Here is a 288,358-nt window from a genome sequence, read left to right as displayed (position 1 = left end):
AAGATTTTGCTCTTGCTGATCATTGTCATCGTTAGAAGGATTGTCTTCAGGCTGAGCATTGTCTTCAGGTTGATCAGGTGCAGAGATGATGAGTTCCTCTTCGGGCTGTGCTTCAGACGGTATGATTTCTCCAGTTCCCATAAGCTTGATGGATTCACTGGATGGAACTTCATCTAGCACATTTGGCAGGTGCTCTCTTTGCGAGCCGTTAGTCTCATCGAACCGCACATCCACAGTTTCAACCACTTTATAGTGAAAGAGGTTGAAGACTCTGTAGGAGTGCGAATCCTTTCCGTATCCAAGCATAAAACCTTCATGTGCTTTCGGTGCAAATTTTGAAGTGTGATGTGGATCCTTGATCCAGCACCTGGCACCAAATACTCTGAAGTAACTGACATTTGGCTTCTTACCAGTGAGGAGCTCATAGGATGTTTTGTTCAGAAGCTTGTGAAGATAAACACGGTTGATGATATGGCATGCAGTATCAATGGCTTCAGGCCAGAACTTTCTTGGAGTCTTGTATTCATCGAGCATCGTCCGGGCCATCTCAATGAGTGTTCTGTTCTTGCGTTCCACGATGCCATTCTGCTGCGGCGTGTACGGAGCTGAGAACTCATGAGTGATGCCCAAAGTATCAAGATAAGTGTCGAGGCCGGTGTTCTTGAATTCAGTGCCATTGTCACTTCTGATGTGCTTGATCTTGACGCCATAGTTGTTCATGGCTCGATTGGCGAAGCGTCTGAAGACATCCTGCACTTCAGTCTTGTAGAGGATTATATGCACCCATGTATATCTTGAATAATCATCAACAATGACGAAGCCATAGAGACAAGCAGTAGTAGTAAGAGTTGAGTAGTGAGTGGGACCGAAGAGGTCCATGTGTAGCAGTTCGAAGGGTTGAGTCGTTGTCATGATTGTCTTCGAGGGATGCTTGGCCCTCGTCATCTTTCCAGCTTCGCAGGCACCGCATAAGTGATCCTTCTTGAACTTGACGCCCTCGATGCCTATGATATGCTTCTTCTTTGCAAGAGTGTGCAAGTTCCTCATGCCAGCATGCCCTAGCCTCCGATGCCAGAGCCAGCATTCTGAAGCTTTTGCAAGAAGACATACGGCAAGCTGTGGTCCTGCTGAGAAATCTACCATGTACAAATCATCTTTCCGATACCCTTCAAAGACTAGAGACTTGTCAGATTCCATTAGAACAAGGCAACGATATTTTCCAAACATCACAATCATGTTTAAATCGCAAAGCATTGAGACAGACATTAAGTTGAAACCAAGGGATTCAACAAGCATCACTTTATCCATGTGCTGATCCCTTGAGATTGCAACTCTACCTAGACCCAATACCTTGCTTTTACCAGTATCAGCAAATGTGATGTGACTCTTGTCAGATGGACGTAAGGTTGAGTCCATGAGAAGACTTCGCTTGCCAGTCATGTGATTAGTACATCCACTATCAATAATCCATTCTGAAGCAGCTGGTGTCATACCCTACAGTGCAGTTAGGGGGATAGGCTTCACGAAGAGAATTGTGAAGCATAAACATTTGACGAGCAAGTGGATTATGAAAGCTTAGATCGAGGTTAGGACTGATAGGGCAAGTAGCAAGCGACTCAGGAACAAAATACATAATAAGACCATTTGGGCATTTGATCTTGCGCCCTACAAGATGTTTAAGGTCCCCAGCAATAGCTTCAGACGCATTTGATTTTCGGCTGGAGACCCTTCCCTGCAAAAGAGAGTTAAGCTTTCTTAGCCACCCACATCTTCAAGGGTGGCTTCGAAGCAATGAGTCTAAGTGCAGCATCTGAGAACTTTGGCTTTGGAGCCCTAGCAAATAGTCTTGCAGGTGGACAATAGTACTCATAAGAATAAGCAGAGTAGTTCTTGGTCTTATGAACATGGCGGTTTGATGAAACGCGCTCATATTCATAGGCCTGAGTATGGTTTCCCTGCAAAACATTTGCGTTAGTGCGACTCAGGTGAGTCCTCTGTCTGTATGAAGCCTTTGGACCATATGAAGCCCGTGGTCTGGGGTTTGTCTTCTTCACTTGTGGTGTCATGACGACATACACAGGAAGATTTTCCAGACACTTTTTCGGCACCCAGACCTTCTTCATAGGTGGCCCATACCTGCAGTTAGTACCAATATACCTGGCAAACACTTCACCATTCTGATTCTTAAACAGTTTATAGTTTGCATCAAAGGATTCATCAATAACAATGGGATTAGCACAAGTGAAGCCAGATAGGGTGGATGGATCCACTGAAGGTTCCTTTGCAGCAACCCATGTGGTTTTGGGGTACTGCTCAGGTTTCCAGTAAGAGCCATCAGCATTCATTTTCCTTTCGAACCCAACACCCTCTTTCCTAGGGTTTCGGTTCAGGATCTGCCTTTTGAGGACATCACATAGTGTCTGATGCCCTTTGAGACTTTTGTACATCCCTGTTTCAAGCAATGTCTTCAACCTAGCATTTTCATCAGCAATAGCAGTGGCATCCTCAGCAGAGGGGTTAGTTACCACATCAACAGTTGAAGATATTGCAACAGTAGCAGCAGTAGAACATCCAGCAACAGAAGTAGCATTGTCACGCTCAATGCATTTAAGACATGGTGGTTCAAATCCTTCTTGAGCGGAACTGATCTGTTTGGCGTGAAGCGACTCGTTTTCCTTTTGAAGATCTTCATGAGCCGCTCTCAATTTCTCAAGATCTTGCTTCCTTTGAAGATAATCATAGGAAAGCTTTTCATGAGTTGTTGAGAGCGTTTCATGACGACTTTCAAGTTCCTCATACTTAACATGAAGATTTTTTATGTCTTCAATTAAGGACTGAGATCGAGTCATTTCAGCGTCTAACAGGTCATCGCTTTTGTCTAACAGTTTTTGAATATGTTCCATAGCTTTCTGTTGTTCAGTTGCAATTTTAGCAAGTGTTTTGTAGCTGGGTTTGGAACCACAATCAGAGTCATCTTCACTGGATGTTTGATAGTGAGTAGTGCGTGAGTTTACCTTGGCACCGCGTGCCATGAAGCAGTAGGTGGGAGCGGAGTTGTCCTGGTCATTAGCATCGGCGTCGGTGATGAAGTCATTGTCTTCAATGTTGAAGATGGACTTGGCAACGTAGGCTGTAGCCAGACTTGCAACGCCAGAATCGGACTCCTCCTCAGACTCCACCTCCGCCTCCTCAGAAGCAGACTCCTCCTCTGAATCCATTTCCTTGCCAACAAACGCACGAGCCTTGCCAGATGAGCTCTTCTTGTGTGATGAAGACTTTGATGAAGACTTGGAAGAAGACTTTGAGTATTTCTTCTTCTTCTTGTCGTCAGAATCATATTCCTTGCTCTTCTTCTTCTTGTTGTTCTCATTGTCCCACTGCGGACACTCAGAGATGTAGTGACCAGGTTTCTTGCACTTGTGGCATGTTCTCTTCTTGTAGTCATGAGCAGAAGCTTCATCATTCCTTGAGCTGGATCGTGAGGACTTTCTGAAGCCTTTCTTCTTGGTGAATTTCTGGAACTTCTTCACAAGCATAGCAAGCTCCTTTCCAATGTCTTCAGGATCATCAGAACTGCAATCAGATTCTTCTTCAGATGAGGAAACAGCTTTTGCCTTCAAAGCACGAGTTCGCCCATAGTTGGGACCGTAGATGTCTCTTTTCTCAGAAAGCTGAAACTCATGTGTGTTGAGCCTTTCAAGTATGTCAGACGGATCGAGTGTCTTGAAGTCAGGGCGTTCTTGTATCATCAGGGCTAGGGTGTCAAACGAGCTGTCAAGTGATCTCAGGAGTGTCTTGACGACTTCATGCTTGGTGATCTCAGTAGCGCCGAGGGCTTGAAGCTCATTTGTGATGTCAGTGAGTCGATCAAACGTGAGCTGAACATTCTCATTGTCGTTTCTCTTGAAGCGGTTGAAGAGGTTGCGAAGGACACTGATTCTTTGATCTCTCTGGGTTGAGACGCCTTCGTTGACCTTGGAGAGCCAGTCCCAGACTAGCTTGGATGTTTCCAGAGCACTCACACGGCCATACTGTCCTTTGGTCAGATGACCACAGATGATGTTCTTGGCAGTGGAATCCAGTTGAACGAACTTCTTGACATCAGCAGCGGTGACACCTTCACCAGCCTTGGGGACGCCATTCTTGACGACATACCAGAGGTCGACATCAATGGCTTCCAGATGCATGCGCATCTTATTCTTCCAGTAGGGATATTCAGTTCCATCGAAGACTGGGCACGCAGCGGAGACTTTGATTATCCCTGCAGTCGACATAGCTAAAACTCCAGGTGGTTAAACCGAATCACACAGAACAAGGGAGTACCTTGCTCTGATACCAATTGAAAGTGCTAGTGATCGACTAGAGGGGGGTGAATAGGCGATTTTTATGAAAGTCTTCAAAACATGGAAGTTTCGAAGACAAACGATAGAAATAAACCTATTACCATGCAGCGGAAGGTAGACTACACTAAGCAAGCCATAGTCAAGTATTCAATGAAATGAAAGCACAAAGACTAATAGCAGCTAGGCAGTATAGATCAGGATGGAAGATAGTATGAAGCCAATCAGAACAAGCAGTCACACAGTGAAGACAAATAGATAATGCAAACAGGCAATGACTTCACAAGGACCAATCTGCAAATAAAGAGATGGGAAGGATAGAACCAGTGGCTCGTTGAAGACAATGATTTGTTGGACCAGTTCCAGTTGCTGTGACAACTGTACGTCTGGTTAGGGAGGCTGAGATTCAACTCAGAAGACCGCGTCTTCACCTTATTCCCCTTGAGCTAAGGACACCCAGTCCTCGCCCAATCACTCTGGTAAGTCTTCAAGGTAGACTTCCAAACCTTCACAGACTTCGTTCACCGGCGATCCACAATGACTCTTGGATGCTCAGAACGCGACGCCTAACCGGCTGGAGGATTCACAGTCCTCAAGTGTAATAAGTCTTCAGATCACACAGACAGGAAGACTTCAGTGATGCCTAACACTCTTTGGCTCTGGGTGTTTAGGGCTTTGTCCTCGCAAGGAATTCTCTCTCAAAGGCTTCGAGGTGGGTTGCTCTCAAACGACAAAAGCCGTACACTAACTCTGAGCAGCCAACCAATTTATGGTGTAGGGGGTGGGCTATTTATAGCCACTAGGCAACCCGACCTGATTTGTCCGAAATGACCCTGGGTCACTAAGGAACTGACACATGTTCCAACGGTCAGATTTCAAACACACACGGCAACTTTAATTGAGCTACAAGCAAAGTTGACTTATCCAGCTCTGGATAAGATTCGCTCTCATTGTCTTCGCTCGAAGACATAGGATTTTGGTTAAGCATCACTTCAGTCATTCTGACTGGTTCACTTGGACCCCACTTAACAGTACGGTGGTTCCTATGACTCAACAAAAAAGAAAACGAAACAACGAAACAACTAAGTCTTCGCGCTCCATAGTCTTCACAAAATGTCTTCTCTTGTCATAGTCTTCAATGTGAATACCTTTACATACCACCTTTGTCTTCAATGTCTTCATACATTTTTAGGGGTCATCTCCGGTAGGTAAACCGAATCAATGAGGGACTTCTACCTGTGTTATCCTTCAATTCTCACAAACACATTAGTCCCTCAACCAGGTTTGTCGTCAATACTCCAAAACCAACTAGGGGTGGCACTAGATGCACTTACACTTAATAGCAATGATACATGTGTGTCTTGCTGCCCCTTCTGTCACTGGGAAAGAACACCGCAAGATCGAACCCATCACAAAGCACCTCTTCCCATGGCAAGAAAAATTGATCTAATTGGCCTAACTAAACCAAAGATTCAAAGAAGAAATACGAGGCTATAAATAATCATGCATATAAGAGATCAAAGAAAACTCAAATGATATTCATGGATATAGATCTGATCATAAACTCAAAGTTCATCGGATCCCAACAAACACACCGCAAAAAGAGTTACATCAAATAGGTCTCCAAGAGACCATTGTATTGAGAATCAAAAGAGAGGAAGCCATCTAGCTAGTGCCTACGGACCCGCAGGTCTATGGTGGACTACTCACGCATCATCGGACAGGCACCAATGAGGATGATGAACCCCTCCGTGATGGTGTTAGATTGGATCTCATGGTTCTAGAATTTGCAGCGGCTGGAATTGTGTTTCATCGACTCCCCCGAGGTTTCTGAAATATTTGGGAATTTATAGGGAGAAGAGGCGGTGCGGGGGGCTCCATGGGGGGCACAAACCCCTGGGCGCGCCTGGACTCCTGTGCACACCCTGGTGGGTTCTGCTCCCCACAGGCCTCCCCTCTGGTACTTCTTTGGCCCACTTGGTGTCTTCTAGTCCAGAAAAAATCTCCAAAAAGTTTCGCTGCATTTGGACTCCATTTGTACTGATATTCTACAAAGCAAGAAACAAGCAAAAAATAGCAACTGGCACCGGGCACTATGTCAATAGGTTAGTCCCAAAAAATGGTATAAAGTTGCTATAAAATGATTGTAAAATGTCCAAGAATGATAATATAACGGCTGGAACAATCAAAAATTATAGATACGTTGGAGACGTATCACGGGACTCTATTGCTACTTTGAAGAGGCTTGAATATCCTCTCCTAGATTGTCAGCCTCGTCTGCTGCCATGTCATTGTTGGTGGTAGTGGCATTGTGCCCGCTGGGGTCCCCGTTGGTACCTCTCACGCGCCTTTGCCGACGTCTTGATGGGTTTTTGGGAGTATCGACCATATATACATTGTAAGTAGACGTTGCGAGCCACTTGCCGGTTTTGGCCAGCGGCGCGGCGTAGTGGTTTCTGGAGGGTCGTCGACATCTTCATCCTTGTCGGTAGCCTCCTCATAGTCTAGCATGTCGGTTAAATCATCGATCATGGCAAGTAGGTGGGTGGTGTGTGGGACATAAATTTCTGCGGTCATCGGCTTTAAGTCTGATCTTGTCATAAACCAAGGTCTGACCGTCCGAGATTGATAAGCTCTGGATGCGATCAAGCATCTCATTTAGGTGAGATAATTCCTTGGGATTCATGGCCTGGCTATAGGCCGGGTCAACTTGAAGTATGATTGGTGAGTTGCTTGACACATTCTCAGCCCTGCGAGGGGCCGGAGTTGATTCCGGATCTGGTACTAGAGTCGGTTCTAGACCCGATGTAGTATCCGAAGACGGGTCCGGACCAACGCCGAGACGAGGTCACTAGAGGCGGTGTGATTGATTCCTCCACGTGATCTTGTGGTGCCCAAAGGCCTGGGCCGATGTCCTTGAGGGAGATCAGTTCTGGGGTCAATCCTCCGATGTTCGATAAACCCTCGATCCGACCTGGTGATCATCCTAAAAGCATGAGCTCACTGTGGGAATCTATGGTGTATTCCAATCCTTTGAAAGTCACGACCTGATTCAGAGCGTAATTCTCGATGGGGGCCATATGGCCCGTCGAGTTGGCGCAAAAGACCATGTTGCCGAACACAAAAAGTTGGTCGGGAACAAAGATGTCCCCGTGGTCGGCGCCCCAGTTGACCTGCGGATGAGCCATCGATCTGATCATTGATCTCACGGCGGAACTCTCAATGAAAGCACCAATGTCGGTGGTAAAACCGACAGACCTCGGGATAGGGGGTCCCGAGCTGTGGATCTCAGATTGATAGTAACAGGGACGAGGGAGATAGTGTTTACCCAGGTTTGGGCCCTCTATAAGAGGTAATACCCTACGTCCTGCTTTGATTGTATTGATGATGATGTATCGAGTACAAGCTTGATCTACCTTGAGATCATAAGGAGAGAACTAACTCTAGGGCTAGATGAATGTGTTGAGATCCTCTCTATGGGCTAAATCCTTTGGCTTGTACACACGCTAGGTAGGGCATCTAGGATAACATGGTTAGTATCGAGGGGGACTCATGGAGGCGGTAGGAGATGTCTTGGAGTATACACCAAGTCTTTGGTAGATACAGTCTTGATCTCGTCCAGGCGTGTAGCTTTTGGAGTCTTGGCATATGAAAATAAGGGCCTATGGGACCATCCGACGATTATGGGCCAACTATGTTGGTACCCCCTAGTCTGGGACACCGTCAGTTATTGATTACATTACTAGATTTTATACACACACACACAAATTGGTCATCCTGAGCATAGTAATATTGTTGTGTATGGAGGAATCCCTTGAAGGAGGATGTTGCTCAATTATTTAAGCATTTCACTATAAGAACTGGATGGGGTACTATTTCAAATGGAGTATAATAATCAACTAGGCCGAGATGGGGCCAATGATGGATTTCATTAAAAAAAGGAGCATGTTAAATGGATTTTGAAGTCCTTGTTGGCTGATTTCCACAATGGGACTTCAGAAATTTCTAGATTGAACTATGACTTAGTAACCTTGTTCCTAAGGATGTTAAGTAAATGCAAATATTTAGGTCGATTTTCCTTCTTAATGTCAGTTTTGAAATCATAACTAAGATGTTGGTGAATAGATTAAATGCAGTGGTCGGAAAATTAATTTCTCGTGTCTACTACTTGTGAGCTGCGTTGGGATTTTCCTCGAAGAGGAAGGGTGAAGCAGTACAGTAGTGTTCAATATTTCCTTCAGTGAGAACCAAGGTTATCGAACCAATAGGAGAACCAAGCAAATCTAGTAATCAACACGTGCACACACAAGAGCAAATACTTGCACTCAACGCGGGTAAGAGGGTTGTCAATCCACTTGAACTCGTTACTTGCAAGGATTAAATATGGTAGTGATAGATAGATAAATTGAAAAGTAAAATAAAAAGAGTAAAATTGCATCAAGGTATTTCTGGTTTTAGTAATATGATAAAAGTAGACCCGAGGGCTATAGTTTTCACTAGAGGCTTCTCTCTCGAAACAAAGCATACGGTGGGTAGACAAATTACTATTGGGCAATTGATATAACAGCGCATAGTTATGACGTTATTTATGGCAATGATCATATATATAGGCATCACGTCCGTGACAAGTAGACCGAAATGATTATGCATCTACTACTATTACTCCAACAATCGACCGCTATCCAGCATGCATCTATGTTATTAAGTTCATGACAAACAGAGTAACACTTTAAGCAAGATAACATGATGTAAGAATAAACTCAAGCAATATGATTAAACCCCGTTGTTTTACCCTTAATGGCAACAATACAAATACATGCCTTGCTACACCTTCTGTCACTGGGTGAGGACACCGCAAGATTGAACCCATTACAAAGCACCTCTCCCACCGAAGATAAATCAATCTAGTTGGGCAAACCAAACGGATAGATCGGAGAGAAATACAAAGTTACAATAATCATGCATAATAAAGTTCAGAAAAGACTAAATTACTTTCAATGAATAATCTGATCATAAACCCACAATTCATCGGATCCCAACAAACACACCACAAAAGAAGATTACATCGGACAGAACTCCAAGGAGATCAAGGAGAACATTGTATTGAAGATCAAAGAGAGAGAAAATCCATCTAGCTACTCGCTATGGACCCGTAGGTCTGTGGTGAACTACTCACACATCATCTGTAGGGCAACAAGGTTGATGTAGAAGCAGATCTGTGATCGATTCCCCCTTTGACGGAGTACCAAAAAAGGCCTCCAGATGGGATCTCGGAAGAACGGAAGCTTGCGACGACGGAAAAGTTATTTCGGGTGGCTCTCTGTTGGTTTGGGGATTTATGGGAATTTATAGTGCTGGAATTAGCTCAAATGGAGTTGCGTGGGACCCATGAGCTCAGGTGGCGCTCCCCACTGGGGGGTGCCGTGTGAGATCGTGACTCTCCTGTATATCTTCTAACCTCCTCCCGAACATTCTAAGGTCCCTTCTGGTCTAGAAAAAATCACCATAAAGTTTCATCGTGTTTGGACTTCGTTTGGTACTGATTTTCTGAAAAGTCAAAAACAAGAAAAAATAAGTGGTCCTTTGTCTACAAGATGTTATTGGTAAGTGGATTTCACAATAAGTGGGGGTTGGATTATGGAAATAATGATAGGTGGACATGGTTGGATTGTTACAAATTACGCAACTAAACCTTTTTCACTACTTGTAAGAGGTTGAGATAATGAGATTGCCTCATGGACCAAAGAATAATGTAATAGACTTGTTTTTCTTTTATGTTTAGGGCCAATTTTGGCTTTTCTAGATTAGACATTCTTGCCCTTGTCTTTCCCTCCCCACAAAATATGGTGGTCCTGTGTACAAGGCAGTGAGCCTATAAAGGGCACTCATGAATCAACTATAACATTCTCTCTTTTGGTAGCAAAGTACTCTCACTAAAGGTGTGGCCTAGGTTCCTTTGAGACAATCCACTTTTGGCAACTTGGGCAAAGTGAATTTCCTTCCAAGCTAGGGGCTTAGAGAGGAAATGTCTCGAGGAGAACTTGCATCGTATTGAGTGTTGGTCGATGACACGTGGTTGAGTATCAGAGATGTACTCTTGGTCCACTCCTCGATGGGATTACACCTTGCTCAATTTGGGAATTGTAGTTGAATCCGGTTAAAAACATCATTGTCTGAGAATCTCGAGTACTTGTACGCCTGCGTTTATAATTGTCAAAGTGTGACTATTGCTAGCACCGAAGCACGCCACTGATCAATGATGAGTTGACAATCACCCCCCCCCCCCCCCTCTACTAACTTGTATTTCACTGCAAAAACACCCATATTGTTTGGCTATACTTTTGTATAATGTAAGAAGGACTGGATAATTTAGGGCCCATCTAGAGAAGAAATGGAAGGTGTTGTCTGCTACAATATGTTGATGACACCGTATTTTTATCGCAATATGATTTTAGAGGTACTCCTAACTTAAAGTTCATATGGCGTACCTTTCAGCAAATGTCTGGACTTAAAATCAACTTCTGTAAGAATGAGTTGTATCTTTTTGGAAATTCTAAAGCCTTCTGAATATACCAGAATTTTTACATGTCCACGAGGAAATTACTAATGAATTATCTTGGTGCTACTATAGATGAATCTAAAAAGAAACATGTAGAAAATAAAATTGAGAATATATTTGGATGCTAGCGGCAGAAAGTGCTTTATATAGGAGTGAGATTAATCGTCATTCGGTCTGATCTCTCTAACATGCCTTAAACATTATGCCTTTCTATATATTACATGTTGAGCCTATAAAAGAATTGATTTTCTAGAGCCAAGCTTCTTTGGCAGGAAGATCAACAGAAAATTGCCAACCTAAAGAACAGGGTGGTCTTGGGGTTGTAAATTTGAATATTATGATCAAGGCTTTGCTAGCTAGTTGGATATGGAAGCTTGAGACTTTTTATGGGGTGTGTCAATCTAATGAATCTATCCTACAAATGAAATCATTAAGAAATGATGCATTCAAGGATTAAGTGATTATGTGTGATTTTTTTTATTTTAATAAAAATGCTTTTGTTGCTGCCATTAAGGAATGTTTTGGATAATGTTCATTGCAGGGAGATACTTTGCAACTGGAGATTCATTAACACACGCATTGGTGTCTTCACAACTAATTCTATGTATAGAAGCATGGTTTCAGTTAATGCTTCTTTTTTGCATAAGTTTCTCTGGAAAGTTGGATTAGAAATTTCCATGTTTTGACCAAAGAAATTTAGTTGGAAGGGGATAGTATGCCATGAAGTTGCTCATCTATGCACAAAGTAATCTGCAAATTGGATTTGGAGTCCAAGTGAATTAACTGACTTCAATGCTTGAGACAAACGAGATGTAAAGGTATTCCTCAGCAAAATTATGTTTATCTCACAGGGGAAAGCAAGCCACCTGAGTAAAGTTATCACTGATGTACAATTTCTCTGGCAACTTGAATAAAAAATTGTCCCAGCTCTGCATTACTGCTCAGCTAAAATAAATTATTGGTACATCAATGGCTAACTACATGACCAATTGCTACAGATAAAACAAAAATGAAAACCAAGTAAATTCAACTATCTTTTGGAGGAACTGTATGACAACTAATAACTCTAGGATGTACACTTTCGGCAGTAAGAAAGAGTTCCTCCATAAATCAACCCTGGTAACCAGCAGACGACTGACTGAAAAAGCTTGATATGATACAATGAATGAGAGCACCTGATTCAACAAAATAAAGACTGAATTGTAAGGAATCTATAGAACGGGGAGCAGCATACTGCAGCTTGTTTAATGCAGGAGGAATAGCAAAGTTTGAAATGCACCTGAGCCTTTTGAGCTTCTTAGTTTGACTCGTTTGCACTTCTTAAAGAAAATCTAGGAAGCATGGTGCTCTCACTAAAATTTTGGTTGCTCAAGGCACTTCTCAAAGAATCGGCTACCCTGCACCATGAAAGAAACAGTAAGTACACCTGAAATAAAGCAGCTGACATATTGGTGTAGTTACAGAAGACCATCTTTCCGCACCTTAAATGCAAAAGTAATATCTGAAATGTCAATCTGAAGCATTACTCTTCTAAGCTTATCTTCTTTGGATTGCCCTAATTTCAAGTATCCCTGCAATGCAAACTCCATCAAACACTCAGATAATTTTGGTTTCTTTTTCTTCTAGTATTGATGATACATAATAAAGAACCATGGGTGTTTGCATACCTGATCGCTCAAAATCATGCACATGTTAGAAAATTCAAGCATCCCAACTGCTGGAACTTGGGTCGATCTACAAATTTCTATGTATGATTTGTTGAGCTGTAACAAGGCATCCATAGGCAACTTAGAACGTCATAATTATACAGGATGTGAAGACCAAGTGTGTTCATTCAGAATGCTATCAAGTAAATATTACCTCTCCTAGAGTAGTAGCCTTTTTCCTGGAATGTTGAAAGGTATTTGCCAGTGCACACAGCACCATCTGTCCAACCAAGATGGCATGAGTGAGAATGAGATTTCAGAAATGAAGCAAAATAGCTTAATTATAAGATGAGATTATGAATTAGTCTTTACCTGTTGGTGTTGGGGAAGGCACAGTATGTTATTTACTACTGCTGGCCTGAAAACCTTCGACAAGGCAATGTCCATATGGTCAAATGTCACCTGGTAGAATTTATGTTAGATTGCACATAACATTGGAATGTGGGGTCTAAGAAGAGATATCACTATCTTCTAAAAGGAAAGTTGTTTTTTTTGGCAAGAATGATTAAATCGGATAATTTAGTGCACTGAGGATTTAGAACACAGCAATAGCATGCCAAGATACATTCAAGCCTAGTAGTGGATGTTGTTCGAATATCAGTTGGTCATTTGGGAATTGGGAGGATAGACAGAATGAAGCAACACTCAAGATCCAAGCAGTCCAATTGGTCACAACTGACATAGGCAGACCGCATTCATTTCAACATAACTGAAATGTAGAATGTGACCCGACAGATGAACTAATGGCAAAAATCAGATCATTGTTTATATGAGCTACAGAGGTGTGGCTTGGTGTAGAGACCACTTTATTCAAATTTAAACATTCCTGGCGAAAATAAACATGAGAAACCAAGAAACTTACAACTCCAGCTCCTTTATCAGAAGAATCTTGTAGTCCTGATTCAAATATTTCCACAGCACTCCTGGAACAGATAAAAGGACAAACTACATTTCAATAAGCCATACATAAGCACCAACCCCATCCAGAACTCTTTCAACAATAGATATGCTTTATATTTTCATCAGCTTTAATAATAAAGGTGGCAGATTGCAAGGTAATATGATAGTGATCTCCACAAGAAATAAATTACCTGCAAACACCAAGAGCTTTTCTCATGTCTCCAGTGGCTGCAGCTACTTTCTGATAAAAGAATAAAGCAAAGTTAAAAACTCAGAATGTACATATTACCATCAGAGCATCAGCATCCCTAGCACCCTCACACCAGATTTCCTAAACCCCATTTAGTATCACTTTACCATATCCCTTAGCAACACTTATAGGCACAAATACTTCCGATTTTGCTAGTTAAAGCAAAAACATGTTATACATAACCACACAAGTAATTTATTTGCTAGTTTTTTTTCTTAGCACCTACCATCACATCATTTAGCATTGGTGCTAGGTAATTTCGCCTACCTTTAGTGTTTGGTTAGCATCTAGTGATATGGATACTCTAAGCCATATCCTGGTGTTGCCCTAAACAAAATGTATACTTCCTCACAAAAAGTACTGCCTGATTAAGGATAACTGGACTTACCCTAGCACAAAATTCTATCGCCATTGGCTCAAAGACATCATACTCAAGAACCTGCATAATTAACAACATAGAAAGTTACATACAGCAAAACAGTTTAAGTTGACAATTTATGGAACACCTGTAAGCTTGAATTAGTCATGTGGGAAAATACCTTTAACCTATGATTAATTATGTTGGATATTTGATCCTTGGAATAGGCTCGGAAAGTTATAACAAGTGGCTTGCCTGTAAATTAGTGTCATCATGCCAAAGAAATATTAGTTTCCTTCATGTTAGCAGACATAACAACAAACACATTAGCAAGTAAATTGAAGGAGCCATTCAATTTTCACTACAGCATATATAGTAAGAATGTTTACAATTTAAGGATTCAAGCTTTGGAAGAAACCGATCTGCTAGGTCTATTGCATTTGCAATTCCTGAAAAAGATAATCAACGATCAGTTAGCAAAACAGTACAAAATGCTGAGTAAGATTGTTTTCCTTTTCTTTTCAAGAGTTAAAAGTGTACAATGTAGGTGTGAGTATCACAGAAAACTAACCTATCAGTATGCATCTCGAGAACTGGTGGGTGGTAAGCATGAAAAGGTCATGTAGCACAGCGCGGTCTCTTGTTATCAAGTAGTCCATCTCATCCACAACGACCAATCTGGCAAGCGGTGACATACAGTTCAGATAGCATGATCAAAATGGCAAGAAAAGCCATCATCGTACAAGCAGGGTGCAGATAGTTCTTACAGCATCCTCCTTGGAGCAGATTCTTTGTGAGAAAACATACGCTGCAGTTGCTGAAGTGGTGACAATTTGCCACTTGCCTTTTTCCGAACCTGGAATTTTTCAAGTATCTGCATCAAAATCCCTATTAGTACTGCATGATCGGGGCAATAAGAAGATTTGAGCCCATAATTTAGCAACAATGCGTACCTTGCCAAAAATGTCAGATGTGTTTCCAAGGTTCGTGCAATTGATTGACAAATCATCAGGCGTCTCCATTCCCATCTACGCGCGAGACAAATGACACACAATTTGACAAAGTTTCCTTTTGAAACAGAGAAATTTGCTCACATGCTGAAATCCTGTAATGTACCTCATCAGCCCATCGCGACACGCTCTGCTTGACCTTGCTGATCGACAGTGTCTTCCCTGTACCGGGGCACCCGCACACGTAGAGGCTCCCCGCCCTCTCCTGCTGGACACACGCCTTGCAGAATTCGAACACGCGCCTTTGCTCATCGTCCCTGCAAACCAGGCCGCACGAGGGCGTCGTGGCCACGTGCAGCGCCTCCTTGACCGCCTGCATCTGCGCCGGATCTGCGGGGCACAGTGAAATTTTTGGCCGTCAGAACCAAACAAGGAAAGGCAGCGGATGGCTGGAGTGAGATCTTAGAAAACTTGCCTCTTGGGTTCCACTTGGGTCTCTCCGCCGGGACGAGGTCGCCGTAGAGGCGCTTCCGGGAGGACTTGGGCGACGCCGAGAGCATCTTCGGGGCGCCGAACTGCAAGGCCGAGCAGTTGGTGCACATTGTCAGGAGATGTGAAATGAAATGAAGCGGATCCGCGCGGGGCAGGGGGGCGGAGAACTTACATTGCCGGTGCCGGCGAGCGGGGACTTGTGGGGGGAGGTGAAATGGGGCGAATCGGGCGAATCGGCGGCGCGGCGAGCGGTCATGCGGCGCTTGGCCGCGCTGCTCGGGGTGGTGCCGGCGGCCGCCGGGGAGGGGGTGGTGGCCGTCGGGGACGGGGTGGCCGCCGGGGCAGGGCTCAGCGTGGCGCTGCGGAGCGTCGGCATCGGGAGAGAGTCGGGAATTGGCGACTGGATTTGGCGGTGGAGGGAGAATTTGGAGGGAGTTGGGGAGGAACTGGGCGCGGTTGAGAGGGGAGGGAGGAGGGTGGGAAGAAAAGGGCGCCTCCCGCGGCGGGAGGGGGCGCGTGAGCGCGCCAACTGGTTTTGGACTTCGCGCGGGAAGGGACGGCAGCGCCAGATTAGAACGCGCGCTGGCGGGCTGCGGTAGTTTCTAATTTTGGCGAATGGGGGCGAGGTAATGACTCTTCAGAAATGGAAAAATATGCGGGTTTCATTTAGAAGGAAAATTGGTACAGTGTCGACTGAGTGGAGTCGTTTTTACTTCTTTTTTTCGATCAAAATCGTTTTACATCTTCTTTTGGTCTTTTGAGAAACTACTTCGATCAGACGCAGCGAAGCAGCGTTGGATGCGTCGTTTCACACCGACGCCTACCGTCATTTTCCGAATGTAGTACTCCCTCCGTCCGGAAATACTTGTCGAAGAAATGCATAAAAATGAATGTATCTAGAACTAAAATACATCTAGATACATCCATTCCTTCGACGAGTATTTCCGGACGAAGGGAGTACGTAACAGCGTACTGGCGACACAAACCTGGAAGTTTTGTGCTCCCGGGTCTCTAGAAAATTTAAATCTAAACTCTCACATGCAAATATAGAATGGACTATGTGTATTATAATTTTTCTTCTTTGCTAGGGCTGGAATTCGAGCCGAGTCGAGCTAGCTCGGCTCGACTCACTAGAACTCGTTTCGTTAACGAGCTAGCTCGACTCGACTCGTTATTATAATGAGCTCAAATTCAAGATTGGCTGACTCGTATAACTCGCGAGCTGGCTCGTTTAGCTTGTTAAGCTCGTTAAAGATATAAACATAAAACCCTCAAATATTATAAAAATAATTATGTATATATTAAACATATATATCACTAACAATAGTAATTTTTTTGTAACGCATGAGTCTCCTAGGCGGTTGGGCCTTCAACGGCTAGGCCTTGTGTTGTGCGCCTAGAACATAGGGTGCTGAGTGGCTGATCTTTTTTTGTATTGGGAGTGGCTGGTCTTTTGTACCGAGCCTAACGAGTTACACAAGTACTCGTGAGATTGGCTCGTTTAACTTGGTCTATAAACGATCTTACACTAAAGCTTGGCTCGACTCGTTATTCTTCGAGTTCGAGTCGATTCGAACCGAGTCACGAGCTACTCGTTTAGCTCACGAGCTTCGAGCTTTTTTTTCAGCCCTATTCTTTGCCTATGAGCACTGTATTGATTTTTTTTAGTTTGATGAAGAAAACGGGGGCAATGAGCTAAATCGTTTTTTTAGGTGTGTGAAGTTTTTGGGAAACGTTTAAAATCGGACGGCTGGCCGAGCTTCTGGCTGGTCCGCGATCACTCTCTTGCGCACTCGCACCACTTCTCTTCGCGCTTTGCCCACGCATTCATGGTCCTACGTGCACCGGTCCTTATCTGCAGGCCGCAACACCGCTCATCCACACAATCCCCATCTCCATAGATTTTCCTCGTCTCCCTTTCTCTTTTTTGCCCTCCAGAACTCGTCCGCCTGCCTCGCGTGGGTCGCCGCATCTTTAGCTCTGGTGAGCCTCACCACCGCCAGGCTCCCCTATGCTACTTCTTTCTCCCTCCCCTTCCTACTCTCCGACACACCCTCTTGCCGATGTAGCTACTATCGGCCACGCAGGAGTTGTGGCCGACAAACGGAGGAGCTACATCCAGCCACGTCGGGAGCTACAACCGACGGACGGATGAGCTAAAAGTCCGGGAGCTACAAACCAATGATAGTCATGCTGGAACCAACACGCAGGGGGGCTGCAACCGGCGCACGCCTATGCTGGAACCAACCATCTCCGATGCCGGAACCAACGCTCCCCGTGCTGGAACCATACTATGGAAATGCTGGAACCAACCATCTCCGGTGTTGGAACTGTGCCGTGGAAATGCTGGAACCAGCCATCTCGGGGAGTTAACACTGCAACTAGCTACAACCCGGCTTACGACGAATCGGCAACGGCACCCCATTTTCCTGGGACCATGCAGCGCAAATTGCTGCGTAGGGCGACCACTAGAGTGCTGCCACCTCGCATGGGGGCAAAGCAACGGCCGGTGATGACGGGACTAGCCACGGGTTGAAACATCGACGCCGAAAAAAGTTGCTACATCGGACCCTTTTTGCTATGACCGGCGAAATTTTTTGCTGTAACCGGCAATCGGAGGGTGAGTACATTCTTTTGCGAGCTCGGCGGCGGCGTGATACGACCAGGGCCACTAGAGCTGCGACCGTCGCCATGGGGAGCTGCACCCGCAGGCACACACTGCTGCATGCACGAAGCTGGCGAGAAACGCAGGGGACGATGACGGTGACGACAACCGACAACAACAACAATGATCGATGGCTGTCGGTGCAACGAACCCTGGGTCTATTGCCCAGACCATGCACAGGGCCAAAAGGAGCAAGGTTGCACCATCCAAGACAAGGCCAAGCTGAAGAGATCAGCTCTTTGAGAAATTAGAAGGCAGATCAAGAAGACCAAGTCAAGCCAAACGAGCAAGAAACCACTAAGGGAAAACCTCCCTTGCCGGGCAGGCGAGCCTGGCGAGGTCGAGGTGGCTCCAAGAGTAAGTATCAAGACCGTCTCGGCAGGCCTGCCGGGCACAACGAAGGTAAAATACCCCGTCAAGGATCCACCGCTCCACCTCGCGGCGACGCAAGTCATCGATCGGTGTGGTGTCAAGCCCCCAAGTGACTAAGTGGCTGTTTTTTGCCACATGGCAGCCACTTCGTATGGAAATCACCTCCAAATGACACCCGTCCAGCGACGTGTCAAGCAGATAGACAAGAAGGTGGCAGAACAGCCCAACAAGGCTTGCCGGGCATTCCATGATGTGACACTAAGCGACGCATTTAATGTGCTCTGCCCTGTCTGCAGAGTTAGGTATGATAGCACTGTTCGCTATCTAACCAGGGCACAATGACTCATTTGCCATTGTGGTGACCCCTTGATCTATAAAAGGAGGCATGTGGCAACCATAGAAAGGATTCAGACCCCTGTACACTCATACGCGCATAGCTGCCCTCGACCCAAGGCAACCCTGCCGGGCCAGACCACTGCGTTTCCACCGCTATCCACCATCAATCCACCAAAGCAGGAGTAGGGTTTTACGCCTCACAGCGGCCCGAACCTGGGTAAAAACTGCCCATGTGATCTCTGTCGTGCTGCGCGACGTTCTTCGCTCTTTGTGCAACGTGCTCACCCCCTGCCGGACCACAAAGGGGCTCATGGACCCATAGGTGGTTGTGGTTTCCCACGACATCTTTGGTGCGCCATGTAGGGGGAAGCACTTGCGCGAACCCGAGAAGCGTACGCAGCGCGTCATCTTCATCGTCATTTTCTTCATCGACGGCTCCATCGCCCATGGTGCCCAATAAGAAGTCCAGTGTCGAAGCCCATCCATCCACCTTGAAGGCCCCGTCGCACGCGGCCGCCGACGCCGCGGGGGCTACGGGAACGCACGAGATGTGGACGCCGCGGGGGACGTGGTCGGCGCAGGTGGCGCTGTCACCACCTTCCCTGTGGCCGAAACGGGAGCCAGAGACATTAGAGAAGGATAGCATCAACTGCACCCCAGCGGCGACGCTCCATGAGGTACGGGTGGAGAGATCATTCCGTCTGCACCCCTCCACCCAGCCGAAGGGCACAGCCACCGCGGCGGCACTCGCTCTGTGTCGAATCGCAACTCTCCGTCCGCTCCCACTACGGGCGCGATCGCAGGGCATGCACCACCCTCGGAGCAAGCTGACCCGGCCATTGTGCCCAACGAAGCCGCTGGTCCTCCAGCGCCTCCACCTCGTCACCACGCTATCCTGGCGACTGGCTCACGGCGACGAGAACACGGCGCGGCCACTACCAGCACCATCAGGAGTCAGGCGATGTTACGATCTACATCATCATTCATGCCAAATAAGCACAACTTCGGAGACCATGGCACGGGCTCAGCTACTGTTGACATTTCCACCGCAGCCGATCAGATGGATGAGTGGAGAACCACCATTCAAAGCCTGATTGGTTTCGCCGAGGCGGGAGGATCGCAGCGAGCTGGCCCGCCACGGTCTCCCCGGGCGATGACAATAGCCCACGCTGTTGGCCATGCCGAAGGGGCCACCCCCACGGTGCAGTCCCCTCCGCGGCAGCCTGCGCAGGGGCCACGACCGGAGACACGCAATCAAGAACACGACGACATCTCAATGGCTTCGTCCGACCCTCGAGCGCGTCAAGGCCAACGCGCGAGGCCTGGAGGACGGGCAACGAGGAGGCGCGCGCGTCACCATCGCACGACACCACGATACCCACCGCCAGTCCAATTGGCGCGACGGTCCCAACGTCGACGAGCCCGTACTCGGTGAAGGTGGGTGCCTGCCCTTCGAGGTTGGGTGTCCCGCCTTCACCCGTGAGTTGCGGCAAGTCCGTTGGCCGTCCTCTCGCACGTTCAAGCCAGAAATACGAGAGAAGTATGATGGGAGACTGAACCTGACAGAGTTCTTGAGCATCTACACCATCACTGTTCAAGTTGCTGTGGGAAGAGACAAGAAGGTGTTCGCCAATTATTTCCCTTTGGCACTCAAGCCAAATGTGAGGTCTTGGCTAATGCACCTGTCGGAGAACTCCATTTTGACCTGGGCTGACCTATGTCATGAGTTCATTGGCACCCTCACAGGTGGCCATCAAGAACCAGGGCAGCGCAGTGACTTGCAGCTCCTCCCACAGAAGGAAGGAGAGACTATGCGGAAGTACATGCAGAGGTTTGACAGAGAAACATCCCAAACATCCACTCGACGGCTGTGATAGTTGCGTTCTAGTCCAACGTGCGCAATCGGCGGATATGTTCCAAGACAAATGTTCGATTGCCCAAGACTGTGAAGGAGCTTTACACTCTAGTGGGTAAGTGTGCCCGAGTAGAGGAGGGGAGGCGACTCCCCGGGGAAGAGGATGGTGCCGACGTTGACTCAGAGGATGATGACGAGGCCACCAGTCAGAAGAAGAAGAACAAGAAGCGCAATAAGAGGCGCAAGGATAAGGCAGTGATGACTGTTGAAGGATCGGGCACACCTAGTACCGACAAGAAGTCCAAGACCGAGGTTCCCGGCAAGGAAGTTGCTGTGTGCGCTGACTGCCGGGAAGCCGTGGCTACCGAGAAGGCCGGGAAAGGTGATGGGTCGTACTGCAAGATCCATCAGACCAAGGGCCACGATCTCCAGGAGTGTCATCAGGTTGAGCAGCTCGTCAAGAAGCAGAGGTCTGAATATGAGAAGTGTGATAAGGAAAAAGGTCAAGGAGGCGCTGGCGGGAAGGGCCGAGGCGGCGGAGCAAGCCGCCTCGGCAAGGCTCCTCGGGATCAAGGGAAACATGCGAGAGGCCATAAGAAGGAGGATTGCAATGATGAGAGTGATGGAGGGGATGAGGAGGAAACTAGTGAGCAGGAGTTCCAGAAAGCCACTGACGCCATGTGCATTGATGGGGGTGCATCTTTGCACTCCTCTCACCGCCAACTTAAACAGTGGGCGTGTGCAGTCAATGTCGTGGAGCCAACGACAAATTCTCGGAAGCCACTCAAGTGGTCCCGCACGCCCATCATCTTTGACAAAGAGGATCACCCCGACTGCACCACTGCGGTAGGGTGCTTGCCGTTGTTGGTCTCACCAATGATGTGTAAGCTCAAGGTCACGAAGATGTTGGTTGACGGCGGGGTCGGGTTGAATATGATCTCTCCAAAGGTCATCAACAAACTTCAGATTGCAGAGGAAGAGCTCGAAGTTACTGGCATGTTTCAAGGGATCAACCCCAACAGGAGTCGTCCAAAGGGGAAGATCACGCTGCCGATGACGTTGGGGGGAGTTGAATACTGAACTAAGAAGGTCGTATTCGATGTGGTTGACCTCCCCCTGCCATACAACGGAATACCTGGTCGTCCAGCCCTGGCCAAATTCATGGAGGCATCTCACTATGCTTACAACACCTTGAAGATGCCAGGGCCAATTGGCGTCATTTCCATTCCATCGGACGAGGAGGATGTGGTCATTTGTGTGGACAAGATGTACCGGGAAGTAGTCGCGGCAGAGGCCACAGAAGCCTATCTTCCCACCAAGGAAAACAAGAGAAAGAAGAAAGCTAACAAGGGCCCTAGTGAGGAATCTGGGAAGCGCACCTCTTCGGAGTGCGTTGCACCTGTTGATGACTTGCCGAAGAGTTCCAATAGCAAGAGATCCAAAGCTAGTGCGCCTGCTATGAAGAAGGTCTCAGCAGGGCTGGCTGGCGCTGATGGTACCTTTACTATCAGTGACACCCTTGACGACAAATAGGAAAGCGTGCTCATTGCCTTCCCGCGGGCGTATGTCGATGTGTTTGCATGGCAACCATCTGACATCCCTGGTGTTCCCAGGGAGGTAATCGAGCACCACCTTACTGTCTACCCACATGCCCGACCCGTCAAGCAGAAGGTCCGAAAGCAAGCTTCGGAGCGGCAGCAGTTCATTGCTGACGAAATCAAGAAACTTGAGGCAGTTGGTCTGGTCAGAGGAGTACTACATCCAACATGGTTAGAAAATCCTGTGGTGGTGTGCAAGGCTAACGGGAAATGGAGGCTTTGCATAGATTTCATGGATCTGAACAAGGCATGCCCGAAGGACCCATTTCCCTTGCCGCGCATCGACCAGACTGTGGATTCTACCTCTAGGTGTGACCTGCTTTCTTTTCTAGATGCATATTCTGGATATGATCAGATCTTTATGTCTAAGGAGAACGAAGAGAAGACGGCATTCATCACCCCCTATGGCACATACTGCTTCGTACGGATGCCTTTCGGATTGAAGAGCGCCGGATCCACTTTTGCGAGGGCAGTCCAGATTGGCTTTGAGTCCCAACTGCACAGGAACATTGAAGCTTACATGGATGATATTGTGGTCAAGACCAAGGATAGATCAACCCTTATCCAGGATTTGGAAGAAACCTTTGCTAATCTGTGCAAGATCAACTTGAAGCTGAACCCGGAGAAATGTGTGTTTGGTGTCCCTTCTGGCAAGTTACTTGGCTTCTTTGTGTCCCATCGAGGGATAGAGGCCAACCCCGACAAGATCAAGGCTATCGAGCAGATTCAAGCACCCATGACAGTTAAGGATGTGAGGCGCCTGACTGGATGTGTTGTCGTGCTTAGCAGATTCATTCCCAAGTTTGCGGAGCGCGCCTTGCCTTTCTTCAAAATCTTGAAGAAGGAAGGCCCCGTGGAGTGGACCTCAGAGGCAGACGCTGCACTGCAAGATTTGAAGGCCTACCTTTCCTCTGTGTCCACTCTGGTTGCCCCCAAACCATAAAGAGCCTTTGCTACTATACTTAGCAGCAACTAATCAAGTGGTTAGCCCAACACTGGTGGTGCAGCGGGAAGTAGATGAAGCAGCAGCCACAGCCATTGTCCCCTTGGGAGAGGAAAGTGGACATGTCCCGGCAAGGTCAGGATGCAGTTCAAGACAAGGGAGAGAGCAAGGCAGCGGAGACAGTCCCAAGGTTGCGGCAAGGAAGAAACTGGTGCATCACCCAGTGTACTTCGTCAGCTCCCTGTTGCAGGGGGCTAGGTTGAGGTACCCTGGCGTGCAAAAGTTGATTTTTGGCCTCGTCGTGGCCTCAAGGAAACCGCACCACTACTTCCAAAGCCCACGAGATCACGGTTGTCACCCACTTCCCTCTGCAACAGATACTCAGGAACCCAGAGGCCACCAGCAGGATAGTGGAGTGGGCCTTGGAGTTATTCAGCTTTGGTTTGAAGTTTGAGAGCACATCAACTATCGAGAGCAGAGCACTGGCAGAGTTTATCGCAGAGTGGACACCAACCCCTGATGAAGAAGTGCTGGAGACAGTTATTCCTGGCAAGGAAGCGCCCCAAGAATGGATTATGTATTTCGATGGTGCCTTATCCCTACAAGGTGCAGGGGCTAGCGTGCTTCTCGTTTCTCCCACTGGGGAACACCTTAAGTACGTCGTCCAGGTGCATTTTCCTCGGGAGAAGGCTACCAACAATACTGCAGAGTATGAAGAGCTCCTTGCCGGGCTCAGGATTACAACAGAATTGGAGATCAAGAAGTTGATCATCCGTGAAGACTCGCAACTTGTGGTGAGACAAGTAAACAGGGATTACCAAAGTCCATTGATGGAGGCATATGTTGAGGAAGTGAGAAAGTTGGAGGAGCATTTTGACGGGTTGCAAATAGAGCACATACCCGTGCGGAAAACAGCATTGCTGATCATTTGTCGAAGTGCGCTACGCAAAAACTCCCTATGGAACAAGGGACTTTTATTCTCCATCCGACTCAGCCCTCCGTTTCCCCGACAATAATGGCCCAGAAGAGGAGGAAACTGGACTCCGGCAAGCCTCTCCCGGTAGAACCTCTCAGGACTCCCGGTAGAACCTCTCAGGACTCCCGGCAGAGAGCTTGGCAGGAATAACTCCCCTTCAATCGCTGAGCTGCCCTCTCCCGCCAGACCACCGTCCCCGCGGCCAAGGAGTTCACTCCCACGAAGGAGGAGGTGCCGCTAGTCCTCGTTGCCGGGCCTCATGCTCCAACTTGGGCATGACACATAGTCCATTTCCTCCAAATTGGAGAACTTCCCGAAGAGCAAGAAGAAGCTGAAAGAGAGCCCGGAGGGCCAGTATGTATCAGTTTGTTGACAACATGTTGTACGGAAGAAGGCCCGGCGGTGTGAAATTGAAGTGCATCTGTCGGGAAGGAGGAAAGGAACTATTGGTAGAAATACACCAAGGCATGTGCGGCTCACACATCGGATCGAGGGCTCTGGTTGGAAAAGCCTTCCGACAAGGATTTTACCGGCCCATATCCCTCCAAGATGCAGTTGAGTTGGTCACCAAATATGAAGTCTGTCAGTTTCATTCCAAGAATATCCATCTGCCTGCCCAAGCTCTTCAGACAATCCCTTTATCATGGCCATTTATGGTCTGGGGCTCGACATCCTGGGCCCCTTCCCCCGTGCTACCGTGGGCTCTGAATTCTTTTTTGTTGCAATTGACAAGTTTACAAAGTGGCCGGAAGTAGAGCCCGTGAGAAAGGTGACTGCTCAATCAGCTATCAAATTCTTGAAAGGATTGGTGTGCCGCTTCGGAGTCCCAGCCCAAATCATCACTGATAATGGCACCCAATTCATGAGCCACGCCATCATGCAATATGTTCATGCCCTCGGAAGCAAGATCTCATTCGCCTTTGTTGCTCATCCAAGGAGCAACGGTCAAGCTGAGAGGGTGCACTACAAAAAAAATACACTTCCGTGATGATACGTGTTTGTCATAGTAGGTCGCGTTTTTTGTCATGAATGTATATCCATGACGATTTTATGACAGAATCAAGATAGTCATACATGTGCTGTCGTAGAAGTGTTCCATGACATTACCAAAATTATCATCACGGAAGTGTCCACTTCCATGACGATAAATCGCGTGTCATAGAAGTGCTTTCATCAAGGGTGACCGACATGTGGCATCCACCGTAATGGGTCGTGTTAAGCTATCGGGTTCCGGTTTGGATCCGATAACCCGTTAATAGCCCGGACCAATAGGCATTTTCCACGTGTAAAATCATCATTGGCTGGAGGAAACATGTGTCTGCTCCTCGGTGGGTCGGATGTCATTCGTCCATTGAAGGAGACATGCCTATGATACGTCAACATGTGGCAGGGCCCAACAGAGGCCCATATAGGTTAAAAAGGCTGGCCCACTCAAAGGCCCACAGTACTTACTCAGGTACTAGTGGGCAGCCCAATAACGTCATGTTTAATAAAGGCCCATTTACTGCTCGAAGCCAGATCTGCCCCGTTAGTTGTTCACCGAATATTTGGGCCCAATTACAGCCCAATGACTTTCGGCCTGTTAGAGGCCCGATGTAGACATGGGCCCATTTCAACCCGGTGTGTCTTTCGGTCTGGGAATGGCCTGTGCTGCCCATGGGCCATATATGGTCCGATGCGACATCTGACCCACTAACGGCCCGTGATAAAGGTGGCAACAGTTCAACCCAACGTGACTTTGGGCCTATTAAAGGCATGTCGTATAATTCGGCCCGTTGATGCCTGTACTAGGCTTTCAACCTCTTAAAGGCCCATGATATCAGTGGGACAACTAAGGCCCAAGATATGTTTCAGCCTGCTAACGGCCCGTCATATAACTGGGCCAAAAAGGGCTCGGTCTACATTTCAGCCTGCTGAAGGCCCATCGACGACTAGTGAAAATTGAGGCCCAACATGCATTTCAGCCTAATAAAGGCCCATGGTTTTTTCTGGGCCATAACAGGCAAGCAGAATATTTTGCCTATTAATGGCCCAACGCTACATGGGCCAAACTAAGCGCTAGGTCCAAAAAAGGCCCAATTAAAATTTGGGCCAAATATAGGCTGGATTAAGTTGTGGGCCTGGCGCAAAGTGTGAAGGCCCCAATGGCCATTCGGTCCGAAGAAAGATGCAGGCCGACCCAATTATGGCCCGCTAAAAACCAGGCCCGTTAGAGGCGAATGTTTCGGCCCGGTCGACTACATCAGATTTTTTTCAGATAGAAAATGATGGCAGTAACTAGTAGGAATTAAGAACAAACCTACTCTATACAATAAAGAAATTACGACATATTAACTTAGAATAAACCTACACTATACAATAAAGGATTTATGGTATATTACATCCACTTGGCATCGAAGTTCGCCACCAGTGATCATAAAGCGTAACGAAGAAGCAGATTACAAAAACTAGGCACCATTGCAGCGTAATAAAATATTATTGAACTGAGACCACTTCCAAGACAGTTCAAGAAAGGTTAGCCTTGCGCGGGAACTGCTACGCAAGCTGCTGAGCAAGGCTGTGAGACCGGCCTAGCATGTTGGACATAGCTTCCAGGTGTAGTTGTTTAGCAATGAGGTTCTCATTAGTGTTCTCCGCAATCTTTCTTAGAGATAGGACTCCAAGTTGAAGTTGAGTTGTAGAATGCCTTTCTGCTAGAACTTGGGACTGAAGAAGTCGAACTGATTCAGACAGCGAATTTTGTGAGCTTGTCTGGCTGCTAGTTGATACGTCTCCAGCGTATCTATAATTTTTTATTGTTCCATGCTATTATATTATCTGTTTTGGATGTTTAATGGGCTTTATTATGCACTTGTATATTATTTTTGGGACTAACCTATTAACTGAAGGCCCAGTGCAAATTGTTGTTTTGTTGCCTATTTCTGTGTTTCGCGCAAAAGAAATATCAAACGGAATCCAAACGGAATGAAACCTTCGTGAGGATCGTTTTTGGAACAAATGCAATCTAGGAGACTTGGAGCGGACGTCAAGGAAGTAGCGAGGAAGCCACGAGGCAGGAGGGCGCGCCCCCCACCCTCGTGGGCCCCTCGTGGCTCCACCGACCTACTTCTTGTTGGGGAACGTTGCAGAAAACAAAAATTTTCCTACGGTTTCACCAAGATCCATCTAGGAGTTCATCTAGCAACGAGTGATCGGATTGCATCTACATACCTTTGTAGATCACGCGCGGAAGCGTTCAAAGAACGGGGATGAGGAAGGCGTACTCGACGTGATCCAAATCACCGAAGATCCTAGCGCCGAACGGACGGCACCTCCGCGTTCAACACACGTACGGTCAGCGTAACGTCTCCTCCTTCTTGATCCAGCAAGGGGGGAGGAGAGGTTGAGGAAGATGGCTCTAGCAGCAGCACGACGGCGTGGTGGTGATGGAGCTGCAGTACTCCGGCAGGGCTTCACCAAGCTCTATGGAGGAGGAGGATGTGTTGGAGAGGGAGAGGGAGGCACCAAAGGCGTGGGGTGAGAGGCCCTCCTTCCCCCACTATATATTGGGAGCCTAGGGGGGGCGCCGGCCCTAGGAGATGCAATCTCCTAGGGGGGCGGCGGCCAAGGGAGGAATCCCTCCTCCCCAAGGCACCTAGGAGGTGCCTTCCCCTTTTAGGACTCTTCCTTTCCTTATCTCTTGGCGCATGGGCCTCTTGGGGCTGGTGCCCTTGGCCCATATAGGCCAAGGTGCACACCCTTACAGCCCATGTGCCCCCCCCGGGGCAGGTGGCCCCACCCGGTGGACCCCTAGGACCTTTCCGGTGGTCCCGGTACAATACCGATGACCCCGAAACTTGTCCCGATGGCCGAAATAGCACTTCCTATATATAATTCTTTACCTCTGGACCATTCCGGAACTCCTCGTGACGTCCGGTATCTCATCCGGGACTCCGAAGAACATTCGTGTTACTGCATATACATATCCCTACAACCCTAGCGTCACCGAACCTTAAGTGTGTAGACCCTACGGGTTCGGGAGACATGTAGACATGACCGAGATTGCTCTCCGGTCAATAACCAACAGCGGGATCTGGATACCCATGTTGGCTCCCACATGCTCCTCGATGATCTCATCGGATGAACCACAATGTCGAGGATTCAAGCAACCCCGTATACAATTCCCTTTGTCAATCGGTATGCTACTTGCCCGAGATTCGATCGTCGGTATCCCAATACCTTGTTCAATCTCGTTACCGGCAAGTCACTTTACTCGTACCGTAATGCATGATCCCGTGACCAGACACTTGGTCACTTTGAGCTCATAATGATGATGTATTACCGAGTGGGCCCAGTGATACCTCTCCGTCATACGGAGCGACAAATCCCAGTCTTGATCCGTGTCAACCCAACAGACACTTTCGGAGATACCCGTAGTATACCTTTATAGTCACCCAGTTATGTTGTGATGTTTGGTACACCCAAAGAACTCCTACGGTATCCGGGAGTTACACGATCTCATGGTCTAAGGAAAAGATACTTGACATTGGAAAACTCTACCAAACGAACTATACGATCTTGTGCTATGTTTAGGATTGGGTCTTGTCCATCACATCATTCTCCTAATGATGTGATCTCGTTATCAATGACATCCAATGTCCATAGTCAGGAAACCATGACTATCTGTTGATCAACGAGCTAGTCAACTAGAGGCTTACTAGGGACATGTTGGTGTCTATTATTCACACATGTATTACGATTTCCGGATAACACAATTATAGCATGAATAAAGACAATTATCATGAACAAGGAAATATAATAATAATGCTTTTATTATTGCCTCTAGGGCATATTTCCAACACTTCTTTCGCCTATATATACTCATATACCCTGAAAACGTCCAGGAGCACCACGAAACCCTATTTCCATCGCCGCAACCTTCTATACCTATGAGATCCCATCTTGGGGCCTTTTCCGGCGCTTCGCCGGAGGGGGAATCGATCATGGAGGGCATCTACATCAACACCATAGCCTCTCCGATGATGTGTGAGTAGTTTACCACACACCTTCGGGTCCATAGTTATTAGCTAGATGGCTTCTTCTCTCTCTTTGGATCTCAATACAAAGTTCTCCTCGATTCTCTTGGATATCTATTTGATGTAATTCTTTTTGCGGTGTGTTTGTCAAGATCTGATGAATTGTGGGTTTATGATCAAGATTATCTATGAACAATATTTGATTCTTCTCTGAATTCTTATATGCATGATTTAAATATCTTTGCAAGTCTCTTTGAATTATCAGTTTGGTTTGGCCTACTAGATTGATCTTTCTTGCACTGGGAGAAGTGCTTAGCTTTGGGTTCAATCTTGCAGTGTCCTTTCCCAGTGACAACAGGAGCAGCAAGGCACGTATTGTATTGTTGCCATCGAGGATAAAAAGATGGGGTTTATATCATATTGCTTGAGTTTATCCCTCTACATCATGTCGTCATGCCTAATGCGTTACTCTATTCTTATGAACTTAATACTCTAGATGCATGCTGGATAGCGGTCGATGTGTGGAGTAATAGTAGTAGATGCAGAATCGTTCGGTCTACTTGTCACGGACGTGATGACTATATAGATGATCATGCCTAGATATTCTCATAACTATGCGCTTTTCTATCAATTGCTCGACAGTAATTTGTTCACCCACCGTAGATTATGCTATCTTGAGAGAAGCCACTAGTGAAACCTATGGCCCCCGGGTCTATTCTCCGTTATATTATTTTCCCATCAACTTGCCAATTTCCGTTGCCGTTTATTTTGCAATCTACGAAAAATATTTATCTTATTATCTTTATCAGATCTCACTTTTGCAAGTGGCCGTGAAGGGACTGACAACCCCTTTATCGCGTTGGTTGCAAGGTTCTTGATTGTTTGTGCAGGTACGAGGGACTTGCGTGTAGTCTCCTACTGGATTGATACCTTGGTTCTCAAAAACCGGGGGAAATACTTACGGTACTTTGCTGCATCACCCTTTCCTCTTCAAGGGAAAACCAATGCATGCTCAAGAGGTAGCAAGAAGGATTTCTGGCGCCGTTGCCGGGGAGATCTACGCACAAGTCAAGACACACCAAGTACCCATCACAAACTCTTATCCCTCGCATTACATTATTTGCCATTTGCCTCTCGTTTTCCTCTCCCCCACTTCTAAAACAAGTTTTGAAAACCTTTGCCTTTTCTTCACCTTCTTCCCGTATGTATCTTTGTTTGTGTTTCCATGTGCCTTCTATTTGCTTGCATCTTTGCTTGCTAAAAATCTATTGATATGGATCCACTTAAAGTGTTCTACTTGGATCATCTTCGATCCTTATGCGCTCGTGCTGAAACCCCAACTAGCCTAGTTGATGGGAAATCTTTAGATGAGCATGCTCATTTTGTGCGTCACTATTTGTCTAAAAAAGGGAGACTCTTATGTGATCAAATAAACAGATTTTTGTGTTATGCTTGGAATCTTTGTGAAATTTATGATTTTACTTGTTGCTCTAAGAACTCTAAAAAACACCTCCCCTACCTATGTGAGTTTAATGACAACGAAATCTTATCTTCTTATGCAAAGGGTGTTTATAGTTACTACGATATCGAACAAATTGAAGAATTTGTTGCTTTTAAGGGTGCTTGTGAAGTTGCTTCTTTGATTGAAAAGTATGATATTACTCTCTATGAATCTGAAAGTTTTGACATGCTTAAATATTGCTATGAAAACTATGCTCATAATGTCTATGTCAAAGAATTTATTTAAAGAATGACCGTTGCTTCGGAAGAAAATAATGATATGCATGAATCTATAGATAATTATGATTCCAATGATTTGATTGAAATATCCCTTGATGAACATGATGCTTGCTATTCTTGTGGCCATGATGCCAATATTTATGAAGATGAATTTGCTACAATTCCTTATGTTAAACATGAGATCGTTGCAATTGCACCCATACTTGATAGCTCCTTCGATGACAAGCATGATTGCAATGATGTTATTATAAATTCGCTTAATGTCTATTGTGTTAATGATATGAAAAACCTCGAGTTTGGGGATGCTAGTTTTGCTATGACTACTCTTTGTTGCAATGATCATGATTGGGGTGATTCTTCCTATGATCTTGAAAATTTATTTAAGCCCCATGATGAATATGAGATTGATAATAATGTTTGCAATAATATTGAAAGTGGGTTTGGAAGAGTGTCAACTTTAGATCCCACATATTTGGAGAATGTTCAATCTTATGAAGTTTTTGATAAAAGTGGGTTTGGAGAGGTCATGACTTTAGCTAATGTTAATCCCACTATTTTGGAAGAGTGTCAACTTCGCATGCATGTGGATCGTGTTGAGAATATGTTATGTGATATCTATATTGTTGAATTTGATTATGATCCTACATGTAATTATTATGAGAGAGGAAAATATGGTTGTAGAAATTTTCGTGTCACTAAATTACCTCTCGTTATGTTGAGATTGCTATTGTTTCTTTCCGCTTCCTTGCATATGTTAGTTTTTGCTTGCTATGATAATTTGTTTGCCTATAAGATGCCTATGCATAGGAAGTATGTTAGACTTAGATGTGTTTGTCACGTGTTTCATGATGCTCTCTTCGTGCTTCAATTCTTGTCTTTCATGTGAGCATCATTGGAATTATCAATGCCTAGCTAGGGGCGTTAAACGATAGCGCTTGTTGGGAGGCAACCCAGTTTTATTTTCGTTTCTTGTTTTTTTATCCTACTTAGCAATAAATAATTTATCTAGCCTCTGTTATGACTATGTTTTTTATGTTTTAATTAGTGTTTGTGCCAAGTAAAGCCTTTAGGATCTTCTTGGATGATAGTTGTTTGATCTTGCTGGAAAAAACCCAGAAGGTATGCGCTCACGAGAATAGTTTTAAGTTTTTTACCAGAGAGCAATAAAATACCAATTGCAACTGCAGTAGATCAATATACAAATTATTTAGGACATCCTAATTTCTCAGGATTTTTGGAGTACCTACAGATTGCTACAGACTGTTCTGTTTTTGACAGATTCTGTTTTTCGTGTGTTGTTTGCTTATTTTGATGAATCTATGGCTAGTATCGGGGGGTATGAACCATAGAGAAGTTGGAATACAGTAGGTTTAACACCAATATAAATAAAGAATGAGTTCATCACATTACCTTAAAGTGGTGATTTGTTTTCTTATACTAACGGAGCTCGTGAGTTTTTCTGTTGAGTTTTGTGTTGTGAAGTTTTCATGTTTTGGGTAAAGATTTGATGGATTTTGGAATAAGGAGTGGCAAGATCCTAATCTTGGGGATTTCCATTGCACCCCAAGGTAAAACTCATGGACAACCAAAAGCCTAAGCTTGCGGATGCCTCGGAAGGCATCCCCTCTTTCGTCTTCGTCCATCGGTAACTTTACTTGAGGCTATATTTTTATTCACCACATGCTATGTGTTTTGCTTGGAACGTCTTGTATGATTTGAGTCTTTGCTTATTAGTTTACCAGAATCATCCTTGCTGTACACACCTTTTGGAGCGACACACATCAACCGGAATTTATTGGAATACTCTTTGTGCTTCACTTATATCTTTTGAGCTAGATAATTTTGCTCTAGCGTTTCACTTGTATCTTTTAGAGCACGGTGGTGGTTTTATTTTATGGAAATTATTAATCTCTCATGCTTCACTTGTATTACTTTCAGAGTCCTTCAGAATAGCATGGTGATTTGCTTTGGCAATAAAATTAGTCCGAATATGATAGGCATCCAAGATGGGTATAATAAAAACTTTCATAAAAAGTGCATTGAATACTACGAGAAGTTTGATACTTGATGATTGTTTTGAGATATGAAGATGGTAATATTAGAGTCGTGCTAGTTGAGTAGTTGTGAATTTGAGAAATACTTGTGTTGAAGTTTGCAAGTGCCGTAGCATGCATGTATGGTGACCGTTGTGTGACAAATTTGAAACATGAGGTGTTCTTTGATTGTCATCCTTATGAGTGGCGGTCGGGAACAAGCGATGGTATTTTCCTACCAATCTATCCCCCTAGGAGCATGCACATAATGCTTGGTTTTTGATGACTTGTAGATTTTTGCAATAAGTATGTGAGTTCTTTATGACTAATGTTGATTCCATGGATTATACACACTCTCACCTTTCCATCATTGCTATCCTCTTCGGTACCGCGCATTGCCCTTTCTCACCTTGAGAGTTGGTGCAAACTTCGCCGGTGCATCCAACCCCCGTGATATGATATGCTCTATCACAAATAAACATTCTTATATCTTCCTCAAAACAACCACCATACCTACCTATTATGGCATTTCCATAGCCATTCCGAGATATATTGCCATGCAAATTTCCACCATTTCATTTATTATGACACACTTCATCATTGTCATATTGCCTTGCATGTCACTCTTGATTCATGGCCCATCCCGGTACACCGCCGGAGGCACTCATATAGAGTCATATTTTGTTCTAGTATCGAGTTGTAATCATTGAGTTGTAAATAAATAGAAGTGTGATGATCATCATTAATAGAGCATTGTCCCCCCCCCAAAAGAGAAAAGAAATAAAAGGGATAATGCTACTATATTTTTTCCACACTTGTGCTTCAAAGTAGCACCATGATCTTTATGATAGAGAGTCTCTTATTTTGTCACTTTCATATACTAGTGGGAATTTTTCATTATAGAACTTGGCTTGTATATTCCAACAATGGGCTTCCTCAAATGCCCTAGGTCTTTGTGAGAAAGCAAGTTGTATGCACACCCACTTAGTTTCTTTTGTTGAGCTTTCATACATTTATAGCTCTAGTGCATCCGTTGCATGGCAATCCCTACTCCTTGCATTGACATCAATTGATGGGCATCTCCCTAGCCCGTTGATTAGCCGCGTCAATGTGAGACTTTCTCCTTTTTTGTCTTCTCCACACAACTCCCATCATTATATTCTATTCCACCCATAGTGCTATGTCCATGGCTCACGCTCAGGTATTGCGTGAAAGTTGAAAAAAGTTTGAGATTACTAAAGTATGAAACAATTGCTTGTCTTGTCATCGGGGTTGTGCATGATGAGAGCATTTTTGTGTGACGAAAATGAAGCATAGCCAAACTATATGATTTTGTAGGGATAAGCTTTCTTTGGCCATGTTATTTTGAGAAGACATAATTGCTTAGTTAGTATGCTTGAAGTATTATTATTTTTATGTCAATATTAAACTTTTATCTTCTATCTTTCGGCTCTCAACATTCATTCCACAATAAATAGAATTACTTTGAAAATTATGTTAGGTAGCATTCCACATCAAAAATTCTGTTTTTATCATTTACCTACTCGAGGACGAGCAGGAATTAAGCTTGGGGATGCTTTATACGTCTCCAACGTATCTATAAATTTTTATTGTTACATGCTATTATATTATCTATTTTGGATGTCTAATGGGCCTTATTATGCACTTGTATATTATTTTTGGGACTAACCTATTAACCGAAGGCCCAGTGCAAATTGCGTTTTTTCCTATTTCAGTGTTTCGCAGAAAAGGAATATCAAACGGAATCCAAACGGAATGAAACCTTCGCGAGGATTGTTTTTGGAACAAACGCAATCCAGGAGACTTGGAGTGGACGTCAAGGAAGCAACAAGGAATCCACGAGGCAGGAGGGCGCGCCCCCACCCTCGTGGGCCCCTGTGGCTCCACCGACCTACTTATTTCGCATATATATACTCATATACCCTGAAAACATCCAGGAGCACCACGAAACCCTATTTCCACTACCGCAACCTTCTGTACCTGTGAGATCCCATCTTGGGGCCTTTTCCGGTGCTCCGGCGGAGGGGGAATCGATCACGGAGGGCATCTACATCAACACCATAGCCTCTCCGATGATGTGTGAGTAGTTTACCACACACCTTCGGGTCCATAGTTATTAGCTAGATGGCTTCTTCTCTCTCTTTGGATCTCAATACAAAGTTCTCCTCGATTCTCTTGGAGATCTATTCGATGTAATTCTTTTTGCGGTGTGTTTGTCGAGATTCGATGAATTGTGGGTTTATGATCAAGATTATCTATGAACAATATTTGATTCTTTTGTGAATTCTTATATGCATGATTTAAATATCTTTGCAAGTCTCTTTGAATTATTAGTTTGGTTTGGCCTACTAGATTGATCTTTCTTGCAATGGGAGAAGTGCTTAGCTTTGGGTTCAATCTTGCGGTGTCCTTTCCCAGTGACAGCAGGGGCAGCAAGGCACGTATTGTATTGTTGCCATCGAGGATAAAAAGATGGGGTTTATATCATATTGCTTGACTTTATCCCTCTACATCATGTCACCTTGCCTAATGCGTTACTCTGTTCTTATGTACTTAATACTCTAGATGCATGCTGGATAGCGGTCGATGTGTGGAGTAATAATAGTAGACGCAGAATCGTTTTGGTCTACTTGTCACGGACGTGATGCCTATATACATGACCATGCCTAGATATTCTCATAACTATGCGCTTCTCTATCAATTGCTCGACAATAATTTGTTCACCCACCGTAGATTATGCTATCTTGAGAGAAGCCACTAGTGAAACCTATGGCCCCGGGGTCTATTCTCCATTATATTATTTTCTCGTCAACTTGCCAATTTATGTCGCCGTTTATTTTGCAATCTTTACTTTTCAATCTATACAACAAAAATACCGAAAATATTTATCTTATTATCTTTATCAGATCTCACTTTTGCAAGTGGTCGTGAAGGGTCTGACAACCCCTTTATCGCGTCTGTTGCAAGGTTCTTGATTGTTGGTGCAGGTACGAGGGACTTGTGTGTAGTCTCCTACTGGATTGATACCTTGGTTCTCAAAAACCGAGGGAAATACTTATGCTACTTTGCTGCATCACCCTTTCCTCTTCAAGGGAAAACCAACGCATGCTCAAGAGGTAGCACTAGTCTCAAGTAACTTGAACACCACATCAAGACAAGACTTTGGAGTTGTCTCGCTATCTTCAAGATGTTTTGCCTTCTTTGCTGCAATATATGTTGGGGTTGTCTCACAGCCTTCAGCAGACTTGTGCATGCCATCAGGCATATCACCCTGAAACAAGCAGAGAGATGAGAGGTTTTGCACATGTATAAACATATATTATAATTGTGCTGTCAATTCCATCCAATTTCAAATTAGAAAATAAAGAGTAAGTTCAAAATATCAATAGCATAATTTGGCATTGTTCATAATGCGGGGAGCTTTACCACACTACTGGATTACCATGTCAACATAACAAGCATAGATGAAGGGCAAAGACAATCATTGTATCTATTTTGGTTAATGTGCATGGCATGTTGTTCATATCATCAGCCACATCAGTAAGATAAAACAGGAGATGACAAGGTGCAAACGTGGGCTGCTTCATCACACACTGGATTATAGATCCACAAAAACAAGCATACATATAGGTAGTATTGAGTAATGTGCATGGTATGAATAAGGAATTTGGTTTTACAAGTAAAACTTGGAACTTACGGTTCTTGCAAACATGCATTTTGATAGAAACAACAAACTAAACAACAGTAAATGATAGGGAGTATGAGCAAAATAAACAGCAATTGAGCATAAAGGCTTTAGAAAGACTGACTTACATTAACAGTTAACACTGGCTTTATAATGCCCTTCTCCATGTCAAGGGAAGGATAACTCAAGAATTTCAGCACATAATCTTATTCATAATTATTGCCTGTACTCTACATTTCGTAGAGAGTAATTATAGATATGATAATACTGGAAGGGATAGAGGATAATGAAGATAAGATGCAGATTGATGCTACATAATCAACTACCAATCCCTGGAAGTACAAGTGTTACACGACAAAATGTACTGACAAGAGCAATCACTACAAAAAAAGATACATCCGTGACATTTTGAGCCGAACGATTTTTTTTCTATCATGCGTATGACACTCCTATGACGATAATTGTGACAAAACCCGGTATCATCATAGATGTGGTGGTCTCCTACTTCTATGACAAAAAATCATGACAGAAAATGGGCTTTTCGTCCTGGGCGGGCCAGAGACGCAGTTGCATAACATTCTTTGGGCCGTCCATGACCAAAAAAACCATGGTAGAGGCGAGGGCGAGGAAAATATCAGGGGAGTTCCCGGTTACGATGGGCGGTCAGGATGCGAGTGATGCACGTTTCTCTCATACGTACGCACGTGTGTGTGAGGCGTTGCACTCTAACTGAACCCGAGCGAGGCGTTGGGCTCTAACTGAACCCGAGCGATTGCACTAGCTACGTTACGGAACCCGAACGATCGATCCCTTGATGTTAACTGAACCCGAGTGATTCCTTCACTACTGCTTCTAACTGAAGCCAATTGAACCCTGCTGCCTCCTTCCCTTGATGAACAGTGAGCGTTGTTGGGGGGTGGATGAACAGTTCTCGGTGGGGAGTTTGATGAACAGGATCCCGTGGGTAGTAGAGGTCGTTCCCGCTGGATGAACAGGACCCCGATCGAGCCGATTGGTGGTGGATGAAAAGGACCCCATGGAGGGCTGGTTGAACAGTAGCCGGTGGAGGGTGAGGGAGTCCTGGACTAAGGCGTCCTCGAGCGGCTGGCCTGTTGGACATGGGCCGAACTATTGGGCCATGAAGATACAAGACAAAAGACTTTCTCCCGTGTCCGCATAGGACTCTCCTTTGCGTAGATGGCAAGCTAGGTGGCCGGATGTACTATTTCCTTTCTATGTAACCGACCTTGTACAACCCTAGTTCCCTCTGGTGTCTATATAAACTGGAGGGTTTAGTCCGTAGGGACAATCATAATCAGATAGGCTAGACTTCTAGGGTTTTAGCCATTACTATCTCGTGGTAGATCAACTCTTGTAACCCCCATACTCATCAATATTAATCTAGCAGGACATAAGGCTTTACCTCCATCGAGAGGGCCCGAACCTAGGTAAACATTGTGTTCCCTGTCTGTTGTTACCATCAACCTCAGACGCATAGTTTGGGACCCCCTACCCGAGATCCGCCGGTTTTGACACCGACATTGGTACTTTCATTGAGAGTTCCATTGTGATGTCGAAGTCAGGGTTGATGGCTTGCCTTGTGATCAAGGACAACATCACCGCCGATGGAGCCCTGGCCTTAGGCCAAACCCTCCGGTTGGGTGGCTTTATCATGACCGCCCGTTCAACCGGTGAGCCGACAATGACTCCTTGGTTCATCGAAAATCGCCTCCGAATACTCCAAACAGATGGATCCAACGGAATTATCGTCCTTGAACGAACTCCTGGATCGCATTGCCGCCTTGGGGGTCGCTACAGACTACGGTCGGATTGGGCTTAAACCCGATCAGAGAGAAATCAAATCTCCATCGATCACCCATCAGATAGCGGTAGTGGAGTAGCAAAACAACAACTCTCCCTCTATACCGAGGACGAACTATGTTCCGAATACCTGCCCACGGAACGACATGCCTTGACCTCCGAACTTGGAATCAGACGGTAGACCTGAAAAATCGGTCGATCTCCCGGAGCCCAAACTATTAAGCTCGGAAATTTCTCAAACTCCGGATCCCAAATTGGGTCAGGGTTCGGATTTAAATCCACCCACCCACCCAGATATACGCGATCTCACATACCTACGACAACAGTCTCAGGAAATAGTCCATCACTTTTGGGCCAGATTCCTCCTTGTCAAGAACAAGATCAAAGATTGTCGCGACAAAGACGTGATCTCAATGTTCTGCAGTAATTGTACGAACGAAGGAATCCTGAACGCTATCAACCGCCATCATGTATTACTCTTTGCCGACTTGGCAACCATAGTACGGCAGCTTGTTGGGAACCGCCAGCTCCCACTCAACCTTTCGTCCGGACAAAAAGGATGCACCCTCACGGGGCGCCTGACACAGCAGTAAAGAAATCCAAACCCATTACGGGGCACAGAACCGTTCTGGAGGGATGGCTCGATAGGCCGTGCAAAATACACACAACACCGGATACCATACCTACCCACAGCCTTAGAGCATGTTGGATACTTCGGCAAGTGGCCAAGAGTGGTGAGGATATCCTCACCAAAAATACATCAGAACAATTCCCCCGGGAACACGATGACTGCAGAGTATTGACGGTCTTCGAGACTTTCGCTTCAAACAATCGGCGCAAAAGTGCACTCCGCGACCTCACCGAAGTCTGTCAAGTCGCAACAATAAATCCTTGGAACGACATGGCCATAACTTTCAATGCCAGTGACGAACCAAAAACCCGGTCAGTCCGGGCACCAGCCGAATTGGTCCTCAATCCAATTGTGGACGGTTTTCGACTCACCAAGGTGCTCATGGACGGTGGCAACGGATTAAACCTCATCTACGAGGATACACTCAGTAAAATGGAAATAGACAGGAGCTGTATCGAGCGAAGTAGCACGACCTTCCAAGGAATTATTCCCAGTTGGGAGGCACAATACGTGGGAAAAATCACACTTGATGTGGTATTCGGCACGCCGGAGAACTATCGGTCCGAAGAGATAACCTTCCAAGTGGCCCCTTTCAACAGTGGATACCATGCCCTGTTGGGGCGAGATGTGTTCACACGCTTTCAAGCCATACCTCATTACGGGTACATGACGCTCAAAATGCCCGGGCCCAACGGTATTATCACTCTCGCTAGTGATCCGGATATAGCCCTCCGTGCAGAAAACAAAACAGCCTCCCTGGCCCTTGAGGCACTCTCTGAGGCCCTTGCGGCTGAAGAGTTAACTGCGCTGCGCTCAACGGTGGATAGGGACGACGTAATCCTCAACAAGCGCTCCAAATCCACCTCCTTCAAACCAGCAGATGAAATAGTCAAATTTCAAGTCCACCCGACGGACCCAAAGAAGACAACCTCCATTGGTGCACAACTGGACTCGACGGTGGACGCCGCACGACAAGCGTTCCTACGCGAGAACTGGGACATATTCGCCTGGCACCCTTCTGATATGCCAGGAATCCCACGCAGGTTGGCTGAGCACAGCCTCAATATATTGAAGAGATACAAGCCAGTTAAGCAAACACTGCGGCGCTTTTCTGAACCCAAACGACAAGCTATGGGGGAAGAGCTAGCCAAGCTAATCGAGGGCAGATTCATCAATGAAATAAAACATCCGAACTGGCTAGCAAACCTGGTGATGGTGCCAAAGAAGGATAAATCTTGGCGCTTGTGCGTCGATTTCAAAGACCTCAACAAAGCTTGCCCTGAGGATCCATCCCCCCTCCCCTGCATCGATCAAACTATTGATGCCACTGCAGGACACGACTCACTGTGTTTCCCCGACGCGTATTCCGGATACCATCAACTTAAAATGAAGGAATCTGACCAAGCCGCAATGACATTTATTACCCCATACGGGCCTTTCTGCTTCAACACTTTGCCCTTTGGGCTCAAAAACGTTGGCGCCACCTACCAACGCATGATTCAAACATGCCTGGAGAAACAAATCGACAAGACAGTTGAAGCATATGTGGACGACGTCGTCATCAAGACTAAGCGCGTCGAGTCATTAATAGATGACTTACGTCTCACATTCGACAATCTCCGGACATATGGCATTAAGCTCAATCCAGAAAAATGTGTTTTCGGCGTCCCCTATGGAAAACTACTGGGCTTCATTGTGTCCAGTAGAGGAATCGAGGCAAATCCAGCCAAAATCCGAGCTTTGTCACAATTGGCTACACCAATAGACCTTAAACAGGTCCAAAGACTAGCTGGATGCATGGCAGCTTTAAGCCGCTTTATCTCTAGACTAGGAGAAAAAGCATTGCCAGTTTATCGACTTCTCCGGCGCACCAATCACTTAGAGTGGACAGATACAACAACAGCCGGATTGGAAGAAATAAAGGCTCTTTTAGCAAGCAACCCAATCCTAGCCGCGCCAAGCGTCAGCGAACTAATGTTATTATTGAAGGAAATATGCCCTAGAGGCAATAATAAAGTTATTATTTATTTCCTTATATCATGATAAATGTTTATTATTCATGCTAGAATTGTATTAACCGGAAACATAATACATGTGTGAATACATAGACAAACAGAGTGTCACTAGTATGCCTCTACTTGAGTAGCTCGTTGATCAAAGATGGTTATGTTTCCTAACCATAGACATGAGTTGTCATTTGATTAACGGGATCACATCATTAGGAGAATGATGTGATTGACTTGACCCATTCCGTTAGCTTAGCACTTGATCGTTTAGTTTGTTGCTATTGCTTTCTTCATAACTTATACATGTTCCTATGACTATGAGATTATGCAACTCCCGTTTACCGGAGGAACACTTTGTGTGCTACCAAACGTCACAACGTAACTGGGTGATTATAAAGGTGCTCTACAGGTGTCTCCGAAGGTACTTGTTGGGTTGGCGTATTTCGAGATTAGGATTTGTCACTCCGATTGTTGGAGAGGTATCTCTGGGCCCACTCGGTAATGCACATCACTTAAGTCTTGCAAGCATTGCAACTAATGAGTTAGTTGCGGAATGATGTATTACAGAACGAGTAAAGAGACTTGCCAGTAGCAAGATTGAACTAGGTATTGGAATACCGACGATTGAATCTCGGGCAAGTAACATACCGATGACAAAGGGAACAACGTATGTTGTTATGCGGTTTGACTGATAAAGATCTTCATAGAATATGTAGGAACCAATATGAGCATCCAGGTTCTGCTATTGGTTATTGACCGGAGAAGTGTCTCGGTCATGTCTACATAGTTCTTGAACCCGTAGGGTCCGCGCGCTTAAAGTTTGGTGACGATCGTAATTAGGGTTTTTGTGTTTTGATGTACCAAAGGTAGTTCGAAGTCCCAGATGTGATCACGGACATGACGAGGAGTCTCGAAATGGCTGAGACATAAAGATTGATATATTGGAAGCCTATATTTGGATATCGGAATCGTTCCGGGTGAAATCGGGATTTTACCGGAGTACTGGGGGGTTAACGGAACCCCCCCGGGGGTTAATGGGCCTACATGGGCCCTAAGGGAGAAGAGGAGGGCCGGCCAGGGCAGGCCGCACGCCCCTCCCCCTAGTCCGAATAGGACAAGGAAGGGGGGGGGGGGCGGCGCCCCCCTTTCCTCTTTCCCCCTTCCCCTTTCCTTCTCCAACAAGGCAAGAGGGGGGAGTCCTACTCCCGGTGGGAGTAGGACTCCTCCAAGCGCACCCCTAGGGGCCGGCCGCACCTCCCCCCTCCCTCCTTTATATACGGGGGCAGGGGGCACCCCATGACACACAAGTTGATCTTCGTGATCGTTCCTTAGCCGTGTGCGGTGCCCCCTTCCACCATATTCCACCTCGGTCATATCATAGCGGTGCTTAGGCGAAGCCCTGCGTCGGTAGAACATCATCGCCGTCATCACGCCGTCGTGCTGACGAAACTCTCCCTCAACAGTCGGCTGGATCGGAGCTCGAGGGACGTCACCGAGTTGAACGTGTGCAGAACTTGGAGGTGTCGTACATTCGGTACTTGGATCGGTCGGATCGGGAAGATGTATGACTACTTCCTCTATGTTGTGTCAACGCTTCCGTTGCCGGTCTACTAGGGTACATAGACAACCCTCTCCCCTCTCGTTGCTATGCATCACCATGATCTTACGTGTGCGTAGGATTTTTTTTGAAATTACTACGTTCCCCAACAGTGGTATCAGAGCCAGGTTTTATGCATTGATGTTATATGCACGAGTAGAACACAAGTGAGTTGTGGACGATATAAGTCATACTGCTTACTAGCATGTCATACTTTGGTTTGGCGGTATTGTTGGATGAAGCGGCCCGGACCGACATTACGCGTACGCTTACGCGAGACTGGTTCTACCGACGTGCTTTGCACACAGGTGGCTGGCGGGTGTGAGTTTCTCCAACTTTAGTTGAACCGAGTGTGGCTACGCCCGGTCCTTGCGAAGGTTAAAACAACACCAACTTGACAAACTATCGTTGTGGTTTTTGATGCGTAGGTAAGAACGGTTCTTGCTCAGCCCGTAGCAGCCACGTAAAACTTGCAACAACAAAGTAGAGGACGTCTAACTTGTTTTTGCAGGGCATGTTGTGATGTGATATGGTCAAGACATGATGAGATATAAGTTGTTGTATAAGATGATCATGTTTTGTTGAAGTTATCGGCAACTGGTAGAAGCCTTATGGCTGTCTCTTTATTGCATAAGATGCAAGCGCCAAATAATTGCTTTACTTTATCGCTATGCGATAGCAATAGTTGCAAGAGCAATAGTTGGCGAGACGACCATGTGACAACACATTGATATAGATCAAGATGATGGAGATCATGGTGTCATACCGGTAAAGATGGAGATCATGACGATGCTTTGGAGATAGAGATCAAAGGCACAAGATGATGATGGCCATATCATGTCACATATTTTGATTGCATGTGATGTTTATCTTTTATGCATCTTATCTTGCTTTGATTGACGGTAGCATTATAAGATGATCTCTCACTAAATTTCAAGATAAAAGTGTTCTCCGTGAGTATGCACCGTTGCCAAAGTTCGTCGTGCCCAGACACCATGTGATGATCGGGTGTGATAAGCTCTACGTCCATCTACAACGGGTGCAAGTCAGTTTTGCACATGCAGAATACTCAGGTTAAACTTGACGAGCCTAGCATATGCAGATATGGCCTCGGAACACTGAGACCGAAAGGTCGAGCGTGAATCATATAGTAGATATGATCAACATAGTGATGTTCACCATTGAAAACTACTCCATTTCATGTGATGATCGGTTATGGTTTAGTTGATTTGGATCACGTGATCACTTAGAAGATTAGAGGGATGTCTTTCTAAGTGGGAGTTCTTAAGTAATATGATTAATTGAACTTAAATTTATCATGAACTTAGTCCTGGTAGTATTAGAATATCTATGTTGTAGATCAATAGCTCGCGTTTAGCTCCCCTGTTTTATTTTTGATATGTTCCTAGAGAAAACTAAGTTGAAAGATGTTAGTTGCAATGATGCGGATTGGATCCATGATCTGAGGTTTATCCTCATTGCTGCACAGAAGAATTATGTCCTTGATGCACCGCTAGGTGACAAACCTATTGCAGGAGCAGATGCAGACGTTATGAACGTTTGGCTAGCTCAATATGATGACTACTTGATAGTTTAGTGCACCATGCTTAAACGGCTTAGAATCGGGACTTCAAAGACGTTTTGAACGTCATGGACCATATGAGATGTTCCAGGAGTTGAAGTTAATATTTCAAGCAAATACCCGAGTTGAGAGATATGAAGTCTCCAACAAGTTCTATAGCTACAAGATGGAGGAGAATAGCTCAAGCAGTGAGCATGTGCTCAGATTGTCTGGGTACTACAATCGCTTGAATCAAGTGGGAGTTAATCTTCTAGATAAGATATTGATTGACAGAATTCTCTAGTCACCATCACCAAGTTAGTAGAACTTCATGATGAACTATGATATGCAAGGGATAACGGAAACGATTCCCGAGCTTTTCATGATGATGAAATCGATGAAGGTAGAAATCAAGAAAGAGCATCAAGTGTTGATGATTAACAAGACCACTAGTTTCAAAAAAGGGCAAAGGGAAAGAAAGGGAACTTCAAGATGAATGGCAAGCAAGTTGCTGCTCAAGTGAAGAAGCCCAAGTCTGGTCCTAAGCCTGAGACTAAGTGCTTCTACTGCAAAGGGACTGGTCACTGGAAGCGGAACTGCCCCAAGTATTTGGCGGATAAGAAGAATGGCAAAATGAACAAAGGTATATTTGATATACGGATTATTGATGTGTATTTTACTAGTGTTCGTAGCAGCCCCCCGGTATTTGATACTGGTTCAGTTGCTAAGAGTAGTAACTCGAAACGGGAGTTGCAGAATGAACAAAAACTAGTTAAGGGTGAAGTGACGATGTGTGTTGGAAGTGGTTCCAAGATTGATATGATCATCATCGCACACTCCCTATACTTTTGGGATTAGTGTTGAACCTAAATAAGTGTTATTTGGTGTTTGCATTGAGCATGAATCTGATTTGATCATGTTTATTGCAATACAGTTATTCATTTAAGTAAGAGAATAAATTGTTGTTCTGTTTACATATATGGTTACACACCCAATGAAAATGGTTCGTTGGATCTCGATCGTAGTGATACACATATTCATAATATTGAAACCAAAAGATGCAAAGTTAATAATGATAGTGCAACTTATTTGTGGCACTGCCGTTTAGGTCATATTGGTGTAAAGCGCATGAAGAAACTCCATGCTAATGGACTTTTGGAATCACTTGATTATGAATTAGTTGATGCTTGCGAACCATGCCTCATGGGCAAGATGACTAAGACTCCGTTCTCCAGAACAATGCAGCAAGCAACAGATTGTTGGAAATCATACATACTGATGTATGTGGTCCAATGAATATTGAGGCTCGCGGCAGGTATCATTATTTTCTGATCTTCACAGATGATTTGAGCAGATATGAGTATATCTACTTGATGAAACACAAGTCTGAAACATTTGAAAAGTTCAAAGAATTTCAAAGTGAAGTGGAGAATCATCGTAACAAAAATAAAAGTTTCTACGATATGATCGCAGAAGTAAAATATTTGATTTACGAGTTTGGCCTTCAGTTAAAACAATGTGAAATAGTTTCACTACTCATGCCACCTGGAACACCACAGTGTAATGGTGTGTCCGAACGTCGTAATCGTACTTTATTAGATATGGTGCGATCTATGATGTCTCTTACTGATTTACCGCTATCGTTTTGGGTTATGCTTTAGTGACGGCTGCATTCACGTTAAAAAGGGCACCATCTAAATCCGTTGAGGCGACACCGTATGAACTATGGTTTGGCAAGAAACCTAAGCTGTCGTTTCTTAAAGTTTGAGGTTGCAATGCTTATGTGAAAAAGTTTCAACCTGATAAGCTCAAACCCAAATTGGAGAAGTGCGTCTTCATAGGATACCCAAAAGAAAATGTTGGGTACACCTTCTATCACAGATCCGAAGGCAAGATATTCGTTGCTGAGAATGGATCCTTTCTAGAGAAGGAGTTTCTCTCGAAAGAAGTGAGTGGGAGGAAAGTAGAACTTGATGAGGTAACTGTACTTGCTCCCTTATTGGAAAGTAGTTCATCATAGAAATCTGTTTCTGTGACTCCTACACCAATTAGTGAGGAAGCTAATGATGATTATCATGTAACTTTAGATCAAGTTGCTACCGAACCTCGTAGGTAAACCAGAGTGAGATCCGCACCAGAGTGATACGGTACTCCTGTTCTGGAGGTCATGTTACTTGACCATGACGAGCCTACAAACTATGAGGAAGCGATGATGAGCCCAGATTCCATGAAATGGCTTGAGGCCATGAAATCTGAGATGAGATCCATGTATAAGAACAAAGTATGGACTTTGATTGACTTGCCCAAAGATCGGTGAGCCATTGAGATTAAATGGATCTTCAAGAGGAAGACGGACGTTGATAGTAGTGTTACTATCTACAAAGCTAGAATTGTCGCAAAAGGTTTTCGACAAGTTCAAGGTGTTGACTACGATGAGAGTTTCTCACTCGTATCTATGCTTAAGTCTGTTTGAATCATGTTAGCAATTGCCACATTTTATGAAATCTGGCAAATGGATAAACAAAACTGCATTCCTTAATGAATTTATTAAAGAAGAGTTGTATATGATGCAACCAGAAGGTTTTGTCAATCCTAAAGGTGCTAACAAAATATGCAAGCTCCAGCGATCCATCTATGTACTGGTGCAAGCATCTTAGAGTTGGAATATACGCTTTGATAAGTTGATCAAAGCATATAGTTTTATACAGACTTGCGGTGAAGCCTGTATTTACAAGAAAGTGAGTGGGAGCACTACATCATTTCTGATAAGTATACGTGAATGACATATTGTTGATCGAAGATAATGTAGAATTATTCTGCAAAGCATAAAGGAATGTTTGAAAGGAGTTTTTCAAAGAAAGACCTCGGTGAAGCTGCTTACATATTGAGCATCAAGATCTATGGAGATAGATCAAGATGCTTGATAAGTTTTTCAATGAGTACATACTTGACAAGATTTTGAAGTACTTCAAAATGGAACAGTCAAAGAAAGAGTTCTTGCCTGTGTTACAAGGTGTGAAACTGATTAAGACTCAAAGCCCGACCACCATAGAAGATAGAAAGAGAATCAAAGTCATTCCCTATGCCTTGGCCATAGGTTCTATAAAATATGCCATGCTGTGTACCAGACCTATTGTATACCCTACACTGTTTTGACAAGGGAGTACAATAGTGATCTAGGAGTAGATCACTGGACATCGGTCAAAATTATCCTTAGTGGAATAAGGATATGTTTCTCGATTATGGAGGTGACAAAAAGGTTCGTCGTAAAGGGTTACGTTGATGCAAATTTTGACACTGATCCAGATGACTCTAAATCTCAATCTGGATACATATTGAAAGTGGGAGCAATTAGCTAGAGTAGCTCCGTGCAGAGCATTGTTGACATAGAATTTTGCAAAATACTTACGGATCTGAATGTGGCAGACCCGTTGACTACACTTCTCTCACAAGAAAAACATGATCACACCTTAGTACTCTTTGGGTGTTAATCACATAATGATGTGAACTAGATTATTGACTCTAGTAAACCCTTTGGGTGTTGGTCACATGACGATGTGAACTATGGGTGTTAATCACATGGTAATGTGAACTATTGATGTTAAATCACATGGCGATGTGAACTAGATTATTGACTCTAGTGCAAGTGGGAGACTGAAGGAAATATGCCCTAGAGGCAATAATAAAGTTATTATTTATTTCTTTATATCATGATAAATGTTTATTATTCATGCTAGAATTGTATTAACCGGAAACATAATACATGTGTGAATACATAGACAAACAGAGTGTCACTAGTATGCCTCTACTTGACTAGCTCGTTGATCGAAGATGGTTATGTTTCCTAACCATAAACATGAGTTGTCATTTGATTAACGGGATCACATCATTAGGAGAATGATGTGATTGACTTGACCCATTCCGTTACCTTAGCACTTGATCGTTTAGTTTGTTGTTATTGCTTTCTTCATAACTTATACATGTTCCTATGACTATGAGATTATGCAACTCCCGTTTACCGAAGGAACACTTTGTGTGCTACCAAATGTCACAACATAACTGGGTGATTATAAAGGTGCTCTACAGGTGTCTCCGAAGGTACTTTTTGGGTTGGCGTATTTCGAGATTAGGATTTGTCACCCCGATTGTCGGAGAGGTATCTCTAAGCCCTCTTGGTAATGCACATCACTTAAGTCTTGAAAGCATTGCAACTAATGAGTTAGTTGCGGAATGATGTATTACAGAACGAGTAAAGAGACTTGCCGGTAACGAGATTGAACTAGGTATTAGAATACCGACGATCAAATCTCGGGCAAGTAACATACCAGTGACAAAAGGAACAACGTATGTTGTTATGCGGTTTGACCGATAAAGATCTTCGTAGAATATGTAGGAACCAATATGAGCATCCAGGTTCTGCTATTGTTTATTGACCGGAGAAGTGTCTCGGTCATGTCTACATAGTTCTCGAACCCGTAGGGTCCGCACGCTTAAAGTTCGGTGACGATCGTAATTAGGGTTTTTGTGTTTTGATGCACCGAAGGTAGTTCGGAGACCCGGATGTGATCACGGACATGACAAGGAGTCTCGAAATGGTAGAGACATAAATATTGATATATTGGAAGCCTATATTTGGATATCGGAATCGTTCCGGGTGAAATCGGGATCTTACCGGAGTACCGGGGGGTTACCGGAACCCCCCGGGGGTTAATGGGCCTACATGGGCCCTAAGGGAGAAGAGGAGGGCCGGCCAGGGCAGGCCGCCCCCTCCCCCTGGTCCGAATAGGACAAGGAAGGGGGGGGGGCGCCCCCCCTCTTTCCCTCTTCCCCTTTCCTTCTCCAACAAGGCAAGAGGGGGGAGTCCTACTCCCGGTGGGAGTATGTCTCCTCCAGGCGCACCCCTAGGGGCCGGCCGCACCTACCCCCTCCCTCCTTTATATACGGGGGCAGGGGGCACCCCATGACACACAAGTTGATCTTCATGATCGTTCCTTAGTCGTGTGCGGTGCCCCCTTCCACCATATTCCACCTCGGTCATATCGTAGCGGTGCTTAGGCGAAGCCCTGCGTCGGTAGAACATCATCACCGTCATCACGCTATCGTGCTGACGAAACTCTCCCTCAACACTCGGCTGGATCGGAGCTCGAGGGACGTCACCGAGTTGAATGTGTGCAGAACTCGGAGGTGCCGTACGTTCGGTACTTGGATCGGTCGGATTGGGAAGACGTACGACTACTTCCTCTATGTTGTGTCAACGTTTCCGTTGCCGGTCTACGAGGGTACGTAGACAACACTCTCCCCTCTCGTTGCTATGCATCACCATGATCTTGCGTGTGCGTAGGATTTTTTTTGAAATTACTACGTTCCCCAACAATTATACATATCTGTAACACACCAGGTGGTCAGCACAGTACTCGTCGTCGAACGAGAGGAGGATGGACACAAATTCCCGCTCCAGAAGCCGGTATACTACGTATCCACTGTCCTAAATCCATGTAAATCCCGGTACCCTCATTATCAAAAGATAGCATATGCGATCTTCATGGCATCCCGGAAGCTACGACACTATTTCCAAGAGTGCTCGATCATGGTGGATTCCGAAGTTCCATTGAGCGATATAATAAACAATCGCGACGCCGCATGCCGGATTGCCAAGTGGGCCATTGAGCTCCTTCCATTCGATAACATATAAGCCATGCCGGGCCATCAAATCCCAAGAACTGGTAGACTTCGTTGCCGAATGGACAGAAGCCGAACTCCCTAAAGAGTACTACACATATTCCAACTGGGCCATGCATTTCAATGGTTCCAAAATGCTGGCGGGCTTAGGGGCGGGCGTTGTCTTAACATCCCCCACTGGAGATACAGTTCAGTACATACTCCAAATAATATACCTAGACTCCAACAATGCAGCCGAATACGAGGCCTTATTGCATTGTCTTCGGATGGCTGTCTCCATGGGCATACAACACCTGGAAGTGCACGGGTACTCGAACCTCGCGATATCTGAAATAAATGGAGATTTCGATGCCAAGGATCCGAAGATGGCGGCCTACCGTAACACCATTCTCAAAATGTCGGCTCGGTTTGAGGGGCTCGAGTTTCACCATGTGGCTGGAGAAATTAATCAAGCGGCGGATGTCCTTGCTCGCATCGGTGCCAAGCGCGAGCCCATCCCACCTAACATCTTTCTGGAAAGGCTTTTCAAGCCATCCGTGGTGTGGCAAGGGGAGAGCGGAAACGTCAGTCCGGATCCGACCATAACCCCAGACTCCAAACATACCGATATCATCGGAGGCTCAGCCACAGAAATAACACCGTCGGCCCATCTTATCATGGCAGTCATTGCCCCATGGACCGAACCCTTCTTGGCCTACCTCAATAGGCGAGAGCTCCCTGAGGATCAGAATGAGGCTCGCTGCATTGTTCGGTGTTCGAAAGCCTATAAGGTCCATGAAGGAGAACTCTACAAGAAAAGCACCGGAGTACTTCAAAGATGTATCTCTGAGGAAGAGGGGCGGCAACTCTTGGCTGAAATTCATGCCGGTCTCGCTGGTCACCACGTCGTAGCTCGGGCGCTTGTAAGCAAGGCCTCCCATACAAGTTTCTACTGGCCGACGGCCCGAGCAGATGCACAGGACCTTGTCGAACATTGCGTCGGATGCCAGCTTTTCGCCAACCAAAGACATATGCGACCCACTGCTCTACAAACAATCCCATCACTTGGCCTTTCACGGTCTGGGGGCTTGACATGGTTGGACCCCTTAAAGGAGGCAGCCATAAGAAAAAATATCTGCTAGTTATGGTAGATAAGTTCACTAAGTGGATAGAGGCCAAACCAGTTAAAACGACCGAAGTTGGACCAGTGATAGACTTTATATCCGGTGTTGTGCACCGTTACGGTGTCCCACATAGCATCATCACCGACAACGGCTCTAATTTTACAGCCGATGAGGTGAAAGCCTGGTGTTCTAATCTAGGCATTAAGCTCGATTACGCCTACGTCTATCATCCGCAAACAAACGGTCAAGTCGAACGAGCCAATGGTCTTATTATGAGCGGAGTCAAACCCAGACTAGTGCGGTCTTTGAAAGAATCAGACAAGCAATAGGTTGAGGAGCTCGACTCCGTACTCTGGGGGCTGCGGACCACACCCAACCGCACTACCGTATATACACCTTTTTTCATGGTGTACGGCACAAAGGCTGTGTTACCCTGCGACATTATTCATGACTCACCTCGAATGCGCATGTACGAAGAGAGAGAGGCCGAGCTTGATTGGCAGGACAACTTAGATGCCCTGGAGGAGGAGCGCGACGTTGCAAAAGCGCGTTCCGCATTTTATCAACAGTAGGCCCACAGACATCAAATCAGAGAAGTACGGGCCAAGACTTACAATGTTGGCGAACTCGTTCTACGCTTTCCGGAGAAGAAAAATGACAAACTCAAGCCCAAGTGGGAGGGTCCCTTCATCATTGACGAAGTTCTCACTGGAGGAGCGTACCGCCTGTGTGATGCATCAGACAACCGCCTAGAACCGAACCCCTGGAATGCGGCCAGACTCCGAAGATTCTATGCCTAGCGCCGAACCCTTCGTTTGCTTCCTCCTCCCTATTGTTTATATCATTTTTATCCTCTCTTTTCGCCCTCTTTTATTAGCCTTAAAGCTTTCGTGCGGCTAAACCATACACCTATGATGTACACATTCTCAAATGTGTACATCCATTATACCTGGGGGCTTCTTGCACAGAAGCTTATTATTGTTATTTTTCGAGCATCAAGCTCATCACATATGCGTTTTTTCCTCCTATGTACCTTTCCTTCGCCATTATATGCATTGATATGACTTAAGTTTTGGCTAAGCTGGGTTTCCTGGCTCCTGTGCTTATGCCCTATGTTCATGTTAGTTTGGCTAGGGCATAAAGGGAGCACCTCTGCGATTGTTACTGCCAGGTCATCCGGATGTGTACCTCAGACTGGGTGAAGCCAAAAGCTAGCGTTCTTAAGGGAATATTCGGTCGGCGGACTAAAGATGTTTTACATTTCTTCCACTATGAACCCCCAGATGTTACCTATACTGTGATGTTTTCAATCACAGTTCAGACATGCATATTAACACATGCACACCCAGGGAAAGGAACCCTTAACGGAACTATTCTCTCTGGAAGATGTTTCTTACAATCACAATGTAATATAACATAGCTAGCCGGATACAACTTGTCTGTTCAAGAAAGTATGACCCCTACGCCTGATTTCCACGCATATCCCGGTCTATTTTATCACTCGAGTATTCGGAAACACTCCACACCTTCGGGTCCAGAGGTCGAAGCGAAAAGGTCGGCCATGACAATCGTTTTACAATCCAGCTAGGAACAAATATATTAAGGAAAGTACATAGTCACTTGGACTCAAAAACTTCCTCCTCTATACCGTCCAACAGGTTGTCTAGCTTACAATCCTGTTGGGAATATTTGGCAGCTACTTCTACTTGGTCATATACCAAGTTAACGGGGATTTCTTTCCCATCTGACCCTAGCGGTCCGACCCGGGCCATATGATTCGGATCAAGCTTGGTATACCGTGTTTTTACCATGGCCCAGGCCTCTCGCGCACCTTCCCGGCATGCTGATATCTTCCATAATCGAATACGCCGTTGTGCCCCTTTGAACAACTCCACGAGCTCCGCCATACCTCCTGGAGGAGAGGCAGATGTCCATAAAGCCTTGGCAACACTACGCATTGCCTGCTGAACTCGCTCATGCATCTGGGACATCTCTTGTAGCAGGTCGCCTTGAGATCCGGACATTTCTTCCTCGGGACGGCCAGTCAGCATACCTACAGACATAAATCTGTTAGTTCCAGCCCTCACCGAATTATAGGGAGGCAAGTTTGAAAAGCATACTGAATATGCCACCTTGTAGCCTCCTATTCTCCTTGACGGCGTCAGCTAGTTGGGCTCGAACATCTTTTAGTTCTTCGCCCAGTTGGGTATGGGAATCCTGCAGCTTGTTCCTTTCATCCCTGACCCGCGTCAGCACACGTTCGTCTGCCGCATGTTGCCTTTTGGCCTCTTTTTCACCAGCCTGGACGTCCTTCAGTTTCTCTCTCAATTGCTCTACTGATTTTGTCAGCAGAAACACAATAGTGTTAATATAACTGGTATATGATTATACTTCTTTCCGCTGGGGAGAAACATTACCAGGTGGTGCCTCCTTGGATTTTTCAATTCGGTGGTAGCCGCAGTTAGTTGAGTTTGACATTTTTCCAGCTCTTGAGACACCATGCTATTCTTATCCATAAGTGCCTGCTTATACAATGATCCTTAAATCAGTTGTATCACATGCTTTAAGTCTCGAGGGCTACGGGTGTATGATTATTAAATCTACACTTACCCGCATACTTTTAGATGCTGGTCCGTGGCTCTGGCAAGCAAATCCCGAGCAGCTCGAATGTACACATCGGCCGAGCTGAAGGCATCGAATGCCTCCTTTGAAAAGTCGGGGTCACGGAGAGCGGCCCTCCTCCGACGATGATTCATGGCACTCTCCACTTCAGAGTTCGTGATGGACATATCGTCTGAATCCTCTGCGGAAGGATAGTTCGGCACCACTCCCATGTCAGCCCTCGTCCTTAGGGCAGGGTCTGAAACCTGACAAGTGGAGGCACGACCGACAGGATTCCCGGACATAGTCCGATGGACACTTTTCCTGATAGAATGCGGCGAATGGCATCACGATTTGATGTGGCGATCAGGAGATGAATTTTAAAAAATAAAGCCTTACCTCTTTGATGAAGGTTCTGCCATATTGTCGTTTGCCTTTCTCTTCGAAGACATGCTCGGCGTGGGCGCCGCTCTCCTCGGAGATGCTTCTGGTACACATTGTGACGTCGAGCGCCTCCCCTTTGGAACATGAAATAGTGTGGTGGGTGAGGCATAATAAGGAAACTCTTTTGAAGAAGGTGTCTCTTAAGTTACTTACATGCGAAGCAGGGAGGAGGCCGGGATAATTGGCGATGATAGGTACTTCCGTACCATCGTAGCTCGTCTGATAGAATACTCCATTCTCGAGCTCCACAAATATGTCCGGATCTTCTTCGAATCCGGGGTCAAGGTCCCGGTTGTGACCCTCCGGCTGGGGGCGGGGCTATGTATCCCCTCGGTAGCCTTCCGCCATTCCTGTTGCGAGTGGATCGGTTACTATCCATCAAAAATGATTCGGGGAGAGGAGTAAAATGGTGGGATTGGAGCTCACCCAGCTAGGAGGATTATACATGGAAAATCCATCTTGACATTAGAGACGAGTGAACTCCTCCTTCTCCCCTTTGTACAGTTCGGCCAATATTTTGGCCAAAGCGGTGGGGGTTTTCGGACCCTTCCGACCGCAGCATGAGGCGTCATCTTCCCCATTGTAGTGCCACATGGGAAGCCCTCTGTATTGGAGTGGTTGGACCCCCCGCACTATGGAGATTGCCGTTACCTCAATTATTGATAATCCAGACTGGGCGAGCGTCTTAATCTTGCCCATCAAATGACTGACTTCCGCGCTATCCTCCTCCTCGAGGCTTTGAGGGCGCCAGCTATGGTGTTTCTTCAACGGAGCACTTGAAAATTTGGGGAGACCCATTCGGACTGGGTCAGGAAGAGCGACATCGTCAATATAGAACCATTCGGAGGGCCACTCTTCGGAAGCCTTCTTCGGCGTGCCGGACAGGTATCCGGTCCCGGCGATGCGCCGTACCTCGGCTCCACCCACTTCGAATATTGATCCCCCTTGATTACGAGGGATGAGGCAGAACAATTTTCTCCATAATACAAAATGGGCCTCACAGCCCAGGAATAGCTCGCATAGAGCAACGTAACCCGCGATGTGCAGGATGGAGGCGGGAGTGAAACTGTGAAGTTGGAGGCCATAATACTCCAGAAGTCCTCGGAGGAAGGGATGGATTGGAAATCCGACGCCTCTTAGCAAGAAAGGAACGAAGCATACTCATTCCCCCTGGACGGATTGGGGAAATTCTCCACCCAAACCCCGCCGTTGAAGGACGTCAATCCTGCTCGGACGGGGACTAGATCCGCGGGAGGAAGAAAACCCTGTTTTTGCAGCTTCATCAGTTGACCATGAGATACGGAACATCTCTCCCAATCACCTTTTTCGGAGCCGTGGGGATGAGAGGAAGAGCTGGGAGCGCTAGCCATGTTGGAGTGGTTCCTCTTAGCGAGCTTTGAGGATTTTTTCATAGGGTGTGGAATGGATCTGAGATCTATTCTCTTTAAAGAGGCACCTCTCTTGTATGGTCAGGGTGGTATGCGCAAAATACCTCGACCTCTCGTATTCGCTCGCCACGTGGAAGCTGAAGTCAGGAAGGGGTGGAAGCCGATGGGCGCGACACTAAATGGAAAAGCCAAATACCACTCTATAAGTCAGGGACTTTGAAGTAATCGGAGGGGAACCCGCCTTGCAATGCCGAAGACAATCTGCTTGTCGGGCACCTCGTCAATGAAGTCTGGTTCGGGGGCTACGGAGGGAGTCCTGGACTACGGGGTCCTCGGGCGGCCGACCTGTTGGACATGGGCTGGACTATTGGGCCATGAAGATACAAGATTGAAGACTTTCTCTCGTGTCCGGATAGGACTCTCCTTTGCATAGATGGGAAGCTAGGTGGCCGTATGTACTATTTCCTTTCTATGTAACTGACTTTGTACAACCCTAGTTCCCTCCGGTGTCTATATAAACTGGAGGGTTTAGTCTGTAGGGACAATCATAATCAGATAGGCTAGACTTCTAGGGTTTTAGCCATTACGATCTCATGGTAGATCAACTCTCGTAACCCCAATACTCATCAATATTAATCTAGTAGGATGTAGGTTTTACCTCCATCGAGAGGGCCCGAACTTGGGTAAACATTGTGTTCCCTGTCTCCTGTTACCATCAACCTCAGACGCACGGTTCGAGACCCCCTACCCGAGATCCACCGGTTTTGACACCGACAGAGGGATGGATGAATAGTAGCCCATGGAGGGGTGGTTGAATAGGACCCCGTGGAGAGGGCTGGTTGAACAGTAGCCGGTGGAGGAGCGCTGGAGGCTGGATGAACAAGAGCTCGTGGATGAACAATCGTAGGTGGAGGCTAGAGGAGGTCAACGGTGGATGAACAGTAGCCCGTGGAGGCTGGAGGAGGTCGCCGGTGGAGATGAACGGTATCCCATGGAGTCCCGTTTTGCGGTACGCCACACCCCTCCCGATGAATAGGACCCCCGTTTCAACTGTAGCGCTCCAACACAAGTCCGTTTCCTCCGTTTTGCAGTACGCCACACCCCTCCTGATCAACAGGACCCTATTTCGACCATAGGAGGTCCAAGAGAAGTCCGTTTCCTTCGTTTTGCGGTACGCCAGACCCCTCCCGATGAATAGGATCCCGTTTCGACCATGGCCAGTCGAACACAAGGTCGTTTCCTCTGTTCTACGGTACGCCAGGCCTCGTTTCCATCGGTTATTCCGTCCAAGCCGGTTGGCTCCCGATGAACACCACGTATTCCATTGCCTCCCCATGAACACGACGCATTCCGTTGCCTCCCCATGAACACGACGATGACACGGTTTCTCTGTTCCGACCCAGCCATGTACACGAGCCCTGGCCGTACGTATGTGCCAGTAGGCGTTTGAGACCCCGCCCGTATGTACGTATGTGGCCGTATTTACTTTCTTGCACCCTGGCCGCTGTACGTACGTGTACATGCTATGTGCGCGCCTCTACTGCGACGCGTGCGTGCCTCTACTACGACACGTGCCCTTCCTTACAAGGCCATGGTTCATCGCTGCAGCCTACAGACAGACCGATCGACCAATATGTACGTACACGTTCGCGACCAGAATGACAACGCTACTTATGCTTCGACCAGGTGGATCCCGACTGTCAGGCACTTCCTTGCGTGCGAAGATGTAGCCGGTGGGTCCCAACAGTCAGGGGGTGAATCATTTTTTTTGCCCGTAATATGGACGCACTTCCTTGCATGCGAAGATGTAGCTGGTGGGTCCCAGCAGTCAGGGGGGAAACATTTTTTCATGAAATACGGTGGCCCATCTAGTGGGTCCCTGCTGTCAGGTGGAGGAAACATTATTTTCCGCGTAATAAGGAGGCACTTCCTTACTGCGGTCGTGGACCCAATTGTCAGCATCTCCACGTACAATACTCTTCCGATAGAAGTCATTCCTTGACCACGTTGACCACGCCGCACCGAGAGCAGCAGGGCGGTGGATGACGACGAGGCCTAGGAAGGGGATGATGCGGAGCCGGGGAAGACGCGGCAATGGAAGCCCACGCGGAAAGGAGTACGAGGGTTGATACGTCCATTTTGCGTCATGCTTTTACATTGATATTTATTGCATTATGGACTATTATTACACATTATGTCACAATACTTATGCCTTTTCTCTCTTATTTTACAAGGTTTATATGAAGAGGGAGAATGTTGGCAGCTGGAATTCTAGCTTGGAAAAGGAGCAAATATTAGAGACCTATTATGCACAACTCCAAAAGTCCTAAAACTCCAGGAAAGTCAGTTTTGGAATATATTAGAAATATTGGGTGAAGAAAGAACTAGAGGGGGGCCAACCACCGTCCACGAGGGTGGGGAACGCGCCCTACCCCGTGGGCGCGCCCCTGCCTCGTGGGCCACCTGACAGGCCTCCGATGCCCATCTTCTGGTATAAGGTGTCTTTTGCCCAGGAAAAAAATAGAAGGAAGCTTTCGGGACGAAGTGCCGCCGTCTCGAGGCGGAACCTTTGCGGAACCAATCTAGGGCTGCGGCGGAGCTGTTCTGCCGGGGAAACATCCCTCCGGGAGAGGGAAATCGTCACCATCGTCATCGCCATCGATCCTCTCATAGGGAGGGGGTCAATCTCCATGAACATCTTCACCAGCGCCATCTCCTCTCAAACCCTAGTTCATCTCTTGTACCCGATCTTTGTCTCAAAACCTCGGATTGGTACATGTGGGTTGCTAGTAGTGTTGATTACTCCTTGTAGTTGATGCTAGTTGGTTTATTCGGTGGAAGATTATATGTTCAGATCCTTTATGCATATTAATACCCCTCTAATTATGAACATGAATATGATTTGTGAGTAGTTAAGTTTGTTCCTGAGGACATGGGAGAAGTCTTGCTATAAGTAGTCATGTGAATTTGGTATTCGTTCGATATTTTGATGAGATGTATGTTGTCTTTCCTCTAGTGGTGTTATGTGAACGTCGACTACATGGCACTTCACCATTGTTTGGGCCTAGGGGAAGGCATTGGGAAGTAATAAGTAGATGATGGGTTGCTAGGGTGACAGAAGCTTAAACCCTAGTTTATGCGTTGCTTGGTAAGGGGCTGATTTGGATCCATATGTTTCATGCTATGGTTAGGTTTACCTTAATTCTTCTTTTGTAGTTGCGGATGCTTGCGAGGGAGGTTAATCATAAGTGGGATGCTTGTCCAAGGAATGGCAGTACCCAAGCACCGGTCCACCCACATATCAAATTATCAAAGTAACGAACGCGAATCATATGAGCATGATGAAAACTAGCTTGACGATAATTCCCATGTGTCCTCAAGAGCGATTTCCTTTATATAAGACTTTGTCCAGGCTTGTCCTTTTCTACAAAAAGGATTGGCCACCTTGATGCACCTTGTTTACTTTTGTTACTTGCTACCCGTTACGAATTACCTTATCATAAAACTATCTGTTACCGATAATTTTAGTGCTTGCAGAGAACACCTTGCAGAAAATCGCTTATCATTTCCTTCTGCTCCTCGTTGGGTTCGACACTCTTACTTATTGAAAGGACTACGATAGATCCCCTATACTTTCGGGTCATCAAGACTCTTTTCTGGCGCCGTTGCCGGGGAGTGAAGCGCCTTTGGTAGGTGGAATTTGGTAAGGAAAAATTTATATAGTGTGCTGAAATTTACTGTCACTTGTTACTATGGAAAATAATCCTTTGAGGGGCTTGTTCGGGGTATCTTCACCCCGACCAGTAGAGCAAAGAGTTGCTCCTCAACCCACTGAACCTACTGAAAATGTTTACTTTGAAATTCCTTCGGGTATGATAGAGAAACTGCTAGCTAAACCTTTTACAGGAGATGGAACATTACATCCCGATATGCACCTAATCTATGTGGATGAAGTTCGTGGATTATTTAAGCTTGCAGGTATGCCCGAGGATGTTATCAAGAAGAAGGTCTTCCCTTTATCTTTGAAGGGAAAGGCATTGACATGGTTTAGGCTATGATGATATTGGATCATGGAACTACGACCGATTGAAATTGAATTTCACCAGAAGTTTTATCCTATGCATCTGGTTCATCGTGATCGTAATTATATATATAATTTTTGGCCTCGCGGAGGAGAAAGTATTGCTCAAGCTTGGGGGAGCCTTAAGTCAATGTTATATTCATGCCCCAATCATGAGCTCTCAAGAGAAATTATTACTCAAAATTTTTATGTCGGCTTTCTCTCAATAATCGCTCCATGCTCGATACTTCTTGTACTAGTTCTTTTATGATGAAGACTATTGAATCCAAATGGGATTTGTTGGAAAGAATTAAATGCAACTCTGAAGATTGGGAACTCGATGAAGGTAAGGAGTCAGGTAGTCATCATACCAAGCTTGTCAAACGTTCATAACATGTGCATCTGCTCCTGCAATAGGTCTGTCACCTAGCGGTGCATCAAGGACATAATTCTTCTGTGCAGCAATGAGGATAATCCTCAGATCACAGACCAAGTCCGCATCATTACTACTATCATCTTTCAACTTGTTTTTCTCTAGGAACATATCAAAAATAAACGGGGAGCTACATCGCAAGCTATTGATCTACAACATAGTTATGAAAATACTACCAGGACTAAGTTCATGATAAATTAAAGTTCAATTAATTATATTACTTAAGAACTCCTACTTAGATAGACATCCCTCTAGTCATCTAAATGATCACGTGATCCATATCAACTAAACCATGTCCGATCATCATGTGAGATGGAGTAGTTTTCAATGGTGAACATCACTATGTTGATCATATCTACTATATGATTCACGTTTGACCTTTTGGTCTCAGTGTTCCGATGCCATATCTGCATATGCTAGGCTCGTCAAGTTTAACCCGAGTATCCCACGTGTGCAAAACTGGCTTGCACCCGTTGTATGTGAACGTAGATCTTATCACACCCGATCATCACGTGGTGTCTCGGCATGATGAACTATCGCAACGGTGCATACTCAGGAAGAACACTTATACCTTGAAATTTAGTGAGGGATCATCTTATAATGCTACTGTCCTACTAAGCAAAGTAAAATGCATAAAAGATAAACATCACATGCAATCAAAATATGTGACATGATATGGCCATCATCATCTTGTGCCTTTGATCTCCATCTCCAAAGTACCGTCATGATCTCCATCGTCACTGGCATGACACCATGATCTCCATCATCTTGATCTCTATCAACATGTCGTCACATGGTTGTCTGGCCAACTATTGCTTTTGCAACTATTGCTATCGCATAGCGATAAAGTAAACGAATTAGATGGCGCTTGCATCTTATGCAATAAAGAGACAACTATAAGGCTCCTGCCAGTTGTCGATAACTTCAACAAAACATGATTATCTCATACAACAAATTATATCACATCATGTCTTGACCATATCACATCACAACATGCCCTGCAAAAACAAGTTAGACGTCCTCTACTTTGTTCTTGCAAGTTTTACATGGCTGCAACGGGCTTCTAGCAAGAACCGTTCTTACCTACGCATCAAAACCACAACGAATTTTCGTCAAGTGTGATGTTTTAACCTTCAACAAGGACCGGCCGTAGTGAAACTCGATTCAACTAAAGTTGGAGAAACCGACACCCGCTAGCCACTTGTGTGCGAAGCACGTCGGTAGAACCAGTCTCATGAATGTGGTCATGTAATGTCGGCCCGGGCCGCTTCATCCAACAATACCGCCGAATCAAAGTAAGATGTTAGTGGTAAGCAGTATGACTATTATCGCCCAAAACTCTTTGTGTTCTACTCGTGCATATAACATCTACGCATAGACATGGCTCTGATACCACTGTTGGGGAACGTAGTATTTCAAAAAATTTACCTATGATCACGCAAGATCTATCTAGGAGATGCATAGCAATGAGAGGGGAGAGTGTGTCCACGTACCCTCATAGACCGAAAGCGGAAGCGTTTAGTAACGTGGTTGATGTAGTCGAACGTCTTCGCGATCCAACCAATCCAAGTACCGAACGCACAACACCTCCGCGATCTGCACACGTTCAGCTCGGTGACGTCCCTCGAACTATTGATCCAGTTGAGGCCGAGGGAGAGTTTCGTCAGCACAATGGCGTGGTGATGGTGATGATGATGTTACCGGTGCAGGGCTTCGCCTAAGCGCTACGACGATATGACCGAGGTGTTAACTGTGGAGGGAGGCGCCGCACACAGCTAGGAACAATTGATGTGTGTTCTAGGGGTGCCCTCCCCACGTATATAAAGGAGGGAGAGGGAAGGAGGCAGCCTAGGGCACGCCAAAGTAGGAGGAATCCTACTTGGCCCCCTAGTCCAATTCGGCCCCCTTACCATATTTGGACAAGGGGGAAAGGAAGGAGGGGGGAGGGGAAGGAAGTAGGAGTCCTACTTCATACTTTCCTTTTCCTATAGGGGGTGCACCAGCCCCTTGTGGGCTGGTGTGTTCCCTTACTTGGCCCATTAAGCCCATATCTTTGCCGAGGTTTGCCCGGAACCCTTTCCGGTGACCCGGTATCACCCGTAACACTTCCTGTGTCCGAATATAGCCTTCCAATATATGAATCTTTACCTCTCGACCATTTCGAGACTCCTCATCATGTCCGTGATCTTATCCGGGAATCTGAATAAACTTTGGTACATCAAATCACATAACTCATAATACAAATCGTCATCGAACGTTAAGCGTGCGGACCCTACGGGTTCGAGAACTATGTAGACATGACCGAGAAACATCTCCGGTGAATAACCAATAGTGGAACCTAGATGCTCATATTGGCTCCTACATATTCTATGAAGATCTTTATCGGTCAAACCGCATAACAACATACGTTGTTCCCTTTGTCATCGATATGTTATTTGCCCGAGATTCGATCATCGGTATCATCATACCTAGTTCAGTCTCATTACAGGCAAGTCTCTTTACTCGTTTTGTAATGCATCATCCCGCACCTAACTCATTAGTCACATTGCTTGCAAGGCTTATAGTGATGAGCATTACCAGGAGGTCCCACAGATACCTCTCCGATACACGGAGTGACAAATCCTAATCTCGATCTATGCCAACTCAACAAACACCACCGGAGACACCTATAAAGCATCTTTATAATCACCCAATTACGTTGTGACATTTGATAGCACACAAGGTGTTCCTCCGGTATTCGGGAGTTGCATAATCTCATAGTTAGAGGAACATGTACAAGTCATGATGAAAGCAATAGTGATAAAACAAAAGAATCGTTTATGCTAAGCTAATGGATGGGTCATGTCCATCACATCATTCTCTAATGATGTGATCCCGTTCATCAAATGACAACACATGTCTATGGTTAGGAAAATTAACCATCTTTGATTAACGAGCTAGTCAAGTAGAGGCATACTAGGGACACTATGTTTGTCTATGTATTCACACATGTACCAAGTTTCCGGTTAATACAATTCTAGCATGAATAATAAACATTTATCATGATATAAGGAAATATAAATAACAACTTTATTATTGCCTCCAGGGCATATTTCCTTCAGTCTCCCACTTGCACTAGAGTCAATAATCTAGTTCGCATTGCCATGTGATTTAACACCAATAGTTCACATTGTCATGTGATTTAACACTCTATAGTTCACATCGCTATGTAACCAATGCCCAAAGGGTTTACTAGAGTCAATAATCTAGTTCACATCGCCATGTGATTAACACCCAAAGAGTACTAAGGTGTGATCATGTTTTGCTTGTGAGAGAAGTGTAGTCAACGGGTCTGCCACATTCAGATCCGTATGTATTTTGCAAATTTCTATGTCTACAATGCTCTGCACGGAGCTACTCTAGATAATTGCTACCACTTTCAATATGTATCTAGATCGAGACTTAGAGTCATCCAGATCGGTGTCAAAGCATGCATCGACGTAACTCTTTACGACGAACTCTTTGTCACCTCCATAACCGAGAAACATTTCCTTATTCCACTAAGGATAATTTTGACCGCTGTCTAGTGATCCACTCCTGGATCACTATTGTACCCTCTTGCCAAACTCAAGATGCTTAAAGAAGTTATTTTTCCGAGGTTTGGAGTCCCTAGATACTTAATGAATGATGGTGGTTCACATCTTATTCATGGTGCCTTTCATAAAATTCTTGCTAAGTATGATGTTAATCATAGAATTGCATCTCCATACCACCGACAGTCTAGTGGTCAAGTAGAACTGAGCAATAGAGAGATTAAATTAATTTTTCAAAAGACCGTTAATAGATCTAGAAAGAATTGGTCCAAGAAACTTGATGTTGCATTATGGGCCCATAGAACTGCATATAAAAATCCTATGGGTATGTCTCCGTATAAAATGGTTTATGGAAAAGCATGTCACTTACCTCTCGAACTAGAACATAAGGCATATTGGGCCATTAAAGAGCTCAATTATGATTTCAAACTTGCCGGTGAGAAGAGACTATTTGACATTAGTTCACTTGATGAGTGGAGAACCCAGGCCTATGAGAATGCCAAACTGTTTAAAGAAAAAGTTAAAAGATGGCATGACAAAAGGATACAAAAGCGTGAGTTTAATGTAGGTGACTATGTTTTGTTATACAACTCTCGTTTAAGATTCTTTGCAGGAAAACTGCTCTCTAAATGGGAAGGTCTTTACGTTATCGAGGAGGTCTATCGTTTTGGTGCCATAAAAATCAACAACTTCGAAGGCACAAATCCGAAGGTGGCGAACGGTCAAAGAATCAAATATTATATCTCAGGTAATCCCATAAATATTGAAACCAATGTTATTGATACCGTAACCCTGGAGGAGTACATAAGGGACACTTTCCAGAACGTTTTAGACTCCGAAAGGAATAGGTATGTGGTAAGGTAAGTAAACCGACTCCAAAATAGTTCTAATAGAAAATTTTATCTATTTTGGAATATTTAAGAAAACAAGAAAAATAAGAAGTAGTCTAGAAAGGACACGAGGCATCCACGAGGGTGGAGGGCGTGCCCTACCCCCCTGGGCGCGCCCCCTGCCTCGTGGGCACCTCATGTACCCTCCGGACTCCGATTTCTTGCGTGATACTTCTTTTGGTCGGTAAAAATTCACTATATAATCTCCCGAAGGTTTTGACCACCGTACCATGCAAATATCCTCTGCTTTTGTTTCGAGCTGTTTTTCTGACAGACCTAGATCACCATGACATATTCAAGTGCCCCCAAGGACAAATTTTTCGAGAAGCTCATCAACCCCTACCTTGCGGAGGTGCTGCAACACGCTCAAACCATTGAGATGCATGAGGGGGTGCTGCACATCCGCGATGTTGAGGGACCAAGGAGGACCGGAAGCGTGGAGACAACACTCGAAGCAATGGAGCAACAAGTTTTCAAGTGCTAGGGGATGGTGGAACACGGACTCAACGCCAACCACATTATGATCGCGGAGTCCACCAACAACCACAAGCTCGATGCCAAGAACATTTGGGAGACCATCTTCAAGCTTCACGAGAGAATCGAGCACCTCCAAACCCAGATCTATGACCTGCAAAACCAAAGTTGTGAGTATGAATATAGATTCAAGAGGGTGAGTTTGGCTACAGATTTGAGGATTCCGGAGACTCGATCATCCTTCTATGATGGTGAGCCTATGTCTTGGAAGATGGACGACAAGCTGACTTCATCAACAACTCCATGATCGCCGCCTCTGAAGAAAGAGACATAAATACACGGGTATGGGCACTCCCCTTGGCAACTGCCAAGCTTGGGGGAGGTGCCCCGGTATCGTATCGCCATCACACTTCTATCTTTACCGTTTTTCTTAGTTTGATCCTTTTGGTTATATCTTGATCTAGTAGAATAAAGTTTAGTATGATCTAGCTTTGAGTTTTTATGATTGATCCTTATCTATGTAATAGAGTCCGTGAGCTATATATAATAAAGATTAGTCTCGAGTCGAGGGCTTGGTTATCTTACTATGATCTTGAGGGAATAAAAGTAAAGAAAAAAGAACAAAAAGAAATAAATAGATCATATTGATCTTATGGAGAGTAATGACTTCACATATAAAAGACTATGATGAATAGAAGTTGTTGAGAGTTGACAAACATAGTTTTGGTCATCGTTGCAATTAATAGGAAGTAATAAAGAAAGAGAGGTTTTCACATCTAAATATACTATCTTGGACATCTTTTATGATTGTGAGCACTCATTAAAATATGACATGCTAAAAAGTTGATGTTGGACAAGGAAGACAACGTAATGGGTTATGTTTTCTTATATCCGAAATAAATTATATTGTCATGGATCATCCAACATGTTGAGCTTGCCTTTCCCCCCTTATGCTAGCCAAATTCTTTGCACCAAGTAGAGATACTACTTGTGCTTCCAAATATCATTAAACCCAGTTTTGCCATGAGAGTCCACCATATCTACCTATGGATTGAGTAAGATCCTTCAAGTAAGTTGTCATTGTTGCAAGCAATAAAAATTGCTTTCTAAATATGTATGATATATTAGTGTGGAGATAATAAGCTTTATACGAGCTTGTGATATGGAAGAAATAAAAGCGACAGATTGCATAATAAAGGTCCCTATCACAAGTGGCAATATAAAGTGACGTTCTTTTGCATTAAGATTTTGTGCATCCAACCATAAAAGCACATGACAACCATAAAAGCCAGTTATTTTACTTCCTCTATACTGGAGTAGTACTATTTGCTGCACATTATTATTGACCGCCATATCTGAGCACAATATTATTATGCATGGACCTTGACTATGTACGTCACCATGTGTCCAGATCTGAGATGTCGCGTGTACCAGATGAACGGCGCCGAGTTCGACCCCCGTGATGCTACGTGGGTGCCGAGGAACACTCTTGGAGAGTACTCGCTTTTCATTGGGGAAAACTACCCCATTGTGAAGCGGATGCCACCTTCCATGCACGACGACGAAGGCCTGCTGTTCATGAAGCATGGTTGTGTCTTTAGTGCGCACCGCCGGATGAACGACATGCTGGGACACGCTATCCCTGATTTATGCCACTTCAGCTTGGATGAGTCTCCATCATGTGGAACCAGACTACAAAGCTGTGACAATGATTCCCATTTCCCACCGCTATGGATCGTGCCATCCATGAAGAACACCTGGGACTGGAACCTGGAGGAGGACATGTAGCCCATCTATAACATGTAAGTGGGGTATGGTAAATTGTGAATGGTAGCGTTGTGAATATATGTAGACTAGTCGTGCACAAATTTATCACATGAATTGGAGATGAACTTGTGTGGCATACTGGCATTTGTCCTTTAGAATTTATTACTAGTAAATGTGTTAGGTGTACGTGCAACTTGTGTGGTTGTTGCAAGGGATCCAACACGCTCATTGAGAAAAAAGGTGGCACAACTTTGGATATAGGCGACGCGGCGGCATCATACAGTAGCATCCTTCGCTATAGTTGTAATACTCCTACTAGGACGACAACTCCTATAAAACCTTGCACTTGGATCTTTGCCTCTTCGAGAGGTTCAACAGTTCATACTCGTGTGAACCTTGCACTTGGCTCTTCGCCTCCTCGGAAGGTCCAACAATGATGATACTACAGTAAAATATGCTTCTATCAATCTGACATAGATTGAACTGCTGCACGTCCACCACGAGGGCGAGGGCGAGCGACAGGGAGAGGGAGAGGGCATTGTAGTCAAAACCCTCTCCTCGTCCTGCGAGCCACCGCGCGCGTGGGCGAGGGAGAGGCGTAGTAAGCAAGCTTCTCCTTGTTTGGTGACTTGACGGGACACGTCAAAGCGGTACAAGTACTAGTCCTTTCCGGTTAAATATGGCTTAATTTGAAACGAGAAAAATACACTGGCGGTCAACGTATGTAACAATACGCTCTTTACGGTCACTATATATAGTTTTGCGATGATTATACGATCACTAGCTCATCATAGAGCACCGTATTGCACCCTACTGACCGGCCACATAGTCGACGTGGCACTTTGTTGACTGGTTAAATTGTCACCTGGTTTCTGGGTCCCACTTGTCAGTTGGCAGAGCAAAGAAATTAGTTGAACAAAACTTTACGCAGGCGCGACAGGAGTCCAACCCTTGCGTGCGAACCACCCTGGCTGTGTATGTGAGTGCATGCACGTGTACTCCCTCGGTCTTACAACAAAGAGTGTACGTCGGCTAAAATACAAAGAGTGTACATCTACACTTCCAATGCATTTAGCCTTTAATCTAAAATCGATATTGATTGACTAATGCACCAACTTGTGCTCTAGCTATAGGATACATGTCTATCCTTAATTACAGCATGCAACAACCTTCATTTATTCTTCTTCTCTCAATGGTCGCATGCACACATAAATTTGCTACTTTTGGGCGTTAATTATGCCCTGGTCAATGTGTAAATCTCTAAATGTACAATCTTTCACGAACGTAGGGAGTAGGTTGAGCACTTGAGCGTGAGCGTGTGTGTTGCGTCGCGTGTTGTGTGCGGCATGGGTGCGTGAGTGTTGCATGCGTCCATGTGTACATATGAGTGTTGCATGTTGCATGCATGCATGCATGCATGAGGCTTTTACTCCCTCCCATTGACATGTTCATATTTCAAGCTTCCTCTGTTCCCTCCATATTGTGATACTCTCTCTGTTCCCAAACACGGAGTAAAAGCCTCCCTCTATTCCCATGGAGTATTTGTCTCTAGAGATTTCAACAAGTGACCACGTACGGAGCAAAATGAGTGAATCTACACTCTAAAATATGTCTACATACATCCGTATGTTGTATTCCATTTGAATGTCTAAAAAGACAATATTTAGGAACGGAGGGAGTAGCAAATAAACATTAAGTTCTCTTGTTTTTCCCTCCTTGGTCACGATGCACAACCAAAGATGACTCACCTGGATGGAGGGAGTAGATGGTCAAAGTTTGACACAAAATCAATGCATTGGTAAACATAATTTTTTAAGGAAAACGAGTGCATTAATTGAGTGTTTTTGCAAACTACAAAAATTATTCCACCACTCATCATCTACATGGTAGCCTTAGCACCTGTACAAGGCGGGGCATTGGGAGGGGCCCGAGCATACATGCATAGGGATACTATAGATAGGAAGTCTTCGCGATCCATTATTCCCCATCTCAGTTAGAGAGAACTATTCAACTAGTCTTCACACTGAAGTGACAATACACGCTGCAGCAGATGGGACACTTGATTAATAAGCCGAACCAACGTGTTGGTGTTACTAAATCAGCCTTACCCAGTACTGCCATCATGTTTGCCAGTGGAGCACGTTTCCGCAAATACGACTACGCACCTCTCTACTCCATTAACTGACATATGGGCCCTCTTGAGGTAGACCCACATGTCATCGACGCAACTATTTACACTCCGAAGGATGGTATATCCCGGTAGTAGTACTAGTAGAATTGAGATTTAATGCACTTTCTTCCCCGTCTTTCACTCTTCTTCCTCCTCTCTTCCCCATCGTCGGCCCCACACCATTTCCCCCCGCTCACTGCTCACCCGCCCGCGCCATCTTCCTTGGTAGCTCACGCGTACCATACCCCCCCCCCGCTTACTACTTGGCCACTCACGCCATCTTCTTCGCTCGCCCACCCGAATCCACTTCCCCGCTGGCTCACAAGCACCGAAAACCCCAGTCACTCAGCGCCCTAAAAACCCTATGGCAGAACCGACTGACACGCAGAGGCGCGATTGGAATTCCCTCCCCGATGTTCTCTTGGAGCAGATCTGTAAACGTATGAACCTGCTCAGTACCGTCCGTCTGGCCGCATGCTCGGTGTCTTTGTACCGTCTACTCATTTACAACCGGCTGGCTCTTTTCAAGACACCCCGCTTGATGATGCCTGATCCTCGTAGGTGGCCCAAACACCGACTTGATGATCCTACGGAGGTTGCCGTCGTGTCCCTCGACATGCTACCACTACCCGTCCACCTGTCCTTCATGCGCGGCCACTACTGGGCGGGCATGAAGGCCAACTGGATCATCCTCGTCCACCAATCCGGTAGTCCGTGGCATCTCATGGATATCTACACCTAGTGAGAGATCACCCTTCCATCATTGGATACCGTCGCCATCGAGCCTCGCGGCTCGTCGGACACTCCTGCCTACTACGCATGAGACGCGTCGAGCTTTTGGCTCGACCTCTATTTGCTGAAGGTTGTAATCTACGAAGTGCCCATACCCTCACAAGACTACATGGATTACAAGCTCATTACCGTGTTCAACATGGGATTAGTATATCTGGAATCCGGTCGCCATACATGGTTATGGCTCATCGTCGATCCTCTTCACCCAACATTTTTGTCTGATGCTATAGTGCATGATGGCATCGTTTATGCGGTCGACGCACAGATTGGCTGCCTATACTGGTGGAATCTATCGTTGTGTAATTGTTCTATCTCATCGCATCTTTACCTTAAGAATACGACTGCGTGTTCATTGTTACAAATTTAGAATATATAGTATGTCTATAACCACATCATTGCTATATGTTCCTCTCATTTCCTAGATTTTTGTGACCACACATGTTATTGTTAGAGTTGATATGAGAACAATTGGCATCTAATGATTGTTGGAATAGATATTATGGGTATAACCTCATGATTTCTATATGTTACTATCATTTCCAGGATTTTTATAACAACACATGTTATTGCTTAGAGTTGATATGATAACCGTAGTAAGTGCTATGGTAGAATATGAGTAGGCCGTGTCATATCAGTTTTCCTCTCATTGTTACATGATGTTTGAACCATGATATATTGCTAGAATATGAAAGACATTGGCTTATTTTTTAACTTGGGGTATGATTATGACCACGACATTGCAATTCTCTGTCTATGATATGTGTCACTGTTATAATAATCTTAATTCCACACATACTCTGAACATGATTGTTTATTTTTGTCCTTTTGGTCTCCAATTTGAATTGTTGCAGCAGAAGCAAATGTGCTGTCCTTCATGATTCCAGGACCTAGAATCATACTAGCCGATGGGTGGTGGTTTATCGCTCGTTCAGCTGATGGCAGTCATTTGATGCTCATCTGCACGTACCAAATTGACCAAACCATTTCATCAAACCACATGCAGTACAATGCCTGGGGCGTTCATGACATTGATGGCTATGGCTGCTTCGTGTTCGAGAAAGATCTCAGCTCCGTTGGGCCAGGCGTATTCAACCGGAGGCGGGTTTACAGCCTCGACAACCACTCCATGTTCCTCAGGCTCAATTATCCGATCATCCAACCAATCATCGATCATATCACCGGCGATGATTGCCGTGCTATGCAACTTCCATTCGCTAGGGGGAACTGTGTTTACACATCATACCATGGGTTTCATGAATCACCATATCCAGAGATTCGTCGACACAGCTTGTTGCCAGATAATCTTCAGTGTGTCAAAGGCATCAAGCTTCCATGCGATGGATGACTTTTGCAAACCCGACATGCGGCGATGTGGTTCATGCCAACAACAAATATGCACAACTTGATTTGTACTGATATCTAGACTGAGCCATGTGTCCTGCTGCTGTAGCATGACCCTCTTTTATTGGATATTACGTATTGTTGTTAGTTTGAAGCACTCCTCTGGTTAGAAGGATAGATATCTTTCTGGGATCAAGTGCATCCTAACTCACCTGCGTAGGATGTACTGATAATGATGATGGAGATGCTGTGTAGAAGCCACACACACACACACACAGATATATATATATATATATATATATATATATATATATATATATATATATATATATCAATTAGGCTTCAAGTGTGTACTTCTTGGTGAAAGTGTTGTCCAATGGGAATTATATTTTGTATTACTCATGTAGCCTACAAAGTTTGTCGCACAGCCTTGTAACTTCTTACCCCATTTCTAAATTTGTACTAGTCCTCTATACCGTATATTGCGCTACTCGTACTACCACCTCCCTCCTGGTTTACTGCCCCCCTTCGTAATTTGTGTCAAATTTTGACTATAAATTTCACTAACTAAATGTTAATGCATGTCACAAAAAATTATATCGTTTTATTCGTATTGGAACATAGTTTCCAATGGAATAAGTTTTGGTGACATGCATTGATATTTTGTTAGTTAAACCTATGGTTAAAATGTGACACTAAATATGACTATTAAGTAGTACAGTAGTAGTACTAGTATACATCGATCAAATTATTCATCGTGTCCACACATTGAATTGACATGACAACACACTGCGCGTGAGGTGACACAAGAATCCCGACGGCGTATTCGGGTATTGTGGACTTCAGATTTGGAGTACCACTTATCTGTCAAAATCTTTCATCATTCACTTAAAACAGTCGATTGATCATACATTGAGTACCATATAACTGGAATTAACCGATGCAAGTCCAAGAAGGATTGGCCGGTGCTGCCGGCTGGCGTCAAGTTCGATCCCACGGATCAGGAGATGATCGAGCACCTTGAGGCCAAAGTGACTGATGACAGCGCGAGATCTCACCCTCTCATTGATTTGTTCATACCAACCATCGACAGCGAGCATGGCATATGCTACACCCATCCTGAGAAACTTCCAGGTAAGACACCGATCGACCATCTACTTGCACAAACATATTCCTTTGTTTATAGCTCTATTTTTCTTTTTAGACGCAGACCTAGTGAAGCAATTCCAATTTGACAGTTAATAAAAAGTGAAACAAGTGACTGCAACATGCCAAAGATGTTATGAAAATGCCAACCATGTACACTAAAACATGTATTCGACAATACTGCAGGTATCACACTGAGTGGCCTAATCAAGCATTTCTTCCAGTGCAATTCCAGGGCGTTCAAAAGGGGCATGTGGACGCGTCGCAAGATATAGTCAGAGTGCGACATGCATGTAATGTGGCACAAGACCGGCAATACCTTGCTGGTGGTGGCCAACGGCTGGCAGACGGGCAACAAAAAGGTTCTGGTGTGATAACCCACAAGTATAGGGGATCGCAACAGTTTTCGAGGGTAGAGTATTCAACCCAAATTTATTGATTCAACACAAGGGGAGCCAAAGAATGTTCTCAAGTATTAGCAGCTGAGTTGTCAATTCAACCACACCTGGAAACTTAATATCTGCAGCAAAGTATTTAGTAGCAAAGTAATATGATAGTAGCGGTAACGGTAGCAAAAGTAATGTTTTTGGTATTTTGTAGTGATTGTAATAATAACAACGGAAAAGTAAATAAGTGAAGAACAATATATGGAAAGCTCGTAGGCAATGGATCGGTGATAGAGAATTATGCCAGATGTGGTTCATCATGTAACAATCATAACATAGGGTGACACAGAACTAGCTCCAGTTCATCAATGTAATGTAGGCATGTATTCCGAATATAGTCATACGTGCTTATGGAAAAGAACTTGCATGACATCTTTTGTCCTACCCTCCCGTGGCAGCGGGGTCCTAACGGAAACTAAGGGATATTAAGGCCTCCTTTTAATAGAGTACCAGACCAAAGCATTAACACATAGTGAATACATGAACTCCTCAAACTACGGTCATCACCGGTAAGTATCCCGATTATTGTCACTTCGGGGTTAACGGATCATAACACATAATAGGTGACTATAGACTTGCAAGATAGGATCAAGAACTCTCATATATTGATGAGAACATAATAGGTTCAGATCTGAAATCATGGCACTCGGGCCCTAGTGACAAGCATTAAGCATAGCAAAGTCATAGCAACATCAATCTCAGAACGTAGTGGATACTAGGGATCAAACCCTAATAAAACTAACTCGATTACATGATACATCTCATCCAACCCATCACCGTCCACGAAGCCTATGATGGAATTACTCACGCACGGCGGTGAGCATCATGAAATTGGTGATGGAGGATGGTTGATGATGACAATGGCGATGGATTCCCCTCTCCGGAGCCCCGAACGGACTCTAGACTAGCCCTCCCGAGAGGTTTTAGGGCTTGGCGGCGGCTCCGTATCGTAAAACGCGATGAATCCTTCTCTTTGATTTTTTATCTCCAAAACCAAATATATAGAGTTGGAGTTGAGGTCGGAGGAGGTCCAGGGGGCCCATGAGGTAGGGGGCGCGCCCTAGGGGGGCAGGCGCGCCCCCACCCTCGTGGACAGGTGGTGGGCCCCCTGGTCTTCATCTTTTGCAAGGATTTTTATTATTTCCGAATAGATGTTCTGTGAAGTTTCAGGTCATTCCGAGAACTTTTGTTTCTGCACATAAATAACACCATAGCAATTCTGCTGAAAACAAAGTTAGTCCGGGTTAGTTCCATTCAAATCATGCAAGTTAGAGTCCAAAACAAGGGCAAAAGTGTTTGGAAAAGTAGATACGATGGAGACGTATCAAATCCCCCGAGCTTAAACCTTTGCTTGTCCTCAAGCAATTCAGTTGATAAACTGAAAGTGATAAAGAAAAACTTTTACAAACTCTGTTTGCTCTTGTTGTTGTAAATATGTAAAGCCAGCATTCAAGTTTTCAACAAAGATTATGACTAACCACATTCACAATAATGCTTGGGTCTCAAGTTTACTCATATCAATGGCATAATCAACTAGCGAGCAATAATAATAAATCTCGGATGACAACACTTTCTCAAAACAATCATAATATGATATAATAAGATGGTATCTCGCTAGCCCTTTCTGAGACTGCAAAACATAAATGCAGAGCACCTTTAAAGATCAAGGACTGACTAGACATTGTAATTCATGGTAAAAGAGATCCAATCAAGTCATACTCAATGTAAACTAACAGTAATGAATGCAAATGACGGTCTCCAACTAGTGCTTTTTAATAAGAAGATGATGACTCAACATGATAGTAAATAGATAGGCTCTTCACAGAGGGAAGCAGGGATTTGTAGAGGTGCGAGAGCTCGATTTTGAAATAGAGATGAATAATATTTTGAGCGGTATACTTTCATTGTCAACATAACAACCAAGAGATGACAATATCTTCCATGCTACACACATTATAGGCGGTTCCCAAACAGAATGGTAAAGTTTATACTCCCCCTCCACCAACAAGCATCGATCCATGGCTTGCTCGAAACAACGAGTGCCTCCAACTAACAAGAGTCCCAGGGGGAGTTTTGTTTGCAATTATTTTGATTTGATTTGCATAAAGCTTGGGACTGGGCATCCCGGTGACCATCCATTTTCTCGTGAGTGAGGAGCGGAGTCCACTCCTCTTGAGAATAACCCGCCTAACATGGAAGATACGGACAACCCTAGTTGATACATGAGCTATTCGAGCATACAAAATAGGATATTTATTTGAAGGTTTAGAGTTTGGCACATACAAATTTACTTGGAACGGCAGGTAGATACCGTATATAGGTAGGTATGGTGGACTCGTATGGAATAACTTTGGGGTTTATGGAGTTGGATGCACAAGCAGTATTCCCGCTTAGTACAGGTGAAGGCTAGCAAAAGACTGGGAAGCGGCCAGCTAGAGAGCGACAACAGTCATGAACATGCATTAAAATTAATCAACACTTAATGCAAGCATGAGTATGATATAATCCACCATGAACATAAATATCGTGAAGGCTATGTTGATTTTGTTTCAACTACATGCGTGAACATGCGCCAAGTCAAGTCACTTAAATCATTCAGAGGAGGATACCACCCTATCATACCACATCATAACCGTTTTAATAACATGTTGGCACGCAAGGTAAACCATTATAAGCTCCTAGCTAATCAAGCATGGCACAAGAAACTATGATCTCTAGTTGTCATTGCAAACATGTTCATTCATAATAGGTTGAATCAGGAACGATGAAATAATCATATTTACAAAAGCAAGAGAGGTCGAGTTCATACCAGCTTTTCTCATCTCAATAAGTTCATCATATAATCATCATTATTGCCTTTCACTTGCACGACCGAATGATGTGGATAATAATAATAGTGCACGTGCATTGGACTAAGCTGGAATCTGCAAGCATTCAATAAACAGGAGAAGACAAGGCAATATGGCTCTTTTGTCAGATCAACAATAATGCATATGAGAGTTACTTCAACAATTTAATCATGGTCTTCTCCTATCGACCCCCCCCCCCAAAGAAAAGGAATAAAACTATTTACACGGGAAAGCTCCCAACAAGCAAAAGAAGAACAGGAAATCTTTTTGGGTTTTCTTTTTAATTACTACTGCAAGCATGGAATGTAAACTAATTAAAAGCTACAACTTTTTTTTTGGTTTTTCTTAAGGTTTATTAAACACACAAGAAGAAAGCATAAAAAGGAAAATAAACTAGCATGGATGATACAATGAAAAAGTATGATCACCGACATCTAGCAATGAGTGTGTGAACATGAATATAATGTCGGTGAGAAATGCGTACTCCCCCAAGCTTAGGCTTTTGGCCTAAGTTGGTCTATGGCCGCGGTTGGCCTGACGGATATCCATAGTAATAATTGGGGTCGTACTGAGATGCAGCGGCTATCGCCTCCTGAGCTGCAGCGTGGAGACGAGCGGCCTCCGCCCTCCTCTTGTACTCATCTGCCTCCTCTCTGGTAATAACATATCTTCATTTTGCCTGATAGTCAAAGAAGGCAGGAGCAGGGAGAGTAATACGGACATCACGACGTCTGTCAAAGATTAAGCGATACTGGAGAGGTGATTCATTTCTCTCGAGAAACTAGTGGTGAACCATAGCCTCATAATCCAAATAAGCAGGAGGCAACTCAATATCATCTTCACGTATGGCTATACCAAGAAAATTAGCTATGCGGGTTGCATAAATTCCACCAAAGAAATCTCCATTAAATCTATTAAGATGCAACCTACGTGCAATAATGCCTCCCAAATTATAAGATTTATCTCCTAACACAGCACTCCTAAGAATACTGAGGTCGGGGACACACATGTGACATGCCTCATCTTTACCATTAATGCATCTACCTATGAAGAGAGCAAAATAATGTATAGCAGGAAAGTGAATGCTCCCTATAGTAGCTTGTGTTATATCTCTAGATTCCCCCGCAGTTATACTAGTAAGAAAATCTCTAAATTCATATTTGCGAGGTTCTCTGACACTACCCCATTGTGGAAGTTTGCAAGAAGTGGTAAAATCCTCTAAGTCCATAGTGTAAGAACTTTCATAAAGATCAAATAGGACAGTTGGAGAATTACGTGAAGATGAAAATTCAAACCTTCTCACAAAGGAACTAGTGAGATAGTGATACCGCCTGCACTTTTCTTCCTCGAAGCTCATAAGATCAGCGTTACGCGAATATGCGTTAAATTCTTCCTTAATTCCCGCCCGATCCATAAAATTTTCCGAAGGCCATTCACAAGGACGCACTGGAGCATTTCTTGGTGGCTCATCATCAGCATCACGCATTGCAAGCCTGGGCTCTTGTTTCCTTGAAGAGCCACCTTGGTACATTTTCCTAAACATATTTCTTCCTCTGAAAAATTTCTGAAATTTTTAGTAACTTCAAAATAAAAGTGAACAAAACTAAAAAATATTGATAGCAACTACTCCTACAAGTGCCTAGAGCCTATATCATGCATCAAAACTACTTTTGACCATATAAATTTGACATGCAAGCTCAAGAGGAGGGTCACCTAAGCAGCACAAATTTGCAATGAATAAAGCACTAGAACAAAAACTAATTGGACCAATGGAGGAGTCACATACCAAGGAACAATCTCCCCAAGCAGTTTTGTGAGAGGTGCTTTGAGCAAGGAGATCGAAAATGACAGCAAAATGAGCTTGGACTCAGGCTTGAGCTGGATAGTCGTGTTTGTGGGAGGAAGAAGGAGTGTGTGGGTGCAAGGATAAGTGGAGGAGGGCCACCATGGGCCCACGAGGCAGGGGGCGCGCCTAGGGGGGTAGGGCGCGCCCCTAACCCTCGTGGCCAGGTGCCAGCTCCTCCTGCTGTGTTCTCAGTGCCAAATATTCTCAAATATTGCAGAAAAAATCATATTAAAATTTCAGGGCATTTGGAGAACTTTTATTTTCAGGGTATTTTTATATTGCACGGATAAATCAAATAACAGACAGAAAAATACTAATTTTATTTTATTTAATATAAATAACAGAAAGTAAGAGGAGGGTACAGAAGGTTGTGCCTTCTAGTTTCATCCATCTCATGCTCATCAAAAGGAATCCACTAACAAGGTTGATCAAGTCTTGTTAACGAACTCATTCCGAATAACATGGAACCGGAGAAATTTCGAATAACACTATGTTACCTCAACGGGGATATGCACATCCCCAATAACAAGAATATCATATTTCTTCTTGACAGTAGGAAGAGGAAATTCAAAACCTCCAAATATAATCGATGGAATTTTTCCAATAGAGTTGATACTATGAACTTGAGGTTGTTTCCTCGGAAAGTGTACCGTATGCTCATTACCATTAACATGAAAAGTGACATTGCCTTTAGTGCAATCAATAACAGCCCCTGCAGTATTCAAAAAGGGTCTTCCAAGAATAATAGACATACTATCGTCCTCGGGAATATCAAGAATAACAAAGTCTGTTAAAATAGTAACGTTTGCAACTACAACAGGCACATCCTCACAAATACCGACAGGTATAGCAGTTGATTTATCAGCCATTTGCAAAGATATTTCAGTAGGTGTCAACTTATTCAAATCAAGTCTATGATATAAAGAGAGAGGCATAACACTAACACCGGCTCCAAGATCACATAAAGCAGTTTTAACATAGTTTCTTTTAATGGAGCATGGTATAGTGGGTACTCCGGGATCTCCAAGTTTCTTTGGTATTCCACCCTTAAAAGTATAATTAGCAAGCATGGTGGAAATTTCAGCTTCCGGTATCTTTCTTTATTTGTAACAATATCTTTCATATACTTAGCATAAGGATTCATTTTGAGCATATCAGTTAATCGCATACGCAAAAAGATAGGTCTAATCATTTCAGCAAAGCGCTCAAAATCCTCATCAACCTTTTTCTTGGATGGTTTGGGAGGAAAAGGCATAGGTTTCTGAACCCATGGTTCTCTTCCTTACTGTGTTTCCTAGCAACAAAGTCTTTCTTATCATAATGTTGATTCTTTGATTGTGGGTTATCAAGATCAACAGCAGGTTCAATTTCTATATCATTATCATTACTAGGTTGAGCATCATCATGAACATTATCATTAACATTATCACTAGTTTCAGGTTCATTACCAGATTGTGTTTCAGCATCAGAAATAGAAATATCATTTGGATTCTCAGGTGTATCAATAATAGGTTCACTAGAAGCATGCAAAGTCCTATCATTTTTCTTTTTCTTCCTTTTAGAAGGACTAGGTGCATCTATATTATTTCTCTGAGAATCTTGCTCAATTCTCTTAGGATGGCCTTCAGGATACAAAGGTTCCTAAGTCATTCTACCACCTCTAGTCATAACTCTAACAACATTATCATTATTCTTACTATTCAATTCATTGAGCAAATCATTTTGAGCTTTAAGTACTTGTTCTACTTGAGTGGTAACCATAGAAGCATGTTTACTAATAAGTTTAAGTTCACCTTTGACATTAGCCATATAATCACCCAAGTGTTCAAGCATATTTGAATTGTATTTCATTTTCCTACCAAAATAAGCATTAAAATCTTCTTGCTTAACCATAAATTTATCAAACTCATCTAAGCATGGGCTAGCAAACTTAGTAAATGGGATTTCAGCTTTATCATATCTATAGAGAGAATTTACCTTTACTACCTGTGTCGGGTTATCAGGACCATGAGTTTCTTCAATAGGAGATGGATTAAGATCATATGTTTCTTCAACAGGCGGTAAATTAAGACCATGTATTTCTTCAATAGGAGGTAAATTCTTAACATCTTCAGCTTTAATACCTTTTTCTTTCATAGATTTCTTTGCCTCTTGCATATCTTCAGGACTGAGAAATAGAACACCCTCTTTCTTCGGAGTTGGTTTAGGAATAGGCTCAGGAGCTGGCTCAGGAAGTGTCCAATTATTTTCATTTGTCAACATATTATTCAATAGAATTTCAGCTTCATCCGGTGTTCTTTCCCTGAAAACAGAACCAGCACAACTATCCAGGTAATCTCTGGAAGCATTGGTTAGTCCATTATAAAAGATATCAAGTATTTCATTTTTCTTAAGAGGATGATCAGGCAAAGCATTAAGTAACTTGAGAATCCTCCCCCAAGCTTGTGGGAGACTCTCTTCTTCAATTTGCACAAAATTATATATATCCCTTAAGGCAGCTTGTTTCTTATGAGTAGGGAAATATTTAGCAGAAAAGTAATAAATCATATCCTGGGGACTACGCACACAACCAGGATCAAGAGAATTAAACCATATCTTAGCATCACCCTTTAATGAGAATGGAAATATTTTAAGGGTATAAAAGTAGCTAGTTCTCTCATCATTAGTGAACAGGGTGGCTATATCATTTAATTTAGTAAGATGTGCCACAACAGTTTCAGATTCATAGCCATGAAAAGGATCAGATTCAACCAAAGTAATTATATCAGGATCAACAGAGAATTCATAATCCTTATCGGTAACATAGATAGGTCAAGTAGCAAAAGCAGGGTCAGGTTTCATTCTAGCATTAAGAGATTGCTGCTTCCATTTAGCTAATAACCTCTTAAGTTCGTATCTATCTTTGCAAGCTAAAATAGCTAAAGCAGCTTCTTTTTCAAAAACATAACCCTCGGGAATAACAGGTGAGTCTTCATCATCACTTTCATCAATATTATCAGATTCAATATTTTCATTCTCTCTAACCCTAGCAAGTTGTTCATTAAGAAATTCACCAAGTGGCACAGTAGTATCAAGCATAGAAGTAGTTTCATCATAAGTATCATGCATAGTGGAAGTGGCATCATCAATAACATGCAACATATCAGAACGAATAGCAAAAGCTGGTTTAGGTGTCGCAAGCTTACTCAAAATAGAAGGTGAATCAAGTGCAGAGCTAGATGGTAGTTCCTTACATCCCCTCGTAGTTGAGGGATAAATCTTGGTTCTTGGATCTTTCAAGTTCTCCGTAATGATAAGCAGATATAAATCCCAAGTGACTCAAAGGATAGAGCTATGCTCCCCGACAACGGTGCCAGAAAATAGTCTTGATAACCCACAAGTATAGGGGATCGCAACAGTTTTCGAGGGTAGAGTATTCAACCCAAATTTATTGATTCGACACAAGGGGAACCAAAGAATATTCTCAAGTATTAGCAGATGAGTTGTTAATTCAACGACACCTGGAAACTTAATATCTGTAGCAAAGTATTTAGTAGCAAATTAATATGATAGTAGCGGTAATGGTAGCAAAAGTAATGTTTTTGGTATTTTGTAGTGATTGTAACAATAGCAACGGAAAAGTAAATAAGCGAAGAACAATATATGGAAAGCTCATAGGCAATGGATTGGTGATGGAGAATTATGCCGGATGCGGTTCATCATGCAACAATCATAACATAGGGTGAGAGTTCATCAATGTAATGTAGGCATGTATTCTGAATATAGTCATACGTGCTTATGGAAAAGAACTTGCATGACATCTTTTGTCCTACCCTCCCGTGGCAGCGGGGTCCTAACGAAAACTAAGGGATATTAAGGCCTCCTTTTAATAGAGTACCGGACCAAAGCATTAACACATAGTGAATACATGAACTCCTCAAACTACGGTCATCACCGGTAAGTATCCCGATCATTGTCACTTCGGGGTTAACGGATCATAACACATCATAGGTGACTATAGACTTGCAAGATAGGATCAAGAACTCTCATATATTGATGAAAACATAATAGGTTCGGATCTGAAATCATGGCACTCAGGCCCTAGTGACAAGCATTAAGCATAGCAAAGTCATAGCAACATCAATCTCAAAACATAGTGGATACTAGGGATCAAACCCTAACAAAACTAACTCGATTACATGATAGATCTCATCCAACCCATCACCGTCCAGCAAGCCTATGATGGAATTACTCATGCACAGCGGTGAGCATCATGAAATTGGTGATGGAGGATGGTTGATGATGACGATGGCGACGGATTCCCCTCTCCGAAGCCCCGAACGGACTCCAGATTAGCCCTCCCGAGAGGTTTTAGGGCTTGGCGGCGGCTCCATATCGTAAAACACGATGGATCCTTCTCTCTGATTTTTTTCTCTCCGAAACCAAATATATAGAGTTGGAGTTGAGGTTGGAGGAGCTCCAGGGGGCCACGAGGTAGGGTGCGCCCTAGGGGGGCCGGAGCGCCCGCCACCCTCGTGGACAGGTGGTGGGCCCCCTGGTCTTCATCTTTTGCAAGGATTTTTATTATTTCCGAATAGATGTTCCGTGAAGTTTCAGGTCATTCCGAGAACTTTTGTTTCTGCACATAAATAACACCATAGCAATTCTGCTGAAAACAATGCCAGTCCGGGTTAGTTCCATTCAAATCATGCAAGTTAGAGTCCAAAACAAGGGCAAAAGTGTTTGGAAAAGTAGATACGACGGAGACATATCATGGTCTTGCACACCAACAAGAACTTCGACCAGCAAAGGACCAACTGGGTGATGCACCAGTACCACCTCGGGGACCTGGAGCAAGAGAAGGAGCGGGAGATGGTCCTCTGCAAGATTTTCTACCAGACGAACACTAGGGCCAGGAGTAAAAAGATTATAAGTTAGTTTGGTATTGGTACTTGTACTACCTTGTTGTCCGCAAGTTGGTATTGTTGTTAACGATCTTTCGGTATGAACTTGACATTTGCTTCCAACCATCATGCTGAGGGTCGACGTGGATATAAAGCTGAATCATTTGTTTTGAAACGAATTTGCAGGCACCTGATTTTTATTTGATGGGTAGCATAAGCACCTGCCGTTCGAATTCCCAGTTCTCCAAATTTTTCGAAACAAGTGCATGCACTTATTATCACGATGAAAAAAACAATATACCTGCCGCATCCCAGTTATCAGTCTGTACTTGCAGAATTCTCTCGTTTGTTGAGCAGGTATATTGTTTTTTCAGGTCGAGCAAGTTTCAACTGGGCTGTAGACTGCCCAGGCTTGGTTTTGTTTTTAATAGGCCCAACCCATAACGACAACGGGGCACAAAGATCCAGCAGGTACCTACTGGCCTTTGGCCCGCCAGCGTTAGTTATATTTTGTCTTACTACATCCACATGCAGTTTTTTTACTGAATCAAACACACAACCTAGTTCTATTTTCCTCTTGAAACGCCATGTCCTACATCCGTTTTCTAACCTCTACCTATAGTTTTACTAGTTCATATACACATATCATTATATTGAAAATACATAAAGTTCCCTTTTCATATTTACATCCTTATTTATGTTGTTGTTTTCCCTCCCAGCGCTGATTTTTTTACCATTGGTTTTCCCTTAAACCAACTCAATTGTCCCACGTCTTATTTGCTTACAAAAACAAAAAGATTTTTTTGGCAAATCAATAAGTTCTTAAAAATGTTTATCATTTCGGGATTACAACAGTTCGGATTCCACCGAAATATGCAAAATAAGGTTGAACTTTTTGACCGTGGTCCTGGGCAAAAAATGGGCTATAATAAATTACTTAAGAATTAGCAAATGGGTTGCAATTTTTTTAGCAAATGGGCTCTATGTTATGTGCCACAGATTTGGAGGCTGACTTGTGGGCCTACTAAGTTCATGCGTACACAAGGTTTCTCAAAAAATAAACTTAGTCAACAATCGACTCTACCAGTGTGAGACCGTTAGATGTCAATCTAACGGCAATCGTACTTCTTCAGTCTCTGATCTTCCTACTCCAGCCGCCCAAGCCAGCATCAGCGGAACCGCCTGCTCCCGCCTCCCATGGTCGGCTATGCTGCCAGGCCGGCCTCACGGTCCCACCACACTCGCATCCCTGGCTTGTCTATCCCTCTACTCACCCACACCTCCTGTTATTTTCCGGCGACGGCAGCCGAACCAGTCAACCCTCGCACTCCCCACTGCATGGGCAGCCACTGCCATGTCTTCCCCGGCTCCGTGTCATTCCCTTCGTAGGCATCGCCGTCGTCCACCGCCCTGGTGCTCTCGGCGTGGCATGGTCAATGTGGTCAACGGTCGATATCCATCGGAAGTGGACTGTACATGGAGAGGCTGACAGCTGGGTCCACGGCCGCACACAAGGAAATGCCTCCTTATTACACGCAAAATAATGATTCCTCCACCTGACATATGGGACCCACCGGAAGGGCCTCTGTATTTCACGAAAAAACGTTCCCCCGCTGATAGCTCGGACCCGCCAGCTATATCTTTGCACGCAAGGAAGTGCCTCCTTATTACGCACAAAAAATGAATACCCCATGTGTGGGAGGCCGACTTGTGGGCCTACTAAGTTGACGGGGACGGAGGGCTTTGTCAACTTAGTCAATATGAACGATTCTAGCTCCAATGACCGTACGATGTCCATCCAACGGCCGTACTGCTTCTTCAACCTCTAGTATTCTTGCTCCAGCCACCCAAACCAGCGCCGCCGCGTGCTCCTGCCTCCCGTGGCCGGCTGTGATGCCGCGGAGGCCTCACCGCCCCCTACTACTCCCACCGCTGGCCAGGCCATCCGCCTCTACTCACCCACACCCATTGTTATACTGCGGCGACGACAGCCTCACACCGCAGCCGAACCAGTGAACCCACGTACTCCTCTCCGCGTGGGCTTCCACTGCCGCATCTTCCCCGGCTCCGCGCCGTCCGCTTCCTAGGCCTCGCCGTCGTCCACCACCATGGTGCTTGATATGTCTCCAACGTATCTATAATTTTGATTGTTCCATGCTATTATATTACCTGTTTTGGATGTTTAATGGGCTTTTATATACCTTTTTATATTATTTTTGGGACTAACCTACTAACCAAAGGCCTAGTGCAAATTGCTGTTTTTTTGCCTATTTCAGTGTTTCGCAGAAAATGAATATCAAACGGAATGAAACCTTCGAGAGAGTTATTTTTGGAATAAACATGATCTAGGAGACCTGGAGTGGACGTCAAGAAAGAAGCGAGGAGGCCACGAGGCAGGAGGGCGTGTCCAGGGGGGTTGGCGCGCCCCCACCCTCGTGGGCCCCTCGCATCTCCATCGACGTATTTCTTCCTCCTATATATACCCATATACCCCGAAAACATCCAGGAGCACCACGAAACCCTATTTCCACCGCCACAACCTTCTGTACCCGTGAGATCCCATCTTGGGGCCTTTTTCGGTGCTCCGCCGGAGGGGGAATCGATCACGGAGGGCTTCTACATCAACACCATAGCCTCTCCAATGATGTGTGAGTAGTTTACCACAGACCTTCGGGTCCGTAGTTATTAGCTAGATGGCTTCTTCTCTCTCTTTGGATCTCAATACAAAGTTCTCCTCGATTCTCTTGGAGATCTATTCGATGTAATTCCTTTTGCGGTGTGTTTGTCGAGATCCGATGAATTGTGGGTTTATGATCAAGATTATCTATGAACAATATTTGATTCTCCTATAAAATCTTTTATGCATGATTTAAATATATTTGCAAGTCTCTTCGAATTATCAGTTTGGTTTGGCCTACTAGATTGATCGTTCTTGCAATGGGAGAAGTGCTTAGCTTTGGGTTCAATCTTGCGGTGTCCTTTCCTAGTGACAGCAGGGGCAACAAGGCACGTATTGTATTGTTGCCATCGAGGATAAAAGATGGAGTTTATATCATATTGCTTGAGTTTATCCCTCTACATCATGTCATCTTGCCTAATGCGTTACTCTGTTCTTATGAACTTAATACTCTAGATGCATGCTGGATAGCAGTCGATGTGTGGAGTAATAGTAGTAGATGCAGAATCGTTTCGGTCTACTTGTCGCGGACGTGATGCCTATATACATGAGCATGCCTAGATATTCTCATAAGTATTCACTTTTCTATCAATTGCTCGATAGTAATTTGTTCACCCACTGTAGAATTTGTTATCTTGAGAGAAGCCACTAGTGAAACCTATGGCCCCCGGGTCTATCTTCCATCATATTATTTTCATATCAATTTGCTATTTCTATTACCATTTATTTTGCAATCTTTATTTTGCAATCTATATCATAAAAATACCAAAAATATTTATCTTATTATCTCTATCAGATCTCACTTTTTGTAAGTGACCGTGAAGGGATTGACAACCCCTTTATCGCGTTGGTTGCGAGGTTCTTGTTTGTTTGTGCAGGTACTAGGTGACTTGCTTGTTACCTCCTACTGTATTGATACCTTGGTTCTAAAAAACTAAGGGAAATACCTACGCTATTGTGCTGCATCACCCTTTCCTCTTCAAGGCAAAACCAGCGCATGCTCAAGAGGTAGTAAGAAGGATTTCTGGCGCCGTTGCCGGGGAGGTTGCATCAAGTCAAGACATACCAAGTACCCACCACAAACTTCTATCCCTCACATTACATTATTTGCCATTTGCCTCTCATTTTCCTCTCCCCCACTTCACCTTTGCATTTGCCTTTTCTTTGCCTTCTTCTCGTATGTCTTTTTGTTTGTGTTGCCACATGCCTTCTATTTGCTTGCATCTTTGCTCGCTAGAAATATATTGATATGGATCCACTTAAAGTGTTCTACTTGGATCATGTTCGGTCCTTATGCGCTCATGCTGAAACCCCAACTAGCCTAGTTGATGGAAAATCTTTAGATGAGCATGCTCATTTTGTGCGTCACCGTTTGTCTGTAAAAGGGAAACTCTTATGGGATCAAATAAACAGATTGCTATGTTATGCTTGGAATCTTTGTGAAATTTGTGATTTTACTTGTTGCTCTACGAACCCTAAAAACACCTTCCCTACCTATGTGAGTTTAATGAAAATGAAATCTTATCTTCTTATGCAAAGGGTGTTTATAGTTACTATGATATTGAACAAATTGAAGAATTTGTTGCTTTTAAGGGTGCTTATGAAGTTGCTTCTTTGATTGAAAAGTATGATATTACTCTCTACGAATCTGAAAATCTTGACATACTTAAATATTGCTATGAAAACTATGCTCATAATGTCTATGTCAAAGAATTTATTGAAAGAATGACCGCTGCTTTGGAAGAAAATAATGATATGCATGAATCTACAGATAATTATGATTCCAATGATTTGATTGAAATATCCCTTGATGAACATGATGCTTGCTATTATTGTGGCCATGATGCCAATATTTATGAAGATGAATTTGCTATAGTTCCTTATGTTAAACATGAGATCGTTGCTATTGCACCCATACTTGATAGTTCCTTCAATGAAAAGCATGATTGCAATGATGTTATTATAAATTCTATTAACGTCAATTGTGGTAATAATATGCAAAACCCTAAGCTTGGGGATGCTAGTTTTGCTATAACTACTATTTGTTGCAATGATCATGATTGTGGTGATTCTTCTTTTGATCTTGAAAATTTATTTAAGCCCCATGATGAATACGAGATTGATAATAGTGTTTGCAATATTATTGAAAGTGGGTTTGGAAGAGTGTCAACTTTAGATCCCACATATTTGGAGAATGTTCAATCTTATGATTTTTTTGATAAAGGTGGGTTTGGAGAGGTCATGACTTTAGTTAATATTAATCCCACTATTTTGGAAGAGTGTCAACTTTGCATGCATGTGGATCGTGTTGAAAATAGTTTATGCGATAGATATTTTGTTGAGTTTGCTTATGATCCCACATGTAATTATTATGAGAGAGGAATATATGATTGTAGAAATTTTCATGTTACTAAATTACCTCTCGTTATGTTGAGATTGCTATTGTTTCTTTCTGCTTCCTTGCATATGCTAGTTTTTACTTGCTATGATAATTTGTTTGCCTATAAGATGCCTATGCATAGGAAGTATGTTAGAATTATATGTGTTTGTCACGTGTTTTATGATTCTCTCTTTTGTGCTTCAATTCTTGTCTTTCATGTGAGCATCATTGAAATTATCAATGCCTAGCTAGGGGCGTTAAACGATAGCGCTTTGTTGGGAGGCAACCCAATTTTATTTTTGGTTGTTGATTTTTGTTCCTGTTTAGTAATAAATAATTCATCTAGCTTCTGTTTAGATGTGGTTTTATGCTTTTAATTAGTGTTTGTGCCAAGTAGAACCTTTGGGAAGACCTGGGGGAGTTTTTGCGATCTTGCTGTAAAAAATAGAAACTTTAGCGCTCACGAGATTTGCTGCCATCTTTTACTAGAGAGTGTGATTAGGTTCATTCTTTTTACAGATGATTAATATAAAAATCCCTCACGTCCACCAATTTATTTCAGAATTTTTGGGGTTACAGAAGTATTCGAAACCTACAGATTACTACAGACTGTTCTGTTTTTGATAGATTCTGTTTTTCGTGTGTTGTTTGCTTATTTTGATGAATCTATGGCTAGTATCGGGGCGTATGAACCATAGATAAGTTGGAATACAGTAGGTTTAACACCAATATAAATAAAGAATGAGTTCATTACAGTACCTTGAAGTGGTGGTTTGTTTTCTTATACTAACGGAGCTCATGAGATTTTCTGTTGAGTTTTGTGTTGTGAAGTTTCCAAGTTTTGGGTAAAGATTTGATGGATTTTGTAATAAGGAGTGGCAAGAGCCTAAGCTTGGGGATTACCAAGGTACCCCAAGGTAAAATTCAAGGACAACCAAAAGCCTAAGCTTGGGGATGCCCCGGAAGGCATCCCATCTTTCGTCTTCGTCTATCGGTAACTTTACTTGAGGCTATATTTTTATTCACCACATGATATGTGTTTTGCTTGGAGCGTCTTGTATGATTTGAGTCTTTGATTTTTAGTTTACCACAAGCATCCTTGCTGTACACACCTTTTGGAGAGACACACATGAATCGGAATTTATTAGAATACTCTTGGTGCTTCACTTATATCTTTTGAGCTAGATAATTTTGCTCTAGTGCTTCACTTATATCTTTTTAGAGCACGGTGGTGGTTTTATTTTATAGAAATCATTGACCTCCCATGCTTCACTTATATTATTTTGAGAGTCTTATAGAACAGCATGATAATTTGCTTTGGCTATAAAATTAGTCCTAATATGATAGGCATCCAAGATGGGTATAATAAAAACTATCATAAAAAGTGCATTGAATACTATGAGAAGTTTGATACTTGATGAAAGTTTTGAGATATAAATATGGTGATATTAGAGTCATGCTAGTTGAGTAGTTGTGAATTTGAGAAATACTTGTGTTAAAGTTTATGATTCCCGTAGCATGCACGTATGGTGAACCGTTATGTGATGAAGTCGGAGCATGATTTATTTATTGATTGTCTTCCTTATGAGTGGCGGTCGGGGACGAGCGATGGTCTTTTCCTACCAATCTATCCTCCTAGGAGCATGCACGTAGTCCTTTGTTTCGATAACTAATATATTTTTGCAATAAGTATGTGAGTTCTTATGACTAATGTTGAGTCCATGGATTATATGCACTCTCACCCTTCCACCATTGCTAGCCTCTCTAGTATCGCGCAACTTTCGTCGGTACCATACACCCACCTTATACCTTCCTCAAAACAGCCACCATACTGTGGCACCCCGATCCGCATGGAGTAGGGGGCCTTCGCACGTCAGCCCAGGATAACACCTGACGCACGACGGGTCCATGATACAGCATTCCAGGTACAATAATATTAATCAAATACACGCGTATAAGATTACATCATTGATGAATACAATTATCTGGCATATCCCTAAGGCTATTATATGGCAGCAGAAGTCTATTTAACGGGCGGCAGAAGTCTTGGTTTTGCGGCTCATCAACTCTGGCTGGGCTCCACAACTCACATGACTGGTAAGGTTACGGCCTAGCATGACGGAACAAGCGAACAATTCGGGCACGAAAACTGGCATGACACACCAGGTCAGTACATTGAATGTACTTGCAAGACAACCAAATACATAGCATTCAAACAAACAGATGACAAAGCAAGAACCAAGCATATGCAACAGTCTACTTCAACACAACTTCTAAGCATGGCATGATATTAACTAGAATCATAAATCAAACTAAGCATGAACAACATCATAGCATCTACTAGCATGACATATCAAACTTACTTCTAGCAAAGCAACAACAAAGCATAGCATACCAAAACATGGCATAGCATCATGAAACTATGCTTAAAATAAGCTACCAGTTACCTTCCATGAAGACATGTTGTATTAACCATATGCAACAATCACTTACTCAGCTGCGGCTCCTCGGAGCACATGCATGACTTACCAAGACCTCGTCTCGGGGTCATATCAACACATCATCGCGACTTCTCACGATTTTCTCATAGTCCAAGTAATCACATGATTTATCACATTTTAACTATCACACGAGTTATTAGCAGGTTTATCCTCCATTTCGACCAAGATCCGATACCGTGACCTACTACGAACTTTTGCCCATGACCGAGGACGCGGCTATCGATAGATTAAACATACACTCTGCAGAGGTAGCGCACTGTACCCACACCATGGAACCCATTGCCTCGCACTCCCAAACGTGCGAACCACGATGTTTCGACAAAACTGAGCTACTGCCATGACACTCTCCCGACCACTCCGACCAACACCCCCTTGGGGTTCAGTCCTGGGTGGCCCCGTGTCTACCAAAGACACCAACAGCCACCGTCGTGGCAAAACGGTCCCAAACGGGGACAAGGTACCATAAAAACAAAAAACGAGCACACAAGGTTATGTCCGCCTACCTGATCAGGATAGTGCGTGCCCATAACCTTCCCTCGCGGGAGGCATCGACGAGAGGCATGACAATAGACCCAGCTAGGACCTCCCCATAAGGTGAATGTGGTTGCACTGGAGAAAGCTCGATTTGGGTGGCACTATGATATCCCAGTGATGGCGGAGGAGGTTTGTTATTAAGTCATATTATTAACTTCTCCATCATCAATCATCATGCGAGCATTCTTAACATGAATGCAACAACTAACATGCAACATACCGATGCAGTAACAAAACATCAAGCATTTCAAAAGAACAATGATAGCATGCGAAACATGGGAATACCAAGTACTAGCAAACTTATCAGTGCAACATAATTATCATAACATCGATACTACTAACATGAAACTAAACTAGATAGAAGCATGATATCATTAGTAACAACATCAAACTAACATGTCAACTTATTTCATGAAAACACAAGCATGCAAGACAGATAACAAAATCATATAGCACGACTAAAATAACAGCAGACGGAACAGACAAGAAACTACTGCAACTAAACACACACACGAGGTGCAAGCAAAGTCAACATGCAAGTTCAGGGCTCATTATAAGAGGTTGGCTTGCCTGGGGGTCGGGGATTACTCCGGAAAAAGTGTGGAACGATCGCGGAAAGAGTTGCCGAAAATAGTTCTCTCTCGGAGGGGGCTGTTTACGTGCAAGGGAAAAGTGGTCATTTTCAGAATATGCAAACATGTTGAAAATGATTCCATCAGAATGGGCTCGACGAAACGAAGAAGTGGGCTTTGGAATCACCTCAATCGGAGTTGTGAGCAAAAAGATACGATAGTTTTACTGCTAGGGACCTATCTATAAGGAAAATATTTTCAAACAGGGCCTGGACAGAAAAACAGAAAACGTATTGGGTCAAATACGCTTTCAAAACCGGGAAAGTGCACTTTGGGATGAAGAAGAACTAGATTACATTTTCACAAAGGAAAAGCGCCTTCTTGGCTGAAGCAGAATAAAACTACGCTTACCCGAAGGGGAAACGTATTTTGCTGATTACGCGTTCACTTAAGTGGCTGGGCCCGCCACTTATCCACGTCATCCGGTCCGAGTCAACGCCTTAGAGACTAACTGGCGGGGCCTGCGCAGGTGGGGTCGACCTGGTCGTCGTCTTCCTCCTCCCGCTCGCACGCGCGCCTGACAGAGGGAGGGGCTCGCCTCGACGGCGATCGCCAGCGCGTCCAGCCACCTCTCGGGGCGCGCGACCTACCGAGAAGATCAGGGCGGAGAGACGCATCCCGTGGTGGTGTCAGCTGCTGATAACCCACAAGTATAGGGGATCGCAATAGTTTTCGATAAGTAAGAGTGTCGAACCCAACGAGGAGCTAAAGGTAGAACAAATATTCCCTCAAGTTCTATCGACCACCGATACAACTCTATGCACGCTTGACGTTCGCTTTACCTAGAATAAGTATGAAACTAGAAGTACTTTGTAGGTGTTGTTGGATAGGTTTGCAAGATAATAAAGATTACGTAAATAAAAAGTAGGGGTTGTTTAGGTAAAGAAACAATAAAGTAAATATAGTGAGTGCGGAAAAGTGGTGGTAGGAGTTGTGGAATTGCCCCTAAGCAATTGACTACTTTACTAGACCGATAGCAAGTATTATGTGGGAGAGGCCACTGCTAGCATGTCATCCCTGACTTGGAATTCTATGCACTTATGGTTGGAACTATTAGCAAGCATCCACAACTACTAATGTTCATTAAGGTAAAACCCAACCATAGCATTAAGATATATTGGTCCCCCTTCAACCCTGTATGCATCAATTTCTATGCTAGGTTGAAGCTTCTGTCACTCTTGCCCTCCAATACATAGTCCTATCAACATACAACTAACCCTATGGTGTGATCCACGCGTGCAATCATATGATGGGCACCAAAGGACAACAACATAACCACAAGAAAATTAAATCAATCATAGCAATTCATCAACCACCAATAGGACAACGAAAATCTACTCAGACATCATAGGATGGCAACATATCATTGGATAATAATATGAAGCATAAAGCACCATGTTCAAGTAGAGGGTAAAGCGGGTAGCGGGAGAGTGGACCGCTGTAGATAGAGGGGGGGAAGTTGAAGGAGATGTTGGTGAAGATGGCGGAGGTGTTGGTGTAGATCGCGGTGATGATGATGGCCCCCGACGGCATTCCGTTGCCACCGGAAGCGAGGGGGAGAGAGCCCCCTCCTTCTTCTTCTTCCTTGACCTCCTCCCTAGATGGGAGAAGGGTTTCCCCTATGGTCCATGGCCTCCATGGCACGGGAGGGGCGAGAGCCCCTCCGAGATTGGATCTGTCTCTCTGTCTCTCTCTGTTTCTGCGTTCTCAGATTCTTTCCTTTCACCGTTTCTTATATTCCCGGAGATCCGTAACTCCGATTGGGCTGAAATTTTGACACATTCTCTATCCGGAAATTAGCTTTCTTGCGGCGAAAGAAGAGCACCAACCACCTTACGGGGTGCCCACGAGGGTCAGGGGCGCGCCTGACACCCTGGGGCGCACCCCCTACCTCGTGGGCCCCTTGAGCATTGTCTCGCATTGTAAACTAAAAATCAAAGACTCAAATCATACAAGACGCTCCAAGCAAAACACATATCATGTGGTGAATAAAAATATAGCCTCAAGTAAAGTTACCGATAGACGAAGACGAAAGAGGGGATGCCTCCCCAACATCCCCAAGCTTAGACGCTTGAGTCTCCTTGAATATTTACTTGGGGTGCCTTGGGCATCCCCAAGCTTGATCTCTTGCCTCTCTTCCTTCTTCTCACATCGAAACCTTCTCAATCATCGAACACTTCATCCACACAAAACTTCAACAGAAAACTCGGTAAGATCTGTTAGTATAATGAAGCAAATCACTACTCTAAGTACTGTTGCAAACCAATTCATATTTTGTTTTTGCATTGTGTCTACTATAGTATAACTTTTTCGTGGCTCAATCCACTAATATAAATTGATAGTTTCATCAAAACAAGCGAACTATGCATCAAAAACAGAATCTGTCTAAAACAGAACAGTCTGTAATAATCTGAACATTCACCATACTTCTGATACTTGAAAAATTCTACCAAAATTAGGAAAAATAAACAATTTGTAGAGGAAGACAGTGCAAAAATAATCAGAACCATTTGATGTTCCAGCTAAAAATGTAAAATCGCTCACTACAGCCAAAGTTTCTGTCCTGCACCGTACAAACCATCAAGCAAATGTAAACATCCTAAAGGCAAACATTGGCACATTATTTTTATAATACAATGGAATTGTACAAGGGGATAATTATTTTTATTGAAAAGTTTCTGTAATCAAGATTCACAAAGTTGCCGTGAGCATGAACAAAGTTCAAGGAGCTCTCCCACTTCAACAATGCTTGTCTTTCTCACTTTCGCTTTCCTTTTTGAAATAGTTTTGGGTTCCCCTCTTTATTTTTGTTGTTTTTAAACTATATGAAAGCACTCAACAGAAATAAATGACTCTCTAAAACTTCCGGGTTGTCTCCCTAGCAGTGCTTTCTTTAAAGCCATTAAGCTAGGCATATAATGCTCAAGTAATGGATCCACCCGGATCCCAAGGTATATCAAAGCCAATTTTAATTAGCAATGATTTGTAATTTAGTAGTGAGCACAAAGCAACATATATCATGTAATGACGAAGTCTAACTCTCTTCCTATGCATCGGCATGTCATAAAAGAACAATTCATGCACACAAAGTAAAGGCCAGTGCATAGTATAAACAGTTTCTTGCAATTTTATCATGTGGGAAACATAGAGAGGTGGAGATATAGTTCCTCTCTCATAATAATTGCAAGTAGGAGCAGCAAGCACATGCATATTATATCTATAAAAATCATCATGTGCAATGGTAAAAGGCAACCCATCAATACAATCCTTAATAAGGGCAAACTTCTCCGATATAGTATATTCGGGAGAATTCAAAAAGATAATATGACTATCATGCGTGGGTGCAATAGCAACAATTTCATGTTTAACATAAGGAACTATAGCAAGTTCATCTCCATAAGCATAATTCATATTGGCATCTTGGCCACAAGCATAGCAAGCATCATCAAAAAGGGATATTTCAAGAGAATCAATGGGATCATAACAGTCATCATAGCAATCATCCTTCGGTAAGCACGAAGGGAAATTAAACAATGTATGAGTTGAAGAGTTACTCTCATTAGAAGGTGGGCACGGGTAGCTAGTCCGCTCTTCCTCCTTTTGTTCTTCGCTCTCATCCTCATCTTTTTCATCCAATGAGCTCACAGTTTCATCAATTTCTTCTTCCATAGACTCCTGCAAAATATTAGTCTCTTCTTGGACAGCGGAGTAGTACTCAATATATGGTTCAACATAGGCATTAGAAGCATAATTATCATAGCAATATTTAACTATGGAAAAAATTTCAGATTTGTAAAGAGTAGCATCATACTTTTCAATCAAAGAAGCAATTTCATAAGCACCCTTAAAAGCAACAAATTCTTCAATTTGTTGAACATGATAGTAACTATAAACACCCTTAGCATAAGAGGATACGATTCCATTATCAACAACCAAACATTGGTAGGGAAGGTGTTTCTTAGGGTCTTCAGAACAACAAGTATAATCATATATTTCACATAAATTCCAAGCATAGCATTGCAAATGATGAATTTGATCCAGTAAAGTTTTCCCCTTTTCAGATATTCGGTGTCGCACATAATAAGCATGCTCATCTAAAGATTTGCCCTCAACTAAGCTAGTTGGGGTTTCAGCACGAGCACATAGGGATCGAAGATGATCCAAGTAATAAGCTTCAACAGTGTGATAGATTTTGAGTGGTTCTTCAACCATTGGTTTAGTAGGTACAACTATTTTTTTTTGGTATTTTGCTGTAGCGACCAGACCTCAAACAGTCTGATCTCTGTGCTCCGGTGTCATCCCTGGATCAGTAATGCTGACACCACACAGTACTCGAAGGATTTATAGCAGAGTAGCAATCACACACTTATTACATCGAGTGTCTCAAAAGAGAACTTATTACAATAAATATGGCTTAAGGCCATCTAATAACGATAACAGCGGAGGGCTTGGAAGATAAGTGAGTCCATCAACTCCAACGGCATCACTGAGTATAGAACCACGACCTAAAAACTCCTTAATCATCGTCTGAAAAGTCTGCAACATTAACGTTGCAGCCCGAGAACGGGTCAGCACATGGAATATGCTGGCAAGGTAACACATAGAGGGTAATGGAATGAAACAACTATACTATATGCATATTTGGCTGGTGGAAAGCTCTACGGTTACAGTTTTTGCGTAAAGCCAATTTTTCCCTACTTCAAAGGAATAAATTTAATTACTATCATGGTGGTTGTTAAACATTGAGAATGGTTGACAGCATTCTCAATCCCAATTAAGCATCATCATTTAACAAACCCAACAAAATTAACTTTAGAGTAACATGTTGAGATTCACATGATAATCCAGGTACTAGATACTCAAGATGTCCATAACCGGGGACACGGCTAACCATGATTAGTTTATTACACTCTGCAGAGGTTTGCGCACTTTTCCCCACAAGACTCGATCGCCTCCGTTGGATTTCTCGCACTACACGGTGTTTAAGAAACGGATGACCGAGACACAGTCTTTCAGAAGCACTAGCACCTTACGATGGATAGACCGGTACACCTACTTTCCCCTACATCTGCTAGTCTACCCTGTAAGAGTTCGCACGACTTAATCAACTATGCCAGAGCCCATAATGGCTTGTGGCTGCACACGGAAGTTTCTAGTATGAATAATCTCATGATCCCTTTGAGCCTGGGTGGCGGTCCAAAAGAAAAACATGCAAGTCCTGGAATACCCAGGTGCCTCAGTCCACCCAGATGTGTGTTTAGGTTGCCACCTTAGATAAACCATTAATTAACAATCTCACATCTGTCATGGATATCACTCACCCAATCCACGTCTACTAGCATAGCATGGCATAATAAGCAAACATAGAAATAACTCCCAAAGGTTTGATAATAAACAGGTAATAGGTACTACCTCATCTACTTCCCATCCCACAATTTAATTAGATCCTAATCATGCAATGTGTGAGGATTGATCTAATGCAATAAAACTGGGTTGTAGAAAATGTATGATCAAAGTGTTACTTGCCTTGCTGATGATCCGCGAAACCTAGAGATTCGAAGTAACAGGCGGCGCACTCCGGGTATTCTATCGCAGACAAACAAACAAGCATACAATAAGTACTCATCTAATGCACAGGTAAAACTCAAATAGAAGATCTAACCAGAAGTTCAACTTAAGAACCCTGGTTTGCAAAAAGAATCAAATCAAACAAAGCAAAAGAAATCAAACGGCGAAAGAAATCAACTTCGTTCTAGTAATCTGGATCTAAGTCAAATTTTACAGTAGCAAAAACTTGTTTAAGTTGATTATTCGGAAAGAGGGTTTCGAGACGAAACTCCAGGCGCTTGAATTGCCTGATTCCGATAAACGAGCGAAAAGTTATACTAAAACGAAAATCGAATCAGAAATCACGATCAGAAAATAACAGTGGAAAATCCGACGAAAAAGAAAAACGACGAACAGATTAATCGTTAATTAACCTAATCCGAAAATAATTAAAAAAATTAAAAAAATAAAAAAAATCGAAAATAAAACCGACGAAAAAGAAAATAAATATTTTTTTAAAAAAAATCGGCACGGAAGTCGAGGCGGCGGCGAACCTCGGGCGACGTGCAACTCCGGCGAGCCGGCGGCGGCGGGCTAGGGTTTCGGGCGCGGGCACGGTTATGGGCTGGGGCACCGGGTGCCTCGCTATTTAAAGGCGCCCCCGGGCGGAGTCCCGCTCGGGTACGGCCCATAGTCGGTTTCGTTTTTTTTTAATTACGCTCGGAAGAAAAATAAAAAGAAATACTAAACGGACTCTAAAAATCATGAAATAAATTTTCCCGGGTTTCTAAAATCAAGCCCGAAAAAGTGTATATTTATTTGGGCCCAAAATACAACTTTGAAAAACACGTATTTTTCATAAATTCAATTAAAAATACCGAAAAACTCCGAAATAAATCTTATTTGATTTTTTTATTAAATCCTCAATATTTCTATATTTTGGGAAAGTCATTTTATTCCTCTCTCATATTTTTGTAATAGAAATAATTGATGATAAAATAAATAAAATCAAATGATCCTGTTTACAAAATTTGAGAAAACTCAAATATGTAAATAACGAAATCCCCAACTCTCTCCGTGGGTCCTTGAGTTGCTTAGGATTTTCTAGGATCAAAACCAAAAGCAAAATAAAATATGATATGCATGATGATCTAATGTATAACATTCCAAATTGAAAATTTGGAATGTTACAAACCTACCCCCCTTAAGATGAATCTCGCCCTCGAGATTCGGGTTGGCTAGAAAATAGGTGAGGGTGGTCCTTGAGCAAATCTTCCTCTCGCTCCCAGGTGGCTTCATCCTCCGTGTGGTGGCTCCACTGAACTTTGCAAAACTTGATAACCTTGCTGCGAGTGACTCGGCTGGCAAACTCGAGAATCTTGACTGGTTTCTCCTCATAGGTCAAATTGTTATCCAACTAAATTGCTTCCAATGGCATTGTGTCTCTCAAAGGTATGCCAGCCATCTCCGCGTGACACTTCTTCAACTGAGAAACGTGGAACACATCATGAACTCCTGTCAATCCTTCTGGCAATTCCAACTTGTAGGCCACTTCTCCCGTACGCTCCAAAACTCGATATGGCCCTACAAATCGTGGCGCTAACTTCCCCTTAACTCCAAAGCGCTTAATCCCTCTACGTGGGGATACTCGAAGATAAGCTCTGTCTCCGACTTCGTAAACTGTCTCCTTGCGTTTAGAATCTGCGTAGCTCTTCTGCCTGGACTGGGCTACCTCGAGCCTATCGCGAATCAACTTCACCTTCTGTTCAGACTCTTTAATCAGATCTGGTCCAAACAACTGGTGGTCTCCACCTTCGTCCCATGACAACAGTGTCCTGCACCTCCTTCCGTACAGAGCTTCGAAAGGGGCCATCTTCAAACTGGTCTGATAGCTATTATTGTAAGAGAACTCTGCATATGGCAAATTATCGTCCCAACTAGATCCATAATCTAGCGCACAAGCTCTCAGCATATCCTCCAAAATCTGATTGACTCTCTCTGTCTGTCCATCTGTCTGCGGATGAAAAGTTGTACTAAATTCTAGCCTAGTACCCAAAGTCTCATGCAACTGCTTCCAGAACTATGAGGTAAATTGGGTTACTCTATCTGATACGATGCTCCTCGGAACTCCATGCAAACATACGATCCTGGTCATGTATATCTTTGCCAACTTAGCACTGGTGTAAGTGGTCTTTACTGGGATGAAATGAGCTACCTTCGTCAATCGATCAACTACAACCCAAATCGAGTCATAGCCTGAACGAGTCCTTGGTAATCCCGTGATAAAATCCATGCCTAGCTTATCCCACTTCCGTTCGGGTATCGGCAATGGTTGCAACAATCCTGCTGGCTTCTGATGCTCTACCTTTACTCTCTAACATACATCACAAACTGCTACATACTCCGCAATATCCTTCTTCATTCCGGTCCACCAGAAAATATCCTTCAAATCCAAATACATCTTGGTATTTCCTGGGTGAATCGAATACGGTGAATCATGTGCCTCTTGCAGAATCAACTTTCTGATCTCCGGGTCATTGGGTACATAAACACGGTCTTCAAACCATAGGGTGTCGTGCTCATCCTCACGAAATCCTTTAGCTTTTCCTTGGCTCATTTTCTCTTTTATAGAAGCAATCTCCTTGTCAGATTTCTGAGCCTCTCTGATTTTATCCATCAATGTTGACTGAATCTCCAATGCTGCCACATAGCCTCTCGGAAGTATCTCCAAACATAGCTCACGAAGATCCTCGGCTAACTCCTTTGGTATTTATCCCGTCATTAGTGTATTGACATGACTCTTACGGCTCAATGCGTCAGCTACTACATTAGCTTTTCCGGGATGGTAATGCAATCTCATATCATAATCCTTGATGAGCTCCAACCATCTCCTTTGTCTGAGGTTCAACTCCTTCTGCGTGAAAATGTACTTCAAACTCTTGTGATCCATGTACACCTCACAATGATTTCCAATGAGGAAATGTCTCCACGTCTTCAATGCATGCACTACGGCTGCTAACTCCAAATCATGCGTGGCATAATTCAATTCGTGAGGCTTCAGTTGTCGTGAAGCATACGAAACAACTCTTCCCTCCTGCATAAGCACTGCTCCAAGTCCTCGACGTGAAGCGTCGCAATACACCTCATAATCCTTGGTTTGATCTGGCAAAATCAACACTGGTGAGGTAACCAAACGTTTCTTCAATTCCTGGAAACTAGCCTCACACTCCTCAGTCCATTTGAACTTAGTATCCTTCTTCAGCAACTCCGTCATAGGCTTCGCAATCTTTGAGAAGTTCTCAATAAATCTCCGGTAGTATCCTGCGAGTCCCAGAAAACTCCGGATCTCTCCAACTGTTGTTGGTGCTTCCCAATTGGTCACAGTGATAACCTTGGTGGGGTCAACTGCTATTCCTTCTCCGGATATAACATGTCCGAGGAATCCAACTTCCTTCAACCAAACTCACATTTGCTGAACTTGGCATATAACTGATGTTCTCTGAGCTTCTCAAGTACCAATCGCAAATGTTCTTTATGCTCCTCTTCATTCTTTGAGAATACCAGAATATCATCGATGAAAACCACAACGAACTTATCAAAAAACTCCATAAACACTTTGTTCATCATGTTCAAAAAATAGGCAGGTGCGTTAGTCAGTCCAAATGACATAACGGTATACTCATACAGTCCATATCTTGTGGTGAATGCTGTCTTAGGTATGTCCTGCTCTCGAATCTTCAACTGATGGTACCCTGATCGCAAATCGATCTTGGAAAACACTTTAGCCCCTTGCAATCGATCAAACAGATCATTGATCATTGGTAGCGGGTACTTGTTTTTGATTGTTACTTCGTTCAATCCTCGATAATAAACAACCATTCTCAACGATCCATCCTTCTTCTCCACTAGAAGTACTGGTGATCCCCAAGGCGAAGAACTTGGGCGAATGTAACCTTTATCCAGTAACTCCTTAATCTGCTTCTTAATTTCCACCAAATCCTTTGCGGGCATCCTGTATGGTCGCTTCGATATTGGCCCAGTGCCTGGCAAAAGCTCAATCAAAAACTCAATGTCTCTATCCGGTGGCATGTCTGGCAACTCTTCGGGAAATACATCAGGAAAATCCTTTACCACTGGTACTTCCTCCTGCATAACTCCTGATAAGGAATTTACTTGTGTCCTGGGCGCATGTCGGGATACATACTTGATCCTTCTTCCTTCTGGCGTTGTGAGCAAAATTGTCTTACTGGCGCAATCGATGTTTCCTCCATACATCGACAGCCAATCCATACCGAGAATTACATCCAAACCTTGGGATTCCAGAATAATTAAATCCGTTGGGAAAACATGCCTTCCTATACTTAATGGCACTTGAAAACATCCTTGTCTGGCCATGTACTCTGCTCCTGGCGAGCTTACTAGCATAGGTGTTTTAAGAACCCTAGTGGGCAGGCTATACTTTTCCACAAATCCCCTTGATATGTATGAATGTGATGCACCAGTATCAAAAAGAACGAGTGAAGTAAATGACTTAACCAAAAACTTACCTATTACTGCATCGGGCTGAGCTTCAACCTCCTCCACATTAACGTGGTTCACCTGTCCCCTGTTGAAAGGGTTCGGCTTCTTTCCAGAGCTTCCATTGCCGTTTTGGCCTTCAGGACATTCATTGGCATAATGTCCGCTCTTGGAACACTGAAACAGGTGACTTGACTCATATCTCTCTTGGCTGGGGTTGATGGGGTGTTGCAGTTCTGTCCATTGCTTCCTCCATTCCCATTACCATTCTTGGTGCCATTGTGATTGTGCGAGCTACCTACTCCATGGGTATGCTGAAAATGTCCTCCCGGTCTAGGGGTAAAACGTGGCTTCTGCTGAGCTCTTGAATTATACTTTCCTTGTCCATACTTCCTCTTACAGTTCTCAATTTGCTGCTGCTTCCCTTCAATCATAAGAGCACGATCTACCAACTCCTGGTAGTTGTTGAAGGTGGCTACCATCAACTGCATACTCAACTCATCATTCAGTCCTTCCAGGAATTTCTCCTGCTTAGCTGCATCCGTAGCAACGTCATCTGGGGCATAACGTGCTAGCTTACTAAACTCCTCCACATACTGGCCAACTGTCCGTCCTCCTTGGCGCAAGTTACGAAACTCACGCTTCTTCATGGCCATTGCTCCTGCTGAAACATGGGCAGTACGAAAAGCCTGCTGAAACTGGTCCCATGTGACAGTGTCGACTGGGAAGGTGGCTGTGAAATTCTCCCACCATGATGCTGCGGGTCCTTCTAACTGATGTGCGGCAAACTTCACCTTCTCCGCATCTGTGCATCCTGCTGTGGTCAACTCCCTAGCTGTCTTGCGGAGCCAATCATCTGCTACTATCGGCTCGGTGCTACTGGAAAACACCGGCGGATTCAGCCTAAGAAAACGGGCTAAGTGGTCAACAGGTGGTGGTGGTGGTGGTGGGTTGTTGTTGTTGTTCCCCTGATTCTGATTCTGAACTAGCAACTGCATCAAGGTGTTCTGCTGCTGGATCAACTGGGTGAGCTCCGGCAGAAAGGCAAATCCGGGGTCACGTCTCGGAGGCATCTGAGGGTTTAGAAAAGATGAGATATAAGAATAGAGGGGGTCTAAAGAGAAAACACTACCCATATGCACATGAGGCAAAAGCAAACAATTCACTTCATTCAATCAAACAAAGGCATACAATCGATCTAGCTATCGCAAGAGTGCTCGGACTACTAAATTTACATGGTGGACTACTACTACTGGTGAGGTGGTCTACTAGAAATATTCTACGGTTGTAGACTCCATGATATCGGCTCCAGCTTCATCAACATAGTCCTCATCGCTACTATCTGCTTCCGAGTCGGTGCCGTCGATGATGATGTAGTCTTCCGGGCTAATCTCCTTGGGTTCTTCGTCTTCATCTACTGGTGTCGGGCCTCCCATAAATATTCCAATCTTCTTGATCAGGTCGTCATTCTTCTCCACCAATACTTCAATTTCTTCTTCATAATCTTCACGTGTAGCCTTGAGTTCTTCCTCCAGTTCATTGATTCTAGTCTTAGCCTTCTTCAGATCTATCATGTCAGCGCACATCTGATTCTCCTGTCGTCGAATGTGCTGGTTCAACTCCTGGATAAAAGCTGCAATTGATCTATCTTTCCTGGTGCTGATCATCTCCCAGTGTTCATCTCGGCATCCGCAAATCTGGTAGATAGTATCCTTGAGATCCTTGCGGTAGACTTCTCCAATGCGTCCCATGGCGATGTGAGCTGCCATACTCTTTCCTAGACTCCAAGTTGATGCATCAAAAGAAAACTCTATGGGCTCAGTGACTGGCATGAACGTCCTTCCTGGAACTTGAACTTGAATCATCCAGCGCTCTTCTTCAGGTAAAGTGGCGTTGTAGGTTCCCGTGAAGCTTGGTACTCCTATGTTCAGGTATCTAGTGACTTCCTTCAAGTGGCGTCCAAAGGGTGTATCTTCATCTGGTTGTGTGAACTTGTTCCTTGCATCCGCCATCCTAAAGAGTAGAAAAGATGAGAAGTCAGAAGAGAAGAGAGTGAGTAGTGATCTAGGTCTTTTAGCTTAGTGGTCGTGTCCTACAGTCAGCGTGTGCTCTGATACCATCTCTGTAGCGACCAGACCTCAAACAGTATGATCTCTGTGCTCCGGTGTCATCCCTGGATCAGTAATGCTGACACCACACAGTACTTGAAGGATTTATAGCAGAGTAGCAATCACACACTTATTACATCGAGTGTCTCAAAAGAGAACTTATTACAATAAATATGGCTTAAGGCCATCTAATAACGATAACAGCGGAAGGCTTGGAAGATAAGTGAGTCCATCAACTCCAACGGCATCATTGAGTATAGAACCACGACCTAAAAACTCCTTAATCATCGTCTGAAAAGTCTGCAACATTAACATTGCAGCCCGAGAACGGGTCAGCACATGGAATATGCTGGCAAGGTAACACATAGAGGGTAATGGAATGAAACAACTATACTATATGCATATTTGGCTGGTGGAAAGCTCTATGGTTATAGTTTTTGCGTAAAGCCAATTTTTCCCTACTTCAAAGGAATAAATTTAATTACTATCATGGTGGTTGTTAAACATTGAGAATGGTTGACAACATTCTCAATCCCAATTAAGCATCATCATTTAACAAACCCAACAAAATTAACTTTAGAGTAACATGTTGAGATTCACATGATAATCCAGGTACTAGATACTCAAGATGTCCATAACCGGGGACACGGCTAACCATGATTAGTTTATTACACTCTGCAGAGGTTTGCGCACTTTTCCCCACAAGACTCGATCGCCTCCGTTGGATTTCTCGCACTACACGGTGTTTGAGAAACGGATGACCGAGACACAGTCTTTCAGAAGCGCTAGCACCTTACGATGGATAGACCGGTACACCTACTTTCCCCTACATCTGCTAGTCTACCCTGTAAGAGTTCGCACGACTTAATCAACTATGCCAGAGCCCATAATGGCTTGTGGCTGCACACGGAAGTTTCTAGTATGAATAATCTCATGATCCCTTTGAGCCTGGGTGGCGGTCCAAAAGAAAAACAGGCAAGTCCTGGAATACCCAGGTGCCTCAATCCACCCAGATGTGTGTTTAGGTTGCCACCCTAGATAAACCATTAATTAACAATCTCACATCTGTTATGGATATCACTCACCCAATCCACGTCTACTAGCATAGCATGGCATAATAAGCAAACGTAGAAATAACTCCCAAAGGTTTGATAATAAACAGGTAATAGGTACTACCTCATCTACTTCCCATCCCACAATTTAATTAGATCCTAATCATGCAATGTGTGAGGATTGATCTAATGCAATAAAACTGGGTTGTAGAAAAGGTATGATCAAAGTGTTACTTGCCTTGCTGATGATCCGCGAAACCTAGAGATTCGAAGTAACAGGCGGCGCACTCCGGGTATTCTATCGCAGACAAACAAACAAGCATACAATAAGTACTCATCTAATGCACAGGTAAAACTCAAATAGAAGATCTAACCAGAAGTTCAACTTAAGAACCCTGATTTGCAAAAAGAATCAAATCGAACGAAGCAAAAGAAATCAAACGGCGAAAGAAATCAACTTCGTTCTAGTAATCTAGATCTAAGTCAAATTTTACAGTAGCAAAAACTTGTTTAAGTTGATTATTCGGAAAGAGGGTTTCGAGACAAAACTCCACACGCTTGAATCGCCTGATTCTGATAAACGAGCGAAAAGTTATACTAAAAGAAAATCGGATCAGAAAATAACCGCGGAAAATCCGACGAAAAAGAAAAACGACGAACAGATTAATCGTTAATTAACCTAATCCGAAAATAATTAAAAAAATTAAAAAAGTAATAAAAAAATTCGAAAATAAAACCGACGAAAAAGAAAATAAATATTTTTTTTAAAAAAATTGGCACAGAAGTCGAGGCAGCGGTGAACCTCGGGCGGCGTGCAACTCCGGCGAGTCGACGGCGGGTCCGGCGGCGGCGGCGGCGGCGGGCTAGGGTTTCGGGCGCGGGCGCGGTTATGGGCTGGGGCGCCGGGTGCCTCGCTATTTAAAGGCGCCCCCGGGCGGAGTCCCGCTCTGGTACGACCCATAGTCGGTTTCGTTTTTTCTAATTACACTTGGAAGAAAAATAAAAAGAAATACTAAACTGACTCCAAAAATCATGAAATAAATTTTCCCGGGTTTCTAAAATCAAGCCCGATAAAGTGAACATTTATTTGGGCCCAAAATACAACTTTGAAAAACACGTATTTTTCCTAAATTCAATTAAAAATACTGAAAAACTCCGAAATAAATCTTATTTGATTTTTTTTATTAAATCCTCAATATTTCTATATTTTGGGAAAGTCATTTTATTCCCTCTCTCATATTTTTGTAATAGAAATAATTGATGATAAAATAAATAAAATCAAATGATCCTGTTTACAAAATTTGAGAAAACTCAAATATGTAAATAACGAAATCCCCTCCGTGGGTCCTTGAGTTGCTTAGGATTTTCTAGGATCAAAACCAAAAGCAAAATAAAATATGATATGCATGATGATCTAATGTATAACATTCCAAATTGAATATTTGGGATGTTACATTTGCGTTTCCTGCCCATAACTAAAGATATAAAACAACTAAGAACTGCAAATAAAAATTACTTAGTGATAAAGCAAACAAGCACACACGAGAATATTCACCCCACGCTATTGCTCCTCGGCAATGACGCCAGAAAAAGATCTTGATAACCCACAAGTATAGGGGATCGCAATAGTTTTCGATAAGTAAGAGTGTCGAACCCAACAAGGAGCTAAAGGTAGAACAAATATTCCCTCAAGTTCTATCGACCATCGATACAACTCTATGCACGCTTGACGTTCGCTTTACCTAGAACAAGTATGAAACTAGAAGTACTTTGTAGGTGTTGTTGGATAGGTTTGCAAGATAATAAAGATTACATAAATAAAAAGTAGGGGCTGTTTAGGTAAAGAAACAATAAAGTAAATATAGTGAGTGCGGAAAAGTGGTGGTAGGAGTTGTGGAATTGCCCCTAAGCAATTGACTACTTTACTAGACCGATAGCAAGTATTATGTGGGAGAGGCCACTGCTAGCATGTCATCCCTGACTTGGAATTCTATGCACTTATGGTTGGAACTATTAGCAAGCATCCACAACTACTAATGTTCATTAAGGTAAAACCCAACCATAGCATTAAGATATATTGGTCCCCCTTCAACCCTGTATGCATCAATTTCTATGCTAGGTTGAAGCTTCTGTCACTCTTGCCCTCCAATACATAGTCCTATCAACATACAACTAACCCTATGGTGTGATCCACGCGTGCAATCATATGATGGGCACCAAAGGACAACAACATAACCACAAGAAAATTAAATCAATCATAGCAATTCATCAACCACCGATAGGACAAGAAAATCTACTCAGACATCATAGGATGGCAACACATCATTGGATAATAATATGAAGCATAAAGCACCATGTTCAAGTAGAGGGTAAAGCGGGTTGCGGGAGAGTGGACCGCTGTAGATAGAGGGGGGGAGTTGATGGAGATGTTGGTGAAGATGGCGGAGGTGTTGGTGTAGATCGCGGTGATGATGATGGCCCCCGGCGGCATTCCGTTGCCACCGGAAGCGAGGGGGAGAGAGCCCCCTCCTTCTTCTTCTTCCTTGACCTCCTCCCTAGATGGGAGAAGGGTTTCCCCTATGGTCCATGGCCTCCATGGCACGGGAGGGGCGAGAGCCCCTCCGAGATTGGATCTGTCTCCCTGTCTCTCTCTGTTTCTGCGTTCTCAGATTCTTTCCTTTCACCGTTTCTTATATTCCCGGAGATCCGTAACTCTGATTGGGCTGAAATTTTGACACATTCTCTATCCGGAAATTAGCTTTCTTGCGGCGAAAGAAGAGCACCAACCACCTTACGGGGTGTCCACGAGGGTCAGGGGCGCGCCTGACACCCTGGGGCGCACCCCCTACCTCGTGGGCCCCTCGAGCATTGTCTCGCGTGGATTCTTCTTCCCAAAAATCATATATATTCCGAAAAAATCTCCATCAGTTTTTATTCCGTTTGGACTCTGTTTGATATGGATATTCTACGAAACAAAAAACATGCAACAAACAAGAACTGGCACTGGGCACTGGATCAATATGTTAGTCCCAAAAATAGTATAAAAAGTTGCCAAAAGTATATGAAAGTTGAATAATATTGGCATGGAACAATCAAAAATTATAGATACGACGGAGACGTATCAGCTGCCGCCAAGGATTACAAGGGAGGGAGCAGCAAGGCGGGCGGTGGAGCAGGGCTTCGGCCTCTGGCGAACAGGGGGCTCCGGTGGGGAAACGGCGGGGATGAGGCCAGGAGGAGGTTCGCCGGAGCTTGGGGTAGGCAGAGGTGGAGGTGTAATGACGAGAGGGGTGCGACATCGCCGGGATCGAGCAAAGCCCGAGGCGGCGGCCATGGAGATGGGGAGGGGTCAGAGGGGAGCTCTGGGCTCAGGGAGAGGCTCTGGGAGGCATTGAGGACTGCGAGGGGGTTGAGGGCTCTACTTATAGCCGCAGGGAGAGCTCGAGGGGGAGGGTGGAGGTGACACGCGGCGCGGCTACGTGTCCGTGCGCCGGCGACGCGCACACGCAGCCAAGGGTCATGGGGAGTGGCGGGAAGGCGACGAGGGGGACGCGAACGAGTGCCAGGGGAGGTCACGGAGGCGAGGGACGCTCACGGACGAGAGGGGGAAATGGACAGGAGCGAGGAAATGATGGCACACATGGGAGCTCATTATGTTCGGCGACGGCGACGGCTCAACAAGGAAGCAAACGAAGGGGGAACGAGCTCCAGGGGGAATACGACGTCGAGGGGGAGTAGCACCCTGTAAGGGTGGTAGTACCCTGTAAGAACCGTTGACCCCTGGAAAAGATAAGGATACTCCACTGAGTGGATTTCAGACAAAATGAATACGAGTTTTGTCTCGATATGTGTGATGCCCCAAGAGTATGTGGGATGAAGTTGGAGACCATCAGTTGTTGGACCAAATGTGATCAAGGAGTCAGAAGAGAATGTTAAGTTGATTCGAGATAGACTGAAGGTAACTCAGTCCAGGAAGAAGAGTTATGCAGACTAAAAAACGCAAGGAGGTAGTCTATGAAATTGGAGACAGAGCATGTCTTCACGTGCCCCCTCTGCGAGGAATTAAACGAATTGGAGTTAAGGGAAAGTTAGCCCCGAGATTTGTAGGACCATACCGAGTTTTGGAGCGTATGGGAGAAGTGGCCAACAAGTTGGAGTCACCCGAAGGACTGTCAGGAGTTCAAGATGTGTTTCACGTTTCCCAGTTGAAGAAGTGCCATGCAGAGATGGCCAATATTCCCCTGTAAGGACGCTTGACGGTGGAAAGGATAATGATGTTCCACGAAGTGGAATATGGACTTCATAAGTATAAGTTTTTATCTCGGTATGAGGGATATCCCACGAGGATGAAGAGATAAATTACTATTGGATATAAAGGAGGTATGATGTCGGAAATATGGATCAATGGAAACTCCATGATGAGTCTGAGTAATCATGTCCTAGTTTGGTGCCAATAGAAGGAAGGAAGACAGTACAATTGGATGGATTTAAGAATACTAGGAAGTTGGAAGTTGGAATAATGATTAGTTGACCGATGATAAGTTCAAGGACTACAAGTGATGAGATGGGCCATAACTCACATGCCCCAGGACCTGCCAAGAAGCAAGCACATTCTTGCTGAAGAAAAAACCCTGGAAGAAGAAGTTGCGATTTTATCGATAGACGATCTTATAGGAGTAACGCAAAACCTGAGAGTTGTGAAGAAACGATAGATGTGTGTCTGGCTTGCAGAATCTATGGATATATCCGAACTTCCTTCGTCGACAAGAGAAATTCTGCAATGCTTGTGAGGATGACCGAGTGTTAGTATGCGAGATTCGCTAAACTGTATACATGGTAATGATTTGGGTGCGGGATGGATTGATCACCATACCGACTTACTCTTATGGTTCGCCTTGCTATATGGGATGGTAAATCTGAGTGACTTGCCTATAGTAGAGAGACGACGATATTAAACCTTGTTAAACCTTAGAATGGTATGAGAATTTTTCCCTTGTACAAGGCAGCTTTTGCCAACCGTAGGTTATACGGTGAGGATCAACCCAGACCCATTTCCTGTAGGAGAAACCATAATTGGATTAACACCATGAGATATCGATAGTTATTTAGTATTGGTGCCAGACCCGTCAACTAAGAAGACCCAATCTCGGAATAACCTTACCAAGAGGAAAGGACAAGAATTGAGGAAAAGGTTATGCCACTACCGGAAGAGCTCAGAGAAGGAATTTTTCTCGAGGATCTGAGAACACCGACACTGTCAAGAATAAGGGTGGAGTATATGAGTTTTGATGGAACCGTAACCATGCTTCTAAGGGTGGTAGCACCCCAGACCCGGTGTAATGATCGACGGATTTTGAGAAGACCCCAAACCTAACCTATTTCTTGCTAGCCTCTCCGAATCTCGAGGACGAGATTCATTTTAAGGGTGGTAGGTTTGTAACATCCCAAAATTCTAAATTTTGGAATGTTATAATAAATAGATAGATTGATTGATTGTTTGATTTTTGTGTGATTGATTGAGTGAAATTCGAAACTTTTTGAAAGTTAAATGAGAGGGAATAAAAGGACTTTCCCAAACTTTCACCTTTTTCTTTTTGATCCCCGTAAATTCAAATTCTTTTCATCACAAAACCCTAGAGAGAAGATGACATGACTTCTTCCATTTATTTAAACGACAAGGGGTGTTGAAAATATTTGAATTTCATCTGGAAATATTTCAAATTAACAAACTTCATGCAACTCAATGATTTTCAAGAGAGAAGATAAAATGACTTCTTCAAAACTTATGAAATATGAGTTGGGAGTTTCAAAGAAACTCAAATTTAAAATCCATTTGAAATAATTATTTTTTCAATTGGGTTATTTGAGTTTTATTCAAATTATTTTTCTCCAAAAAACAAAATACATGGAAAATAGGGTAACATGATTCCCTACAATAGAAAATTGGAGAAAAATTTATTTGAAATCATTTTGGTATTTTTAAAATGATTTTTATTGGATTTTATTAGACCAGTAGCACTCTTTGAATTATCTGAATTTGGGTGGATCTTATTTGGCATTATAAAAATGTTCATGTCGTAGAGAATCTTTTTCTGAAAATTTTGATATATAATATGCCTATATTATATTTTGCTTCTATTTCCTTTTGTTTTATTTTCGTTTGCCTGTGTTTAAAAAAAACTCTCTTCGAACAGTGCCAGGCCAAAGCCCAGCACTGCTCTCTCTCTCTCCGCGCCAGGCCAGCCGGCCCAGCCCAGCAGCGGCCTATGCCCGCGCCCGAATCGCCTCCGCCTCGCTCGCCCGCTAGCTCGCCTGCTCGCACGCCGCTTTGCCCAGTCACCGACAGGTGGGGTCCACCTGCCGGGACCTTCTCCTACCCGCCGCCGGAGTCCGACTCCAGCACTCCTCGCCGGCGACGCCGTGTCCCAGCGGGACTCCTCTCCCTCTGCCCCTCGCGCAAGCCGACCCCCTCCTCCTATTTATACCGCCGCCCGGGCCCCATTCCTCCTCCTTTGCCGCAAATCACAGCCGTCGCCGCCCTCGCCGGAGTTCCCGCCTCCGACGAGATCTGCCGCTGCCGCCGCGCCCCGTTCCGTCACCCTCGACCTCCGCCGACGCCGCCATCGCCTTCCCCTACTCGCGCCGCTTCTCCCCAACCCCGCGGCCACGCCAGAGGATCGTCGGAGCAGACACCCCGACGACCCCGATGTCGCTGCCGTCTCCTTCTCCGGCGACGTCGACGCCCACCATCGCGGTAAGCCGCCGGTGCTCCTCGTCCGTCCGATCTGGGTTAGATGGATAGGATTAGATGAGTTCTTTTTTTCTTTCAAATCGTTTTTCCTTACTTAGTGAATGTTCACTGCTTTGCCTTCGCAGCGAACGGTTTTTAACCAATAGATTTCTGACACGTGGCCAGGGACCTAGGTGTAGATTTTATTTTTTAGTTTAGTCCCTGATTTTCAAAACACCACAACTTTTCAACCGTTAGTCCAAATTCAGTGAAACCAACGCTCACGTCTTCGTTATGATCTCCTCTATCCAGTAATCCAACTCAAACATGTTTTTAAAATTTTAAATTTTGAATTAGATCAGATTTGAATTCAAACTTTGTTTGATCCTAACTTGAGTTCCGTAGCTCCGTTTGAGTTGATTCTTTTTGCAAATTGAAGCTCTTGACCTAAACTTTCTGATAAGGCCAAATTCATATAATTTTGGTACTGTTAGAAATTGTTTTATGTTGCAAGAGTTATTTGCTTGTTTTTGAAGTTTTCCGTGATCTTTTCTTCGCTTCTTTTGCTTGATTGCTTATGTGTGGTTACTATTGCTTGCTTACGATAGATTGACCGGAGTATGATGAGTAGAACTATTAAGAGTTTTGAGCGTGAATCATCTTCATCAACATTGCAGGCAAGTTCACACTTTGATCATATTCCTTTCATACCTAGTTTTTATGCATTAGTTTCACCCTCAAACATTGCGTGAATAGGATTGATAACATGTGGGTATTGGGAAGTAGTTGATGAGGTAGGAACCTATTGCCCTGCATTCAAACCTTGGGAGTTACTATTACGTTATGCTTATATTGCCATGCTATGCTCATAGACGTGGATTGGGTTTGAGAGTATTCATGACAGATGTGAGATTATTAATTAATGGTTTACTTAAGGTGGAAACTTTAACACACATCTGGGTGGATTGAGGCACCTGGGTATTCCAGTGGTTGCCTGTCTAGGCACCTGGGTATTCCAGGATTGCCTGTTTTTTATGGACCGCCACCCAGGTTCAAAGGGATCATGAGATTATTCATACTAGAAACTTCCGTGTGCAGCCACAAGCTATTATGGGCTCTAGCATAGTTGATTAAGTTGTGTGAACTCTTACGGTGGTAGACTAGCAGATGTAGGGGTTGTAGGTGGAACGGTCTACCCATCTTAAGGTGCAAACGCTTCTGAAAGACTATGTCTCGGTCATCCGTTTCTCAAACACCATGTAGTGCGAGAAATCCAACGGAGGAGATCGAGTCTTGTGGGGAAAAGTGCGCAAACCTCTGCAGAGTGTATAAACTAATCATGATTAGCCATGTCCCCTGTTATGGATGTTTTGAGTATCTAGTACTTGGATTATCATGTGAATCTCATCATGTTACTTTAAATAATTTTGTTGGGTTTAATGATGTTACTTAATTGGGATTGAGAATGCTGTCAACCATTCTCAATGTTCAACAAGCACCATGATAGTTAAATAAAATTTATTCCTTTGCAGTAGGGAAAAATTGGCTTTTCGCAAAAACATATAACCAGAGAGCTTTTCCACCAGCCATATATGCATGTAGTGATAGACATTGTTCATCATTCTCTATGGTGTGAATTTGCCAGTACATTCAATGTACTGACCCTTTGTGGCTGCAACGTCTCATGTTGCAGGATATCTTACGACGAGTAAGTGATACGTTAGGGTTACGATTTCTACACTCAACTTTGCCGTTGGTGTTGATGGGAATCCACAACCTTGTTACTTCCGCTATTTTGGATTGAGGTAATAGTATTTATGTTACTTTTACATGTGATTTACCTCTGTTATAAATCCTCGAGTACTGTGTGTGTCAGCATACCGATCCAGGGATGACACTTAAGCACAGAGACTTGATCCATTCGGGTCGGGTCGCTACAGCCATAAAGAGTAATAAATCTTCTATGCTTGTGCATCATGAAAAGAGTGGTGTATGTGATAGCTTTATTGTTGGATCCATTCATGGTGTTTCTGAAAATTATTATGAGGAAGGAACTTATGCTCTTACATATCTCAATAATATCAAGTTTCTTCTCTATGTGTTGATTGCTTTGAAGTTGCACTTGTTTCGCCTTCCTATGCTAGTTGATTCTTGTTCCCATAAGTTATTTTCTCACAAAATCCCTATGCATAGGAATTGGGTTAGACCTAAATGTGCTAGTCATATACTTCATGATGCTCTCTTCATGTTTCAATTCTTATCTTCTATGCGAGCATCATTGAAATCATCATGCCTAGCTTAAAAGGCATAAAAGAAAAGCGCTTGTTGGGAAACAACCCAACACTTTTACCTACTATTTTTGTGTGTTCAAATGATTATGCTACTGTATTAATCATGTTTTATAGCTTTTTTCAATAAAGTGCCAAGTAAAGCCTTTGGGATCATGTTGGGTGATAGTTGATTTGATCTTGCTGAAAAACAGAAACTTTTGCGCTCATGAAAATAATTGTCATCTTTAACAGAAGAGTGCCTTTGAGATGATTATTTTTTCAGAAGATTAATATAAAATTTTCTCATGAGGTCCTAATTTTTCAGAATTTTTGGAGTAGCAGAAGTATGGTTTGAGTACAGATTACTACATACTGTTATGTTTTTGACAGATTCTGTTTTCAATGCATAATTTGCTTGTTTCCTAGTTTCTATGGCTTATATTGCTCAAAATAAATTGTGGAAATGATATGCTACAGTAGGCAGTGTGTGAGAACAATTATGAATCTTGTCTTTGACAGTACCAAAAGTGAAATGGTTTGCTCTTTATCACACTAACCTATCTCACAAAGTTCCATTAAGTTTTGTGTGATTGAAGTTTTCAAGTTTTGGGTGAGATGTCGATATGAGGAGAATGAGGAGTGACAATACCCTAAGCTTGGGGATGCCCAAGGCACCCCAAGGTAATATTCAAGGAATATCCAAGCAACAAGCTTGGGGATGCCCTGGAAGGCATCCCCTATTTTGTCTCCAACATTATCAGTAACCTCACTTGGAGCTATGTTTTCATTCGTCACATGATATGTGTTTTGCTTCGAGCGTCAATTTATCTTCTGAGGATTTGCTTGCTGTTATTTATAATAATGTTTTGCATCTTTTATTTCAATAAAAGCGGCAATGGTAGCCTTTGCAATGCTTATTTTGCAAGTATACATGTTGCTGTTTGAAAACAGAAAGTTTACCGCTGTTGAAAAAATTCCCTAGAAAAGTCAGAATGTGATAAAATGTTGAAATTTTTTGTAAAATGAGCTCTGATAAATTTTACACAGTGCGGTAATTTTTCATAATTTTTGGAGTTTAAGAAGTATTGATACTCTTGCATTCTTTACAGACTGTACTGGTTTGGCAGATTGCTGATATGTTTGCATTGTTTGCATATGTTTGCTTTTTTAATGATTCTATTTGAGGATAGGAGTATCAAATATGCAGATGCATTTAGTATGCAATGTTGAAAAATAATTTTAGTGATTTTCTACAGTATAGAATGTTAAGGATTTTGCATTGGTTTATACTAACTTATCTCACGAGTTCTTGTTGAGTTTTGTGTGGATGAAGCTTTTGAGATTTAGGAAAACCGTGATATGAGAAGAATTAATGAGACACAAAAGCTCTAGCTTGGGGATGCCCAAGACATCCCAAGATAATATTCAAGAAGTCTCAAGCATATAAGCTTGGGGATGCCCCGGTAGGCATCCCACCTCTCTTCTTCAACAATTATCGGTTAGTATCGGTTAAGCCTAAGTTTTTGCTTCTTCACATGATGTGTGCTATCCTTGGAATGTCATTTTATTTTATTTTGCTTCCTGTTTTAATAAATTACTTAGATCTGGAAGTTTTTAAGATAAAATAGAGTCCTCAAATAGTTGTCGAGGACGCTAAGCAAGCGGCATTCGCATCCCGTCAATGAAGCTCTTTTCTATGTCATTTGCTCTTGTGCTTCACTTATATCCTATGAGTAAATTGTTGAATAAATTGAATGTCATAAGTTGAAATCATATCATGCCTAGTGGTAACTTCGCATTGGGTTTAGAAAGTGAAATCTTTTGAGGCTTGACAATCACAATATTGGCCATACAAGCAATTCATGAATAATTAGTATAAGGAAGAGAACTTTCACATGCAAATACACTATCATGGAAATTTTTTGTGATTGTGAGCCCCCATCAAAATATTATATGCCAAAATTGTTGACATTGGACAAGGAAGATAACGTAATGGTTTATGTTTGTTCATATTCACATAGAAGTTATATTGTCATAGATCCTTCAACATGTGGTGCTTGCCCCCCTTCTTTGCTAGCCAAAAATTCCGCACCAAGTAGAGATTCTTGGGGAACATAGTAATTTCAAAAAAAAAATCCTACGCACACGCGAGATCATGGTGATGCATAGCAACGAGAGGGGAGAGTGTCGTCCACGTACCCTCTTAGACCGTAAGCGGAAGCGTTATGACAACGCGGTTGATGTAGTCATACGTCTTCATGATTGACCGATCCTAGTACCGAACGTACGACACCTCCGCGATCTGCACACGTTTAGCTCGGTGACGTCCCACGAACTCATGATCCAGTAGAGCTTTGAGGGAGAGTTCCGTCAGCACGACGGCGTGATGATGGTGTTGATGAAGCTACCGACGCAGGGCTTTGCCTAAGCATCGCTACGATATGACTGAGGTGGATTATGGTGGAAGGGGCACCACACACGGCTAAAAGATCATTGATCAACTTGTGTGTCTCTGGGGTGCCCCTGCCCCCATATATGAAGGAGCAAGGGGAGGCCGTCCGGCCCTAGGAGGGTGCGCCAAGAGGAGGAGTCCTCCTCCTAGTGGGAGTAGGACTCCCCTTTCCTAGTCCCACTAGGAGGGGGAAGGAAGGAGTGGGAGAGGGGAAAGGCAAGGGGGGCGCCGCCCCCTTCCTTGTCCTATTCAGACTCAAGGGGAGGGGCGCGCGGCCTGCCCTAGCCGGCCCCTCTCTCTCTCCACTAGGGCCCATCAAGGCCCATTAGCCCCCGGGGGGTTCCGGTAACCCCTCTGACACTCCGTTTTCTCCGAGATCACCCAAAACCCTTCCGGTGTACGAATATAGTCATCCAATATATCAATCTTTATGTCTCGACCATTTCGAGACTCCTCGTCATGTCCGTGATCACATCCGGGACTCCGAACTACCTTCGGTACATCAAAACACATAAACTCATAATAACGATCGTCATTGAACGTTAAGCGTGCGGACCCTACGGGTTCGAGACTATGTAGACATGACCGAGACTCATCTCCGGTCAATAATCAATAGTGGAACTTGGATGCTCATATTGGTTCCTACATATTCTATGAAGATCTTTATCGGTCAAACCGCATAACAACATATGTTGTTCCCTTTGTCATCGGTATGTTACTTGCCCGAGATTCGATCGTCGGTATCTCAATACCTAGTTCAATCTCATTACCGACAAGTCTCTTTACTCATTCCGTAATGCATCATCTCACAACTAAATCATTAGTCACATTGCTTGCAAGGCTTATATTGATGTGCATTACCGAGAGGGCCTAGAGATACCTCTCCGACAATCGGAGTGACAAATCCTAATCTCGATCTATGCCAACTCAACAAACACCATCGGAGACACCTGTAGAGCACCTTTATAATCACCCAGTTACGTTGTGACGTTTGGTAGCACACAAAGTGTTCCTCCGGTATTCGGGAGTTGCATGATCTCATAGTCATAGGAACATGTATAAGTTATGGAGAAAGCAATAGCAACAAACTAAACGATCATCGTGCTAAGCTAATGGATGGGTCAAGTCAATCGGATCATTCTCTAATGATGTGATACTGTTAATCAAATGACAACTCATGTCTATGGTTAGGAAACATAACCATCATTGATTCAACGAGCTAGTCAAGTAGAGGCATACTAGTGACATTCTGTTTGTCTATGTATTCACACATGTACTAAGTTTCCGGTTAATACAATTCTAGCATGAATAATAAACATTTATCATGATATAAGGAAATAAATAATAACTTTATTATTGCCTCTAGGGCATATTTCCTTCAGATATACTACTTGTGCATCCAAAAACCCTTAAACCCAAATCTTATTTTCAAGAGTCCAGCATACCTACCTAAGGATTGAGCAAGATACTTCAAGTAAGTTGTCATCGGTGCAATAAGGCAATAAAAATTGCTTCTAAAAGTGTAAGATCATTTAGTGTAAGAGAAAATTGAGTTGTACAAACTTGTGATGGTAAAGCAATAACAGCGGCAGACTGCATAATAAAGGTTGCTATCACAAGGGGCAATATAACATGACGTTCTTTTCCACTAAGGGATTGAGCATACAAACAAATAAGCGCATGGCAACCTCTGGTTCCCTCTGTGAAGGGCCTATCTTTTACTGTTCAGTATTTACTTTTATGTAAAGAGTCAAAGTTTTTCTCTCTATTCCTTTTTATTTTTCTCCTTTGGCAAGCATCATGTGGTGAGGAAAGATCTAGGCACATATGTCCAGTTGAATATGGGTTGCATGAGTTATTATTGTTGACATCACCCTTGAGGTGAATACATTGGGAGGCGAAATAATAAGCCCCTATCTTTCTATGTGTCTGGATTTTGTTCATGTGTATAAGGTGAGTGTTAGCAATCATAGAAGACTATATGATGGTTGAGTATGTGGAGCTCTTACTTAAACTCTGTTGAATAAGTTGAATTGCAATTGCTTGGTGACTCAGAACATAGGTTGTTGGGTTTCAAGAGATTCATTGTTTGAACCTTAACATGTGAATGGGTTGCCACTATAACATGAGAAGTTTTATAAGAAATAATTGTTGTTATGATGCTAGGAAAAATGATTGAAATTATCATTGATCAAACTTATGCACTTTGCTAGCATTCACACTTCATAAATTATTTCTTTTATCATTTACCTACTCGAGGACGAGTAGGATTTGAGCTTGGGGATGCTGATACGTCTCCAACGTATCTATAATTTATGAAGTATTCATGCCAATATATTATCATTCTTGGATGTTTTACAATCATTTTATAGCAAATTTATATCATTTTTTTGGGACTAACCTATTGACCCAGTGCCCAGTGCTAGTTGCTGTTTTTGCTTGTTTTTTACATCGCAGAAAATCAATATCAAACGGAGTCCAAACACCGCGAAACTTTTTGTGGATTTTTTATGGACCACAAGACTCCCGATGGGCCGGAGTAGCACCTGGGGGGGTGCCCCGAGGGGGGCACAACCCACCAGGGTGCCCCAAGGCCCCCTGGCACACCCAGGTGGGTTGTGCCCACCTCGGGGTTAAGCTAGATCAGAAGTTCCACCATCGCAAGGCTTCGTAGCCACCTAAAACAATTATAGACCCGTTCTAGGATCCTGTCGGAGGGGGGAATCATCTCCGGTGGCCATCTTCATCATCCCGGCGGCCACCACGATGAGGAGGGAGTAGTCCACCCTCGGGGTTGAGGGTTTGTACCAGTAGCTATGTGTTTAATCTCTCTCTCTCTCATGATCTATATCATGGGCTTTGTTAATATAGATGGATCATATGATATTTCTCCCCTCTATACTCTTGTTGTGATGAATTGAATCTTTACCCTTTGAAGTTTTGTCTTGTCGGATTAAATATTCAGATATGAGAACACATGATGTATGTCTTGCGGTATGAATACTTGAGGTGACAATGAGGTATCGTATTGATTCACTTGATATATGTTATGGCACTCAACTTGCGGATTCCCGAGGTGACATTGGGGTAATCTATGCATAGGGGTTGATGCATGTTTTTATCATCTTTTCTCCGATAGAAACTTTGGGCTCTCTTTGTAGTTCTTTGTGTGGATTGAGCATTATGAATATGATTTTTCTTTGGTGTTATTCTAGTATGAACTATAGGATAGATCGAATGGAAAAAATAGCTTTGCGTTATTTTAGTACGAACTCATGAATAGATCGAGCAGAAAGAATAGCTTTGAGGTGGTCTTGTAGCCTACAAACAATTTCTATCTTTTGTTCTCCGCTAATAGGAACTCGGGAGTGATTATTTGTTGCACTTCGAGGGATAATCATATGTTCCAACTATGTTAGCACTATTGAGAGATTGCACTAGTGAAAGTACGGACCCTTGGTCTTGTTTTTAAGCATTGCAATACCGTTTTTGTGCCCGTTTACTATTTGCTACCTTGTTGTTTTTATTTTTTCATATTATAAAAACATATTTCTACCATCCATATTACACTTTTATCACCGTCTATTCACCGAACTAGTGCACCTATACAATTTGCCATTGTATTGGGTGTGTTGGGGACACAAGAGATTTCTTGTATTTGGTTGCAGGGTTGTTTGAGAGAGAACATCTTCATCCTACACCTCTCACAGATTGATAAACCTTAGGCCATCCATTTGAGGGAAAATTGCTACTGCCCTACAAAACTCTGCGCTTGGAGGCCCAACACGTGTCTACAAGAATAAAGTTGCGTAGTAGACATCAGTCGTGGACTTGCCCCTCATAAATACCTGGATCTTCAGTTCATGCGTGATCATCCTGCCATGTTCCCTAACAACATGGTCAAGATCATTGATGATATGACTCTAGGTCAAGCAATGACCTTCAAATGTGATTGGAATGAAGCTGCCATCCTTTAGTTCTATGCCACATGCTTTTTTGTGCCAGACAACACTCTCACATGGATGATTGATGACACTGTGTTGAGCATCACCTATGACCGGTTTGTTCAGATTTTGGGTTTCTTTGGTGTTGGTCATCACATCCACAGTACGGATCCTCACTATAGGCCCAAAGGTATTGATGCTTGTGTGGCTCTTCTTAAGCCTATCTCCGAGCTCACTCCAGAGGAACGTGCATATCCACCCAATGAGATCCATTTTCCGGTCTCCCTACTACATTCTCTATCAATGTGTGCTTCACACTCTCTATCCTAAGAAGGGAGATTTCTCAAGGGCTCGCAACTACTGCATTTACTTGATGGTCTGTATGCACCATGCACCTACTGAGCCTCTTGACACAACCCACTATATTTGGCATGAGATCCGTCTCTCCAGTTTTCTTCAGACGGGCCAATTCCCTCACGCTCCATTCATTCAGGCAATCATTGATCACACTGCTTCATTTGAGGTTGCTAAGACCGTTGTGCATTCCAGTTGGAAGCCTCTTGTTCATATGCGCATGGCCGCTCCTGCACCGGCTACACCTCGACCGCGTAGGAAGTCTGTTGGTGGGTCTCAGCCTACTGGTTCCTCCGTGCCTTCCTCCTCGACTGCTCCTCATGGACGTCTTGCCTCGTTCTTGGGCAAGGCTCAGTCTGCTATCATGAAGGCAATCACTTTCAACTGCCAGCAAAACCATGATGTTCAGAAGCGCCCCATCATCTCCAAGAACCAGCTCAAGCAGCGCCTTCACGACCGTGGGAGTCCCGTGAATGATAACGATCCGATTCCCGTAGCTCCGTCCTATTCCACCTTCGGTTTCCCATCTCGTGATGAGTTTGCCGAGTTCTTTGATGATAATGATGACATCCGCCAGGAGTGACAGAGTTCTTCTAGTTCTTCGCCCCTTTTTACTTGTTGTTGTCAAAGGGGATAAGTAGTATCTTAGTGTGGTCATGCTATATGTTGGCTATTTGTGTTAGCTATTATTCAAACCTTTTATGTATGACTCTTTATGTATGCTACATATGGCTCTTGATCATTTGAGACTATGTTATTATATGACTCTTAATGTATGCTACATATGGCTCTTGATCGTTTGAGACTATGTTATTATCTTTGTGGCTATGAAATATTGTTATGGTTGTTTCACACGTGATTGTTATGGTTGTTTCACATGTGTTAATCATTTCATGCTCATAATGAGGGGGAGCTAAAGCAAATAGGAACATATATTGTATTATGTTTTGCTCTCATGATTTACAATGCTAAATTTATTCATTGCATCTATGATACTACATGTATGATTGTCATCAACAAACAAAAAGGGGGAGATTGAAAGTGCAATCATGACCTTACATCATGTTTTGATGTTAATGACAATATACATGTAGGGGCACAATGTTCGTCAAGTGAATCTCAGGTGTTAGTCCCCGGTTCATCAAAAGTGTGGATCGTGAGAAAACGAAGTGGATTGTACTCAAGGAAGACATGTCAAAATGAACACATATTTCTTTTCTTGGGTATAGGATCCCGCATTATTAAGAGGCGATCGATAGGGTTAGTAAAAGACTTGCTCTTGCCACAAATCGTCTTCCCAAAATTCACCAAAATTCATTAAGATCTAACACTATTCTCTGGTCATTCTGCCTATGGCCATGCCGTATGTCCGGGCTGCCTGTCGGATGTCCAGGCCTCCTGCCGGATGTCCGGCCCACACACCGGATATCCGGACCTTGCTATCCAGAGAACAACATATGGAGCTGTTTTCTTCTGGATGTCCGGGCTGCCTGCCGGATGTCCAGGCCACCTGCCGGATATCCGGCCCGCATGCCGGATATTCGGGCCCTGCGATCCAGAATACCATATATGGTGGTGTTTCCTTCCGGATGTCCGGCCCTCCATGCCGGATGTCCGGGCTCTCCACACACGCTGAATTTCTGGGCCTCCATGCCGGATGTCCGGACCAAGCTATCCAGAGAGCATATTCTGTTGCGTGGGCCAGCCGGATGTCCGGCCACCTTGCTGGATGTCCGGGCCTTCCAGTTCCGCCGGATGTCCGGGCTGCGCCCCGGATGTCCGGACCCTCTGTTATGTTCTCTGCTTTCTGCCTCTGTCTACACATACTACACTAGGCCGGATGTATGGGCCTTGTCCTGGATGTCCGGCCTACCCTGTCACTTACACTACAATGGCCATATTTTCTCACACACTATATATAGCTCTCTTCCCCCACGGGAGAGGGTTGACCATTCACTTTGAGCAAACCCTAGAACACATTTCACTCTATCTCTCACTCTTCCACACCAAATCTTAGATCCCTAAGGGATTTGAGAGCATTTGAGAGAAGTTATCCGACCAAGTGATAGATCCACTTCTTCCTCTTATTTGAACCAAAGGAATTTGTGATTTGAGCAAGTCTTGAGCTTTTCCCCATCGTTCTTGTTACTCTTGGAGGTTGGAGACTCCTAGGCGTTAGGAGTCTTTTGGAGAGGAATCGACCATTGTGATTACCTCCAGAAAAGTTTGTGAGGGTTTGGAGACCACCCCAAGTTCTACCACCAGTGGTTGAGAAACGCCTTCGTGGTGTTGTCTCAAAGGGAGAATAGGGTGAGCCTTCATGGCGTTAGTGTGCCTTCGTGGTAACATCCACCTCTCTAATGGTGAAATAGCTTCCCTCCAAGGAAGTGAACATCGACATACATCCTCGTCTCCCAGCGTTGCGTTTATTCCTAACCCTAACTCTCTACTTGTGGTTACTTGTCTCTTAGCTCTTACTTATATCATATTATCCTTGCTTACTCACTTACTTGTGTTACTTGTTTATCTTGCTTAGTCCTTAGCATCATACTTGCAATTGTTAGGCTCACTTTCATATTCTGCATTATTGCCTAATATTGCTAAGTAATAATTAAAATTTGTAATTGTACTTATTCACCCCCCCCCCTCTAGGTCCATTTTGATCCTTTCAGGCCCTTCATGGGTGGAGCCCTCCGTGGACACGAACAGTCGTTACCCTTCATGGGTTGAAGTCTCCATCAACGTGGATGTACGATAGCACCACCTATCGAAACCACGCCAAAAATCTTTGTGTCTACATTGTGTTTGCCTCATCCAAACCCTTCCATTTACCTTCATATGCAATGTTCACTTTCTGCTGCTATACTCTTAGAATTGCACGTGTAGGTTGATTGCTTGACTTGTGCTAATTGCTAAAATCTGCCCACAACTAAAATTGGGAGAAGGATATATTTTTATTTGGTCAAGTAGTCTAATCACTCCCTCTAGACATACTTTCGATCCTACAAGTGGTATCCGAGCTTTGGTCTCCATTTGCCTTGATTTCCATAGCTTTGGTGGTCATAGCCTTGGTTTCACAACCTAGGAGAGTATGGCGTCTAGCGAGGGAAATTACCACTGTAGTGGTCCTTACTTTGATGGTACAAATTTTGCTAGTTGGAAGCATAAGATGAAAATGCATATTTTTGGTCATAACCCCGCCGTTTGGGCTATTGTGCTTATTGTCTTGCAAGGTGGATACTTTGAGGATGGAAGAGAACCGGATCGTGAAGCGTCCGCGGAAGAATTGAAGATGCTGCAATACAACACTCAAGTTTGTGATATTCTTTTCAACAGATTGTGCCCCAAAGAATTCAAAAAAATAAACCACCTTGAGAATGTGAAGGAAATTTGGAATACTTTGGTTGATATGCACGAAGGTACCGAGTCCGTCAAGGAATCCAAGTTGGATGTGCTTCAAAGTCAACTTGACAAGTTCAAGATGAAGGACAGTGAAGGAGTCGCTGAAATGTGCTCTAGGCTTGCTCTCATCACAAATGAGATTGCCGGCTTGGGAAGTGAAGAGATGACCAAAAAATTCATCACCAGGAAGATCCTTAGATCCTTGGATGGAAAATATGGTACCATGTGCACTTTGATCCAAATGATGCCCAATTACAAAGATATCAAGCCAACGAAAGTCATTGGTAGAATTGTTGCTCATGATATGTCACTCAAGGATAAGGAAGAGCTCCACAACAAGTCAAGTGGTGCTTACAAAGCGTCAAGTGATGCTCCTACAACATCAAGTGAGAAGAAAGTCTCTAATGAAGAATTGAGATTAATGGGTAAGAACTTCAACAAATTCTACAAGAATAGAAGCAAAGAGAGAATTTCCAAGTCAAGGTCCTACAATGACAAAATATCTTCTAGTCATGATCGAAATTGCTACAATTGTGGAAGACTCGGACACTACTCCAATGAGTGTACGGCTCCCTACAAGAAAAGAGAAGAATCACCAAAAAGGAGGAGTAGAAGAGATGAATCACCTCCAAAAGAGAGAAGGAGTAGAGATGATCGTTATGAACGAAGACCCTCTCGTAGAAGCAAGGATTCGGAAAGGAAGGACAAGTCGTCAAAGAGCTACACAAGACGAATACATCAAGCTCATGTTGGTGAATGGGTATCCAGTTCCGACTCCGACAACTACTCTGAGAGAAGCTATCACTCCGACTCCGACTATACTCAAGATGAAGGTGTTGCCGGTCTCTTGTGTCATCCAACTCCTATGACATATTTGACTCGCCAAATGAAGGAATTGGAAGGTGCTTCATGGCTAAAGGCCCCAAGGTATCACACCCCAAGTATCTTGATTTCAATAGTGATGAAGATGATTTGCTAGGTGATGATGATTTACTTGTTAACAAAACTAGTGATGAGAACTATGATGAATTTGCTAGTAATCATGCTAATCAAGATGAAACGAATGACAACGATAAGAAGGAGTTTGAGCGTCTAACCAAAGAACAAAACACTCTTAAGTTGGCTCATGAAACAACTCTACAGGATCATAGAGAGCTCCTAAGAACTCATGAGAAGCTACAGTTTGAGAAGCTAAATTTAGAGCAAGAGCATGGGTTTCGAAAAGCTATCAATGATGATCTTTGAAAGAAGAGTTCTTCTTACATTACCAAACGTCTCCTCTTGTCTACTTATATGCCACAAGTAAAATCTAGCGACAAGAGCAAGATAGATTCTTCCTCTAGTAGTAACAATAACCATGCAAGTCCAATATTGTTACTTCTAGTAGTTCTACTGATTCCACTATGATTCTCTTAACCAAGTTACACTTGAGCAAGAAAATAGCTTATTGAAGGGAATTATAGAGAAGGGTGATTACAAGAGCCTTTCGGGAGTAAGCAATTTGAGGAAATTGTACGCAAGCAAGGAATGCACCGGAAGAATCAAGGTGTTTGTTTTTAACGAAAGTTCAATGCCAATGGAGTTGAGTGGGAAGAAGATCAATACACCAAGACGAAGTTTGTTCCTCAACAAGAGAAGTATGACCCCACTTATTTTGAGGGCTTCCACCACAAGACCACAAGCTTAAAGGCAAGGATAAGCTTCAAGAGGACATTGACTCATTTGAAGAAGCTCCTAAGGCCATGGTCAAGTGGGTTCCCAAGACTACGTCAAGCTCTACTTCATCAAGTTAAACTACAACTCTGTAACATCCCAAATTTTCAATTTGGAATGTTATACATTAGATCATCATTGCATATCATATTTTATTTTGCATTTTGGTTGATCCTAGAAATTCTACGCAACTCAATGACCCACGGAGAGAGTTGGGGATTTCATTATTTTCATATTTGAGTTTTCTCAAATTTTGAGAATACGATCATTTGATTTTATTTATTTTATCATCAATTATTTCTATTACAAAAATATGAGAGAGGGAATAAAATGACTTTCCCAAAATAAAGAAATATTGAGGATTTAATAACAAAATCAAATAAGATTTTATTTCAGAGTTTTTCGGTGTTTTATTTGAATTTAGGAAAAATGTGCATTTTCCAAAATTGCATTTAGGTCCCAAATAAATGTTCACCTTGTGCGGCTTGATTTTAGAAGCCCGTGAAAATTTATTTTGGAATTTTTAGAGTCCATTTAGTATTTCTTTTTATTTTTCTTTTGCGCGTAATAAAAAAAAGAACCGACCTACGGGCCGTGTCCGGCTAGGACTCCGGCCCGAGGTGGCTTTATAAGCCGGCCCAGCCCCGGGGGAACCCTAGCCCCGAGCCGCCCCAGCCGCCCGACCCTGCCGCCGCCGCCTGCCCCGCCTGCGCCGCTCGCCGCCGCCACCGCCCGCCGTCGCCGCCCACGCGCCGCCCCGCCCGCCCGCTGCCGAGGTTCGCCGCCGCCTCGAAGTCCGTGCCCGTTTTTTTTTAGAAAACTGATCGGTTTTCCGTTGGTTTTTTTTAGTTTCGGTTTTTTAAATAGATCGGTTTTCCGATTTATTTAAATAGCGAGCTTTCGTCCGTTTGTTCATTCTAGCGAACGTTCGTCGTTTTTCTTTTTCTCGGATTAAATCCGCGATTTTTTTGATCGCGATTCCTGATCCGATTTTCGTTTTAGTATAACTTTTCGCTCGTTTATCGGAATCAGGCGATTCAAGCGCCTAGAGTTTTGTCTCGAAACCCTCTATCCGTTTAACCAACTTAAACAAGTTTTTGCTATTGTAAAATTTGCCCTAGATTCAGATTAGTAGAACGGAGTTGTTTTCTTTCGCCGTTTGACTTTCGTTGCTTTGTTCGATTTGATTCTTTTTGCCAACCGGAGTTCTTAAGTTGAACCTTCTGGTTAGATCTCTTCTTTGAGTTTTACGCGTGCATTAGATGAGTACTTATTGTATGCTTGTTTGTTTGTCTGCGATAGAATACCCGGAGTGCGCCGCGTGTTACTTCGAATCTCTAGGTTTCGCGGATCATCAGCAAGGCAAGTAACACTTTGATCATACCTTTCCTACTACCCAGTTTTATTGCATTAGATCAATCCTCACACATTGCATGATTAGGATCTAATTAAATTGTGGGATGGGAAGTAGATGAGGTAGTACCTATTACCTGTTTATTATCAAACCTTTGGGAGTTAGTTCTACGTTTGCTTATTATGCCATGCTATGCTAGTAGACGTGGATTGGGCGAGTGATATCCATGACAGATGTGAGTTTTGTTAATTAATGGTTTATCTAAGGTGCCAACTTAAACACATATCTGGGTGGATTGAGGCACCTGGGTATTCCAGGACTTGCCTGTTTTTTTTGGACCGCCACCCAGGCTCAAAGGGATCATGAGACTATTCATACTAGAAACTTCCGTGTGCCGCCCCAAGCTATTATGGGCTCTAGCATAGTTGACTAAGTTGTGCGAACTCTTACAGTGGTAGACTAGCAGATGTAGGGGATGTAGGTGGTACGGTCTACCCGATCGTAAGGTGCTAGCGCTTCTGAAAGACTATGTCTCGGTCATCCGTCTTCTCAAACACCATGTAGTGCGAGAAACCAAACAGAGGCGATCGAGTCTTGTGGGGAAAAGTGCGCAAATCTTTGCAGAGTGTAATAAACTAATCATGGTTAGCTGTGTCCCCGGTTATGGACATCTTGAGTATCTAGTACCTGGATTATCATGTGAATCTCAACATGTTACTCTAAATTAATTTTGTTGGGTTATGTTTAATGATGATGCTTGATTGGGATTGAGAATGCTGTCAACCATTCTCAATGTTTAACAACTACCATGATAGTTAAATAAATCTATTTCTTTGAAGTAGGGAAAAATTGGCTTTACGCAAAACTGTAACCATAGAGATTTCCACCAGCCAAATATGCATATAGTATAGCTGTTTCATTCCATTACTCTCTATGTGTTACATTGCCAGCATATTCCATGTGCTGACCCGTTTCGGGCTGCAACGTTAATGTTGCAGAATTTTCAGACGACGATTAAGGAGTTTTTAGGTCGTGGTTCTATACTCAGTGATGCCGTTGGAGTTGATGGACTCACTTATCTTCCAAGCCTTCCGCTGTTATCGTTATTAGATGGCCTTAAGCCATATTTATTGCAATAAGTTCTCTATGGAGACACTCGATGTAATAAGTGTGTGATTGCTACTCTGCTATAAATCCTCCGAGTACTGTGTGGTGTCAGCATTACTGATCCAGGGATGACACCGGAGTACAGAGATTAGATTGTTTGAGGTCTGATCGCTACAAACTCCAAGGATTCCCATCAAGTGGATGTGGATCCCAAAGAAGAAAACTAGAGTGTTCTTGAGGGTGACTCCGCCAACATACCTCACTCGTATTCATTTTGGCAAGGACTTGTGCAAACAACTTTCATATCTTGCACTAGCTCATGGAGTCACAAACCCTCTTGTTGGTAAGACAAGGGACAGGTAACCTAATGCTTTCATGGACATCATTATATGTGCAATTCACTCTATGTCTATGTATATTCTTGTATGTTCCTTGTGGGACTAACCCATGTAGGTATTGAAAGTGCAACACTCCAATGGATTGCTCCAAATGTTCTACATCAACATTGAGCATCCACATCTTCACTATCTACATGAAGTCATCATTGACAAAACCCAAGGTTAGTTCATCCCTCTTAGGAGGGATATCACATTTAGGGGAAGCTTTGCTCTAAAGATTGAGCTAAATCAACTCTAATGGTGTGAACACATCAATGCTTTATGTAAAAGTGGTAACCCCACTTGTGCTTAAACATGAGTATGACCTATGATTAAATGTTCTCATTTGACTCCTAAGTCAATATACTCACTAGATCATTGATGGCGCGCGTTGCTGCGCCCGTCCATTTTTATAATGGTAAAGGTCGGTATTGGCGACATGTTTTAAAGTAGAGTATACTACCAGAAAAAATAATCATGCTTAACATAGATTGCTTCCATACTCAGTCCAAAAAGCTATCTTTTACTCATAACTAACAAATAAGAAATATATAGCCTTGCTAATTGTAAACTTCTATGTTTTGTTAATAATTAGAAGATCATTGTCAAACAAATAACTATAGCAAAGTCAGCACAGTATGATGAAAAAAATAGGTGGCATGACTTACAGAGTCTTATTACTTGTTAGGCATAAATCATGAAAGCCATAAACTGTAAATTTGTAACACAAGAATTCTCCTAAGCTTCTTATTTAGAACAAACATTCAACTTAAGAACATGTTTTGGGGATATATATATGAACAAAGCCACAAGAATACATGAGCATGCATGATTGACTTGCGAATTTGTAAGAATTTTGCTGAGTTGCCACAAGAATGTTTTTCTTGATAATGTTGTATCTTGTATGTATGTAAAACTGCTCAACTTGGGATGGCTGTGAGGAAAGTCCTTGATACAGAAGCATACATGACCCTGGTCTTCTCACCGACAACTTTGTTTCACAAGAACAGCAAAAAGAACAAACAAATGTTTAAAACAATAACACTCAAGAGCTCAACCCTCACATATTTCATTCATTCTAATTATATTATTTTTTGAAAAAAAACTACAAAGCAGACACTTCTTGTTTCCGAATAGGCACAATACGTCAAAAAAAAACTATGTGTCTTTTCTGCTCTAGAAAGCCGACCCATTCTAATGCTAAGTTGCATGAAACAACTTTGGACTTTGGCCTTACCTAAACTTTGACCTGCTAAGTAGAGAGAATTAACAAACCAAATATCACTAACTGGATAGCAGATGGGACAAAGTTATAAGAAAAAGAATAAAGTCGCTTGGAAGAAAATGCAGAAGGTAAAACTAATATTTATTGAAGAATAGTGTAGCAAAAACAGAAGTCCATTGAGTACACCTCCATAGGACAAACAGATCGTCTCTCGAACTGCAGTTTGAAAGCCCCTCATGTTTTCCCTGCAGTATGAGGCAATCTATGATGCAATCAGTACAATAATTGTAACACAAGGATTATCCTACTATAGTGTAACGAAACTACCGACATGCAAAGCACGACAAAGTGCGTAGTGGAATCAGAGTTAAAAATGTATCTTTACTCTGTAGCACAAAATAAAAAATGCTTATATAGGGCAGGTAGAGGAAGAGAAAAACTATTATACTGTTGTCTGTAAAAGATCTAGTTGAACGAAATGGGGAGCCTTAGCTCAAATCAAAACTGAGAATCAACAAAGAAAATGTGCAGTGGCTAGCTCCTAGAATGAGTTAATTTAAAAACACACGATTTTTCTTACCAAATTAACATGTATGACAAAAAACCGAAGCATACCATAAATTAAACTGTCTATTTTATGCAAGCAAGTAACGGCTACTCAATTCTTGTAAATTTTAAGCAAATTGACCAACAACCTTTTTCCCAAATTACAAGGAATACAGTTGTCAATTCTCAGTTCTCACCACGACGACTATATAACTTGGATTGGAGCTTGTGAACTTATATTATATGCATAAGTAGGATCCGTATTTAAATAATCCAAACTATGGAGTTTAATGTAGTGAGGCGAAATAAGCAAAACTAACCGCTAATACAAATGTTGAATTAAACAATAACATTAGAACTGTGATTGTGACAAGTTATGGTAAGAAAATATGACCCTACAAAAATGGACCACACAACCTTACTTTTAGAAGTGTGCATATAAAAATCCAATGTAAATTGGGGTAGTGCTAATACATAATTAAACCAAATCGTATTTCTGGAAAAGCTAAGAAAATTTTCTGACGTAGATACATGCTTTGTCATGTCTGGAGATTGCCTGTACCAGGAAAATAAAGGGTATGTGCAATTGTTGTTCCGTTCGCCTTTGGTAGTTCAACCAACCCAGCAGAAGGTTCACTACCTTGAGGTGGCCTCTAATTGCCGCAAATCAGAGGAGTCACATTTTGATTGGGCAAACGTTTTCCCAAGGGATGGATCATGGTCCAGGAGTACCTTCACTACATCTACAAGCAGTGTCAGATGTCCATCTTTCTGTATTACAACAAAATAATACGTAAAGATGAAAAAACATGAATGGTAGACTAATTCTTGCTCATTAGTTTGTGTAGGCAACGACACACTTGGGTTATCATACAGAGCAGGTAAATTTGAGCACTGGAAAACTAATAACAATAGGATCCATGGAGATTGATGAAAGAGTAGATTAAGAACACATAAAACCTTGGCTAGACCCATAAAAGCATGGCGATCAGTTTAGGAATCCATATCAGTCATATATACATGCATGATCCCCAAGAAACAATGACCCATGAGGCAATGACTAAGCATCCCACCTCGTCTCCCTTTCTTTCTTTTGTGAAGCATACATAGCTTTAGAGCATCTACACACTTTTGATTTGCTGAACTGTTTGTGCACAAAATCGGAAACTACAGACAAAGGGGTCAGCAAACATGGCATAGACCATACAGTAGCAATCGGTTGTTTGCTACACACTTCGATTCAGCGATTTTGTTCTAGTCACGTGGTTCAGTAAGATGACATCCACAAGAAACTTAAAGCATCTAAAAACAATGCAAATCCAAGAAGGTGAAGGAGGGAAGGAGATAGCTTACGTGTTATGCGGATGAAGCTGCTGGCTATTGATGGTTAGATTGTAGTCTAGACACAAGGTCCAAAGCTCCCCTGTTCCCATGTAAAAATATGGAAAATCAGAAGTCGTGATGATGCGCCGGCCATTACCGCCCGCGTCTCACCCCTTTCCACGCAGGCGGTTCGACCGCGTCGAGTGGATCGGCAGGCCCCCGATTCATCCGCATCGCCCGCGACTGATGGATCCCCTCGTCGGCTGGATCGGCTTCCTGCTCGCTGGATCTGCTCCCGGCCTCCCCTCGCGCAGGATCTACTCCCCGCTCGCTGGATCGACGGCTGGCTTCGCTGGCGTTCGGTCCCCTCGCTAGCCCGCGCTGAACTTCAGAGTTGTTTGCCGCCACACCCAAATCCCGCCGCGCCGCTCGCGTCCGTGCAATCGAATGGAAAGAGGTGGCGCTGTCCGCCGCGTCCGTGCAAACCCAGCGCACCATGGTGAGGCGCCGCCACGCGAGGCTGCGAGCGAAAGAGACCAGGGTCGCGAGCGTACAATGTTTTAGGGTTCTCCACTTTTGCGTTGGACGGGATCCTAGTCAGGCCCAGTAGGCCCAATTGAACGTCGGATGCCCAAAAAAACCACCAGAGCAGCGGCCCGAAAAGGTTAGCACTCGTCACGAAGCCTGTACGCGCGATTTGAAGTAAATCAGACAGTCAAGGAAGTCTAAAAGTGACAATCCAATGGCTAAAAAAGCTAATGGCCTGAGAGGACAGGAAAAGTGCTCAGTTATAATGTATTTAAATATATAGATGACTTAGTCATCATTATTTTCTTGATAGATGCTAGAATTGTTTGTGCATGCTTTGACACATGTTTCATTTGCTATCTTATTGTGTGAGCATGTTGGTTGCATAATTTTCCATTCGAGGACATCCATTTGTTGTTTTGTTTGTCTGTTTTTTTTAGCCAAATGGCTGAACAAGAATGCCTAAGAACCTTCTCTAGCTATCTATGCTTTTCTTGTCTCAAACTCTATTCATGCTATATCACAAAAAATGAACAAGTCTTTTTCGGACCCTCGGGGTGAGGAGCACTCAGAGCCACCGATCCGTCAAGGGCTGCATTCCAAAACCTTCTATTGCATTTTGGGCAGACTAACTCACTCAAACTCGGTCACATCGAAAGCACTAGATTGATCTAGGTTTTTAATCTCGGTGCTACCGATTAGAATGACTCGGTCCCACCGAGTTGCAACAACTGCACACAATTTTGCATCTCGGCGACACCGACAACACATGGGTATATATACTCAGCGGACCCGTACAGTTGAAAAATCCTTCAAATCTCACGAGCCCGCGCCCCATTGTTGCCCCCTTGGTCTTCGGATAATCGTCTTCGCCTGTACATTTCCCCCGCAGGTCTCCGTCACCGTCAATGGGAATCAACACCGCCGTTACCACCGTAGAGAATCGTCACCAAGTTAGGGTACGGTCCGATCTCCTCGTGCTATCCCCTTCCGATTCAATGCACAAGGATAATGCCATGTATCTTGCCATATTTGAGATTCTTCTGTCCATCGAAAAGTTCCTTTAGAACAGATTCTAAGAAAAAATTTAGGGTTAGGTTTTCGTCGAACTCATCTCGGACCGACCGAAATGAAACTTTCGGTCCCACCGATTGGCTCTGGCCATTGCACTAAGTACAACTCGGTGCCACCGAAATGTACTAATTAGTGAGACCGACAATAAAATCTCAGTGAAACCCTAACATCTCAGAGCCATCGAACCACAACTCGGTCTAACCGATCTTGTGTGTATAGGCTCTGTGGGTGCTTTGGTGTCACCGAGATGATCATATCGGTAGCTCCGAAATGCCTTCTGTAGAAAACTTAAACTAAAGTTTGGATTCAAATTAAAACATCTGCTTTTTGTGATACTCATCTACTCTATCCACACCCATCTATTCACAGGGGCGCATGATGTCAGATACTAGTGACAGCCAAAACAGGTCAGAACAAGAAGCAAGGCTGAGTGTGGGCACAAGCCCTAGTGGTAGTTATGATGAGGGCAACAGGAGCACACCAAATAATCTGCCAAAGGCTGCCACTAAAGCAAGGAAGAAGAGAACCTTAGAGAGTGAGGATGAGGACTTTGTTGCAGATGAGGAAGTAACCTCCAAGGAGAAAGCAGTTCTCAAAAAAGAGTATGGCTTTGCAGCCACCACCAAGCAAGGTCTCAAGAAGAAAGCCCCTGCCAAGAAAGCTCCAATATCTAAGCCTAGGAAATCTACAGCTCCACAAGAGACAATGACATTTACTCTTGAACAATCAGATGATGATGACGTTGATGTCCGTAAGAAGAAGAAGAGAGCTAGGAAGACCAGTGCCACAGTTATTGGAAAACCTTCCATGAGAAGAGATGAAGATGAAGAAGAGGAGGAAGAAGAACCAGTTACACCTCCTGCCAAGACTCGGAAATTGATGTCTGATGCTATGAAGTCTGCTGCTCCCTCCAAGTCTAAGCCCAAAGCTCCAGCTCCAGCACCTAAGAGATCAACTAGGAACATCCCAACTGCTGAAAAAACAAGGCCCCAGTGCAAGAAGCTCAAGAGGATGATGAGCCACTGGTGCTCAGAAAATTGAAACCCAAGATTTCAGATCATGATGATGCTCATCCAGTTGTAGAAAACTGTTTATTGAGTTACAATTACTTTCGTAAGTTTTTTGGCGAAGTTTAGAGATTATTGTATTTTTCATCATGTTTGGAAATAGAGATTACCGTCTAACGATGGTGATAAATTAAACCACACCCTTCTGTTTACAAATGTGCAGTGTTGTAGAGTATAGACATGGGTCTAGACATCTAGTGAGACCTACCTAGGATTTCTAAAAACAATATAATATAATGGTTACATGTAAATTGGATGCGTAGATTTGTTCCTTTCATACGTGTTACATGTTGGTAGATTCTAAAAATATGGTGTGATGTATAAAAAATTATGGTCAATGCTATGTCTAGTGTTTGGGTCAAATTATTATTTGAAAGTCAGGGTTAAAGTTTATTGAGAAAAAACATTATCATTTGGGCTTGATAGAGTATGACTATATCCCACTCGGTCCTGTTATGCAAACAATGGCCCACTTTGGAGAAGAATACACCAACCATTTTGGTAGTGAGCCTAACTCATCTCAACAATTCTGTTTGGGCCTCATTCCCCTAATACGCTAGACTATTTCTCTTATTCACTTCACGATTCGAGAGAGGGAATGCCAGCGGCCATGACACCATTGCCCCCCCGGCCATTCATGCCACTTGAGAGGATGAAGGCTCTTGTGACATCATGCGAGAGGCATTAGCGCTAGCGAGTTTGCCACCATTCGAGCCACGACGGCAATGCCATAGAGCATATAGTGGAGGGTAGAGTTGGATGGTGGCGTGCCGACGTTACAGGAGGAGGTGCACTCGCACGGGCACTGCGGTCTGGTTCTTCTTCCAAGCAATCAGAGAACCACTAGAAATGCACAGTAAGCAGAAAGTGAACGACGATCCAAGGGATCAGTAGCCCACATAGCATCTCAACATGCCTGGGAGTTGTAATGAATGGGAACAGGGAAAGAACATACAATGAGGGATTGTGCCGCGAAGATATCAAAAAACACGAAGATGCCTATAGTGAACCGAGGTGGGGGTAGAGATGAACTGACTCAAAATATGAACATGATAGGAGATATCCGGGCGAGTGATAGCTAAACGACTCCCAACAAGATGACGATAACATGTCGGAGCTGACAAAGGGTCACCATCAGTGTCGGACCTGACAAAGGATCACCATCAGTAGCACAGAGCTGAACATTGAGCTACATGGGAGTCAACGATGCGCTCATCAGTAAGAGCAACACAAGCAAGAAGATCCTGGATTACTTTCTTGACCAAGAAGGGACCTTAATCCCAAGAAAGTAGCAAAGTGGGCCAAGATCATACATAAGAAAGTGATCACTAAGACGTGCCTTCACAAAGGCAATATTACTCGGTATCTTTGCAAGTGGTGAACATGTCATCAACTTATAGAAGAAGTTGACCAAGAGCATAAAGGTGGCAAACAACACAGGATCATGAGCACTCATTGAAACCAGCGGCAGCCACCATAGAGGCAAAATGCTCAAACCAGTATCGAGGGCTTGCTTCAGGCCATGGAGAGCGACAAAGACGACAAAGCATGTCGTAAGGAACAAAATACCTAGGTGGTGGCTGCATGTAAACCTCCTCACGTAGCTCACCATTAAGAAAGACATTTTTAACATCAAGTTGAGATACAGATGAGTGGCGAATGTACGAACAGTGGTCATATGGTTCGCATGAGCAAAAAGTCTTATTGTAATCAAGATCATGCTCCTCCTGAAAGCCACGAACCACAAGACGAGTTTTGTAATGCTCAACGGAACCATCAGAGCGAGTCTTAACCTTGCAGAACCCTTACAAGTGACGAGACAAACACAAAGTGGAAGAGAAACAAGATCCCACGCCGGTGCGCTCAAGAGCAGCAATCTCCTCTGCCATCGCAAACTGCCATTTCGGATAAGCAACAATATCATGACAAGAAATCGGCTCAAGAACAGTAGCTCGAGTGCTTGAAAAATCAGGGCGGTCAATTGACGAAAACAGATGAGAAGGCAAGCCGTAAGTAGGCCGAGACGGGGAAGATGGCACATCAGCAGACACATACACAACACACGGTCAACGAGTATGAAAGTGAGGAAAAGATGGAAGACCATGAGGAATCATCGGGGTAAACTCAGATGATGAGGACAACGAAGCCACCGATGATGGTGTAGAATCCTGTGATAAGCGGGTCAGGAAAGAAATCATAGGAGATGATGGCGTTGGGTCTGCTATAATCAGAGAAGAGAATGGATAAGGGCTCAATAGGAATGATAAGAGTGTCAAGAAAATTGTAGAAAGAGATATCCTCCACTAAAAAATGCCGAGGAAAATGAATGCATGTATAAGGGACGAGACTAATCAAAAGCCATATACTGAGAAATAGGCATCTGTCGATCGGCGGGATCTCAACAACAATATCCCTTATGCTCATCGCCATATCCTAAGAAGACTCTTCACAGACCGAGCAGTTAGTTTGGTGCATTCATGAGGGGAAAGAAGAACATAGCAAACACAACCAAACAATTGAAGCGCCGAATAATCAGGAAACAATCAAAGTGACACTCCAAAGCCGTGGCGGAAGGTTGATGAGTTAGATGGAAGTGGAGATAGACTCCGCCCAAAAGTATGGTGGAAGAGAGGCACTGTCCATCAATAGATGAGCCTTAAGAAGGTGACGATGCTTGCGCTCAACCACGCCATTCTGAGCGTGAGCACCAGGATAAGAGAACTGAGTAAGAGCACCCTGCTCAGCAAGGATTCAAAGCAACAACTTGGAGATATATTCTCCACCAGAGTCATCATAGAATACAAGACTAGGCGTAGAGAACTTGGTGTGAACCATGGCATGAAAACACTTATATAGCTAAGACATCACTACGAGAAGAAATAAAGTATATCCAGGTGTCTTGAGAGAAGTCATCTATAAAGATCGTATACTAGCGATGACCTCCTTTTGAGGCAAAGGGAGATGGACCTAGACATAAAAGAGAACAATGTCAAAAGGACGCTGAGACACTGTCTCGCTATAAGCATAAGGTAATTGTACCTCTTTACCAAACTGACAAACCTCACGGTTTAGAGACATTGTTGGAGACGTATCCAAGAAGACCATGTCAAACTAAGGATGAGAGATGAGAGCCACACAAGTGACTCCTGGCGATGATGTCACTGCTGAAAATAGCTGGTAGACAAGGCAACAGAGGTGGAGAGACTGGCGGTGGTGGCAGTAGAGTTACTTGGTCCAGCATCCCACGAGCCTGTGCACTCTCCGTTACTCGCCGATCCGGCTTGGTGTGCTTCTCCTGTTTGCGGGTTGTGTGGCATGCACTTGATTAAGCACCCCACGTTCTCCTACTGTGCGCCCTTGGCCCTGGCTTTAGGTAGCGCCGTGTCCTCGGCTTGCCGTGCATAATCCAGGTACGTGCCGACTGTCCAAGCTCTTGTTCACCACTGGTGTTGCTCGAGCGTTCGGTCTTGGTGTCGCCCAACAAGGGAACACGGGATGTGGGATTGAGACAGTTCACATAGCAACCCGTAGCAAGGCAAAGGATGCCCATCCAGACTAGCAGGGAGCAGAGCTGTACACAAAGTTGGACGTAAATAGTGCGCTCATCAGTAAGAGCAGCACGAGCAAGAAGCAACACGAGCAAGAAGATCTTGGATATACTAAAGAAGCCATCAGAGGTAGAAGAAACCTCATTCTCAAGGAAGTAGCGAATCATACATAAGAAATTCACTATGACGAGCCTTCACAAAGGTAATGTAAGAGTTGTCCCTAATGATGATCGACATATGGAATAAGTGTCAGGCCATGAGTTGGATGGTGGATAGAATGTGCAAGATCATAAGCACTCACTAAAAACCAGCCGCATCCACTACTGAGATGAAGCGCTCAAACCAGGCACGCGAGGGGTTTGCTTAAGACCATATAGAGAGACGAAGACGAGAAACCATGCCATCCGGAAGAGAATACCCAGGTGGTGACTACATGTAGGCATTGTTGCCATAAGCTGAGAGAGAGACTAGTGACAAACGAAAGCCATAACGGGAAGCGTGCGAAGAGTGGTCATCTGGGCCATAAAGAAGCAAATGTCTCGTCGTAGTCATGACTATGTTCTCATCACTAGAAGAGCTTTGTAAAGCTCAAGAGAAACATCAGAGTCTTACCCTTGTAGGACCACTTACAAGTGATGCGACAAGCAAGAGGAGGGGAAATGAGATTTCACTAGTTGACGCGAGGAAGAGCATTTAGTGCCATTACATGCTGCCATTCTGGATGAACAGAAATGTCACAGTAAGAAGTCTTATTCGGAAGAGCAGCGCAATAAACATAGCAGTTAATAGGCAGAAGCTGGCGAGCTCAGAAGCCAGTAGTAGGTTGTAGGCTGATCTAGAGGCGATGTGTTGCCAACAGAAGAAGACATAGTAGTCAAGGGAGATGACTCTCTAGAAGAATCCACAACAGACGGACAATTATTGTAGTAAAGTCAAGGAAGAAGAGCAAAAGAAGGAAGATGAAAAGGCGAAGTGACAAGAGTGTCTCGACTATCAGCTGGTAGGGACATTCCATTTGACAATAAAAACAGGAATAGGAGAATCTAGATGTGGAATACCCAAGTGGCGGCCGCACGTAAACCTCCTCACACAGTTCACCATTAAGAAGACTTTTTATCGTGACGAATAGAGGCCACAACAAGAAGTGTGCGACAATGGTCATCTAGCCCATAGGAGCAAAAAGTCTCATCATAATCAAGGCCATGCTACCATTGAAAGCCACGAGCCACAAGACGAGCTTTGTAATGCTCAAGAGAACCATTAGAGCGAGTCTTAACCTTGTAGACCCACCAAGTAATGGGACGAACATGAGGAAGAGGAACAATATCCCACGTGTCGATGCACCCAACAGTAGCAATATCCTCTATCATGGCAAGGTGCCATTTGGTATGAACAACATAAAGATAAGAAGTTTGCTCAAGAACAATAACGCCAATGTTTGAAGGACTAAGGCCATAAGTAGGTTGAGACGGGGAATATGGCACATTAGTAGACGCATCCACAACACACGAACGACGCGTATAAAAGTGAGGCAAATATGAAAGAATACGAGCAAGAATCATCGAGATAAACTCAGGCAATGAAGACAAGGAAGCCACCGGTGATAAATGTGTTGAATCCTATGATAAGCAGGTGAGGAAATCATAGGAGATGATGGTGTTGAATCTTGAATAATCGGAGAAGCAAGTGCAGTACGAGGAATGGATTAGGGGTTCAACAATAGTGTGATAGGAGTGTCGGGAAAAGTGTGGAAATAGATGTCCTCCGCTGAAAAGGTCAGGGAAGATGGACGCGGGTAGAAGGGACGAGACTCAACAAAAGTCATATCCCGAGAAATAGTCATCTGACGACCAACACGATCCTAGCAATGATATCCCTTATGCTCATTGTTGTATCATAATAGACACACTCAACGGACCGAGCAATAAGTTTGGTGCATTCATGAGGGGTAAGGACAAAAAACACAAGCAAACAATTGAAGCGCCGAACGATCAGGAAATGATCAAACAGACGCTCGAAAGGACACCAACTTACAAAGCAGTGGATTGGATTGTTGAAGGTTGATGAGTTAGATGGAAGTGGAGATAGACTTGGCCCAAAAGTGTGGCAGAAGAGAGGCATTGTCCATCAACAGATGAGCCTTAAGAAGGTGATGATGCTTGCGCTCAGCCACGCCATTCTAAGCATGAGCACCAGGATAAGAGAATTGAGTAAGAGCACCCTGCTCAGCAAGGACTCATAGCAACAACTTGGAGATATATTCTCCAGCAGAGTCATCACAGAATACAAGACTAGGCGTAGAGAACTTAGTGTGAACCATGGCATGAAAACACTTATATAGATAAGACATCACTACGAGAAGAAATAAAGTATATCCAGGTGTGTTGAGAGAAGTCATCTATAAAGATCATATACTAGCGATGGCCTCCTTTCGAGGCAAAGGGAGATGGACCCTAGACATAAAAGAGAACAATGTCGAAAGGACACTGAGACACGCTATGAGCATAAAGTAATTGTACCTCTTTAGCAAGGTGACAACGGTTTTGAGACATCGTTGGAGATGGATCCAAGTAGACCACGTCAAACTAAGGATGAGAGATGAGAGCCACACAAGTGGCGATGATGCCACTACTGAAAATAGCTAGTAGACAAGGCAATAGAGGTGGAGAGACTGGCAGCGGTGGCAGTAGAGTTACTTGGTCCAGCATCTCACGTGCCTGTGCACTCTCCGTTACTCGCCGATCCGGCTTGGTGTGCTTCTCCTGTTTGCGGGTTGTGTGGCACGCACTTGATTAAGCACCCCATGTTCTCCTACCGTGCGCCCTTGGCCTCGGCTTTAGGTAGCACCGTGTCCTCGGCTTGCCGTGCATAATCCAGGTACACGCCGACTGTCCAAGCTCCTGCTCACCATTGGTGTTGCTCGAGCATCCGGTCTTGGTGTCGCCCAACAAGGGAACACATGATGTGGGATTGAGACAGTTCACATAGCAACCCGCAGCAAGGAAAAGGATGCCCATCCAGACTAGCAGGGAGCGGAGGTGTACACAAAGATGGACGTTGACTCCATAGGAGTCTCAACAGTGTGCTCGTTAGTAAGAGCAGCACGAGCAAGAAGATCCTGGATATACTTCTCTTAGAAAATAAATAAGCCATCAGAGGTAGAAGAAACCTCATTTTCAAGGAAGTAGCAAATCATACATAAGGAATTCACTATGACAAGCCTTCACAAAGGCAATGTAAGAGTCGTCCCTAGTGATGATCGACATATGGAACAAATGTCAGACCATGGTTGGATGGTGGACAGAATGTGCAGGATCATGAGCACTCACTAAATTCCAGCCGCATTCACTACCGAGATGAAGCGCTCAAACCAGGCATGCGAGGGGTTTGCTTAAGACCGTATAGAGAGCGACGAATACGAGAAACCATGCCATCAGGCAGAGAATACCCAGGTGGTGAATACATGTAGGGATTGTTGACATCAAGCTGAGAGAGAGAGAGAGACTAGTGGCGAACAGAAGCCACAATGGAAAGTGTGCGAAGAGTGGTCATCTGGGCCATATACAGGAGAAAATGTCTCATCGTAGTCATGACTATGTTCTCACCACTAGAAGAGCTTTGTAAAGCTCAAGAGAAACATCAGTCTTACTCTTTTAGGACCACTTACAAGTGATGTGACGAGCAAGAGGAGGGGAAATGAGATTTCACCAGCCGACGCGGGGAAGAGCATTCAATGCCATTACATGCTGCCATTCTGGATGAACAAAAAGGTCACGATAAGAAGTCTTCTTGGGAAGAGCAGCGCAATAACCATAGCAGTTAATAGGCAGAAGCTGGAGAGTTTAGAAGCCATTAGTAGGTTGTATGCTGATCTGGAGGCGATGTGCTGCCAACAGAAGAAGACATAGTAGCCGAGGGAGATGAGTCATTAGAAGAATCCACAACACACGGATAATTATTGTAGTAAAGTCAAGGAAGAAGAGCAAAACAAGGAAGATGAAAAACGAAGTGGCAAGAGTGACTCGACTATCAACTGGTAGGGAAGTTCCATTTGATCGTAAAAACAGGAACACGAGAATCTAGATGTGGAATACCCAAGTGGCGGCTGCACGTAAACCTCCTCACACAACTCACCATTAAGAAAGACATTCTTAACATCAAGCCGAGACGTAGACCTGTGACGAATAGAGGCCACAACAAGAAGTGTGCGAACGGTGGTCATATGGCCCACAGGAGCAAAAAGTCTCATCATAACTAGGGCCATGCTATCGCTGAAAGACACGAGCCACAAGACGAGCTTTGTAATGCTCAAGAGAACCATCAGAGCGAGTCTTAACCTTATAGCCCACCAAGTAATGGGACGAACATGAGGAGGAAGAGAAACAATATCCCACGTATCGATGCACTCAACAGTAGCAATATCCTCTATCATGGCAAGGTGCCATTTGGTATGAACAACATCAAGATAAGAAGTCTGCTCAAGAACAATAACGCCAACGTTTGAAAGACTAAGGGCATAAGTAGGCTGAGATGGGGAAGATGGCACATCAGTAGACGCATCCACAACACACGGACGACGCGTATACAAGTGAGGCAAATATGAAAGAATACAAGCAAAAATCATCTAGATAAACTCAGGTGATGAAGACAAGGAAGCCACCGGTGATAAATGTGTCGAATCCTGTGATAGGAGTGTCGGGAAAAGTGTGGAAACAAATGTCCTCCGCTGAAAAGGTCGGGGAAGATGGACGCGGGTAGAAGGGACGAGACTCAACAGAAGTCATATCCCGAGAAATAATCATCTGACGACCAACATGATCCTAGCAATGATATCCCTTATGCTCATTGTTGTATCATAATAAGACACGCTCAATGGACCGAGCAATAAGTTTGGTGCTTTCACGAGGGGTAAGAAGGACACAACAAACACAACCAAACAATTGAAGCGTCGAACAATCAGGAAACGATCAAATAGACGCTCGAAAGGAGACCAACCTAAGAAGGTGATGATGCTTACGCTCAACCACTCCATTCTAAGCATGGGTACTAGGATAAGAGATCGGAGTAAGAGCACCATGCTCAGCAAGGATTCCACGCAACAGCTTGGAGATATACACTCCATCGGAGTCATCGCAGAACACACGAAGTCGTATAGAACTGAGTGGGAACCAAGGTAGTAAAACACTTATATAGACAAGACCTCACTACTAGAAGAAATAAAAGATATCCAGCTGTGTCCAGAGAAGTAATCTATAAAGATAGTATACTAGTGATGACCTCCTTTTGAGACAGGCAAATGGACCCGAGACATCAAAGACAACAAGGTCGAAAGGAAGTTGAGACACTGTCTTGCCATGAGTATGAGGTAACTGTACCAAGGCGATGATGCCACTGCTGAAAATAACTGGTAGATAAGGCAACATAGGTGGAGAGACTGACGGCGGTGGCAGCAGAGGGACTTGATAGCATCCCATGTGCCTGTGCACTCTTGGTTCCCGCCAATCTAGCTTGGTGTGCTTCTCCTATTTGCAGGTTGTGTGGCACGCACTTTATTATGTTCTCCTATGCGCCCTTGGCCTCTGCTTTAGGTAGCGTCGTGTCCTCGGCTTGATGTGCATAATCCAGGTATGCGTTGACTGTTCGAGCTCGTGCTCACGATTGGTGTTGCTTGAACGTCGGTCTTGGTGTCGCCCAACAAGGGAACACGGGATGTGGGATTGAGACGGTTCACTCAGCAACCAACATTAAGGTGAAGGATGCCCATCCAGACTGGTAGGGAGGGAGGTTGACACAAAGGTGGATGTTGACACCATAGGAGTCTCAACAGTCCGCTCGTCAGTAAGAGCAGCACGAGCAAGAAGATCCTGGGTATAGTTCTCTTAGGAAATAAAGAAGCCATTAGAGGTAGACGAAACCTCAGTCTCAAGGAAGTAGCAACGAGGACCAAGATCATACATAAGAAACTCACTATGACGAGCCTTTACGAAGGCAATGTACTTGTAGTTGTCGCCAGTGATGCTCGACATATAGAACAAATGTTCGACCTCGAGTTGAATGGTGGACAAAATGTGAAGGATCATGAGCATCCAAAAAACCAGCCAGACTCACCACTGAGACGAAGCGCTCAAACCAGACATGATGGGTTTTCTTAAGACCATATAGAGAGCGACGAAGACGACAGACCATGCCATCAGGAAGAGAGTACCCAAGTGGTGGCTACATGTAGGCATTCTTGACATCAAGCTGAGAGAGACTAGTGGCGAATAGAAGCCACATCAAAAAGTGTGCGAAGAGTGGTCATCTGGGCCGTATATGAGCAAATGTCTCATCGTAGTCATGACCATGTTCTCAACACTAGACGAGTTTTGTAATGCTCAAGAGAACCATTAGTCTTACCCTTGTAGACCCACTTACAAGTGATGAGACGAGCACGATGAGGAAGGGAAATGAGACTCCACGTGCCGTTGTGGGCAAGAACATCATTCTTCGATGTCATCACATGTTGCCATACGGGACAAGAAGTCGTCTCGGAAAGAGTTGTGCAATAACCATAGTGGTCAATAGGCAGAAGCGGGCTAGCTTGAAAGCCATAAGTAGGCTGAGTTGGAGGTGGTGCGTTGCCAACAGAAGAAGACGTTGTAGTCGAGGGAGATGGCTTATCAGAAGAATCATAACACACAGACAACTGAGTGTAGTAAAGTCGAGGAAAAGAAGAAACATGAAAAGACGAAGTGCCAAGGGTGCCTCGACTATCGTCTGGGAGGGAAGTACCATCGGATGTAAGAACATGAACAAGAGAATCTAGAGGTGGAAAGGAGGATAAATTGGAAGAACCGTAAGTTGTACCAATGATCTATGGAGGTGTACTTGATATTGTAAAAAAGTGGTCCCTCAAAGTAACAAAACTTGCAAAATGTGTTGATGGAGAACCAAAAGAAATAGCTAGCAGACACCAACGTCATGTAATATCTAGCGTAGTCAGGCGCTTAATTGAAGAGGTCAACAAAGAAGCATCATATGTGATGAAGACTAAGTTTTCTAGAAGCGGTCGAGGATTGGGGCTCGTTCTGAGCGTTTTTTTGGTTCTTTTTATCTGTTTCTATCTATCTTTTTGGTTTTTCTATTTGTTTTTTTCGTCTTCGTTATTTCCTTCCTTTTCTTTTTAAAAGTTTTTGAACCATTTTGAAATTTGTGAACTATTTTAAATTCATGAACTATTTTAAATTCATATTTTGTATTTGCTAAAAAATTGAATTCTTGAATGTTTTTATTCCTAAATAGTTTTTGAAAATTTTAAACCTTTTTCTAGTCGTGAATATTTATTGAATACGGGAACCTTTTTTGAAACTGCAAACGTTTTTTAGAATACAACAACAACAACAACAAAGCCTTTAGTCCCAAACAGGTTGGGGTAGGCTAGAGGTGAAACCCATAAGATCTCGCAACCAACTCATGGCTCTGGCACATGGATAGCAAGCTTCCACGCACCCCTGTCCATAGGTAGCTCTTTGGTGATACTCCAATCCTTCAGGTCTCTCTTAACGGACTCCTCCTATGTCAAATTCGGTCTACCCCGCCCTCTCTTGACATTCTCTGCATGCTTTAGCCGTCTGCTATGCACTAGAGCTTCTGGAGGCCTGTGCTGAATATGCCCAAACCATCTCAGACGATGTTGGACAAGCTTCTCTTCAATTGGTGCTACCCCAACTCTATCTCGTATATCATCACTCCGGACTCGATCCTTCCTCGTGTGGCCACACATTCATCTCAACATACGCATCTCCGCCATACCTAACTGTTGAACATGTCGCCTTTTAGTCGGCCAACACTCAGCGCCATACAACATTGCGGGTCAAACAGTCATCCTGTAGAACTTGCCTTTTAGCTTTTGTGGCACTCTCTTGTCACAGAGAATGCCAGAGCTTGGCGCCACTTCATCCATCCGGCTTTGATTCGATGGTTCACATCTTCATCAATACTCCCATCCTCCTGCAGCATTGACCCCAAATACCGAAAGGTGTCCTTCTGAGGTACCACCTGGCCATCAAGGCTAACCTCCTCCTCACACCTAGTAGTACTGAAACCGCATATCATGTACTCGGTTTCAGTCCTACTAAGCCTAAACCCTTTCAATTCCAAGGTTTGTCTCCATAACTCTAACTTCCTATTTACCCCCGTCCGACTATCGTCAACTAGCACCACATCATCCGCAAAGAGCATACACCATGGGATATCTCCTTGTATATCCCTTGTGACCTCATCCATCACCAATGCAAAAAGATAAGGGCTCAAAGCTGACCCCTGATGCAGTCCTATCTTAATCGGGAAGTCATCAGTGTCGACATCACTTGTTCGAACACTTGTCACAACATTATCGTACATGTCCTTGATGAGGGTAATGTACTTTGCTGGGACTTTGTGTTTCTCCAAGGCCCACCACATGACATTCCGCGGTATCTTATCATAGGCCTTCTCCAAGTCAATGAACACCATATGCAAGTCCTTCTTTTGCTCCCTATATCTCTCCATAAGTTGTCGTACCAAGAAAATGGCTTCCATGGTCGACCTCCCAGGCATGAAACCAAACTGATTTTTGGTCACGCTTGTCATTCTTCTTAAGCGGTGCTCAATGACTCTCTCCCATAGCTTCATTGTATGGCTCATCAACTTAATTCCACGGTAATTAGTACAACTCTGAACATCCCCCTTGTTCTTGAAGATTGGTACTAATATACTCCGTCTCCGTTCTTATGGCATCTTGTTTGCCCGAAAAATGAGGTTAAAAAGCTTGGTTAGCCATACTATCGCTATGTCTCCAAGACCTTTCCACACCTCAATGGGGATACAATCCGGGCCCATCGCCTTGCCTCCCTTCATCCTTTTTAAAGCCTCCTTGACCTCAGACTCCTGGATTCACAGCACAAAACGCATGCTGGTCTCATCAATGGTAGAACTCTCATTCTCCCCATTGAACAGCTTGTCGAAGTACTCCCGCCATCTATGCTTAATGTCCTCGTCCTTCACCAAGAGTTGGCCTGCTCCGTCCTTGATGCATTTGACTTGGCCAATATCCCTCGTCTTCCTCTCTCGGATCTTGGCCATCTTATAGATGTCCCTTTCGCCTTCCTTTGTGCCTAACCGTTGGTAGAGGTCCTCATATGCTCGACCCCTTGCTTCACCAACAAGTCGCTTTGCGGCCTTCTTCGCCATCTTGTACTTCTCTACGTTGTCTGCACTCCTATCCAGGTATAGGCGTCTAAAGCAATCTTTCTTCTCTTTAATCGCCTTCTGGACATCATCATTCCACTACCAGGTATCATTATCTTCGCTTCTCCTTCCCCTGGACACTCCAAACTCCTCCGAGGCCACCTTACGAATGCAAGTCGCCATCTTCATCCACACATTGTCCGCATCCCCTCCTTCCTCCCAAGGGCCCTCCTTAATGACCCTCTCCTTGAACGCCTGAGCTACCTCCCCCTTGAGCTTCCACCACTTCATTCTAGCGACTTTGGCATGCTTATCCCGCTGGACACGAATCCGAAAGAGGAAGTCAGCAACCACCAGCTTATGTTGGGGTACAGCACTCTCCAGGTACCACCTTACAGTCCAGGCACGCACGCCTATATTCTCTTCTCGAGAGGATGAAATCAATTTGGCTAGAGTGTTGGCCACTACTAAAAGTCATCAGATGCGATTCTCTCTTTCTAAAGAGGGTGTTAGCTACAATCATGTTGTAGGCTAGAGCAAAGCTTAAGACATCTTCTCCTTCTTGATTCCTGATGCCATATCCAAAACCCCCATGCGCCCCTTCAAAACCTGTGTTAGATGTACCCACATGGCCATTGAGGTCTCCTCCTATGAAGAGCTTCTCACCAATCGGTACACTCCTAACCATGTCTTCCAGGCCTTCCCAGAACTCCCTCTTGGTGTTCTCATTGTGGCCTACTTGCGGGGCATACGCGCTGATAACATTGAGAACCAAATCCTCAACTACCAGCTTGACCACGATAATCCGGTCCCCACGTCTCTTGACATCTACCACTCCATACTTGAGGCTCTTGTTGATCAAGATGCGTATGACATTTCTGTTTGCAGCCGTCCCCGTGTACCATAGCTTGAAGCCGGTATCCTCCACCTCCTTCGCCTTCTGTCCTCTCCATTTGGTTTCTTGGACGCAAAGGATATCAACACCTCTCCTCACCGCTGCATCAACTAGCTCCCGGAACTTCCCTGTTAGAGACCCTATGTTCCAGCTACCTAAGCGAATCCTCCTAGGCTCGGCTAGCTTCCTTACCCTTCGCACTCGTCGAGTCAAATGTGAAGACCCCTGCTCATTTTCCACTACATCCGGGCGCCTAGGTAGCGCGCCACTAAGGATGCGATGACCCGATCCTTGCTCACTTGCCACCGTATCCGGATCAAGATACAGCGCGCCACCTGGAGGGTGACGGCCCGGCCCTTGCCCATTTTCCACCACACCCGGGTTCCGATGTGGCGCGTCGCTGAGAGGGTTACGCCCCAACGAATATCTTTTGGGTTTCATCTCCATAAGAGTGGCTGCGTTTTTACGTTGGCTTGCCAAGCCTATCACAACCCTCCTCCTTTACCCAGGCTTGGGACCGGCAAACGGTTTTTAGAATCCGTGAATAATTTTTGAATGCATTGCAAACCTTTTTGAATTCCTTAACATTTTTGAATTTGTGTACATTTTTGGAATTCCAACTTGTGTTGAATATGTCAACATCTTTGAATATTTTAACATTTTTGCAATTTGTGAACATTGTTCTAGAATCCGTGAACATATTTTGAATTCGATGCGAACATTTTACGAATTCATGTATTCTTGTATATGTGAATAGTTTTTTATATTCATGTGCATTTTTTGAATTCACGTACTTGATTTGAATGCGTGAAATTTTTGAATATGTGATCATCTTTTGAATAGCTGAACAATTTTGGAATTCACAAGTTTTTTGGAATCCGTGAATATTTTTGAATTAGTGAACATTTTTTGAATCAACAGTCTTTTTTGGAATACATGAACATTTTTGGAATTGGTGAACATTTTTCGTATTGACAAACATATATTTTGAATTTGCGAACAGTTATTGAATTTGCAAACTCTTTTGTCAAATTCGCCTTATATGTTATTAGATTCTAAGTGTTGAAGTGTATATGTGGATTGCTTAGCCCTTTCCTTTAGTTTGGACTTTTGGTTGTGTGAATTGTCTAGTGCCCTTTCCATTATTTTGGGCTTTCGGTTTGCATTGGCTAGTTCATGAAGCTTAACACTAAGGATATGGTGTGATGTATAAAGAATTATGGTCAATGCTATATTTAGTGTTTGGGTCAAATTATTTTTTTAAAGCAAGGGTTAAAAGTTTGCCAAATAAAAGAAGATTGTCATTTGGACTGGATAGAGTATGACTAAATCCCATTCGATCATGTTTGCATCAAAAGCATGGCCTACTTTGGAGAAGAATGCACCAATCATTTTGGTAGCTATAACTCATCTCACCAAGTATGTTTAGGCCTCATTCCCCTAATACGCTAGTCATTATCTCATTTTCCATATTTTTCTTAGTCTCACTCCCAAACACTTAACGATCACCACGTGGCACATGTGGTAAGCAATTCAAAAAATTAAAAAAAACTTCTTGATCCGAGAGAGGAAACACCAGCTGCCATGGCAACATTGTTCCCTTCGTCCGTTCATGCCACTTGAGAGTTGAGAGGATGAAGGCTCTTGCGACATCGTGCGAGAGGCATCGATGCTAGCAAGTTTTGCCACCATCCTAGCCACGACGACAATGTCGCAGAGCATATAGTAGAGGGTGTAGGACGGTGGAGTGACGACGCTTCTAGAGGAGTTGCGCTCGAACAAGGGGCACTGCAGCCTATTTCTTCTTCCAGGCGAGTGGCAGCCAGATTGACAAGACTCTCAACAAGATGAAAATAAAGTGTTAGATCCGACAAAGAGTCATCGCCAGTAGCACAGAGGTGAACATTGAGCTCCCTGGGAGTCTCAACAGTGCGCTCATCAGTAAGAGCATCATGAGCAAGAAGATCATGGATTATTTTTCTTGAGCAAGAAGAGACCTCAATCCCCCAAAAATATACTCTTAGCAGAGAGGGCCATGATCAGACATAAGAAACTGCTTACTAAGACGTGCCTTCACAAAGGCAATATACTCAGGGTCTTTGCCAATGATGATCATGTCATCAACATATGGCAGAAGAGTCCTACCAAGATAAAAAGGTGGACAAACAATGTAGGATCATGAGCACTCGCTCAGCGGCAGCCACCACAGAGGCAGAACACTCAAATCAGTCATGAGGGGCTTCCTTAAAACCATAGAGAGAGCGATTAAGATGACAAAGCATGTCATGAGGAGTAGAATAACCAGGTTGTGGGTGCATGTAAACCTCCTCACGCAGCTCACCATTAAGAAAAGGCATTCATAACATCAAGCTGGGACACAAGTGTCGAACAAAGATCATATGGTTTGCAGGAGCAAAAAGTCTCGTCGTAATCAGGACCATGCTTCTGCTGAAAGCCACGAGCCACAGTACGAGCTTTGTAACCCTCAAGAGAACCATCAAAGCGAGTCTTAATCTTGTAGACCCACCAGGTGATGGGACGAACACGAGGAGGAACAGAAACAATATCCCACGTGCCGGTGCGCTCAAGAGCAGCAATCTCCTCTAACATTGCAAGGTTCCATTTGGTACGAGCAACATCACAATGAGAAGCCGGCTCAAGAAAAGCATCGCCAACGACCAAGGCAGTCAACATGCGGAAGCGGACGAGGATGCAAGCCATAAGTAGGCTGAGATGGGGAAGATGGCACAACTCGTAGATGTCATGTATCAAAGTGAGGAAAAGATGGAATAATATGAGCAGCAATCATTGGGACAAACTCAAGTGATGGAACGAGGAAGCCATCGACGATGAATGTGTAGAATCCTATGATAAGCGAGCTAGGGAAATCATCGGGGATGATGCCGTTGGATCTGCAATAATCGGAGAAGCAAGAGCAGTACGACGAGTGGATAAGGGCTCAACCGGAGTGATAGGATTGTTGGGAAAATTGTGGAAAGAGATGTCCTCCACTGAAAAGGTCAAAGAAGATGGATGCGGCTAGAAGGGACGATACTCATTAAAAGTCATATCTTGAGAAATAGGCATCTGACGACCAACATGATCCCAACAACGATATCCATTATGCTTATCGTTGTATCCTAAGAAGACACACTCAACGGATTGAGCAGTTAGTTTGGTGTTCATGAGGGGCAAGGACATAGTAACACAACCAAACAATTGAAGCACCGAATAATCAGAAAATGATCAAAGAGACGCTCGAAAGCAGCGCCACCCGACAATGGATGGAGGTTGCTGAGATAGATGGAAGTGGAGATAGACTCGACCCAAAAGTGTGGTGGATGAGAGGTAGTGACCATCAGCGCACGAGCCGTCTCAAGAAGGTTATGATGCTTGTGCTTAGCCATGCCATCTGAGCATGAGCACCAGGACAAGATAATTGAGCAAGAGTACCGTGCTCAACTAGGACTCCATGCAACAGCTTGGAGATATACTCTCCACTAGAGTCGTCAAAGAACACATGAATAGGTGCAGTGAACTGAGTGTGAACTATGGCATCAAAACACACATATATAGATAAGACCTCACTCCGAGAAAAATAAAGTATATCCAGGTGTGTCGAGAGAAGTCATCTATAAAGATAATATACTAGCAATGACCTCCTTTCGAGGCAAAGGGAGATGGACCCCACACATCAGAGTGGACAAGGTCAAAAGGACGCCGAGACATTGTCTCATTGTGAGTATAAGGTAACTAGACCTGTTTACCAAGGCAACAACTCGACGGCTTAAAATACGTAGTTGGAGAAGTATCCAAGAAGACCACGTTGAACTAATGATGAGAGATGAGAGCCACACAAGTGACCCAAGGTGATGTGTCACTACTGAAAATAACTCGTACACAATGCAACCAAGGCGGAGAGACTGGTGGCGGTGGCAGCAAAAGAACTTGATCCAGCATTCCATGTGCTTGTGCGTCGCTGATCCGGCTTGGTGTTCTTCTCCTGTTTACGAGTTTTGTGCCACACACTTAATTAAGCTCCCCACATCTACTACTGTGCGCCCTTGGCCCCGGCTTTAGGTAGCGTTGTGTCCTCATCTTAGACTGTCCGAGCTCCTGCTCTCCATTGGTGCTGCTCCACAACAAAGCAAAGGATGCCCATCCAGACTAACAGGGAGCGGAACACAATGGTGGATGTTGACTCCATTGGAGTCTCAAAAGTGCGCCATCAGTAAGAGCAACACCGAGCAAGATCTTGGATATACTCCTCCTATAGGAAATAAAGAAGCCATTAGAGGTAGAAGAAACCTCAATCTTAAGGAAGTAGCGAAGAGGACTAAGATCGTACATAAGAAACTCACTATGATGAGCCTTCACATAGGCAATGTACTTAGAGTCGTCGCCAGAGATGATCGACATATAGGGTAAGTGTTAGACCACGAGTTGAATGGTGGACAGAATGTGCAGGATCATGAGCACTCGTCGAAAAACTAGCCACCGTGGCCACTAAGACAAAGCGCTCAAATCAGGCACGAGGGGTTCGCTTAGGGCCATATAGAGAGAGACGAAGACGACACACCATGCCCTCAGGAAGAGAACAGAGGTGGTGGCTACATGTAGCCATTCTTGACATCAAGCTGAGAGACAGACCAGGAGGAAGAGAAACAATATCCCACGTGTTGATGCGCTCAATAGTAGCAATATCCTCTACCATGGCAAGGTGCCATTTGGTATGAACAACATCAAGATAAGAAGTCGGCTCAAGAACAACAGCGCCAATGTTTGAAAGACTATGGCGGTCAACAGGCAAAAGCGGACGAGGATGCAGGCCATAAGTAGGATGAGACAAGGAAGATGTCACATCAGTAGACGCGTCCACAACACGCGAATGACGTGTATAAAAGTGAGGCAAATATGGAAGAATACGAGCAAGAATCATCGAGATAAACTCAGGTGATGAAGACCAGGAAGCCACCAGCGATGAAGTGTAGAATTCTCTGACAAGCGAGGTGAGGAAATCATAGGTAATGATGGTGCTGAATCTGGAATAATCGGAGAAGCAGGAGTAGTACGAGGAATGGATTAGGGCTCAACAAGAGTGATAGGAGTGTCGGGGAAATGTGAGGAAACAGATATCCTCCACTGAAAAGGTCGGGGAAGATGGACGCGGGTAGAAGGGATGAGACTCATCAAAAGTCATATCCCGAGAAATAGTCATCCGATGACCAACATGATCCTAACAACGATATCCCTTATGCTCATTGTTGTAAGTTTGGTGCGTTCATGAGGGGCAAGGACACAACAAATAGAACCAAACAATTGAAGCGCCGAACAATCAGGAAACGATCAAATAGACGCCCGAAAGGAGATCCCACCCTACAGAGCAGTGGATTGGATTGTCGAAGGTCGATGAGATAGATGGAAGTGGAGACAGACTCGCCCAAGAGTGTGGCGAAAGAGAGGCAGTGACCATCAACAGATGAGCCTTCTCAAGAAGGTGACGATGCTTGCGGACATCCAAGCTATTCCGAGCATGAGCACCAGGATAAGAGAACTGAGCAGGATTCATCTCCCTGCTCAGCAAGGATTCCACGCAATAGCTTGGAAATATATTCTCCACCAGAGTCATCACAGAATACAAGACTAGGTGTAGAGAAATTAGTGTGAACCATGGCATCAAAACACTTATATGGATAAGACATCACTATGAGAGGAAATATAGTATATCCCAGTGTGTTGAGAGAAGTCATCTACAAAGATAGTATAGTAGCGATGATGTCCTTTCGAGGCAAGGGAGATGGACCCCAAACATCAAAGAAAACAATGTCGAAAGGACGCTGAGACACTGTCTCTCTATGAGCAAAAGGTAATTGTACCTCTTTACCAAGCTGACAACCCTGATGGTTTATAGACATCGTCAAAGACGTATCCAAGAAGAGCACGTCAAACTAAGGATGAGAGATGAGAGCCACGCAAGTGACCCCTGGCGATGATGCCACTGCTGAAAATAGCTGGTAGACAAGGCAACAGAGGTGGAGAGACTGGCGGTGGTGGTAGCAGAGTTACTTGATCTAGCATCCCACGTGCCTGTGCACTCTCCGTTACCCGTCGATCCAGCTTGGTGTGCTTCTCCTTTCTGCGGTTGTGTGGCACACACTTGATTAAGCACCCCAGGTTCTCCTACTGTGCGCCCTTGGCCCCAACTTTAGGCAGTGCCGTGTCTTCGGCTTGCCGTGCATAATCTAGGTATGCACTCACTGTCCGAGCTCGTGCTCGCCATTGGTGTTACTCAAGCGTCTGCTTATGGTGCCGCCCAACAAGGGAACTCATGATGTGGGATTGAGACAGTTCACATAGCAACCCGCAGCAAGGCAAAGGATGCCCATCCAGACTAGCAGGGAGCGAAGGTGGACACAAGGGTGGACGTTGACTCCTATGACTCCATAGGAGTCTCAACAGTGCGCTCGTCAGTAAGAGCAACACGAGCAATAAGATCCTAGATATACATCTCTTAGGAAATAAAGAACCCATTAGAGGTAGAAGAAACCTCAATCTCAAGGAAGTAGCGAAGAGGACTAATATCAAACATAAGAAACTCTCTATGACGAGCCTTAACAAATGCAATGTACTTAGAGTTGTTGCCAGTGATGATCGGCATATAGAACAAGTGTTCGACCACGGGTTTAATGGTGGACAAAACGTGAAGGATCATGAGCAGTCACCAAAAGACCAGCCATAGTCACTACTTAGACAAAGCGCTCAAACCAGGCACGAGGGGTTTGCTTAAGACCATATAGAGAGTGACGAAGATGACAGACCATGTCATCAGGAAGAGAATACCCAGGTGGTGGCTACATGTAGGCATTCTTGACATCAAGCTGAGAGAGAGAGACTAGTGGCGAACAAAAGCCACATCAAAAAGTGTGTGAAGAGTGCTCATCTGGGCCGTATAGGAGCGAATATCTCATCGTAGTCATGACCATGTTCTCACAACTAGACGAGCTTTGTAATGCTCAAGAGAACCATCAGAGGCTTAACCTTGTAGACCTACTTATAAGTGATGAGACGAGCATGAGGATGAAGGGAAATGAGATCCCTCGTGCCCATGCGCGCAAGAGCATCAATCTCCGCTATCGTGCTGTGCTCTAGTCTGGGCCTATCTAAAGAAATCCGCTAACTGTAACTCGGAAGGCACATACTGAGGAGCAATAGCCTGAATCTTGCACAGCAACACGCACAAAAGAAGCATCAACACCAATATGCTTGGTGAGCTCATTCTTCACAGAGTCGCTCGCAACACTAAGAGCACATGTAATGTCAGACAAGAGCAGAGTGTAGTGAGAGAAACACCAAATTTCTGAAGTAAGCACCGTAACCAAGTCACCTCTGCCGTCAAAAGAGCCATAGCTCGTGACTCAACCTCTGCACTCGAACGTGAAATTGCAGTCTGTTTCTTTGTCTTCGAGGCAACGAGAACCACCAAGAAAAACACGGTAAGCAGAAAGTGAACAACAATCCTAGGGATCACTAGCCCATGTAGCATTTGAGTAGGCCTGAAGCTGTAATGAACTGGAGCAGGGAAAGAATAGACAATGAGAGATCGTGCCACGAAGATATCGGAGAACACGAAGGAGGTGACTATAGTGAACCAATGTGGGTGCAAAGACAAACTGACTCAAAATATAGGCATGATCGGAGATACTTGGACGGGTGACATCTAGATAGAAAAGACTTCCATCAAGATGACGATAATGTGTCAGATCAGACACAGTCACCATCAGTAGCACGAAGGTGAACATTGAGCTCCATGGGAGTCTCAATAGTGCACTCATCAGTAAGAGTAGCTCGAGCAAGAAGATTTTGGATATATTTTTCTTAGGAAATATTCCCTGAAATTTGTCCGACAAATATTTCCGGACGGAGGGAGTAAAGCCATTAGCGGTAGAAGAGACCTCTATCCTAAGAAAGTAGGGAAGATGGCCAAGATCATACATAATAAAAGGAAACTGCTCACTAAGTGCCTTCTCAAAGGCAATATACTCAGGGTCGTCCCAATTGATGATCATGTCATCAACATATAAAAAAAAGAAGAGTCCGACCATGATTAGAAAAATATATCCAAAAGAAGAGTCTGACAACGATGAGAAAAATATATCCAAAAGAAGAGTCTGACAATGATGAGAAAAATATATCCACCAAAAGTAGAAGAGACCTTTATCTGAAGAAAGTAGCGAAGAGGGCCAAGATTAGACATAAGAAATTGCTCACTAATACATGCCTTCACAAAGGCAATATACTCAGGGTCATCGCCATTCATGATCATGTCATCAACATTCTAACCTATAATGAGGCTGGCCAACTCAGCCTCCCAGCGCTCCCACAGATTAAGCTTCGTTAGCCGTTCGATTGAGTTGCTTTTGGTCAACTGGTTCATGTCGGAGATTTGTTCTGCCAGTTTTCACTGCGTGGTTAATTTTCAATATCCCTGACCAGTGGGCTTGTTCTTCCTCCCTATTGGTCGGGTGAGCCCTTCGTGGGTGCGAGCGACCCTATCCTCGCACGCCGCGCATCGGGCGGCCCGTATTTGGCGTCTCCGCTTTTGCGTGCAACCCCATATGAACCCTAGCCCCAGTCACAACCACCACATATGTCCGTCCATCCCTTGTCTGCCGATGTCCATCTCCACCTCCTATCCGGCCTCCTCTTGTAGCTCCCGTTTTCCTCATCCTTGCCTCCCCATTGCTTGCCCTTTGCCCGGATTGGGTGCTGGTTGTCGTCGTGGAAGACCAGGGCGACATGGTCTTCACTGTGGAGTGGGTGTGGAGGAGCAGGGGTGGTCATTAGGCTAGCGGTGGGGGGATGAAGCAGTGAGGCCTGAGCTCTAGGCATTGCGCACATCGCGGGGTAGAGGAGAGGCCGGCATGGGGCACAAGGAGTAGCAGGTGGGGAATGGAGGGGCTTTATCTCCCATTGTCCAGCACAGGCTGTTGAAGAAGATGAAGGGCAGCCATGACTCCTCAAATGGCGGCTGCTCCTCTCTGGCTTGGACCAGAAGCCAGGAAGCTGCGTAAGTGCAGAGAAGCGAGCAGAGCAACTAGTGCAGCCACCTCCTCCCCTCGCTTGCTTCCTTCTCTTGGAGCCCCTGATCCAGTTCTCTCTCTCTCTAGATTTGCTTATGAATTGACTCGTGTTGTTGATTGCTTTGCAGGTTTGGGTTCAGATAGAAGAGCTCCATGCTTACAAACTTTTGGGATAACCGAGTTTATCAATGCGAAAGTATATGATGGTTTCTCCACTTCCACCCCATGATTTGCAATTTCCCCATATGATGACTTTGCAACTAAGGCAAAAAAAGGTCGGCTCCAGTTACGAGTCGATACTGGACTTGCAACTCGGACAAAAAAAGTTTGGATCTAGTTGTGAGTCAAGAGTGGATTTGCAACTAAGGCAGAAAAAATGGGTCGGGCTCGGTTGCGAGTCGAGGGTAGACTTACAACTAAGGTAAAAAAAGGTCGGGTCCAGATCAGGTTGAGTTGTGAGTCGATTGTGGATTTGCAACTGAGACAAAAAAACTTCAGGCCTAGTTACGAGTCGAGGGTGGACTTGATGCTAAGGCAGAAAAAGGATTGGGGCATTGATACCATTCCATTGTGATTTTTCTGCAGAAAATAATCATCGAGTTTTCAAGTGTAGTGTTCCTGGTTTATGAATTTAAGAATACATTCTCATCTCCCTGCTGTCTATATTCCATTTTAGATTTATAAGTGCTTTTGATGATTCTTGAGTGCCTTGTGCAACCTTTCCATTTCAGGCATCATTTCTAAGTTGTATGACATCCATCCCGCTAATTTGTTCTGCACCATGCTGCCTCATGTAGGATTTTAGCGGTCGTGATCTACTTCGCTTAGGTGACCTGCTCCTAATCCTTCTCCCCCCCTCTCTCTCTCCCTCCCTCCCTATCTCTCTCTCTCTCTCACTTAGGCCGTCGTGTCGTGTTCTATTTCGTGTCGTGCTGCTTATATTTCGTAATTGCCTGTGGACAGGATGTGTGCACTTGTTTTTGTAATTGCTTGTGTTGTAGACCCCGGCCTGTAAATGTATTGATTTTTGATCCCTTTGCTGTTAGGTCTTGCAGGAGCGCGACGCTTTGCTGACCAAAGATTGAGAGGGTGCACCAATTGCTAGAGAGCGAGAAGACCCAAACTGCTGCGTTGGAGGCCTCCGTATCTGATTGCATCTATGAGTACCTTCTGCTTACTGGCATTTAATTGGTGGACTATTTTTTTGCTGATATAGCTTGTTATTGTCGTGAAGCGCCGAGGAGCAAAATTACGAGATGCGTCGTCGTCTTAGCTTGGTTCGGAAGGAGGCCGTCAATTATCAGAGCATGCCGAGTTGGATGCTTTGGAGGCCTGTTCCTGCCAGGAATTATTGTTAAAAACGCGAGGCGGTGGGGATTCCAACCAAAACGTTACCTCCGGTCTCCGGGCAATGGTGCAAAATGAGAGAGATAGAGGCCGACCCACGGCGACAAATCTAGTCCGTCCGGGATGAGATTGAAGCTGCAGGGAAGCATGAGTGCCCTTCGATTGCTGAGGAGGCCGTCCTGCGAGAGGTCGGTCAACACATGTCAGTGGAACTGTCAGATCAATACGATCAACATGAGGCCACCTGAGGCGGATGCCCTTTCTTTTTCCTTTTGTGACGTGCTTTTTGTCTTGAGTCTCGCCATGTTTGCTAATTATGGTTAATTGTTGCAGGTATTCTTCCGGAAATGTATGTTGTGCCGGATCAAGACTGCCTTGGTGTTGTCACTCTTGCTCTTCAACAGATGTCCTAGGCGTTGATCCGTGTGGCAGGTTCGATGTGGATCTCGCAGGATGTTGATGTCCACTTGGGTCCATTGACCGAACGTGTAGTTGGAGTCCTGGATGGCTTGGTCGACCTCCAAGAAGCTGCCGCCAAGGAAGGAGCATGACCTGTGCTTGCACGCTTGAGGTCGCGCTATCCTGAGGTCTCGCGACCTCCGTTCCTGAGAACCGCCAACTGACGAATTTCTTTGAAGAAGTCGAGGACACCGCCTTGATGGTGGCGACTGGATGTGAACCTGAAAGAAGGAGTAGGAAGATTTGTTGGTTGTGTGTGGCGTTAGGCAATGTCAACTTTGTTGCAATTTTTATTTTTCAACTTTGGTAGTTTGAATTCTTGGTTGATGCCTATGAGCAAACTTTTGACTGACCGAGTGCACGTGGGAGGCCTAAGGTCGCGTCAAGCAGGCGCGGGCCTAGGAATTAAAAATTGCGCATTTAATTTTTTATCTTTTTTGGCCTATAGCCTTCCTTTTGGCACGTAAAACCAATTATAGCACCATATTGTATTAGTTCAAAAATATACTCCCTTCGTCCTATAATATAAGAACGTTTTTGGCACTAGAGTGAGTGCCAAAAACGTTCTTATATTATGGGACGGAGGGAGTAGAAATATATCGCATGTATTATATTCATATAAAAAATTACCATAACTTGGTATTGTTCACCATATAGAAGTAAAAATTGTTCAACATATCATGGCAAAATCTAAGATTTATAAATGATGGAAAATAGAAAATGATACGAAACCTTACTAATTACATGATAACTTTGCAAACCTTGATGCTTTGAAAATGAGTGATGATGTCCTCATCCTTAACTTGCAAGAAGAATTCCCTTTTCAATGAATGTGACCAAGCAATCATTCAAAATTTATCAACATTTCTCACAATTACAAACTCAAATGAAAAATACCAAATTCTCTTGTCTAAACAATTTATAATTGACTGCAAACAAGTCTCTAATTTAACTATAACTAGCACATATGCCCGTGTGTTGCAACGGAAGATAAATTACTATGCATTTAAAGTTAGTGAGAATTATATGTGCAAGCAAAACCCTGTGCGCACATGAAAAATTGAGCATTTAGCTTCTCCGTTTTGCCGGGTGTGAAATAATCAATTTGTTATTTTTCCATTCATTGATCGAGGGCATTTAAGAGTTTTATTATGTCATCATAAGTCAGAGAAGGCCCATGAATTATTCAGTCTACTTTTTCTTTCAATCGAGGATATTTTAAGGTATGAAGTTTCTGAATATTGTAGGAAACATAATTTTTTTTTAAATCCTAAACAGTTTTTTGGAAACTATGTACATTTTCAGGAAAAATGATTTTTTTCACACAGGAACATCTTTTAAAATTCATATTTAAAAAAAACACCAACATTTTTTATGAAAATATGAACATTATTTGAATCTGTGAATATTTTTTAGAACGGGAACATGTGTTGAAAATTCATAACATTTTTCGAAAATGTGCATCTTTTAACATTATTTTGAATTGTAAAAATTCACTAAAACAAGAATATTTTTTGAATTTGAAGCATTTTCTAAATTTTCATTTTTTTAGAAATCTCGAACAATTTTGAAAACCAATAAAAGTTTTCAATAAAATGGGAAACTTTTTTCAAGTTCTGAATATTTTTCAAAATAGCAACAAAGTTTGGAATTCTGAACATTTTCTATAATTTGATATTTTTTGAAATTCTAAACATTTTTTTTGAGAATTTTGAATTTATGAACTTAATTTTATAAGAAAAAGTAATTTGGAAGTGAAAAACAAGATAGGAAAAGGAGAATAAAAATAGAAATAAAACACAACAACAAAGAAAAATGGGCCAGGCCATTATTGGTTGTCCTGGAGAAGCTCCAACTATTTGTCGCCCTGTACTGAAAATAGAATTTTTACAACTTCATGAGCAGAAAAATAAGTGGGTTGACTTCGCTGGGCCACAGCGCGGGCCCATGTACGGAATTCTAGAGAAGTCTTTTTTTCTAGTAGACGAACACATAGGAATTTAGTACCACCTTAGATAGAAAAAAAATCTTTTTATAGTAAACGGATGAAAAAATTGATGAAACACACCTTGATTTATTAGTATATATATATATATATATATATATATATATATATATATATATATAGGTATAGATATAGATATAGAGTATAGATTAAATAGAAAGACAAATGGTCAGACTATAACTTACTTATAGGAGCTCAAACTCGAGAGGGCACCCCCTGCACCCATGGGCATATGCACCCACTTTTTAGAAAATGCACTTCAAACACATTTTAAAAAGTCAAAAAATTCAAAAGAAAATTTACAGCATACATGTTCGCAAATGTGTGTGCACGGCATAAAGTTTTGTGAAAAAAATGTCTTTTTGTTTTGTCTCTATAAAAAGACAAATTCCAGTGCTTCTAAATAGCGTTTCATGACATAATTTTTTGTTTTTTTGCACACGCCACAAACAAAGTTAAATTTCTCATGAAACTTTATGCGCACACATAGAACATGAAGACGTATCCATGCAACCATTTTCAGATTTTTTTAGCATTTAAAAATATATTTTCCGAAATGGATTCATATGTATCCGGGTTCATCTATGCATTTCCTCTCAAATTCTCCCTATATATACTGCAGCAATGTAGCGGCCTGCTGGACAGCGAGAGGAGAATCGGCATGACACGGAGAGGAGATATCCCAATTTCAGAAGTCGGAGGATTAATACTTCTAATTAGCAATTATACCTTCAATAGATAATCTTTGGTTCTCACTTTGAAATTGAATCGATTTGGCCTTATGTCCGCTGCCCACTTGAAGGATTAGAAGTTGAGAACAGAAGGGTAGCGGCGGCATTCCGTGCCCACGCGCGATCTTCGATCACGCGAGGCGACGGCAACAGCCCTGCCGGTTGACGGCGGAGTGACGGCTTGCGTGGGAACAGAACAATCCATGCGTGCGTGAGGGCAAGGGAGGCAGGTGCCGGTTCGTCTATGCCTCTGATCGATCGATGGAGTTTTTTTTGAGATGATGTGTAGAAGATGGGATTTAGGCCGTGCAACATAATTGTATTGATCAGTACACCAGACACGTATATATATGATACAGATGAACTAGGAGGTGGGCCCAAAACATAATATACACATACACAATATATTCAACACCCCTGAAGGTGGAAGTCGGCATAGTCATCACATCGGCGAACTGTTGTGCGTTCGGAATATGTAGGACCCGAATGCGTCCAAGGACCACCTGCTCACGCACGAAGTGAATCTCCAGCTCAATGTGCTTAGTCCGGCGATGATGAACGGGGTTGGCGGAAAGGTACACCACAGAGACGTTGTCACAGTAGACAACCATAGCCTGGGAGACATCATGATGCAACTCCTGAAGTAGCCGTCGTAGCCAGGCGCACTCGGCGACGACGTTAGCGATTGCTCGATACTCGGCCTCCGCGCTGGAGCGCGAAACGGTGGATTGTCGCTTGGACGACCACAAGATGAGTGAAGGACCAAGGTAGACGCAGTAGTCAGAGGTGGAACGACGGGTGTCAGGGCAACCGACCCAGTCCGCGTCGGAATAAGCCACCATCTCCAGAGAAGTGGACGTCGTGAGAGTGAGCCCAAGAGCCATCGTGCCATGGATGTAGCGGAGAATTCGTTTCACGAGGATTCAATGGGAGTCATGAGGGGCGTGTATATGAAGACACACTTGTTGAACAACATATTGTAGATCCGGCCGGGTGTGAGTCAGATACTGAAGAGCACTAACAATGGGCCTATAGAACGGAGCATCCGACTCGGGCGAGCCCTCGAGAGCAGAAATCTTGGCCTTTGTGTCAATAGGAGTAGCGACAGGGTGACAATTGAGCATGCTGGCACGCTCAAGTAGCTCATGCGCATACTTCTGCTGATGAAGGAAGAAGCCGCCGGGTCGCTGAACGACCTCAATGCCAAGGAAATAATGTAGAGCGCCCAAGTCCTTGATGGCAAACTCATCATGCAACCAGAGAGTAATCTACTGAAGAAGGGCTGTGGAGGAGGTGGTCAGGATGATGTCATCGACGTAGAGGAGCAAATATGTAGTCGTGTCGCCGCGGTGATAGACAAATAACGAAGCATCTGAGCAAGTAACGCTGAAGCCCAGTGTATGAAGAAACCCGCACCGGTACACGTCGGTGCTATACAAACGGTTTTTAACCCCTTTTCGCGATGGCGTTCGGAACCGTCACCTAGTGAGTGACTGCAATAGGGGGTCCTTCCAACATGACCCAGAAACCGTTGGGGATATGCCCTCCCGGCACACACGCTCGATAAAATGAGGTCGTGTGCGACCGGCGAGCAATCAAATACGGTTATACGTATAGTAGTGCTAAAAAAGACAATTATACAGGCGAAATCATTTTCGGTCGTAAGTACACCCCACACAGTCAGTCTCTGCTAAACTTTTCCGTTCGTATATACATCCTACACAGTCACTCCAAGGAGAACGTTTGTGCAAGGTGGTGTAACGGAAACAGTTTTCAAGAGAATATCGTGTGTGATTGTTCATTGATCCAACACGGTTTATTCCAAGAAACTGTGTGCGTTGCCTGAGGTCATCGCCCACGATGTTTTCTCAATAACCATTTGCAATAGGAAAACCCAATTAGCAGGCTAATTGGCCAATTGGCAGGCTAATTTCCCTATTATTAATAATCTATTTACTAATCTAATTGACATTCATATTAAGCACACCATATATTTCATTTCCATATTAAGAAAGCAGGATTTCATAATTGAAATACATCCGAGTACAACATGATATAGCTTCAGCACTCAGCTACCCCATTACACAACTGCGCCAGCACCAAATTTCACATGCAACATCTAGAACCTTTTGAAATTAGCATCATAGACGGTACATAGACAGATGCATCTTATCTAGAAAACTGCTGAAGTGGAAGGTGAATATTGAGCCTTCATTCATGTTGAAGGTCTTTCCGATTTTAGGCCAGTGCATGTGGATGATTGACCATCCATCCTTAGACCTCTCCAGGAACACTTCAATATTGAACTGTGGGTGTTGTATGAAAACTTTCCTCGCCTCCTGACCATAGAGATGGTTTGAGAGGTAATCATTAGTGAACCCTTAAAACAAGGATGTGCATAAATATCTTCTCTATATTGGAAATGGGGCAAAGGAATAAAAAAGATAAGGTATAATAGTTAGTACCATCTTGTAAACCTCACTGCTTCTCATTGTTTCTCTGCAACACATATAAGGTAGTTAGTCATGAGGTTAAGTAAGGGTTCGCATGCTATCAGTAAAATATGTTGATGATAAATAAGCACATTGCAGATTCATCAGATTAATTCAAGCCACATGGAAAACCCATTTATCCAAACCAAGCATGATTAAGAATTAGGAAATATAACACTTGTATATATTTCTCATGTATTAAGTGTAGCCAAATTCGATTTATTCCTCACATGGTATACAATAACAGAATGCAACCACAACAATTGAACATCGCATTGCAGAATTAAACCAAGAAGTTAACTAAACACCACAACAAATTAACCAAATGTTAACTGAGCACCACATTGCACAATATAACATACTCCTAATAGAAGATGAAACAGTTAACCAAACCAAGCATGCTTAACAACTTGGAAATATAGCAATTGTATTTGTTTCTCATGTATTTAGTACAGTCAAATTCGATTTATTTCTCACATGGTATACAATAACAGAACGCAGCCACAACAATTGAGCATCGCATTGCAGAATTGAACCAAGCAGTTGACTAAACACCACAACAAATGAACCAAACGTTAACTGAGCACCACATTGCAGAATATAACATACTCCTAATAGAAGATGAAACAGTTAACCAAACCAAGCATGCTTAACAACTTGGAAATATAGCAATTGTATTTGTTTCTCATGTATTTAGTACATCCAAATTCGATTTATTTCTCACATGGTGTACAATAACAGAATGCACCCACAACAATTGAACATCGCATTGCAGAATTGAACCAACCAGTTAACTAAACACCACAACAAATGAACCAAACGTTAACTGAGCACCACATTGCACAATATAACATACTCCTAATAGAAGATCGGACAGTTAACCAAACTAAGCATGCTTGACAACTTGCAAAATTGCACCCTGAAGAATTGAACATCATATTTGTAGAATTGAACCAAATAGTTAAATGAACACCACATTGCACGACATATAAAACATATACTCTAGAGCAGAAGATTGCATGGTAAAAGTAGATATCACAATCCACTAGAATTTGTTAAGGAAAGGCAGTAGCTAGCAAACTGAAAATGGGTCCTTATAGTGAGCTAATAAGACAAGCTACTCCTCATTGTCAGAGATATCGATGATGATTGGCTCCTTGAACATGGAAGAGGGCGAGGCCTCCACATCGTGGGTGCCCTCGTCATAGTGGTGAGTTGCCTGAGCCACTCCGGGCACCAACCTGCTGGCTCTCGAGATGAGGTAAGCACGTGCACACTAAGAAAACACCTCGTAGTCTTTGTCGAAGGCACCGATGGTGGCCTCAAGAGAACGCCATGAACTGTCGTTTAAAGCAATCAACCGCGTCGCGGTGTCGACGCGCGAGGCGTCGATGGTGGCCTCGACGGTGAGGTGCTCCTCTAAGATCTGGGGGTCGACACGAATGGCAGCCATCGCGACCTCATCCGCGCATGCTGCCGTGATTTGCTTCTCCGCTGCCAAATGCTCCTTGAGATCCTGGCTATACTGTGTGCACCATGGCTTAGGGCGACGCTTATTTCGTGAAGGGGTCGGTGACTTGGGTGGAAGGTGTTGCGCTCACGTCAACGGTCGGGGCATGTGGGATGTGGAAGGAGGAGGATGGGGTCAGGTGTGGATTACCTGCCTGGGTAGGCGAGGCCGAGCGGCGTGAAGGAGGGTCGCCGGCGAGGAGGCGGCGCTGCAAGAAAGGAGTGAAGGTTTGAACTTGGAAAGGAAGGTGGAAACGGAGAAAATGTGGCTTTTGGTAAGGGGGAGGGGCGAGGAGGTAGATATTTCCGCGGAAGCCAAAAAATTGGAATCGCTTCAGCGAAAAAACTGGCACGCAAAGTGTCATCAGACACGGTCCCTTATTCAGAGCGGGTTGTGGACTGTAGCCGTCGCACCTTCTCGCGTAGGCCATATGCATACTATACTCCGACGGTGATCCAAGATATTTTGTGCTGCATCTCACACGGTTGGTTATAATAAACTGTGTGGGATCTACTTGATTTTTCATCTTGATTTATATTACATAATGGGGTCACAGAGGCAATGGACGGTGTTTGAATTGCTAGACCTTTTATCCGTAGTGAACATGCAACTATATGTGTGTCGTAAAAGAATTGGAATTATTCAGGGTTCGTTTGGACATTTTATGCATTAATTGAGTTTTCAATGCATTTATGTGCATAATTCAAATTTGAACTACATGCACATGCTCCAGTGCATATAAATTGGTTGAAAAAAAATCAAATCTTTGTCCATGGGTGCATGCTTAGGTCCCATGCAAGAAATGAGAATGAATGTCAAACACCCTGCCATCGTGACTCGGCCGCAAACATTGAGATATCTGGTTTTTAAATTCTAGTAAATTCAAAACTTGTCTGGAATTCATGAAACTTGGCATGCTATCATGGAGCGGCATCAACATGCCATAGTAATTTTTTGTCCCATTTGGGGCAGGTTTGGGTATATACTTCTTACAAACTAGAGGTTCTCACAACAAGCATGATGGTTTCGGTAGGGAACGTCCACCTTTGGGGACGAAATGATATCCATTGACTCTTATTGCTTTCAAAAAATTTTCTCATGTCAACATAGAACAACAGGAGTGTTGTGTCAATTTTTGTGATTTTTCGGGGTTCGTTTGGACATTTTTATGCGTTAACTAAGTTTTCAATGCATTTATGTGCATAATTCAAATTTGAACTACATGCACATGCTCCAGTGCATATAAATTGGTTGAAAAATCAAATATATGTCCTTGGGTGTATGCTTAGATCCCATGCAAGAAATGAGAATGAATGTCAAACACCCTGCCGCCGTCACTCGGCCACAAATATTGAGATACCTGGTTTTTAAATTCTAGTAAATCCAAAACTCGTCTAAAATTCATGAAACTTGGCATGCTATCATGGAGTGGCATCAACATGCCGTGGTAAATTTTTGTCCCATATGGGGCAGGTTTGGGTACATGCTTCTCACAAATCAGAGCTTCTCACAACAAGCATGATGGTTTCGGTAGGGAACATCTCACCTTTGGGGATGAAACGATATCCATTGCCTCTTATTGCTTTCAAAAAATTTCTCATGTCAACATAGAACAACAGGAGTGTTGTGTCAATTTTTGTGATTTTTCGGGGTTCGTTCAGACATTTTTATGCATTAACTGAGTTTTTAATGCATTTATGTGCATAATTCAAATTTGAACTACATGCACATGCTCCAGTGTATATAAATTGGTTGAAAAATCAAATCTTTGTCCTTGGGTGTATGCTTAGGTCCCATGCAAGAAATGTGAATGAATGTCAAACACCCTGTCACCGTCACTCGGCCGCAAACATTGAGATACCTGGTTTTTAAAATCTAGTAAATCCAAAACTCGTCTGAAATTCATGAAACTTGACATGCTATCATGGAGCGGCATCAACATGGCGTGGTAAATATTTTTGTCCCATTTGGGGTAGGTTTGGGTATATGCTTCTCACAAATCAGAGCTTCTCACAACAAGCATGATGGTTTCTGTAGGGCCACCTTTGTGGACGAAACGATATCCATTGCCTCTTATTGCTTTCAAAATTTTTCTCGTGTCAACATAGAACAACATGAGTGTTGTGTCAAATTTTGTGATTTTTCGGGGTTCGTTTGGACATTTTTATGCATTAACTGAGTTTTCAATGCATTTATGTGCATAATTCAAATTTGAACTACATGCACATGTTCCAGTGCATATAAATTGGTTGAAAAATCAAATCTTTGTCCTTGGGTGCATGCTTAGGCCCAATGCAAGAAATGGGAATGAATTTCAAATACGAGGGCACTGTTGATTACCGACAAAATGTTGAGATACTTTGTTTTTTAAATTCTAGTAAATCCAAAACTCATCTGAATTTTATGAAACATGGCATGCTATCACGGATTGACACCCGACATGTTGTGGTATTTTTCGTATCCATTTTGAGAGAAGGCACACTCGAATAACATCCAACAAAGGCATTTTGAAAAAATAGCTGCCACTTTAATATCTTAAACATTTGTATAATTCAAACCGTGTGCGTTCTGTTAACCATTCAGGTGACACCACGTGTCTTGGTTTTAATGGCTATAGGTTTTAATGGCTCTTGATCACAAACATTTTACATAGAACACCTGTATGCAAAGTGAGAGCAGGATTTGTGCATCTCTTGTACACAAACGGTTCTTTTGGATGACCCGTGTGCAACCACTTACAAGTAATTTGGAAAGATTTGCATTTGTCATATTGGGTATGTTGCCATTTGTCAAACTGGAAAGATTGATACTTGTTGATCTAGTATCATTGCCATTTGTCAACCTTGTAACACTGCGATTTGTCAAAATATGAAGCTAAAAATCACTAGTAGTGTTTAATTTTTGCAAATAAAATTCAGTAATTAAGCATAGATGGAGGCGAGGAGGCGTGTTCAGCCGGGCATGCAGCGGGCGGCGCAGTACTATTCGATTTGACAGCGGGCAATGCAGTTCCCGATATGGCTTTAATACAGATGAGGGAGAGGGTAGCGGTTCCTGAAATATTGAACGACCAATGATGCATCCTCCTTCAATTAGCATCGTGTGAATGCATGAGGGAAGTAATGGGAGGAGGACCGGGAAAAGAGGCAGCACAATGTGAATGCAACATAGTTTGCACTCATATAAAGGCACCCCTCCATTCCAATGCATCTACCACATCATACACACCTAAGCATTTGCCTAAGCACCTATAGTAATAAGCGCAAAAGTGCTCACTCCAGATCCATGGCGGCGATGCGCGCGAGCGGCTAGCGGCTGTGCCAGATGGTCCATGACGCCGGCCTGCGCCATGGCACCAAGGATCGTCTCCAGATGGTGTTGGTGACCGGCTGGTGGATGGCCGCCGTCGACGCCAACTACGACTCTTAGTATGACCAGATGATCATTGCCACCACCAACAAGTTCACCATCGTCAAGAAGCTCGCGGACGACATCGCCGTACTCCTCCAGCCTGCACGCGGGCTCCTTATTGCCTGCCACCCTAATCGGCCTCCATGGTCGAAACCTCTTTCAAGCACTGGTGGCCCTGCGACTGCCCGCCGACGCCATAAAGAATGTCCACCTGGAGGTCGCGCTAGCTATGGGGCGCCTCGCCCTGCAAGAATTCATCGACCTACACATCCGCGTGTACGAGCGAATCATGTACATAGGTATCTACAAGGCCACTGAGGACGCTATGATGTTGGCCTTCTTCAACCGTCTGGAAGCCTTGGATCCTTTATTGAGAAGTACCTTGACCTCGCCACAAAAACCGCCGCTCCATAGCCGCTGATCGGTTTCCCGACGCACTAAGTTGAGGAGGAGGAGGTCGTACATTGATACATGCATCTTTCTTCTTGCCTCCTGTAACCACCACTGCGATTGCATCATCGTGGCCTTAATTCTTATTGTGCTATTGCATTCTGGTTCCAGTCAATACAGACATGTGTGATCCCTTTACTTAATTATATGCATCACTGTAACTAGTACTCCATCCGTCAATTTATAAGTTGTGCTACCAGTGTTTGGGGCCGACACACGATCACGCACGTTCGTGTGCATGCGGTTGCACCGGGTGCAGCGCGACGATGCAGTGACCCGCTGCAAAAACTGCCATGCGGGGACGTGGCATTAACCATTGGGTGGCAATAGTCGGTCATCCGGGTGCCCAATAAAGGATGCAAAGAGGAATCCTACGGCAGCAAGGACCAACTTCCCTATAGATAGCTCATCTAACAGAACTCCCAAGTTAACTGTGCTGAGGCTCGAGTAAGCATCAGATGCGTGATCGGATGTGAAGTGGCCTCAATGTTAAATTAACTGATGTGATGGGTCACTATAAACATTTAATTATGTTGAATGTATATAGTGCTCCATCATATTAGTTGAATTAACCTCGAGGTCCTTGTTTTGTAATTTTTGACATTTTTTTGTACACATGTTGATTGGCTTGAGGAAGGTCTATCTCGTTACTTTTTGATAATTTTTGTTTTTTGAACACATGTTGATTGGCTCGAATGAAGGTCTATCCCGTTACTTTACGACATGTTTCCAAAACTTGGACCTCGAGGTTAATTCAACTAATAGGACAGAGCATTATATACATTCAACACAATTAAATGTTTTCCAAAAAAGTGATATGATTTCTGTGAAACTTATAAGTCATGTATGTCAAATTAACCTCTGTGTACTTGTTGTCGAATTAACCTCCGGGCCTTTTTGCCGCATATCACACACATCTTGTTAAGTTGAACCGTTTATGTTCTCTTCTCTAATCGAAAACAGTTCATTTGACTGAACTGTATGTCGTATATCACACACACCTTTATCTGGCTGACTGTTTCTTTTGCTTTCCCTAATAGCAAACAGTTCATCGGAGCGAACTGTATGCCATATATCGCACACACATTGATATGGCTGCCGTTTCTGTTGTTCTATCTAATCGCAAACAGTTCGTCTGGATCAACCGTATGCCCTGCATCGCACATGCAACTAAAATCTGAACCGTGTTTGATGACTCTGCCATCGCAAAGTTTTGCACCTTTTTGACGATTTTCACACCACCTTTTGTGATTATTGCATCGCACACAGTTTTGTAGAAGGTTCTCTGATCGTAGTGTCGCGTTAGTAGCATCCTGCAGTAGTGCCGGTGATACGCTGGTACCAGGCGCGAGGTGCTTGCTTGAGCCCGTAGAGAGATCAGGACAACAAACACACATGCCCATGAAGAGACGCGTCGACGAAACCGGTGGGTTGTTCACAGTAAACCCGCTCCTCAAGGTGGCCATGAAGAAAGGCGTTGGAGACATCCATCTGATGAACTAGCCAGCCATAGGAGACCGCCAGCTGAAGGACGGTGCGGATCGTTCCCGGTTTGACAACCTGTGCAAACGTCTAGTAAAGTCAACGCCAGCACACTGCCGAAACCCATGGACCACCCAACAAGCCTTATAGAGCTCAAGCGTGCCATCCGAGCGTGTCTTATGACAAAAGACCCACTTGTCGCTGATGACGTTGGTGCGAGGACGCCAGGGAGCTAGTGTCCAGGTACGGTTCCGCTGAAGAGCAGTGAACTTTTCCTGCATCGCAGCAAGACAATGAGGATCACATATGGCTGCTCTGGTGGACGCACGAATCGGCAATGACTCAGTGGTGGAGGCAGCGAGGAGATACTCGTCGCAGGAGCACTACAGACTCGGATGGTGGAAGCCGGCCCTGGCCCGAGTGAGCGGGCGAGTTGGCAACGCCGGAACTGTGGCGGGCATAGGCGGTGATTACGAGCTGGCCGAGGCCGATGTGGAGCCCGAGGGGTGGCCCCATATGAGGGGGAGGTCGCACCCAAGGTGCAGCTCGAGGGGGCCGCGCCCACGAAGGGATCCGAGGCCGCGCCTGAGGTGGCCAGTGGGGAGGCTAGCGACGGGGCGACGCCCGAGGTGGCCGGTGAAGATACCGACGACGAAGCGGCTGAAGAAGAGCCCGGTGATGCAGTCACTGCCGGTGAGGCGGGCGATGCCGAGGCCCCTGACGGAGTCAACAAGGGCGTCGTGGGGGCACGAGGCGCAGCTCGTCCCATGGCGCGAGGACCGCCGAAGCCCGGAGGCGGTCCAAGAATCGAGCGGGGCCATCCACCTGACGGGGTCACTGGAGGGCCGCCAATGGCCGGCGGCGACGGGGCAACGGGAGGTACCCGCTGAAATGGAAACACCTTCTCATCAAAGTAAACATGCCGGGAGGTGAATACACGATGTGATACGGGATCGTAGCAGCGGTATCCTTTGGTGTTAAGTGGGTAGCCGAGGAAGATGCAAGCGATGGAGCGAGGTGCAAGCTTATGAGGCACAGTGGCGACGAGGCTAGGATGGCAGAGACAGCCAAAGATGTGAAGGCCATCATAAGATGGGGGCGCACCAAAGAGGAGATGGTGAGGGGCATAGTTCCAGCGTGGGCAACACGGGCGGATGTTGACGAGGAGGGTGGCTGTGGCGAGAGCGTCCAGCCAAAACCGGGGAGGCACGTTAGAGTGAAAGAGCGACGTGCAGACGCAATCATTAAGAGTGCGAAGGATACGGTCGGCATGACCATTTTGTTGGGATGTGTAGGGGCAAGTGAGGTGGAGGATAGTGCCGTGGGAGGCTAGAAGGTTATGAACAACGACATTGTTAAAAAAATTTCCGTTGTCAGTTTATAATGCAAGGATAGGACAACCAAACTGTGTGGTGACAGAATAAAAGGCGGTGAGTGTGGCAAGGGCGTCGGATTTGCGATGAAGAGGAAATGTCCACACAAATAGGAGAGAAATCATCTAAGATCACCAAATAGTATAGGTAGCCCGTGTTGCTTGCAACCGGGGATGTCCAAACATCACTATGCAATAACTGAAACGAAAAAGTGGAAATAGTGGTAGATGCGCTAATTAAAGGGAAGACGAACGTGCTTGCCAAGACAACAAGTCTCACAAGTATGGTCGTCGATCTTATTGCATGAGAATGCAAAACTCTGAAGAATTTGACGTAGAGTGGTGGGGTTCGGGTGTCCCAAACGAGCATGCCAAAGGTTGACACCTGTGGCGAGGGCGGCTGGGGGGGTGGAGGCGGTGGCGGGGGAGTGCACCGGATAGATCTCGTCAGGACTATCGCAATGGTGAAGGACCATCCGAGTACGGGCGTCCTTCACACAAAAACCGACATCATCAAATTCAACAGTAATGGGATTATCATGAGCAAGACGATGAACAGATACAAGGTTCGTAACTAAATTAGGAGAAACAAGAACATTAGACATGGTGACAGGCATAGATGTGGAAGGAAACGAAGTACGACCAACATGTGTGATAAGTAGAGACGAGCCGTTACCAATGGTGATGCGAGTAGGAGTATGAACCGGAGTGAAAGAGGTTAGGGTACCGTGATGAGATTTCATGTGGGCAGTGGCGCCTGAGTCCATGTACCAAGCGCCGCCAGTGCCGTAGTTGTTCAGTGACGGGGCCGAGTGCAGGACAGCCAAAGGAGTAGGGTCCCATGGCGGTGAGACTGGTAGTGAGGCGAAGCCACCGTAGGGCTGAACCGGGGCGGGCGGAGCATGGCCGCCGACAATTGGCGGGGCGGGCAGAGCCGCGGAGCCAGCACCAGTTGGCTACTGCGGCACATAGAAGTAGGCCGGATGGCCCGCCAGGAAAGCCTGCGGCGTGGTGTAGCCACCGAGGGGCTGAACCAGGGCGGGCGGAGCGTGGCGCCGACCATTGGTGGGGCCAGATGCATGTGGGTGAAGGTAGCCGGTGCGCCTGCGTACATGTGGCCGAAGGGAGACGATGCTGTAGAAGACATCGCAACGGTGCGGTGGTGGCCAGGGTAGGAGGTGCAGCGGCGGCCATGGAGGCGGCGGTAGCTGGAGTGGGCGCGGCGGTGGCCACAGGAGCTGCGGCGGCGGCAAGGGAGGTGGCGGCGGCTGGATTGGGCGCGGCGGCGGTCAGAGGAGCGGCGTCGGCGGCACGGGTCACTACAAAAAAAGACACTTCTGTGGTGATACATGTTTGTCACAGGAGGTCACATTTTCTGTTATGCATGTACATCCATGACAATTTTATGACATAAGCAAGATAGTCATACCTGTGCTGTCGTAGAAGTGTTCCATGACATTACCAAAAATATCATCACGAAAGTGTCCACTTCCATGACAATAAATCCCGCGTCATAGAAGTGCTTTCGTCAAGGGTGAGCAACATGTGACATCCACCGTAACGGCTCGCCATTGTGCTATCGGGTCCGGTTTTGGATCCGATAACCCGTTAACAGCCCCGACCAATGGGGATTTTCCACGTGTAAAATCATCATTGGCTGGAGGAAACACGTGTCGGCTCACCATTGGGACAGATGTCATCCACTCATTGGACCGAAGGCGCCTATGATACATCGACACATGGCATGGCCCAACAGAGGCCCATTCCTGTGAAAAGGCCGGCCCGTTTGACTTGGTAAAAAGGTGGCAGGCCGGCCCACGGAAAGCGTGTTAACGGCCTGTTCGCATATAGCCCATTTACAGCTCGCTAACCCAGGGCCCGTTACGACCTATCCGAATTAGGCCCAGTAGCGTCATCTGGGCCGTCCAATATGATTCCAGCCCATTTTAACTTCCGGCCCATGTATAGCCCATGAAGTCTTTCGGCCCATATGAGGCCCTTTGTAACTCTTGGCCCATTAACGGCTCATGGTGAAAGTGGCCCGTAATGAACAGTGTATCACTTTATACCCATTAACGGCCCATTATACCGTTGGGCTGTTTCTAGCCCATGTTATCTTTCGGCCTTCTCAGGGCCCATTTATTCTTGGGGTCATTTCCAGCATTCAGTTACTTACGACCCGTTACTATCATTTTCTGCTTGTGGGCCAAATTCAGACCGTGGTTACAGTCGGCCCGTTTGTGGCCCGTTAATACGTTGGGCCGTTTTCATAGCATCATCAAATATGGCCGATTAACAACGTCCCGTTATGGTCGGCCCATGAATGGATAATTCCAACTCTAGCCCGTTTACGACCATAATGCGGTATGTTATTGGCCCATGTTTGGGCAATCGATCATACGGCCCGTAGAAGGCCCATTGATGATACGACCCGTAGAAGGCCCATTGTTTCTACGGCCCGTAGAAGGCCCATTGTTTCTACGGCCCGTAGAAGGCCCAATGTCACTACAGTAAATATGTAGCCCATGGTTATTGTGGCCTACTTTTAAAAAATAGGTTATTGCGGCCACTAGCAAATCGCGGAAAAAGAACAACACTGACTACAAGCAAACAAATAAACAAGACAACAAGGAAATAAATAAGCAAGCAACTTACGCTAGGCTATCACGGGTATTACACATATTACATCCACTGGGCATCAAAGTTCGCCACTAGTGCAAATATAGGGAACAAAGCAACATATCATGTACACTGGTTGTCAAAGTTGGCGACCAGTGCAAATAAACGCCACAACAAAACAAGTCCAGAACTGAAACCACTTCAGAAGATCTCAAGAAACAATATCCTGGGTACCCATAATGCTGGCAAGATGCTTAGCAAGCTTATTAACTTTCTCTTGTTTGGCGCTTAAATCCTCCAGTGCTTGCTGTTGCACCAGAAAGTATGCATCTGAATTCTACAGGGACTTCCTCAGTCCTTCAGCTTCCTGTCGCAACACACCTGATCAATGTATTTCAACTTGAAGCTGAGACTCAAGAAGATGAACTTATTCAGGCAGTGAGTTCGAAGAGCTTGTGCCAGTAGTAGTGGCCAGTAACTCGAACACTACATCAAGACAGGACTTTTGGGTTCTCTCACTGTCGTCAAGGTAGTTTTTATCAGCTTTCTTGGAGACCAACATGGATGTCTCACTATCTTGAACCTTATCTGCATTACTTCCTTTACCATTTCTTAACGGGGTACTGTTCTCCAATATTTTTTCCGCATTCTAAAAGAGAAACAAGCAGACACATCACAGGTTTACCATGTTGTATATGAAACTCATTTTGGTAAATCAGTTCAGTAGTAAAGTGCACATGATAACAACATGAAACAAACATATATCTATGTACCATGGTAACTTTATGGTCTATATCATTCTAGTTTTTGTTGCCAAATCAAGATAGAGACACATTTCAAATAATATTTGTTCAAGACAAAGCAGAATAGACAGAATATAAGTGTGGGAAACTATAGAGCAATAACAACACTTGTAATGTGCATGACATGAGATCATAATTGTTTATTCAATTGAAACTGAAATCAACATAGAGCAAGTTACAACAACAAACTAGTTAAAGAAACAAAGTTTAGAACATACCTGTTGCGCCGTTGGAGTTTCAATTCCATCCTTCAAATTTGAAAATAGTTGATCTGAGTAAATACAGTGATGCAAGAGCAACGGAGTATGAACCATAGCTACAGAACCTGATCTAAGAACAATTCTTCTTCTCCTTTAAGCGTTGAGTTGGGATTCAGAGTGGTGGTCCTCGTGCTTCGGGCACTGCAGTTCCCTTACCATCTGCTCGTGTTTGGGTGCTCTATGGTGGAGACGGTGCTGTGTCAACTGAAACTAGGTTACTATCTGTTGGGGTTGGGGTTAGAAGGGGTGTAGCTGGTTCTCTGTCCAACTAGGTAGGGGTACAATCTGCGAGAGTCTGGGTTATGTGTGGTGGGTCTGGTTCTTGGGCAAGTACAACCTTGGTTCTATCTGCATCAACTGGTAGCACTATCTTTTCTGAAGACCGTGTTATTACTCCCTTCAATACTGCCATCACCCTCTCCAATTCAAATGGCTGATAAACAAGAAAGTAATTGAATGTACAAACATTGTATGATAGACAGGTGCAATGGATAGTGGGGAATAAAAAAGGGCATGAAATAATTCGCATTTATGTTGTTTAACCAAACATGATAGCATGACACAATTTCACATATATGATGGCTAACTAAACAGGATAGCATGACACAATTTCACATTATGATGGCTAACTAAAAAAGATGGAAAGACATAGTTCAAAATATGATGACTATGTAAACAGGATGACATGATATAACTATATAATGTGTTTATTAAATAGGTTGGCATGCCATAATTCACATACATGCCGCCTATGGAAACATGATATAATTCCTCGATAGAATGACATAATTCAAAATATGATGACTGTAAACACTAAACAAGATGAGATGATATAACTATATGATGTCTTTATTAAATGGGTTTCCATGCCATAATTCAGATAGATGTTGTGTATGTAAACATGATGGCATGATATAATTCAAATATATTATTTATATAGTAAGCAAGTAAGCAGATGGCAATCCATATATGATGTAAAAACTAAGCAATGCAAGACAACATGCATGACATGGGTAATATAACCCTGCCAAGTTTGAGCATAGACCTCAGGGGGAAATAGGACTGGTCATCACTCTCTGAATCCTCCTTTGAGGAGCTCTCTGTATCCAGCAAGATGTTTGCTTCAGCAGGTAGCATTGTGTGCTTTGAATACCTTGTTTTCACTCCAGATACTTCCATCACCGCTTCAAATGGCTGATGCATAGGAAGAGTAGTTGAATATATAAACGTTGTCAACAAATGGAACACGTAATACAAAAAATGATAGCATGATATAATTCACATACATGATGATTGTCTCAACAGCATGTCATTGCATAATTCACATATATAATGCCTTTGCAACAAGATAGCATTGCATAATTCACATATATAATGTCTTGCAACAATATGGCAATGCATAATTCACATATATGGTTATTAGACACTAAACAGGTGGCATTCACACAAAGGATGTCTAAACTAATCAAATGACATAGCAATGCAAGACACCATACGCATGATAGGAGCAACATAACCCTACCAAGATAGAGCACACACCTCGGGGGGAAATAGGACTGGTCATCTGTCTCTGAATCCTCCTCTGAGGAGCTATCCGTAACCAATAAGATATGCGCTTCATCAGATAGCATAGTCTGCTCTAAAGACCTTGTTTTCACTCCAGAATTTTCCATCACCGTGTGAAATGGCTGATGCACATGAAGAGTAGTTGAATGTACTAACATTGTTGACAAATGTAATACGTAACGAAAAAAGGATGACCTGATATAATTCACATATAAGATGAGTGGCTAAGCAGGATGGCATTGCAAAATTCACATATATGATGCCTGGCTAAACAAGATGGCGTTGCATAATTCACATAAACGATGAATAAACTAAACAGATGGCATTCACACAAAGCATGTCTAAACTAAGCAGTTGACATATTTGATGTATAAAGTAAGCAATGCAAGGCACCATATGCATGATATAACTAACATCAGCATGCCAAGTTAGAGCGAAGACCTTAGGGGGTAAATAGGAGTGGTCTTCTCCTTCTGAATCCCCCTCAGAACAGATATCTTCCTCTCGATTACAATCCGAAATGGGTGGAGGGGGGCTGCCTTTGCGCCTACCATGGAGCGACGTCTCCATGAAATTTTATTGCCACGCAAGGCTCGTCTCTTTTGCTCTACATGTTCAGTTCCATTGTGTACAATAACTGACATGCATAGGAATAAAACATAGTGAGATTATGTTAGGAGTGCATGCAGAAATCCGGAGTGATGGTAGCAACCTGTGGATAGACCCAAAACCAATGATAGCAGGCAGATAATGGCTTCAGTTAAAAAGTACAGATAATGGCTGCTTTACTGTTTATTTCCCACCCAACATGAAACTCATAGTAGACACCAGAGATTAACCAGATAGTAGATAGATACTATTGATTGCGGCCCCGATATGTACCCCACAACCATTTAAAAACTCAAGTTTGACCATTAGTTTGGAGCTGACTCAGAGTCTAATCGGTGAACATGACGATAAAGTAGCATGTAATATTAAGCGATGCATAACGTAAGTAGACACGAAAGAGTGTGACCTCTCTTGTGGACCCATGTAGTCCTCGAGGTCATCTGCTCGGTTGATGATGGTAATGCAGTTGTCATGGCTGCCGGCGGCGGGGAAGAAGATCTGAGGCGGCGAAAGACAATCTGGAGGCTGAATCCCTGCTGTGCTGGACCCTTCTGTCTTTGGAGCAGCTGAACTTGGGTGGACGACAGCGCAACAGGAGTGGGACAAACCACACAAGGTTTTCTTTGACAACTATCTATAAGAGAAGTAATTCTGTAAGGGCTCATTTGAATTGGAGGATTCAAACAAGCAGGGATAGGAAATACACAGTAATAGGATAGGAATGCACGTGCAAAACAGAGAATTAAAGAACACATGATTTCTGCCAATTTGGGTGTTTGGTTCACAAGAATTGGAAGATCACAGGACACAAAGAAGCATGGTGAGATTAAGTCAAACCACAAGAAAAATGTACGGTTATAATGCTATTATGCTACTATGTCAGGACCCCGATTCCAAGTCACATCGATCTAGCCTGTAACACCTCATATCACTTTGCGGCCTCACGCACGGTATTCCCACGGGTGTCGCCTTACCATGGCCCGGGACTGTTTGCGCCTTTTGGCTCACGTATATGATAGTGTCGCTAGCATCCATATGACACAGAACCCGGGCCGACATGACTAGTCATGAACCCAAAGTGGCACTAACTTACGGGAACAGGCATACATGAATCAACATCGAGCATGTCAGTCAGCAGCACGCGAATCCGGGCTGTAGCACCGGGCTAACAGGACTTCGGGAACCCGGGCTATAGCAGGCTAGGCAGGACTCCAGATGTCACCATGTGACATTTCCCCGAAGGGACAGACACAGGAACAAAGTGAATCACATGCCGGCCAGTCAAGTGTTCCGGAGCAGTAGTGCTGGGCTAGCAGGACTCCGGTGAACCGGGCTGTAGCGGCCTACTATGGCTCATGGAAGCACAAGACTACGTTTCCCCATAAGAGAGGCTACCAAGGATAAACAACTAGGTTGTCGAATCCCACACATACCAAGCATTTCAATCATACACACAATATGCTCAATATGTGCAATACAACATGGCATCACAACAAGACTCTACGACTCAAAGTATTTATTCATTAGGCTCCGAGGAGCGAGATATTACAAACATGGGTCTCATGACCCAACATTCAGAGCATACAAGCAACAAGCACATGCGGAAGCTTAACTTGTCTGAGTACAGACAACTACAAATGAAGAAGGCTCAGAAGCCTGACTATCTACAAGACCCTCCCAAGGGTACAAGATCATAGCTGACTTAACAAGCTAAACGTCGAAGTCCAAGCGGAACTACTAGCGAGACTGAAGTCTCTGTGCAAAACATAAAATAAGCAAACGTGAGTACAAATGTACCCAACAAGACTTACATCAGAACTATCTACATATGCATCGGTATCAACAAAGGGGTGGTGGAGTTAACTGCAGCAAGCCAGCTTTGACTCGGTGGCTAACCTGAACTACGACTGCAAGTAACTCTTTTGAGGTGGCGCACACGAGTCCACAAATTCACCATACCAATACACCACTATAGATCCGCTCCCGTCTCCCCGCGAGAACGCCATCCATAGCACTCACACTTATCTTGTGCATTTTAGAGTATCCACTTTCACTTGTCTATGAACTATGCAAGGGGTCCAAGTTTCCATATCCGAGGAATCCGGCTATTCGAATAGATAATGATAACCCTGCAGGGGTGTACTTCTTCACACACGCTCTCGCCACTTACCACCATGTACACATCGTGTATCTCGGCAACCTTCAAACGGAAGCCTGGCGAGGTAGTCGGCCATGACCTGACTAACCAACAAGTCTCTAGTCCACTTTTATCGCCTATTCGGGTTCCATCCGCAAGGAGATCCGGCCGGGGTGTCGCTCACGGCCCCAAACGATGTGAGCAGGGTTCCCAAGCCCACCATCCGGGTGCCACTTGGTACACCGTGCCACTGTGCCTAGTCTGTCCCAAGCCCACCTGTACCGGGTGCCACTTAGTAGACTGCTAGCACTACCTACAAACACCAGAAACTAGTTGCAACTCTTGGACAGAGATCAGGTTGATTAATAAGTCGAGAGGGGCACTTAAGCATTCCAATGTGTGGTAGTAACTGTTCATGGATCACAAACACAGAACTCAGTTCCTGAGGACGGTTTCAATGAGACAACCCACCATGTACTCCTACATGGCCTCTCATCGCTACCTTTACCAAATCGTGTTCACACACTTAGCTCTCAACAGTAGGACATGTTCACCACATTCCAATTCATCCCCGATGAACCAGACCTGATTCAACTCTAAGCAGTAGCAGGCATGACAACAAGCATAAATGAGTAGGCACACCAGGGCTCAAACAACTCCTACTCATGCTAGTGGGTTTCATCTATTTACTGTGGCAATGACAGGTCATGCAGAGGAAAGGGGTTCAACTACCGCAGCATGTAACAGTTGAATCATTGTTGTCCTAATGCAGTAAAAGAGAGCAGGAGCGAGAGAGTGGGATTGTATCGGCATGAACAAGGGGTTTATGCTTGCCTGGCACTTCTGAAGATATTATTGGGTCTTCATCAGTGCCAACGATCACAGCGTCGGTACAACGTCTATCGAGAGGGGACAACCACCGGCAACAGAGAAGGAACACAATCAATGCAATGCACAACATGATGCATGATAATGACATGGCAATATGTTGTTGATTGAGCTAATGCGACTAGCAACATAATTAAATGAAGTTGGTTTGAACCCAAAGTTCAAATTCAAACTCCACATGTGGTTATTTAAATACCATTCATTTGATTTGTCCTAAACAGTGGCCTTAAGTTGTTCTAACATGCATGAAAATGGTACAGATGGATAGATTGGATTTTTCTAATAATTTTTCATATATAATTTATTTCATTTGGAGTTACCGTTTAATTCCTATGATTTTTAGAAGTTTTGGGCATTTTCTGGAATTTCCAGAAAAAGAATAAATCCAGAAAATTAGTTATTGCGTCAGTGCTACGTCACTGTGACGTCAGCTGGTCAACAGCGCCTAACCAGAGTCAAACCTGACAGTGGGACCCATATGTCATTGACTTAGCTAATTAATATAGTTAATTAACCTTAAATTAAGCCTAACTAAAATGTCTGTGGGGCCGGGGCCCACATGTCAGCGGCTAACCTAACTATCAGGGTTAATTAGCACTAATCTAATCTAGCTAAAGATTAACAGGGACGGGCCCGCACGTTAGTGACCCTGGGGGGTCAAACCCGAGGTCAAACGAGTCAACTTCGCCGGACTTGGTCCACGGCTCGTCGCTGACGATGCCAGAGACGGCGGAGGCGCTTGGAATCGCAACTCAGGCGACCAAATGAGTGGCGGAGAGGCTCTATGGGGAGCTGGTGATTGCACGCATCTAACGGGGCAAGCGGGAGCAGCTGGGGTGGACTGAGCTCGTCGGAAGGGAGCTCGCGGCGGCGGCTGGAGTTCGGCCAACGACGGTTTGCGCGTTACGGGGCATGTCCGGAGCCATGGATGGTCGTGATCGACCCGCGGAAGTGCAACGAGTGCAGCGGTGGGCTCGGACGCGTGCTTGCACAGCCGTGGTCATGGTGGCGAGATGGCCGGCGGCGAGGAGCTATCGGCTCCGATGGCTACGGGGGTTAGAAGGCGCGGACGAGCACGGGGAGAGAGGGGCAAGGACCGGGAGCTCACGGGGAGGCGGCGGAGTAGGTCAGTGGGCTCGGGGACGTCCTTGACGGTGCGAATCGACGACGAGGGGCTCGGGTGCCCGAGGTTGAAGATGACCACGATGACAATGAAGCAGGGCCTCCTGCGAGGCGTGAGTCGGCGGAGGGGACGTGGGCGGTGTTGCGGTTCTTCCGGAAGCGTCAGCGAGGCAAGTGGTGGACGGTGGCCGCTGTGGCAGCGAGTGGCGTCGACGGCGGCACTCGGTGGCGCTGCGGAAGCGAGCAGAGGAGGGAGAGGGAGTACTGGGAGAGAGGGGGAGTTTCAAGGGGTCGAGGGGAGTGTGTGGCGCCCTCGGGCGCCTCCAGCGGCGAGCAGGTAAGCAGGAGGTGGCCGGCACGTGCCGGCGTGCGGTGGGCACACGCCCTCACGTCCTTCTGTCAAGAGGAGGACGACGACTGGCAGAGGCCAGCTGGGCTGGGCCGGCTTGCTGGGCCGCAGGTATGGTCAGGTAAGTGCTCTGCCTTTTCTATTTTCTGTTTGTTTCTGTTTTCTATTTTTTTGAAGTTTGTTTTGAGTTTGGTTTTCAAACAAACCAATTTCTATGCTTCTGAAAATTATTATGTGGACTTAGAAAACTAGTTCAGAGCCACATGCAAATTTTCAAAATTATTGGTCTTATATCTATTTTATAGTAAATATAAACCCAAATCAAATAGCTAGTGATTTAATTCAAGGCCCAAGAATAATTATTTCTGTGATTCCAAAAATATTGGTTTGAGTTATAGCTCTTGCCAATATTTTCAGAGGTTAGCAGGAACATTTTGTTGGGCTCATTTGAAATATTTTAATGTTGATCATTTTTTAAAAGATTTCTGAGGCTTGAGAATTCCCTCAATTCAATTTCCTTGAATTTAAGATGATGCATGGATGCATATGCAATGACAAGCAAAGGCCAAAGCTAGGGCTGTGACAACTTGTCGGTGTACTAGAGTAGGGGTACCCTAGTATCCCGAACTCGTGCACGGGCAGTTGCAGTGCCACGCGGCAAGGCTTGCCGGGTGACCGCCAAGACCCTCCGTGGTTCCCTTGAAGACCATTCAAGAACAAAGTACTCAAACCAAGGCCCCGGCAAGAGGAGCTTGCCGGGAAGGCCAACCAAGGCCCCGGCAAGAGGAGCTTGCCAGGAAGGCCAACCCAGGCCCCGGCAAGATCGACAAGACCCCGACAAGAGGAGCTTGCCGGGAAGGCCACTCAAGGCATACCAAGAAAGCTTGCCGCGACGCGCCCTGCGTCCCGGCAAGGCCCGGTGAGCAACAAGCTCCCAAACACGACAAGACGACGACCGCGGCAAGGAGCTTGCCGCGGGAAACCCCCACTTCGTGCCCGCGCTCTAGCACACCTGCTAACGTGTCGCTCTAGGACTCTCCCAAGCACACGTGGCAAGAGGCCGCGCAGCTAGGGGTGCGCGGTGGCAAGCGGAGATGAAGAGAAGGCCATCGTGGCAAACGGTGGCGCTCCCAACGGTCACTTTTTGCACTGTTTAGGCAACTCAGACAGGCATTCAATGACCTTGTCCCCTGCCGTCAGAGTTAGGTAGGGTGCACTGTGTCCACAGTAGCGGTAGCTGCACCTACCGCATTCTTTTTCCATTTGTACCCCTCTCGTCTACGTTGCCACCTGTCGGTGACCCCTTGAGAGTATAAAAGGAGGCCCAAGCGCAACGTAAGAGGGGGTTCGGCTCATTCGAAACATCAGGAACACTCTCACGCTCGGTCTGGCAGCGCCCATCGCTCCTGAGCAAGAATTCAATACACAAAAACAAGCAGCAGTAGGGTTTTACGCATCCGTGCGGCCCGAAGCTGGGTAAAACCGCTCGCGTGTACCGCCTCGATCCGCTCTTTGCTCGACCTCCGCCCTCACCGAATCGAAAGGGGCTCGGTCCGCCGATCCCCATAGGTGTTCGTGGATCAGTTTCCCCGACATCTTTGGCGCGCCAGGTAGGGGCGTCGAGATTCCCGGGGGCCGTCCGAAGGCTGGACGGCGATGGCGGCGCTGGAAGCGGGGCTCGAAGACGGGGCGGCAGGACGTCAGCACGCTGTCGAGGGCACCACGCCCTCGTACTCCGACCTGACGGCCTTGTCGCCAGCCCTCTTCCCCTTCCGCAGCCTCCCTACGCCAGCCGCCCAAGGAGACAACCCCGGGGAGTTCAAGGAGCCGGCGACACGGATGATGGGGTCGCCGGTGCCGCGTGAAGCGGCGCCCGACGCCTAATCGGACCCGCCACCCCGTCGCCCGCGTCACCCACGACGCCGCGTTTGACGCGTGCTGTTCTGGGCGTGCGCGGTGGGAGCGGGGAGATATGCGGCGTGACCTAGGCCGCGCGTGCCCATGCACTGTTTGGGCCTGGCCCAATAGCGCTCGGCACCGTGTATGGCCAAGGCCGGGGGCTCCTGCCGGTGTACTAGAGTAGGGGTACCCTAGTATCCCAAACTCGTGCACGGGCAGTTGCAGCACCGCGCGGCAAGGCTTGCCGGGTGACCGCCAAGACCCTCCGTGGTTCCCTTGAAGACCATTCAAGAACAAAGTACTCAAACCAAGGCCCCGTCAAGAGGAGCTTGCCGGGAAGGCCAACCAAGGCCCCGGCAAGAGGAGCTTGCCGGGAAGGCCAACCCAGGCCCCGGCAAGAGGATCTTGCCGGGAAGAGACAAGACCCCGGCAAGAGGAGCTTGCCGGGAAGGCCACTCAAGGCATACCAAGAAAGCTTGCCGCGACGCGCCCTGCGTCCCGGCAAGGCCCGGTGAGCAACAAGCTCCCAAACACGACAAGACGACGACCGCGGCAAGGAGCTTGCCGCGGGAAACCCCCACTTCGTGCCCGCGCTCCAGCACACCTGCTAACGTGTCGCTCTAGGACTCTCCCAAGCACACGTGGCAGGAGGCCGCCCAGCTAGGGGTGCGCGGTGGCAAGCGGAGATGAAGAGAAGGCCATCGTGGCAAACGGTGGCGCTCCCAATGGTCACTTTTTGCACTGTTTAGGCAACTCAGACAGGCATTCAATGACCTTGTCCCCTGCCGTCAGAGTTAGGTAGGGTGCACTGTGTCCACAGTAGAAGTAGCTGCACCTACCGCATTCTTTTTCCATTTGTACCCCTCTCGTCTACGTTGCCACCTGTCGGTGACCCCTTGAGAGTATAAAAGGAGGCCCAAGCGCAACGTAAGAGGGGGTTCGGCTCATTCGAAACATCAGGAACACTCTCACGCTCGGTCTAGCAGCGCCCATCGCTCCTGAGCAAGAATTCAATACACAAAAACAAGCAGCAGTAGGGTTTTACGCATCCGTGCGGCCCGAAGCTGGGTAAAACCGCTCGCGTGTACCGCCTCGATCCGCTCTTTGCTCGACCTCCGCCCTCACCGAATCGAAAGGGGCTCGGTCCGCCGATCCCCATAGGTGTTCGTGGATCAGTTTCCCCGACATCTTTGGCGCGCCAGGTAGGGGGCGTCGAGATTCCCGGGGGCCGTCCGAAGGCTGGACGGCGATGGCGGCGCTGGAAGCGGGGCTCGAAGACGGGGCGGCAGGACGTCAGCACGCTGTCGAGGGCACCACGCCCTCGTACTCCGACCTGACGGCCTTGTCGCCAGCCCTCTTCCCCTTCCGCAGCCTCCCTACGCCAGCCGCCCAAGGAGACAACCCCGGGGAGTTCAAGGAGCCAGCGACACGGATGATGGGGTCGCCGGTGCCGCGTGAAGCAGCGCCCGACGCCTAATCGGACCCGCCACCCCGCCGCCCGCGTCACCCACGACGCCGCGTTTGACGCGTGCTGTTCTGGGCGTGCGCGGTGGGAGCGGGGAGATATGCGGCGTGACCTAGGCCGCGCGTGCCCATGCACTGTTTGGGCCTGGCCCAACAGCGCTCGGCACCGTGTATGGCCAAGGCCGGGGGCTCCTGTCGGTGTACTAGAGTAGGGGTACCCTAGTATCCCGAACTCGTGCACGGGCAGTTGCAGCGCCGCGCGGCAAGGCTTGCCGGGTGACCGCCAAGACCCTCCGTGGTTCCCTTAAAGACCATTCAAGAACAAAGTACTCAAACCAAGGCCCCGGCAAGAGGAGCTTGCCGGGAAGGCCAACCAAGGCCCCGGCAAGAGGAGCTTGCCGGGAAGGCCAACCCAGGCCCCGGCAAGAGGATCTTGCCGGGAAGAGACAAGACCCCGGCAAGAGGAGCTTGCCGGGAAGGCCACTCAAGGCATACCAAGAAAGCTTGCCGCGACGCGCCCTGCGTCCCGGCAAGGCCCGGTGAGCAACAAGCTCCCAAACACGACAAGACGACGACCGCGGCAAGGAGCTTGCCGCGGGAAACCCCCACTTCGTGCCCGCGCTCCAGCACACCTGCTAACGTGTCGCTCTAGGACTCTCCCAAGCACACGTGGCAGGAGGCCGCGCAGCTAGGGGTGCGCGGTGGCAAGCGGAGATGAAGAGAAGGCCATCGTGGCAAACGGTGGCGCTCCTAACGGTCACTTTTTGCACTGTTTAGGCAACTCAGACAGGCATTCAATGACCTTGTCCCCTGCCGTCAGAGTTAGGTAGGGTGCACTGTGTCCACAATAGCGGTAGCTGCACCTACCGCATCCTTTTCCATTTCTACCCCTCTCGTCTACGTTGCCACCTATCGGTGACCCCTTGAGAGTATAAAAGGAGGCCCAAGCGCAACGTAAGAGGGGGTTCGGCTCATTCGAAACATCAGGAACACTCTCACGCTCGGTCTGGCAGCGCCCATCATTCCTGAGCAAGAATTCAATACACACAAACAAGCAGCAGTAGGGTTTTACGCATCCGTGCGGCCCGAAGCTGGGTAAAACCGCTCGCGTGTACCGCCTCGATCCGCTCTTTGCTCGACCTCCGCCCTCACCGAATCGAAAGGGGCTCGGTCCGCCGATCCCCATAGGTGTTCGTGGATCAGTTTCCCCAACATCTTTCAGAAGACACCAAGAGAACATCCCGGGGGCCGTCCGAAGGCTGGACGGCGATGGCGGCGCTGGAAGCGGGGCTCGAAGACGGGGCGGCAGGACGTCAGCACGTTGTCGAGGGCACCACGCCCTCGTACTCCGACCTGACGGCCTTGTCGCCATCCCTCTTCCCCTTCCGCAGCCTCCCTACGCCAGCCGCCCAAGGAGACGACCCCGGGGAGTTCAAGGAGCCAGCGACACGGATGATGGGGTCGCCGGTGCCGCGCGAAGAGGCGCCCGACGCCTAATCGGACCCGCCACCCCGCCGCCCGCGTCACCCATGACGCCGCGTTTTACGCGTGCCGTTCTGGGCGTGCGCGGTGGGAGCGGGGAGATATGCGGCGTGACCTAGGCCGCGCGTGCCCGTGCACTGTTTGGGCCTGGCCCAACAGCGCTCGGCACCGTGTATGGCCCAGGCCCGGGGGCTCCTGTCGGTGTACTAGAGTAGGGGTACCCTAGTATCCCGAACTCGTGCACGGGCAGTTGCAGCGCCGCGCGGCAAGGCTTGCCGGGTGACCGCCAAGACCCTCCGTGGTTCGCTTGAAGACCATTCAAGAACAAAGTACTCAAACCAAGGCCTCGGCAAGAGGAGCTTGCCGGGAAGGCCAACCAAGGCCCCGGCAAGAGGAGCTTGCCGGGAAGGCCAACCCAGGCCCCGGCAAGAGGATCTTGCCGGGAAGAGACAAGACCCCGGCAAGAGGAGCTTGCCGGGAAGGCCACTCAAGGCATACCAAGAAAGCTTGCCGCGACGCGCCCTGCGTCCTGGCAAGGCCCGGTGAGCAACAAGCTCCCAAACACGACAAGACGACGACCGCGACAAGGAGCTTGCCGTGGGAAACCCCCACTTCGTGCCCGCGCTCCAGCACACCTGCTAACGTGTCGCTCTAGGACTCTCCCAAGCACACGTGGCAGGAGGCCGCGCAGCTGGGGGTGCGCGGTGGCAAGCGGAGATGAAGAGAAGGCCATCGTGGCAAACAGTGGCGCTCCTAACGGTCACTTTTTGCACTGTTTAGGCAACTCAGACAGGCATTCAATGACCTTGTCCCCTGCCGTCAGAGTTAGGTAGGGTGCACTGTGTCCACAGTAGCGGTAGCTGCACCTACCGCATCCTTTTCCATTTCTACCCCTCTCGTCTACGTTGCCACCTGTCGGTGACCCCTTGAGAGTATAAAAGGAGGCCCAAGCGCAATGTAAGAGGGGGTTCGGCTCATTCGAAACATCAGGAACACTCTCACGCTCGGTCTGGCAGCGCCCATCGCTCCTGAGCAAGAATTCAATACACACAAACAAGCAGCAGTAGGGTTTTACGCATCCATGCGGCCCGAAGCTGGGTAAAACCGCTCGCGTGTACCGCCTCGATCCGCTCTTTGCTCGACCTCCGCCCTCACCGAATCGAAAGGGGCTCGGTCCGCCGATCCCCATAGGTGTTCGTGGATCAGTTTCCCAACATCTTTCAGAAGACACCAAGAGAACATCCCGGGGGCCGTCCGAAGGCTGGACGGCGATGGCGGCGCTGGAAGCGGGGCTCGAAGACGGGGCGGCAGGACGTCAGCACGTGGTCGAGGGCACCACGCCCTCGTACTCCGACCTGACGGCCTTGTCGCCAGCCCTCTTCCCCTTCTGCAGCCTCCCTACGCCAGTCGCCCAAGGAGACGACCCCGGGGAGTTCAAGGAGCCAGCGACACGGATGATGGGGTCGCCGGTGCCGCACGAAGCGGCGCCCGATGCCTAATCGGACCCGCCACTCCGCCGCCCGCGTCACCCACGACGCCGCGTTTTACGCGTGCCGTTCTGGGCGTGCGCGGTGGGAGTGGGGAGATATGCGGCGTGACCTAGGCCGCGCGTGCCCGTGCACTGTTTGGGCCTGGCCCAACAGCGCTCGGCACCGTGTATGGCCCAGGCCCGGGGGCTCCTGTCGGTGTACTAGAGTAGGGGTACCCTAGTATCCCGAACTCGTGCACGGGCAGTTGCAGAACCGCGCGGCAAGGCTTGTCGGGTGACCGCCAAGACCCTCCGTGGTTCCCTTGAAGACCATTCAAGAACAAAGTACTCAAACCAAGGCCTCGGCAAGAGGAGCTTGCCGGGAAGGCCAACCAAGGCCCCGACAAGAGGAGCTTGCCGGGAAGGCCAACCCAGGCCCCGGCAAGAGGATCTTGCCGGGAAGAGACAAGACCCCGGCAAGAGGAGCTTGCCGGGAAGGCCACTCAAGGCATACCAAGAAAGCTTGCCGCGACGCGCCCTGCGTCCCGGCAAGGCCCGGTGAGCAACAAGCTCCCAAACACGACAAGACAACGACCGCGGCAAGGAGCTTGCCGCGGGAAACCCCCACTTCGTGCCCGTGCTCCAGCACACCTGCTAACGTGTCGCTCTAGGACTCTCCCAAGCACACGTGGCAGGAGGCCGCGCAGCTAGGGGTGCGCGGTGGCAAGCGGAGATGAAGAGAAGGCCATCGTGGCAAACGGTGGCGCTCCTAACGGTCACTTTTTGCACTGTTTAGGCAACTCAGACAGGCATTCAATGACCTTGTCCCCTACCATCAGAGTTAGGTAGGGTGCACTGTGTCCACAGTAGCGGTAGCTGCACCTACCGCATCCTTTTCCATTTCTACCCCTCTCGTCTACGTTGCCACCTGTCGGTGACCCCTTGAGAGTATAAAAGGAGGCCCAAGCGCAATGTAAGAGGGGGTTCGGCTCATTCGAAACATCAGGAACACTCTCACGCTCGGTCTGGCAGCGCCCATCGCTCCTGAGCAAGAATTCAATACACACAAACAAGCAGCAGTAGGGTTTTACGCATCCGTGCGGCCCGAAGCTGGGTAAAACCGCTCGCGTGTACCGCCTCGATCCACTCTTTTTATCGACCTCCGCCCTCACCGAATCGAAAGGGGCTCGGTCCGCCGATCCCCATAGGTGTTCGTGGATCAGTTTCCCAACATCTTTCAGAAGACACCAAGAGAACATCCCGGGGGCCGTCCGAAGGCTGGACGGCGATGGCGGCGCTGGAAGCGGGGCTCGAAGACGGGGCGGCAGGACGTCAGCACGTTGTCGAGGGCACCACGCCCTCGTACTCCGACCTGACGGCCTTGTCGCCAGCCCTCTTCCCCTTCCGCAGCCTCCCTACGCCAGCCGCCCAAGGAGACGACCCCGGGGAGTTCAAGGAGCCAGCGACACGGATGATGGGGTCGCCGGTGCCGCGCGAAGCGGCGCCCGACGCCTAATCGGACCCGCCACCCCGCCGCCCGCGTCACCCACGATGCCGCGTTTTACGCGTGCCGTTCTGGGCGTGCGCGGTGGGAGCGGGGAGATATGCGGCGTGACCTAGGCCGCGCGTGCCCGTGCACTGTTTGGGCCTGGCCCAACAGCGCTCGGCACCGTGTATGGCCCAGGCCCGGGGGCTCCTGTCGGTGTACTAGAGTAGGGGTACCCTAGTATCCCGAACTCGTGCACGGGCAGTTGCAGCGCCGCGCGGCATGGCTTGCCGGGTGACCGCCAAGACCCTCCGTGGTTCCCTTGAAGACCATTCAAGAACAAAGTACTCAAACCAAGGCCTCGGCAAGAGGAGCTTGCCGGGAAGGCCAACCAAGGCCCCGGCAAGAGGAGCTTGCCGGGAAGGCCAACCCAGGCCCCGGCAAGAGGATCTTGCCGGGAAGAGACAAGACCCCGGCAAGAGGAGCTTGCCGGGAAGGCCACTCAAGGCATACCAAGAAAGCTTGCCGCGACGCGCCCTGCATCCCGGCAAGGCCCGGTGAGCAACAAGCTCCCAAACACGACAAGACAACGACCGCGGCAAGGAGCTTGCCGCGGGAAACCCCCACTTCGTGCCCGCGCTCCAGCACACCTGCTAACGTGTCGCTCTAGGATTCTCCCAAGCACACGTGGCAGGAGGCCGCGCAGCTAGGGGTGCACGGTGGCAAGCGGAGATGAAGAGAAGGCCATCGTGGCAAACGGTGGCGCTCCTAACGGTCACTTTTTGCACTGTTTAGGCAACTCAGACAGGCATTCAATGACCTTTTCCCCTACCATCAGAGTTAGGTAGGGTGCACTGTGTCCACAGTAGCGGTAGCTGCACCTACCGCATCCTTTTCCATTTCTACCCCTCTCATCTACGTTGCCACCTGTCGGTGACCACTTGAGAGTATTAAAGGAGGCCCAAGCGCAACGTAAGAGGGGGTTCGGCTCATTCGAAACATCAGGAACACTCTCACGCTCGGTCTGGCAGCGCCCATCGCTCCTGAGCAAGAATTCAATACACACAAACAAGCAGCAGTAGGGTTTTACGCATCCGTGCGGCCCGAAGCTGGGTAAAACCGCTCGCGTGTACCGCCTCGATCCGCTCTTTGCTCGACCTCCGCCCTCACCAAATCGAAAGGGGCTCGGTCCGCCGATCCCCATAGGTGTTCGTGGATCAGTTTCCCCAACATCTTTCAGAAGACACCAAGAGAACATCCCGGGGGCCGTCCGAAGGCTGGACGGCGATGGCGGCGCTGGAAGCGGGGCTCGAAGACGGGGCGGCAGGACGTCAGCACGTTGTCGAGGGCACCATGCCCTCGTACTCCGACCTGACGGCCTTGTCGCCAGCCCTCTTCCCCTTCCGCAGCCTCCCTACGCCAGCCGCCCAAGGAGACGACCCCGGGGAGTTCAAGGAGCCAGCGACACGGATGATGGGGTCGCCGGTGCCGCGCAAAGCGGCGCCCGACGCCTAATCGGACCCGCCACCCCGCCGCCCGCGTCACCCACGACGCCGCGTTTTACGCGTGCCGTTCTGGGCGTGCGTGGTGGGAGCGGGGAGATATGCGGCGTGACCTAGGCCGCGCGTGCCCGTGCACTGTTTGGGCCTGGCCCAACAGCGCTCGGCACCGTGTATGGCCCAGGCCTGGGGGCTCCTGTCGGTGTACTAGAGTAGGGGTACCCTAGTATCCCGAACTCGTGCACGGGCAGTTGCAGCGCCGCGCGGCAAGGCTTGCCGGGTGACCGCCAAGACCCTCCGTGGTTCCCTTGAAGACCATTCAAGAACAAAGTACTCAAACCAAGGCCCCGGCAAGAGGAGCTTGCCGGGAAGGCCAACCAAGGCCCCGGCAAGAGGAGCTTGCCGGGAAGGCCAACCCAGGCCCCGGCAAGAGGATCTTGCCGGGAAGAGACAAGACCCCGGCAAGAGGAGCTTGCCGGGAAGGCCACTCAAGGCATACCAAGAAAGCTTGCCGCGACGCGCCCTGCGTCCCGGCAAGGCCCGGTGAGCAACAAGCTCCCAAACACGACAAGACGACGACCGCGGCAAGGAGCTTGCCGCGGGAAACCCCCACTTCGTGCCCGCGCTCCAGCACACCTGCTAACGTGTCGCTCTAGGAATCTCCCAAGCACACGTGGCAGGAGGCCGCGCAGCTAGGGGTGCGCGGTGGCAAGCGGAGATGAAGAGAAGGCCATCGTGGCAAACGGTGGCGCTCCTAACGGTCACTTTTTGCACTGTTTAGGCAACTCAGACAGGCATTCAATGACCTTGTCCCCTGCCGTCAGAGTTAGGTAGGGTGCACTGTGTCCACAGTAGCGGTAGCTGCACCTACCGCATCCTTTTCCATTTTTACCCTTCTAGTCTACGTTGCCACCTGTCGGTGACCCCTTGAAAGTATAAAAGGAGGCCCGAGCGCAACGTAGAGGGGGTTCGTCTCATTCAAAACATCAGGAACACTCTCACGCTCGGTCTGGCAGCGCCCATCGCTCCTGAGCAAGAATTCAATACACACAAACAAGCAGCAGTAGGGTTTTACGCATCCGTGCGGCCCGAAGCTGGGTAAAACCGCTCGCGTGTACCGCCTCGATCCGCTCTTTGCTCGACCTCCGCCCTCACTGAATCGAAAGGGGCTCGGTCCGCCGATCCCCATAGGTGTTCGTGGATCAGTTTCCCCGACATCTTTGGCGCGCCAGGTAGGGGGCGTCGAGATTGTGCGAATCCGATCCGCCATACACACGAGCTAGATCTTCATCTTCTTCATCGACATGCCACCGAAGAAGAAGACTTCGGCGGCAGCCGTTCCGTCCTCGTCAAGGCTCAGCTGTTCTTCATCATCATGGCTCCTAAGAAGCAGGCGACCAAAAGAACGACGCCAGTGCGGCAACAGAAAAGCTAAGTCATGCGAAACTTTAGATATTTCCTTTCTATATAAGGTTATCCGCCTCGGAGATCTTGTTCTTTGTATGGAAAACCTGTGCGCGGAGGAACCAACTCGTAGCTAGTTGCGCCCTTACTTTGTTTCGAGTCCGCTCAACAACTTAAGTGAGCTGCGACTAGTTGCGACAAGGTTGCTTGTCGGTAGCGACCCCGCCAGCAGGCTGCTGAAGTTCCGCACTCGGCGCTCGCGGCAAAGGTGCCTGCGCCGACAAGTTCCCTAAAAGCGTAGGGTGGACGTACAAAGAGAGGTTGAACAGGAAGATACCATGCACTATTTATTTGAGATTTCTGCATAGACCTGTATGCCAAGGAACCTTCTCGGGGCTAGTTGCGCTCCATGTTGCCTCGAGTCCGCTCGGCAACTTGTGCGGTTGCGCTAGAGCCAAGAAGGTAAACCTTTCCGGGAGGCGACGTTCCCGAATAGCCGCTAAGGGCCCGTTCCCTCAAGCGCTGCTGGCTGGATCGTACACACCGGAAAGCATTCCAGCAGGCATAGGGAATATGTAGCAGAAGTCAAAATTTGCAAGTGAGTTAAGTGCACTTCAGATGCTAATCACTTGTCATGTTTAAACGCAGTTATGGCCTGGGGGCTAGCAACGCCCTTAAGACCAATCTTCTTGGTGTCAAGAACGACGAAGTTCTTTGCCATAAGCCTTCTCGGCAACAAGCTTGCCGGAAGCCGGCATCGAGAACGTCAAAGTTCTCTGCTGAAGATAAAAGCCTTCTCGGCAACAAGCTTGCCGGAAGCCGGCATCGAGAACGTCAAAGTTCTCTGCTGAAGATAAAAGCCTTCTCGGCAACAAACTTGCCGGAAGCCGGCATCGAGAACGTCAAAGTTCTCTGCTGAAGATAAAAGCCTTCTCGGCAACAAGCTTGCCGGAAGCCGGCATCGAGAATGTCAAAGTTCTCTGCTGAAGATAAAAGCCTTCTCGGCAACAAGCTTGCCGGAAGCCGGCATCGAGAACGTCAAAGTTCTCTGCTGAAGATAAAAGCCTTTCAGCAACAAGCTTGCCGGAAGCCGGCATCGAGAACGTCAAAGTTCTCTGCTGAAGATAAAAGCCTTCTCGGCAACAAGCTTGCCGGAAGCCGGCATTGAGAACGTCAAAGTTCTCTGCTGAAGATAAAAGCCTTCTCGGCAACAAGCTTGCCGGAAGCTGGCATTGAGAACGTCAAAGTTCTCTGCTGAAGATAAAAGCCTTCTCGGCAACAAGCTTGCCGGAAGCCGGCATCGAGAACGTCAAAGTTCTCTGCTGAAGATAAAAGCCTGGCAAGAAAGTTTCTCCTTGCCGGGAAGCAGACGACAGAAAAGCTAAGTTGCTAAAGTTTGAGCAATCAGTTTTTTAAGTTTTTGAGTTATTTTCCTTGAACGACCATGCTTTGTATGGAAAACCTGTGCGCGGAGGAACCAACTCGTAGCTAGCTGCGCCCTTACTTTGTTTCGAGTCCGCTCAACAACTTAAGTGAGCTGCTAGCGCCCTTACTTTGCTTCGAGTCTGCTAAGCAACTTAAGTGAGCCGCTAGCGCCCTTACTTTGTTTCGAGTCCGCTCAACAACTTAAGTGAGCCGCAACTAGTTGCGACAAGGTTGCTTGTCGGTAGCGACCCCGCCAGCAGGCTACTGAAGTTCCGCACTCGGCGCTCGCGGCAAGGGTGCCTGCACCGGCAAGTTTCCCTAGAAAGCGTAGGGCAGAACCATACAAAGCCAAGAGTCGAGTAAAGGAAGTAACACAACAATTTTTTGCCTAAGATAGAGTTATATTACAAAAATAACTTGTCACGCCTCTAATAAAGTGTTCCCATGACATGACTGACAGCGACAAGAAAAGAAGAAAATGGACGGCCTAATCTACGCGACCGCCGTCAACCCTTTTGACCTCGTTCACCCTGTCCACAATGGGTGCGACGAGGGCCTTAAGTGCGTCAAGATCAGCGTCCGCCGGCAGCCTCTTGAGGACGTTGGTGAGGTTGAGGCCCGGATTGCGGAAGGCCACCTTCACCAGCACCTCCTCCAGAACTCCGGCACAAATCGAGCGTGACTCGTCGGCCAACTGCTTTGGGATCCATTCCCGGAGTTGCTGGAGCGCCGCCGCCACGCCTTTGAAGAACAGAGTGAGCTTGGCGCTGGGTTGGAGTCCCTCGTTGGAAGAGTACCCGAAGCCTTCCACCCCGGGGTTATAGCATGCATGCTAGAGGAGGCAGGTCAAGGAGGCGAAAAGGGCAAAAGGAGCACCTAGGCGAGCTACGGGTGCCATAAGACACCAAGAGAACATCCCGGGGGCCGTCCGAAGGCTGGACAACGATGGCGGCGCTGGAAGCGGGGATCGAAGACGGGGCGGCAGGACGTCAGCACGCTGTCGAGGGCACCACGCCCTCGTACTCCAACCCGACGGCCTTGTCGCCAGCCCTCTTCCCCTTCCGCAGCCTCCCTACGCCAGCCGCCCAAGGAGACGACCCCGGGGAGTTCAAGGAGCCGGCGACACGAATGATGGGGTCGCCGGTGCCGCGCGAAGCGACGCCCGACGCCAAATCGGACCCGCCACCCCGCCGCCCGCGTCACCCATGACGCCGTGTTTGACGCGTGCCGTTCTGGGCGTGCGCGGTGGGAGCGGGGAGATATGCGGCGTGACCTAGGCCGCGCGTGCCCGTGCACTGTTTGGGCCTGGCCCAACAGCGCTCGGCACCGTGTATGGCCCAGGCCCAGGGGCTCCTGTCGGTGTACTAGAGTAGGGGTACCCTAGTATCCCGAACTCGTGCACGGGCAGTTGCAGCGCCGCGCGGCAAGGCTTGCCGGGTGACTGCCAAGACCCTCCGTGGTTCCCTTGAAGACCATTCAAGAACAAAGTACTCAAACCAAGGCCCCGGCAAGAGGAGCTTGCTGGGAAGGCCAACCAAGGCCCCGGCAAGAGGAGCTTGCCGGGAAGGCCAACCCAGGCCCCGGCAAGAGGATCTTGCCGGGAAGAGACAAGACCCCGGCAAGAGGAGCTTGCCGGGAAGGCCACTCAAGGCATACCAAGAAAGCTTGCCGCGACGCGCCCTGCGTCCCGGCAAGGCCCGGTGAGCAACAAGCTCCCAAACACGACAAGACGACGACCGCGGCAAGGAGCTTGCCGCGGGAAACCCCCACTTCGTGCCCGCGCTCCAGCACACCTGCTAACGTGTCGCTCTAGGACTCTCCCAAGCACACGTGGCAGGAGGCCGCGCAGCTAGGGTGCGCGGTGGCAAGCGGAGATGAAGAGAAGGCCATCGTGGCAAATGGTGGCGCTCCTAACGGTCACTTTTTGCACTGTTTAAGCAACTCAGACAGGCATTCAATGACCTTGTCCCCTGCCATCAGAGTTAGGTAGGGTGTACTGTGTCCACAGTAGCGGTAGCTGCACCTACCGCATCCTTTTCCATTTTTACCCTTCTAGTCTACGTTGCCACCTGTCGGTGACCCCTTGAAAGTATAAAAGGAGGCCCGAGCGCAATGTAGAGGGGGTTCGGCTCATTCGAAACATCAGGAACACTCTCACGCTCGGTCTGGCAGCGCCCATCGCTCCTGAGCAAGAATTCAATACACACAAACAAGCAGCAGTAGGGTTTTACGCATCCGTGCGGCCCGAAGCTGGGTAAAACCGCTCGCGTGTACCACCTCGATCCGTTCTTTGCTCGACCTCCGCCCTCACCGAATCGAAAGGGGCTCGGTCCGCCGATCCCCATAGGTGTTCGTGGATCAGTTTCCCCGACACAACTCACCCCCACTAACAAGAATCTCGTCCCGAGATTCAAGACGTGAGGTAAGAAGATAGAGGGGACACAAAGCCGACATGATCTTCGTGATCCAATTTCCCTTCCCGGAGATGGTGATTCATTGCTCCAATAGATCTTGATGTCTTTGCTATCGAGATCTTCATCCAACATGATGATGACGGAAAGAGACTCTCTACCGAAATCGATCTTCTCGAAGATAGAACAACTCACGATCAACTTATGGGGTGAGTTGTAGGAACATCTCTCGAGCTGAGACACAAAACACATATCGAGAGGGGAGGAAAGAAACATATGACGATGTTTCAATTTGGCAGGCTACAATTCCACACTTTACTAAGATGGAGCATGAATTTCAAAGTTGCAAGGAGATAATTGCTATGATTTCATAACGTGATACCTTAAGGAAGGTGACTCGTGGAATTATCCCTTAAGTGGCAAAAATAATTACTTTTGATACAGAGATCATTGGAACTCTCTATACCAGCCTAAGGCAATTTACGAGCGATCGTTTGACGGAGTTCTGGAGAGCGACACACTCGGGCTAGAATGGATGATGTGAACTACCTTGTTGAAGACAATGCAAGGGATGATCTTGCTTGCGCGTGCTCTCGAGAACTTGAGCATTTCCATATTCATCAAGGTTCTACCAACATCCAAGTCGAGGATCCTGGCAACACATCTTACTACCTTGATGAATAGTGATGGACAATGCAGATGCACAGAAAGACAACCCTTTCTCAGATTTCACCTTAGCGAGGCCAAGGGAATGAAATGTGGATGATCAACCGAGAGACATTTAGCACTCCGGTTCTAATGTTCTCCTTGATGTACTGGTTACCACGGTCATGCTTTAAAGCATCAACATAGCCATCAAGTAGTGGTCGGACTTCGGAATACAATAGATCCATAAGGAACAACTTCTGGAGTAAATCCTACAAAATCCTTATGGGGAGGTGGCCAACTTCCTCAATCAAGATACTACAATAATAGGTCTTCCGGCTGGGTGTGTTGGCCACGACATCCACTTGAACGGTTATAGAGAGACTAATATTATAGTTCTTGGAGTGAGTTCCAACCATCATATCTGCCTGAGATTCAGATCTGGTTGGTGTCAGGATATTCCAGACCCATCAAGTCTAGAAAGAAAAGTGAAAGTTTGCAACACAAATCGACGAGATGACGTTGCGAGACTCTCGGGGGAATGAACTACGGTAGTAAGCTCCAAAACATGAGCCGGTTCTGCTACAAGCATGTGAACACGCTGTCCTAGACAAGCATGGTCACCTGGTAGTCTTACAATGAAACACTACTGAGTTCAGGGGGAACCATCAATGAGGATATCGAAGTCCTTGCGTAAGTCTAGCTCTTAAGAAGAAACTTCTTCTCCTTGAACAAATCAATCAGTGGCTTGGTGTGCTAGGGACACATATGGACTGGAGGTAGCGAGCCTATCAAACCATAGAATACTTCGCACATGCATGACTAACTTGGGATGAGTCCAAAGGAAGCAAAACAAGCTTTCTCGAATCCACGGCGGCAACTTGCATCAGATGCACATGAATTAGAGGAAGTCACATATTTCAACCGGACATATGCTTCATGAACAGGACATGAGGGCAATTCTTATAAAGTTTCCAACACTAGTATAATGTTCAACATGAATCATGGGGAAGACAAAATGCTGCTGATGGGCTCAATAGCAACTCATCAGAATTTCCATATCACTGGACTTCCACCATTATGTGAACAATGCGATAGTATTGGTCAGACCAAAAGATGCAATGGTGTATGCTCGAGGGATCATCCACGGGTAAGACAACATTACGAACATCGTTGGTTCTGATTTGACTTGATAATAGCCCATACTCAAGTCAAAGTTTTGACAAGGCAATAGATCCAACAACTGATCACGAGGGCGAATCAATGGAGATATCATCTTTCTTCAACACACACACACACACACACACACACAGAAGATATCCCTTAGAGATGAACTAAGATAAGCAAAGCTTTATCTTCCAGCTCTCCAAGTTATTGTCTAGCTCAACCAACTAGTTCAGGGATATCCAACACGGATTCTTGGAGAATGGGTGGTTTAGAGGAAAACCAACATGATCACGAACTCAACATAGTGGTCAGGTGACAACCTGGTAATACTTCCGAGAAGATTTTCGGAACATCACGAACCACCGATGTGTTACTAAGATCGAGAACAGTCTTGCTTTTCAGAGCAAGACGATATGATCAAATAAGCAAGGGACTGAATAATCCTAACTCATTGATCGAAGAGTGCACCAAAAATAAGGACTAGGTAGCACAGTCTATCTTAGAATGATGATTCAATAACCAACACGCTAAGAATGAAACTATTGTCCATTTACTACTAAGCAACATGGTTGCTAGAAGTATTAATTTCTCACATCACAATTCACTTGTCGGTATTCAGGTTACAATAACACGGAGACCGAGGAATGAACGATGGTGGCGAAAGGTATCACTGCATCAAGAATTCATAAGAGTTGGTGCAATTCTCATGACATTCTTGATATAAGATGGTAATACCCCAAGGTAGAACAGAACAAAAACTGGATTGTCATTTTGATCTGTGGAATACAACTACTTTGACCCAATCCTAGATATGGATGAGGTACTGGAGTTTGTTTCTCCTAGTCATTCCGGAATAGAATGGCTTGACGGACCACAAGAATAAAAGGCATCGATGAACACAAATGCACACACACTCTTGTCTATCAACTGATAGAGGATGGTCGGGATACAACTGAAGAGGAACAACTCAAGGAACATATAACTTTCTGAGTTGTGGATGCATAGATTAGTATGTCGAGCAAAACTCAACATTTCTTCTGGACAACCCATGCAGAAAGGTAGGACTGGCAGAATCGCAATGCAGAATGGAGAACTCATCAAGAGCACTCTGGTTGTGATCTTTTGGTTCAAAGAACTTCTGCCATAAGCGGTTCGTAGTATTTGGAAGAAGGAACTACCACGGACCTCGAGGACTAATGCAAAGGTTACAAATATCCTAAAGGAACGAGCAAACACTATCAATAGGAGGTAAGTAGGGTGAATCTCGGGTTCAAGAACCCAGGAATAGAATACCTACTACTATATGGCATCACGGAATGCTTTCGAGAATGGTGGCCAGAATCATCACACCAGAACACAAAACATGGCTAGATTACTAGGTGACTCCCTAAAACACCTAGGGTCATGATAATAGCCCCAACATATATGTCGAGGCAATAGAGTACCTCAACTCACTGATAGTGCGATTAATCTGACCCAAAAGGACATCGGAAATGGGAAGAAGGGATTTGCAAATGCATCAGACTATTTAGAAACCTGGGATGACTCGGACAACATAACGACTGTAAATGCTCAAAAAAATTTGAGACATCCTGCAAAATGGTGGCATAACCACTCAACATCACAATATCAAGGTTCTGAGGCCAGCTATGAACATATGCAAGTAGTAGGAACTGAACTGGGGTTGAACTCAACAATCCTAGGCAACTACGGTTTAGTAACACGTCATCCTAAGAGATAGAAGAGAAGCCTAGTTCTTAACCCCGTAGAAAAGAAGAGGTTGACTCAGATCAGAAGGGCATAAGGTAAAGGAGTAAAAAGAGCCTTACGTTCCCTTCCACAATCAATTCCCTTATATAACTAAAGCATTTCTAGACTCAACTTCGACCAGTATGGCTTCGCAATCTTATAGGCAGTCAGGCTCTGATACCAAAGCTGTCAGGACCCCGATTCCAAGTCACATCAATCTAGCCGGTAACACCTCATATCACTTTGCGGCCTCACGCACGGTATTCCCACGGGTGTCGCCTTACCATGGCCCGGGACCGTTTGCGCCTTTTGGCTCACGTATATGATAGTGTCGCTAGCATCCATATGACAGAGAACCAGGGCCGACATGACTAGTTGTGAACCCAAAGTGGCACTAACTTATGGGAACAGGCATACATGAATCAACATCGAGCATGTCGGTCAGTAGCGTGCGAATCCGGGCTGTAGCACTGGGCTAACAAGACTCCGGGAACCCGGGCTGTAGCAGGCTAGGCAGGACTCCGGATGTCACCGCGTGACATTTCCCCGAAGGGACAGACACAGGAACGAAGTGAATCACATGCCGGCCAGTCAAGTGTTCCGGAGCAGTAGTGCTAGGCTAGCAGGACTCCGGTGAACCGGGCTGTAGCGGACTACTATGGCTCATGGAAGCACAAGACTACATTTCCCCATAAGAGAGGCTACCAAGGATAAACAACTAGGTTGTCGGATCCCAGACATACCAAGCATTCCAATCATACACACAATATGCTCAATATGTGCAATACAACATGGCATCACAACAAGACTCTACGACTCAAAGTATTTATTCATTAGGCTCCGAGGAGCGAGATATTACAAACATGGGTCTCATGACCCAACATTCAGAGCATACAAGCAACAAGCACATGCGGAAGCTTAACTTGTCTGAGTACAGACAACTACAAATGAAGAAGGCTCAGAAGCCTGACTATCTACAAGACCCTCCCAAGGGTACAAGATCGTAGCTGAGGTAACAAGCTAAACGTCGAAGTCCAAGCGGAACTACTAGCGAGACTGAAGTCTCTCTGCAAAACATAAAATAAGCAAATGTGAGTACAAATGTACCCAACAAGACTTACATCAGAACTATCTACATATGCATCGGTATCAACAAAGGGGTGGTGGAGTTAACTGCAGCAAGCTAGCTTTGACTCGGTGGCTAACCTGAACTACGACTGCAAGTAACTCTTTTGAGGTGGCGTACACGAGTCCACAAATTCACCATACCAATACACCACTATGGATCCGCTCCCGTCTCCCTGCGAGAACGCCATCCATAGCACTCACACTTATCTTGCGCATTTTAGAGTATCCACTTTCACTTGTCTATGAACTATGCAAGGGGTCCAAGTTTCCATATCCGAGGAATCCGGCTATTCGAATAGATAATGATAACCCTGCAGGGGTGTACTTCTTCACACACGCTTTAGCCACTTACCACCATGTACACATCATGTATCTTGGCAACGTTCAAGCGGAAGCCTGGCGAGGGAGTCGGCCACGACCTGACTAACCAACAAGTCTCTAGTCCAGGTTTATCGCCTATTCCGGTTCCATCTGCAAGGAGATCTGTAAGTGCATCTAGTGCCACCCCTAGTTGGTTTTGGAGTATTGACGACAAACTTAGTTGAGGGACTAATGTGTATGTGAGAATTGCAGGATAACACAGGTAGAAGTCCCTCATTGATTCGGTTTTCCTACCAGAGATGACCCCTAAATATGTATGAAGACATTGAAGTCAAAGGTGGTATATGAAGATATTCACATTGAAGACTATGACAAGAGAAGACACCACATGAAGCCTATGGAGCTCGAAGACTTAGATCTTTCGTAGTTCTCTTTCTTCTGTGTTGAGTCATAGGAACCACCGTACTGTTAAGTGGGGTCCAAGAGAACTAGTCAGAATGACTGAAGTGATGCTTAAACAAAACCTTTGTCTTCGAGTGAAGACTTTGAGAGCGAATCTTGTCCAGAGTCGGGCAAGTCAGCTTTGCTTGAAGCCCAAGTAAAGTTGCCGTGTGAGTTTGAAATCTGACCATTGGAACACGTGTCAGTTCCTTAGTGACCCAGGGTCATTTCGGACAAATCAGGTCGGGTTGCCAAGTGGCTATAAATAGCCCACCCCCTACAACCATAAATGGTTGGCTGCTCAGATTCAGAGTATGGCTTTTGTCGTTTGAGAGCAACCCACCTCGAAGCCTTTGAGAGAGAATTCCTTGCGAGGATAAAGCCCTAACCACCCAGAGCCAAAGAGAATTAGGCATCACTTAAGTCTTCTTGTCTGTGTGATCTGAAGACTTATTACACTTGAGGACTGTGCATCCTCCAGCCGGTTAGGCGTCGCGCTCTGAGCATCCAAGAGACATTGTGGATTGCCGGTGAACGAAGTCTGTGAAGGTTTGGGAGTCTACCTTGAAGACTTACTAGAGTGCTTGGGCGAGGTCTGTGTGACCTTAGCTCAAGGGGAATACGGTGAGGACTGGGTGTCCTAAGCTGCGTGTTCAGGACTGGGTGTCCGGGACTGTGTGTCCTAAGGTTTAAATACCTAGCCGCCCTAACTAGACGTACAGTTGTCACAACAACTGGAACTGGTCCAACAAATCATTGTCTTCAGCGAGTCACTGGTTTCATCTTCCCTTCCCTTTACTTACTGTTACTCCTCGTGAAGTCATTGTATGTTTGCACTATCTTTTGTCTTCACTAAGTGACTGCGTGTTCTGTGTGGCTTCACAATATCTTCCTACCCGATCCTTACTACATTGCTGCTATTAGTCATTGTGCTTTCACTCTATTGAATACTTGACTATGACTTGCCTAGTGTAGTCTACCTTTCGCTGCAGGGTAATAGGTTTATTTCTATCGTTTGTCTTCATAACTTCCACGTTTTGAAGACTTTCATAAAAATCGCCTATTCACCCCCTCTAGTCGATATAACGCACTTTCAATTGGTATCAGAGCAAGGTGCTCCCTTGTTCTGTGTGATTCGGTTTAACCACCTGGAGTTTTAGCTATGTCGACTGCAGGGATAATTAAAGTCTCCGCTGCGTGCCCCGTCTTTGATGGAACTGAATATCCCTACTGGAAGAATAAGATGGCATGCATCTTGAAGCCATTAACGTCAACCTATGGTATGTCGTCAAGAACGGCGTTCCCAAGGCTGGAGAAGTTGTCAATGCTGCTGATGTCAAGAAGTTCGTTCAACTGGACTCCACTGCCAAGAATATCATCTGTGGTCATCTGACCAAAGGACAATATGGCCGTGTGAGTGCTTTGGAAACATCTAAGCTGGTCTGGGACTGGCTCTCCAAGGTCAATGAAGGCGTCTCAACCCAGAGAGATCAGAGAATCAGTGTCCTTCGCAACCTCTTCAACCGCTTCAAGCGAAATGACAATGAGAATGTCCATCTCACATTTGACCGACTCACTAACATCACAAATGAGCGTCAAGCCCTCGGTGCTACTGAGATCACCAAACATGAAGTCGTCAAGACACTACTGAGATCACTTGATATTTCGTTTGACACCCTAGCCCTGATGATTCAAGAACGTCCTGATTTCAAGACACTCGATCCGTCTGACATACTTGAGAGGCTCAACACACATGAGTTTCAGCTTTCTGAGAAAAGAGATATCTATGGTCCAAACTATGGGCGAACTCGTGCCTTGAAGGCAAAAGCTGTCTCCTCATCTGAAGAAGAATCTGACAGCAGTTCGGATGATCCTGAAGACATTGGAAGGGAACTTGCTATGCTTGTGAAGAAGTTCCAAAAATTCACCAAGAAGAAAGGTTTCAGAAAGTCTTCCCGATCAAGCTCAAGGAATGATGAAGCTTCTGCTCACGACTACAAGAAGAAAACATGTCACAAGTGCAAGAAACCTGGCCACTTCATCTCTGAGTGTTCACAATGGGACAATGAAAACAAAAAGAAGAAGAAGAGCAAGGAATATGACTCTGACGACAAGAAAAAGAAGAAATACTCAAAGTCTTCTTCCAAGTCTTCCTCAAAGTCTTCATCACACAAGAAGAGCTCATCTGGCAAGGCACGTGCGTTTGTTGGCAAGGAAATGGATTCAGAGGAGGAGTCCGCTTCTGAGGAGGCGGAGGTGGAGTCTGAGGAGGAGTCCGATTCAGGCGTCGCAAGTCTGGCTACAACATACGTTGCCAAGTCCATCTTCAACACTAAAGACAATGACTTCATCACCGACACCGATGCAAATGACAAGGACTACTCCGCTTCTACCTACTGCTTCATGGCACGTGGTGCCAAGGTAAACACACGCACTACTCACTATCAAACATCTAGTAACGATAACTCTGATTGTGGTTCGAAACCCAGCTACAAAACACTTGCTAAAATTGCAACTGAACAACAGAAAGCTATGGAACATATTCAAAAACTGTTAGACAGAAGGGATGATCTGTTAGGTGCTGAAATGACTCGATCTGAATCCTTAATTGAAGACATAAAAAATCTTCATGTTAAGTATGAGGAACTTGAAAGTCGTCATGAAACTCTCTCAACTGAAGGAAATATGCCCTAGAGGCAATAATAAAGTTATTATTTATTTCCTTATATCATGATAAATGTTTATTATTCATGCTAGAATTGTATTAACCGGAAACATAATACATGTGTGAATACATAGACAAACAGAGTGTCACTAGTATGCCTCTACTTGACTAGCTCATTAATCAAAGATGGTTATGTTTCCTAACCATAGACAAAATAGTTGTTATTTGATTAATGGGATCACATCATTAGTTGAATGATCTGATTGACATGACCCATTCCATTAGCTTAGCACCCGATCGTTTAGTATGTTGCTATTGCTTTCTTCATGACTTATACATGTTCCTATGACTATGAGATTATGCAACTCCCGTTTACCGGAGGAACACTTTGGGTGCTACCAAACGTCACAACGTAACTGGGTGATTATAAAGGAGTACTACAGGTGTCTCCAAAGGTAGATGTTGGGTTGGCGTATTTCGAGATTAGGATTTGTCACTCCGATTGTCGGAGAGGTATCTCTGGGCCCTCTCGGTAATGCACATCACATAAGCCTTGCAAGCATTACAACTAATATGTTAGTTGTGAGATGATGTATTACGGAACGAGTAAAGAGACTTGCCGGTAACGAGATTGAACTAGGTATTGGATACCGACGATCGAATCTCGGGCAAGTAACATACCGATGACAAAGGGAACAACGTATGTTGTTATGCGGTCTGACCGATAAAGATCTTCGTAGAATATGTAGGAGCCAATATGGGCATCCAGGTCCTGCTATTGGTTATTGACCGGAGATGTATCTCGGTCATGTCTACATTGTTCTCGAACCGTAGGGTCCGCACGCTTAAAGTTACGATGACAGTTATTATGAGTTTATGCATTTTGATGTACCGAAGTTTGTTCGGAGTCCCGGATGTGATCACGGACATGACGAGGAGTCTCTAAATGGTCGAGACGTAAAGATTGATATATTGGAAGCCTATATTTGGACATCGGAATCATTCCGGGTGAAATCGGCATTTTTCCGGAGTACCGGGGGGTTACCGGAACCCCCCCGGGGGTTTATTGGGCCTACATGGGCCTTGAGGGAGAAGAGAGAAGGAGGCAAGAGGTGGCCGCGCGCCCCTCCCCTTCCTAGTCCGAATAGGACAAGGGAAGGGGGGCGGCGCCCCCCCCCCTTTCCTTCCTCTCTTCCACCTCTTTCCCCTCTCTCCTTGTCCAACTAGGAGTCCTACTCCCGGTGGGAGTAGGACTCCCCCTTGGCGCGCCCACCTTGGCCGGCCGCCCCCTCTCCCTGGCTCCTTTATATACTGAGGCAAGGGGCACCCTAGAACACACAAGTTGATCCTCGTGATCGTTCCTTAGCCGTGTGCGGTGCCCCCTGCCACCATATTCCACCTCGGTCATATCGTTGTAGTGCTTAGGCGAAGCCCTGCGTCGGTAGAACATCATCATCGTCACCATGCCGTTGTGCTGACGGAACTCATCCCTGAAGCTTTGCTGGATCGGAGCCCGGGGAGCGTCATCGAGCTGTACGTGTGCTAAGAACTCGGAGGTGCCGGAGTAACGGTGCTTGGATCGGTCGGATCGGGAAGAAGACGTACGACTACTTCCTCTACGTTGTGTCAACGCTTCCGTTGCGATCTACAAGGGTACGTAGATCATACTCTCCCCTCTCGTTGCTATGCATCACCATGATCTTGCGTGTGCGTAGGAAAATTTTGAAATTACTACGTTCCCCAACAGTGGCATCCGAGCCTAGGTTTTATGGTTTGATGTTATATGCACGAGTAGAACACAAGTGAGTTGTGGGCGATATAAGTCATACTGCCTACCAGCATGTCATACTTTGGTTCGGCGGTATTGTTGGACGAGACGACCCGGACCGACATTACGCGTACGCTTACGCGAGACCGGTTCTCCCGACGTGCTTTGCACATAGGTGGCTTGCGGGCGACAGTCTCTCCAACTTTAGTTGAACCGAGTGTGGCTACGCCCGGTCCTTGCGAAGGTTAAAACGGAGTCAAATTGACAAACTATCGTTGTGGTTTTGATGCGTAGGTGAGATTGGTTCTTACTTAAGCCCGTAGCAGCCACGTAAAACTTGCAACAACAAAGTAGAGGACGTCTAACTTGTTTTTGCAGGGCATGTTGTGATGTGATATGGTCAAGGCATGATGCTAAATTTTATTGTATGAGATGATCATGTTTTGTAACCGAGTTATCGGCAACTGGCAGGAGCCATATGGTTGTCGCTTTATTGTATGCAATGCAATCGCGATGTAATGCTTTACTTTATCACTAAGCGGTAGCGATAGTCGTGGAAGCATAAGATTGGCGAGACGACAACGATGCTACGATGGAGATCAAGGTGTCGCGCCGGTGACGATGGTGATCATGACGGTGCTTCGGAGATGGAGATCACAGGCACAAGATGATGATGGCCATATCATATCACTTATATTGATTGCATGTGATGTTTATCTTTTATGCATCTTATCTTGCTTTGATTGACGGTAGCATTATAAGATGATCTCTCACTAAATTATCAAGAAGTGTTCTCCCTGAGTATGCACCATTGCCAAAGTTCGTCGTGCCCAGACACCACGTGATGATCGGGTGTGATAAGCTCTACGTCCATCTACAACGGGTGCAAGCCAGTTTTGCACACGCAGAATACTCGGGTTATACTTGACGAGCCTAGCATATGCAGATATGGCCTCGGAACACGGAGACCGAAAGGTCGAGCGTGAATCATATAGTAGATATGATCAACATAGCGATGTTCACCAATGAAACTACTCCATCTCACGTGATGATCGGACATGGTTTAGTTGATTTGGATCACGTGATCACTTAGAGGATTAGAGGGATGTCTATCTAAGTGGGAGTTCTTAAGTAATATGATTAATTGAACTTAAATTTATCATGAACTTAGTCCCTGATAGTATCTTGCTTGTTTATGTTGATTGTAGATAGATGGCTCGTGCTGTTGTTCCGTTGAATTTTAATGCGTTCCTTGAGAAAGCAAAGTTGAAAGATGATGGTAGCAATTACACGGACTGGGTCCGTAACTTGAGGATTATCCTCATTGCTGCACAGAAGAATTACGTCCTGGAAGCACCGCTGGGTGCCAGGCCTGCTGCTGGAGCAACACCAGATGTTATGAACGTCTGGCAGAGCAAAGCTGATGACTACTCGATAGTTCAGTGTGCCATGCTTTACGGCTTAGAATCGGGACTTCAACGACGTTTTGAACGTCATGGAGCATATGAGATGTTCCAGGAGTTGAAGTTAATATTTCAAGCAAATGCCCGGATTGAGAGATATGAAGTCTCCAATAAGTTCTACAGCTGCAAGATGGAGGAGAACAGTTCTGTTAGTGAGCATATACTCAAAATGTCTGGGTATAATAATCACTTGATTCAATTGGGAGTTAATCTTCCAGATGATTGCGTCATTGACAGAATTCTCCAATCACTGCCACCAAGCTACAAGAGCTTCGTGATGAACTATAATATGCAAGGGATGAATAAGACTATTCCCGAGCTCTTCGCAATGCTGAAAGCTGCGGAGGTAGAAATCAAAAAGGAGCATCAAGTGTTGATGGTCAACAAGACCACTAGTTTCAAGAAAAAGGGCAAAGGGAAGAAGAAGGGGAACTTAAAGAAGAACGGCAAACAAGTTGCTGCTCAAGAGAAGAAACCCAAGTCTGGACCTAAGCCTGAAACTGAGTGCTTCTACTGCAAGCAGACTGGTCACTGGAAGCGGAACTGCCCCAAGTATTTGGCGGATAAGAAGGATGGCAAGGTGAACAAAGGTATATGTGATATACATGTTATTGATGTGTACCTTACTAGAGCTCGCAGTAGTACCTGGGTATTTGATACTGGTTCTGTTGCTAATATTTGCAACTCAAAACAGGGACTACGGATTAAGCGAACACTGGCAAAGGACGAGGTGACGATGCGCGTGGGAAATGGTTCCAAAGTCGATGTGATCGCGGTCGGCACGCTACCTCTACATCTACCTTCGGGATTAGTATTAGACCTAAATAATTGTTATTTGGTGCCTGCGTTGAGCATGAACATTATATCTGGATCTTGTTTGATGCGAGACGGTTATTCATTTAAATCAGAGAATAATGGTTGTTCTATTTATATGAGTAATATCTTTTATGGTCATGCACCTTTGAAGAGTGGTCTATTTTTGATGAATCTCGATAGTAGTGATACACATATTCATAATGTTGAAGCCAAAAGATGCAGAGTTGATAATGATAGTGCAACTTATTTGTGGCACTGCCGTTTAGGTCATATCGGTGTAAAACGCATGAAGAAACTCCATACTGATGGGCTTTTGGAACCACTTGATTATGAATCACTTGGTACTTGCGAACCGTGCCTCATGGGCAAGATGACTAAAACACCGTTCTCCGGTACTATGGAGAGAGCAACAGATTTGTTGGAAATCATACATACAGATGTATGTGGTCCGATGAATATTGAGGCTCGTGGCGGATATCGTTATTTTCTCACCTTCACAGATGATTTAAGCAGATATGGGTATATCTACTTAATGAAACATAAGTCTGAAACATTTGAAAAGTTCAAAGAATTTCAGAGTGAAGTTGAAAATCATCGTAACAAGAAAATAAAGTTTCTACGATCTGATCGTGGAGGAGAATATTTGAGTTACGAGTTTGGTGTACATTTGAAAAATTGTGGAATAGTTTCGCAACTCACGCCACCCGGAACACCACAGCGTAATGGTGTGTCCGAACGTCGTAATCGTACTTTATTAGATATGGTGCGATCTATGATGTCTCTTACAGATTTACCGCTATCGTTTTGGGGTTATGCTCTAGAGACGGCCGCATTCACGTTAAATAGGGCACCATCAAAATCCGTTGAGACGACGCCTTATGAACTATGGTTTGGCAAGAAACCAAAGTTGTCGTTTCTTAAAGTTTGGGGCTGCGATGCTTATGTGAAAAAGCTTCAACCTGATAAGCTCGAACCCAAATCGGAGAAATGTGTCTTCATAGGATACCCAAAGGAGACTGTTGGGTACACCTTCTATCACAGATCCGAAGGCAAGACATTCGTTGCTAAGAATGGATCCTTTCTAGAGAAGGAGTTTCTCTCGAAAGAAGTGAGTGGGAGGAAAGTAGAACTTGACGAGGTAACTGTACCTGCTCCCTTATTGGAAAGTAGTACATCACAGAAAACTGTTTCAGTGACACCTACACCAGTTAGTGAGGAAGCTAATGATGATGATCATGAAACTTTAGATCAAGATACTACTGAACCTCGTAGATCAACCAGAGTGAGATCCGCACCAGAGTGGTACGGTAATCCTGTTCTGGAAGTCATGCTACTAGATCATGATGAACCTACGAACTATGAAGAAGCGATGGTGAGCCCAGATTCCGCAAAATGGCTTGAAGCCATGAAATCTGAGATGGGATCCATGTATGAGAACAAAGTATGGACTTTGGTTGACTTGCCCGATGATCGGCAAGCAATTGAGAATAAATGGATCTTCAAGAAGAAGACTGACGCTGACGGTAATATTACTGTCTATAAAGCTCGACTTGTCGCAAAAGGTTTTCGACAAGTTCAAGGGATTGACTACGATGAGACCTTCTCACCCGTAGCGATGCTTAAGTCTGTCCGAATCATGTTAGCAATTGCCGCATTTTATGATTATGAAATTTGGCAGATGGATGTCAAAACTGCATTCCTGAATGGATTTCTGGAAGAAGAGTTGTATATGATGAAACCAGAAGGTTTTGTCGATCCAAAGGGAGCTAACAAAGTATGCAAGCTCCAGCGATCCATTTATGGACTGGTGCAAGCCTCTCGGAGTTGGAATAAACGCTTTGATAGTGTGATCAAAGCATTTGGTTTTATACAGACTTTTGGAGAAGCCTGTATTTACAAGAAAGTGAGTGGGAGCTCTGTAGCATTTCTGATATTATATGTAGATGACATATTACTGATTGGAAATAATATAGAATTTCTGGATAGCATAAAGGGATACTTGAATAAGAGTTTTTCAATGAAAGACCTCGGTGAAGCTGCTTATATATTAGGCATTAAGATCTGTAGAGATAGATCAAGACGCCTAATTGGACTTTCACAAAGCACATACCTTGACAAAGTTTTGAAAAAGTTCAAAATGGATCAAGCAAAGAAAGGGTTCTTGCCTGTGTTACAAGGTGTGAAATTGAGTAAGACTCAAAGCCTGACCACTGCAGAAGATAGAGAGAAAATGAAAGATGTTCCCTATGCTTCAGCCATAGGCTCTATCATGTATGCAATGATGTGTACCAGACCTGATGTGTGCCTTGCTATAAGTTTAGCAGGGAGGTACCAAAGTAATCCAGGAATGGATCACTGGACAGCGGTCAAGAACATCCTGAAATACCTGAAAAGGACTAAGGACATGTTTCTCATATATGGAGGTGACAAAGAGCTCATCGTAAAAGGTTACGTTGATGCAAGCTTTGACACTGATCCGGCCGATTCTAAATCGCAAACCGGATACATGTTTACATTAAACGGTGGAGCTGTCAGTTGGTGCAGTTCTAAACAAAGCGTCGTAGCGGGATCTACATGTGAAGCGGGATACATAGCTGCTTCGGAAGCAGCAAATGAAGGAGTCTGGATGAAGGAGTTCATATCCGATCTAGATGTCTACTGGTGCAATTGCCTTGGCAAAGGAATCCAGATTTCACAAGAGAACCAAGCACATCAAGAGATGCTTCAATTCCATCCGGGATCTAGTCCAGGTGGGAGACATAGAGATTTGCAAGATACATATGGATCTGAATGTTGCAGACCCGTTGACTAAGCCTCTTCCACGAGCAAAACATGATCAGCACCAAGGCTCCATGGGTGTTAGAATCATTACTGTGTAATCTAGATTATTGACTCTAGTGCAAGTGGGAGACTGAAGGAAATATGCCCTAGAGGCAATAATAAAGTTATTATTTATTTCCTTATATCATGATAAATGTTTATTATTCATGCTAGAATTGTATTAACCGGAAACATAATACATGTGTGAATACATAGACAAATAGAGTGTCACTAGTATGCCTCTACTTGACTAGCTCATTAATCAAAGATGGTTATGTTTCCTAACCATAGACAAAATAGTTGTTATTTGATTAATGGGATCACATCATTAGTTGAATGATCTGATTGACATGACCCATTCCATTAGCTTAGCACCCGATCGTTTAGTATGTTGCTATTGCTTTCTTCATGACTTATACATGTTCCTATGACTATGAGATTATGCAACTCCCGTTTACCGGAGGAACACTTTGGGTGCTACCAAACGTCACAACGTAATTGGGTGATTATAAAGGAGTACTACAGGTGTCTCCAAAGGTAGATGTTGGGTTGGCGTATTTCGAGATTAGGATTTGTCACTCCGATTGTCGGAGAGGTATCTCTGGGCCCTCTCGGTAATGCACATCACATAAGACTTGCAAGCATTACAACTAATATGTTAGTTGTGAGATGATGTATTACGGAACGAGTAAAGAGACTTGCCGGTAACGAGATTGAACTAGGTATTGGATACCGACGATCGAATCTCAGGCAAGTAACATACCGATGACAAAGGGAACAATGTATGTTGCTATGCGGTCTGACCGATAAAGATCTTCATAGAATATGTAGGAGCCAATATGGGCATCCAGGTCCCGCTATTGGTTATTGACCGGAGATGTGTCTCGGTCATGTCTACATTGTTCTCGAACCGTAGGGTCCGCACGCTTAAAGTTACGATGACAGTTATTATGAGTTTATGCATTTTGATGTACCGAAGTCTGTTCGGAGTCCCGGATGTGATCACGGACATGACGAGGAGTCTCGAAATGGTCGAGACGTAAAGATTGATATATTGGAAGCCTATATTTGGACATCGGAATCGTTCCGGGTGAAATCGGCATTTTTCGGAGTACCGGGGGGTTACCGGAACCCCCCCGGGGGTTTATTGGGCCTACATGGGCCTTGAGGGAGAAGAGAGAAGGAGGCAAGAGGTGGCCGCGCGCCCCTCCCCTTCCTAGTCCGAATAGGACAAGGGAAGGGGGGCGGCGCCCCCCCCTTTCCTTCCTCTCTTCCACCTCTTTCCCCTCTCTCCTTGTCCAACTAGGAGTCCTACTCCCGGTGGGAGTAGGACTCCCCCTTGGCGCGCCCACCTTGGCCGGCAGCCCCCTCTCCCTGGCTCCTTTATATACTGAGGCAAGGGGCACCCTAGAACACACAAGTTGATCCTCGTGATCGTTCCTTAGCCGTGTGTGGTGCCCCCTGCCACTATATTCCACCTCGGTCATATCGTTGTAGTGCTTAGGCGAAGCCCTGCGTCGGTAGAACATCATCATCGTCACCACGCCGTTGTGCTGACGGAACTCTTCCCCGAAGCTTTGCTGGATCGGAGCCCGGGGAGCGTCATCGAGCTGTACGTGTGCTAAGAACTCGGAGGTGCCGGAATAACGGTGCTTGGATCGGTCGGATCGGGAAGAAGACGTACGACTACTTCCTTTACGTTGTGTCAATGCTTCTGTTGCGATCTACAAGGGTACGTAGATCATACTCTCCCCTCTCGTTGCTATGCATCACCATGATCTTGCGTGTGCGTAGGAAAATTTTGAAATTACTACGTTCCCCAACATCAACAACTCATGAAAAGCTTTCCTATGATTATCTTCAAAGGAAGCAAGATCTTGAGAAATTGAGAGCGGCTCATGAAGATCTTCAAAAGGAAAATGAGTCACTTCGCACCAAACAGATCAGTTCCGCTCAGGAAGGATTTGAACCACCATGTCTTAAATGCATTGAGTGTGATAATGCTACTTCTGTTGCTGAATGTTCTACTGCTACTACTGTTGCAATATCTTCAACTGTTGATGTGGTAACTAACCCCTCTGCTGAGGATACCACTGCTATTGCTGATGAGAATGCTAGGTTGAAGACATTGCTTGAAACAGGGATGTACAAAAGTCTTAAAGGGCATCAGACACTATGTGATGTCCTCAAAAAGCAGATTCTGAACCGAAACCCGAGGAAAGAGGGTGTTGGGTTCGTAAGGAAAATGAATGCTGATGGCTCTTACTGGAAACCTGAGCAGTACCCCAAAACCACGTGGGTTGCTGCAAAGGAACCTTCAGCAGATCCATCCAATCTATCTGGCTTCACTTGTGCTAACCCCATTATCATTGATGAATCCCTTGATGCAAACTATAAACTGTTCAAGAATCAGAATGGTGAAGTGTTTGCCAGGTACATTGGCACTAACTGCAAGAATGGACCGCCTATGAAGAAGATCTGGGTTCCGAAAAGGTGTCTGGAGAATCTTCCTGTGAATGTCATCATGACACCTCACGTGAAGAAGACAAACCTCAGACCAAAGGCTTCATACAGACAGAGGACTCACCTGAGTCGCACTAACGCAAATGTTTTGCAGGGAAACCATACTCAGGCATATGAATATGAGAGTGGTTCATCAAACCGCCATGTTCATAAGACCAAGAACTATTCTGCTTATTCTTATGAGTACTATTGTCCGCCTGCAAGACTGTTTGCTAGGGCTCCAAAGCCAAAGTTCTCAGATGCTGCACTTAGACTTATTGCTTCTAAGCCACCCTTGAAGATGTGGGTGGATAAGAAAGCTTAACTCTCCTTTGCAGGGAAAGGTCTCCAGCAGAAAACCAAAATCGTCTGACGCTATTGCTGGGGACCTTAAACATCTTGTAGGGCGCAAGATCAAATGCCCGAATGGTCTTACTATGTACTTCGTTCCTGAATCGCTTGCTACTCTCCCTATTAGTCCTAATCTGGATCTAAGCTTTCATAACCCACTGGTTTGCCAAATGTTTTTGCTTCACAATGCTCTTCATGAAGCCTATCCCCCTAACTGCACTGTAGGGTACGACACCAGCATCTTCAGAATGGATTATCGATAGTGGGTGTACAAATCACATGACTGGCAAAAGAAGCCTTCTTATGGACTCAACCTTACGTCCATCCGACAAGAGCCACATCACATTTGCTGACACTGGTAAAAGTTGCAATCTCAAGGGATCAACACATGGATAAAGTCATGCTTGTTGAATCCCTTGGCTTCAACTTAATGTCTGTCTCAATGCTTTGCGATTTAAACATGATCGTAATATTTGGAAAATATCATTGCCTTGTTCTAATGGAATCTGACAAGTCTAGTATTTGAAGGGTATCGAAAAGATGATTTGTACGTGGTAGATTTCTCAGCAGGACCACAGCTTGCCGTATGTCTTCTAGCAAAAGCTTTAGAATGCTGGCTCTGGCATCGGAGGCTTGGGCATGCTGGCATGAGGAACCTCCACACCCTGGCAAAGAAGAAGCATGTCATAGGCATCGGGGCATCAAGTTCAAGAAAGATCACTTATGCGGTGCCTGTGAGGCAGGAAAGATGACGAGGGCCAAACATCCCTCGAAGACAATCATGACCACTACTCGACCCTTCGAACTGCTTCGCATGGATCTTTTCGGTCCCACTCATTACTCAACTCTTACTACTACTGTCTCTATGGCTTTGTCATTGTTGATGATTATTCTAGATATACTTGGGTGCACATAATCCTTTACAAGACTGAAGTGCAGGATGTCTTCAGACGCTTCACCAATCGAGCAATGAACAACTATGGCGCCAAGATAAAGCATATCAGAAGTGACAATGGCACTGAATTCAAGAACACTGGCCTTGATACATATCTTGATACCTTGGGCATCACACATGAATTCTCAGCCCCGTACACGCCACAGCAGAATGGGGTCGTCGAACGCAAGAACAGAACACTCATTGAGATGGCCAAAACGATGCTAGATGAATACAAGACTCCAAGAAAATTCTGGCCAGAAGCCATTGATACTGCATGCCATACAATCAATCGTGTTTATCTTCACAAGCTTCTGAACAAGACATCTTATGAGCTCCTTACTGGCAAGAAGCCAAATGTCAGTTACTTCAGAGTATTTGGCGCCAGGTGCTGGATCAAGGACCCACATCACACCTCAAAGTTTGCACCAAAGGCACATGAGGGTTTTATGCTTGGATATGGAAAGGATTCGCACTCCTACAGAGTCTTCAATCTCTTTCATTACAAAGTGGTTGAAACAGTGGATGTGCGGTTCGATGAGACCAACGGTTCACAAAGAGAGCAACTGCCAAATGTGCTAGATGAAGTTCCATCCAGTGAATCAATCAAGCTAATGGGAACTGGAGAAATTGTACCTTCTGAAGCTCATCCTGAAGAAGAACTTATCATCTTAGCACCTGATCAACATGAAGACAATGCTCAGCCTGAAGACATTCCTTCTAACAACGACAATGATCAGCAAGAGCAAAATCTTCGCCCTGTACATCCTCGCGTTGCCAATGAAGTGCAGATTGAAAGAATAATTGATAGCATCAATGCACCCGGTCCACTCACTCGTTCAAGGGCAACTCAGCTAGCAAATTTCTGTGGGCACTTCACATTTGTCTCAATAATAGAACCCAAGAAAGTTGAAGAAGCCTTCATGGAACCTGAATGGATTCAAGCTATGCAAGACAAGCTTCAACAGTTTGAGCTGAATAATGTATGGGAACTGGTCAAGCGTCCCGATCCTCGGAAGCACAACATAATAGGCACCAAATGGATATACCGCAACAAGCAAGATGAGCATGGTCAAGTTGTCAGAAACAAAGCTCGTCTCGTTGCTCAAGGATATACTCAAGTGGAAGGCATTGACTTCGATGAAACATTTGCTCCTGTGGCTAGACTTGAAGCCATACGCATACTGCTGGCCTATGCAAATCATCACAACATACTTCTTTATCAAATGGATGTGAAGAGCGCCTTCCTCAATGGCAAGATTGAAGAAGAAGTGTATGTTGCACAACCTCCTGGCTTTGAAGATCCAAAACATCCTGACATGGTATACAAGCTCAACAAGGCACTGTATGGCCTCAAACAAGCCCCTCAGGCCTGGTATGACACACTCAAATACTTCCGGAAGAGAAAAGGCTTCATACCTGGTTCTCTCGACCCCACTCTCTTCACGAAGACATATGATGGTGAACTGTTTGTGTGCCAAATATATGTGGATGACATTATCTTGGCTGCACCAATCAGAAGTACAGTGAAGAGTTTGGATATATGATGCAAGAGCAATATCAAATGTCTATGATGGGAGAGCTGAAGTTCTTTCTTGGTCTTCAAATACGACAGCAACGCAATGACATCTTCATATCTCAAGAGAAGTATCTCAAAGATTGCCTGAAGAAGTTCGGTATGCAAGACTGCAAAGGCTTCACGACGCCAATGCCAGCCAAGCATCATCTGGGTACTGACGACAATGGTAAAGAGTTCAATCAAAAGGTATACCGCTCCATGATTGGTTCTTTACTTTATCTATGTGCATGTAGGCCAGATATTATGCTTAGTGTTTGCGTGTGTGCTCGATTTCAAGCGGCACCAAAGGAGTCGCATCACTTAGCTGTGAAGCGAATTCTTCGATATTTGGCTCACACCCCAACTCTAGGATTATGGTATCCAAAGGGCTCAGAGTTTGATCTGGTTGGATTCTCGGATGCTGATTATGCTGGTGACAAAGTTGATCGCAAGTCTACATCAGGCACATGTCACTTTCTGGGACAATCACTTGTATGTTGGTCTTCAAAGAAGCAGAACTATGTATCTCTCTCCACTGCTGAATCTGAATACATTACTGCTGGATCTTGCTGCGCTCAGCTTGTGTGGATGAAGCAAACGCTCAAAGACTATGGCATTCATCTGAAGCAAGTGCCACTCTACCGCGACAACGAAAGCGCCATCAAGATTGCCAACAACCCAGTTCAACACTCGAAGACAAAGCACATTGAAATTCGTCATCACTTTCTCAGAGATCATGTTGTGAAGGAAGATATTGATATCATACACGTCAACACTAAAGAGCAATTGGCAGATATCTTCACCAAGCCCTTGGATGAGAAGAGATTTTGCAAGTTACGGTGTGAGCTAAATATCCTGGAATCCTCAAATGTCCTGTGATCAGACACACATCCTAACCCTTATGCATATTGATGACTTAGATGTGCAACACATGAAGTAAAGTATATCTTCAATCAATGAAGACATACATTCTAAGTGTGAATACATTAATGTGGAATTTGACTTCGGAGCGCCACGATAATTGTGCGCCGTGTCTGGGTCTAATACTTCCTATACGGTGGGTAACGCCACCACCAAATGTTCTATTTTGAAGTGTTTCACTCATGGCGTTACCTTGCTATGTCTTCACATTTGGTTTGGTTTCAATCTCAACATGTCTTCATGATTATCTTCACTATGTTGATTATATATATATACACTAGTGTTCTGTCCTCTACAGCATTCACTTATAGCTATGTCTTCTAGTTGAATCTTTTGAACTAAGTGAATGTGATCGGACCCTAACCTCTCTATGCTATCTATCTCAAACTCTATCTCTCCAAATCATATGCATTCTATTGAAACTATCGAATGTCTTCTCTGCGTCCTTGTCAGCAGAAGATACAAAGACAAACCTTAAGTCCACTTTCAATGCTCATTCCTTCACATGAAACCCGGAGAAGTAGGAACGACCACCCGACAATCCAGGCGTGCGTGGGACGTGGAACAAACCCCAAATTCTGTATGATGGCCACGTGTTCCTCAGATGCGAATCGCCAGGGGCACCTGTGTAATAATGCAGTGCCGCCCCTGTACCTATAAATACACACTTCACGGCGGTTATTATCTCTTCTTCCACTCTTGCACGAACCCTAGCGCCACCACTAGCCCTCAACGACGCCGGCGACGAAGCGCTTCGCTGCCGCAACCTCTCCGACGCCGTCTTCACGCCGACCGCGGACATCGTCCTCTCCGCCGTCGCCGCAAGTGTCCTCTGTCGCCAAGTTAGGGCACGGAAGATCGAACTGCTTGGCCTCATCTTCCACTCCGTCTAGCAGTTCTTAGTGTGGTAAATAAAACTTCCTTTTTACGGCACCGTTGATCCTATGGCTTTGTCACTTTCTACCACAAGCAGTTTCTATTCACACAAGTTAGATCTCTCTCATACTGCATCTCATAACATGCCTAGTATATTCACTTGTTCTTCACAAAGTAGTTAGATTCCTCACTTGTACTGATCTCTGGATTCGTACAAATCTGGAACCAACTCCTTATCTATGAGTGAATGTCTTCACACGATGAGGTCAATGTCTTCTAAACTGATTTATATTCGAAATCTTCTAAGAATGCATATGACCTCTTCCCCTTCCCTCGCACCTTAATGCTGTCACAGGTACATGTCCGTGGGAGAATCCCTTGGTTCTCATAGTCTGCATTCATTTGCAGAATTCTTACAGCATCATATAAATTCTCCCAAAGAAAGTTCCTGTTTGTCCAGCAAGCGAAAATCTTTGAAGCCTTTGAACGTGTTGAAGCCTTTCCGTTTAAAGTTCATGGCTTTAGAGAAATCAGCAAGGAAGGGTGGCAGAAAGCGTCATGGAGAAACATCTAGAGATCTGCCAGATGACCTCTCAGAACTGTACAAGACAAATCCTGAAGAGGATTACAATCAGCGCAAGACCCGAATCCAACGGATTCGAAGATATTGGGCAGAACAATGGTTCAAATACCGATTTGTAAACCAGGAATATGCTGAGAAAAATGCCATCAAGAGACCGTGGGGAGACATCCTATACAAGAATCTTCAACCCAGGTCCAGAGATGAAGCCATTGAAGAATCCCTTGGTTCTCCCGAAGAAAGTTCCTGTTTGTCCAGCAAGCGAAAATCTTTGAAGCCTTTGAACGTGTTGAAGCCTTTCAGTTTAAAGTTCATGGCTTTAGAGAAATCAGCAAGGAAGGGTGGCAGAAAGCGTCATGGAGAAACATCTAGAGATCTGCCAGATGACCTCTCAGAACTGTACAAGACAAATCCTGAAGAGGATTACAATCAGCGCAAGACCCGAATCCAATGGATTCGAAGATATTGGGCAGAACAATGGTTCAAATACCGATTTGTAAACCAGGAATATGCTGAGAAAAATGCCATCAAGAGACCGTGGGGAGACATCCTATACAAGAATCTTCTATCCCTGCATGGTCCGTGGGCCATAGCCTGTTGATGCACACCCATCGTCACTACTATGGTGTCGTGACGACATTCTGTTCAAGTGCAACTTCCAGTTTGCCCAGAACTCAGCAAAGCAAAACAAGAAGACATTGGGACTAGACTTCAACCCTGGTCCCTCAACTCCAAGGGCTGATGGCACACGAGATGCAGAACCCAATGTCGTCGGTCCTTTCTACAACCTTGAAGGCCCCATCACCCATATCTTGGTTCAAGGGACTGCAGTGAATGAGCCTGCAGCTGACACTGAATCAGATGAAGCGCCTGTAGCACCGAAGCCAAAGAAGCAGCCAAAAGCTTCAAAGCCTGCCTCTGCTCCAAAACTCTCACGAGCGAAGCCACTGGCAACTGCACCTCCTGAAGACAGTGTGCAGTCTGAAGATTTGTCACGCATCTCCAAGCCCCAGAAGGTCAAGATGCCTCTGCCACACACCGGCCAAGAGCTAACAGCTGCTGCCATTCTGCGCAATGATGCCATTGATCTGTCATGTGATGAAGATCTTGCAGATGACGCTCTTGAGCAACTCATCAAGAGCAAAGAAGAAGCAGAAATCTTCAATGATCTGCCTCTCTTTGATGTAACAATCATCCACAACCTCATTGATGAATGGTTTGACACGCCAAACATCAGCTTCGAAGATCTGCAACTACCCATTGGCCTCAGTGTCGCCTTCCATGGCACCATTGCTTCAGAGTTAGATATCGCCCAGCGCATTGTTGAACTAAAGCAAAAGATTGACTATGAAAAGGCTCAGTTCAAGAAGCATATGGCCAAGCTCAGCGTGCAAGAGGTGAAGAGCTTCAAGATTATGCTGCACGAGCTCAAGGAAGCCTTTCTAAAGAAACGTGCAGAAGCTCAGGGTTCGTGTGAGCGCATGAAGGTTCTGGCTGACAGATGTGTGCAAGCCTACAATGAGGCTGAGAAGTGCAAGGCCCTCGGGCGTCCTGGCATCGACCCCAGGATGGCAGCAAAGAAGATGAAGAAGCCCACTACGGCTGAACCTGACGCACCAAGGCAGGAAGCAGATCCCATTGTCTTCCCAACTAGAATGACTGGCTCGAAGCCAAAAAGCCGGTCAACCGCTTCAGAGCTCAAGAAGACGAGGACTGCTGAGGCTGAAGCCAGGAAGAGGAAACATCCTGAAGCCTCTCCTATTGCCCCCTCCAAGAAAAAGAGGAAGACCAAGAAAGATCGGGCTGCTCCCACAGAGCCTTTGATAGTTGAACCCATTTCCATGGTTCGTCCTGACGTTGAACGCCAACTGACAATCCATGAGCCTGCTTTCACAGAGGCTCATGAAGCTGAAGACTTTCCAGTAGCTGATCCCATCACTGCTGAAGACATTGGTCAACATGACCATGTAGAAGATGATGCAATCCTTCCTTAGCTCGAGAACATCGAACTCATCAGCATTGGTCGTCCTCTGACGCCAATCGCTCAGGATGCTTCATGGGCTGATCGCCCACAAGAGGAAGAAGACTTTGAGGCCCAGCCAACTCCAACTACACAGGCGTCGCCTGCGTTGCGCAGGCTTCGCAAAGGTCCAAGGCCTCAAGTCTCTGCTGAAGACAATCCGGTTTCATCAACCACGGAAGAAGAAGTCCCACAAGTTGCCACTCCCCTGTCCACCAAGAAGCAGTTCTCGAGGAGAACGTGATCATGACCGATCCTCCTGCTCGTCAAGTGGAGGTTGAACATCTTGAGGCTGCCACCACTAACACCACTGAAGCCACTGACGCTGTCATGGCTGAAGCTAATGTGGAGCCCTCACCAACAAAAGCACCAGAAGTCACCGAAGCCACTGATCCCGCCACTTCTGTTCCTGAGTCTGCTGCCGGTCCCCAGTTCGACTATCATGTTGAGCACATGCCTCAGGTACAGAAGCCAATCCCAAGATTGCCAAGGTTCCCAGGTCCTGCATCAGCACCTGGCTCCTTCAATATCAATGGCTTCAGAGCAGACAACACATTCTTCAACAGCTCTAGGAACCCCTACTCAAGGGAAAGAATATCATCTGATCGGTTCTGGAGTTATCCGCAGCGAAGCTATTACTCATGCGTTCTTTACAACCAAGGTCGCATCTTCCCACACAAGCGCCTTGACATTGAAGCAATAGCTGGTCTGCCCTGTCTGGAAGAAGCTCTGGATTGCTTCAAAGAGGTTGGACTGCTGCCGTTCATCACTGACCAAGAGCATTGGAATGAAGAGTTGCTGCTCCAATTCTATGCCACACTTCACATCCGCGGGTATAGCAGAGATCCGAAGACTTGGGTCCTGGAGTGGATGACAGGAAACGTTCATCACGAAGCCAAAGCCTTTGACATCATTGAGCTCACTGGTTTGCCCACTCCTGGCGATCTCTACGAGCATGGCTGTCAGCTTCATAGTGAAGCTATTGAGAGCATCTTTCAGAAGACTGAACCTAATATGAGTCAGATGCTCAGTATGATGAAGCCATTGCCCCAAGATGCTGCTTATCCCACGGAGTTCTTCGTTGAAGACCTTGAGTATCTGCCAAGAACCATTTATCACATCATAAGGCAAACTCTCTGGCCAATCAAAGGACATTCTCCCCATGCCAAGCTGGAAGGTGCAATGAATACTTTGGTCTTCTACATTCTTCATGGAAAATGCTTCAATACACATGATTTCTTCATTCGCCAACTTGCTGCATCTGGCTCTGATCTGTTTGGTTTGAAGTTCTATGCCCCTTGGGTGATGCGGCTGATCAAACTTCACTCCGCTATCTCATATCAGCCCTCGGCCCGCAACCATCGGATCTTTTTGCCTGATGTGGATATGTCTATTGAAGCCATCTTCCCGAGCCTGCCAAGGAACCTCTCAGTCTTCAGAATGCAGAGCATCAAAGTTTCACTCAGAACGTTGAAGGCGTGGAAGCCGTAACTTGTGTGTATCCTTTGGCTGGCACTACACGTGCACCGCATCCTGCTCTCACTGAAGCCACTGACAGTACAACTGCTCCACGACCCAAGAAGCGCACTCGTGTTCTCAACGACCAAGAGCTTCTTGTGGCTCTTCATCAGAAACAGGATAGGCATCATGACTGGCTGAAGCGTCAGATGCAAAGCCTCTTGGTGGATGTTAATCGCATTCGCAATCTTGCCACCAAGAATGCTTTTGTTGCCCATGAAACCTCTTGCTGCACATGGAAAGGGCTAACGCTGATGTGTTCTGAAGATGATCTTCAAGAGGATGGCTTCACTAAGCGATTCAAGTTTGACTCCACACCTCCTCGAAGGGCAGTGCTACGACGAACTCCATCCCTCGAAGACTCTGAGTTCTCTTCCTCTGCTGCAATTGTGAATGCCAGAGTGATCGAGGATGAAGACGATGCTACTTCACCGCCACCTCCTTCAGCACACTTCGACTCTGCTCCAAGCTCTTCAGCACCGCCGAACACCACCAACGACCCTGCTGCTTCACCTACTCCTCATGGGAACGAGTAGATGCTCTATGTCATCAAACCTTTTTGGTCCTTACTGACAAAAGGGGGAGAAGCATATGAGGTTGATAGTCTTTAAGCGGGTCCATATGGGCGGGTGCTTTATATTTTGCTTCATGCTTACAACTCTCGTTTTGCTACATTTGGTTCTTTGAGTTGTAACACTTAAACTCGATGGTCGTCTGCTACTTATCTGCCACCTTGTGTTGCGATGATAAATTCCTCACTTAGATCATTTTGCAGACATCCATTTTCCATTATGCATGTTATTATCTTCATATACTTTCACATGCATAGTGGATTGTCGTCATAAGTTGAAGTGGATCTCCACAAGTACAACCTGCCATGTGCATTTGCATTCCAAAAGCAAATTACTTATATGCACATCTTCAAGGGGAGCCATTGCCACTTATGAAGACAATACCCTATCCTTTACAATTTCACATAGTTTATTCCCCGTTGAAAACTTCAACTAGTTTGTCGTCAATCACCAAAAAGGGGGAGATTGTAAGTGCATCTAGTGCCACCCTAGTTGGTTTTGGAGTATTGATGACAAACCTAGTTGAGGACTAATGTGTTTGTGAGAATTGTAGGATAACACAGGTAGAAGTCCCTCATTGATTCGGTTTTCCTACCAGAGATGACCCCTAAAAATGTATGAAGACATTGAAGTCAAAGGTGGTATATGAAGATATTCACATTGAAGACTATGACAAGAGAAGACACCACATGAAGCCTATGGAGCTCGAAGACTTAGATCTTTCGTAGTTCTCTTTCTTCTGTGTTGAGTCATAGGAACCACCGTACTGTTAAGTGGGGTCCAAGAGAACCAGTCAGAATGACTGAAGTGATGCTTAAACAAAACCTATGTCTTCGAGTGAAGACTTTGAGAGCAAATCTTGTCCAGAGTCGGGCAAGTCAGCTTTGCTTGAAGCCCAAGTAAAGTTGTCGTGTGAGTTTGAAATCTGACCGTTGGAACATGTGTCAGTTCCTTAGTGACCCAGGGTCATTTCGGACAAATTAGGTCGGGTTGCCAAGTGGCTATAAATAGCCCACCCCCTACAACCATAAATGGTTGGCTGCTCAGATTCAGAGTACGGCTTTTGTCGTTTGAGAGCAACCCACCTCGAAGCCTTTGAGAGAGAATTCCTTGCGAGGATAAAGCCCTAACCACCCAGAGCCAAAGAGAATTAGGCATCACTTAAGTCTTCTTGTCTGTGTGATCTGAAGACTTATTACACTTGAGGACTATGCATCCTGCAGCCGGTTAGGCGTCGCGTTCTGAGCATCCAAGAGACATTGTGGATTGCCGGTGAACGAAATCTGTGAAGGTTTGGGAGTCTACCTTGAAGACTTACCAGAGTGATTGGGCGAGGTCTGTGTGACCTTAGCTTAAGGGGAATACGGTGAGGACTGGGTGTCCTGAGCTGCGTGTTCAGGACTCGGTGTTCGGGACTGTGTGTCCTAAGATTTAAATACCTAGCCGCCCTAACCAGACGTACAGTTGTCACAGCAACTGGAACTGGTCCAACAAATCATTGTCTTCAGTGAGTCACTGGTTTCATCTTCCCTTCCCTTTACTTACTATTACTCCTTGTGAAGTCATTGTATGTTCGCACTATCTTTTGTCTTCACTGAGTGACTGCGTGTTCTGTGTGGCTTCACAATATCTTCGTACCTGATCCTTACTACATTGCTGCTATTAGTCATTGTGCTTTCACTCTATTGAATACTTGACTATGGCTTGCCTAGTGTAGTCTACCTTTCGCTGCAGGGTAATAGGTTTATTTCTATCGTTTGTCTTCATAACTTCCATGTTTTGAAGACTTTCATAAAAATCGCCTATTCACCCCCCCTCTAGTCGATATAACGCACTTTCAAGATCCGGCCGGGGTGTCGCTCATGGCCCCAAACGATGTGAGCAGGGTTCCCAAGCCCACCATCCGGGTGCCACTTGGTACACCATTCCCCTGTGCCTAGTCTGTCCCAAGCCGACCTGTACCGGGTGCCACTTAGTAGACTGCTAGCACTACCTACAAACACCAGAAACTAGTTGCAACTCCTGGACAGAGATCAGGTTGAATAATAAGTCGAGAGGGGCACTTAAGCATTCCAATGTGTGGTAGTAACTGTTCATGGATCACAAACACAGAACTCAGTTCCTGAGGACGGTTTCAATGAGACAACCCACCATGTACTCCTACATGGCCTCTCACCGCTACCTTTACCAAATCGTGTTCACACACTTAGCTCTCAACAGTAGGACATGTTCACCACATTCCAATTCATCCCCGATGAACCAGACCTGACTCAACTCTAAACAGTAGCAGGCATGACAACAAGCATAAATGAGTAGGCACACCAGGTCTCAAACAACTCCTACTCATGCTAGTGGGTTTCATCTATTTACTATGGCAATGACAGGTCATGCAGAGGAAAGGGGTTCAACTACCGCAGCATGTAACAGTTGAATCGTTGTTGTCCTAATGCAGTAAAAGAGAGCAAGAGCGAGAGAGTGGGATTGTATCTAAATGAATAAGGGGGTTTTGCTTGCCTGGCACTTCTGAAGATATCATTGGGTCTTCATCAGTGTCAACGATCACAGCGTCGGTACAACGTCTATCGAGAGGGGACAACCACCGGCAACAGAGAAGGAACACAATCAATGCAATGCACAACATGATGCATGATAATGACATGGCAATATGTTGTTGATTGAGCTAATGCAACTAGCAACACAATTAAATGAAGTTGGTTTGAACCCAAAGTTCAAATTCAAACTCCACATGTGGTTATTTAAATACCATTCATTTGATTTGTCCTAAACAGTGGCCTTAAGTTGTTCTAACATGCATGAAAATAGTAGAGATGGATAGATTGGATTTTTCTGATAATTTTTCATATATAATTTATTTCATTTGGAGTTACGGTTTAATTTCTATGATTTTTAGAAGTTTTGGGCATTTTCTGGAATTTCCTGAAAAAGAATAAATCCAGAAAATGAGTTATTGCATCAACATTGCGTCACTGTGATGTCAGCTGGTCAACAGCGCCTAACCAGAGTCAAACCTGACAGTGGGACCCATATGTCATTGACTCAGCTAATTAATATAGTTAATTAACCTTAAATTAAGCCTAACTAAAATGTAAGTGGGGCCGGGGCCCACATGTCAGCGGCTAACCTAACTACCAGGGTTCATTAGCACTAATCTAATCTAGCTAAAGATTAACAGGGACGGGCCCGCACGTTAGTGACCCTGGGGGGTCAAACCCGAGGTCAAACGAGTCAACTTCGCCGGACTTGGTCCATGGCTCGTCACCAGCGATGCCAGAGACGGCGGAGGCGCTCGGAATCGCAACTCAGACGACCAAATGAGCGGCGGAGAGGCTCTATGGGGAGTTGGCGATCGTGCGCATCTAAAGGGGCAAGCAGGAGCTGCTGGGGCGGACTGAGCTCGTCGGAACGGAGCTCACAGCGGCGGCCGGAGTTTGGCCAACGACGGTTTGCATGTTGCGGGGCATGTCCGGAGCCGTGGATGGTCGTGATTGACCCGCGGAAGTGCAACAAGTACAGCGGTGGACTCGGACGCGTGCTTGCACGGCTGTGGTCGTGGTGGCGACATGGCCGGCGGCGAGGAGCTATCGGCTCCGATGGCTACGGTGGTTAGAGGGCGCGGACGAGCACGGGGAGAGAGGGGAAAGGACCGGGAGCTCACGGGGAGGCGGCAGAGTAGGTCAGTGGGCTCTGGGATGTCCTTGACGGCGCGAATCAACGGCGAGGGGCTCGGGTGCCCGAGGTTGAAGATGACCGCGATGACGATGAAGCAGGGCCTCCTGTGAGGCGTGAGTCAGCGGAGGGGACGTGGGCGGTGTTGCGGTTCTTCCGGAAGCGTCAGCTAGGCGAGTGGTGGACGGTGGCCGCGGTGGCAACAAGCGGCGTCGACGGCGGCACTCGGTGGCGCTGCGGAAGCGAGCAGAGGAGGGAGTGGGAGTACTGGGAGAGAGGGGGAGGTGCAAGGGGTCGAGGGGAGTGTGTGGCGCCCTCGGGTGCCTCCAGCGGCGAGCAGGTAAGCAGGAGGTGGCCGGCGCGTGCTGGCGCGCGGTGGGCACATGCCCTCGCGTCCTTCTGTCAAGAGGAGGACAACAACTGGTAGAGGCCAGCTGGGCTGGGCCGGCTTGCTGGGCCGCAAGTAAGTCCAGGTAAGTGCTCTGCCTTTTCTATTTTCTGTTTGTTTCTGTTTTCTATTTTTTTGAAGTTTGTTTTGAGTTTGGTTTTCAAACAAACCAATTTCTATGCTTCTGAAAATTATTATGTGGACTTAGGAAACTAGTTCAGAGCCACATGCAAATTTTCAAAATTATTGGGCTTATATATATTTTATAGTAATTATAAACCCAAATCAAATAGCTAGTGATTTAATTCAAGGCCCAAGAATAATTATTTCTGTGATTCCAAAAATATTGGTTTGAGTTATAGCTCTTGCCAATATTTTCATAGGTTAGCAGGAACATTTTGTTGGGCTCATTTGAAATATTTTAATGTTGATCATTTTTTTAAAAGATTTCTGAGGCTTGAGAATTCCCTCAATTCAATTTCCTTGAATTTAAGATGATGCATGGATGCATATGCAATGACAAGCAAAGGCCAAAGCTAGGGCTGTGACATACTATCTCTTAGTCTTGTGCTTCTTGAATAGGAATTTGAAAAGGAGGACAAGTGGAAATTAAAATCCGTATGGTTTTTCTTTCAAGGAGACACTAAAGGAACAAATCCTACAGTTTTCCTTTGCTCCATTCCTTTGAACCAAATGCATGAATAGTAGTACCATAGGAAACTTTCCAATTCCTATGTTTTCCTTCACTTTTCCTTTCAAGCACAGGCGATTCTAGTAGGCAGGCTTGAGCAAGGAAAAGATACACTCAAAAAAAGTTTTTGTGCTACTTGCCTACTTCTACTACTTTGGACCTAGGCCACTGCCCTACTAGCTCAACTCCCAGGCCCATCGACAAATGCACAGCTCAAACACGCAGAGATAAATAATGATGGTGTTCAAGAGAGTCCATCACGGTTAGCTAAGTTGCCTGGTACCTCACCGCTTGTAGGAGAAACTAATCGTATTTCATGTTATTGTGTGTGCTCAGTGGACAATATATATAACATTCAGAGCATACAAGCAACAAGCACATGCGGAAGCTTAACTTGTCTGAGTACAGACAACTACAAATGAAGAAGGCTCAGAAGCCTGACTATCTACAAGACCCTCCCAAGGGTACAAGATCGTAGCTGAGGTAACAAGCTAAACGTCGAAGTCCAAGCGGAACTACTAGCGAGACTGAAGTCTCTCTGCAAAACATAAAATAAGCAAATGTGAGTACAAATGTACCCAACAAGACTTACATCAGAACTATCTACATATGCATCGGTATCAACAAAGGGGTGGTGGAGTTAACTGCAGCAAGCTAGCTTTGACTCGGTGGCTAACCTGAACTACGACTGCAAGTAACTCTTTTGAGGTGGCGTACACGAGTCCACAAATTCACCATACCAATACACCACTATGGATCCGCTCCCGTCTCCCTGCGAGAACGCCATCCATAGCACTCACACTTATCTTGCGCATTTTAGAGTATCCACTTTCACTTGTCTATGAACTATGCAAGGGGTCCAAGTTTCCATATCCGAGGAATCCGGCTATTCGAATAGATAATGATAACCCTGCAGGGGTGTACTTCTTCACACACGCTTTAGCCACTTACCACCATGTACACATCATGTATCTTGGCAACGTTCAAGCGGAAGCCTGGCGAGGGAGTCGGCCACGACCTGACTAACCAACAAGTCTCTAGTCCAGGTTTATCGCCTATTCGGGTTCCATCTGCAAGGAGATCTATAAGTGCATCTAGTGCCACCCCTAGTTGGTTTTGGAGTATTGACGACAAACTTAGTTGAGGGACTAATGTGTATGTGAGAATTGCAGGATAACACAGGTAGAAGTCCCTCATTGATTCAGTTTTCCTACCAGAGATGACCCCTAAAAATGTATGAAGACATTGAAGTCAAAGGTGGTATATGAAGATATTCACATTGAAGACTATGACAAGAGAAGACACCACATGAAGCCTATGGAGCTCGAAGACTTAGATCTTTCGTAGTTCTCTTTCTTCTGTGTTGAGTCATAGGAACCACCGTACTGTTAAGTGGGGTCCAAGAGAACTAGTCAGAATGACTGAAGTGATGCTTAAACAAAACCTTTGTCTTCGAGTGAAGACTTTGAGAGCGAATCTTGTCCAGAGTCGGGCAAGTCAGCTTTGCTTGAAGCCCAAGTAAAGTTGCCGTGTGAGTTTGAAATCTGACCATTGGAACACGTGTCAGTTCCTTAGTGACCCAGGGTCATTTCAGACAAATCAGGTCGGGTTGCCAAGTGGCTATAAATAGCCCACCCCCTACAACCATAAATGGTTGGCTGCTCAGATTCAGAGTACGGCTTTTGTCGTTTGAGAGCAACCCACCTCGAAGCCTTTGAGAGAGAATTCCTTGCGAGGATAAAGCCCTAACCACCCAGAGCCAAAGAGAATTAGGCATCACTTAAGTCTTCTTGTCTGTGTGATCTGAAGACTTATTACACTTGAGGACTGTGCATCCTCCAGCCGGTTAGGCGTCGCGCTCTGAGCATCCAAGAGACATTGTGGATTGCCGGTGAACGAAGTCTGTGAAGGTTTGGGAGTCTACCTTGAAGACTTACTAGAGTGCTTGGGCGAGGTCTGTGTGACCTTAGCTCAAGGGGAATACGGTGAGGACTGGGTGTCCTAAGCTGCGTGTTCAGGACTGGGTGTCCGGGACTGTGTGTCCTAAGGTTTAAATACCTAGCCGCCCTAACTAGACGTACAGTTGTCACAACAACTGGAACTGGTCCAACAAATCATTGTCTTCAGCGAGTCACTGGTTTCATCTTCCCTTCCCTTTACTTACTGTTACTCCTCGTGAAGTCATTGTATGTTTGCACTATCTTTTGTCTTCACTGAGTGACTGCGTGTTCTGTGTGGCTTCACAATATCTTCCTACCCGATCCTTACTACATTGCTGCTATTAGTCATTGTGCTTTCACTCTATTGAATACTTGACTATGACTTGCCTAGTGTAGTCTACCTTTCACTGCAGGGTAATAGGTTTATTTCTATCGTTTGTCTTCATAACTTCCACGTTTTGAAGACTTTCATAAAAATCGCCTATTCACCCCCCTCTAGTCGATATAACGCACTTTCAATTGGTATCAGAGCAAGGTGCTCCCTTGTTCTGTGTGATTCGGTTTAACCACCTGGAGTTTTAGCTATGTCGACTGCAGGGATAATTAAAGTCTCCGCTGCGTGCCCCGTCTTTGATGGAACTGAATATCCCTACTGGAAGAATAAGATGGCATGCATCTTGAAGCCATTAACGTCAACCTATGGTATGTCGTCAAGAACGGCGTTCCCAAGGCTGGAGAAGTTGTCACTGCTGCTGATGTCAAGAAGTTCGTTCAACTGGACTCTACTGCCAAGAATATCATCTGTGGTCATCTGACCAAAGGACAGTATGGCCGTGTGAGTGCTTTGGAAACATCTAAGCTGGTCTGGGACTGGCTCTCCAAGGTCAATGAAGGCGTCTCAACCCAGAGAGATCAGAGAATCAGTGTCCTTCGCAACCTCTTCAACCGCTTCAAGCGAAATGACAATGAGAATGTCCATCTCACATTTGACCGACTCACTAACATCACAAATGAGCGTCAAGCCCTCGGTGCTACTGAGATCACCAAACATGAAGTCGTCAAGACACTACTGAGATCACTTGATATTTCGTTTGACACCCTAGCCCTGATGATTCAAGAACGTCCTGATTTCAAGACACTCGATCCGTCTGACATACTTGAGAGGCTCAACACACATGAGTTTCAGCTTTCTGAGAAAAGAGATATCTATGGTCCAAACTATGGGCGAACTCGTGCCTTGAAGGCAAAAGCTGTCTCCTCATCTGAAGAAGAATCTGACAGCAGTTCGGATGATCCTGAAGACATTGGAAGGGAACTTGCTATGCTTGTGAAGAAGTTCCAAAAATTCACCAAGAAGAAAGGTTTCAGAAAGTCTTCCCGATCAAGCTCAAGGAATGATGAAGCTTCTGCTCACGACTACAAGAAGAAAACATGTCACAAGTGCAAGAAACCTGGCCACTTCATCTCTGAGTGTTCACAATGGGACAATGAGAACAAAAAGAAGAAGAAGAGCAAGGAATATGACTCTGACGACAAGAAAAGAAGAAATACTCAAAGTCTTCTTCCAAGTCTTCCTCAAAGTCTTCATCACACAAGAAGAGCTCATCTGGCAAGGCACGTGCGTTTGTTGGCAAGGAAATGGATTCAGAGGAGGAGTCCGCTTCTGAGGAGGCGAAGGTGGAGTCTGAGGAGGAGTCCGATTCAGGCGTCGCAAGTCTGGCTACAACATACGTTGCCAAGTCCATCTTCAACACTAAAGACAATGACTTCATCACCGACACCGATGCAAATGACAAGGACTACTCCGCTTCTACCTACTGCTTCATGGCACGTGGTGCCAAGGTAAACACACGCACTACTCACTATCAAACATCTAGTAACGATAACTCTGATTGTGGTTCGAAACCCAGCTACAAAACACTTGCTAAAATTGCAACTGAACAACAAAAAGCTATGGAACATATTCAAAAACTGTTAGACAGAAGGGATGATCTGTTAGGTGCTGAAATGACTCGATCTGAATCCTTAATTGAAGACATAAAAAATCTTCACGTTAAGTATGAGGAACTTGAAAGTCATCATGAAACTCTCTCAACTGAAGGAAATATGCCCTAGAGGCAATAATAAAGTTATTATTTATTTCCTTATATCATGATAAATGTTTATTATTCATGCTAGAATTGTATTAACCGGAAACATAATACATGTGTGAATACATAGACAAACAGAGTGTCACTAGTATGCCTCTACTTGACTAGCTCATTAATCAAAGATGGTTATGTTTCCTAACCATAGACAAAATAGTTGTTATTTGATTAATGGGATCACATCATTAGTTGAATGATCTGATTGACATGACCCATTCCATTAGCTTAGCACCCGATCGTTTAGTATGTTGCTATTGCTTTCTTCATGACTTATACATGTTCCTATGACTATGAGATTATGCAACTCCCGTTTACCGGAGGAACACTTTGGGTGCTACCAAACGTCACAACGTAACTGGGTGATTATAAAGGAGTACTACAGGTGTCTCCAAAGGTAGATGTTGGGTTGGCGTATTTCGAGATTAGGATTTGTCACTCCGATTGTCGGAGAGGTATCTCTGGGCCCTCTCGGTAATGCACATCACATAAGCCTTGCAAGCATTACAACTAATATGTTAGTTGTGAGATGATGTATTACGGAACGAGTAAAGAGACTTGCCGGTAACGAGATTGAACTAGGTATTGGATACCGACGATCGAATCTCAGGCAAGTAACATACCAATGACAAAGGGAACAACGTATGTTGTTATGCGGTCTGACCGATAAAGATCTTCATAGAATATGTAGGAGCTAATATGGGCATCCAGGTCCCGCTATTGGTTATTGACCGGAGATGTGTCTCGGTCATGTCTACATTGTTCTCGAACCGTAGGGTCCGCACGCTTAAAGTTACGATGACAGTTATTATGAGTTTATGCATTTTGATGTACCGAAGTCTGTTCGGAGTCCCGGATGTGATCACGGACATGACGAGGAGTCTCGAAATGGTCGAGTCGTAAAGATTGATATATTGGAAGCCTATATTTGGACATCGGAATCGTTCCGGGTGAAATCGGCATTTTTCCGGAGTACCGGGGGGTTACCGGAACCCCCCCGGGGTTTATTGGGCCTACATGGGCCTTGAGGGAGAAGAGAGAAGGAGGCAAGAGGTGGCCGCGCGCCCCTGCCCTTCCTAGTCCGAATAGGACAAGGGAAGGGGGGCGGCGCCCCCCCCTTTCCTTCCTCTCTTCCACCTCTTTCCCCTCTCTCCTTGTCCAACTAGGAGTCCTACTCCCGGTGGGAGTAGGACTCCCCCTTGGCGCGCCCACCTTGGCCGGAAGCCCCCTCTCCCTGGCTCCTTTATATACTGAGGCAAGGGGCACCCTAGAACACACAAGTTGATCCTCGTGATCGTTCCTTAGCCGTGTGCGGTGCCCCCTGCCACTATATTCCACCTCGGTCATATCGTTGTAGTGCTTAGGCGAAGCCCTGCGTCGGTAGAACATCATCATCGTCACCACGCCGTTGTGCTGACGGAACTCTTCCCTGAAGCTTTGCTGGATCGGAGCCCGGGGAGCGTCATCGAGCTGTACGTGTGCTAAGAACTCGGAGGTGCCGGAATAACGGTGCTTGGATCGGTCGGATCGGGAAGAAGACGTACGACTACTTCCTCTACGTTGTGTCAACGCTTCCATTGTGATCTACAAGGGTACGTAGATCATACTCTCCCCTCTCGTTGCTATGCATCACCATGATCTTGCGTGTGCGTAGGAAAATTTTGAAATTACTACGTTCCCCAATAGTGGCATCCGAGCCTAGGTTTTATGGTTTGATGTTATATGCACGGGTAGAACACAAGTGAGTTGTGGGCGATATAAGTCATACTACCTACCAGCATGTCATACTTTGTTCGGCGGTATTGTTGGACGAGACGACCCGGACCGACATTACGCGTACGCTTACGCGAGACCGGTTCTCCCGACGTGCTTTGCACATAGGTGGCTGGCGGGCGACAGTCTCTCCAACTTTAGTTGAACCGAGTGTGGCTACGCCCGGTCCTTGCGAAGGTTAAAACGGAGTCAAATTGACAAACTATCATTGTGGTTTTGATGCGTAGGTGAGATTGGTTCTTACTTAAGCCCGTAGCAGCCACGTAAAACTTGCAACAACAAAGTAGAGGACGTCTAACTTGTTTTTGCAGGGCATGTTGTGATGTGATATGGTCAAGGCATGATGCTAAATTTTATTGTATGAGATGATCATGTTTTGTAACCGAGTTATCGGCAACTGGCAGGAGCCATATGGTTGTCGCTTTATTGTATGCAATGCAATCGCGATGTAATGCTTTACTTTATCACTAAGCGGTAGCGATAGTCGTGGAAGCATAAGATTGGCGAGACGACAACGATGCTACGATGGAGATCAAGGTGTCGCGCCGGTGACGATGGTGATCATGACGGTGCTTCGGAGATGAGATCACAGGCACAAGATGATGATGGCCATATCATATCACTTATATTGATTGCATGTGATGTTTATCTTTTATGCATCTTATCTTGCTTTGATTGACGGTAGCATTATAAGATGATCTCTCACTAAATTATCAAGAAGTGTTCTCCCTGAGTATGCACCATTGCCAAAGTTCGTCGTGCCCAGACACCACGTGATGATCGGGTGTGATAAGCTCTACGTCCATCTACAACGGGTGCAAGCCAGTTTTGCACACGCAGAATACTCGGGTTATACTTGACGAGCCTAGCATATGCAGATATGGCCTCGGAACACGGAGACCGAAAGGTCGAGCGTGAATCATATAGTAGATATGATCAACATAGCGATGTTCACCAATGAAACTACTCCATCTCACGTGATGATCGGACATGGTTTAGTTGATTTGGATCACGTGATCACTTAGAGGATTAGAGGGATGTCTATCTAAGTGGGAGTTCTTAAGTAATATGATTAATTGAACTTAAATTTATCATGAACTTAGTCCCTGATAGTATCTTGCTTGTTTATGTTGATTGTAGATAGATGGCTCGTGCTGTTGTTCCGTTGAATTTTAATGCGTTCCTTGAGAAAGCAAAGTTGAAAGATGATGGTAGCAATTACACGGACTGGGTCCGTAACTTGAGGATTATCCTCATTGCTGCACAGAAGAATTACGTCCTGGAAGCACCACTGGGTGCCAGGCCTGCTGCTGGAGCAACACCAGATGTTATGAACGTCTGGCAGAGCAAAGCTGATGACTACTCGATAGTTCAGTGTGCCATGCTTTACGGCTTAGAATCAGGACTTCAACGACGTTTTGAACGTCATGGAGCATATGCGATGTTCCAGGAGTTGAAGTTAATATTTCAAGCAAATACCCGAATTGAGATATATGAAGTCTCCAATAAATTCTATAGCTGCAAGATGGAGGAGAACAGTTCTGTTAGTGAGCATATACTCAAAATGTCTGGGTATAATAATCACTTGATTCAATTGGGAGTTAATCTTCTAGATGATTGCGTCATTGACAGAATTCTCCAATCACTGCCACCAAGCTACAAGAGCTTCGTGATGAACTATAATATGCAAGGGATGAATAAGACTATTCCCGAGCTCTTCGCAATGCTGAAAGCTGCGGAGGTAGAAATCAAAAAGGAGCATCAAGTGTTGATGGTCAACAAGACCACTAGTTTCAAGAAAAAGGGCAAAGGGAAGAAGAAGGGGAACTTAAAGAAGAACGGCAAACAAGTTGCTGCTCAAGATAAGAAACCCAAGTCTGGACCTAAGCCTGAAACTGAGTGCTTCTACTGCAAGCAGACTGGTCACTGGAAGCGGAACTGCCCCAAGTATTTGGCGGATAAGAAGGATGGCAAGGTGAACAAAGGTATATGTGATATACATGTTATTGATGTGTACCTTACTAGAGCTCGCAGTAGTACCTGGGTATTTGATACTGGTTCTGTTGCTAATATTTGCAACTCGAAACAGGGACTACGGATTAAGCGAACACTGGCAAAGGACGAGGTGACGATGCGCGTGGGAAATGGTTCCAAAGTCGATGTGATCGCGGTCGGCACGCTACCTCTACATCTACCTTCGGGATTAGTATTAGACCTAAATAATTGTTATTTGGTGCCTGCGTTGAGCATGAACATTATATCTGGATCTTGTTTGATGCGAGACGGTTATTCATTTAAATCAGAGAATAATGGTTGTTCTATTTATATGAGTAATATCTTTTATGGTCATGCACCTTTGAAGAGTGGTCTATTTTTGATGAATCTCGATAGTAGTGATACACATATTCATAATGTTGAAGCCAAAAGATGCAGAGTTGATAATGATAGTGCAACTTATTTGTGGCACTGCCGTTTAGGTCATATCGGTGTAAAACGCATGAAGAAACTCCATACTGATGGGCTTTTGGAACCACTTGATTATGAATCACTTGGTACTTGCGAACCGTGCCTCATGGGCAAGATGACTAAAACACCGTTCTCCGGTACTATGGAGAGAGCAACAGATTTGTTGGAAATCATACATACAGATGTATGTGGTCCGATGAATATTGAGGCTCGTGGCGGATATCGTTATTTTCTCACCTTCACAGATGATTTAAGCAGATATGGGTATATCTACTTAATGAAACATAAGTCTGAAACATTTGAAAAGTTCAAAGAATTTCAGAGTGAAGTTGAAAATCATCGTAACAAGAAAATAAAGTTTCTACGATCTGATCGTGGAGGAGAATATTTGAGTTACGAGTTTGGTGTACATTTGAAAAATTGTGGAATAGTTTCGCAACTCACGCCACCCGGAACACCACAGCGTAATGGTGTGTCCGAACGTCGTAATCGTACTTTATTAGATATGGTGCGATCTATGATGTCTCTTACAGATTTACCGCTATCGTTTTGGGGTTATGCTCTAGAGACGGCCGCATTCACGTTAAATAGGGCACCATCAAAATCCGTTGAGACGACGCCTTATGAACTATGGTTTGGCAAGAAACCAAAGTTGTCGTTTCTTAAAGTTTGGGGCTGCGATGCTTATGTGAAAAAGCTTCAACCTGATAAGCTCGAACCCAAATCGGAGAAATGTGTCTTCATAGGATACCCAAAGGAGACTGTTGGGTACACCTTCTATCACAGATCCGAAGGCAAGACATTCGTTGCTAAGAATGGATCCTTTCTAGAGAAGGAGTTTCTCTCGAAAGAAGTGAGTGGGAGGAAAGTAGAACTTGACGAGGTAACTGTACCTGCTCCCTTATTGGAAAGTAGTACATCACAGAAAACTGTTTCAGTGACACCTACACCAGTTAGTGAGGAAGCTAATGATGATGATCATGAAACTTTAGATCAAGATACTACTGAACCTCGTAGATCAACCAGAGTGAGATCCGCACCAGAGTGGTACGGTAATCCTGTTCTGGAAGTCATGCTACTAGATCATGATGAACCTACGAACTATGAAGAAGCGATGGTGAGCCCAGATTCCGCAAAATGGCTTGAAGCCATGAAATCTGAGATGGGATCCATGTATGAGAACAAAGTATGGACTTTGGTTGACTTGCCCGATGATCGGCAAGCAATTGAGAATAAATGGATCTTCAAGAAGAAGACTGACGCTGACGGTAATATTACTGTCTATAAAGCTCGACTTGTCGCAAAAGGTTTTCGACAAGTTCAAGGGATTGACTACGATGAGACCTTCTCACCCGTAGCGATGCTTAAGTCTGTCCGAATCATGTTAGCAATTGCCGCATTTTATGATTATGAAATTTGGCAGATGGATGTCAAAACTGCATTCCTGAATGGATTTCTGGAAGAAGAGTTGTATATGATGCAACCAGAAGGTTTTGTCGATCCAAAGGGAGCTAACAAAGTATGCAAGCTCCAGCGATCCATTTATGGACTGGTGCAAGCCTCTCGGAGTTGGAATAAACGCTTTGATAGTGTGATCAAAGCATTTGGTTTTATACAGACTTTTGGAGAAGCCTGTATTTACAAGAAAGTGAGTGGGAGCTCTGTAGCATTTCTGATATTATATGTAGATGACATATTACTGATTGGAAATGATATAGAATTTCTGGATAGCATAAAGGGATACTTGAATAAGAGTTTTTCAATGAAAGACCTCGGTGAAGCTGCTTATATATTAGGCATTAAGATCTATAGAGATAGATCAAGACGCCTAATTGGACTTTCACAAAGCACATACCTTGACAAAGTTTTGAAAAAGTTCAAAATGGATCAAGCAAAGAAAGGGTTCTTGCCTGTGTTACAAGGTGTGAAATTGAGTAAGACTCAAAGCCCGACCACTGCAGAAGATAGAGAGAAAATGAAAGATGTTCCCTATGCTTCAGCCATAGGCTCTATCATGTATGCAATGCTGTGTACCAGACCTGATGTGTGCCTTGCTATAAGTTTAGCAGGGAGGTACCAAAGTAATCCAGGAATGGATCACTGGACAGCGGTCAAGAACATCCTGAAATACCTGAAAAGGACTAAGGATATGTTTCTCATATATGGAGGTGACAAAGAGCTCATCGTAAAAGGTTACGTTGATGCAAGCTTTGACACTGATCCGGACGATTCTAAATCGCAAACCGGATACGTGTTTACATTAAACGGTGGAGCTGTCAGTTGGTGCAGTTCTAAACAAAGCGTCGTAGCGGGATCTACATGTGAAGCGGAATACATAGCTGCTTCGGAAGCAGCAAATGAAGGAGTCTGGATGAAGGAGTTCATATCCGATCTAGGTGTCATACCTAGTGCATCGGGTCCAATGAAAATCTTTTGTGACAATACTGGTGCAATTGCCTTGGCAAAGGAATCCAGATTTCACAAGAGAACCAAGCACATCAAGAGACGCTTCAATTCCATCCGGGATCTAGTCCAGGTGGGAGACATAGAGATTTGCAAGATACATACGGATCTGAATGTTGCAGACCCGTTGACTAAGCCTCTTCCACGAGCAAAACATGATCAGCACCAAGGCTCCATGGGTGTTAGAATCATTACTGTGTAATCTAGATTATTGACTCTAGTGCAAGTGGGAGACTGAAGGAAATATGCCCTAGAGGCAATAATAAAGTTATTATTTATTTCCTTATATCATGATAAATGTTTATTATTCATGCTAGAATTGTATTAACCGGAAACATAATACATGTGTGAATACATAGACAAACAGAGTGTCACTAGTATGCCTCTACTTGACTAGCTCATTAATCAAAGATGGTTATGTTTCCTAACCATAGACAAATAGTTGTTATTTGATTAATGGGATCACATCATTAGTTGAATGATCTGATTGACATGACCCATTCCATTAGCTTAGCACCCGATCGTTTAGTATGTTGCTATTGCTTTCTTCATGACTTATACATGTTCCTATGACTATGAGATTATGCAACTCCCGTTTACCGGAGGAACACTTTGGGTGCTACCAAACGTCACAACGTAACTGGGTGATTATAAAGGAGTACTACAGGTGTCTCCAAAGGTAGATGTTGGGTTGGCGTATTTCGAGATTAGGATTTGTCACTCCGATTGTCGGAGAGGTATCTCTGGGCCCTCTCGGTAATGCACATCACATAAGCCTTGCAAGCATTACAACTAATATGTTAGTTGTGAGATGATGTATTACGGAACGAGTAAAGAGACTTGCCGGTAACGAGATTGAACTAGGTATTGGATACCGACGATCGAATCTCAGGCAAGTAACATACCGATGACAAAGGGAACAATGTATGTTGCTATGCGGTCTGACCGATAAAGATCTTCATAGAATATGTAGGAGCTAATATGGGCATCCAGGTCCCGCTATTGGTTATTGACCGGAGATGTGTCTCGGTCATGTCTACATTGTTCTCGAACCGTAGGGTCCGCACGCTTAAAGTTACGATGACAGTTATTATGAGTTTATGCATTTTGATGTACCGAAGTTGTTCGGAGTCCCGGATGTGATCACGGACATGACGAGGAGTCTCGAAATGGTCGAGACGTAAAGATTGATATATTGGAAGCCTATATTTGGACATCGGAATCGTTCCGGGTGAAGTCGGCATTTTTTCGGAGTACCGGGGGGTTACCGGAACCCCCCCGGGGTTTATTGGGCCTACATGGGCCTTGAGGGAGAAGAGAGAAGGAGGCAAGAGGTGGCCGCGCGCCCCTCCCCTTCCTAGTCCGAATAGGACAAGGAAGGGGGGCGGCGCCCCCCCCTTTCCTTCCTCTCTTCCACCTCTTTCCCCTCTCTCCTTGTCCAACTAGGAGTCCTACTCCCGGTGGGAGTAGGACTCCCCCTTGGCGCGCCCACCTTGGCCGGCAGCCCCCTCTCCCTGGCTCCTTTATATACTGAGGCAAGGGGCACCCTAGAACACACAAGTTGATCCTCGTGATCGTTCCTTAGCCGTGTGTGGTGCCCCCTGCCACTATATTCCACCTCGGTCATATCGTTGTAGTGCTTAGGCGAAGCCCTGCGTCGGTAGAACATCATCATCGTCACCACGCCGTTGTGCTGACGGAACTCCTCCCCGACGCTTTGCTGGATCGGAGCCCGGGGATCGTCATCGAGCTGTACGTGTGCTAAGAGCTCGGAGGTGCCAGAGTAACGGTGCTTGGATCGGTCGGATCGGGAAGACGTACGACTACTACCTCTATGTTGTGTCAACGCTTCCGCAGTCGGTCTGCGTGGGTACGTAGACTACACTCTCCCCTCTCGTTGCTATGCATCACCATGATCTTGCGTGTGCGTAGGAATTTTATTTTGCAAAATTACTTACGTTCTCCAACAAGATCTTGAGAAATTGAGAGCGGCTCATGAAGATCTTCAAAAGGAAAATGAGTCACTTCGCGCCGAACAGATAAGTTCCGCTCAGGAAGGATTTGAACCACCATGTCTTAAATGCATTGAGCGTGATAATGCTACTTCTGTTGCTGAATGTTCTACTGCTGCTACTGTTGCAATATCTTCAACTGTTGATGTGGTAACTAACCCCTCTGCTGAGGATACCACTGCTATTGCTGATGAGAATGCTAGGTTGAAGACATTGCTTGAAACAAGGATGTACAAAAGTCTTAAAGGGCATCAGACACTATGTGATGTCCTCAAAAAGCAGATTCTGAACCGAAACCCGAGGAAAGAGGGTGTTGGGTTCGTAAGGAAAATGAATGCTGATGGCTCTTACTGGAAACCTGAGCAGTACCCCAAAACCACGTGGGTTGCTGCAAAGGAACCTTCAGCAGATCCATCCAATCTATCTGGCTTCACTTGTGCTAACCCCATTATCATTGATGAATCCCTTGATGCAAACTATAAACTGTTCAAGAATCAGAATGGTGAAGTGTTTGCCAGGTACATTGGCACTAACTGCAAGAATGGACCGCCTATGAAGAAGATCTGGGTTCCGAAAAGGTGTCTGGAGAATCTTCCTGTGAATGTCATCATGACACCTCACGTGAAGAAGACAAACCTCAGACCAAAGGCTTCATATGGTCCAAAGGCTTCATACAGACAGAGGACTCACCTGAGTCGCACTAACGCAAATGTTTTGCAGGGAAACCATACTCAGGCATATGAATATGAGAGTGGTTCATCAAACCGCCATGTTCATAAGACCAAGAACTATTCTGCTTATTCTTATGAGTACTATTGTCCGCCTGCAAGACTGTTTGCTAGGGCTCCAAAGCCAAAGTTCTCAGATGCTGCACTTAGACTTATTGCTTCTAAGCCACCCTTGAAGATGTGGGTGGATAAGAAAGCTTAACTCTCCTTTGCAGGGAAAGGTCTCCAGCAGAAAACCAAAATCGTCTGACGCTATTGCTGGGGACCTTAAACATCTTGTAGGGCGCAAGATCAAATGCCCAAATGGTCTTACTATGTACTTCGTTCCTGAATCGCTTGCTACTCTCCCTATTAGTCCTAATCTGGATCTAAGCTTTCATAACCCACTGGTTCGCCAAATGTTTTTGCTTCACAATGCTCTTCATGAAGCCTATCCCCCTAACTGCACTGTAGGGTACGACACCAGCATCTTCAGAATGGATTATCGATAGTGGGTGTACAAATCACTTGACTGGCAAAAGAAGCCTTCTTATGGACTCAACCTTACGTCCATCCGACAAGAGCCACATCACATTTGCTGACACTGGTAAAAGGTAGTTGCAATCTCAAGGGATCAACACATGGATAAAGTCATGCTTGTTGAATCCCTTGGCTTCAACTTAATGTCTGTCTCAATGCTTTGCGATTTAAACATGATCGTAATATTTGGAAAATATCATTGCCTTGTTCTAATGGAATCTGACAAGTCTAGTATTTGAAGGGTATCGAAAAGATGATTTGTACGTGGTAGATTTCTCAGCAGGACCACAGCTTGCCGTATGTCTTCTAGCAAAAGCTTTAGAATGCTGGCTCTGGCATCGGAGGCTTGGGCATGCTGGCATGAGGAACCTCCACACCCTGGCAAAGAAGAAGCATGTCATAGGCATCGGGGGCATCAAGTTCAAGAAAGATCACTTATGCGGTGCCTGTGAGGCAGGAAAGATGACGAGGGCCAAACATCCCTCGAAGACAATCATGACCACTACTCGACCCTTCGAACTGCTTCGCATGGATCTTTTCGGTCCCACTCATTACTCAACTCTTACTACTACTGTCTCTATGGCTTTGTCATTGTTGATGATTATTCTAGATATACTTGGGTGCACATAATCCTTTACAAGACTGAAGTGCAGGATGTCTTCAGACGCTTCACCAATCGAGCAATGAACAACTATGGCGCCAAGATAAAGCATATCAGAAGTGACAATGGCACTGAATTCAAGAACACTGGCCTTGATACATATCTTGATACCTTGGGCATCACACATGAATTCTCAGCCCCGTACACGCCACAGCAGAATGGGGTCGTCGAACGCAAGAACAGAACACTCATTGAGATGGCCAAACGATGCTAGATGAATACAAGACTCCAAGAAAATTCTGGCCAGAAGCCATTGATACTGCATGCCATACAATCAATCGTGTTTATCTTCACAAGCTTCTGAACAAGACATCTTATGAGCTCCTTACTGGCAAGAAGCCAAATGTCAGTTACTTCAGAGTATTTGGCGCCAGGTGCTGGATCAAGGACCCACATCACACCTCAAAGTTTGCACCAAAGGCACATGAGGGTTTTATGCTTGGATATGGAAAGGATTCGCACTCCTACAGAGTCTTCAATCTCTTTCATTACAAAGTGGTTGAAACAGTGGATGTGCGGTTCGATGAGACCAACGGTTCACAAAGAGAGCAACTGCCAAATGTGCTAGATGAAGTTCCATCCAGTGAATCAATCAAGCTAATGGGAACTGGAGAAATTGTACCTTCTGAAGCTCATCCTGAAGAAGAACTTATCATCTTAGCACCTGATCAACATGAAGACAATGCTCAGCCTGAAGACATTCCTTCTAACAACGACAATGATCAGCAAGAGCAAAATCTTCGCCCTGTACATCCTCGCGTTGCCAATGAAGTGCAGATTGAAAGAATAATTGATAGCATCAATGCACCCGGTCCACTCACTCGTTCAAGGGCAACTCAGCTAGCAAATTTCTGTGGGCACTTCGCATTTGTCTCAATAATAGAACCCAAGAAAGTTGAAGAAGCCTTCATGGAACCTGAATGGATTCAAGCTATGCAAGACAAGCTTCAACAGTTTGAGCTGAATAATGTATGGGAACTGGTCAAGCGTCCCGATCCTCGGAAGCACAACATAATAGGCACCAAATGGATATACCGCAACAAGCAAGATGAGCATGGTCAAGTTGTCAGAAACAAAGCTCGTCTCGTTGCTCAAGGATATACTCAAGTGGAAGGCATTGACTTCGATGAAACATTTGCTCCTGTGGCTAGACTTGAAGCCATACGCATACTGCTGGCCTATGCAAATCATCACAACATACTTCTTTATCAAATGGATGTGAAGAGCGCCTTCCTCAATGGCAAGATTGAAGAAGAAGTGTATGTTGCACAACCTCCTGGCTTTGAAGATCCAAAACATCCTGACATGGTATACAAGCTCAACAAGGCACTGTATGGCCTCAAACAAGCCCCTCAGGCCTGGTATGACACACTCAAATACTTCCGGAAGAGAAAAGGCTTCATACCTGGTTCTCTCGACCCCACTCTCTTCACGAAGACATATGATGGTGAACTGTTTGTGTGCCAAATATATGTGGATGACATTATCTTTGGCTGCACCAATCAGAAGTACAGTGAAGAGTTTGGATATATGATGCAAGAGCAATATCAAATGTCTATGATGGGAGAGCTGAAGTTCTTTCTCGGTCTTCAAATACGACAGCAACGCAACGACATCTTCATATCTCAAGAGAAGTATCTCAAAGATTGCCTGAAGAAGTTCGGTATGCAAGACTGCAAAGGCTTCACGACGCCAATGCCAGCCAAGCATCATCTGGGTCCTGACGACAATGGTAAAGAGTTCAATCAAAAGGTATACCGCTCCATGATTGGTTCTTTACTTTATCTATGTGCATGTAGGCCAGATATTATGCTTAGTGTTTGCGTGTGTGCTCGATTTCAAGCGGCACCAAAGGAGTCGCATCACTTAGCTGTGAAGCGAATTCTTCGATATTTGGCTCACACCCCAACTCTAGGATTATGGTATCCAAAGGGCTCAGAGTTTGATCTGGTTGGATTCTCGGATGCTGATTATGCTGGTGACAAAGTTGATCGCAAGTCTACATCAGGCACATGTCACTTTCTGGGACAATCACTTGTATGTTGGTCTTCAAAGAAGCAGAACTATGTATCTCTCTCCACTGCTGAATCTGAATACATTACTGCTGGATCTTGCTGCGCTCAGCTTGTGTGGATGAAGCAAACGCTCAAAGACTATGGCATTCATCTGAAGCAAGTGCCACTCTACCGCGACAACGAAAGCGCCATCAAGATTGCCAACAACCCAGTTCAACACTCGAAGACAAAGCACATTGAAATTCGTCATCACTTTCTCAGAGATCATGTTGTGAAGGAAGATATTGATATCATACACGTCAACACTAAAGAGCAATTGGCAGATATCTTCACCAAGCCCTTGGATGAGAAGAGATTTTGCAAGTTACGGTGTGAGCTAAATATCCTGGAATCCTCAAATGTCCTGTGATCAGACACACATCCTAACCCTTATGCATATTGATGACTTAGATGTGCAACACATGAAGTAAAGTATATCTTCAATCAATGAAGACATACATTCTAAGTGTGAATACATTAATGTGGAATTTGACTTCGGAGCGCCACGATAATTGTGCGCCGTGTCTGGGTCTAATACTTCCTATACGGTGGGTAACGCCACCACCAAATGTTCTATTTTGAAGTGTTTCACTCATGGCGTTACCTTGCTATGTCTTCACATTTGGTTTGGTTTCAATCTCAACATGTCTTCATGATTATCTTCACTATGTTGATTATATATATATACACTAGTGTTCTGTCCTCTACAGCATTCACTTATAGCTATGTCTTCTAGTTGAATCTTTTGAACTAAGTGAATGTGATCGGACCCTAACCTCTCTATGCTATCTATCTCAAACTCTATCTCTCCAAATCATATGCATTCTATTGAAACTATCGAATGTCTTCTCTGCGTCCTTGTCAGCAGAAGATACAAAGACAAACCTTAAGTCCACTTTCAATGCTCATTCCTTCCACATGAAACCCGGAGAAGTAGGAACGACCACCCGACAATCCAGGCGTGCGTGGGACGTGGAACAAACCCCCAAATTCTGTATGATGGCCACGTGTTCCTCAGATGCGAATCGCCAGGGGCACCTGTGTAATAATGCAGTGCCGCCCCTGTACCTATAAATACACACTTCACGGCGGTTATTATCTCTTCTTCCACTCTTGCACGAACCCTAGCGCCACCACTAGCCCTCAACGACGCCGGCGACGAAGCGCTTCGCTGCCGCAACCTCTCCGACCCCGTCTTCACGCCGACCGCGGACATCGTCCTCTCCGCCGTCGCCGCAGGTGTCCTCTGTCGCCAAGTTAGGGCACAGAAGATCGAACTGCTTGGCCTCATCTTCCACTCCGTCTAGCAGTTCTTAGTGTGGTAAATAAAACTTCCTTTTTACGGCACCGTTGATCCTATGGCTTTGTCACTTTCTACCACAAGCAGTTTCTATTCACACAAGTTAGATCTCTCTCATACTGCATCTCATAACATGCCTAGTATATTCACTTGTTCTTCACAAAGTAGTTAGATTCCTCACTTGTACTGATCTCTGGATTCGTACAAATCTGGAACCAACTCCTTATCTATGAGTGAATGTCTTCACACGATGAGGTCAATGTCTTCTAAACTGATTTATATTCGAAATCTTCTAAGAATGCATATGACCTCTTCCCCTTCCCTCGCACCTTAATGCTGTCACAGGTACATGTCCGTGGGAGAATCCCTTGGTTCTCATAGTCTGCATTCATTTGCAGAATTCTTACAGCATCATATAAATTCTCCCGAAGAAAGTTCCTGTTTGTCCAGCAAGCGAAAATCTTTGAAGCCTTTGAACGTGTTGAAGCCTTTCAGTTTAAAGTTCATGGCTTTAGAGAAATCAGCAAGGAAGGGTGGCAGAAAGCGTCATGGAGAAACATCTAGAGATCTGCCAGATGACCTCTCAGAACTGTACAAGACAAATCCTGAAGAGGATTACAATCAGTGCAAGACCCGAATCCAACGGATTCGAAGATATTGGGCAGAACAATGGTTCAAATACCGATTTGTAAACCAGGAATATGCTGAGAAAAATGCCATCAAGATACCGTGGGGAGACATCCTATACAAGAATCTTCAACCCAGGTCCAGAGATGAAGCCATTGAAGAATCCCTTGGTTCTCCCGAAGAAAGTTCCTGTTTGTCCAGCAAGCGAAAATCTTTGAAGCCTTTGAACGTGTTGAAGCCTTTCAGTTTAAAGTTCATGGCTTTAGAGAAATCAGCAAGGAAGGGTGGCAGAAAGCGTCATGGAGAAACATCTAGAGATCTGCCAGATGACCTCTCAGAACTGTACAAGACAAATCCTGAAGAGGATTACAATCAGCGCAAGACCCGAATCCAATGGATTCGAAGATATTGGGCAGAACAATGGTTCAAATACCGATTTGTAAACCAGGAATATGCTGAGAAAAATGCCATCAAGAGACCGTGGGGAGACATCCTATACAAGAATCTTCTATCCCTGCATGGTCCGTGGGCCATAGCCTGTTGATGCACACCCATCGTCACTACTATGGTGTCGTGACGACATTCTGTTCAAGTGCAACTTCCAGTTTGCCCAGAACTCAGCAAAGCAAAACAAGAAGACATTGGGACTAGACTTCAACCCTGGTCCCTCAACTCCAAGGGCTGATGGCACACGAGATGCAGAACCCAATGTCGTCGGTCCTTTCTACAACCTTGAAGGCCCCATCACCCATATCTTGGTTCAAGGGACTGCAGTGAATGAGCCTGCAGCTGACACTGAATCAGATGAAGCGCCTGTAGCACCGAAGCCAAAGAAGCAGCCAAAAGCTTCAAAGCCTGCCTCTGCTCCAAAACTCTCACGAGCGAAGCCACTGGCAACTGCACCTCCTGAAGACAGTGTGCAGTCTGAAGATTTGTCACGCATCTCCAAGCCCCAGAAGGTCAAGATGCCTCTGCCACACACCGGCCAAGAGCTAACAGCTGCTGCCATTCTGCGCAATGATGCCATTGATCTGTCATGTGATGAAGATCTTGCAGATGACGCTCTTGAGCAACTCATCAAGAGCAAAGAAGAAGCAGAAATCTTCAATGATCTGCCTCTCTTTGATGTAACAATCATCCACAACCTCATTGATGAATGGTTTGACACGCCAAACATCAGCTTCGAAGATCTGCAACTACCCATTGGCCTTAGTGTCGCCTTCCATGGCGCCATTGCTTCAGAGTTAGCTATCGCCCAGCGCATTGTTGAACTAAAGCAAAAGATTGACTATGAAAAGGCTCAGTTCAAGAAGCATATGGCCAAGCTCAGCGTGCAAGAGGTGAAGAGCTTCAAGATTATGCTGCACGAGCTCAAGGAAGCCTTTCTAAAGAAACGTGCAGAAGCTCAGGGTTCGCGTGAGCGCATGAAGGTTCTGGCTGACAGATGTGTGCAAGCCTACAATGAGGCTGAGAAGTGCAAGGCCCTCGGGCGTCCTGGCATCGACCCCAGGATGGCAGCAAAGAAGATGAAGAAGCCCACTACGGCTGAACCTGGCGCACCAAGGCAGGAAGCAGATCCCATTGTCTTCCCAACTAGAATGACTGGCTCGAAGCCAAAAAGCCGGTCAACCGCTTCAGAGCTCAAGAAGACGAGGACTGCTGAGGCTGAAGCCAGGAAGAGGAAACATCCTGAAGCCTCTCCTATTGCCCCCTCCAAGAAAAAGAGGAAGACCAAGAAAGATCGGGCTGCTCCCACAGAGCCTTTGATAGTTGAACCCATTTCCATGGTTCGTCCTGACGTTGAACGCCAACTGACAATCCATGAGCCTGCTTTCACAGAGGCTCATGAAGCTGAAGACTTTCCAGTAGCTGATCCCATCACTGCTGAAGACATTGGTCAACATGACCATGTAGAAGATGATGCAATCCTTCCTTAGCTCGAGAACATCGAACTCATCAGCATTGGTCGTCCTCTGACGCCAATCGCTCAGGATGCTTCATGGGCTGATCGCCCACAAGAGGAAGAAGACTTTGAGGCCCAGCCAACTCCAACTACACAGGCGTCGCCTGCGTTGCGCAGGCTTCGCAAAGGTCCAAGGCCTCAAGTCTCTGCTGAAGACAATCCGGTTTCATCAACCACGGAAGAAGAAGTCCCACAAGTTGCCACTCCCCTGTCCCACCAAGAAGCAGTTCTCGAGGAGAACGTGATCATGACCGATCCTCCTGCTCGTCAAGTGGAGGTTGAACATCTTGAGGCTGCCACCACTAACACCACTGAAGCCACTGACGCTGTCATGGCTGAAGCTAATGTGGAGCCCTCACCAACAAAAGCACCAGAAGTCACCGAAGCCACTGATCCCGCCACTTCTATTCCTGAGTCTGCTGCCGGTCCCCAGTTCGACTATCATGTTGAGCACAGGCCTCAGGTACAGAAGCCAATCCCAAGATTGCCAAGGTTCCCAGGTCCTGCATCAGCACCTGGCTCCTTCAATATCAATGGCTTCAGAGCAGACAACACATTCTTCAACAGCTCTAGGAACCCCTACTCAAGGGAAAGAATATCATCTGATCGGTTCTGGAGTTATCCGCAGCGAAGCTATTACTCATGCGTTCTTTACAACCAAGGTCGCATCTTCCCACACAAGCGCCTTGACATTGAAGCAATAGCTGGTCTGCCCTGTCTGGAAGAAGCTCTGGATTGCTTCAAAGAGGTTGGACTGCTGCCGTTCATCACTGACCAAGAGCATTGGAATGAAGAGTTGCTGCTCCAATTCTATGCCACACTTCACATCCGCGGGTATAGCAGAGATCCGAAGACTTGGGTCCTGGAGTGGATGACAGGAAACGTTTATCACGAAGCCAAAGCCTTTGACATCATTGAGCTCATTGGTTTGCCCACTCCTGGCGATCTCTACGAGCATGGCTGTCAGCTTCATAGTGAAGCTATTGAGAGCATCTTTCAGAAGACTGAACCTAATATGAGTCAGATGCTCAGTATGATGAAGCAATTGCCCCAAGATGCTGCTTATCCCACAGAGTTCTTCATTGAAGACCTTGAGTATCTGCCAAGAACCATTTATCACATCATAAGGCAAACTCTCTGGCCAATCAAAGGACATTCTCCCCATGCCAAGCTGGAAGGTGCAATGAATACTTTGGTCTTCTACATTCTTCATGGAAAATGCTTCAATACACATGATTTCTTCATTCGCCAACTTGCTGCATCTGGCTCTGATCTGTTTGGTTTGAAGTTCTATGCCCCTTGGGTGATGCGGCTGATCAAACTTCACTCCGCTATCTCATATCAGCCCTCGGCCCGCAACCATCGGATCTTTTTGCCTGATGTGGATATGTCTATTGAAGCCATCTATCCCGAGCCTGCCAAGGAACCTCTCAGTCTTCAGAATGCAGAGCATCAAAGTTTCACTCAGAACGTTGAAGGCGTGGAAGCCGTAACTTGTGTGTATCCTTTGGCTGGCACTACACGTGCACCGCATCCTGCTCTCACTGAAGCCACTGACAGTACAACTGCTCCACGACCCAAGAAGCGCACTCGTGTTCTCAACGACCAAGAGCTTCTTGTGGCTCTTCATCAGAAACAGGATAGGCATCATGACTGGCTGAAGCGTCAGATGCAAAGCCTCTTGGTGGATGTTAATCGCATTCGCAATCTTGCCACCAAGAATGCTTTTGTTGCCCATGAAACCTCTTGCCGCACATGGAAAGGGCTAACGCTGATGTGTTCTGAAGATGATCTTCAAGAGGATGGCTTCACTAAGCGATTCAAGTTTGACTCCACACCTCCTCGAAGGGCAGTGCTACGACGAACTCCATCCCTTGAAGACTCTGAGTTCTCTTCCTCTGCTGCAATTGTGAATGCCAGAGTGATCGAGGATGAAGACGATGCTACTTCACCGCCACCTCCTTCAGCATGCTTCGACTCTGCTCCAAGCTCTTCAGCACCGCCAAACACCACCAACGACCCTGCTGCTTCACCTACTCCTCATGGGAACGAGTAGATGCTCTATGTCATCAAACCTTTTTGGTCCTTACTGACAAAAGGGGGAGAAGCATATGAGGTTGATAGTCTTTAAGCGGGTCCATATGGGCGGGTGCTTTATATTTTGCTTCATGCTTACAACTCTCGTTTTGCTACATTTGGTTCTTTGAGTTGTAACACTTAAACTCGATGGTCGTCTGCTACTTATCTGCCACCTTGTGTTGCGATGATAAATTCCTCACTTAGATCATTTTGCAGACGTCCATTTTCCATTATGCATGTTATTATCTTCATATACTTTCACATGCATAGTGGATTGTCGTCATAAGTTGAAGTGGATCTCCACAAGTACAACCTGCCATGTGCATTTGCATTCCAAAAGCAAATTACTTATATGCACATCTTCAAGGGGAGCCATTGCCACTTATGAAGACAATACCCTATCCTTTACAATTTCACATAGTTTATTCCCCGTTGAAAACTTCAACTAGTTTGTCGTCAATCACCAAAAAGGGGGAGATTGTAAGTGCATCTAGTGCCACCCCTAGTTGGTTTTGGAGTATTGATGACAAACCTAGTTGAGGGACTAATGTGTTTGTGAGAATTGCAGGATAACACAGGTAGAAGTCCCTCATTGATTCGGTTTTCCTACCAGAGATGACCCCTAAAAATGTATGAAGACATTGAAGTCAAAGGTGGTATATGAAGATATTCACATTGAAGACTATGACAAGAGAAGACACCACATGAAGCCTATGGAGCTCGAAGACTTAGATCTTTCGTAGTTCTCTTTCTTCTGTGTTGAGTCATAGGAACCACCGTACTGTTAAGTGGGGTCCAAGAGAACCAGTCAGAATGACTGAAGTGATGCTTAAACAAAACCTATGTCTTCGAGTGAAGACTTTGAGAGCAAATCTTGTCCAGAGTCGGGCAAGTCAGCTTTGCTTGAAGCCCAAGTAAAGTTGTCGTGTGAGTTTGAAATCTGACTGTTGGAACATGTGTCAGTTCTTTAGTGACCCAGGGTCATTTCGGACAAATCAGGTCGGGTTGCCAAGTGGCTATAAATAGCCCACCCCCTACAACCATAAATGGTTGGCTGCTCAGATTCAGAGTACGGCTTTTGTCGTTTGAGAGCAACCCACCTCGAAGCCTTTGAGAGAGAATTCCTTGCGAGGATAAAGCCCTAACCACCCAGAGCCAAAGAGAATTAGGCATCACTTAAGTCTTCTTGTCTGTGTGATCTGAAGACTTATTACACTTGAGGACTGTGCATCCTGCAGCCGGTTAGGCGTCGCGTTCTGAGCATCCAAGAGACATTGTGGATTGCCGGTGAATGAAATCTGTGAAGGTTTGGGAGTCTACCTTGAAGACTTACCAGAGTGATTGGGCGAGGTCTGTGTGACCTTAGCTTAAGGGGAATACGGTGAGGACTGGGTGTCCTGAGCTGCGTGTTCAGGACTCGGTGTCCGGGACTGTGTGTCCTAAGATTTAAATACCTAGCCGCCCTAACCAGACGTACAGTTGTCACAGCAACTGGAACTGGTCCAACAAATCATTGTCTTCAGTGAGTCACTGGTTTCATATTCCCTTCCCTTTACTTACTATTACTCCTTGTGAAGTCATTGTATGTTCGCACTATCTTTTGTCTTCACTGAGTGACTGCGTGTTCTGTGTGGCTTCACAATATCTTCCTACCTGATCCTTACTACATTGCTGCTATTAGTCATTGTGCTTTCACTCTATTGAATACTTGACTATGGCTTGCCTAGTGTAGTCTACCTTTCACTGCAGGGTAATAGGTTTATTTCTATCGTTTGTCTTCATAACTTCCATGTTTTGAAGACTTTCATAAAAATCGCCTATTCACCCCCCCTCTAGTCGATATAACGCACTTTCAAGATCCGGCCGGGGTGTCGCTCATGGCCCCAAACGATGAGAGCAGGGTTCCCAAGCCCACCATCCGGGTGCCACTTGGTACACCATTCCCCTGTGCCTAGTCTGTCCCAAGCCGACCTGTACCGGGTGCCACTTAGTAGACTGCTAGCACTACCTACAAACACCAGAAACTAGTTGCAACTCCTGGACAGAGATCAGGTTGAATAATAAGTCGAGAGGGGCACTTAAGCATTCCAATGTGTGGTAGTAACTGTTCATGGATCACAAACACAGAACTCAGTTCCTGAGGACGGTTTCAATGAGACAACCCACCATGTACTCCTACATGGCCTCTCACCGCTACCTTTACCAAATCGTGTTCACACACTTAGCTCTCAACAGTAGGACATGTTCACCACATTCCAATTCATCCCCGATGAACCAGACCTGACTCAACTCTAAACAGTAGCAGGCATGACAACAAGCATAAATGAGTAGGCACACCAGGTCTCAAACAACTCCTACTCATGCTAGTGGGTTTCATCTATTTACTATGGCAATGACAGGTCATGCAGAGGAAAGGGGTTCAACTACCGCAGCATGTAACAGTTGAATCGTTGTTGTCCTAATGCAGTAAAAGAGAGCAAGAGCGAGAGAGTGGGATTGTATCTGAATGAATAAGGGGGTTTTGCTTGCCTGGCACTTCTAAAGATATCATTGGGTCTTCATCAGTGTCAACGATCACAGCATCGGTACAACGTCTATCGAGAGGGGACAACCACCGGCAACAGAGAAGGAACACAATCAATGCAATGCACAACATGATGCATGATAATGACATGGCAATATGTTGTTGATTGAGCTAATGCAACTAGCAACACAATTAAATGAAGTTGGTTTGAACCCAAAGTTCAAATTCAAACTCCACATGTGGTTATTTAAATACCATTCATTTGATTTGTCCTAAACAGTGGCCTTAAGTTGTTCTAACATGCATGAAAATAGTAGAGATGGATAGATTGGATTTTTCTGATAATTTTTCATATATAATTTATTTCATTTGGAGTTACGGTTTAATTTCTATGATTTTTAGAAGTTTTGGGCATTTTCTGGAATTTCCTGAAAAAGAATAAATCCAGAAAATGAGTTATTGCATCAACATTGCATCACTGTGATGTCAGCTGGTCAACAGCGCCTAACCAGAGTCAAACCTGACAGTGGGACCCATATGTCATTGACTCAGCTAATTAATATAGTTAATTAACCTTAAATTAAGCCTAACTAAAATGTAAGTGGGGCCGGGGCCCACATGTCAGTGGCTAACCTAACTACCAGGGTTCATTAGCACTAATCTAATCTAGCTAAAGATTAACAGGGACGGGCCCGCACGTCAGTGACCCTGGGGGGTCAAACCCGAGGTCAAACGAGTCAACTTCGCCGGACTTGGTCCATGGCTCGTCACCAGCGATGCCAGAGACGGCGGAGGCGCTCGGAATCGCAACTCAGACGACCAAATGAGCGGCGGAGAGGCTCTACGGGGAGTTGGCGATCGTGCGCATCTAAAGGGGCAAGCAGGAGCTGCTGGGGCGGACTGAGCTCGTCGGAACGGAGCTCACAGCGGCGGCCGGAGTTTGGCCAACGACGGTTTGCATGTTGCGGGGCATGTCCGGAGCCGTGGATGGTCGTGATTGACCCGCGGAAGTGCAACAAGTGCAGCGGTGGGCTCGGACGCGTGCTTGCACGGCTGTGGTCGCGGTGGCGACATGGCCGGCGGCGAGGAGCTATCGGCTCCGATGGCTACGGTGGTTAGAGGGCGCGGACGAGCACGGGGAGAGAGGGGAAAGGACCGGGAGCTCACGGGGAGGCGGCGGAGTAGGTCAGTGGGCTCTGGGATGTCCTTGACGGCGCGAATCAACGGCGAGGGGCTCGGGTGCCCGAGGTTGAAGATGACCGCGATGACGATGAAGCAGGGCCTCCTGTGAGGCGTGAGTCAGCGGAGGGGACGTGGGCGGTGTTGCGGTTCTTCCGGAAGCGTCAGCGAGGCGAGTGGTGGACGGTGGCCGCGGTGGCAACAAGCGGCGTCGACGGCGGCACTCGGTGGCGCTGCGGAAGCGAGCAGAGGAGGGAGTGGGAGTACTGGGAGAGAGGGGGAGGTGCAAGGGGTCGAGGGGAGTGTGTGGCGCCCTCGGGTGCCTCCAGCGGCGAGCAGGTAAGCAGGAGGTGGCCGGCGCGTGCTGGCGCGCGGTGGGCACATGCCCTCGTGTCCTTCTGTCAAGAGGAGGACAACAACTGGTAGAGGCCAGCTGGGCTGGGCCGGCTTGCTGGGCCGCAAGTAAGTCCAGGTAAGTGCTCTGCCTTTTCTATTTTCTGTTTGTTTCTGTTTTCTACTTTTTTGAAGTTTGTTTTGAGTTTGGTTTTCAAACAAACCAATTTCTATGCTTCTGAAAATTATTATGTGGACTTAGGAAACTAGTTCAGAGCCACATGCAAATTTTCAAAATTATTGGGCTTATATATATTTTATAGTAAATATAAACCCAAATCAAATAGCTAGTGATTTAATTCAAGGCCCAAGAATAATTATTTCTGTGATTCCAAAAATATTGGTTTGAGTTATAGCTCTTGCCAATATTTTCATAGGTTAGCAGGAACATTTTGTTGGGCTCATTTGAAATATTTTAATGTTGATCATTTTTTTAAAAGATTTCTGAGGCTTGAGAATTCCCTCAATTCAATTTCCTTGAATTTAAGATGATGCATGGATGCATATGCAATGACAAGCAAAGGCCAAAGCTAGGGCTGTGACATACTATCTCTTAGTCTTGTGCTTCTTGAATAGGAATTTGAAAAGGAGGACAAGTGGAAATTAAAATCCGTACGGTTTTTCTTTCAAGGAGACACTAAAGGAACAAATCCTACAGTTTTCCTTTGCTCCATTCCTTTGAACCAAATGCATGAATAGTAGTACCATAGGAAACTTTCCAATTCCTATGTTTTCCTTCACTTTTCCTTTCAAGCACAGGCGATTCTAGTAGGCAGGCTTGAGCAAGGAAAAGATACACTCAAAAAAAGTTTTTGTGCTACTTGCCTACTTCTACTAATTTGGACCTAGGCCACTGCCCTACTAGCTCAACTCCCAGGCCCATCGACAAATGCACAACTCAAACACGCAGAGATAAATAATGATGGTGTTCAAGAGAGTCCATCACGGTTAGCTAAGTTGCCTGGTACCTCACCGCTTGTAGGAGAAACTAATCGTATTTCATGTTATTGTGTGTGCTCAGTGGACAATATATATAATATGTAGAGTAAAAAGAGATGCAACAAGTATACAACCTCTTTAGCGAAGCCATGTCGATCTCAACATGATTGGGTTGGTCGGTGAGGATGATCCGGCTGACTTGGCTGTCGGGGGAGGGGAAGAAGATCTTAGGCATCTTGAGATGGAGCCTGGGGTACTGCTCCGCTGTGATGGAGGGTTTCGTCGTTGGAGCAGCTCCGGTGAGTTGTACAACGCCGATGCTGAAGCAGGACAGGAGTGACAATGTTAACCCGAGTGGAATTCTAATAGCATCTCCAATAGATGACGTAAAATACATAGCCACAAAGTGCTAGATGTAAAATACATCAGCCGCTTATCTCTGAACTTAACTGTCGAAACTGAATTTAACTGTCGAAACTGAACTTAACTGTCGAAACTGAATTTTGCCGTCGAAACAGAATTTTACTGTCAAAACTGAATTTTACTGTCGAAACTGAACGCACTAGCTAGTAGCAGAAAAGCAGTAGCAGCAACAGCAGCAGCACGTGCAAGAGCCGGTCGACTGAATTTTTCATCTTCGGTCAATTGATTTTCCAGCCATTGGATACGAAATCAAGGGCCTACAGTTCAACTTCAACCTCCACCCCCCTGAGCCGCCAGCCACCACCGACCAAACCGCCGCCCTCTGCCGCCCGCGGCCGGCAGTGCACCGCCCCGCCCGCCCCGAAACAACTCCCATCGCCGGTCCGCCGCCGCCCCGGCCATCCCTCTAGCCCCCCCATGCCGAGCTTTTTCTCTGGCGATCCCTAAGCCACCGCCCCACCACCTCCGGCGACCACCACCCCCACCCTGAACCCTAAGATAGATAGTGGGGTACCTCTTTGGCGAGACCCCCTCCCCGCTGTAGCTGGTTCTTCCTTAACTCTGGCGAGCCCCCCACCCCCTGAAAATCGACTGACCCAAAAGTCGATTCAGTCGACTGAAGTGTAGCTAAATCAGAGCAGCATCGCAAGCAAGAGCAAGAGCGAGAGTAGCAACCCGAACAAGAGCAAGAGCAATAGAAAGAGCAGACCAAACAGGGGATCAAGAGCAAGAGCAGAGCAGCAACGTGAGCGAGAGCTAAAGCAGAAGCAGCTCCTACTGATGTGGATGTCGCCGCCGAGGGAGGGACGTCGTGGAAGAAGTGGCCGGAAACGCTGCCCTGGATGGAGCCGCGCCATGTCGGCTCGGGACCAAGCGCCGGCAGCACCATGAGATCGAATCAAGAAGAAAATGCGGCGATTACTGTACAACCTCTTTGGTGGCGCCGATTAGGCCTCAGCTTCATCCGAGGAAACGATGATGATGATGCTCTTCTGGTGGTGCAGGTGAAGACGATGGTGTGGGAATGGAGGTGGCGAAAGACGAGGGGAACGTCGGGGCAGCTCCTTGGAGGTGGAGGATGGGGTGGATGAACCGGCGGGACGACAAGATCGACGATGGATCCTCATCCGGTATGGTGGATGAGAGACGTCGAGGTGTTGTTGTGGACGACGTCATCGGGGAAGAGGCTCCGACTGGGTGGCGGACAGAGGAGGGTGTGGGGCTGCGCGGGTTTTCGCGGCCTCGGTGTACGAATGGGTGGGCAGATGGGATGGGAGTGGGGAACCATGGCTTAGGGACATGCTTGTCCGAAATGTGGGGTAAGTTACGAAAGTACCCCCACCGATTTGAGCTAGGCGGTTCTTTCGGTTCAGGGGTATCACGGGCATTTCGCGTGTCGGGATTTCATATGAGGTGCGAGTTTTCGCGCGCGTTGTAATTTTGGAATAGAAAGGCGCGGGTTGATATGGAGGGAGTCGTCGGAGCACAACGAGACAAAGATATATCTTAAATATTTCAAGGTAACAAGGCGCGGGTTGAAATTTCCGGACAAGCCCAACGTGTACTGTACCAAATCAATTCACACTTTCGTCGACGAAAAAACAAAAAGAAATCAATTCGCAGCACACAAGAGAGTCTAGTCCTGTGTACTGTACCAAATCAATTCGCACTACAAATGCCATTCAAAACTTTGAATTCATGTTATGTTCAATTAAAATATTTCACTACGTGTATAATGCATGCAACCTGCTACTCAAATGAACGTTTTAGTGCATTCCAAACGTATATACTACCGCTTCAATATGAACTAAATTTGAATTCGTTTCTCTATTTGAATAAGATCTACAATAATGATTGTTGTGAAGTCCAACCATTTGAATTCGTTTATCTATTTTAATAAGATCTACAATCATCATTATTGTCAAGTTAAACCATCGTTTGTGTATTATCTTCACAGCACACCACATGATTACTCTCGAGTTAGATATGAACTATGTGTACTATATGAACTCGAACTCGATTTTTTGAATCCAATTTATGTTGATTTCAAATCACAGTATATTTCAAGCTCTAGCTAGATCTTCATAATCTAAACCATGTCTCATATGTCACTACAAAAAAAGACACATCCGTGACATTTTGGGCCGAACGAATTTTTTTCTGTCATACATATGACACTTCTATGACGATAATTGTGACAAAACCCGGTATCATCATAGATGTGGTGGGCTCCTACTTCTATGACAAAATATCATGACAAAAAATGGGCTTTTCATCCTGGGCAGGCCGGAGATGCAGCTGCATGACATTCTTTGGGCCGTCCATGACGGAAAAAACCGTGGTAGAAGTGAGGGGGAGGAAAATTTCGGGGAGTTCCCGGTTACGGTGGGAGGTCGGGGGCCGAGCGATGCGCGCTTCTCTTGTACACGTACGTGCGTGTGTGCGAGGTGTTGGCTCTAACTGAACCCGAGCGAGGCATTGGGCTCTAACTGAACCCGAGCGGTTGCACTACAGGCTACGCATTACTGAACCCGAGCGATCGATCGATGGCTGTTAACTGAACCCGATCGAGCGATTCCTTCGCGACTGCTGCTAACTGAAGCCGATCGATGCTGCCTCTAGATGAACAGTGAGCGTTGTGGGGGGGGGGTTGGATGAACAGTTCCCGATGGGGATGGATGAACAGGACCCCGTGGTGTTGCCTCTGGATGAACAGGACCCCGATCAATCGAGCCGGCTGGGGCTGGATGAACAGGACCCCGTGGAGGGCTGGATGAACAGGACCACCCCGTGGAGGGCAGGATGAACAGTAGACGGTGGAGGGCAGGATGAATAGTAGCCCGTGGAGGGGTGGTTGAACAAGAGCCTGTGGAGAGGGCTGGTTGAACAGTAGCCGGTGGAGTAGCGCGCGGTGGAGGCTGGATGAACAAGAGCCCGTGGATGAACAGTCGCAGGTGGAGGCTGGAGGAGGTCGACGATGGATGAACAGTAGCTCGTGGAGGCTGGAGGGGGTCAACGGTGGAGATGAACAGTATCCCATGGAGTCCCTTTTTGCGGTACGCCACACCCCTCCCGATGAACAGGACCCCCATTTCGACCGTAGCGCTCCAACACAAGTCCGTTTCCTCCGTTTTGCGGTACGCCACACCCCTCCAGATGAACAGGACCCCCGTTTCGACCGTAGGAGGTCCGTTTCCTCCGTTTTGCGGTATGCCAGACCCCTCCCGATCAATAGGATCCCGTTTCGAACATGGCCGGTCGAACACAAGGCCATTTCCTCCGTTCTGCGGTACGCCAGGCCTCGTTTCCATCGCCTATTCCGTCCAAGCCCTCCCGATGAACACGACGCATTCCGTTGCCTCCCCATGAACACGAGGGTGATGCTATTTCTCCATTCCGACCCAGCCATGTACACGAGCCCTGGCCGTATGTATGCGCGAGTAGGCGTTCGAGACCCCGCCCGTATGTACACATACATGGCCGTATTTTCTTTCTTGCACCCTGGCCGCTGTACGTACGTGTACATGCTACGTGCGCGCCTCTACTACAACACGTGCGCGCCTCTACATCCACCAGTATATATGTACGTACACGTTCGCGGCCAGAATGACAACGCTACGTACGCTTCGACCAGGTGGGTCCCGATTGTCAGGCACTTCCTTGCGTGCGAAGATGTAGCTCGTGGGTCCCAGCAGTCAGGGGCAAACGTTTTTTTCGAGAAATACGGTGGCCCGTCCGGTGGGTCCCCGCTGTCAGGTGGAGGAATAATTATTTTGCACATAATAAGGAGGCACTTCCTTGCTGCGGCCGTGGACCTAGCTATCAGCCTCTCCACGTACAATCCACGTCCAATGGAAGCCGTTCCTTGACCACATTGACCACGCCGCGCCGAGAGCACTAGGGCGGTGGACGACGGCGAGGCCTAGGAAGGGGACGACGCGGAGCCGGGGAAGACGCGACAGTGGATGCCCACGCGTAGAGGAGTATGAGGGTTCACTGGTTCGCTGCGGTGTGAGGCTGCCGTCGCCGCAGAATAACAGGGGGTGTGGGTGAGTAGAGGGATGGCCTGGCAAGCGGTGGGAGTAGTAGGGGGCAGTGAGGCTTCCGCCGCGTCGCAGCCGGCCACGGGAGGCAGGAGCACGAGGCACGACCGGCGCTGGTTTGGGCGGCTGGAGCAAGAAGACCAGAGGTTGAAGAAGCACTACGGCCATTGGATGGACATCGTATGGTCACTGGAGCTAGAATCGTGCATATTGACTAAGTTGACAAAGCCCTCCGTCCCCGTCAACTTAGTAGGCCCACAAGTCAGCCTCCCACCAAGGTGGGTCCCAGCTAGCAGGGGGTATTCATTTTTTTTGTGCGTAATAAGGAGGCACTTCCGGTGGGTCTGAGCTGACAGCAGGCAGAACGTTTTTTTCACGAAATACGGTGGCCCGTCGGGTGGGTCCCAGCAGTCAGGGGCAAACGTTTTTTTGTGATATACTGGTGGGTGTCCGGTGGGTCCCTGCTGTCAGGTGGAGGAATAATTATTTTCCGCGTAATAAGGAGGCACTTCCTTGCGGCTGCCGTGGACCCAGCTGTCAGCCTCTCCACGTACAGTATTCTTCGGATGGAATTTGATCGTTGACCACATTGACCACGCCGCGCCAACAGCACCACAGCGGTGGACGACGGCAAGGCCTAGGAAGGGGACGATGCAGAGCCGGGGAAGACGCGGCAGTGGATGCCCACATGGAGAGGAGTATGAGGGTTCACTGGTTCGGCTGCGCTGCCGTCACCGTAGAATAACAGGGGGTGTGGGTGAGTGGAGTGGAGGGATGGCCTGGCCAGCGGTCGGAGTAGTATGGGGGCGGTGAGGCCTCCGTGGCAGCACAGCCGGCCATGGGAGGTAGGAGCAGGCGGCACGACCGGCGCTGCTTTGGGCGGCTGGAGCAAGAAGACCAGAGGTTGAAGAAGCACTACGGCCGTTGGATGGACATCGTACGGTCAGTCTAGCTAGAATCGTGCATATTGACTAAGTTGACAAAGCCCTTCCTCCCCGTCAACTTAGTAGGCCCACTATACTGGGTCCCAGCTAGCAGGGGGAGTAATCATTTTTTTGTGCGTAATAAGGAGGCACTTCCTTGCGTGCGAAGATATATCTGGTGGGTCCGAGCTGTCAGCGGCGGTAACGTTTTTTTCGCGAAATACAGAGGCCCTTTCGGTGGGTCCTAGATGTCAGGTGGAGGAAATCATTGTTTTGCACGTAATAAGGAGGCATTTCCTTGCGTGCGGCCGTGGACCCAGCTGTCAGCCTCTCCACGTACAATCCACTTCAGATGCATGTCGGTCGTTGACCATGCTGACCACGCCACGCCGAGAGCACCAGGGCGGTGGACTACGGCGAGGCCTAGGAAGGGAACGACATGGAGGCAGGGAAGACTCGGCCGTTGTTTTTGTTTCCCACGTGGAGGGGAGTACGACTATACGAGGGTTTACTGGTTCGTTTGCCATCGCCGGAGAATAACAGCAGGTGTGGGTGAGTAGAGGGATGGCTAGGCCAGCGATGGGAGTACGGTGGGGCGGTGAGGCCTGCGCAGTAGCACAGCCGACCGCGGGGAGGAGGGAGCAGGCAGTCCCGCCGGCGCTTGTTTGAGTGGCTGGAGCAGGAAGAGCAGATATTGAAGAAGCATGACGATCGTTGGATGGACATCCAACAGTATACATGCCATCTGTGGAAAGCCTCAAATCTATGGAAAACTGCATACATCCCATTTGCCATTATTTCAAATAATTTACAGCCCATTTTCTAATTCTTACGGGTTTTTGGAGCCCATATTCTTTATGTTAGCATTACAGCCCATATTGTGGCCACGGTTAAAAAATTATACGAAATTTTGCATATGTCGGTGCGGTCTGAACTGTTTTTAATCCCGAAATTTCGAGTCACATTCACACTGATTTTAAAAATAAATGTATATCAATATAAAATCCAATAAATTGTCCACGTATAAAAATCATTGCAATTTAAAATCTCGAAATGAAAAAAAGATATTTGAAAATAATTGCCAGTTTGATGTGTTTTAAAAATGTACAAGCCATTTCTCATTACTGATAGGCCATTTTCTCGGCCAGCCCAATGAAGCTCTCCTCGTCTTGAAAGATTTGCAGCCCAATAGGCCTGATAAAGCGACTTGCTTGACAAATCACAAAAGAACTGGGCTAGCCATTTTCAGAAAGAAAAAAAACTACTGAGTTGGTCTGTGGTAAACATAAAATAAAAGGCAGTCTAGATAGGCTAGAGTGTCCCGCACAGCCCATTTGACACCTTGCTTCCATCTCAAAGACAAATTAGATAAATGCCACTCCAATTATGGCGATTCATAAAAATGCCACTGCAATTTCCAAACTTTGAAAAATGCCACTGCAATTTTTGCAAACTTTGAAAAACGCCACTGCAGTTTGCAAACTTTGAAAAACGCCACTCCAGACTTCGAAAAATGCCACTAGAAATGGCATGAAATGGCATTTTTCAAAGTTTGGAAATTGCAGTGGCATTTCTCGGATACACCAGATTTGGAGTGGCATTTATCAAATTAACCCAAAACAAAAATAACTGGGCGAGCTGCTGGGTCCCTGGTGTCAGCCGCTCGTTGTGCAATTCTCTCGTTTATTGACTACGTTGACAATGGCATGGGACCCAGATGTCAGAAATCCACTAGGAGGAGCCATTTTTTATTGGCTTGAAATAAGGAGGCACTTGCTTGCGTACTGCCATGACCTTGGCGGGTCCCTGCTGTCATCCTCTCCACGTACAGTACCAGTTAGTCGTGCTTCAAAACTGATCGGCACGCCATTAAAAAAATAAAGGTCGATAACTAATGCGGCACCTCGGGCCAACGCGGCCAGATCGCATTTTGCACGAGAAATTACACACCATGTTTCGTTGACATGTGGTCCCGTTCCAACATATCAGTGAGACGACGGCGAGTAGTAGGAGTATTTCCGAACGGACGTGTAGGCCGGGGCGCCTCTTCGTGAACCGTGGCAAACTCGCAACCGTCCACCGACTCTTCGCCTTTCCCTCTCGATTTGGAACTGCTGTCGCACGCTCTTCCTCTCCCTCCTCCATTTTCCTTCAGCCCTTCACCCTTTCTTCTGCCATTGTTCGATCGTCTTCTCCATGGAGGGAACAGGCCGGAAACGACCCCGTTATTCTTGCCCCGATCTGAAAGATGACGTGGTGGAGGAACTCATTGATCGGTGCGACGTCATCACCTCGGCTAGCATGGCAGGTTCGTTCAAGCCCATTCTCGACTCAACTAATAACATCATTACAAAGAACCCAAGAGTCAAGGAGCGGTTTGATCTCCCCTATCTTCTTCGCCGTGACCCTGATGACTGGCGCCGGCACGACGGAGGCCTCGCCCTGTGCCAGTTGATGCCGCTTGATAATGATACGTATGATGTTAAGATGCCATCGCTTGAGGGCAAGGCTTGGGCGGGCGCAAATGGAGATTGGGTTGTTTACATTGGGTCCAACTGCGAGTGGGAACTTGTGAATGTGTACACTCGTCACCGGGTTCCACTTCCAAAAATCTCAGCACACTGCCCAGAGGTTGAGCACACCGGTAATGTACGCACGTTCAAATACGATCATGGTGACTGTCTTCTATGGAAGATAGCAATTTGTCGAGTTCCCAACCGCTCTTGGAATTACAACAACTATCAAGTTGTTGCTATCTTCGACAAGCTTGTTGCCGTCCTTCGTGGTTCGACTCGATGGATATTGCTCAAAAATCAGTTTCTATACACGGGTGAGTACTGTGATGCAATTCAATACGAGGGCCTTGTGTTTGCTGCCACCACTCGTGGCACTGTTTTTGCATGGCATCCTAGTAGTTTCGGTACGTTTGTCTTCCACCGTAATTATAATTGTTTCATCCACATGCATGCGGGTTAGCAAGTTTCCCTTTACTAATTAACCTTCTTCTTGTGTTTCCAAGGTCCTGTGAACATCCCACCACCTATACTTGAAAATTTTTATAACCAAGGGGGAGATGCCGATGGTGATGATCACGAGCAGAGCCCATATACTCTGTGGCGCCTGGCAACTAATTCCGATGGATCACCTCTTCTTGTGTGTATACAACCCACTGATGATGTTACTGCTAAGGAAGCATGTGTCTCCCATGGTCGCACTCTCCGGACCTATTCCAACACCCGTTGCATGGTATTCGGGATGGATACTAGTGTGCTAGCGCCAACTCCTTCTCCCTGGCACAAAATTGATAGTCTTGGAGAAAACTCGCTCTTCCTTGGACAAAACTATCCGATGATGGTGAAAGGCGATCCAACTATTGTTGACACATTTATGAGAAGCAACTGTGTCTATACCTCGGACATTTGGGTGGTTCCCTACCCTGGTACTAATATAGTAGGCCGCTTCAGCCTGGATGATCAATCCTGCATTGGTCTCCAGATCGACAACGGATGGCCTGTCCCAGAGAATCACTTGTGGTTCAAAGCAAGCATTTCCAACGCCGTGGAATGGTTGAGTTGAAGTTCATTTCATGGGTTGTTATTTGTTGTGTGGTGAAAACTTTAGTATTTATAATGTATCCTCGTTGTCGATGTGGGCTGATGACCTATTGTATGTAATAAAATGATATGCCTGTGATAAACTTACTAAATTTATGAATGGCTTTCGAGTCGCTTCTCTGAGTGAGTGGTGCGACGAGGCAAAAAAATATTTTCCGAATACATAATTGTACGTGCATTGCAACAGGTTATCGGATGAGGCCAATCAACAATAGTAGTACACTATTTGTACTAGCTTCACATGCTTCGCGCGTCGGGCGGGTGTTTTTACTGTAGCCATATGTTAATGTGTTCGCTGTACGTAACCAGCACCTCGAATCCTCGATACTAGTACTATATAGTAGGAGTAAGTAGTAGGAGTAGTAGGGTGGCATGGGCCAGAACAAGCATTCACGTCCAGGAGTATGGCACACGCCACCACCACGACATCCATCTGACACCATATTATTTCTTGGAGTCCGTGCTAGAGCAATCTCTTCAACCTCGTCGTTTCTCTAACTTCAGCCATCGCGCGGCGGGCGAGGTGGGGGTTTGCCGATAGTCGGTTTCCTTAACTGCGGTCCCACTTGTAAGGCCAACTCCAACGCACGACCCCAAATGCACCTCCGTTTTGCACGAACTCCAACGATAATTTTGACTAGAAAAGCAAGACCAAAGAAAACAAGAACCACAAGAATACATTTTACTACTCCTGTAAGTTGGATTAGTGCCTTCTCGATGCATTCATTGTTGATCTGCGGAGGCTCGATCTTGCGTCTGTGCTAGCTAAAAGTGATAGAACATCTACTAAATTGCGCTCTATCAATATATGGATGTACTCTTCTTCCCAATACAAAAACTTGCATCCATTCTACTCCCTCCGTTGCACAATACATGCCTTCTATTTGTCAAAATATATATGTATCTAGACATGTCTTAGTATATAGGTACATCCATTTTTGGACAAATGGAAGTCAAGTATTTTGGAACGGAGGGAGTACACAATAAAATTTTAAGTTAGCACAACTAGTCTAATCCGAGAGCAGAACCGAAGATTTGGTCGGGTTCTTCCTCCTTTTGCCGACACGTGGGACATCCAGCATCCAGGTCGTGTCATGAAAGAAAATAGAGTGGTAGTTGAAGCCACGAGATGTGCATCTTGGGTTAAACTGTAAATAGAATCTTACTACTCTTGAGTAACTCCAAAAGCGGCCACCGAAGATCTTTATTGGATTTGTTTTTCATCACCAGCACGTCGAGGTGAAAGATGTGCAGGTTCAGTGGGTCCTCTTGCGTTTTCACTGACATGTGGGGCCGCATGTGAGCAAACAGACGATGGGCTCCGCGCGTCCGCTGGCTGGCTGAGAAGAGAGATAGAGGAGGGCTGAGCACGGACTGCAGGAAATTTGTTCTACGTACCTCGATATAGGCTCGATATAGTGGGGTGGCATGGGCCATAACTAGCATTCACGTCTAGCAGTACGGCACACGCCACCCACACGAGTCCCATCCGACACCAATTTTCTTGGAGTCCGTGCTACAGCCATCTCTTCTCCCTCCTGTTTTCTCAGCCATCGCGCGGTGGGCGGGGTGGGGGTTTGCCGATAGTCGGTTTGCTCAACTGCGGTCCCACTTGTAAGTGAAAATGCAACACCGCACGCATTCCCGCTTGAGCGGCGTGCCGGACCAACCGTGTGGGGGTGCGACGCGAACACGGCAGGCTTTTCCTTTTGAACTCGTAACTTGTAAAATTTGGTTCTGCTCCATGGCGCGACGATAGATAGAAAATAACGATTTTGCCTAGAGTAATGAGAAGTTTGGTTCTGGCGCCGTTCATGCATGGAGTACGTACGAAAATTATGAAGTTGATGCGAAAGGTAAGATAATTACTGTAGTATCATATACTACTACATGGATTTGACGGAAAGATAAAAATACATACGGATCCATCAACGTTCAACGACATCCTCACGCCCTAGTGCGCCGGGTCACCAACCGACGTGTGAGGAGCAGCGGCGTTGGCGGCGAGCTCAACATGCTTCTGAACAGTGCCGTCCAAGGTTGCCCTGCGCTCCAAGAAGGCCAGCGTCCTATCGTCCTCCTCTTGCATGTAGTAGTCCTTGTGGACGATTTGCGCGTAGACGTGGGTGATTATGTCGATGGTGTCTTGCTGCGCCAGGCGCTGCGCGGCGAGCGCGACCTCGAGGTGGACATTCTCCGGTGCGACGGCGGGCAGTCGCAGGGCCACCAGTGCGTCGAAGAGGTTGTTACCATAGTGGCCGTTGAGGGTGGCGGGCATCGCAGAGCCTGGGCGCGTCGGCTGGAGGCTTACGTCAAAGTCGTCCGCAAGCTTCTTGACGACGGTGAACTTGTCGAGGAAACCGACGAGGACCTCGTCGAACAAGGAGACGAAGCTGTCGTCCAAGCGGCCCCTCGCCCTGGCGGCCTCAAGCAATACTACCTGGAGACGTTCCTCGGTGCCGGGCCGCAGGCCGGCGTCGTGGACCATCTGGCACAGCCGGCTGATGCTCGCGCTCATCGCCTCCATGGGTCTAGCGTAGCTTCTAGTCAACTGATCTTGCGATTCGAGTGATCACTCAGCCCTTGGTTAGCGTGCGTAGGTGCGTAGGATTTCGTACTACTCCTCGGCCCTCTACTGCACCTGCCTTTGGCTGTATGATAGGTGGGCCAGCCACCCCCTGGGGCCACGTGTCATTCACCCAAAGGCAGTTGCCGTAAGTCAATGAAGCTGCGTCCCCCTCCGTGCCGGTGCAGTATAGTCATCTCACCGGACCTCTAGTTGGGGCCAAACGAGAGAAGTTTGATGTTTACTGGTTTATTGGTCCCCTTTGCATTTTGCGCCAAGTTTTGACCTTTGATTTAACTAATAAAATGTTAATGCATGTAAACAAAAATGTTGTGTAAGTCACCTTACGAAAACCAAATAATCCCAAAATACTTAGGCACGGTGCATTAACTCCCTCCTTGTTTCTTATTTCGTGACATATCAACCAATGAGAGATGTGGGCCGTGCATGCTTTCAATGACTTGAGACTACCAAACATGACATGCAGTGTTTAGTTCATTGCATGTAATCCTATTAGTACTCTAGTTAGGAGTAGCAAAAAACATTAAGTTCTCTCGCCGATAGGAATAAAACACCATGTATTTATTTACAGAGGGAGTAGTACATTTTTGGTGACATGCATTACTAGATATTGCTAGTCAAATACTAAAATCCAGATGGACGTGGTAGTACTCCTAAATCCAGACGGTGGTGCTACTAGTACTAGTAGTAGTACTACCAATGTAGTAGTAGGAGTACTAGCACTGTACTACCCGTTGGTCAAATTATTACGTGCTGCTCCTCACAGTGAAGTGACAAGACCCTGCGCCGGAGATGACACCTGAGTATAGGCGCCGTGTTCGGCATACCATAGTCAGCCTCACCGTCTGCAGTCACTATCATCATGGCTGTAGAGCTAGCCTGCTTACAACTAGCCCTGTTCGACATAATTTCCCGTGCGTAGATGCCCGTGCATTGCACGGAACACCAAGATTGGGGGTGGACGGCTCCGGCAGCGGCCATCGCGCCAGATTTTTCCACGGCCTTCTACTCCTAGATGTGGTGGGGAGGAGATGAGGCTGATTGTGAGAGACAAGGAGTTGTTTGTAAATAGGGAACAAGTGCGGGCATCTTTTTGCAAAAATGGAGAAGCTTGGTTTGTATGCGTCAGATCTAGATCCGACGGCTATTGGTGAAAGATGGGAGGCACAACATCATCACCAACTCAGGACCTGTTTGATTCGCAGGATTTTGAAAACGCAGGAATAGGACACGGCAATATTACAAGTTTCAAACTGATATTACAAATGTTAGGAGTAATGCTGCACCTACGAAGAGGGAATTACTAGGAAGTTTACGTAAGAACTTTCGTTACTTTAGGTGGATGCAGCATTATCGTACAAACTAAAATCCACCGCCCTGACAAGTCACTAATGGGCAAATAAGTTTTCGAGTCTCTGGCCACTTGATGTTTCAAAAACAAATTCAGCTTCTGCGGAGAAATGAGCTCCACCGTGTACCCGCGCGGGTGTGGCTGGGCACGAAGCGTGAGTACGTGCACGGTGCACCTATTCTCTTCTTGTATACGTACACCACCTACGTGGGGTTGTGTGAGAGAGATACAAACCTAGAGAGATATAGTGTGTGGGTTCTTGAGAGTTTTTTGTGGGGGAAGGGTCAATCAAAAAATTTAACATATGCAATGTGTGTGAAATAGAGTCCTGGATATAACATATATATAGAGGGGGCGATCCACGAGAAGAGAGTGGAGGTATCATCGGCTTGAGGTGTCCATAGAATCGAAGAGAGGGATGATGTGTGTGTGTGTGCGCGCGCGCGATCGATAAAGAGTGCCATCGAATTTGTGTGTGCCCACGTCAAAGATATAGAGTGGCTGGCCTACTGGAACGTGAGATGGGACATGTGCAGTTTGTCTCTGTGGCATGGATACCTACCTGCAGCGCTCGACTATCGGTGTGTGGTGGGGGAAGAGGGAGGCCCAATTAACTATAGAGGTACAATGGCTGGTATATGTGTGGAGGAGGAGAGAGGCCTACCTCATGTATTAAGGAGATCGATCTGCCTCATGTATTAAGGGAGATCGATCGGCATCCATGCATATGTGCAGGAGATGAATAAGGTTGGGAGAGAGACAGAGCTAGAGTGTTGGAGGGGGTGGTAGTGGAGTTGCTTCTAACAAATGGTGGGATAGGCTTGCTAGACAAACGGAGGGCACGCCCGCAATATCAATAAGAGAGGAGATGGCTGCTTGTTGTCTGTGCACGTGCGTGTGAGAGACGGGTCAGGAGGCATGCACGAATGATGAGGGGGGACGATGTGGCTGTGGTAAGCAGACGTAACTACATAGGAAGATCAATCGCCCTTTGTAAGAGAAAGGAGAGACATAACTTGTGAGGTACGTCGATCGATGGGGGGGTAGTTAAAGTCGATCTAGGTATATGTTGGGAGATCGATCGGTATACATGCATGTGTGTGTTAGAAGCAAATGAGGCACGAGGAGAAGGATAGAGAGAGAGGGATGCATGTAGGAGGTGGTACGAGAGGCATACTATATCGAGGGGGAGGAGTGTGCGAGTACGAGAACGATGAAAAGAGTGGTGGGAGTGAGGCATGGACGGTGACAAGAGAAGAGGGGAAGCTTGTGTTTGTGCTAGGCACACCTGGCTAGAGAGGCATATCGATCGATGTGTGCCGTAAAGAAGGAGCTGGGGGGCCTACACACACCGTGGGTGAACGACCTAAAGTGAAAAGACGAATTTGCGCGATGGAGCTAGAGAATGCTGAGGGAGGGTGAGAGGGATGCGGGCGTGTGCATGCACAAGAGAAAGTTAGCGCTAGCTACAAAGATAAGAGGGTTGTGTGGGTGTAAAAGACGAATAGAGATCATATATACTTCATTATAAAAAGCGAATTCGGATATTTGAAGAATTTATCATAGTGTTTCAAACCGACGGATGTGTGAATATATATAACGGTGATACACATGGTGTGGTTATGAACATGGTATACTACATTTAATATATTTTATCTCTACTCTTATAAAAAACGGAGTTGTTGATGATGGTGTGCCTGCCATCCTGCATTATAGGCCGTCTGATTTATATCTGGCGGATAGCAAGGAAACTATGATGGTTGAAGTTGGCAACAATCATGATTGTAGATTCTTATTGAAATAGAGAAACGAATTCAAATTTAGTTCGAATTGCAGCGGTAGTATAGACATTTGGAATGCACTAAAATGTTGGTATGAGTAGGTTACATGCATTATACAGCAAGCGAAAAAATTTAATCGGACATAACATGGATTCATACTCCCTCCTTCCATCTATATAGGGCGTAATGAGATTTTTAAGACCGCCTTTGACTATTGACAAGATTAATAGTACATGACATGCACAATGTGAAAATTATATCATTGAAAGAACCTTTCACAGACGAATTTAACGGTGTGCTTTGTGTAAGTTGCATGTCATATATCATTGCTCTAATATTTGGTCAAAGTTAGCATCGAAAAACGCATTAGGCCCTATATAGATGGAAGGAGGGAGTAGCTTTGAATAGCATTTGTATAGTAAAACGGGGCAAGACTCTCTCTTTGTGTGGTGTGAATAGTTTTATTTTTTTCGTTTTCTTTTTGGTTGAGGGAAGTGCGAATTGATTTGGTACGTACAAGTACAATATTACTACACGTTAGGCTTGTCCCTAAAATTCAACCCGCGTCTTGTTATATCCCGAAAATTCAGATATCGTGCTCCCAAAACTGGCGCCTTCACAACCCGCGCCTTGCTATCCCGAAATTACAACGCGCGCGAAAACTCCCTCCAGCTGCCAAATCCCGACACGCGAAATCCCCCTTCTAACCCTGAGCCGAAAGGGCCGCTAGTTCAAATCGGTGGGGGGTACTTTTGTAACACACCCTACATTTTGGACAAGCGCGTTCCTAAGTCATGCTTCACCCCCTCCCATCGCCCCCTTTTCGCCATTCGAAATCCCAGGCCGCCATAACCTCTCCGCTCCAGCCGCGAAACCCCACCCTCCTCCGTCCGCCACGTCACCGCTGCCCAGCCGGAGCCTCTTCCCCGACGACGTCGTCCACCGCAACAGCTCGACGTCCCTCGTCCACCTCCCCGGATGAGGATCCGTCGTCCATCTCGCCGTCCCGCCGGTTCAGCCGCCCCGTCCTCCACCTCCAAGGAGCTGCTCCGACGATCGCCTCGTCTATCGCGGCTGCTCCATCCCCACAGCGCCGCCTTAACCTGCTCCACCGGAACCGCAGCATCCTCACCGACTCCTCGGACGAAGCCGAGGCCTACTCGGCGCCACCAAAGAGGTTGTACACTCATCGCATCGCACCTTCTCCTTAACTCGACCTCCCGGCGCCGACGGTGCTCCATCCCGCACCCCCATGGAGCGGCTACCTTGAAGCCGGCGCCGCGGGCGACATCTCCACGGCGGCTCTCCCCCAGTGCGAGGCCCCTTCGGCGGCGGCGTCCATACCAGCCGGATCTGCTGCTGCTGCTCCGGCTCTCGCTCGATCGCTCGCTCGCCCAGCTGCTGCTGCTGCTCTCCCCCTCGCTCGTGCTGCTGCTCTGCTCCGATTAAGCCACACTTCAGTCGACTGAATCGACTTTTGGGTCAGTCGATTTTCAGGGGTTGGGGGGGCTCGCCGGAGTTAAGGAAGAACCACCCGCAGCGGGGACGGGGGCTCGCCGGAGAGGTACCCCACTATCTATCTTAGGGTTCAGGGTGGGGGCGGGGGCCTAGAGGGCTGGCCGGGGCGGCGGTGGCGAGTTGTTTCGGGGCGGCGAGGCGGCGCTGGGGCCGGCGGTTCGGCCGGTGGTGGCTGGCGGCTCAGGGGGGTGCAGGTTGAAGATGAACTGCAGGCCCTCCCTAAACTACATGTCAAGTGCCTCTCTGCTACCATTGCGTTCAGTTTCGACAGTAGCATTCAGATTCCACAGTAAATTTCAGTTTCGACAGTTAAGTTCAGAGTCAACAGTTTTTACCTCATCTGTTGTAGTCAGGTGGTTTTTGGTGATGTTAATTTTACATCCATTTTACATCATCTATTGGAGATGCTATTAGAATCCCACTTGAGATTGACGATGTCTGTCTTGTGCTGCTTCAGCCTTGACGTCTTACGGCTCACCGGAGCTGCTCCAACGACAGAACGATCCATCACAACAGAGCAGTGCCCTGGACGCCGTCTACAGATTCCTCAGATCTTCCTCCACACCTCCGACAGCCACCTCTGCCTCAACTGCTTCAGCGACCAACCCAATGATGCTGAGGTCGACACGGCTACGGCAAAGAGGTTGTACACTTGTTGCATCACTTATTACTATACATTCACGTCGATCCATTAGGGCTATTTTGGTTCAACGGAAAAACATCGATCCACTGGTTGTTACCATCACTCTAAATTTCTGCATGCTCTCCTTACATAATCTCACCATATTTTTTCGTATGCATGTCAGATATTGTACACAGTCATGCTGAACATGTAGAGAAAAAGAGAAGAGTTTTGCGCGGCAATACAATGTCATGCAGACATCGCTCCATGGTGGGTTCAATGGCAAACCCTCCCCACCCCTCTCCAGATTGTAATCCAGAGGAAGATATCTGTTCTGAGGCGGATTCGGACGCCGCTGACCACTCCTATTTACCCCCAAGGTGTTTGCTCTACCTTGGCATGATGATGTTAGTCATATCATGCATATGTTGCCTTGCAGTGCCTACTTTTGACATCATATATGTCATCTGCTTAGTTTAGACATGTTCTGTAATGCCACCTGTTTAGTTTCTATATCATATATGGGAATTATGCAGTCTCATGTCTTTTAGCCAGCCATAATATATGTGAAATGTGCAATGCCATCCTGTTTAACCAGGCATCATATATTTGAATGATATCTTGCCCATCCTTTTCTTCATTACATTTCCATTTGTCGACAATGTTTGTACATTAAACTACTCTTCCTGTGAATCAGCCATTTGGGTGGGAGATGGAAAAATCTGGAGTGAAAACAAGGCCTTCAGAGCAGACAGTGCTACCTGTCGAAGCAGATCTCTTGTTGGGTCCCGATAGCTCCTCAGAGATGGATTCAGAGACAGATGACCAGTCCTATTCCCCCACTGAGGTGTATGCTCTAACTTGGCACGGTTATACTGCTCATATCATGCATACGGTGTCTTGCATTGCATAGTTTAGACATCATATACACAATATTCAACACCATGTTCTTAGTTCAGACATCATATCGAATGCCCTCTGTTTAGCATATAAATCACATATGTGAATTAAATGATGCGATCCTGATTACTTAGATAACATGTAGGTGAATTATGTCATGCGATCCTGTTTAGTTATTCATCATATCTTTGAATTATGTTATGCTATGCTATCCAGTTTAGATAGACATCATATATGTGAAATTATGTCATGCTATCCGTTTTAGTTAAACAATATACATGTCAACTATTTCATGCCCTCTTTTTTCCACACTATCTATTGCATCTGTCTCTCATACAATGTCTGTACATTCAACTATGTTTCCTGTTTATCAGCCATTTGAATTGGAGCGGGTGATGCCAGTATCTAGCGGACTAAAAACACGGTCTTCAAATAAAACAGTGCTACCTCTTGGTGGAGATAGCACCCCGGTTGTACATGCACAAGAACCAGCCCTACCACACATAACCCAAACTCTCGCAGATTGTACCCCTACTACGATGGACAGAGAACCAGCTTCACCCAATCTAACCCCAACCCCAGCCGATAGTAACCCAGTTCCTGTTGACACAGCACCATCTCCACCACAGAGCTCCCAAACAAGAGCAGTTAGTAAGGCAGCTCCAGTGCCCAAAGGGCCAGTACTATCACGGCGAACCCCAACTCCACCAGTTAGTACGCCTATTCCTGTGGAGGAAGCACAACCAGCTAGTCGTAGTTTAGCATCTATCGCATTTGATGTTGTTAAATCGTATGTGCGTATCTTCCCATCTTGGAAATATTATACTGAAGATGAAGGAAAATGCCAGTTGCAGGTGTTTGTCCAGGAGTTATGTGTAAGTAATGTTATTCATGGCAATTACTTTGCTTCGTCCCATACATCCTACCTCCATGATGGTTATAATACAGCAAATTTTCCCATTTTTCTCTATAGAGAAGGACCGATTTGGAAACTCAGGATGAGGTAACCTGTGCTAATACCTCTGCTATCTTCAAGAATGCTTGGTGGCAGTATCGGAATTACCTGAAGAAAACGTACTTCACCGGCAAAGAAACTCATCAAATTCCCTTACGTTCTCCTGAGACACATTTACTGGACGATGACTGGGAACGCCTTGTTCTGTACTGGTCCCGAACCAAGAATGTGGTAAGGTCTATGAGCTCATTTTCTATTTTTAAGTATTATATTCTTGCGTCTTACTGTACTCTGTTCATGTAGAACAAGTGCCTAAACCTGAAGAACAACTGTTCTAATTTAAGATTCCATTGCTACCATAGGACATAGATATATGTTTGTTTGATGCTTTTATTATGTACTAGTACTTGGCAATAGAAGACTTGGTAGTTTAATCCTGTCCACCTTACTAATGAACTGGTTCACCGAAATGAGTTTCATATACTAGTACATGCTAAACTTGTTATGTGTCTGCTTGTTTCTTCTTTTAGAATGCTGACAGAATATTGGGGAAGAGTGCCTTATTAAGCAACGGTAAAGGAAGTAATGCAGATAAGGTTCAGGATAGTGACACATCCTGTCTTGGTTTAGTGTTGGAGTTACTGGCCACTACCGCTTGCACAAGCTATTCAAACTCACTGTCTGAATCAGTTCGGTTTCTTGAGTCTCAACTACAAGCTGAAAGACATCGTTCAGCTGTGCTGCGACAAGAAGCGGAAGGACTGCGGAAGTCCCTGGAGCATTCAGATGCATACTTTCTGGTGCAACAGCAAGCGTTGGAGGATTTTAGCGCCAAACAGGACAAAGCTAATCAGCTTGCTAAGCTTATTGCCAGCATGGTGGATACCCAGGATAACGTTTCTTGAGCTCTTCTGAAGTTGTTTCAGTTATGCTCTTGTTTTGCTGCCGCGTTTATTTGCACTGGTGGCCAATTTTGACGGCCAGTGTATATGATATGCTGCTTTGTTCCCTATATTTGCACTGGTGGCGAACTTTGATGCCCAGTGGATGTAATATGTGTAATAGCCGTGATAGCCTAGCGTTAGTTGCTTGCTTATTTATTTCCTTGTTGTCTTGTTTATTTGTTTGCTTGTAGTCATTGCAGTTCTTTTTCCGCGGTTAACTAGTGGCTGCAATAACCTATTTTTTAAAACTAGGCCACAATAACCATGGGCTAATATTTACTGTAGTGACACTGGGCCTCCTACGGGCCGTAGAAACAGTGGGCCTTCTACGGGCCGTAGAAACAGTAGGCCTTCTACGGGCCGTAGAAACAATGGGCCTTCTACGGGCCGTATCATCAATGGGCCTTATACGGGCCGTATGATCGATTGGCCAAACATGGGCCAATAACAGGCCGCATTATGGCCGTAAACGGGCTAGAGTTGGAATCGTCCGTTCATGGGCCGACCGTAACGGGCCATCGTTAATAGGCCGTATTTGATGACGCTATGAAAACGGCCCAACGTATTAACGGACCACAAACGGGCCGACTGTAACCACGGGCTGAATTTGGCCCACAAGCAGAAAATGACAGTAACGGGCCGTAAGTAAACGAATGCTGGAAATGAGCCCAAGAATAAATGGGCTCTGAGAAGGCCGAAAGATAACATGGGCTGGAAACGGCCCAACGGAATAACGGGCCGTTAATGGGTATAAAGTGATACACTGTTCATTACGGGCCAGTTTCACCACGGGCCGTTAGTAGGCCAAGAGTTACATAGGGCCTCATATGGGCCGAAAGACGTCATGGGCCATACATGGGCCAGAAGTGAAAACGGGCTGGAATCATATTGGATGGCCCAGATGACGCTACTGGGCCTAATTCGGATAGGGCGTAACGGGCCTTGGGTTAGCGGGCTGTAAATGGGCTATATGCGAACAGGCCGTTAACAGGCTTTCCATGGGCCGGCCCGCCACCTTTTGACCAAGTCAAACGGGCCGGCCTTTTCACAGGAATGGGCCTCTGTTGGGCCGTGCCACGTGTCGACGTATCATAGGCGCCTATCTGACCCACTGACGAGCTAACACGTGTTTCGTTCGGCCAATAAGAATTTTACACGTGGAAATTTCCCATTGGTCGGGGCTGTTAACGGGTTATCAGATCCAAAACCCGACCCGATAGCTTAACGACGTTCCGTTACGATGTATGCCACATGTCAGTCACCCTTGACGAAAGCACTTCCGTGACGCGCGATTTATCGTCATGGAAGTGGACACTTCCGTGATGATAATTTTGGTAATGTCATGGAACACTTCTACGAAAGCACAGGTATGACTATCTTGATTCTGTCATAAATTTGTCATGGATGTACATGCATGACAAAAAAAGCGACCTACTGTGACAAACACGTATCATCACGAAAGTGTATTTTTTTGTAGTGTGTATAATGTGTTTATCACATAATGTATGGTGCCCCGCCCCCTACGCCTACAATTATTTAGATGTGAGTTGCAAACACCACACGTTACCACAAATTCAAATAAAATGTGAGATTGTTCAATATGTAGTATTGTTTAGATTGTTCGATATTTAGTTGTAAGCTGCAAATGCCACACATTATCACAAATTCAAATAAAATGTGAGATTGTTCGATATATAGTATGATTTAGATTGTTCGACATTTAGCCGTGAGTTGCAAACACCATGCATTATCACATTATGGTATAACATGTGCAAAACCACAGCACACATATCACTGCTATATTCATGCATGCATATGTTTGTAACACTATGATCTCCTATTCAAATATATGAATCCACTTTCATATCAAATTATGATCTTTTTTTGACTAACTACTGCAAGGCAATGCACCACAGTCTTTTATTCCATAAAAAAGAGTCCAATACAAGTCAGTTGTACAAAACTAAAGCAAAAAATAAAAAAAGGCCAGAGTGGCCAAGCTTACCTATACCTACCTATACAAAACATGACTCAATGAAGCCCCTCCAACCAATTCAAAAGGAGAGGTCTAACATAAGCCTTGACTCTATGGGAGAGCAGAGTTAAATCATGTACAAATTTACAACGCCAAACACTAAAGGTAGCTCTTTCCCCTCTAAAGGTCCTGCCATTTCAAAGTATCCAAATATTCCAAGTCGCCGTGAAGACCACCTCAAAGAAGAAGGTTTTAGCAAATCTCTGCCTGGCCAAAGAAATGCATTGATGAACATTGGAGCCGCCAGACCAGTCAATTTGTAGATAGTTCCAAATTCTGGTACTGAAGTTACAAGAGAAGAACAAGTGTGTGAGATCATCATATGTATGTTGATGGCATAGAACACAAAGATTATCATCCTCAATAGCATGCCAGTGCCTCCTCACGAGCATACCATTGGTGTTGAGCCTGTCAAAGAATAATAACCAAGCAAAGACCTTAATTTCCAGCGTGCATCGACTGCTCCATAACCATTTGCAGGGCTCAATAGTGGGCATATGAGAATGCATAATGGTATAATAGCTCTTTGACGTGTAAGCACCAGAAGGTCCAACCCAAGACCCAACTTCATTAGCATAGGGGTCCCTTTGCAAATTGTTAACCCAGGGAATGAGTGAATCCAATTCAGTTGCAACTTGTTGGGAGATAGGCAGCTGGAAAAAAGAAGCTCTATCCTGACCGTCAATAAAATCAGCCACAGAGATCTTATCATCCAGAACATAAGAAAATAACCGTGGGAGTCTTTGTCTCAAAGGCCTAGTAGAACCATCCAATTTCCAAGCATCTGACAAGAACAAAACCGAATCCCCCTTATTAACCAAAACTGAGGCTATGGCTCTGTAATTGTCGGCTAATTTGAAGATATCTTTCCACCAAAAGGAGCCACAGAGGACAGTGGCTTGTGGGACTACTCCATCATAGTATGAATTCCACAACAAGGATACCCAAGGTATATCAGCCTTATTGAAGAATTTATGTGTGTGCTTAACGAGGAGCCCTTGATTTTGGAGATGCAGATTAATAACACCCAAACCACCTTTCTCCTTAGGTTTACAAACCAAGTCCCACGCGGCAAGAGATTTCCTAGGAGTATCAAAGTTTCCTCTCCAAAGGCATTGTCTCATGATTCGTTCCAATTGCTTGATGATGCAAGGTGGGATGGATAGGGAGCATAGGAAATATATGGGCATGGAGTATCAGAGTTTCCTCTCCAAGTTGCTTTGCAGTCAAACCATCTTTCCACCATAGCCAAATCTGTGTGAGAGAGTTGAGTGTTGGGGAGACTGTCATTTGAAGCACAAGAGCAAGGAGTTCATCATCAACACACCATCCATTACCTTTTGGGGAGTGGTGTCTCCTAGATTGGTTAGGTATCACTTGGGAGCCTCCATCAAGATTGTGGAGTTGAACCAAGGAGTTTGTAAGGGCAAGGAGGTCACCTACTTCATGAAGATCTACCCAAGTGAGGCAAGTCCTTCGTGGGCGATGGCCAGGGTGGGATAGACAGGGTTGCATCTTCGTGGACCCTTCGTGGGTGGAGCCCTCCGTGGACTCGTGCAAATGTTAATCTTTGTGGGTTGAAGTCTCCATCAACGTGGATGTACGATAGCACCACCTATCGGAACCACGCCAACAATCTCCATGTCTACATTGCGTTTGCTCCCTCCAAACTCCTCCCCTTTATCTCCATATGCAATGATTTACATTCCGCTACTATACTCTTAGAATTGCATGTGTAGGTTGATTGCTTGACTTGTGTTAAGTTGCTAAAATCTGCCAAGATATAAAATTGGGAAAAGGATAGATTTTTATTTGGTCAAGTAGTCTAATCACCCCCCTCTAGACATACTTTCGATCCTACAAAGTCATAGTTAGAGGACACCGGCACCTACCCAGTTTTCAAGAGTAAGATCCCCTATACCGTTAGCTCTAGTGTAGAATCTGCCATGAGCCGCACTTCCTTCAATGACCTTGATTGAGTTGAATGTGCGACTCCATCTAGATAAAGTGCATGACTTATTTTTTCTCACCAGTTTCTTTGATGATATTAAAATGATAACCCATTAGTACTGCACATGTGCTCTTGTCACAGACACTAGCAAGCTCGACTAAGAAATTTTCTTTTCCTTCTTTCAATGCAGGTTAATAAAAGACAATCAATCCATTCATCATTAATATTCCTACATGGTTGCATTAGCTTAGCTTTTTCCAAGGTAGCAGATATCTCATGCGTCTATTCATCCTCACTATTAATTAAGCTAAGGACCAGCGTCCAAGAGACGTACTTGTCTCCATTGAACTCGTGAATCGGTCAGAAGCTCCTAACACTATCCTGTCATCGCACATGCATCACGAGAAACCCTAACCTCAACGCCCTAAGAAGACAACATGATCTACGTCGGAGCTCCGTTAGCTCCGTCCAAACAGATGTAGTTAAGGAGGATCAGTGCCGGAAGACCAACTCAAAGATGAAGCGTTGCCATCTGCCCAAAAGTCGCTCCTGCATTCAAAAACCCTAACCTAAACTACTAGTCAGAGTCGAGACACCGGGATCCCTGACACCGCCACTGGACACCTAAGCGGCAGTCAAAGGGAAGACGGATCCACAAGCTTATAGGCCAAACTTGGTGGGAATGAGTGCCTTAGTTGTTGCAGTCGGGAGAGGAGAAGATAAATCCTAACCAATGGACTACCTATCTTATCAAGTATATTACCAACCTAAATAATTGTGAATTTAGCTAAGTTTTGCCTAGTGTGCTCAGATGTATCCTGAAGATAGTTCAAAAACTTCCATGCATCTGATGACCCACAAGTATAGGGGATCAATTGTAGCTCTTTTTGATAAGTAAGAGTGTCGAACCCAACAAGGAGCAGAAGGAAATGACAAGTAGTTTTCATTAAGGTAGTGTCTGCAAGTGCTAAAATTGTAAGTAGCGAGTAGTTTGGTAGTAAGATAATTTGTAATGAGCAAGTAATGATAATTGTAACAAGTATGCAGCAAGGTAGCCCAATCCTTTTGAGGCAAAGGACATGCCAAAACGGTCTCTTATGATAAGCAAAGTGTTCTTGAGGGTACACAGGAATTTCATCTAGTCACTTTCATCATATTGGTTTGATTTGTGTTCGCTACTTTGATAATTTGATATGTGGGTGGACCGGTGCTTAGGTGTTTTTCTTACTTGAACAAACCTCCTACTTATGATTAACCCTCCCGCAAGCATCCACAACTACGAGAAAAGTATTAAGGATAAATCCTAACCATAGCATTAAATTCTAGGATCCAATCGGTCCCTTACGGAATAGTGCATAAAATAGGGTTTAAGTTTCTGTCACTCTCGCAACCCACCATCTATTTACTACTCCACAATGCATTCCCTTAGGCCCAAATATGGTGAACTGTCATGTATTCGACGTTCACATGACACCACTAAGGGAATCACAACATACATACTATCAAAATATCGAACACATATCAAATTCACATGATTACTTGTAACATGATTTATCCCGTGACCTCAAGAAAAAAGTAACTACTCACAATCAACAAACATTCTCATGATCAAAGGGGTATTAATATGCATAATGGATCTGAACATATAATCTTCCACCGAATAAACCATATAGTAATCAACTACAAGATGTAATCAACACTACTAGTCACCCCTAACAACAATCTATAGTTTCGGTAACAAGATTGAATACAAGAGATGAACTAGGGTTTGAGATGAGATGGTTCTGGTGAAGATGTTGATGGAGATTTCCCTCCCCAAGATGGGAGAGTTGTTGGTGATGATGACGACGACGATTTCCCCCTCTAGGAGGGAAGTTCCCCCGGCATAATCGCTCCACCGGAGGGCAAAAGTGCTCCTGCCCAAGTTCCGCCTCGAGGCGGCGGCGCTCCTTCCCGAAAGTATTATTGTGATTTTTTCTAGGTCAAAACCACTTATATACCAGAAGATGGGCACCGGAGGTGGGACGAGGAGGGCACAACCCACCAGGGCGCGCCAGGGGGGCCTGGCGCGCCCAGGTGGGTTGTACCCACCTAGTAACCCCCCTCTGGTACTTATTGGCTCCAATATTTATTATATATTCCATAGAAATCTCCATAAAGTTTCAGCCCATTTGGAGTTGTGCGAAATAGGTGTCCTGACGTGGCTTTTCCAGGTCCAGGTTTCCAGCTGCTGAAATTCTCCCTCTTGGTGTGTTCCTTGTAAATTATGGGAGAAAAGGCATTAGAATTACTCCAAAAAGCATTATTATGGATAAAAACATTATAAATAACAACAAGGAAACATGATGCAAAATGGACGTATCAACTCCCCCAAGCTTAGACCTCGCTTGTCCTCAAGCGAAAACCGAAATCGAAAAACATGTCCACATGCTTTGAGAGAGAGGTGTTGATAAAAACAAAATATGGACATTGAAGCATCATGTTGATTATTATAACAACAACAAAATTAAACATAAGACTTTTATCATAGGACTTTTATCATATACTTCCCATGAATAAGTAATAGTTCATCACACAATCGAAGTATAAAGCAAAAACTCTATTAGAAACCAACAAACTACGTTCTCAGTCAAATTTGCAACTACAATTCATCATCTTTTCAGGAAGAGTCACATGTCGGAGCCTTTAAATCAAGTCCACATACTCAACCATCATATAGTCTTCTATGATTGCTAACACTCTCCTTGTACTCATGAACAAAATGTTTCAACCAGACACATAGAAAGATAGGGGCTTATGATTTGCCTCCCAACATACTCACCTCAAGGGTGATGTCAACATTAATAACTCATGCCATCTATATTCAACTGGACATATGTGCCTAGATCTTTCGTCACCACATGATGCTTGCTAAAAAGAGAAAAATAAAAGGAATAAAGAGAAAAACATTGACTCTTTGCATAAAAGTAAAAGATAGGCCCTTCACAGAGGGAAGCAGAGGTTTCCATGGCTTATTTGTTTGCATGCTCAACCCCTTAGTGCAAAAGAACGTCAAGTTACATTGCCCCTTAAGATGACAACCTTTATTATGCAGTCTGTCTCTTTTATTCGTTGTCATTTAATTTCGTGCAACGCTCAATTTCCTCTTGCACTAAAAGATCTCACATATTTAGAAGCAATTTTTATTGCCTTTTTGCACCTATCACTACTTACTTGAGGGATCTTGTTCAATCCCTTGGTAGGTATGGTGGACACTTGAAAAAGATTTGGGTTTAAGGGTTTTTGGATGCACAAGTAGTATCTCTACTTAGTAAAAAAATTGGCTAGCAAAGATAGGGGAAAGCATCACATGTTAAAGGATCTATGACAATATAACTTCTATGTGAATATAAACAAACATAAACCATTAAGTTCTCTTCCTTGTCCAACGTCAACAATTTTGGCATATAATATTTTGATGAGGGCTCACAATCACAAAAGATTTCTAGGATAGTATATCTATATGTGAATCTTCTCTTCCCTTATTAATTCTTTCGTGAGTTGCATCATTGACTAATGCTATGTTTGTCAATCTCTAATAAAATTTTCTTACCTATACTTTTCCTTATGTGGTGCTATCACCTACCATAGGATTAGTATATAATCTTATTAACTTATTTCCCTTCTTTTATTTATTTCCTTTCTCTTTCTCTTTCCTTCTTATTTCTTTTCTTTGTTAGCAACATGAAAATAAAGAAAGCAAAAACTCAAACTAACTTTATTGTACAACTTGCACACGATAACGATAATAGATCACTAAGCAAACTCAAAAAGAAAAAAAGATCGAACATAACTTTATTCTTCTAAGCAAAAGATTTAACTAAGATAAGTAAAAGTAAAAAGATAGTGGGATGATACGATACCGCGGCGCCTCCCCCAAGCTTGGCGGAAGCTGTGACGCCCCCGATTCAATCGTACACTAATCATACACGCAAATGTGTATGATCAAGATTAGGGACTCACGGGAAGATATCACAACACAACCCTAGGCACAAATTAAAATAATACAAGCTTTATATTACAAGCCAGGGGCCTCGAGGGCTCGAATACAAACAAGTCAGCGGAAGCAACATTATCTGAGTACAGACATGAGTTAAACAAGTTTGCCTTAAGAAGGCTAGCACATAAGAAACATCGATCGAAAAGGCAAGGCCTCCTGCCTGGGATCCTCCTACCTACTCCTGGTCATCGGCGGCCTCCACGTAGTAGTAGGCACCCTCGTGGTAGTAGTAGTCGTCGTCGGTGGTGTCATCTGGCTCCTGGGCTCCACCATCTGGTTGCAGCATCCGGGAAGAATGGAAAGTGGTGGAAAAGGGGGATCAAGGCAACCGTGAGTACTCATCCAAAGTACTCGCAAGCAAGGATCTACACTACATATGCATCAGTGTCAATGAAAATGGGTAGTATTTGTGGACTGAACTGTAGAATGCCAGAAGAGAAGGGGAAAGCCTAGCCTATCGAAGACTAGCATCTTCAAGCAGCTCCAAGCATCTTGCAGCATCAGAAGAGATAAGAGTGTCATGGTATAATAATACCAAGTATGTTGTAACATTAGCGCCCAGAGATCACTTCCTCGACTCCCTGCGAGAAAACAATCCCGGAGCCATACTATCCAGTTATGACCTCAAGTATCCAGTTCTAGTTGTATCGACCGGGATACAACTCCAAGTGTCTGTTACTATAGGACAGGCTATCAATAGATGTTTTCTTCCCTGTAGGGGTGCACCAACTTACCCACCACGCTCGCTTAACTCCGGCCGGACACACTTTACCGGGTCATGTCCGGCCTCGGCCAAACGATACCCCGCAATCCGAGCTAGGCTTAATAGAGAGCTCAGCACGCCGGACTAAACCTATGCCCCCAGGGGTCTTGGGCCATCGCCCCGGGAACTCCAGCATGTTGCGTGGGCGGCCGGTGAGCAGACCAAGCTACCTCCTTAAAAAGGCAGGTGCTTACCAGTCCAACCCCGTGCGCACTGCTCGGTCGCATGACATCTATTAAGCTTTGGCTGATGCATATGACGCAGAATGCCCATACTTTGCCCACGTGATGGTTAGTGCTATCAGGCCAGAGGCCCCTCAGATCAAATATCCAAACCGTTAGTGTGTTGGTAGTGCGGTCACGAGCAGAGACTCACAAAAGATGTAACCCCGTCGCCCCGCCTCGAGGACTTGCAGCAAGGGCTAAGAGTGCCCGACCACCCCTCGTATTCAACTCTCGGGTACCCTCCAGGTCAACCCCTCTCCACATCACTAGCGGGTACCCCTCAGGGTCGACCCTCATTTCCAAGTAAGAGTTGTAAAGTCCAAGTATCCGTGTGTCCAAACATCAAGGGAAATCCCGTGGAATCACCCTCGGTGAATTCCACTCGATGTAATCATCAAGGTGAATGTAAGAGGAACCACCCTCGAGGTTCACACTTGAGGGGTTGCACGACAGAGTCATATCGGGAGTGGTTAAGGAGGAATCACCCTTGATGACCACGACCAAATAGCTACACTACAAGGTTAACATCAAAAGTGTTGTCGCGGTACCACCCTCGGCACTTGATAGTAACTCTGCAGAGTCGTACAACTAAGGGGGGGTGATGTGCGGTGTCGGGGCCTGGACATCGATCACGTTGATCGAGTCATCAAACATAAAGTGGGGCAACTGGGACAAGATGGGGGTCACTAATGGATCTCTAACCAGCCTATACTAAGCAGTTTAGAATAAGCAGGTAAGGTATGAAAGCAGGTAGCAAAAACAGGCTATGCAAGCATAAGAGAATAGAATGGGTGATATAGGAATGATCAAAGGGGGGCTTGCCTGGAAGGTCTGCTGAAAAGGAAGAAGGTTCGTCAGAGATGTAGTCGATCATAGGGGCCGCATCGGTCTCGGGGTCTACCGAAGAGAAGAGGGGGAAAACAATAAATATAAAAGCAAACATAGCATCACAAATCATAACATGGCAATATGCCGTGCCGGGTGTGACCTAACGTATGGCTACACGATATAGGAGAAGGGGTAATTCAACCGGGAATGTTTTCCCGGTTCCGGACCTGTGTCAGACAGATGACCGGAGGGGGAATGTTCCATGTTCACCTGATAGGTAAACGGACCGCGAGTTCGGATTCTTCACGTTTTTCTAAGCAACTTTCATGCAGAGAACATTTTCATCCGGGTTACCGTTTAATTTTTCTGATTTTCAATGTTTTAAACAATTATTTGGAATTTCCTGTAAATTGGCTAAGTCTGAGAATCGCTCAGTTTTAACACCATTTAGCTGTTTTTCGTAGGCTATAACTGTAGTTCTGTCCATCCTATGGCTTAGTGCCCTCTACCAATTTTTATTATGTTTCTGTGATCTACATGACAGTATCATTGATATCCATGTTAGAGTTTAGTTGCTTGATCAACACTGCATTTGAAAAGTGCCACTTGAAGTTAATTCCAAAAACTCTTAAAATATACGAACATAAGATTTTGTGATTTTTATAGGATTTAATATGTGCCTCAAATGGAATTGTTCCAATGGGATAAAATGGAGTTTGTCAAGTGTACTTTCTACGCATATTATTTTTACTCAAGTCATCAGTTGTTTAGACGCTGATTAGTGGCTGTCTAGACGGCTAATCAATGCAGCAGCGGCAAAGCTAGCTACTGCTACAGTTTCAGTTACTGTAGCAATAGTAGTACATGCAGAGTAGCAGCAGTTAAGTGAGCAGAGAGCAGCGGCAGCCGGAGGCGGGCGAGGCCAGAGGTGGACGCGGCCGGAGGTGGCCACGGCCACACTCAACACACACACACACACACACTGCACGCACGCATAACACACACACATCGCACGGTGGTTAGAGCCAGCCGGCACTGGGAGGCAAGGGCGGCAGCGAGTGGTGGTAGCGGTGGACAGCAGCGGCAGCAACATGTAGTACAGGAGCAGCAGCAGGGCACGGGCGCGGCGTAGTCGGACAGAGGCGGGCGCAGGCAGGAGCGGCCAAGGGGGCGCGGGCGCGGCACGGTGAATGCGGGCGGGCGCGTGCGCGAGCTTTGATAGAGCTTCGATGGAGCGGCTACGACGACCTACAGCGACGGATTCGATGAGGGGAAAGGGGGTCGAGAGAGGAGCTCACTTGGAGGTGGTTGGTGTGCTCAGTGGTTCGAGGACGTGCGGTGGCGCGGATCCATGGCGGAGGCAGCGGTGGGCTTCGACGGAGCTGAATCGGCGGTGAGCGGTGCGCGGGAGGGCAGCAGCCGCGGGCGACGCAGTGCATGCCGGGCGCGGGTCAGCGTGCAGGACAGCGGGCGCCGGGCGCGCCGGGGCAGCTGCAGGCGATGGCGGGCGCAACGGCGGCGGGACTATGCGGGCACGCGCGAGCTCCACGGAGCACGACCAGGTGGTGGTGGCGACGGGCGACGATGGAACCAACGAGGAAACAGGGGGGACGATGTGGCTCACCGGGAGGGGAGCGGCGGGGGGGGGGGGGGGGGGGGGGGGGGGGGGGGGGTGTCTGTCGTGAGCTCGGAATGCCGGAAGGGGTCGGGGTGGAGCCAAGTGAACGACAATGCGCAGAGGCTGGAGTTGAAGAAGACGGACGAAGGGGATGGCTCGGTGATGGTCCATGGCGGCTCCTGCTACGGCGAGGCCGAGGACGACGGCGCGCGTCCCTTGGGCATCCTCGCGGGGCTCGGGGACGACGCAGGCTGCGAGAACGTCGACGGCGCGGCTACGGTGGTTTCGGGCACGGGGGTCCAGATCGAGGAGGGGAGCGAGGAGAAGGGAGCTAATGGATCTAGGGTTCGGGGAGGGAGCGAGCAGGAGCAGGGGGTTCCTCTTATCCATCTGGGGGGAACTACAGTGGCGGGGGGGGGGGGGGGGGGGGGGGGTCGGCACTGGCCATAGCCTTCGGCCTCTCTCTGTAGCTGGCGGGAGGTAAGGGAAAGGCCACCCCCGGTGGGTTGGGCCGCACTGCGGCCAGCAGGCCGGAAGTGCACAGTAGGTTAGGTATTTTGCTTTTATGCTTTTTCCATTTTCTGTTTTTTATTTTCTCTGGCTATCAAAAGATTTTAGTTTCAACTCAAACTTTGTCCGTAACTACTTTGTAACATACTAGAGCTGCACAAAAAGTTCCAGGCCATTTTAAAATGTTTATTTATTTTGAGAAGGCCAAAATATTTGCTAAAGGACCACTTTATAATTCCTTAGGGATTAATCGAGGGTGGTTCAAAAATTATTAGGTTCAACATGAAAGTGGTTAGGGGGTTTTATAGAATAAGGTGAACATTTTAGTTTTACTGAATGAAGAAAATAATTGATTTGACCTTATTTTAAAAAGGAAAAAGGCATTGATTTTTATCAAGTGGAAATTTGGCTTAGTTAAATTTCATGACATGGAATCATTAATGTGAGATTACTGTAGCTTGGCATTCGGGGTGTTACAAATCTCCTCCACTACAAGAAATCGCGTCCCAAGATTTAAGCAGTGGAGTAAGGGAAAAGGATTTGGTTATGAAATTCTATCGCATCTTCTCAGTCTTGGGTGCTCTTCTCGAAGAGGTCTGTCCATTACATTGATGTCTTCCTTTCTCTGCTTCGGTCATCATGATGAAGTCATCATCCTTTCTTCGGGAATTCTATCGTATTTATGGAAAGGATAAGGGGTAGCTTTGGAAGAACGAAACTTTACAAGGCTGTTTATCTGGTAGATAACTCAAAGAGGGTGGCAGAAAGTATCTCTCGAATTGAAACTTAAGAAAA

At 45.6% G+C, this 288,358-nt stretch overlaps 1 protein-coding gene and 1 long non-coding RNA gene across 4 annotated transcripts; both read right to left on the bottom strand.

The window, feature by feature from the left end:
- Positions 1–11,712: 11,712 nt before the first annotated feature.
- Positions 11,713–16,035, bottom strand: LOC123062640 (cell division control protein 6 homolog). Its single transcript, XM_044486240.1, has 17 exons — positions 15,728–16,035; positions 15,539–15,638; positions 15,230–15,453; positions 15,067–15,141; positions 14,881–14,987; positions 14,685–14,791; positions 14,503–14,562; positions 14,295–14,368; positions 14,144–14,194; positions 13,697–13,746; positions 13,468–13,528; positions 12,918–13,007; positions 12,760–12,825; positions 12,567–12,662; positions 12,381–12,470; positions 12,179–12,296; positions 11,713–12,074 (listed from the first exon to the last, which is right to left on the bottom strand). The coding sequence occupies exons 1-16, from the start codon at positions 15,929–15,931 to the stop codon at positions 12,252–12,254; spliced, it is 1,500 nt and encodes a 499-aa protein (XP_044342175.1). The 5' UTR covers positions 15,932–16,035; the 3' UTR covers positions 11,713–12,074; positions 12,179–12,251.
- Positions 16,036–128,585: 112,550 nt separating this feature from the next.
- On the bottom strand, positions 128,586–131,606 carry LOC123062638 (uncharacterized). Of its 3 annotated transcripts, none has more exons than XR_006429814.1 (2): positions 131,071–131,606; positions 128,586–130,488 (listed from the first exon to the last, which is right to left on the bottom strand). It is a non-coding gene; the product is annotated as an uncharacterized lncRNA (long non-coding RNA). The 3 variants fall into 3 exon arrangements; XR_006429813.1 differs by having other exon boundaries at positions 128,586–130,460; XR_006429812.1 differs by having other exon boundaries at positions 128,586–130,454.
- Positions 131,607–288,358: the final 156,752 nt, after the last annotated feature.

Source organism: Triticum aestivum, chromosome 3A (genome assembly GCF_018294505.1).
Source record: "Triticum aestivum cultivar Chinese Spring chromosome 3A, IWGSC CS RefSeq v2.1, whole genome shotgun sequence".
NCBI classification, from domain to species: domain Eukaryota; kingdom Viridiplantae; phylum Streptophyta; class Magnoliopsida; order Poales; family Poaceae; genus Triticum; species Triticum aestivum.
The sequence above is the reverse complement of the archived record's forward strand: the minus strand, read 5'-3'. Positions and strand labels throughout refer to the sequence as shown.

What these genes read in the sequence shown, in the direction of transcription:
- LOC123062640 (XM_044486240.1), bottom strand. Translation starts at nt 15,931, where the DNA reads ATGCCGACGCTCCGCAGCGCCACGCTGAGCCCTGCCCCGGCGGCCACC. An exon ending in CGATAGAATTTTGTGCTAGG is followed by an intron (nt 13,747 to 14,143) that starts GTAAGTCCAGTT and finishes TTCTTTTATCAG; the next exon opens with AAAGTAGCTGCAGCCACTGG. An exon ending in AGGCTACTACTCTAGGAGAG is followed by an intron (nt 12,663 to 12,759) that starts GTAATATTTACT and finishes GCCTTGTTACAG; the next exon opens with CTCAACAAATCATACATAGA.